The sequence below is a fragment of the Sciurus vulgaris genome (genome assembly GCF_902686455.1).
Source record: "Sciurus vulgaris genome assembly, chromosome: 8".
Taxonomy (NCBI): Eukaryota; Metazoa; Chordata; class Mammalia; order Rodentia; family Sciuridae; genus Sciurus; species Sciurus vulgaris.
The window spans coordinates 35,894,153-36,168,889 of record NC_136468.1 but is presented as its reverse complement, the minus strand read 5'-3'; the positions used below and the strand labels follow the sequence as shown (position 1 = coordinate 36,168,889).

General features: G+C 34.8%; 2 protein-coding genes across 6 annotated transcripts; one reads left to right on the top strand and one right to left on the bottom strand.

Moving 5' to 3' along the window:
• Positions 1–25,261: 25,261 nt before the first annotated feature.
• On the bottom strand, positions 25,262–80,637 carry ASZ1 (ankyrin repeat, SAM and basic leucine zipper domain containing 1). 3 transcript variants are annotated; one of them, XM_079150520.1, is made up of 13 exons: positions 80,520–80,637; positions 80,015–80,114; positions 76,186–76,308; positions 67,835–67,946; positions 46,074–46,185; positions 45,395–45,529; positions 43,595–43,719; positions 42,535–42,622; positions 41,361–41,417; positions 40,238–40,347; positions 30,247–30,352; positions 29,299–29,412; positions 25,262–25,665 (listed from the first exon to the last, which is right to left on the bottom strand). In XM_079150520.1, the coding sequence occupies exons 1-13, from the start codon at positions 80,634–80,636 to the stop codon at positions 25,513–25,515; spliced, it is 1,452 nt and encodes a 483-aa protein (XP_079006646.1). In that variant the 5' UTR covers position 80,637; the 3' UTR covers positions 25,262–25,512. The 3 variants fall into 3 exon arrangements, with proteins under 3 accessions (XP_079006646.1, XP_079006647.1, XP_079006648.1); XM_079150521.1 differs by having other exon boundaries at positions 42,547–42,622; XM_079150522.1 differs by lacking the exons at positions 42,535–42,622; positions 43,595–43,719.
• Positions 80,638–114,298: 33,661 nt separating this feature from the next.
• On the top strand, positions 114,299–273,960 carry CFTR (CF transmembrane conductance regulator). 3 transcript variants are annotated; one of them, XM_079150515.1, is made up of 27 exons: positions 114,299–118,089; positions 142,505–142,615; positions 146,340–146,448; positions 160,276–160,491; positions 163,639–163,728; positions 164,619–164,782; positions 165,487–165,612; positions 168,898–169,144; positions 172,029–172,121; positions 178,327–178,509; positions 181,931–182,122; positions 202,572–202,666; positions 206,365–206,451; positions 209,020–209,740; positions 211,803–211,931; positions 217,613–217,650; positions 218,443–218,693; positions 222,247–222,326; positions 228,572–228,722; positions 229,645–229,872; positions 232,637–232,737; positions 245,630–245,881; positions 253,603–253,758; positions 262,987–263,076; positions 270,096–270,268; positions 270,987–271,092; positions 272,266–273,960. In XM_079150515.1, exons 1-27 carry the CDS (start codon positions 117,947–117,949, stop codon positions 272,464–272,466), a joined length of 4,533 nt encoding a protein of 1,510 aa, XP_079006641.1. In that variant the 5' UTR covers positions 114,299–117,946; the 3' UTR covers positions 272,467–273,960. The 3 variants fall into 3 exon arrangements, with proteins under 3 accessions (XP_079006641.1, XP_079006643.1, XP_079006642.1); XM_079150517.1 differs by lacking the exon at positions 114,299–118,089 and adding an exon at positions 118,148–118,422; XM_079150516.1 differs by lacking the exon at positions 114,299–118,089 and adding an exon at positions 118,814–118,995.
• Positions 273,961–274,737: the final 777 nt, after the last annotated feature.

The window sequence follows — 274,737 nt, the reverse complement described above, 5'->3', positions numbered from 1 at the left end:
GGAGGGAGAGAAGAATTTGAGGCTGCTGAAATGGCTGAAATTGGCAGAGTAGCATTTTTGCAAGTAGGTATCTATGAAAAGTGAAGCCCCAAATACCTACATGGAGATTCAGCATGAGTCCTTGGGCAAGAAGTGGGTTTCATATCATGGAAAGACTTTGTAGGGCCTAACAGATTGCTTGCTGCATGTCATACAGTGTTAAGAGACACAAGTTCCAGCTTAGCAGGGTAGAGACCTCATTGAGCACTTTACTGATTTGGGTGAGATAACAGAAAAGTCATGCCTTAGTGTAAAAAGTGTGTCATAGGACAAAATTAAAAATCTTGTTTCTTCATATCACATGCCCTAATAAAGAATAAGGACAGTGGGATTTATAAGAGCAAAACACTTAAAGAAGACAATGTAGTGGGCCAGGCTTATAGCTCAGTAGTAAAGCACTTGCCTGGCATGAGTGAGGACCAGGGCTTGATTCCCAGCACCCAAAACAAACAAACCAAAAACAATATGGACCACATATAATTGACAATAAAAAATTAGCAGATATATGAAAAACTCAAAGAAGGTAACCAGTACTCAAGAGAAAACAGTCAATGGAAACTGGCTATGAGATGGCCCAGATGTAGGAAATGGCAGGAAAAAAGTTTAAAGTAGTTATTATGACATGTTCAAGTATTTAAAGGAAAAATGGTCAGAGTGAATAAATAGGGAAAATTTTCAGTAAAGAAATGGACGTCACAAGAAACAAGAAAATTCTAGAACCAAAAAGTACAATAATTTATAAAATCTGTACTTCTAACAGTATGGTGTTTAATTTGAAGGACAAAGAAAAATTTATTAATTAAATAATCTCAGAAATCTGTGGTACAATATCAATTTGAATGTATGTATGTATATATACAAATATATATGGAATTCCATATTGTATTCCAGAAAAAAAGGGGAAAGAAACTGGAGCAAATAATGGCCATTTCTAGAAATAATGCCCCAAGTTTCATTCAGCCTGACAGAAAACAAATTTGTAGATTTAAGAAGGTCAAAAAACCCCAAGAAACTATTGAAAGTCTATCACACCTACATACTTCATGATCAAACATTTTTAAAAAACAGAGATGAGAAAAATAAAGCAGGTGGAGGAAAAAGATGCATCAAATGCAAGGCAACAAGAATATGAATTATAACTGGATTTTCATCAGCACGATGGAAGTCGGAAGACAATGCCATGACATTTTTTAAGTGATGAAAGAAAAAAGTCCACAAAGAAATACATAATCAGTAAAAATGTCCCTTAAAAATGAGGTGGCATTAGTTTGTTGATTCTTCTTCCTCTTAACTAGGGAATTAGGACTGCACTTCATGAACAGGGGCAAAAATGAAAGAGCAGCTTGAACAAGATCGAAAACAAGCCTAGAAAAGATCAAGATAAACCATGGGGACTCTATTTGCAATCCAAATAAAAATGCTACTTGGAGGATCATAGCACCATTCAGGGGCTCCTCAAACTTTGATCAATTATATCCAGCATCCAACTGAACAAACCAACCAACCCAAAACAAGACTCGGGGATGTGGGGAGAAAAAACAGAAAAACAAAAAATGTACCTACAAGTAATTTACAATTCTGGTTTTGTGAAAGAAATCAAAATAACTAAAATTAAAATTCAAAAATTAACAAGAGGGGCTGGGGTTGTGGCTCAGTGGTAGAGCGCTTGCCTAGCATGTGTGAGGCACTGGGTTCAATTCTCAGCACCACTGAGAGGTCCATTGACAACAAAAAAATATTTTTAAAAAATTAACAAGAAGAACAGATAATTTTAACAAAGTGTTAGAATCCATACAGAAGACTAACATGAAAATCCAGAAGCAGGGAGAGGGAGGGAAGCAATGACTGAAATTACAAATTAGATAGACGGGTTGAGGAGCTACCCACCTATAATCAGCAGAGTAGTGTACTAGTATCCAGAAGAGATGTCAATGTTAAGTATCCAGAGAAAACTTAAAGGATTGAAAATACAGAAAATATGATTAATATGATAGAACAAAAAGGCCTGACATAATGGGAGATCTAGAAGAAGAGAAGAGAAAAAATAGAACTAAATAAATATTCTGGGGAAGGGATACTGCCAGTCTTGACTTCTATATGAACTGTAAAAATCCTCCCTAAATGAAGACAAACAAAAGGTTTCAAACAAAAAGGTGAGAAAAATCCATTATCAGCAGAGGATGAGTAAGTAGACTGAAGGAAAATGATCCCAGATGGAATTATGGAATTACAAGAAGGAATGAAGAACACTGGGAAAGGTAAATTTGTGGAAAAACACAAAATAATATTGATGACCAAAACAATGATTTTAATATCTTTTGAAGTTTAAAACATATAGAAGAAAAATAGATATCATGAGCTCAAAAAGCAGCAGGAGTTTCCAATTCCAGGTGAAATGGAGTGTCTCTCTTACTAAATATAACCATATGACTTGGATAGAACACATGAAGACACCCTTTCAGGACTCTGAAAAGCCAAAGGTAACAGGTGGATTGGGAAGACTAAAATTCCAAATATTATGGAATGGTAGTGAGTGTCCAAGTTTGTTTTGCCTCTGGGATCATATAGCCTGGACACTAGGTAGTCAAAACTTTCACGTGGAAACCTGGCACAGAGAGAGAGACCTGTAGAAGAGGTTATCTAGAGAAGTCTGTAGTTTTGATTTAAGGATTTGGAGAGGGTGAGATAGAGTGGGAGAAATCCTCAATTCTTTTACACTGCAACCCTCCGGGGCAGGCCTGTGTTGATGTTAACAGCAGTGACAATGGTAATACTGGGGGTCTACAGGTGCCTAACAATTTGAGAGATGGGAAAATCTCCAGGGGAACTGTGTTGTAGGAAGGTGGACCATATTCCATGGCCATGTATCCAGACATGGGTACAGCCACAGGAAGCATATGGCAGAGTGAGATAATGAAAGCCAAAGTTTCTGGCTGGAGCATTTGAGAACCAGAAGTGAAAGAGGAGTCCTTGAACCAGAAAAGTATCTAGGAAGTCATGGAGAATTAGAACCTTCAGGAAGCAATCCCGCAATGTTGTATGTGAATTGCTGTGCTTACTATCTAAGCTGTGTGTATGTGGATATGCCTGAAGATCATACCAAAGACTTTGAGAATGGAACTGTAGGGATGGACCACCACCCAGGTCCTAGAGAAGCCACTAGGTTTTATGCACATCAGAAAGTCATGATATTATTGCAAAGGCTTTTAAAAGTGAACTAGAACCAGAACATACAGAGGCTGGTGGGAATTTTCACCCTTAACCCAACTGGGTTGATGGTATGTTAAAACAAAAATTTCAGCATTCTCAACAGGTAAGATTTAAACATGACCTAGAGTCTCTTCGTATTCTTTTCCAAATGCCCAGGATATAATAAAAATTATTGGTATGCACACACACACACACAATAGGAATACGCAACTCAAATAAGATAACCAAGAGACACTATTGCCTAGATAACAGATGTTGAAATTTTCAGACTCTATAGCAGATATTAAAACTTTCCAGGAAGTAAGGATGAATACTCTTGAAAGAAACAATAGAAAGTCTCAACAAAGAAATATAAGATGGAAAGAGGAAACACACAAATTTAGAATTGAAAAATATACTAACTGAAGCACTTATTTCACTGGATAAGGTTAATGGAGATAACAGAGGAAATAATTAAATTTGAAGACAAGTAAATAGAAGCTACCTTAACAGAGAGTTAAAAGAAGAGAATGAAAAAGCAATGACCTCAGGGATCTCTGGAACAATACCACAAGATAAAACATGTGTCACCTGAATCTTAGGAGAAGAGGAGATTTAGTCCATTCAGTAAGAAAATAATTTCAGAAATAATGCTTAAAGCCTTCCTAAATTGAGCCAAAGGCATAAACTACAGATTCAAAAGTTTAGAAAAGCTGGCATGGTGGTACACATCTGTAATCCCAGGTACTGGGAAGGCTGAGGTAGTATGATTGCAAGTTTTAGGCCAGCTTGGGCAACTTGGCAAGACTCTCTCTCAAAGTAAAAACTAAAAAGAGCTGGGGATATAATTCAGTGATACAGTGCTACTGGGTTCAATCCATAGTAGTTGGGGAGAGGGAGCTCATAAACCTTAAACAGAATAAACTCAAAGAAATCAATGCCAAGACTCATAACAAAATTACCAAAAACTAAAGGCAAAGTCAATATCTTACAAACAGAAAAAGACAAATAATGCAATACTTATGAAGAACAAAGGAGAAAGATGATTTGAATGAGTTCAGATTTCTCAAAGTGGAAGAAAAATTTTTTAAAACACTGAAAAAAAAGAACCATGAGCCCCAAATTTTACATTCAGTAAAATAGCTTCATAAATGAAAATGAAATAAAGACATTCCCAAATAAAGGAAAACAAAGAGAAATCATCGTTAGCAATCCTATTCTAAAAGAATTGCTAAAGGGTATCTTCCGAAAGAAGGGAAAGGATACAAAAAGGAAACCTGAAGAATTTGGGTGAAGGAATGGTAAGAGAAATGATAGTTATAAATGATGGGTGATATAATAATATTATTTGAGTCTTCTCCAGTTTCTTAAGCTGTATTGGTGGTTGGAGGAAAAAATTGCAACATCCTTGGATAGTGTTTTCATTGCATGTTGAAATAATACATGAGAAATTACAATACAAAGAGGAAGGGAAAAGGGACTTGCATGGTAATAACTTTCTACATTCCATTTGACACAGTAAAATGTTGATTCTAAGTACGCTATAAAATGTATGCATAATATAATCCCTGCAATAATCACTTTAAAACTATGAAAAGACAGCGAAAACAATAGATAAATTAAACAACAAATATTCAAATCCAAAAGAAGGCAAGAAAGGTGAAATGGTTGAAAAACCAAGAGAACGAATAGCGATCAAATAATAAAATGGTAGATTTGAATCCCAAAATAATAATTTTGTAAAACATATATTGTTCAAACATAGTAATTTAAAAAGAGATGTTTGAATGATAAAAACACAAGACCCAGCTAGATATTGCCTATAAAAAAATTAAACTGCAATAATATAGGTAGGTAAAAAGGACAACAGAAAAAGATATGATACAAACACTAATTAAAAGATTGCTGAAAATGATATATTTATGCAGGATGATGAGGGCTATAATGACAAAAAAGTCAATTCACTAAGAAGACATAGTAAAAAATATGTACCAAACAACACATCTTCAAAATAAATGAATCAAAAATTGACAGAACTGAAAGAAAAAAAAATGCTCAATTATAATTGGACATGTTAAGACTCTTATCTCAGTAATTGAAAGACCAAGTGGACAGAGAAATTATCAAGTTGCCAAAGAATTCAACAATATAAAAATAAATTTAACCAAAATTTATAGACCACTCTACAATAGCAGAATGTACATTCTTTTTAAATGCACATGAAATATTCACTAAGCTAGATCATATGTTGGGTAATTAAGTAAACCTTAACAAATTAAAAGAAACAATAGCCAAGGTATTTTACTTGGTTATAAAGGAATTAAATGAGAAATTATTAAGAGAAGAAAAACAAGAAAAATCTTCAAACCCTTGGAAATTAAACACTTTGTGTGTGTGTGTGTGTGTGTGTGTGTGTGTGTGTGTGTGTGTGGTACTAGGGATTGAACCCAGGGCCTCATGCATGCTACCACTGAGCTATATCCCAATTCCTAACAATGCACTTTTAATAATCTATGAATAAAAGAATCCTCAAGGGATGTTAGAATATATTTGAACTGAAGAAAAAAGCATCATTGTGAATCCATAATAGAGATCCTCATAAGTCAAGAATCTATGCTATAATCTCCTAGGTAACCAATAAAATATAAAATATACAATTTTTCCAGTTATCTATTGCTATATACAAACCACCCCAAAACTTGGTGCTTTAAAGAATAACATATTATTAACTTTCATAGTTTTGTGGGTTGACTAGACAGCTTGGTGGTTCATGTATGGAATCCTTCATATCTTTGTAGTGGTTATAGTTAGGATTGGATTCATCTGAGAGTTGAATCTGAGGGCTTGTATGACTTTTAGTCTTATATCTGGCAGCTCTGTGATCCTCTATATCACCTGGACTTCTTATAGGCTTATTTGAACTCCTAGACAAAGGAAGTAAAAATTGCCAAGTTAGTTTAAAACTACATTTGAACCTCATCAAAGCAGTCACAGGACCTATCCAGATTTAAGAGGGTAAGAAATAGAGTGCATCTCAATAGGAGTAACAAGGTAACACTGAAGAAGAGCATGTGACAGTAGGAGATATTGTTGTCACCTCTGGAATATAGAATCTTCCAGGCTTCTCTTTGGACACAGCAATTCACATTCTTTCCACATGGAAAATAAACTTACCCTCCCTCTCTTCCAAGTCCAAAAGTCCTATTCCAACATAAAGCTCTCAGTCCAAGGACTTTGTCCTCAAATAAATTCGAAGTTGAGATAAAGTTCCTCAGATATTGATTCTAAAATGTGTATGAAAATCAATAGGCTTAGAACAAACATGGACGTTTTAAAGACATACCAAGTTGGAAAATTTACACTAGGCGATATCAGGCTTATTTACTATAAAGCTGTAATAATTTGGGCAGGATGGTATAGTGCAAGAATACTCAAATAACAAAAGAAACCTAATAGTGAATAAGAAAAAAAAAAAAAAAAAACATGTAGATAGGGCCAACTTGATTTTCAGCAAAACGCAAGGCAATTTAATAAGGAAGATAGGTTTTTTCTTTTTTTATATTTGGGCATAGAGAAACTTGATATCTGAGATCAGGTGCATTCAGGTTGGTGTTGGTGTGGCTGTAGACAGTTGCAGCTGAGAAACTAGATACCTGAATGAAAGACTTAATATTGGGCCCTACTTCCCATAATTAAAAAAAAATTTGACATGGATTATAAACCTAGATGTGAAAACTGAAAAAAATCAAGCTTCAAGAATAAAATATAGGACAATACCTTAGTGACTTTTATATAAGCAAAGATTTCTTAAATAAAACTTAAAACCATTGTGAAGGAAAAGAGAAATATATCAAACATAATTAAAATGAAGAAATTTTCTTCATCAAGATATCATTAAGAAAGTGCAATAGCAAGACATTGAAAACATTTGCAATACTATAATCAATAAAAGAATTTATACCGAATATTTAAAAAACTATCAGTGAAAAAAAAAAAGCTAGGCACACTAAATAAAATGTAGAAGAAACTTGAATATGCAATTCACAAAAGAGAATATTCAAATGATATACTGATAAGTACCTGAATAGGTGCTCAAGGTGAAGTGAAACAAAAGAATGATAAGGGTTAACATTTCCTTGTTTTCAATGCTAAGGGAAATGGAGAGCAACTGCTTCCCTTTAGTGTTTCTGTTTGTTATTGCATTAAAAATTTAAAGGTGATCACTAAAAAGAATTTAAAAGGATGTAAATTTATAGTTCAACAGGGAAAAGGAAGGGGGAGGATAAAAAGCCTCAAAAGTTCAGAGAAAAGAAGGTAGAAAAGGAGTTTGGGCTGATGGGGAATTCAAAGCCAGTTTCAGCAACTAATGAGGTGCTTAGCAACTCAGCAAGACCCTGTTTCTAAATAAAGTACAGAAAAGGGCTGGGGATGTGGCTCAGTGGCTAAGCACCCTTGGGAGTTCAATTCCTGGTACAAAAAAAAAAGGAAGGTAGAAAAGCTTAAAAAGAAAACTAACAGTATGGCAGAAATAGATGCAAATAGGCCAATAATTGCAATAAATGTAAATGAGCTAAACTTCCCATCTCTGTTTAAAGACGAGGCTGGTAGGTAGGTTTCCTTCTGAAACCACTTATATAACACTTCAGGAAATATTAGAACTTGATACAGAAAGAATAAAAGTATAATGGGGCAAATTAGATTTTAAGTAAAGTAGAATGGGGAAAATTAGATTTTTTTTTTTTTTAAGAGGATATAGGGATTTTCTTTTCTTTTTTTTTTTTTTTATTGTAAACAAATGGGATACATGTTGTTTCTCTGTTTGTACATGGCGTAAAGGCATACCATTTGTGTAATCATAAATTTACATAGAGCAATGTTGTTTGATTCATTCTGTTATTTTTTCCCTTCCCCCCACCCCTCCCACCCCTCTTTACCCTCTATACAGTAGTTCCTTCCTCCATACTTGCCCCCCTCCCTAACCCTAACTCTAACCCTTCCCTCCCCCCCATTATGTGTCATCCTCCACTTATCAGCGATATCATTCGTCCTTTGGCTTTTGAGATCGGCCTATCTCACTTAGCATGATATTCTCCAATTTCATCCATTTGCCTGCAAATGTCATAATTTTATCATTCTTTATGGCTGAGTAATATTCCATTGTATATATATACCACAGTTTCTTTATCCACTCATCAATTGAAGGGCATCTAGGTTGGTTCCACAGTCTGGCTATTGTGAATTGAGCAGCTATGAACATTGATGTGGCTGTATCTCTGTAGTATGCAGATTTTAAGTCCTTTGGGTATAGGCCAAGGAGTGGGATAGCTGGGTCAAATGGTGGTTCCATTCCAAGTTTTCTAAGGAATCTCCACACTGCTTTCCATAGTGGCTGCACTAATTTGCAGCCCCACCAGCAGTGTATGAGTGTACCTTTCTCCCCACATCCTCGCCAACACCTGTTGTTGCTCGTATTCTTGATAATCGCCATTCTAATTGGGGTGAGATGGAATCTTAGGGTGGTTTTGATTTGCATTTCTCTTATTACTAGAGATGTTGAACATTTTTCCATATGTTTGTTGATTGCTTGTAGATCTTCTTCTGTGAAGTGTCTATTCATTTCCTTAGCCCATTTGTTGACTGGACTATTTGAATTCTTGGAGTAGAGTTTTTTGAGTTCTTTATAGATTCTGGAGATTAGTGCTCTATCTGAAGTATGATTGGCAAAGATATTCTCCCACTCTGTAGGCTCTTTCTTCGCATTGCTGATAGTTTCCTTTGCTGAGAGAAAGCTTTTTAGTTTGAATCTATCCCAGTGGTTGATTCTAGCTTTTATTTCTTGTGCTATGGGAGTCCTGTTAAGGAAGTCTGGTCCTAGACCAACAAGGTGAAGATTTGGACCTACTTTTTCTTCTATAATCTGCAGGGTCTCTGGTCTGATTCCGAGGTCCTTAATCCATTTTGAGTTTAGTTTTGTGCATGGTGAGAGATATGGGTTTAGTTTCATTCTGTTGCATATGGATTTCCAATTCTCCCAGCACCATTTGTTGAAGAGGCTATCTTTTCTCCATTGCATATTTTTGGCACCTTTGTCTAGTATGAGAAAATTGTATTTATTTGGGTTTGTGTCCGTGTCCTCTATTCTGTACCATTGATCTACCTTTCTATTTTGGTACCAATACCATGCCGTTTTTGTTACTATCGCTTTGTAGTAGAGTTGAAGATCTGGTATTGCAATACCCCCTGTTTCACTCTTCCTGCTAAGGATTGCTTTAGCTATTCTGGGTTTCTTATTCTTCCAGATGAATTTCATAATTGCTTGCTCTATTTCTGTAAGGTACACAATTGGGATTTTAATTGGAATTGCATTGAATTTGTATAGCACTTTAGGTAGTATGGCCATTTTGACAATATTAATTCTTCCTATTCAAGAACATGGAAGATCTTTCCATCTTCTAAGGTGTTCTTTAATTTCTTTCTTTAGTGTTCTATAGTTCTCATTGTAGAGGTCTTTCACCTCTTTTGTAAGATTGATTCCCAAGTATTTTATTTTTTTCGAGGCTATTGTGAATGGGGTAGTTTTCCTAATTTCTCTTTCTGAAGATTCATCACTTATGTATAAAAATGCGTTGGATTTATGGGCATTGATCTTGTAACCTGCTACTTTACTGAAATCACTTATGACTTCTAAGAGTTTTCTGGTGGAATTTCCTGGTTCCTCTAAATATATAATCATGTCATCAGCGAACAGGGATAGTTTGAGTTCTTCTTTTCCAATTCGTATCCCTTTAATTTCTTTGGTTTGTCTAATTGCTCTGGTCAGAGTCTCAAGAATGATGTTGAATAGAAGTGGTGAAAGAGGGCATCCCTGCCTTGTTCCAGTTTTTAGGGGGAATGCTTTCAGTTTTTCACCATTTAGAATGATATTAGCCATGGGCTTAGCATAAATGGCCTTTACAATGTTAAGGAATGTTCCCACTATCCCTATTTTTTCTAGTGTTTGAGCATGAAGGGGTGCTGTATTTATCAAATGCTTTTTCTGCTTCTATTGAAATAATCATGTGATTCTTGACTTTAAGTCTATTAATATGGTGAATTATGTTTATTGATTTCCTGATGTTGAACCAACCTTGCATCCCTGGGATGAAACCCACTTGATCATGGTGCACTATCTTTTTAATATGTTTTTGTATGCGATTTGCTAAAATTTTGTTGAGAATTTTTGCGTCGATGTTCATTAAGGATATTGGTCTGAAATTTTCTTTCCTTGATGAGTCTCTGTCTGGTTTAGGTATCAGTGTGATATTGGCTTCATAGAATGAGTTTGGGAGGGTTCCCTCCTCTTCTATTTTATGGAATACTTTGAGAAGTATTAGAATGAGCTCTTCCTTAAAGGTTTTGTAGAACTCGGCTGAGAACCCATCTGGTCCCGGACTTTTCTTTGTTGGTAGGCTTTTGATGACTTCTTCTATTTCAGTACTTGAAATTGGTCTATTTAAATTGTTTATGTCCTCCTCATTCAGTTTAGGCAATTCATATGTCTCTAGAAACCTGTTGATGTCTTCGAAATTTTCTATTTTGTTGAAGTATAGATTTTCAAAATAGCTTCTAATTATGTTTTGTATTTCCATCCTGTCTGTTGTGATATTTCCTTGTTCATTCCGAATTTTAGTGATTTGGGTTTTCTCTCGTCTTCTCTTTGTTAGTGTGGCTAAAGGTTTATCAATTTTGTTTATTTTTTCGAAGAACCAACTATTTATTTTGTCAATTTTTTGTATTGTTTCTTTTGTTTCAATTTCATTGATTTCAGCTCTGAGTTTAACTATTTCCTGTCTTCTACTACTTTTGGTGCTGTTCTGTTCTTCTTTTTCTAGGGCTTTGAGCTGTAGTGTTAGGTTGTTTATTTGTTGAGTTTTACTTCTTTTATTAAATGCGCTCCATGAAATAAATTTCCCTCTAAGTACTGCTTTCATAGTGTCCCAGAGATTTTGATATGATGTTTCTTTGTTCTCATTTACCTCTAAGAATTTTTTAATTTCCTTCCTAATATCTTCTGTTATCCATTCATCATATAATAGCATATTGTTTAATCTCCAGATGTTGGAATAGTTTCTGTGTTTTACTCTTTCATTTATTTCTAACTTTAATCCATTATGATCTGATAGAATACATACTAGTGTCTCTATCTTCTTGTATTTGCTAACATTAGCTTTGTGGCATAATATTTGGTCTATTTTAGAGAAGGATCCATGTGCTGCTGAGAAGAAAGTGTATTCACTCTTGGTTGGATGGTATATTCTATAAATGTCCGTTAAGTCTAAATTATTGATTGTGTTGTTGAGATCTATGGTTTCTTTGTTCAATTTTTGTCTGGAAGATCTGTCCAGTGGTGAGAGCGGCGTGTTAAAATCACCTAGTATTATTGTGTTGTGGTCTATTTGGTTTCTGAAATTGAGAAGGATTTGTTTGACATACATAGATGAGCCACTGTTTGGGGCATAGATGTTTCTGATTGTTATATCTTGCTGATTTATGCTTCCCTTAAGCAGTATGAAATGACCTTCTTTATCCCTTCTGACTAACTTTGGCTTGAAGTCCACATTATCGGAAATGAGGATGGATACTCCAGCTTTTTTGCTGAGTCCATGTGCATGGTATGTTTTTCCCCATCCTTTCACCTTTAATCTATGGGTATCTTTTTCTATGAGGTGAGTCTCTTACAGGCAACATATTGTTGGATCTTTCTTTTTAATCCAGTCTGCCAGTCTATGTCTTTTGATTGATGAATTCAGGCCATTAACATTCAGGGTTATTATAGAGAAATGATTTGGTTTCCCGGTCATTTGGTTCATTTTTAAAATTTTGTTTATTTATTTGTTTGACACAACTTGTTTCCTCCTTTATTTGACAATTCCTTTAGGATAATTCCTCCCTTTGCTGATTTGCTTCTTTGTTTTTCATCTCTTCCTCATGGAATATTTTGTTGAGAATGTTCTGTAATGCTGGCTTTCTTTTTGTAAATTCTTTTAGCTTTTGTTTATCATGGAAGGATTTTATTTCATCGTCAAATTTGAAGGTAAGTTTTGCTGGGTATAAGATTCTTGGTTGGCATCCATTTTCTTTCAGGGCTTGAAAAATGTTGTTCCAGGACCTTCTAGCTTTTAGGGTCTGGATTGAAAAATCTGCTGATATGCGTATTGGTTTCCCCCTGAATGTAATTTGGTTCTTTTCTCTCACAGCCTTTAAAATTCTGTCTTTATTTTGTATGTTCGGTATTTTCATTATAATGTGCCTTGGTGTGGGTCTGTTGTAATTTTGTGTATTTGGAGTCCTGTAAGCCTCTTGAACTTGATTTTCCATTTCATTCTTCAGATTTGGGAAATTTTCTGATATTATTTCATTGAATAGGTTGTTCATTCCTTTGGCTTGTTTCTCTAGACCTTCCTCAATCCCAATAATTCTTAAATTTGGCCTTTTCATGATATCCCATAGTTCTTGTAGATTCTGTTCATGATTTCTTACCATCTTCTCTGTTTGTTCAACTTTGTTTTCAAGGTTCAATATTTTGTCTTCAATGTCTGAGGTTCTGTCTTCCAGGTGTTCTATCCTATTGGATATGCTTTCTATGGAGTTCTTAATTTGGTTTATTGTTTCCTTCATGTCAAGGATTTCTGTTTGGTTTTTTTTCAATATCTCTAACTCTTTATTGAAATGATCTTTTGCTTCCTGTATTTGCTCTTTTAACTGTCGATTGGTGCGATCAATCAATGCTTGCATTTGCTCTTTCATCTCATCATTCAATGCTTGCATTTGCTCTTTCATCTCCTCGTTTGCTTCTCTGATCATTTTAATTATGTACATTCTGAACTCCTTTTCTGTCATTTCTTCTGCCATGCTGTCATTGGGTTTTATTGATGTAACATCTAGATTTGTTTGCAGCATTTTCTTTCCTTGTTTTCTCATGTTGTTCAGATATCAGTGGACCGCTGAGATATTGCAGATTTCCTCTGTTGATTTACAATGACCCTGAAGATTTCTATATATATCCCCTCTTAGCCTTCAGTAGGCCGAAGTCTTGGAGGAGGTTGATAATGCGGTGCTCCACAAGGAAGCTGCCTCTCTAGGAGTGGTGGCCTTCAGGTGGGGTATATTTCCTGCTAGTGGGCAGAGGTGCCTCCACTTGTTGACCAATGGTCATCCAAAGGGGACCTAGGCTGTGGGCTGAGGCAAGGCCTGTTTGGGCCTGAGTCTCTGGTTTTACCGTCCTTGTGGGAAACCTCACCCAGCAGGGAAGACTCACCCGGTGGGGAGGTATCGCTCGTCAGTTTCCTCCTAGAGGTTCCCCTCAATTTACAGCTACTGCCTGGGCTGGGCTGCCTTCCTCTGCAAAGTTTCCAGGGGCCCGGCCCTACCTCCTGGGCCTGGGAGCCTCACCCTTCGCAGATGAATCTCCTTAGGCTGCCCCTCCTCAGAGAATTTGCCCATAGGCCTGGAACCTTCGCTCCGCCCTAAGCCTGTCTCTGTGCGGCTCTTCCACCCAGAAGCCTCCTAGATCCTGGGACCCTGTTCTGCACCTAATCGCCTGGCTGCGTGGCCCCTCCTCTGAGCAGCCACCTGTGGCCCCGAACAATCGCTCTGAGTCCCAGAGACCCGCCACAGGCCTCTTCCTCCAGACAGCCGCCCAGTATTCCGGTGCGGTCACTAGGGGTCCAAGAAACTCACTTCGTGCCTCCCCCACCCGTAGCCCGGGGCAATCAATCACTCCGAGTCGAAGTGACCCTCCCCGTTCCTCCTCCTTCTCCAGATAACCCCCCGGGTGTTCAGGAGCAGTCCCTCTGAGTGGCTCTGAATGCACGTGACCCGCTGCACGGGTCCTCTGGGCACCGCCCGGAGCTCAAGTGCGGCCACTCAAGACCAAGCGTCCCACCACGCTTCTCCTCCAGGCAGCCCCCCTGTGTTCAGGAGCTGTCACTTTAAGACCAAACAACTCACCACTCGCCTTCTCCTCTGAGCAGCCGCCTGGAGCGCTAATGCAGTCACTGCGAGTCCAAAGGACCCGCCGCACTCCTCCTCCTCCTTCTCCTACTCCTCCGGACAGGCCCCGGGGTTCAGAAGTGGTCAGAGTCCAAACAGCTTGCCACGCAGCCCCTGCTCTGGCAACCGCCTGTAGCTCTGGTGTAGTCACCCGAATCCAAGCGGCCGCGCTCCTCTTCCTCCTCCTAGTCCTCAGGGCAGGCCCCGGGGTTCAGAAGCGTCGTTCTGATTCCAAACAGCTCGCCGCGCAGCTTCTCCTCTGGCAACCGCCTGTAGCTCTGGTGCCGCCTCTCCGAATCCAAGTGGCCACGCTCCTCTCCTCCTCCTCAGGGCAGGCCCCGGTGTTCTGAGTCCACACAGCTCTCCTCGCCACTCTTCCCCTGGGCAGCCGCCGGAGCCCCAGTGGCTGCTCCGAGTCCCAGCGCTGTGCCGAGCGGCCTCCTCTACGGCGCTCCCAGCTCTCCGAGTTCACTGCTCCAGCGGGGGGAGGGGCGTCTCGCCGGCAGTTCTACTTCACAAAGTTTCCTGCGTTCCGGGACCCCCGTCCCATCCGGGATGCCCCCCCAGGGGGTGAGAGTCACCCGGCTGCTTTGAGTTGGTCCCAAGCGTCTCAATATCTCCTCTTTTGAATCCTGAGTCCTGGAGCAACATGAAATGCAGCCACCCTCTAGGCCGCCATCTTGAAAGCATCTACATCATACCTTTCTAAGAATAAAATCCACAATTTTTCTTTCATTCTATGTTGTTATTTCTATTTTACCTAAAAAAATCTTAAGGACTTTGTATACTAACTTACTTTCCATTTCATATTTCATGTTCAATCTTGGTACACAAATTAGCTTTATTAATTAAAAACATGACAGTTCATTGTAATATTGCTACTAACTTGACGATTACTATAATACTTTCAGTATTACTGCTGAAAATTTGAGCCGTCTTATTTTAATACCTTGCTTTGTGGGCAGGGGAACTTATACATATGCAACTCCAAAAATTGGTTTAATCAAATGGGTCTTGAACTCACCATGAGGAGTTGTCTTTACATCTGGCCTATATCTTCCCTAAAAGATTTCACATATAGGGAACTTTGCCAGTTTTTCCTTTGTTTACCCTGTTTTTGCAGGAGGATTGTGGGTTGAGATTGAGCCCTACTCCCATACGGAAAGATAAGTAAATCTATGGCCACACTTTATGGAAACTTTAAAAAACAAATCAAAATAAAACAAAAGAACCTCTCAACCACTCTCATGAAACAGTCTTACAAAGTATAGTATTTTTCTTTAAAGTTTTACATCCTTAACACTGATTCTACTGCTTTTCTTAATAGCAAAATTATTTAGGTTTTCTGATTTCATATAAAATATGGGTTTAGCACTTGAACACACTAAATGCTTAGTAATTGTTTAAATGAATTGAAATATCATTATAAGTAAGTTTACCAAAAATTTTTAAATAATGGCAATAGCCAGGCATGGTGACACATACATGAAATCCCAGTGACTTGGAAGGCTAAGGAAGGAGGATTGCAAACTCAAGACTAGCCTCAGCAATTAAGCAAGGCCCTAGCAACTTAGCAAGACCTTGTTTTGAAATAAAAAATAAAAAAGAACTGAAATGTGGTTCAGTGCACCTCTGGGTTCGACCCCTAGTACCAAAAAAACCAACAAAAAACCAACCAACAAACAAAAAAACAACAAAAAACCCCAAAGTAACAACAAAAAAAAAAAAAAACAAGTAAAAAAACTAAAACAAAACAAAACAAAAAAGGGCAATAACCAAATATTAAGAATAACTCTTGTAATACAAAATCTCTGAAGGTACAATCAACAGCAAAACCATTTAGGAGGGGTTCAATTTGTCTAAGCATTAAATTCCCTAATGGTGGTTTGGGGTTGTGGCCCAGTGGTAAAGCATGTGCCTCACACATATGAGGCACTGGTTTCGATTCACAGCACCACATAAAAATAAATAAAGAAAATAAAGGTGTTTTGTCCATCTACAACTAAAAATATTTTTAAACATTCCCTAATGGTTTTGTTTTAATTTCAGAACTCTAATTTGGATTCATTTCCAAGGATGGCATTATTCTGATTCATTTAATTTGAGAGATCTCCTCATGTATAGATGAGGAAACAAAGACCGAGAGAATGTATAAGAATGTATAAGCTAGTGACAATGGGGCTAATAGAACTGAGGATACTTTCTGCTCCATCTCACTGTCAGTTGAAGAGGTAAGGGGCAGAGCAGGGATTGAGAAGGAGGGGCAGCATTCAACCATAGACATGGACTATTGTCTATTGATTAAAGTGTGAATCCCATTACTATGTATAATTATAATGTACCAATATAAAGACTAAAGTGTTAGAAAGTTACCAGAAAGGAAGAAAATTTATGTAAATGATTATAAAAGATCAGCTGAGAATGAAAGATTTAAAATGCTATCTATTGAGGTAAGTCCTGAGAAGGTGCTATTCTTAAAAATGTCTTTACTCTCCTTCAAAAAATATCATACAGTATTGAAAATTGTTCATTTAAATATAGACAAGATAATCTGAATTTACAGGTAGATAAATATAATAGAGCATTTCTCAACAGTTTAGAATTAGTTTCTCTAGTAACTAATGAATGTGTCATATAAGTCCAGTATAACATTTTTATTGGCACTTGAAATAAATGTATTACTCACTAGTGAATGTGCCAAAAAGAAAATCCCCACCCTATTTCCACCCCCACAGAGCACAAATGATTATTTATTAAGCAGTGACAGAGTAACTTGGAGTGCAAAACAGAAGTCATCATGGTTATCTGGGTTCTTCAAGATTAGCTCTCATAGTGTTAAGATTAAAAAAAGCTTAAGCCCTATAAAAACTTTCATGAAAACAACAACAACCTGAGTTTTGATTTTGATACTTGAAATTGTGACTGGCTTCATTTTTGAGTTTTCCAACATTTAAGTATCTTGTTTCCTGCATTTAATAAATTCACTTAAAATTTAGATGTTAGTTGAAATACCTTCCATAGGAAAGCTTTCAGAACTGAGATATAGCTTTATTATCCATCATTTATCTAGGCCTAATATATCATGTCTAAACTTAGGTGGTCTTTTTCTTTTGCTTCCAAAAAACTAAAGTGCCCTTAGAATTTTCAACATACTATTATATGAACCTAAAGCTTATATAAGAAATACTTAGTTAAATATTTCCAGTTTTTTTTTTAATTTTTTTTTGGTACTGGGAATTGAACAAGGGGAATGTAACCATTTAGTCACAGCCCAGCCCTTTTTTATATTTTTATTTATAGACAGGGTCTTGCTGAATTGCTTAGGGCCTCACTAAGATGCTGAGGCTGGTTTTGAACTCACAAACCTCCTTCCTCAACCTCCTGAGCTGCTGGGATTACAGGCATGTGCCACATCACCCGGCATGTTTCTGGCTTTAAAAAAAGCATATGCCACAGTGTTCTGGATCCAGCACTATATTAAACATAAAGCAGATGCCCAGAAATATTGGTTAAGGGGTTTCACTGTCAAGATGGTGGTATGAGTTCCATGGATGCATTCCCCAGAGAAATAAGAAAAGCTAGAGGAAATCATAAAAATAACCATTTTAAAGTCTTTGGAAAGCATCCTAAGGGCACAGAAAAAATACATAATCATTTATTTAAGAAAACTTACTAAAATTCTGTAAGAACAATGAGACCATAATATTTGTGCCATTATCTACTCCATTCCTCTCCATACTCCCCACCTGGCCAAGTTGGCAGAAGTTCCACTCTGGTGGATATAACCAAGACAGCTCCCATACAAGGGTTGTTACAATGTCTCTACCATCAAAGTCTCTTCCCTTTGTCTCTAAGGTGAAGTGGCTAAATTCTGGTGAATATGCTTAGAAATGAGACTTGAACAACACTATATGCAAAGCACACCTAACACAGCCATAGAAGACTTCATCCAACAAAGGCAGAATATGCATACTTCTAGAGCACGCATGAGACATTCTATAAGATGGAGCATATGCCAGGCCATAAAATGAGCCTCAAAGGATTTTAAAAGACTACAATCATATAGGGCATTTTTGATCCCAAAAAAGTAAAATTCAAAATTAATAACAAAAAGAAATTTGGGGAATTAACAAATGTGGAAATTAAACAACATAATCCTAAAAAAGCAAATGGGTCAAAGAAAAAATCACTAGGGAATTTAGAAAATATCTTCAGTTGATGAAAATGAAAATACGATATAAAAAACTTGTGGGATGCCTCTAGAAAAGTACTTGAAGGGAGATTTATGGTTGCAAAAACTAGTCTTAAAAAGATCAATGACCTCAAATGAAGAATCTAAATTTTTACCTTGAGACATTTGAAAAGGAAGGGCAAACTACACCCAAAGCAAGCAGAAGAGCATGATTGCAGCAGAAATTAAGGAAGTAGTGAATAAAAAAACAAAAGAAAAAAATCAACAAAACAAAAACTTGGTTTTATGAAAAGATCAACAAATAGAGAAACTTAGTCAGATAGGCCCAGAGGGAAAAGAGAGAGAGAGGAATGGAGAAAAGAGGACAGGAGAGAAGAGAGAAAACTATTAAAATCAGAAATGAAAGGGAATGTTACTGTCAACCTATAGAAAAAGAATTGTAAGGGATACTATGTATATTAACAAACTAGGCAATTTAGTTGACATAGAAAAACTCCTAGAAAGACACAAATTACTGAAACTGACTTAAGAGGAACCCAGAAGTTGAAAAAAACATAAAACAAGTAAACACAATGATTAATAACCATAAACTTGCCACAAAGCAAAGCCCAAACCCAGATGGACTAACTGGCAAAGTCCTCCAAATATTTAAACAGGCATCAATATCCATCCTTCACAAACTGTCCCACAAAACAGAAAAGAACATTTCTCTATTTATTCTATGAGGTATTACCCAGGTATTAACACCAGATAAAGACATTGTGAAAACTAGACCAATATTCTCTATGAATATCAGTGGAAAAATCCTCAACAAAATAGTTATGCGTTGCTTAATGATAGGGATACTTTGAGAAATGCACTGTTGGGCAATTTTGTAGCTGTGCAAACAGCGTGTATTTATACAAACTAACACTGCTAAGGCATCACAAGGCAGTATAGTTTTATGGGGCCACAGTCATATATGCAGTCAGTTATTGACTGGGACACTGGTATGAGGTGCTTGACTATATTAGCAAATCATATCCAGAAATATTTAAAAAGGATTAAACACGTGACAAGTGAAGTTTACTCCAGGAATTCAAGATTGGTAACACACCATATCAAGGGAAAAAGGACAAACCTACATGGTGGGAAGAGATATAAAACAGCTCATGGCAAAATTCAACACTCATTCCTGATGAAAACACTCAACAGACTAGAAAGAGTGGGAACTTCCTCAACCTTATTAAGCACATATGAAAAACCCACAGCTAGCACCATACTTGATGGTGAAAGACTGAATGCTTTCCCTCTAAGATCAGGAAAAGATAAGAATGTCTGCTCTTGCTACTTCTATTTAATTTATACTGGAGGTTCTAGGCCAGGGCAATTGGATAAGAAAATATAATGAAAGACATGAAGTTTGGAAATGAAGAAGTAAAATTTTATGTTTATTTGTAGAGAACGTGAGCTTGCACATGGAAAATCCTAAGACATCTGCTAAAAAAACTATTTAAAAGAATACACTCTGCAGGGTCACAGGAATCTATTGCAGCATGTCCCGCGTGGGTGAGGAAAAAGGTTCCTGTCAGAGGGATGGGCTGGCTGTGAACTAATCGCTAAGAAATTTATTTATCATCAAGAAAAACAGGAGTCAGAATTATCTTTAGAATGGGGCTTCAAGGGTTGAGCCACTCATAAGGGTCTGGCTCTAACAATATGTTCTCTTTATTTATAGTGGTACAGATCAAAGGGGGACCGGTAGGAGCTTCTTCATTGAGACACAGGAACTAAGAAAGCCATTTTGTTCTAGCTGGTCACTGGCACGTCCAAGGCCTGCAAATTCCCTTGGTGAACCACACTGCACGGAAACCACATACTGCAGGCAATCTGGAACAATTTCTCATGACTGTCAGTTCCTGAGAGCCAGATTTCCATGTCCCATAGCTCAACCAGCCTAGTTTCATTTGCAGATCGTGGATGGCACCCTGCAGGAATCAACATATACATGAAAAAAGTGATTATATTTTGATAGTCATCAACCAACTGAAAATGAAATTAAAAAGTAGCACATAAAGACATGCTTCAGAATACACTTAAAAGAAGAGCAAAATGTATACTCTGAAAACTCTAGAACACTATTGAGAGAAATTAAAGAACATTTAAAGGATATAGGATCACATATCCTGTGATTTCATTGATGTGAAATGCAGAGAATAGGCAAATCTGTACAGAAAGAAAGTGGATTAGTGGTTCCCCAGGGCTGGGTGGCATGGTGTGGTAGAGGTGGGGGTGAGAGGTAAGTGGTGAGGTGCTTCTTTTTGTAGTAATAAAAATGTTCTAAAATTGTCTTTGGTTATAGTTAGAAAACAAACATATCAAGAGTCATAAATTTTGTCCTCTAATTGGGTGAATAATTTCAAGAAAGTTATTTAGAAAAAAATTAATTAACAATATAAGGTTATTCCAATCAGAATGGCAATTGTCAAGAATATAAGTAACAATATTGGCAAGGATATGGGAAAAGAAGGTTCATTCACGTATTGCTGGTGGGACTGCAAATTGGTGCAACAACCATAAAAAGCTGTATGGAGAGATTCCTTAGAAAACTTGGAATGGAACCACCTTTTATCCAGTTATCCCACCCCTCTGTTTATACCCAAAGAACTTAAAATCAGCATGTTATAGTGATGCAGCCACATCAATGTTTACAGCAGCTTAATTCACAATAGTCAAGCTATGAAACCAACCTAGGTGCCCTTCAACAGATGAATTGACAAAGAAAATGTGGTATGTAGACACACAATGGAATATTACTCATTCACAAAAAAGAATGAAATTATGGTGCTTGCTTGTAAATGGAGAATATGATGCTAAGTAAAGTAAACCAATCCCCAAAAACCAAAGACTGAATGTTCTCTCTGCTTTGTGGATGCTCACCCACAACAAGAGAGGGTGGAGAGGGGAAGAATAGAAGTTCATTGGATTAGACAAAACAGAATGAAGGGAAGGGAGTTGGAAGGGGGAGGGGGAAGATAGTAGAATTAATGGGACATAACTTATTCTTGCATATTGCCAGGGTAACTCCGGAACCACAAGAATAGGATCCTAAATAGAATAAGTTATGCTCCATGTATGTACAATGTCAAAATATACTCTACTGTCATGTATATCTAAAGAGAACCAAAAAAATACATGTATGTGATGAAACATAGATCCATAGCATTTAATATTTTTAAGTATTATAATTCATAAATTCTTATGATGTATCCTTTATTTGTATTTTACAACTTTGCATTTACTATATATCAAAAATGATGAACTTGCTCATTTCAATTCTCTTCTAATACTAGATTTAGTATCCTAAGCAAAATACCTAGGGATATTACTTTTTTTTTTTTTTTTTTGTGGTCCTGGGGATTGAACCCAGGACCTTGTAGCTTGCAAGGCAGGCACTCTACCAACTGAGTTATATCCCAAGCCCAGGATGCTATCCTTGTTAATAGTAGATCTTAAAATGTTTTACATTCCTCTTTAAAACACTTGGTATTTCTTTTCAATAATATCTATATTTTAGAGTGTGATCAAACTATTCTATATACACTTACCATAGTAAATTTCAAATTTATGTATATCCATATTGCACTAATTAAACATATAATAGGGGAAAGATAAGTAAAGGCCAAGGAGAGGAAGGGGGAGGGGAGGGGAAAGAGAACTACTGGGAACTGACCTGGATCAAATTATATTTTATACTTGTATGATTATATAAAAATGAACTCCAATATTATATCTATGATGAAATAATAAAAAAGAAAAATAACACCTGCATTTAAAACTAGTTTTCAAATTTAGGTTGTTGTGCAGATATTTTAAAGTTTTATTTTTTCATAACCTACTTTATTTTTTGCTTTTATTGGTGCATATTGTACCTAGTAGTTGGGGTCATTTTGACATAATCATACAAGCAGGAATTTCATTTACTCCATTTAAGTAACTAGTGCCCCCTCTTTTCCCTTCCCTTCTCCCTATTCCTCTTTTTCTACTCTACTGATCGCCATAACCCCTTTTGTTAACACCCCAGTTTTTAAAAAATCCCTTTGTCTTAGAATTTGATATTGTACATATAGCTAAATTTTTATGCATATACCTAAAACTCCCAGCAAAAAGTGATACAGAATATTTCCAGCATTCTTGCTTCCTATCCTTGTTAATATCTAACTTAAAGACATCTTTATTATGACTTCTACCTCCATAAATAAGATTGACCTATTTTGACCCTATATAAATGGAATAATCATATAATACAAAATTTTGTTTGGCTTTAAAAAAAAAATCTTTAAGATTCACCCATGTTTTTATATGTAGTCAGTTTGCTCTATTTTATCACTATGCAGTAATCCATTGTATAAATATTATTATTTATCCATTCTCTTAAGAATGTTCTGGTGATTAGAACTTTTGGGTTACTAATAAGCTTACTATGAACACTCTTATATGTGTTGTGGATGTGTGCAACTCATTTTTCTAGGGCATATATTTAGGAGTAGTACTGCTGGATCATCAGGAGAATATGTTTAAAACTTTTAGTAGACACCACCAGTTTTCCAAAGTGGCTTTCACTAATTTACAGTTTAACTATCAATGTATGAGTTTTATTCTATATCCCTATTACCTTATCTCCTTGGATTTTAATTTACATTTCTCTGTGGTTAATGCCGCCAACCTCCTGTTGGGCTGAATTTGGGCCATCAGCATGAGGTTGTTGACCTTTGCCTAACCTCCTTTGGCCACTCTTCAGTCTTTCCCAGTTCTTTTTGTCTCCATTCCTATGAATGTTGGTGCCCTCGAGCTCAATTCTGTCTACATTATTCTTTTGGTATATAATTCAGACATCATATTTTGAAGTTATAAATTCCCAATTTTTATCTTCTGCTCTCTCTCCTGAATTTCTAATATATTCTACTGTTTATTCAGATCTCTTCCTTCTCTGCCCTTCTAATTGCTCTGCCTTTGTCAGAGACTTCCTTATCTCAGTAAGTGGCAATTTTATCCTTCTGGTTGTTCACGCCAAAAAAAGTTATCTTTGGTTATTGGTTTTTGCTTGTAAGTAAATTCTACTGGTTCTTTAAAAACCTGTGAACACAACTGACTTCACCATTTCCATTGCTAACTCACTGTAGTAGCCTCCTAACTAGTCCCACAGCTTCCACACTTTGTATCCTTAAACTGTTTTAAAACAGCAGGAGAAAGCCTTTTAAAATATACATCAGATCCTGTTAATTCTCTATTCAAAATCTGCCAATAGTTTTTCAACTCACTTAACTTAAAACTAAGAGGTTCAAATAATCCAGTCTCCTCTTATTTCTGAGGTACACTCTGCTTTAGTCACTTACTTGATTGTAGTCATTCTGGGTTTCTTACAGTTTCTGGAGCATTTAAGTGTAGTGATATTTGTGCCTCAGTTTTTGTTCTTGAATGGATTATCCAGATGTCTGTATGGCTTACTCTGTAATCTTTTTTAAAAATATTTTGTTATTTGTCAATGGACCCTTATTTTATTTATTTATTTATATGTGGTGCTGAGAATTGAACCCAGTGCCTCACACATGCTAACAAGTGCTCTCCCACTGAGCTACAACCCCAGTCCTTGCTCTGTAATCTTTTGTTTTTCAAAAGACCTGAAGTTTGTGAGGTCTTTCCTCATTGCTATCTAAAATACTACCTTCATCCCGCACTTTCCTCTTTTACCTTGTATAATTTTTATAAAAGCACTTATGGTATCTTATAATTGTTTATTTCTATTAAAATGTAAGTTTATCAAGGGCAGGGATCATTGATTTCCTAATATCGAAAAAATGGATGGCACATGGGAAGTGCTTGGTAAATGTTTGAATGAATGAATGAGCATGGGATTTGAAATTAAACAGTATAAATTGAACTCCCAGCTTGTATTATTAGTGGTGTGAACTTCAACAATTTACTTCAACAGCATCTCTAAGACTCAATTTCTGTAAAATAGAATATATTTCTCATGACACTATCCTATGAAGTAAATAAAATGTTTATGAAGACTTATAATAGACTAGACTTTCAAATATTGATTTATTCATCTCTCCCCTTCCCAAGAAAATCCCAGATAGTTCTTTAGAGTACCATCAGTTTACTTTTGAGCAATACAATTGCCACATTTTCAAAACAAAGTCTTTCCCTTTGCTTGATGTTTACTTCTCAAGCAATTTTAGATAACTGCACCTGTTTAAGTGTGGCACTAAGTTAACCAAGATTTAAATACCATATTGCCTGCTAAACTGGGACTTTCCTTTTATTAACTTCACTTAAAAAAATCTGAAGATCAATATTTTGATTATGATAAAATAAATCTTGTTATTTCAGATATGAGAAAATATATGCCAAATCCCACTTTCATAATATCCCTCAGAATGTTATACCTAGTTTCTGTTGTATTTCAGAAATACTTTACATTAAATATTCTAATGTACTTTTTGTGCTTTTCACAACTATTCCAATTTTCTGCTTTTGTACTTTGCATTTGAAATATTTTTCTATATACTTAATACATGATTAAAAACTTTTACATATTGTCTTCAACTTTTACATTTTCTGAAATGCTTTCAAAAACCAATAATTTCCTAAAAATATAACTCAAAAATATCAGTAATAAATTCCTTATTATGCAGTAATAGAAGGGGTAAATAGGGACTAAAGTAAAGTTACTGACTTATGAACTCTACAAATTCTCTAAGGTTATGACAAATGAACACACTAAAATATAAAAATATTAGATGAAATTTTATTTTGAATGTGATTTAGTTGTATGTTCAAACTAAAGAATTATGTATAATTTATTGCTTGATCAAAATCAACAAAAATATAAACTATATTTACAACTCAAATTGACAAATTACTTTCTAAAGAAAAACTTTCTGCTTTATATTATCCTAATTTTCTTATGGAGTATAGGCAAAGAATGAAGTGATGTTGTATCACGGATGGTTATTAAAAGCAATGAGAATAGTTTGAATAAGAGGCACATACATAATTTAAAACAAATATTAGGGTTATTTTCTCTGAAAAGTTAGCTTGCAAATGAAAATGATCAGCCCAAATCCGCATATTGTAATAGCTGTCCTCTTCAAAATTCTACTCTTCCATGTAGATACTTCTTCCATTAATGGTATATGAGTTGGATCATTTTCCCGTTCATTTTGCAGCTAATATTTAGAATGGAAAAATGGAAAGAGTTAATATCAATAAACTGAAAATAAAACATCTTTTGATCTGAAAAATAGATGTATATTAATTCACTTGATTTAGAGGGTGGCAGCTCAAGATTTGAATGAAGATTTAAAGTGAACACATCTTGAAAGACAGTTCTTCACCATCATTCCATTACTGTAAATTATTAGTTTTACATTAAAAATAAATGCTTTCATAGTTATCATATTTTTAAATGGTGTTTTTAAGTCTTGAGATAAAGTTTCTTTGATGTTAACTTAAAGTTTGTATTTTACTTGTAAGGAATACCAATTGATATTTATTTCCTTTCATATTATATATCAATTAATGTCTTAAAAAAGAGTGAACCATTCTTGTAACAAACCTACAATAGATGAAACTGAACAAGAACTGGAAGAAAGGATGTTTATGCTAGAAATTTAATACTTAAATATAATTGCAGAAACACATGTCAACAAAAACTGAAGTGGTCCTTTTACAAATAATGTGCTAAAGAAACCTCATGCAGTGTGGGGGTGGGGAAATAGGGAGACAGGGAGGCAGGGAGGAAGGAGGGAAGGAAGAGAGAAAGGAAAGGAGAAATGGCTGTTGGGGGTGGGTCAGGAGGAAGAGAATAAGCAGAAACCAAAAGATTCTTGAGATAAAAAGAATCAGGCACATTTATAGAGTGATATTTACTAGAAACATCCTGTGCTGGAGTGGTGATATAAATACTTTCAACATCAGCAGGAATAACGACTTCTAAATTCTACAGTGTAAATATTTAATTTAAAAAGCCTGCAAAATTAATTTTAAATTTATAGCAGAAAAACAGACTTCAATGCCAATCTCATTAAGACTGTATTCTTGGTGTAACTTCCAAATGGCTTCATTCAGCAACAGATTCCTTTTTGACACTGATGCTCCATTTACTGAATCCTGAGACAGTCATTCCTTTTATTAACCAATTACTTAGAATGACCCTTTCTGACAGGAGCTGTCAGTGTGTTGGTTTGAAAGAGAGTGATGTGGTGTTAAAGTCTAGCCTTGACCTCTCCCACCCTCTCTCTTTGTTACCTTCATAGATTTATCTGTGATAACTCACATTTCTTTCTTTTTAAAAAATCTCCATCAGTTATTATTGGTAAACTTTGAAATATTGCAAACTTAACAAGCATAATAATATATTCCAAACCTGGAAGCCATAATAATTTCTAAGTTAAATCCCATTATGATAACTAATATAGAAAAATAAAATCTACTAGCTTGCTCAAAAATTAAGATTTTCCTGCCCAAGAAACTGTATTTGATATTACTATAGACTAATAAATGTGTTCTCAAGGCTAGTCCTTATATGGAAATCTATAAATTCTAGATAGAGAAGGTCACAGAAAAAGAAGGCCTTCTGTAGCTAAAGAAAAGATGGAAATTCTCTTGCTAGGTGCAGTGGTGCATGCTTGTAATTCCTGAAGCTTGGAGGCTGAGGCAGGAGGATAGAGAGTTCAAAGCCAGCCTCAGCAATGGCGAGGCACTAAGCAACTCAGTGAGACCCTGTCTCTATATAAAATACAAAATAGGGCTGGGATGTGGCTCAGTGGTTGAGTGTCCCTGAGTTCAATTCCTGGTACCAAATAAATAAATAAAAAGATAAATAAATAAATAAAACAAACAAGATGAAAATTCTCTTTATAGGTACACATTATCAAAATAAAATTGTACCTGATTGTATTATCTATGTTTTAAAGTCAGGAAGTCTCTAAAGCAGTGCTTCTTAACTTCATTCATTTCAGAAAACTCTGGTGCTCTCTTCCAATTTTATCTCAGGATTCCATATATGCACTCCCCACTTATCCATCCCATATTTGTAATTTGAACTGCAGAAACTGGATTAATAACCAACCTTGAAGAAAGTATGTCTTAGGAAATTTCCTATATTAAAAGCTGATGCTTTGGGCTGTTGTGACTTGGTGGCAGAGTGCTCACTTAGCAAATGTGAGACCCTGGGTTTGACCCTCAGCACCACATAAAAATAAATAAATAAAAGTATTGTGTCCATCTACAACACACACACACACACACACACATATATATATATATGTATATAAAAGTTGATGCTTTGCAGGAAGTTTCTGTACACAAATCCTTCCAAATTTTCTTTGGATCCCCATGAAAAATATCATGTTAAGTTAAAAAATTCTTCTAGATAAGTTAGAGGTAGTGAAAATGAATGGTGCTATAATATTTTGTTGTCAGCAAGTTCAGGCCCTTTCTAGCTTGTGCAGAAGAGGTGCCTGACATACAGCAGATGCTCCTACATTAGTTGAATGAATAAAGTCAGAACACAACTTCTAAGATGCCTCTTTCACTAACAAGGAGTTTACTCAGAGAATTATAAAATTTATTGCTCATTCTCCCATTTAAAATATCTTTTTCCCACTATTACTTTGTAGAATTTGCTTCACAACATTTTTATTCTCACTTAAAAAGACACCTTCTAATTAAGCATTATGTTATAGTCTGAATGACAAATTACCTGGGACATGTATAACATTTATTTTGAGGACAATATCTTTTTTGATAAAATATTAGTGAACACGTTGAATGAATTAAAGATTGAAGTTGTAAAATTTAATATATAAACTAATTTTCACATAATATACATCACAAAAGTTTTATAGAAATAAAATTCATTCATTAACTACACATGAAGAACTCAAAAGTGAGTTCCTTGGTTGCCTCTGAGTGTTTTCCTTTACTCTCTTCTCCTTTAACAAAGGTTCCTATTTCAGCAGTTTAGATCTTGGTATACCAATTTTCTTTAAATCACCTGTCCGTAAAACCAAATATATACTTCTATGTGAATATAAAAGCAGAACCAAAAAGCTCTACACTTTAAAAACACAAGTTAAATTATAAATTAATATAGAGTCTGGCCAATAGAAGGAATTTCACAGTCATATTAACAGACCTATATTTCATTTTGGCCATTTTACAACTATATAGTTACATGTAAGTAGTGTATAAATAAAAATTGCTATTTTTAACAATCTAATAATTTGACCTTCATTGATTTCTCAACTGACTGAACATTATTTTTTCTGTTTTTGGTGCAGAGGATTGATCTGAGCATGGGCTCTACCCCTAAGCTACCTCCTGGTCCCTGGTTGTGCACATTATAACAAATACACATACCATAATTTATCAAATTATTGTCCTAATATATGACACTTATGATACACACACTTTTTTAATAAACTACTGTTGAAGATAGAAATATTTTTATAGTCGTTGACACATCTTGCCAGAATGTTTTTGAGAGGTGTGCCACCAGTTTCACTGATAATATCAGTCTGGTGAATGCTAACTAGAAAGACTATCATTGGAATGACACCTTTTCCCTTGCTAATCAAAAAACATGAAAAGGACATTTTTCTTTAGTATGCATTTCTTTAATGACTAACAAAATTTGTTTTCTATGTATATTTCTTCCTTTGGAAACTGTCTTTTCCCACTTATCTAAGTATTCCATTTATTGCTCTTATCAGAACTGCTCCATTGTCTAGCACCTTTTGTTGTAAAACATTTCCCGTAATAATTATCCTCTCTTCTTTCTAATCTTAAATATATACCTTTTGAATTAGGTCTTTTAGTTTGTGGACTTCTTCACTCAAATCTTCAACATTACTAACAAGTTCTTCACAAACTGAAGTAAAATTCCGGGGAGAAGCCCATTCCAGTACTATCTGTTAATATTTTCAAAAGTTACATTTTAAATAATAGAAACAACATTTTCTAACTTTATATGCACAATGGTTACACAAAATTTCTAAACATTAAATTATATAATTGAGGAGGTTTGTTTTTCAGGAAAATCCTGACACCAAAATAAGTCAGTAATTTTATGTAAATAGTAACTGTATACAAATAAGTCAGTAATTTTGTATAAATAGTTAAATCAGCTTGCAAAATATTTCCTAAATATAGGTATATAACATGGATATTAATATAATAGTATTGCGGTGAACAAATCAACTCATGAAGGTTTTATAAAAGAAATGATTCCTGTATTAGTATTATATAAGATCACAGGAAAACAAATGCATATAAAAAATGTTTTACTAAGATAAATAGCTAAAACCTAATCATGTGAAAAAGTCTAAAAAGTAAGTTTGCTTTTGTAGGTCACTTACTTTCTTTCTAAAACTTCCTTCACTAAAACAACTTTATATCAATAATACTTTTTTAATAACACTCAACACTGTTTTATTTCAACTTTCACTTGGGTCACCTGTCACTTTATCTTTTAAACAATTAAATCCCCTTTAAGAACAATGGGAAGTTCAATACATGGATTGGTTTAAGTTTTGGTCTTACTCATTTTCCTTTGTTTGAGGGTGAGAACACAAAATTTTTCAATTAATTAGTATGCAAAAGAATAATATTAAATTAATTTACTTCATTGCATTGAACAACTGATATAATTTTATCAGATCAGTAATTTTATTGAATTATCATGAACTTATTTGTAGTGCTGTTCAGCATTCATACTTTATTTTCACTTAATTCTGGTACAATACCTTATGAGAATTTACAGGTAATTCAGTAATGATATTCTGTACAGCTGTTATTAAATGGCCACATTGTTTGTTTAATTTCAGAAGAAAGTTGAGGAACTCATCACCACTAAAGAAAGGAAACAAACAGAAATCACTCAAGAGCAATTTATTTCCTTCTACTGGGCTAGCTACAAAAACCTAATTATAAAATTAACAGATTCTTTAAAAATAGTTATAGAGTAGGTAATATGTATTAGGAACTGAATTAGGCCTTGAATTATACCAATTAAAAATGAGGAAAAAATAAATTTTCAATCTTAAGTATCTCATATTTCAAGATGAATGCAGACACCCAACTATAACATTTGTTATTTAAAGGGATATACAAAGAAGGAAGATAAAAGAACCAATATTTGAATATCTACTATATGAAAACCCTCTATTAGTTATTTTTACATATATTATTTCTTCCAATCCTTGCCAACAACCACTATTGTCAATACTAGTTTATAACTGAGATATCCATAACTGAGTTATTAAAGGATTTTAAACAAGAAAGTATAAAATCAGGTCTTTGTAGAAGAAAGTTTATTGGGAGAGTGGTATGAATTAAAGGAACACAAAAATGAAAATAGAGTAGCTGGGAGATTAATAGAAAGTTACATCTAAGAGATGATGAAGGGAAGCTTAAACTAAGGATCTGACAGTCTGATTGGAAGGAGGAGGTTGAGTGTAGTTTAAGAAAGTTTTAGGATAATAAACTGAAAAATCTCATGAAAGATTGCATGTAAAATAACAGGAATAATCTAGGATGGTTCTCAGTTATTTGCTTTCCATGAAAGTTGGTACCAAGCAGAGAACTGAATTTGAGGATGGGTGATGAGGAGAATAGGGGATAAAGAGAAAAGACTATGGCATAATAATTAAGATCACAGACTCTTGCATCAAGAGTCAACCTGAGTTTGGAATCAGCTTCCATAGTTACTAGCTTTAAGATCCTGAGCAAGCCTAATCTTGAGCCAAATGTTTCCATATCTCTAGAATGGTGACTACAGAACTTTCAGGAGGACTGCAAGGAGGCAATATGAAGCATTTTGTCTACCAGATAGCTGGCATTCAAGCAGACTTAATTATGCCAATGACTGTAAGGATGATGAGATAAGCAGGTGGCAACCACTAGTAAGCAGTAGATAATGTAGGTCTTACAAGGATATATATCCTGAGGTCTACCGACTCGTAAGGGTAGATACAATTCAGAGGTTCAGTAAGTTCCATGGGAACAAAAAATACATTTTATTTTCACTAACCATTACTTATTTGGGCTAAGAGAAGAAGCTATTGACTAGATTAGTTTCAGTAACAGAAACTAATTTACTGTGAAAAGTACCAAGAAACACAACCTGAGAGATAAGTTAGCCAAGGGTATGAACAGTTAATTCAGAAAAAAGAAACAAAAATTGAAAAGATAATAAATATGGGAATACAAAATACTACATTCTAGCAAAATGACAAGAATTAAGTAGATCATTAACAGCAAGAGTTGACAAGTTCATGAGCTGACCTTTTTGGAGAAGGCTTTAATAGTATCTATTAAAATAAAAATGTACACAAAATCTATGATGACAGGACCAAATGATACTTTTAAATCCAAGCAGAAACTCTTAGATGTAGAATTTTTTCATTTTAGACTATATAAAGTCTATTTTACACCATTTCTAGGAGGAAAGGTTATAAAAAGCAAGCAAGGTCAGCCTTAAATAAAATTAATAGAAAACTTTTCTGTAAGACACCTTACAAGAATGTATATAACATTTTCATTTAGGAAAAGTCTTATCTCTTAGCTTGAAAGAATTAGGTTGGAAAAATTGTTTTATAAAACATAAACTTTTATACATGTCACTTATAATGAAAAGGACCTTATGGTTACTTTCAATAAGCAAATTAAAAATAAAAAATTTATGCTATTTAGCAAAAAAAGTATTTATAAAAGCATTTTAAAAATACATGTAATTTTTTATTCCATTTCCTTTCTGATCTGTACTATAGAAAGGACAGAACGTAAAAGAATATAAGACATTATTTTTACCCAAGCAACAGCACTAATAACTTGTATTTTTGTTTCCATGTGATATTTATTTATACTTACAATTTAGATATTAGTGTTCTTTAAATATGAAAATTTCATCAATTAAAAAGAATACTCAACAAATAATTCATTAATGCCATATATATTAATTCAAGAAAATTATGATCCACTGAGACTAGAAATTCAAAATATCAAGTGATATCAGTTATGTAATTCTAGTAGATGATTTGCAGATACATATGTGGAATATTAATTTATCAGCTCTTATTCTAAAAACAGTATGGAACTCAATAAGGAACTCAGTTCAAATAAGCAAATAATATTAGCAAAATCAGTTTACATTTATTATGTAAAGGAAATATATACCTTTCTTTTGACATAATTTTCAGGGCCACTGAGTACAGACAGCCAAAATATACAAAACGAACTCTTCAGAGACCATTTTTATCATATATTACGTGAATGGTGTTTCCCCATCAGAATCACACACTATATAACTTACACAACTTTGCATGACAGCCTTAATAATTTTGCACCTATTTAAAGAATTCAAAATAAGCAAATGTGACATAGATATGGTTTATTTGATCAAATTAGCGTGAGTGTGTGTGTGTGTGTGTGTGTGTGTGTGTGTGTGTGTTTTAACTAAGCTAACTACAACCAGGCCCATCCCTGTCAGAGGATTACACTTTCTGCCCCTATAACATGAGGCCTGGCCACGTGACTTGCTTTGTCAAATAACATAAGACTGGAAGTAACTATAACTTTTGAACACAAGCTTAAGAAAATCACGTACTGGCCTACTGGTTCTGCTGTTTGATTAGTTTAGTTCTTTTTTCCCTTTGCTTGTATTACTTGTATTTTTGTTTCCACGTGATGTGATAGAGAGTATATCACAGATTGGGACTGTTTCTTTAGACTATACTCGGAATATCAATGTGGAGAGCTACCACAGCTGATCAATAATAACCAAGACATAAACTTCACTGTTAGAACTGACAGAGATTTAGAAGTTATTTGTTATAATATAACATAAGCAGACTAATATAATACTCCATTTTTAAAATCTGAAGTAAAGCATTAAGATAAAACTTAAAATCTGTAATAAAAGCATTATATTTAGGTTCTATGTACTCATAAAATATCTGAAAAAATTTTAAGCATCAATATTTTTATCACCCAAAGATAATTACTGGTATTAATAACTGATAATGACTAGAAAATATTCTATCATAATATTTTCTTATCATATACATTTTATTCCAGCATTTTTCTTATGAATGTACACAAATGACATTATACTTCACATGTTATTTTACATTGTACTTTTTACACTTACCATATTTTCCCATGACACCAAGGTTCAAAATCATCTTGATGGAAAAAATAATTACACTGATGTACTCTAATTCAACCATTTTTTGGATGTTAAGTATTTAGTTTTAATTTTAGAATGTTTATATATTTTTTTATTCTAATTAGTTAGACATGACAGTAGAATGCATTTTGACATATCATACACAAATGGAGTATAATTTCTCATTCTTCTGGTTATACTTGATGTAGAATGATACTGCTTGTACAATCATATGTGTAAATAGTGTCATAATGTTTGATTCATTCTATTAACTTCTCCACCACTGCACCCTCTCCCCTCCCTTCATTTCTTAGAATGTTTATAAACAATAGAGGTGAACAATATGTTACATGTAACATTTTGTATCTATGTAGATTTTTCTTTTTTGAGAAGGAGTTGTTTCTTGATAACCATAATTTTGAGAAACTTGACACATTCAAGTGGATGTCAGGTAGCTCAGAGCTCAAGAGAAAATAATTGACAAAAATTTCAGACATGAATGAAAATTCATTGCTTATGTTCAAAATATCTCAAAGTTGCTGTGGAATGGCTACTAAAATTTTTAAATTGCCCTTTTTATTCTAAAAATCTACTAAAACAGAAAAAAGTAAATGACTTAAGCATATACACTCTTAGAAATTATTTTAACAAATTTTACACATACAGGAAAAAGCATCTTAAAATAAATCAGTAGCTAAATTGTTGAAGTCACATTACCAAGAGATTATAATCAATCAATTCAACTTTTCCTGCTGTTAGTTTTCTTATGACTTAATGACTAATTTCTTCTTTAAAGAATGACTTTGAACAAATGGGAAGTACAACATTTTTCATAACAGCATGTAAACAAAGTCTTTGATTTAATAATAAGGTCAAATTCCTGGAATATATGTCTGCCAGTTTTACTTTTTAAAAAATTCAGCAGTTTTAATAAGTGACCCATTCAGGATTCTGCACATTCTTTAAGTCTACTAAATCCCACAAAGAAAATTCATACTGGCAACCCTGACAGCATACAAATAAATAAATAATATCAGAAAATTTAATTTGCAAGTCAGTTTGTAGAACTTGGCATATTCCTTCGCAGAAACAATAATGAAAAAAAGTAAAGAAAATGAACAAATATATTCAAGGTGTGATGATTTTAAAGTCTTCTCAAATGAAATTCTTCACAATGCATTTAAGGGAAGGGGAAATGTCTATAAAGTAAACTTCATAATAAAGTTTGTAAGAAATCATAAGAAATTTCATAAGAAAGTTTGTAATATAAATTACTCCCTGAAAGATTTCTCCAAATTCTAAAATGGTATGGAAACCCATTTGTTTATAATAATTATAGTGTTAGCTTTAGACAGGCTGCCCTAGTGATAATACTACTACATTTTTAAGTATTAGATTTTACAGAATACTGCAATTCACTGGCTATTAATTTATTCAATAAAATTTATCTGTACAGTTATGTCCCAGGCAAAGAAGAACAAGACTAACATATACATCAAGTTCTTCTGGTCATTCTGATGATATGGCCAGGTATGGAAATACTACTATAAATCATGGTTATTAATAGAAACCACATATCCACTGACATTTCTGGAACTTTTACCTTAAATATACAATCCTCACTTATAACATTATTTCTGGGGAGAAAATGAAAATGGAATATGTTGAAATAATAAATAGTACTTGCCAGTGGGGAAAAATGTTACTATTTTAAAGACTTTTCAAATGAAATTCTTTACAATGTATTTAAGAGAAGGGGAAATGTCTATAAGGTAAACTTCATAATAATTATATTTCTAATTTTAAAAAATTAGAAAATACTACTACCTGGTACTGAAGGTAAGATTAGAGGACTCTGAAGAAGCAGAAAAATGTGAAATTTCTTATAGGGACCTTGTTAGCCACTATATGTTGGTTTGTGGTGGGGCTGGGGGGTTCTGGAGGATTGAACCCAGGGCTTTCTATAGGCTAGACAAGAACTCTACAGTGGAGCTATATAGCTATATCCCCAGGTGTTTTTTTTTTTTTTTTTTTTTTAATTTTACTTTAAGTCAGGGTCTCACAAAGTTACCTAGGTTGGCACTCAACTTGGGATCCTCCTGTCTCTGCCTTCTAGTAGCTGGGATTACAGACATGTACAATTATGCCTAGTTACTTCTAGGCACTTTTAAGAGTTCTAGAGGTAAAAATTTTGTCCTCTGCACAGGCGTTATCCCTATATTTAGTCTCTGCAATAATGGTTATTATTTATATTTTTGGTATTGAAGATTGAATCTAGGGAAGCTCTACCACTGAGCTACATCCCCAGCCCTTTTTATTTTGAGACAGGGTCTCCCTAAGTTGCTTAGGGTCTCACTAAATTGAGAAGGTTGACCTCAAATTTGTGTTTCTCTTGCTTTAGCCTCTGGTAAAAGGGTAATATCACCAGGATAATAATGGTTACTTTTTGACCCAAATGAAACCAAAAGGGAGAAGGGGATGAGAATTTTCCAATTATTAAAATAACAAACAGGAAAAAAAGAGTTAGGAGAAGCATACTTATATAAGCAAAAAGAGACTGGGTAAGATGTAATTAATGTGACCATGTACAATGAGAAGCAGAAGATGAGGGAAAACATATTTGGTATGCAATCTCCAAACAGTGAAGAAAGATACCATAAAATAAGAAAATCTCATAGGTTAATTATCAGGTAATATTGCTAAGTAGGAGAAGCTCAAAATTACTTAGTAGAAGAAAAACAATTATTATGGGTTATTTAGGATTCCAAAATCAAGGTGTTTTAGTATAGGAAATGTCTACATACAAAAATTTTTACAAAAATTACTAAATATACAATCATACTCTAAAGCACAAGAAGCCTATGAGTTTTCTTTTTTTAAAATTTTTTTATTTGTTCTAATTAGTTATACATGGCAGTAGAATGCATTTATGCCTTTTGATAAATCACACATAAATGGAGTATAATTTCTCATTTTTCTGATTGTACATATTGTAGGGTCACATGTGGTGTATATGTTTAATCCTTCTATGGCAAAAACCTCCAGAGGTAAGTGTTATGTATAATGAAACTATTACCTTATTCATTCTGGACATCATGTTTTTATTAATTCGGTCTAAGAGTGCTAGCTTTTCATGGCTAGGCATGTGACACTGTGAAATAAAATTAACAATCCACTAAAACTTTGGTGATTCTTCAGGTATATTTAGTTATATCTAACCTATCCTGCAGTAATAGTTAATTTTGAACTCTTCATTTATCCCTACCAAGTATAATCTTACGAAGTTTGAGAGAATTTGCTTCAACCTGCCAATAGACTATAGAAGAATCCATGTAACAATGTCAACTGACATAGCAAAAGCATTTGATAAAATTCAACAACCATTCATGATAAACAATTTTAGAACAAACAGAACTGAATTTTCTGTCTCATAAAGAGTATTTACAAACATTCCTACATAGCTAAAATCACAGTTAATAGTAAAAAATGGAGTGATTTTCCCCTATGAATGAGAACAAGACAAAAAATGCCCACTATTCACCTCTCTTAGTCAACAAAATACTGGAAGTTCTGTCCACTATAATAAAGCAAGAAAAAGAAAAGGCATATAGATTTGGAAAGGAAGATATTACCCCATTGCTCGGCAGACTACACTATTTGTGTAGAAAATCTCAAAGAACCTAGAAAAAAACTCCTAGATCTGATAAGTAAGTTCAGCACTGCTAAAATATTCACAATCAGAGCAAGGAAATAAATTGCATGTGGAAATAAATAAAAAAGTCAATACCACTACCAATTGCTCTAAAGATAATGAAATGCTTAAATTCTGTACCTAATTTGTTAGATTTATACCTATGCAAAGAAAGTTACAAAATACTGATGAAAAGAAAACCTCAGACTTGTGGCAATATCTATGTTCAAGGATTTACTAGACTTCACATAGTTAAGATGTTAATTTTGTGTAGGATTAGAACAATTACTATAAAAATCTCAGAAAAGTTTTTTGTAGACATAGAATAGCTTAATCTAAAATGTAAATGAAAAGGAAAATGTTCTAGGATAGCCAAGATAATTTTGAGAAAGAATAAAGTGAGAGGAATCATATTCCCTGATGCTAAGACTTACTATATACTATATACTATATATATATACTGTATATAGTGTATATAGTATATTCTATATATAGCATATTCTATATATAGTATACAGAATACTACATATTCCATATACCATATAGAATAATCATGACAGTATGGTAAAAATTGTACATCACTAACTGGAAAATCCATATGAGTTAAATTTATAAGCACTTTGGATTTTTGGATTAGGGATGCTCAATAGGTATAGTCTATGCAAATATTCCTAAATCCAAAAAAATTCAAAAATCCAAAATACTTCTGATCCCAAGTATTTCAGATAAGGGTAGATACTCAATGTATACTTACAGAGGGACAGACACCTGAAGAACCTGGAATAGAGAACCCAGAAGAATCTACACAAATATGTCCAATTAAATTTTAACAAATAATGAAAACCGATTCTGCAGAAGGAAAACCTTTTTAACAAACAGTGCTGGAACAACTGGGCATCAATAGCCCCAAAATGAACTTCAGCCTGCACCATAAAATCACAAAAATGAATTAAAAATATACCATCAACTTAAATATAAAACTAAAACTTCCAGGAAAAAAAAAAAAGAATAGGAAAAAAACTTGGAATCTAATTTCTTAAACTTGACACCAGAAGTATGATTTATAAAAGGGAAATGTGATAAGCTAGCCCTCAAGGTTAAAAGTTTTGCTCTATGAAAGACCCCATTAAGATGAAAAGAAAAATTACAGACTAAAAAAAAAATTAGCACATATCCAACAAGACTTGAATCTAGACAAAAATCAATGTTTAAAAACAATACATGCAACATAAAAGGGGCAAAAGAAAGAGACATTTCACCAGAAAGGATACACAGATGGAAAATAAGACATGAAAAGATGTTCAACACAATTAGCCTTTAGGTAAATGCAAATAAAATCACAATGATTTATCACTACATACCTGTAGAAATGGCTAAAAATAATTAGTGCTTATACCAAATTCTGATGAGTATGCAGGAAGACTGAATTACTAATATATAGTTGGGGGAATACAAGACAATACTGACATTTTGGAAAAAAGTTGACTTGTTAAAAAAAACAAAACAACTAAATATGTAGCTCCCATACATCCTTTAAAATGCCCTCCTGGACATTTTACCCAGAGAAATGAAAACTTACTTTATAAAAGAATCTTATTCATAGCAGCTTAATTTGGAATTATCAGATTCTAAAATCTACTTAAATATCCTTCAATGGGTAAATGATTAAAATATGGTAAATACATACCATGGAATACTACTCGTCCACAAAAAGGAATAAACTATTATACTAATACATGCAAAAACATTGCCTGAACTTAACAATGATCACAAAAAGTCCATTTCAAGAAGACATTTATTGTATGATTCTATTTATATAAGATTTATGAAATGATATCATTGTAAAGATGAAGAACAAATTATTGCTTGCTAGGGGATAAAAATGGGGAAAGGGATGAGCATGGCTATAATAGGGTTGGATGAGGAAGCCCGTGGTATAGGAATATTAGAAGTATTGAGAGTGGCTACATGAAACTACACGTGATATAATTACATAGTTATTTATACACACACCAATGAATGTATGCATAACTGGTAAAATATGAACAAGCTCTGTGGATTGCACCAATGTCAATTTTTGGGTTTCAATATCAGACTACAGCTACATAAGATATTAACTCTGGGTCAAACTGTGTGAAGGATGCAAGGGACCTCCCTGTATATCTCTGAAGTATCATGTGAATCTACAATTATTTTAAAATAAAAAGCTAAAAAACGTTCACTTCTAATTTATTAATAAAATCTAATAGATTTTGGATTATTGATAATCAGTGCTTAACAACTTTATATTATTGGAAATGAAATTTATATCTTGATAATATAATTTCTTATATAATAAAGGCTGAACATATAACTACACTCATATGAGAAATGCTTCCTTATTAAAAAAAAATTACTACTCTGATTTTTTCAGTTTGACATCTAAAATAATTTAAAGAAGAGTAAGAGGGGAGCTAATAGGTCCTCTTGTAGAGTGCTCGAGAAGCATGCGCAGGGACCCGGGTTCTGATCCCCGGCACCTCAGAAAAGACCAAAAAAATAAAATAAAAAAAAAAAAAAAAAAACAAAGAAAGAAGAGTAAGAACTATTCTAGGTAAAGCATGGTATCTCTTATATAGTCTGATTTAACAAGAGGCAATTAAAAAAAAGCATAAATGTTTCAATGTGAGTTAAGAGAACTGCTTTGCTTCTAAGTAAAATAACTATAAAAATTGACTTTATAAAGGGTATCCTGCTTCTGAGCAAAGAATATTCCAAAATATGTTTCCTTGGGAAAATAATGTTATAAAATCAAATGACACAGACATTATCAAAATTAAACTAAAAACGAACAGTTGATTCTAAATAATATTAATGTAAATTGATAAGTAAATTTTACCTGATTTCCAACTTTGCCACTTCAGGTAACTCTCCAAAATTTATCTCTTCTACCTCCAGTTCTTTAATAGCAGCCAGAATTTTCTGCTGATCTTTATTGGTAATTCCATTCTAAGTAGAAATAATTTTAAGGTGTAGTTAAGATAATTATACTGGAATAATTTAATCTTCAAAATCATTAAAGAAGTTTTCTACTTAAATCTGCATCTTGAAAAACAGACCTATTAGAAAATATTATACTAAATATATGGTTTGCTTGTTAAATGTGACTGATGAGGATATTTACACTATTAAAAGATTTAGACATATAGTTTATTATAGTAAATTTTTTGTAATACATAATAGTTGTGATAGACTCTCAAATTCAATTACTAGATTTCAAACATATTAGTCAAAACAACAAAGTACAAGTTCATTTAGTTAACTAGTATGCTTATTTTGATTTTTAGTGATACTAGTAATTTCAAGTTTCTAATGAGTTCAGGTAATAAAGCTCATTGCTTTTTTAGATAGCCTATTTATCAAAGTATCTCTAATATTTCTCACCCTACTTTTGAATTGTTAATAATATTAGATGTCAAAATAATGTCCTTTTTATTTGTTCTTTTTAGATATACATGACAGTAGAGTATAATTTGAAATACATACATGGAGTATAATTTATCCTAGTTAGGATCCCATCTTGTGGCTGTACGTGATTTGGAGTTTCACTGGTTGTGTATTCATATATGAACAAAATAATATCTTGATAGTTTTGAGAAAACAACAATAAATAGTGGTACTGTTTGGAAGACACATACCTATACCCTCATACATTAAAAAAAAAAATCTTATTTCTAAGAAGGCTGTTTTACAAATCTATTTTATGTTTGGAAATGAATCACTAATTTTAATTGAGATATCATGATCACACCTAAAGGAACAAAACCATGATTTTAAATCTTTAAATGTTTTTAAAGTAACAATACTATAATCAGATATTCAAATTGGTTTTTCATAATCATATTTAATCAAGAATAAGATATCAATCATAGTCTGTAACCCTAGGATTTTTGAAATAGAAAATAAAAGAAGAACCAATTAAAAAAATCAGTATAGCTAGAGTTTTTGAAAATGGTACTAACCTTTGCAAATTCATCTTTTTTCATGGTCAAAAGGTGTCTTAAAGTTATATCCCGTTCCTGTAGAAAAGGGGAAAAAAAATAACCCTTTCACCATTCAATATAAATAGTACAAAGGGAAGTAGGTAAGTGTACATAAGATAGTTAACTGCTGCACTCTTAAACCATTTCCAACTGTCTAGAGGGGCCAGAGATGTAAACAGAGAACTACACTATATACACTCACCTAAAAAAGTATAAATATAACCAGTTTTCCAAATTCAAAGAAAATGATTACTTTCAAATTACTTTTCAATTTTGCTTACATGAAAACAGTTCCATAAAATTGGACAGAAATTATATTTATACTGAAGATTTCTCCAAATAGAAAAAAGTTTTGAAATTGTACAATAAAACCCAACTCTAGCTGGGTATGACAGCACATGCCTGTAATCCCAGTGGCTTGGGAGGCTAAGGTAGGAGGATGGCAAGTTCAAAGCCAGCCTCAGCAAAAGCGAGGTGCTAAGCAACTCAGTGAGACCCTGTATCTAAATAAAACACAAAATAGGGCTGGGGATGTGACTCAGTAGTCGAGTGCCCCTGAGTTCAATCCCTGGTGCACCGCCCCCCACAAAATAAATAATTCTAAAACACCTGAACAGAATGTACACACTTCTAAGGGCAATCTGTTTTAAGTACTACTTTATTGGTTCAGTATCCTCATAGTGATTCTCATCTAAATTCACAATGTCTATTAAAGCACCTAGGCAATGCTTGGCATATGATCTAATTTAACATTCAAGACAACCTTACATAAGCTATTACTGTCCTTAAGGGGGGAAAAAAAGTTTAAGAAACATATTTTGGTCAAAAACCAGAGCAAGACTCTGATGTCAGGTTTGTTTGATTTAAAATCATGCTTCTAGTATTCTATACAATATCAGCAACCCCAAAAACAAATGGCTTAAGTATTTACAGAGGCATTAGACCATTGACAAAAGTTGTTAAATTCAACTAGCAATACTTTATGTAAATATCTATAATAATAAAATTTGGAGATACTACAAGTTTAAGAAGGGATGTATTACAAATTATGCAGAAAAGGTATAGCATTCATTCATAGGCATCTTCATGAATTAAAATTTAATGCTATGTTAACCAACAAATAAACATATACAAAAAACTCATTGTTGGTTACCCGAAATCTCACCTTTAATAAGTCTGTCATATGTTCCAGTCCAAGACCATGTAAAAATATTTCCAGATCTCCAAATGCTGTGTATGAACTATACATATTTATAGCAATGTCAATTTTAGAACAGACTATGAATGTACAAATAAAAATATATACTTATATTTCAGAGAAAAAAAATTAGACTAGTAAGAATGAATTCATATAGAATATATTTGTAATTTTACACTCCAGATTTGATGCTGTATCAAGGATTGAGCAAGTGTAAATTCTTTTCCACCCTGCTGGGTTAGAGACTGAATCCAGGGCTTTGCATATGCTAAGCATGTGCTCCACCACTGAGCTATACCCTCAACTCAAAGCAGGATTTCCTAAGCAATGATATGAGAGAAAATGGGTTATGGTAAAATATAGCTCATCTTTCCTAAGAATGAAAACATTCATTAACATATATTCCTGGATTGAGGATATAGCTCAATTGGTAGAGTGCTTGCCTTGCAAGTACAAGGCCCTGGGTTCAATCCCCAGTACCAACAAATAAACAAACAAACAAACAGAAAAACAAAACAAAACAAAAAAACCCCATATATTCCTTGTAAAATTTCTGCATGTAAACATCTCTTTGTCATAAGAAAAAATTAAGTAACAACTTTAAATGGGGGTAGAGAATGGTTTATACACTGAATAATAGTGTTCAGAAAAAATATTTTTAGTTTTAGCTTAAAAATGAGTAATATGCTAAAAATACTCAGAATGCAAGGGATGATACAGTTTGAATATTAACAAAGATGCTGAATTCCTTAAAGATAAATTTTACTGATATTTTACTAAAATTTACATTCAAAGCCAAAGTTGTTATGATTAATATTAGTACACATAAATAAAATCCTCTAAAATTATGGAGAACAATGCACCTAAAATCTAGACATTTCTAAGCGATATTTAAAAAAATGCTTGTCTTAGTTTAAAATATATATCTTAAAAAAGTCATCACATTTACTGTAAGTGGTAAAAACATGCATTTTTAACTTATTTATAGGAATTCTGTTGAACTAAAATATGTTACCCAAACATGTGATCTTTTTCTTTATCAGAATCTGCTGTCAACAGTTTACAAATAGTCTCTTCTTTAGTTAGCTGTTGATGCTTTCCTTCCAATGGATTTAAAGTCAAAGAAAGAAAGCTGAAGATCTGAAAAGGTTCACAAATTAGTCAAATATAGTTAATATTTATATATACCATAACTGCACTTAAAAAGAAATAACATGATTATTTGTCAACTGGAAAATAAAATTTTAGCAAGGTGTAAGGGACTCAACTTTCATGACCTGTTACCCTGAGAAAAACTTTTATAAAATCAAGTAAATTCTTCCTTGACATAAAATAAAAGAGTATAACTAACTCAAAATAGTAAAATTAGAGAGAGTAGTATTTTTAGTAATATATAGTACAAAACTAAAACACCATTTTGACAAATGACTCAGGAAGATTAAGTAGTAAGGTAGTACTTGAAATTGCTAAGTAGGAAGGAAGCAATAAACTTGCCTAAATGTACACAAATCCCAACTATATATCTCAAAGCAATGTGGTAAAATTTCTTAGTTTTACAATTTAACTTCTTGCGAAGTCAATGCTATGTCATGTAATCAGTCAAAATGTAAGATCAAATCTCAGATGATTTATGATTAAATATAACCTTTGATGCTCATAAATTTATTATATCAAATCTAGTGTCATCTACCCAAAATTTAATAATGTAGTAAATTAATTTTTAGTTTTCAGATTTTCAAAAGTTAGAAAAATAATGCAAACATCTTTTTGAAAAAAAAAAATTGTTATTGGGGATTGACCCCAGGGGTGCTTAACCACTGAGCCACATTCCCAGTCCTCTGAGTTGCCAAGTACCTTGCTAATCTGCTGAGGCTGGCTTTGAACTCAAGATCCTCCTGCCTCACCCTCTGGAGCTGCTGGGATTACAGGCATGTGCTATCATGCCTGGCTTTCTTTTTGAAATTTTCCAAGACTTTAGTGATTAGTCTCTACTCTAGAATAATTTTGGAAATGTACATTTTATTTGGAAAATGATATGCATGTTTATTAGATTGCTCAAAAATTAGTGAAGTTATTTTACATGCAGTATAAAGAGCATGGTCTGACACTTGTATGATAGAACCTGCGAAATTTCACATACTTTAAAATTCAGAATCTTGGTGTTATGAACTCTTGAACTTAATAGTTTTACAATGGTACTGTACTTGATTCATGCTTAGAAAGTACAAACCTCTGGCTGAAGCTTTAATAGTCACACCAAAAGTCTGTATTCATATTTTAATATATAGCAAATATTTATCGAGTTTTAAGAACTAAATGACAGCAGATCATACACCCAAGTATGTTATCACTTTACCACATAGCTTGTCACACATATAGGAATAAATGTTACTTAAAGGATTTAACTTTTAAATTGTCTAACATCTACAAATTAAAATTATAAAACAATGTTTTAAGTATGTGTTCAAATCTTGACACTTTACTGTCTCAATACATAAGTTAATTTTTAAAAATCTAAACCAGTTTGTAATGTTAGTCTACTCTTATTTTATTACTAGCAACAGCATAAGACTATTATCCTTTATTATCCATTATTAGCAACAGAATAAGACTATTATCACATTAAAAATGTCTTTGATTTAGTAGATGAATACTGTAGCAAGTATAAGTTGGTTGAAGAACAATTATTTAGACATTTAATAATAGCTGAAAAAACTATTATTACACTTGTAAATTCCAACAAAACAACATAAAAGTTCTACATAAGATAATGTGACATACCACAGAAAAATTTGTTTAACATATAGATGGCTACCTCAAGATGTTTATTTCTTTTTGCAATCTCACTTGGTGTCTTTCCATCTTTTGTTTGTAGCATTTTATTGGCTCCAAGTTCAAGCAACTTCAAAACAACATTTTTATGACCTTGACGTGCTGCCCATGTTAAAGCCTATAAGAGGAGGAAAAGAGGATTGCTTAAAGAGAAAGAGTATACATGAGATAGGAAATGTTTTTAACAGTACTAATGGCACATTAAAAAAGAGAAAATGGTTAATTTACAGAATGATGCAATCTCTTCATTTAATAATAAAAGCATAATTCCCACACTGTAATGTAACATACTTCCCATGCTATAATTGCAAAGGAGACTGCAATGTTCACTGATTTTACAAAACCAAATATTTTACGGTTAAGTAATGTTATGGAACAAAATGATTTATCTGCTAATCCCCAAAATGTTTTCTACAAAACAAAGAATCCTTGTATAATTCAAAGTCCAGGTATTGTTGCACTACAAAAGTCAAATAATTCCTTTTATCTCATTCATTTGTTGCTGCTTTTCACCAGTGATTATATCCTAGCTCTTCTGTAATTATTACTTCTTAAAAACTCTTTTTGTAATAGAAACAACCAAACATCTATTTTTGTAGACTATGGATAATAATAACGAAAGAGCAAAAATTAAAAAGAAATATTGTAAAAGTGTTTCTTACAGCATAACCATTCTCATCCTGGGCATTAACTTCTGCTCCATGTGCAACAAGGAGAGCAACAACCTGAGGGTGACCATCCCGTGCAGCATACATAATAGGAGTCATAAGTCTCCTGAAGAGGAGGAAAAGAAAATTTGTGTTAAGGCTGCCATTCACAACTGCTCAATTTCATGAATTTAATTATATACAATACTATAAGTATTGTTTTGATAGCAAGGAAAAAGACATAAAAACATTTAATAAGTCAGGTTATTTAAAAATCTAATTTTCCAGCAAAAAAGTAAATATTAAAAAAGGTATGACACTTGAAGCACTGAATGCTAAAATAGCACCCTCTAGTGAAGAAATGTATAAAAATTACTAAACCACACTTCCTAATGTTTTATTAATTTATATATTCATCTAGGAAATTATCAGGTTACTGGCATTATGCTTATGCTGTGGATAGTGATGAATGACACAAACAAGGCTCCTGCTTCACTGTTTGGTAATTCTAAATGCTTATTACATTTTATTTGGCAGATTGCTGAAAAGTGTAAAGTTTAAAACTTTCCCTTATTTCTTAATGTATCATATTATGATTCTATTTTAGTTTAAGACTAAAAGAATTTTATTCTGACTTGAAGGCTTACTCTAAGGCTTTCTTGATCCAAGAAAGAGATCAATCTAATAATTTAGCCTGCCTAACATTTTTTTGAAAGTATTTTCTGAGAGAGAACAATAGTTTCTCTTTGGTGTATCATTTCCAAAATTAGAGATTCAGTCCCTCTACTCCTGGAAGTTAGTCAGTTTAGTCCTATTCCAAGGAACATTAGATTATTCTATCAGTTCTACTTGGGCTGAATTTAACACATAGTCTATTTTTAAAGGGGGTCTGATATTCTGGGACCGATCTTCCTCAATCATCCCCAATATCTGATTTAGAAACAAATAACATCAGAGAACAACAAATTAAGTAAGTTCAGACTTCTGCATTTTGATCTAAGAAAGTTTATGTTGGTTATTTATATTACTTAAAATACCTATAAACAAAAATTTTCTCTGTAAGGCTTACTAGTGTTATTTGAATCTGATAACTTCATACCAATGTCTATAGCACAAAACAATTCACACATTTTTCTGTTTCTTCTATTTCCTAGTATATTTTAAGTGCCTTATTTGAAATTATATGCTATATTAAAACATTCCCTCCTTTACCTTGAATATTTCCTACATAGTGGTTTTATTAAGATAGACAATTTTTATAAAGTAAAGATAGAATTTTCTGGATAACTTAAGCAAACAAAAAATACATGCAACAGAAAAATTATGAATCAAATATTATTCTAATTCTTTACTACATCTAAATAAGACCTCTTGGTATCTCTCCTCCACTCCATGTCCCCCTCACAAAGCCCAAATCTGTACCTCTCAAATCTTTCCTATTTCAGTAAATCATCATTAAATCTGTCACTCAGGCATAGGACTAGTTCATGACTCTTCTTCATCACTCCATATATAAGTCATCAAGAGGTCCTAAGGACTCTCCCTTCAAAACATATTCTGCATCTGAGCACCTCTCATCACCTTGTTAGCCACGGCAACAGTCCACACCATATCATCTTTCTCTGACCTGTATTATTGCAAGAGCCTCATAATTGTTTTCTATGCTTTTTATTCTTGTCCACTTCAGTTAATTTTCTTTGAAAATGACAAGTTGTTCCCTTTTCAGGGGAACAATGTTACACTGGTGTCTGACTACTGAGAAAAGCTGAATTTATCAATTGGAACAGCAATATCCTATGCCAGTCTAGCTTATCTCAAATTAATTGGCTTTTTAATACTGTTTACCTGAAGCCATCAATAATGTTGCATGGCAATTTTGAATGGAAAAAGAGCAATTCTTCTAGTATTTTCTACTTGTTATGTTCAATGAAGTAGCAATTTCATTAACTCCTCAGGAAAGTTTAAAAAATTTAACTGATTCACTCAAGTAACATGGTAACTATTTGTGTTGATACTCTTTCTTTTCAAACTACTGCAGTTTGGTTCTGCTTGCTCCTTGTAACATAAACAAATTTTTAGCTGATTGTATTTTCATTAATTTTGACTTATCACAAATTTTCCTTTATTTGGTTTACTTCACTTAATGATACTAGTAATGTTTGATACTGACATTCCTGTCTTTTGGCTTGCAATTACTTATGATGTTCACACTCTTTTTCTTCAACCATTCCTAATGAACAGGATTTAGCTATTTGTGTGTGTGTGTGTTTGTGTGTGTTTTAGGCCAATATCTCAGTCTGTCTTTTAGGTGATAACTCCACTACATTCACATTTAACAAAATGACTAGTACACTTGACAAAATTCTTTTCTGTTTTTGCTGTTTACCACTCAGTACATTTTCCTCTTGAAAATCTGGTGACTCTATGCTTAAAAAAAAATCTATTAAATATTATTATCTTTCTTTGCTCTTAGTATCCTATAACACATAGTACAATTTCACTCAAAATGTCAGTTGTGCCTCTGCTCAAGATGATGACTTTACATTCCCAAGTGTTTGCAAAAGTCTTTATTTTGCCCTTACTCTTGCATGACAGAATGACTAAATGCACAATTAGAGATCCCAAGTTTATTTCTCAGACTATTTATCTCCTTCCACATATAGCTTCTATATTGCGAACTATGTTAGATGGAAATTTCTGTATAGAAATTCCTTATAGGTAAAATGTCTCTTCAGTAAGCAACTTTTAGGAATTTTGCCTTATTCTTGATATTTTGAAGTTCACTATGATGTGTATTTATTCAGTTTGGGAATATTCTTGGTCATTATTGCTTCAAATATAGCATACCTTCCATTTTCTTCTTCTGGAACTCTTATTAGATAGATGTTAGAGCTTCTGGAAAGATTCTTATGTCTTTTACCTTTTCCTTTATATTTTCCATGCATTACCCTTTGTGTTGTATTCTAGGCTATTTCTTCACATCTACCTTCTAGTACTTGAATCCACTCTTCAGCTGAGTGCCTTCTGGAATTTTGCCCCTTATACTTAGTTTTAACAGTCAACAATAGTTTTCATAATTTACTGTACTTGTTTTGTAATTCCTATTTGTTATTTTGTGGAGGCAAATGCACTAGTCTAAGTCAATCTTTTATAGAGTTTATTGTCCCTGTTTCATTTCATGATGCTTACCTTCTCTAGATTTTAGTGATTTATGGCTATATACATAACTTTCAGCCTACTGTATAGGTCCTCTGAACACAGAAGACTCAAGTCCCTAGACTTCACTGTGCCTGTTAGTAATACAGTTTTTAGATATTGCCAGAGTTCCCATCTGTTTCTTTCATCAGTTATTCCTCTTCTATTTCAGAGGTAATTGGCTTTTTTATTGTTTCAAATAGAAATTTATTAAAATATTTTAATGCCTTGTTATCTAAAATTTACTTTGGGAGGACAAGGCTTCAGCATATTATTCAACATATTCAACATCTTAAAAAGCCAAATTTATTTTCCAAAATATTCTGCTCTTTTTTCCTCACGTTTTTCTTCTAGAATTTTTAAAACCATTCATCACGTTAAAATAATCCCTTTAGCACTCTGGATAAGATGTTTAATTTTATAAATTAACTTAGATTCTTAAAGATGTCTTCTTTAATGCTGAGTCAAGAAATAACATATCTGCTTATTCAATCTTCTTTTGTTTCACTCAATGTAGTTTTAATTTTCCTTTATTTAGATCATCATATTTGTTGTACACTTATATTTACGTATTTGTTTTTGATCTTTAGAATAGATCTATAATCTCATTTTATTCCCAAATTGGTCACTATTTATAATTTGAAAACCAAATGAACTTTGAAGATTAGTATAAAAATTCCCTCATTTTATAGTTATTTTTTTAACAGTTTGAGTTGATTATCTTGGGTTTACCAAATATATAACCAATATGATCATAAAAATAATAATTGTGTCCTCTCCTAATTAAAAAAAAAAAAAAAAAGGTCTCATGGCAGAATCTGAGGCAACAGAGTTTAATGTCATAAAACAGAGGTCTCAAAATTTTCCTACAAAAGGCAAAAGTAGATCTTTTATGGCTGGTGGAACACACTGGAACATGGATGCCACAACCACTCAATTTTGCTGTTTTAGCATGAATGTTGGCATAGACAAGACGAATGAGCACAGCTGTGTTCCAATAAAGCTTTAAAAGTCTGCCAACTTCTGGTTTAGACTATAAATTGTGAAATCAGGCAGCCTAGGTTCAAATCTAACTTTCAGCATTTCCTGGGTGAATAATATGAGGCACATCTCTTAAGTTTTTATCGCTTCAGTTTCTTCATATGTGCATAAAAAGTTTCTACACGTGTGACGATTATTTTTGATACTGCCATAATCTGTGATAATGAAATAATGATGTTTGGTAAGAAAATTACCCAGGAACAAAATAATCACTTTGTCATTATTAGTTATTTTTTATTAACTACATCTCATTTTCTTTTCTTGCATAACAAGAATGCTTTATCTTTCCTAAAACAATGGTAAAGCAAAGACTGCTTCTAGGTATAATTGTCTTGTTCCTGACATTAAGGCAAATGCTGCTAGTGTGTTTCCACTAAGCATATGACTAGTTTTGACTACATATATATGTTTATAAATTTAAAGAACTATTCATTTAATCAAATTTTACAAAAATAGAAATCTGAAATAGATTTTAACTTATGGAAAATGCCTTTTGGCATCTATAATAATGGTAATCTTCCTATTATTAAAAAATCACTTGACCTATTCATAAAACATTTTCCCTAATATTTAGCCAATTTTCCATAGTTGACATGAATTTTATATGATCATAGGATATTATTAATTTAATTTACTGCTAACATTAAATATGCTGATACTGCATTAAGGATTTAGAATTTTTGTATCTATGTTAATAACTGAGATTGATGTACATAGTTTTGGGGGCAAATACTTTTTAAAACTGAATTTCAGAATCAGTGTTGTTTGTTTTATGAAAAAAAGGAATTGAAAGTCTTCTAGTATTTTTATGTCTTAGGACTATTTAGACAGTTGTTAGTATAATCGTTCCTTGGAAATTTAAAAGAAGTAACTTGAGGCTTTTTCCATGGGGCAATCCAAGATGGTGGACTAGAGGGTGACTGCATCTCCAGTCACTCCAGAACCCAGGATTCAAGAAGGGGAGGCATTGAGAGACTCGGAGTAAAACAGAGCCACGGGGTGAATCTCCCCCACCCGGTGAAGCACTGCCTGGGTGGCAGGCCCAGATTCGGGTAGCTTATTAGAGTAGGGCAGGGCAGCTAGAGTCTTCCCCAGGCAGCTCTGTGCACTTCGGCGGTGGGCTCCTCCCACAGGGCCAGATTCTCCAGCATCTCGGAGCAGGCCCCCCAGTGAGAGCCCTTCTGCACAGAACCAATCTTCAAGTCCTGAGGCAGTGTGGTGAGTTCCTGCCTCCAGGTTGCTTCAGGGACCAGGACAGGGCAGCCAGGGACTTCCCCAAGCAGCCCGCAGCCCGGCCCCGTCCCGTCCCGCGGGAAGCGCCTTTCCAGGCTAGCTTCTCAGAGCAGGCCCCCCAGTGAGAGCCCTTCCACACAGAGCCAGCTCCAAGTCCTGGAACCAGTAGCAGGCAAGGGGCAGCTTTCCTTGGAAGCACTGCATTATCAAGTTACTCCAAGATTTCAGGCTACTGAAGGCAGTAAGGTGAGACACTGGAAATCTACAGGGACACTATAAGCCAATAGAAGAATTCTGCAATATCACAAAGTCCCACTGACATCTGACCAATATGAGAAAACAAGGGAAGAAAATGTCCCAAACAAACCTAGATACTATATCAATAAAACCCAATGACAGCACAGCAGAAGAAATGTCAGAAAGGGAGTTCAGAATGTACATAATTAAAACAATCAGGCAAGCAAACAAGGAAATGAAAGAGCAAATGCAGGCATTAAATGATCGCACCAATCAACAGTTAAAGGAGCAAATACGGGAAGCAAGAGATCATTTCAATAAAGAGTTAGAGATATTGAAGAAAAACCAAACAGAAATCCTTGAAATGAAGGAAACAATAAACCAAGTTAAAAACGCCATAGAAAGCATAACCAATAGGATAGAACACCTGGAAGACAGAACCTCAGATACTGAAGACAAAATATTTAATCTTGAAAACAAAGTTGACCAAACAGAAAAGATGGTAAGAAATCATGAACAGAATCTACAAGAATTATGGGATATCATGAAAAGGCCAAATTTTAAGAATTATTGGGATTGAGGAAGGCTTAGACAAACAAACCAAAGGAATGAACAATTTATTCAATGAAATAATATCAGAAAATTTCCCAAATCTGAAGAATGAAATGGAAAACCAAGTACAAGAGGCTTATAGGACTCCAAATATACAAAATTACAACAGACCCACACCAAGGCACATTATAATGAAAATACCTAACATACAAAATAAAGACAGAATTTAAAGGCCGTGAGAGAAAAGAATCAAATTACATTCAGGGGGAAACTAATAAGACTATCAGCAGATTTTTCAATCCAGACCCTAAAAGCTAGAAGGGCCTGGAACAATATTTACCAAGCCCTGAAAGAAAATGGATGCCAACCAAGAATCTTATACCCAGCAAAACTTATTTTCAGATTTGACGATGAAATAAGATCCTTCCATGATAAACAAAAGGTAAAGAAATTTACAAAAAGAAAGCCAGCATTACAGAACATTCTCAGCAAAATATTCCATGAGGAAGAGATGAAAAACAACGATGCAAATCAGCAACGGGAGGAACTAGCCTAAGGGAATAGCCAAATAAAGGGGAAACCAAATCATGTTAAAAAACAAAAATGAGTCAAATGACTGGGAATACAAATCATATCACAATAATAACCCTGAATGTTAATGGCCTGAACTCATCAATCAAAAGACACAGACTGGCAGATTGGATTAAAAAGAAAAATACAACAATATGCTGCCTGCAAGAGACTCATCTCATAGAAAGAGATACCCACACACTAAAGGTGAAAGGATGGGAAAAACATACCATGTACATGGACACAGCAAAAAAGCTGGAGTACCCATCCTCATTTCAGATAATGTGGACTTCAAGCCAAAACTAGTCAGAAGGGATAAAGAAGGACATTACATACTGCTTAAGGGAAGCATGAATCAGCAAGACATAACAATCATAAATATCTATGCCCCGAACATTGGCTCATCCATGTACGTCAAACAAATCCTTCTCAATTCCAGAAAGCAAATAGACCACAACACAATAATACTAGGCGATTTTAACACACCTCTCTCACCACTGGATAGATCGTCCAAACAAAAATTGAATAAAGAAACCATAGATCTCAACAACACAATCAACAATTTAGACTTAACCGACTTATATAGAATATGCCATCCAACAAAGAACGAATACACTATCTTCTCAGCAGCACATGGATCCTTCTCTAAAATAGACCATGTCTTATGCCACAAAGCTACTGTTAGCAAATATAAGAAGATAGAGATACTACCTTGTACTCTATCAGATCATAATGGATTGAAATTAGAAAGAAATGACAGAATAAAAAACAGAAACTTCTCCAATACTCGGAGATTAAATAATACACTATTATACGATGAATGGATAACAGAAGACATCAGGAGGGAAATAAAAAAATTTTTAGAAGTAAACGAGAACAAAGAAACATCATATCAAAATCTCTGGGACACTATGAAAGCAGTACTTAGAGGAAGATTTATTTCATGGGGTGCATTCAACAAAAGAAGTAGAAATCAACAAATAAATGACTTAACACTACATCTCAAAGCCCTAGAAAAAGAAGAGCAGACCAACACCAAAAGTAGTAGAAGACAGGAAATAGTTAACATCAGAGCTGAAATCAACAAAATTGAAACAAAAGAAACAATCGGAAAAAATTAACAAAATAAATAGTTGGTTCTTTGAAAAAATAAACAAAATTGATAGACCCTTAGCCACACTAACAAAGAGAAAGAGGGAGAAAATTCAAATTACTAAAATTCGGAATGAACAAGGAAATACCACAACAGACACGAGTGAAATACAAAACATAATTAGAAGCTATTTTGAAAATGTATACTCCAACAAAACAGAAAATCTCGAAGACATCAACAAGTTTCTAGAGACATATGAATTACCTAAACTGAACGAGGAGGACATACACAACTCAAATAAATCAATTTCAAGCAATGAAATAGAAGAGGTCATCAAAAGCCTACCAACAAAGAAAAGTCCAGGAACAGATGGGTTCTCAGCCGAGTTCTACAAAACCTTTAAAGAAGAGCTCATTCCAATACTTCTCAAAGTATTCCATGAAATAGAAGAGGAGGGAACCCTCCCAAACTCATTCTATGAAGCAATATCACCCTGATACCTAAACCAGACAGAGACACATCAAGGAAAGAAAATTTCAGGCCAATATCCTTAATGAACATTGACGCAAAAATTCTCAACAAAATTTTAGCAAATCGCATACAAAAATATATTAAAAAGATAGTGCACCACGATCAAGTGGGTTTTATCCCAGGGATGCAAGGTTGGTTCAACATCCGGAAATCAATAAATGTCATTCACCATATCAACAGACGAAAAGTTAAGAATCACATGATTATTTCAATAGATGCAGAAAAAGCATTTGATAAAATACAGCATCCCTTCATGCTCAAAACACTAGAGAAAATTGGGGTAGTGGGAACATTCCTTAACATTGCAAAGGCCATCTCCGCTAAGCCCATTGCCAATATCATTCAAATGGTTAAAAACTGAAAGCATTCCCCCTAAAAACTGGAACAAGGTAGGGATGCCCTCTTTCACCACTTCTATTCAATATCGTTCTTGAGACTCTAGCCAGAGCAATTAGACAAACCAAAGAAATTAAAGGGATACGAATTGGAAAAGAGGAACTCAAACTATCCCTGTTTGCTGATGACATTATTATACATTTAGAGGAACCTGGAAATTCCACCAGAAAACTCTTAGAACTCATAAGTGAATTCAGTAAAGTAGCAGGTTACAAGATCAATGCTCATAAATCCAATGCATTTTTATACGTAAGTGATGAATCTTCAGAAAGATAAATTAGGAAAACTACCCCATTCACAATAGCCTCGAAAAAAATAAAATACTTGGGAATCAATCTCACAAAAGAGGTGAAAGACCTCTACAATGAGAACTACAGAACACTAAAGAAAGAAATTAAAGAAAACCTTAGGAGATGGAAAGATCTCCCATGTTCTTAGATAGGCAGAATTAATATTGTCAAAATGGCCATACTACCAAAAGTGCTATACAGATTCAATGCAATTCCAATTAAAATCCCAATGATGTACCTTACAGAAACAGAGCAAGCAATCATGAAATTCATCTGGAGGAATAAGAAACCCAGAATAGCTAAAGCAATCCTCAGTAGAAAGAGTGAAGCAGCGGGTATCGCAATACCAGATCTTCAACTCTATTACAAAGCAATAATAACAAAAACGGCATGGTATTGGTACCAAAATAGGTAGATCAATGGTACAGAATAGAGGACACAGATACAAACCCAAATCAATACAATTTTCTCATACTAGACAAAGGGGCCAAAAATATGCAATGGAGAAAAGATAGCCTCTTCAACAAATGGTGCTGCGAAAACTGGAAATCCATATGCAACAGAATGAAACTAAATCCCTATCTCTCACCCTACACAAAACTCAACTCAAAATGGATCAAGGACCTCGGAATCAGACCAGAGACCCTGCATCTTATAGAAGAAAAAGTAGGTCCAAACCTTCACCTTGTTGGCTTAGGATCAGACTTCCTTAACAGGACTCCCATAGCACAAGAAATAAAAGCTAGAATCAACCACTGGGATAGATTCAAACTAAAAAGCTTTCTCTCAGCAAAGGAAACTATCAGTAATGTGAACAGAGAGCCTACAGAGTGGGAGAATATCTTTGCCACTCATACTTCAGATAGAGCGCTAATTTCCAGAATCTATAAAGAACTCAAAAAACTCTACACCAAGAATACAAACAATCCAATCAACAAATGGGCTAAGGAAATGAACAGACACTTCACAGAAGAAGATGTACAATCAATCAACAGATATATGAAAAAATGTTCAACATCTCTAGTAATAAGAGAAATGCAAATCAAACTACCCTAAGATTTCATCTCACCCCAATTAGAATGGCAATTATCAAGAACACAAGCAACAATATGTGTTGGCGAGGATGTGGGGAAAAAGGTACACTCATACATTGCTGGTGGGGTTGCAAATTAGTTCAGCCACTCTGGAAAGCAGTATGGAGTTTCCTCAGAAAGCTTGGAATGGAACCACCATTTGACCCAGCTATCCCACTCCTTGGCCTATACCCAAAGGACTTAAAATCAGCATACTACAGAGATACAGCCACATCAATATTCATAGCTGCTCAATTCACTATAGCCAGATTGTGGAACCAACCTAGATGCCCTTCAGTTGATGAATGGATAAAGAAACTGTGGCATATATATACAATGGAATATTACTCTGCCATGAAGAATGATAAAATCATGGCATTTGCAGGCAAATGGCTGAAATTGGAGGATATCATGCTAAGTGAGATAAGCCAATCTCAAAAAACTAAAGGATGAATGAACTCGCTGATAAGCGGATGAGGACATATAAGGGGGGGTAGGAGGGGTTAGCGTTAGGGTTAGGGTTAGGTTTAGGGTTAGGGATAAGGAGGTTGGTATGAATGGAGAAAGGAAGGACTGTATAGAGGGAAAAGAGGGGTGGGAAGTGTGGGGGGGAAGGGAAAAAATAACAGAATGAATCAAACAATATTGCCCTATGTAAATTTATGATTTTCAATTAAAAGAAAAAAGAAAAAAGATATTCCATGAGAATAGGAAAAAAAAAAGAAGTAACTTGATAAATTCTCATCTTTGATTCTGATAAATGTTTTTGGAAATTAGCTCTCTAAAAATGGATAAAAAGCACAACATAAAAACTCTTTTAAGCATAAATAAGAAACAAATTAGAAACAGACATTCCACACACATAAAAATAAAAAATTCTATAAGATGCAATATACAGAAAAAGCTTGTAAATCAGCAAAATACATTTGGACCACCAAGTAAAAAAAATGCAACCAATATGGGCAATTAATACAAAAATATAAATAAGTCAAAAATGTGGAAGACTAACCAATTATTATTGAAATGAATGCAAGCAAAAATGAGGAATCATTATTTGCAAGTCAGATTGGAAAACTGAGAACATAAAAAATACCTTGTGCTCTATGCATGGCCTCTCACACTCCTGGGGATAGTTACTCAAATTTTTCTGAAGAGAGTTTGGTAACACCTATCACATTTTTTAATATGCATAAACCTGTGTCTCAGTAATTCTATTTTAGGAATGTGCTGTGTGAAAAAATCCATGCGAGGTGCCAAAGATATTCTCTATAGTATTTTTATGTAACATTAAAAAACTGAAAATAATCCAAATGTGTATATGGAGTTGGTGTAAGCAGCAAGTAAAATTGCGTGAACCTGAGCAAGAGTGGTTTCATTGGCTCCACTGCACTTGGAGATCGAGTTTTAATTTATTTTTATTTAAAATTCTCATCATAAAAAGTCTTGTTAGAATTTTGAAAAATAACATTTTCAAACTATTTTTTCAAAATTTTAACAGGAATCTCTCATGAGAATTTTAAGTAAAAATTAAAGTTAAAAACTTGTACCTTGAAGTACAGTGGAGCAATGAAACCAATAGTGCTCAAATTCACTCAAATTTACTTCCTGTTTATAACTCTGAATACAGAATCTATGACTTCGGCAAGAACAACAGTCTTTTGGTTTCAATTCATTGTCAACCTGCTGTCAGAATAAACTTCATGAAACACTAGTAAGTTTGTTCTTCTTAAATTGTTCAACAGCTTTCAGGATCAAATTCTTATTTTTTGTAGCTTGGATTATGGGAGATAATTATTTAGCCAATGCCAAATTCTGACACATCTTTGGTTGTACCATTTAAAACTGTCTGAATGAAACTTGTCTTTCCCCTTTCTCTACTTCCTCTTCCTGTCCACTGAATAACCATTAATGCCATCTTTAATTGACTTAACTTCTATTCATTCTTCAAAACTAAGGTTTGGGAAAGCTTTTAGGTAACTTTCACTTGCCATCTAGTTTTAAGCTTTCCTACCTTCTGTGCCTAGAGACACCCTCTATTACATGGATGTCTTACTATGTGGAAAATGCCTATTGTATGGTAATCTTTTCTACTGTATGGTCAAGTTCTTGAAGCAGGGACTGGCTCCTCCATTTTTTTTTTTTTTTTGTCTCCTACAGCTTAACACATATTAAGTATTTTAACAAAAACCAGTTGATTTTGCTGGTGATATTAAGTATCCTCTACCAGAGTTCCTTAAAATTTTTAGTCAACAGTTTTCAAAAAGTGTTGTTTAAAAGGATAGTTTATGTACATTATGTAACCAGAATTAATTTTTTTTCCTGGATGATACAGTCTATTTTATGATACAGTCTTTTTGGTTATTCCAATAAAACCTCCACTAGAGGGCATTCAAAGAAAAGTAGAAACAAATCTCTCAACCTGGCAGGGGAACTAATATTACTTTACAATGGCGTAATTTCTCTGATCTAAGGGTAAAATGGTTGATTTGCCTTCATGCTATATTTCCATGTATGCCTCGGTATTATTTACTCTTTTTAATCTTCTTAAAACAATCATCTTATGGCTGAGAGATTAATGAAACAACTAAGATAAAGATTTTGACAATGATAAAATGCTTGGAATTAGAAATCAACTTCCAGCCATCAGTCATTTTATTAAACTAACATTGACAAAGGCTATAAAAGCTGTCAAAATACAAAATATGTCTGAAAGTTTTTATGGTTTGAATATAGTTTGGAAGTCCATCAAAGGTTTATGTGTAGAAAGTGTGGTCTCCAGAGTGGTGGTGGGAGATGGTGTGAAAACATTCAGCAGTGGGGCACAGTGAGGTCCTTGGGTCATTGGTGAATTCCCTTGAAAAGGTGTGAGCGTATTCATGTGTCTCTGGTTAGCTCTCATGAAAAGGTTGTTATAAAAGCCCAAGCCTGGCCTCACCCAGTCTCTGGCTCTGTTTCAGATATGACTCCTGCTGTCACACATGCTCCCACCACTGCCTCTGCCATAAACTTGGTAGCCCTCACCAGAAGTGAAATGATCCAGGTGCCATACCCTTGAGCCTCCACAGATGTCAGCTAAATAAGCCTCTTTTCTTTGTAAGTAGTCTACCTCAGGAATTTCATTAAAAATACAAAACTGACTAATACAAAGATATAAGAAAACAAGGATGCCAGAACTTGAGAAATTTGCAGAGCTTCACAAGATTGCCAAGGTCATGAAGCTAATAAGTAATAGGATCTGGAGCATGAACTTCTGATGCCAAGATAGTTCACAAATAATTTTTGATTTTTAAAAAAGAGTAACTAATTACATTTTTGACTTAACAATGGAAAATTATGACTTTTAATTTTTAAATATTAAAAATTTAATAATTGCATTATGCAATTTACCATTATGCATCATAATGCAATTTTACCATTAGGAAAACAATGTAAAAATGGCAAATGAAGGAAAAATATCTTTAGTCAAGCTTATTTTTTGTATTCTCATCAAAAAACTTCTAGTTATCATTATGCTGTTTAGAATCAATGCATTAAATCTAGATAATTTATAAATAATAAATTATGAACTCATATGCTACTTCCCTGCCTTCAACTGTTAGTTCTTTATGGAATTCATCTTAATAGAATCAAAAAATTCCTATGTCCCCAAAGCAATTCTTTCAATAACCTGGGATGACTTTAGTCATTATAAAAGGCATGGAAAGTTTTCTTGTGAAAGAAAGGTGAAAGGGAAAAAATAAATCACATTTTAAAATGAAAACAAATGAGTTTTATTTCAAATTTAGAATTTAGAATATAACTAAAGGTAAAATGGTCAAATGAACTAATTTTGGAAGGTAGTTGTATAATTATAACCTAATAAATATATGTATTATTATAATGAATGAGACTTATCAAAAGATAGTTTAAGCCAGGCATGGTGGCACATGTCTGTAATTCCAGCCACTCAGTAGATTAAGGCAGGAGGATAGCAAGTTCAAAGTCAGCTTCAGCAACTTAGTGAAGACCTCAAAAAAGGGGGTGTGTGCTGGGGATGTGGCTCAGTGGTTAAGTGCCCTTGCCAAAAAAAAAAAAAAAAATAAAAGAAGAAAAGAAAAAAAAAAGAAAAAAGTCTATTTGATGGATAACTGAGTTCAACTTACATATAATAGTTTCATGTCATGTGCCAGATACTATTAAGACAAAATAAGAATTTAAAAGGCTTTTTTTGGTCTTGTTTTCTGGGTATGTGTTTTTTATTGTTGTTCTAATTAGTTATGTCATGACAGTAGAATGGGTTTTGACATACTGTACACAAATGAAGCATAACTTCTCATTCCTGTGGGTGTACTTGGCACTGAGTAGTGTAATCATACATGTAGGTAGGGTAATAATGTCTGTCTCATGCTACCATCCTTCCCATCTCCACCATTCCACCTTTCCCTTCACTCCCCTCTGCCCAGTCCAAAGTTCCTCCATTCTTCCCTTACCCCTTACCTCCAATATGGATCAGCATCTATTTATCAGAGAAAGTATTTGGCCTTTACTTTTTGGGGATTGGCTTATTTCACTTAGCGTGATATTCTCTAGTTCCATTCATTTACCTGCAAATGCCATTTCATTCTTCAAGGCTGAGTAACATTCCATTATATATATATACATCACATTTTCTTTATCCATTCATCTGTTGAAGGACAAGGTAGGTTGGTTCCATAGTTTAGCTATTGTGGACTGAGCTGCTATAAACTTTGATGTAGCTGCATCACTGAGGTATGCTGATTTTAAAGTTCTTTGGGTATAAACTGAGGGGTGGGATAGCTGGGTCAAATAGTGGTTCCATTCCTAGTTTTCTGAAGAATCTCCATACTGCTTTCCATAGTTGCTGCACCAATCTACAGTCCCACCAGCAATGTATGAGTGTACCTTTTCCCCCACATCCTCACCAACATTTATTATTGCTTATATTCTTGAAAATTGCCATTCTGACTGGAGTGAGATGAAATTTTAGAGTAGTTTGATTTGCATTGCTCTAATTGTTAGAGATGATGACCATTTTTTTCATGCTTGTTGACTGATTGTATTTCTTCTTCTGTGAAGTATCTGTTCAGTCCTAGCCCATTTATTGACTGGGTTATGATTTTTTGGTGTTAAGTGTCTTGAATTCTTTATATAATATCCTGGAGATTAGTGCTCTGAGATATGGGTGGTAAAGATTTTCTCCTATTCTGTAGGTTCTATCTTCACATCAATGACTGTTTCCTTTGTTAAGACGTTTTTTAGTTTGAATCCATCACATTTATTGATTCTTAATTTTACTTCTTGCACTTGAGGAGTCTTGTTAAGGAAGTCAGGTCCTAAACTGACATGATGAAGATGTATTTTGAAAGAGTAGTTGTCAAGAGTTTTTTATCTATAGTTTTTCTTCCCTTTGTCCTGTTTATTTTTTGCTTTCAAAAGGACCAGGTTGATTTCTAGGTATGTGAATATCCATGTTAATGCTATGCTTTAAATATGCAAGGTAACACTAAGGTATTTCTCACTACATACATGTAAAATTGCTAACAGAAAGTCCTCCATACAAGGAAAATATAGGTAAATAAAAAGATGAGCATAGACAATTTATAAATATATACATAAAAGTAGTAATATAAGGAAAGATGTTTTAGTGAACTGAAAATCAGAAAATAAGAACTACAAAAATGCTCAGGATCCAGATGTATCCCACTGATATAGTGCTTGCCTAGTACACATGAGGCCTGTGTTTGATCCCCAGCAAATCCTACCCCCCTCCCCCCGCAAAAAGAAACAACCCAATATCACATTGATTTTTATCCATCAGACTGATAAAACCACGAAATTTATTTACTATGTTGACGAGGATGCGAGAAATGGATGCTCTCTCACATAGTTTACAATGTAAAGTGGAAAAAACTTTTTAGAGGACTATTTGGATCTAACTTGCAATATTTTAAATGTACAAAATTTTTCAACCTTTCAATTTCTACAAGTCTTTTACATAATTAAAATGCACCAAGAATATCATCATCGTCATTGTTAAGGCAAATATTTTAAGACTTATTCTGTGGCTGGGTACTGTTTTAAATACAAAACACCTTTATGAAGTGTGTGATATTTTTATCTCTATTATAAAAATTAAACTGAACAAATGAATAACTCATTTAAATTACACAGCTAGTAAATAATAAAGCTGGGATTCAAACCATGACAGTCTGACTCATGAGACATTACTCAAATTACCATATGACACAAGAATGTAAATACTACTAACTACTGACAAAGAAAGATCCCAAACACATTTCTTTTTTTTAAATATATATTTTTTGAGTTGTCCATGGACCTTTATTTAATTTATTTATTTGTATATGGTGCTGAGAATTGAACCCAGGGCCTCATACATGCCAGTCAAGTGCTCTACCACTGAGCCACAACCCCAGCCCCACAAACACATTTCTGATAGAAAAAGAAAAGTGTGTGTATATTTGTGTGTGTACGTATGTAATGTAAAAAAAAAAAAAAGAGAGAATGGAAACATTAGCCAAACTCATTAAAGCAGAGATCTCTGAGATAAAAAATTCAGGAAATTTGTTTAGTCAAGGAAGACTCATGCTTTACCACATGGACTTACATATCATTTTAATATATTATGACAAAATGTATTGATTATTTATATATTTAAAAAGGGCAGTATTAAATGACAAAATAAATGACAATTTCTGATAATGTTTTCTAAATAGACTATCTTAAAAAACTTATTGAAAGAATATTTCTGCCCATATTTTCAAGAAGAAAGATGTCACATATTTACCTACAGTTAGAAAACAAGTTAGTATTGAAAGCCATATGGTAAATCTACCAAGCTATTCTAGTGACATTTACAACCAAATTATATTCTAAGAAAGAAAGCAACATTTTTCCCAGGGTATCTTCTGCTTATTAAAATAGGCAATAACATAAACAGTTAACAACCACACAGTTATTATGTCAAAACCTTGGGCATTAGTTAATATGTGCTATCTTATCAATGGTAATAAAACATCCATTGAAATTAAAATGTCATATCATTTTACAAAACCCTTATCTTATGACTGAACAATCTGAACATAATAAAATCCTATGCTAGGAAATTTGCCTTTTAAATGTAAAGAAATCTTTCCTTTTTTAATACAAGAAAAGGTTTCAGTGAGCTAGAAAAAAAAAAAAACCCTCACAGATTCTAAAAACTAATGTTAATTACATGCAATTTTTAAAACCTTATTATTACTCTAACAAGAATCCCAACTCCTTTCATGATGTGTTTCAAACTATGCTGTGTGTTCAATAATCTAATATACACTTTATTGATTTTAACTTATAATACCATTTTTATTGTATTATCAATATAAAAAGAAAATAAGAAATGGTATGTCCACAACACATCATTAATGCCAAGTTCCAATTAACTTGATCAAGGCCACTTTGTTTTCAGGCTAAATATGTGCAAGCTAATTAAGGTAAAGCTTTTTTCTGGGCAGTATTTCACTATCCAGTTTGGGACTTTTAATATTCAACCATCTACTACAATTTATAAATATTCAATTTACAAATATTCAAATTTATAAATATTCAACAACCTACTACAATTTACGGAAAAGTAGAAACACACAAAATACTCAGATACAGGCTGTTTAACACAAATATGTGTTTTGCAACAATTAGAAAAGTCATGCTGGTTAACTGGCTTGTGTTAAAAACTCCTAATATAGGTAAGAAAAGGTGGGAAAACATAAGTAATTTCTATTGGCAGATGCTGTTTGGATTAATTATTATAAACAGCCTTATCAGACTTCTGCTACATATTAGAGCACAAATTTTTTGTTCTGTAAAAATAATATACCATCTACCCCTGAGTTATAAGAATTATTTAGACAATATTTAAAAGCAATTAACATGGGGCCTGGTATACAGAAAAAATTCAACTAAAGTTTAATTTAAAAACAAAAAACCTAATGCCCTCAAGGAAAAATTCTAAAGCCAAAATAAACAAACCAGTAAACTGCCATAATGGCTTGACACAGTAGACTATGCTAAGTATCGTCTGCAGAAAGATCTAAGAGAAACAAAAGATATGATTCATGTCCTTGTGAGTTAAATTTAGAAATGGATTTCAAGTTGCCAGCTCTTTACCCTTATTCCCAAAAGAGGGAAAATAAAAATAATAAAATATGATTAAAAGAACAAGTTAGATTTCTATGTACTAATTATGAAAGGCTCAGTTGGTAGAGTGCTTGCCTTGCAAGCACAAGACCCTGGGTTCAATCCCCAGCACTGCAAAAAAAAAAAAAAAAAAAAAAAAAAATATATATACACACACACACACACACACACACAATTCTCTTTGAAGGAATCTCCTAGGACTCATAATTAGTCCTTCTAGTCAGATTTTAAACCTAATGACTAGCACCTAGTCATGAATGAGAAGCATGATAAACATTACTAATAGAAACAAACTTATAGAAACTGGAAATGCTTCATCCAGATGATGTGTTTACCATATTAAAGAAAAGTTGGGGGGACTAATGGGGATATTGAACTCAGGGGTACTCGACCAACCACTGAGTCACACCCCCAGCCCTATTTTGTATTTTATTTAGGGACAGGATCTCACTGGATTGTTTAGTGCCTCACCATTGCTGAGGCTGGCTTTGAACTTGTGATCCTCCTGCCTCAGCCTCTTAAACTGCTAGTATTACAGGCGTATGCCAACAAGCCTGGCTAAAGAAATTTTAATCTAAAGCCTAAAAATATTTTCAGGGAAAAAATGAGCTATAAAATGATACCAAGATTTTAAAAAGAAGCAAACAGGTTCTAGAAATTAAAAAGTAATTCAAATTATTGATTCAATTTGTGAGTTTAACAACAGATTAGAAGGTTTGAGTTATAGAACTATAAAAATTATTCAAAACTAATCTAACTGAACAGTAAGTATTTCATGTATATAAATTATACACAATTTAAAATTTGCAAACTATTACAGAATTTTCTCAGTACCATTTCAGAAAGATTTTTAATTAATTAAGTATAAGAAATTCAACAGCTTCTTCTTAATTTTTATTTTTCTATTTATCAGTTTTTAGTACAAATGGAACCAAGTGATTTGATTCAAGTAACTCATTTTCAGTATAAGATCTACAAACCCCTAGAATTATCTCTTTGATCCTAACACAACTAAATCCTTTTATACCCACATCATTTCATCTACAAACTAAGACCCTGTCTTTTGAACTGTTTCTACAGAATGAAAAGTTTCCATGCTACTTTTACATATCAGAACTGGGACTTCAGTCCCTAGTTTAGAGGTTGAACACTAAGACTGCTATTATTTTCACTTTATGAGAAAAGACTATGGGTCTCATTTTAGTTTAAAATAAAAAAAAGTTAGTGTTCAATGTCCATTGCAACTAGTAAGTATGTGACCATGTAGCTTTCATGAAAACTATAAGCTTTATGGCTAACTCTTCACTTGTGCTATTTCTTGAAAGGTACTTTTTCTCAGCAAAAGAGTTGCTCAACAAAAGAGAATATGTCACCAGAATGAAACTAAATTCATGTGAAGCTCTGTTTTTCTCCCTGACATCTGAAGAGTGGTTCCCTAATGTATTCCTTTGACACATTTTACAGAAAACTAAATAACAATATCACTTTGTTTTATACAATTCCCCAAATTTCACTGTACTGTTGAGCCATGAGATTTTTTTCCTTTTACATTGACATATATTATCCCTACCCCACAGTATATTTGCTAATGCCATCCTTATACAACCTGCAGCTTAAAAAGCGCTATTTGCCATGACTTATTTTCTTTTCAGGACTAAGAAGAAAACAATTCAGTAACTGTATTGGTTCAAGCTTTGAACATTAAAGAAGACAAAGTAGCTGAAAGTTAATTATTCAAGTTATTTCTCATATCTGTTAATTAAATACAGATTACCTTCTTTCTTTAACCATTGGTATAAAATTATCTATTTTAGTTAGTATGTACCAGTCTAAACCAGAGCTCTTTCAAATTCATTAGATTTTCTAGGCTTTTCAGTTTTAAGATTGCCTTATAGTATGATTGCTTTATAGTTTTTAGCATGAGATAAAATCTTGTGTTATTTAAATTCAAATGAAATATATATCCTATGTATCTGAAAGATTCCATCTAGTTCTTGAGAGGCAAAATAGTCTAAAACCTATGATACTAGCTTGCTTAACTTCACATTCAGTATTTAGAAGATGGTGAGTGAGAGGTTTTTACGTATAGTATCTTGGAGAAGTAGTAAAAGAAATTTTACAAACTGAGATACATCAAACAAAAACCAATTTTCCATTGAAAGAGAGGCAAGTCTTATCTTATGCCACTTCTGAAGGTACAAATCAAAACCACAACACATCTGGAAGTGTACTTCAGTTAGTGTTCTGAAGTTCATATCCCAATTTCACAGTACAACTGAATCCAAAAGTTAGACCTAATTAGGGATATCACTAAATGACAGAAACAAAAATTCCTGTGAATTGATGTGCTAAAAGAATATATAGACAGAATCTTTTTCAGAATCTTTGCTTAAATATTGATTAGCTACTCTATAAGCCCTTGCCTTTTTCATCTTAAATCAGAGTTTTCTCAACTTTGTCATTTTGGGATTGGTATTCTTTGGAGGGGCTATCCCACACACTATAGAATATTTAGCAGACCCTTTGTCCTTATCCACTAAATGCTAGCAATGTCTTAAAGGTATGACAAATCAAAAATCCTTTTAGACATTACCAAATGGCTCCTGCTGCCAGCAGAACAGACCATCCTTGAAATCCATTACAGTTAGATCAAAATCTTTTACATCTGGGAATTATCTAAAGACATAGAGCATTCATTTTATTATTATTATAGGCATTTCAATAGACACAAGATAAATTTGTTGTTTATTTTCTATGTATCAAGACACTATTTTTTTAATTATTTTTTATTTTTACCAGACTGCATTTGATTCATTGTACACAAATGGGGTACATCTTTTCATTTCTATAGTTGTTGCATGATGTACACTGCATACCTTTGTGTAATCATACACGTACACAGGGTAATGATTCTCATTCCACCATTTTCATACCCTCAACCCCACTCCTCCCTCGAGACACTATTACAGTAAATTATTATCTAATTAATTGGAAAATAGAAACAATTTCCATATAATGCCAGAATATTTGTTTAAAACTTGTTACACAGAGAAAGTACTTAACAGGCTTTACTTCTATAGCTTGATCATCAAATTCTTTTGAGTGAATTCACAGAAAATGATTATCTGATATCATCTTTCCGTTTCATTCCAAATATTTATATATTCTCTAAAAATTAAAGGTTAAAAGATCAACTTCTCTTGGTACTCTTACATAACCGGAACTAGGAACTTATGACCTAATTTCATTCATCAACTATTTGGCCAAGTAAACAAACATTATAGAGTTTAAAAAATTCATACTATGAAGTGTTTAACACGATGATAATCAAAAGTATCTTCAACATTTTTGAATCAACAGTAAGGCTCTTACCTACAAGCTACATTTGGATCAGCATTTCTTGAAAGTAGCAGTTCTACACATTTCAAGATTTGTTCTTCAGAGCCACGAGCAGAACATGCAGTCATCAAAATAGTCTGCTTATCTACAATGAATAACAAAGCAAGAAAAAAATCCTCATACTTTAGGAAGTATATCTAATTGACTTCCTTACCTTTAAAACATTCTATGTTTATTGCACTCTAGAATTCTACAAACTCTTCCCAAATCTCATTCATAAGACTAATTCACCAAAATATGAGATCAGGAATGAATTCATCTCCACAGAATATGTACAATGCACTTCTTAAGTTATTTCCACTATTCCCTTTCCTCAAGAGACTAGAAGTGAAGTACATGACTCTGCCACACTGCCTGAATATGAACAGTTGTTGGTTGATTAAAATTTGCCTTCCTCAACTTACAATTGGAAAATGAGCTGTACTCTCTGGTTTCACTTCTTCTCACCCATTTGGCAGTTCTTTATATCTAGCTTATAACTTCCCTATCAAAAGTGATACAACTGCCACATTCATTGGTTTCCTTTTAGTCTTTATCTACTTGATTTCACCAAATTCACCCTGTTCCCTAAAACTATTCTTCCCTTGGCTCCTATGACATCAATGGGGAATAGGGTAGATTAAAAAACAAAACAAAATAAAACAAACAACCACTTCTCAATTAAGAGCTTAGGAATTCAAAAGAGGTCACTATAGCCAATAGCTATAGTAGTGGTTCACTGCTGGCAGAGCATAAGGATTCTAGTCCCAGCTCTGCCACTGAAAAACTGTGAGTCCAGTAATGTCTTAATATCTCATTAGATCTAATTTTTAAGTATGAAATTAATACCTACTCTCTTTACCTGACTTGTACTATCATAGACACAAAAAAGCATTTATGTACATTCTGAGAAAAATATGAAGTGTTTTGTAACTGTAAGTATTCCTCTGAATACAAGGAGGAAAAGCAGAAAAAAAGTTTTTGAGCAGAATATTTTCTATCCTTTTAAAAATCTCATTCTTGAGGCCGCCTGCATCGCGGAGGTAGCAGGTAGGCACCCAAACCGCCTGCCTTGCAGAGCTAGGCGGTGGTCAGTCAACCCTCCCAGCCACCATGCCAAAGACAGACGCCATTTCTGAGTGACCCCGCCTGACCCCTGCACCCAGGACGGTGCCATCACTAGTCAGTTGCAGTTGCGCAGTGAGCTGGCGGGTGAGTCAGGCCACCTGCATGGCAGAGCTAGGTGGCAGGCAGACAACCCGCCCAACCACCAGGCCCAAGACAGATGCCATCCCTGAGCGACCCCACCCAACCACCACGCCGAGGTCTGTCCCCCAACGCGGAGCAAGCTGGCAGAAGAGCCAGCCAGCCTGCATCGCGGAGCTGGCCAGAGGCTTCTTCATAGCCTGGTGCAGGTATTTTGAATTATTCCTGAGGGTGTGGCCATCATCATTGGAAGGGCAACTCTCTTCCTGAGACACCTACAGGAGGCTAGAGGACCTTTGACAAGACCCAGGAGTTGAGGAGGTACTGAAAGACTCGGGAGCAACTCGGAGCCACTGGGTGGATCTCTCCCATTGGTCAGGCTCCCCGAATGGGGCAGTAGTCCCGAAACGCAGGGAACTTCATGGAGTAGAGTGGCCCAGTGAGACTCCCCTGCTGGAGCCGAGAACGCAGTCAACCAGGAGCATTGCAGAGGAGGGCTGCACAGTGAGAGGTTTCAACGCAGAGTGAGGGTCTGAGGCCCAGGCAGTAGCTCTGGTCCGCAGGGAACACAGCAGAGGAGGGCCACTCAGAGAGGGAATCCCTTGCAGGGCCAGGCTCCCAGGCCCAGGTGGTGGGTCAGGAACCCTGGGAACATCGCAGAGGAGGGCTTACCAGTCCAGGTAGTAGTTCTGGACCGGAAGGGAACTTCTCGGAGGAGAGCTGCCCAGCAAAACTTCCCCACTGGGTGAGTCGTCCCCACTGGGTGAGGCTTTCCCACCAGGGCAGTAGAACCAGAGACACAGGCCCAGATCAGATGTGACCCAGTCTGCAGTCTAGTCTCCCTTTGGTTGACCATCAGTCAACAAGTGGAGGTGCCTCTGCCCACTGACAGGGAGTATACCCCACATGAAGGCCACCACCCCTAGAGGGCATCTTCCTTGTGGAGCACCACATTATCAAGTTCCTCCAAGACTTCAGGCTACTGAAGCCTAAGAGGTGAGTTATTGGAAATCTATAGGGACAATATTAGTCAAAAGAGGAAATCTGCAATACCCCAGAGTTTCACTACTAGAGGAGTAGTCACCTAAGTAATATGAGAAAACAAGGGAAGAAAATGTCCCAAACAAATCTAGATGGTATAGCAATAAAATCCAATGACAGCATGGCAGAAGAAATGTCAGAAAGGGAGTTCAGAATGTACATAATTAAAATGATCAGGGAAGCAAATGAGGAGATTAAAGAGCAAATGCAGGCATTGAATGATGAGGAAATGCAGGCATTGAATGATTGCAGCAATTGACAGTTAAAAGGGCAAATGCAGGAAGCAAAAGATCATTTCAATAAAGAGTTAGAGATATTAAAAAAAAAAAACCAAACAGAAATCCTTGAAATGAAGGAAACAATAAACCAAATTAAGAACTCCATAGAAGCATAAACATAGGATAGAACACCTGAAGACAGAACCTCAGATATTGAAAACAAATATTTAACCTTGAAACAAAGTTGACCAACACGAGAAGATGGGAAGAAATCATGAACAGAATCTACAAGAATTATGGGATATCATGAAAAAGGCCAAATTTAAGAATTATTGGGATTGAGGAAGGCTTAGACCAAACAAACCAAAGGAATGAACAATCTATTCAATGAAATAATATCAGAAATTTCCCCAAATCTGAAGAATGAAATGAAAACAAGTACAAGAGGCTTATAGGACTCCAAATATGCAAAAGTACAACAGACCCACACCAAGGCAGATTATAATGAAAATACCTAACATACAAAATAAAGACAGAATTTTAAAGGCTGTGGAGAGAAAAGAATCAATTACATTCAGGGGGAAACCAATAAGAATATCAGCAGATTTTTCAGTCCAGACCCTAAAGGCTGGATGGGCCTGGAACATCATTTTTCAAGCCCTGAAAGAAAACGGATGCCAACCAAGAATCTATACCACAGCAAAACTTACCTTCAGATTTGACAATGAAATAAAATCCTTCCATGATAAACAAAAGCTAAAAGAATTTACAAAAAGAAAGCCAGCATTACAGAACATTCTCAGCAAAATATTCCATGAGGAAGAGATGAAAAACAATGATGTTAATCAGCAAAGGGAGGAACTATCCTAAAAGAACAGCCAAATAAAGGAGAAACCAAGTTGTGTCAAAAAAAACAAAAAAAAAAAAAAAAGAGCCAAATGACCAGGAATACAAATCAATATCTCATAATAACCCTGAATGTTTAATGGCCTGAACTCGTCAATCAAAAGACATAGACTGGCAGATTGGATTAAAAAGAAAGATCCAACAATTTGCTGCCTGCAAGAGACTCATCTCACAGAAAGAGATACACACAGACTACAGGTGAAAGGATGGGAAAAAACATACCATGCACATGGACACAGCAAAAAGCCAGAGTATCCATCCTCATATCAGACAATGTGAACGTGAAGCCAAAGTTAGTCAGATGGAATAAAGAAGGACATTTCATACTGCTAAGAGAAGCATAAATCAGCAAGACATAACAATCATAAATATCTATGCCCCAAATACTGGCTCATCCATATATGTCAAACAAATCCTTCTCAATTCCAGAAATCAAATAGACAACAACACAATAATAATAGGTGATTTTAACAAACCTCTCTCCACCACTGGACAGATCCTCCAAACAAAAATTGACAAAAGAAACCATAGATCTCAAACACAATAAATTAGACATAATGGACATTTATAAATATACCATCCAAAAAAGAGTGAATACACCTTCTTCTCAGCACACATGGATCCTTCTCTAAAATAGACCATATTTTATGCCACAAAGCTAATGTTAGCAAGTACGAAGATAGAAATATTATCTTGTATTCTTTCAGATCATAATGGATTGAAATTAGAAATAAATGACAGAGTAAAAAACAGAAACTACTCCAACACCTGGAGACTAAATAATACGCTATTGCATGATGAATGAATAACACAAGACATCAGGAAGGAAATTAAAAAATTCTTTGAGGTAAATGAGAACAAAGAAACATCATATCAAAATCTCTGGGACACTATGAAAGCAGTACTTAGAGAAAAATTTATTTCATGGAGGCATTCAATAAAAGAAGAAAAAAATCAACAAATACATGACCTAACACTACATACAGCTCAAAGCCCTAGAAAAAGAAGAACAGAGCAACACCAAAAGTAGTAGAAGACAGAAAATAGTTAAAATCAGAGCTGAAATCAACAAAATTGAAACAAAAGAAACAATCGAAAAAATTGACAAAATAGTTGGTTCTTTGAAAAAATAAACAAAATTGATAAACCCTTACCCACACTAACAAAGAGGAGAAAAAACTCAAATTACTAAAATTCAGAATGAACAAGGAAATATCACAACAGAAACGATATTGAAAATACAAACATAAATACAAACAACAGAAAATACAAACATAATTAGAAGCCATTTGAAAATGTATACTCCAACAAAATAGAAAATCTCGAAGACATCAACAACGTTTCTAGAGACATATGATTACCTAAACTGAACCAGGAGGACATACAACAATTTAAATAGACCAATTTCAAGTAATGAAATAGAAGAAGCCATCAAAAGCCTACAAACAAAGAAAAGTCTGGGACCAGATGGGTGCTCAGCCGAGTTCTACAAAACCTGTAAAGAAGAGCTCATTCCAATACTTCTCAAAGTATTCCATAAAATAGAAGAGGAGGGACCCTCCCAAACTCATTCTATGAAGCCAATATCAACCTAAACCAGACAGAGAACATTGAGGAAAGAAAATTTCAGACCAATACACTTAATGAACATTGATGCAAAAATTCTCAACAAAATCTTAGCAAATTGCATACAAAAATATATTAAAAAGAAAAGTGCACCATGATCAAGTGGGTTTATCCCAGGGATGCAAGGTTGGTTCAACATTCGGAAATCAATAAATGTAATTCACCATATCAACAGACTTAAAGTCAAAAATCACATGATTATTGCCATAGATGCAGAAAAAGCATTTGATAAAATACAGCATCCCTTCATTCTCAAAACACTAGAAAAAATAGGGATAGTGGGAACATTTCTTAAAATTGTAAAGGCCATCTATGCTAAGCCCATGGCCAATATCTTCTTAATGGGGAAAAACGGAAAGCATTCCCCCAACAAGGCCAGGGATGCCCTCTTTCACCACTTCTATTCAACACCGTCCTCGAACTCTAGCCAGAGCAATTAGACAGACCAAGGAAATTAAAGGGATACGAATAGGAAAAGAAGAACTCAAACTATCCCTGTTGCTGATGACATGACTATATACTTAGAGGAACCAGGAAATTCCACCAGAAAACTTTTAGAACTCATAAGTGAATTCAGTAAAGTAGCAGGATATAAGATCAATGCTCATAAATCCAATGCATTTTTATACAAGTGATGAAACTTCAGAAAAAGAAGTTAGGAAAACTACACCTTTCACAATAGCTTCGATACAAATAAAATACTTGGGAATCAATCTAACAAGAGGTGAAAGACCTCTACAATGAGAACTATACAACACTAAAGAAAGAAATTAAAGAAACCTTAGAAGATGAAAGATCTCCCATGTTCTTGGATAGGTAGAACTAATATTGTCAAAATGGCCATACTACCAAAAGTGCTATACAGATTCAATGCAATTCCAATTAAAATCCCAATGATGTACCTTACAGAAATAGAGCAAGCAATCATGAAAATTCATCTGAAAGAATAAGAAACACAGAACAGCGAAAGCGATCCTTAGCAGAAAGAGTGAAGCAGGGGGTATCGCAATACCAGACCTTCAAACTATACTACAAGGCCATAGTAACCAAAACGGCATGGTATTGGCATCAAAATAGACAGGTGAATCAATGGTACAGAATAGAGGACACGGACACAAACCCAAATCAGTACAATTTTCTCATACTAGATAAAGGTGCCAAAAATATGCAATGGAGAAAAGATAGCCTCTTCAACAAATGGTGCTGGGAGAATTGGAAATCCATATGCAACAGAATGAAACTAAACCCATATCTCTCACCATGCACAAAACTAAACTCAAAATGGATTAAGGACCTCGGAATCAGACCAGAGACCCTGCAGATTATAGAAGAAAAAGTAGGTTCAAATCTTCAACATGTTGGCTTAGGATCAGACTTTCTTAACAGGACTCCCATAGCACAAGAAATAAAAGGAAGAATCAATAACTGGGATATAGTCAAACTGAATAGCTTTCTCTCAGCAAAGGAAACTGTCAGCAATGTGAAGAGAGAACCTACAGAGTGGGAGAAAATCTTTGCCAATCATACTTCAGATAGAGCACTAATCTCCAGAATCTATAAAGAACTCAAAAAACTCTAAACCAAGAATACAAATAACCCAATCAACAAATGGGCTAAGGAAATGAAAGACACTTCACAGAAGATGTACAAGCAATCAACAGATATATGAAAAAAATGTTCAACATCTTTAGTAATAAGAGAAATGCAAATCAAAACTACCCTATGATTCCATCTCACCCCAATTAGAATGGCAACTATCAAGAATACAAGCAACAACAGGTGTTGGCAAGGATGTGGGGAGAAAGGTACACTCATACATTGCTGGTGGGGCTGCAAATTAGTGCAGCCACTCTGGAAAGCAGTGTGGAGATTCCTAGAAAACTTGGAATGGAACCACCATTTGACCCAGCTATCCCACTCCTTGGCCTATACCCAAAGGACTTAAAATCACACACTACAGAAATATAGCCACAACAATGTTCATAGCTGCTCAATTCACAACAGCCAGATTGTGGAACCAACCCAGATGCCCTTCAATTGATGAATGGATAAAGAAACTGTGGTATGTATATACAATGGAATGTTACTCAGCCATAAAGAATGATAATTATGGCATTTGCCAGCAAATGGATGAAATTGGAGAATATCATGCTAAGTGAGATAAGCCAATTTCAAACAACTAAAGGACGAATGATCTTGCTGATAAGCGGATGATGACACATAATGGGGGGTGGGAGGGGGGCAAGAATGGAGGAAGTAGGAACTGTATAGAGGGATAATGGGGGAGGGTCGGAAGAAAAAAAAAATAACAGAATGAATCAAAAACTATTACCCTAGGTAAATGTATGATTATAAAAACCGTGTGCCTCTACCTCATGTACAGAGAAACAAGATGTATTTCATTTGTTTACAATACATATGAATTTAAAAAAATCTCATTCTTAAATATAGCTTTCATTGAGGGATATTTTTAAAGAACAAAATAAAAAACCTCATTAAACATGGAACTAAGAGGAACTTTTATGAAATATATAAGAAGTATCTTTTACAAGTATCTAATGTACATACGAAAAATGTGAAAGTTAATTCTAAAATAACACTTATAATTATGAAGTGAATTCAACTGACTATTAAAAACAAGTTAAGCCAGGTGTAGTGGCACATGTGTATAATCCTAGTGACTTGGAGGCTGAGGCAAGAGGATCTCAAGTTTGAGGTCATCCTTGGTAACTTTGTGAGAACTTGTCTCAAAATAAAAAAAAATATAAAGGACTGGGGATGTAGCTTAGTGGTAGAGCACTCTGGTTTTAATTGCCAGGACTGCAAAAAAAAAAAAAAAAAAAAAGTGATTTGCTAAATCAATATAACAAACTGGATTTGCATATATATTTTTGTTCTTTAAGAGCATTTAAAGCACTATCAAGTGGAAATTATTTACTAACAAAAGTAAATATATTTAATAAAATACTTCTGAAACAACTTTAATGATATAATTCAAAGTTGAATTTACAATTTCATAAACCGATTTTCAAGTATTTTTCCAAAAAATTATTAGACTTGACTTTTCCAATTTATTTTATCTTTAAAAATAGCCAAATCTTCTACTTCAGACATTAGGAGTACATACCTATATGCTGTAAAGAAAACATATCTGGAATCTGTCTTCTTGGAAAGAGTTTTTCAAAATGGACACGTTTCTAATTTTATTGTGCATATTATTTACACAATTTAACTAATAGAAAGGTTATTTTTTAAATGGCTTTAATTTTTACCCCCTTTCCTAATTGCTGCATGGGATTCAAAGAATCACAGTAGACATAACCAGTTAAGTTTTCTCAAACATCTTACCCTTATCAAAGCTTGCATTAGCACCTCTGTCCAAAAGGAGACGAACTATCTCTACATTGGCAACGCTAGCAGCATACATCAGAGGAGTCCATCCATATCGAAAGCTGGAATCTACACTAATGCCTGTCAAGACAAAAACAAGCTTTTAAAAGTCCCACCATCAAAAACAAAACAATAACAAAAAAAACCCTGACTGTAGTGTGTATAACATATATATAAATAGAGACATACAATATATAGTTTATAAGAAGTTTTCTTGGTAATAATGGCCTTAGAAAAATAGTAATATTGAGACTAATAAATTTGCTAACTTCAGTTTCACTATAGGCACTATGTTCTGAGACTTCATCTGACTTTATCAAATATAAATATAAAATAGTTTACAGTATAATAGATTTTTCTATGCCTTTTTTTCTCTCTAGGGGAGTTGGGGAAGGTTTCAGAGAGGAAATAAGTCTTTTAAATTAGAATATTTACACTTGGGCAATAGCCAAGATTAGGGAATACCACATATTTCCCTAAGACATACTAACTTCCTCTTCAACACAAAACTTACCCATGGGTGACCAGATAAAACATGAAGCTAAAAAGATAGATTAGGGTTAGATTATGAAAGTTCTGTTATGAAATACAAAATATACTTTGTGATCCAGAGATTAACATCCTTATATCTGTATTATAAAAACAACAAAGATTTATTGCTGTTGAGAATGGGACAGGATACAGGGAGACCAATTTATGAATATCAAACTAAAGCTAGGAGGTGGGGTGAGGGGGGGGAGAGAGAGAAAGAGAGAGAGAGAGCCACTCCAGCGAGCAGGATGGGGCAGGGGGTTGTATAACAAAAGGAGATTCAAAGGTAGGATCATCTTTGAAAACGGGTAAGAAAAAGAGTAAATCAAAAATTACTATCAGGTTCTACCTTAGAAAAATAAATAATAAGCAGTGAGCTAGAATTCTTTTCACAAATGAGAAATCAAGCCTTAGGAGTAGGATAAAGTTTCAGAGTGAGATAGGGATAGATAGTAACTAGGACAAGAATCAGTTGACCTTAAAATCCTTAAATACTTAATGGTAAAAATCCTTGAAATTATGTTTTCCCCTAATAATATTTATTGGTTTGGTTTTATACAAAAAGACTAAACTATTCTAGGACTGAGGAACAGCACAGAATATGTAATACAAGGATAAGGATAAAGTAAGGCAATCCATTACATTTAGGTAAAACCTTTTCTATAAGGAGATAAAGATTTAAGTAGCAATCTCTCTCTTCAACCTAAGTAGTATTTGCTAATCTCAAGAAGGAAAACATTTTTGTTTCAAAGAAGGAAAATTTGTATGTGAAATGCCACTGTATAATTTACAGGTTTTATAGTCTTTAGCTATAAAGTATTCCACTTGCAAAGATGAAGGTAATATCACCAAGAAAATACAAACGTGAGGCTGGGATCACTTTTTTTCTGTTGAAACATTAAGTCCCTGAAAGAATATATATCTCCAATTCTCAACTGTCTCACTTTAATTGGCATAAGGTAGATGAAAAACATTGAGAGAAAACAATACTTAACCATCTCAGTACACACATAAAATGCTATCCCAACTTGCCAACTTTTAACAAATCTTCCTCTTTAAACAGCTACAACTGAAAGCATTTGAATGAGTTCAGAAAAAAATAGTTTTCTCATTCTTTTCTTATTGACAGTACTGCTTGAACTGTGCTAGTAGTAATGTAGAAAAAGGGAAAAATGAAAGAAAAATAAATAAGGCATTGTGGTATAAAAATTCTTACCAATCATCACCTCTAATATTTAAATTAAGTTCTAGATATAGTGTTTAAAGAAGGTATTTCATAAGGATTAATATAATATATAGCTCAAAAATATTCAAAATAACACTACAATGTCTATGGATAGATATAAAGATATATATATTCATAGGAATGATACACATCAACTATAGGAAAGTGATCATGTCTGTGGGGGGGGGTGTTTCTATACCTTTCTTGAATATGTAGAATACTTCATGGAGAACTAAAACTGTTAGTATACAGCAAAATAACACTTGAGACAGTTTCAAACTTAAAAATGGTTGTTCCTTTTTTTTTCTTTTAAATACAGGGAATTGAACCCATAGGCGCTTAACCATTTAACCACTGGTCACATCCCTAGCCCTTTTTAATATTTTGTTTAGAGACAGGGTCTGCTTAGGGCCTTGTTAAGTTGCTGAGGCTGGCTTTGAACTCATGATCCTCCTGCTTCAAGCTCCTGAGCCCCTGGGATTACAGGATTGAGCCATCCCACATGGCACGATTTCATTTTTTAATTAAAGTTTTCGACTGGTGTAAAAATGTTTCAAAAACAAAAATGACTTTGAAGGCAAAATAATAGAAATAGTTTTAAAGAGTTAAATAAGGACATGTAGAATAAAATACCCAAAATAGCAGTAATGGGGGTGAGAGTGAGGATAAAAAGGTATCTTTCTACTTTATACCTATGTATTTATTATTGGTTTTTTAAAATGAGCTTTCAATTTTTTGTAATTAAAACCAAATTTCAAATGGTTAACTAAATACTTAGCAATAGGTTCTTTAAAGAGACTCAAAACCCATATTTGCTATCAATCATATCAAGTCCTAATCCTTCAAGAGCCTCCATCACTTTCATTGTACCTCGTCCCACTTTGACCAGGACAAATTTTCTTTCCTAAAACAAGTTTCTGCCTATTCCACCCCAACCAATAATAAAAACACTATATACATTCATATTAGTTATTCTGACCTCTTTCTCCTTATTTGATTTTCATTCAATTTCTTTCTTCAAGTAGAAACCCAAGTTCCACCACCTGTCCACCAATCCAACATCCTTTTCATTTGCTAATAATAATAAGCATTTATATATTGTTTATATATCCTTAATTTATACATTCTCTCATTTTAATTCAGGCTCTCCCCAACTACCCTGTTATATAAATGCATCCTCATTTTTAAAAGGGGAAAACTGAAGGTTAGGAAGGTTCGTACCTGGGTCAAGATTACAGAGCCATCCAGTGGCATGGTTAGTAATCAAAGACTGATCTGATTTGTTTCCAAAAGGTTTTACTTTCTACCAAACCATGGATCATCTCTAACATGGAAGAAAAACATTTTGCTATATACAATCTTATCTATTTTGTGTGTGAATGTTCTGTAGCTGTAACTAGATGGTAAATGTCTATTATATCTTTGCATAATTAGAACCATTACAGTCAACAATTGACATGTGTATGTGAAGGTAATTTAAAAAAAATATTTAATTCACAGAAAAGTATAATGGAACCCAGGACAGAATCATGATGTTTTACATAAACAAAAAGATACTCCAAAAGTTTAAGTGATTTTCCGAAGGAACTATACTGAATAGGCAATAAAGTAGGAACAAATATTCAGGGCATTTTTTTATAGTATCTAAGCTCAGGCCTCCTCTCACCAAAACAAAAAATACAGAAGGAGGAAAAACAAAAACTACAATGTATACAACTAGAAACAATTCTTGAGAAACGTAAACTACAGCCAAGTAAGTGCTGAAAAAGAAAAATCAGGGGTGGGGTAGGATTAGTCAGAATAGGCCCCTGGAATGATTTGGAAGAACGGATGGAAGTTAATTAGGGTGGCACTCAATATGAGGGCAAAGAAAATAAGGTAGGCAGAACTCAAAAGTGAACTAAGATATTCAGAATGAGTGATAATATTCATGTTCGTTACGTTTTCATTAGAAAAGCAACACAAGCCCTAAACAAGGAATGCTTGTGAACTTAGAAAACTGTTCTGTTGACATCACCCCTTAACTCTCACCAGAATCCAGGAGCTCCTCCACTAAGGAAATATCTCCAGTGGTCAACGCTTTCTTAAATGTTTCATTCTTTTCTTCTGTAGGCAAAGGCCTTTTTAATTTCTAAAAAAAAAAAAAAGGCAGAAAGTTAAAAGTCGTGTTATACGTATTTTCATTTCCCCTACATCAGGAACTAGTAACGTCGGAGGAGGTACACAGCTTATGTTAGGTTCTGGTCGACGTATAAAATTTGTGAAGAATCCCCGTCTAAGAAGGAGCGGGCAATGACAGGTCCAAACCCAAGCGAGGAGCTACATCGACAAGCCAAAGCAGTGCATCCGATGAAAACCACATGTGGGGAACAAAAGGAAAAACGTGCAGATTTGCTTCAGTTCAAACGCACGAATTTCCAAACACTGGTGAACAGGGAAACACCAGCAAGGAAGTAAGAAGTTTCCGGGCTGGGCCTCGCCCTCGAAAGCCAGGAGCCAACAACAGGTGCTGTCCACGCAGGGCCTCCTCTGCTACCTGGGATGCCCGGTCGAGGTACCCAATCTCCCAGCCGTCATCCTCGCTATCACTACTCTCGCCTCCGCCCGCCACCGCCAAGCCCCGGAGAGGGCCCGGTGCGGTGCCCGCCGCCATGCCCGCCAGTCGCTTTCCCAGCGCCTGCGCAGTGCGTGTGCGTAGGACTGCGCGGGAAGCTTGGCGCGGGAAGGGGCGACGCGCGAGCCTCGAACCTTGGCCCTCGGCGCAGGCGCATAGCTGCGTGCGTGCCCCTAATCGCTGGCTCCTACTAACCCCAGGGAGAACAGGCGTGGAGACCAGGGGTGGGAGCCCGGCGTGTCCACCTGGTCCGCCAGGCCGACAGGGTCCTGACCGGAACTCTCCCGCCGTTCTTTTAGAGTATTTGTTTGACGAAATTTTTGCTGGGCGAGGAATGCCCCAGTTGTGGCTGGAGCCAAGCAAGAACAGGCTTTCCCTGCCCTCCATTATCCCCCTCATCACCCCTGGCCAGTACTGCTGTTAACCGTGTATCCCCTGGGAAAGGACTGGAGTTGGTGGAGCACCACCCACACTCAAGATGCCAGCGGACTAAAGCAAGCCAACGAGGAGGCAGGAGGAAGTACCCTCAAAGAATTCTTTACACTTAACCTGATCTCAGATTTAGAGACTTTAGACCATCAGAACACTTGCCAGCTGTGAAATATGGCCCCAGAGGGAAAAAATCAGCCATGACCTGGAGGGTGTAGGGGAACAGTGGATCCAAAGAGCTGGAAATACTGCAAAGACTTAAACCTAAACTAGATAGGAAGTAAATAATCCAAACTCCAGGTGAAAGCAGCCCAAGGTCAAACACGCTTTTCCACGTCTAACTTCTAGATGGAATGTTGATAACAGTGATTATCTTTGCCACCACAGAAAAGTCGATTCATCATGGAATAGAGCACATTTATACACCAAGATTATTTAAAAGGAAAGCAGTCATGCACCATTCTTTAAAAAGTACTTATTTTCCCATTGAAGAGTCTTTTGTTACTAGATTTTGAAATTATTTACTTCAGAGACTCACAAATATAAGCATTTTAAAGGGGAACAGTGGATCCAAATAGTGGATCTATTTTGGGGTCACACTCGTCTTTCTAAATGCATTCATTTAGTGCATGTTATGGATCACTGAGTATAGCCAGGCACAACTAGGTTTGATGCGACAACATCGAAGACAAACCAAGCTGCCTCATGGTGCTCACATTTTAATGTGAGAGACAATAAGCAAATAAACGAGACTTTCAGATAGTAAGGGCCTTAAAGGAAATAAACTAGTGTTGCTCAGTTTCTGGAATCAAATCACTTAGGTTGTTTCCTGGTGAAATCATTAATTGTAGCTGTGAGCCCCTGAGCAATTTACTTACCTTCTGTCTCTGAACCAGTTAACTTTTCTGTAAAATGGAGATGCTGATAATGTTCACCAAAAAAAGTTGTTGTGAGGATTAAGTTAAGTAGTGGGCTTGGAATAGGGCCCATCTCTGTGAGGTAAATAAATCTTAACTATTATTATTATTTCAAGTTTAGATAGGGTACTTAAACCTGAACAGGGTCCCAAATGACAAACAGTAGCTAGTCATAAAACATGGGAGAGTAGAGCTTGCCTGGCAGTGGATGTCTAGGCAGGACTGTAAGGCAGAAAAAAGTTGAGACCATGGTGGATAATGAGGGCCCAAAGGGGCAAAATTTAAAGATATACTCACCAACAAATGCAATGTGGGCCCCCTAAAATTTTGCATCTCAAGCACCCTGCTCCTTTCCTTGCTTGGAGCTTCATGAAGGGAGGAGTGTGAGATAAAAGGGATTTGTGGGTTTTACTGTTAAGAGCTTTTTAAAAATGAAATGTTTTTAAGCTAATTAAAGATGTGTTCTGAAAAGTGTGTGTGTGTGTGTGTGAATTTAAAGACATTCTCTTTTGTAGAGAAGTCTTTGGTTTGAACAGCTGGATAAGTAGTGGTATCATCTATTATGATGAGGGAAGACTACAGAATAAACTTGAAGATATAATGAGCATCTCAAAGTTAATCCAAAGCCAAACAGCCAAGTATAATTGTCATGTGAGTGGTTAGAGGTAAGGAGCTCAGGAGAGCCTGTCTTGGAGATATGCATTTGGTAGTTACCCACGTACAAGTAGTTTTTTTAAAACCTTGGGATTTATCCAGCAAGAGCTTTTGTAAATATTGATTAGATTGTTCTAAAACTTATATAGAAAGATAAAGGAACTAAAATACTTAGAACGATTCTGAAAGAGAAGAATGAAGTTAAGAGGAATTGCTGCACTTGATTTCAAGATTTATGTGTATCCTCTAATTCAGCCTCTAATTGTGATACAGATTAATGGAACAGAATGGAGAACCTAGAAATGGCATCATGAAGGTACAGTATGACTAATTGGACAAAGATGCAAGATCAGTTTAATGGAGGAAGGGCATAGTCATTTCAAAAAGTGGTGCTGGAGCAATTGAATATCCATATGTTAAAAAGAACCTCAATCTAACCTTCATGCCTTTTACAGAATTAACTCAAATGGATCATAGATCTGCATGAATTATTTGCCAAAAGTAGAAAACAAATCAAATTTTCATCAACTGATGAATGGATAAACAACATTGTTATATCCATACCATCTGTAGTAGTTTCCTAGGGTCACTGATATAAATTATCACAAAATGATGTGGCTTATAACATTAGAATTTTTTTCTCTCACTGTTCTGGAAGGTCTGAAATCAAGGTGTCAATGGGGCCATGCTTCCTCTGAGGGCTCTGGGGAAGATCCTTCCTTGTCTTTTTCTAGCTTCTGGTGGTTGCTGGTGACCCTTGGCAGTTCTTGGCTTGTAGATGCATCACTTCAATCTCTGCTTCCCTCTTTACATGGCATTCTTTGTGTGTCTAAATTTTGCTCTTATAAGAACACCAGTAACATTGCGTTTAGGATTTACCCTTATCTCATATAACCACATCTTAACTTGATTACATCTGCAAAGTTCCTATTTCCAAATGTCTAGGTGGGCATGAGGTTTTGGATGACACTGTTCAGCTCAATACACCATATATATCACTTCGCATAATGTTTCCAAAACCCATGTCATAACATATATCCACTCTTCCATTTTATGCTGAAGTATGTGTGGTATTAATTTCAGAACATGATTTTATGAGGTAGCATATCCCATTACAAGCTTATTAAAACTGGGAAATAGAGCAATGGCTGAAAAATGGAGAGCAGGGGTTGCATTCAAAATTTATTGTGAATTACAATCAATAGGATTTGGCAATAGGATGTGAAGGCTAATGGGGAGAGAAGTTAAGGCAGATAATTAAAATTAAAAATAACAAAGAGAATAAAGAGGAGAAAACAGCGAGAATGTTTAAGGAACATTTATGTCCAGATAAGTCCAGTGTTCCTCAGAGGGTCCTGGACTGTTGATTAAAATTAAGAAGTAATCTTCCTAAGAGACAATGACATATTAAAGTGATGATTACCAAGAGAGAAAGAAGATGAGATTTAGGTCTGGGAATATATCCTAGGGATCTTCTATTCCTCCAGGAAGCCACCAAAGGAAAGGGAGCAATACAAGGGGCTTAAGAGATAGTAATCAAATTAGCAGAAGGGAGAGATCGGTGCCCCCAAAATTTTGCACCAAATTATAACCCAAACAATAACAATAATAATGATGATATTAACTTCATAGTGCTTCCTATATTTCAGTTAGTGGTCAAGGGATTTACCTGTATTAAGTTAGTTAACTTCACAGAATCCTATGGAATTAATGCTATATCAATTTAACAGAAACGGAAATAAAGGCACAGAGAGTTTAGTACTTCCATGTGTTCTGACATTTCTCTAAGCACTTTATATCTACCAATTTATGTAATTCTCACTATAGTGTTTTGAGATGCCATTATCTCTCCATTTTACTGATAAGGAAACTGATGTACAGAAAGGTTATATAAATTGTCCAAGAACACATGAGTAGGATAAACTGAATTTGTACCAGGCTCTTTGGCTCCAAAGTTGTGCTCAGGTTTAAATTGGAAAGTATAATGCTCAGAAAAGCACTCTCTCCTTTGGGGATACTTGTATTATTTGTTTGATTTCTGCACTGTGAAGGAAAGCACTCCTTTCCAAAGATTTCATCGTACTAGAAAACCAGACTCAGAATAAACTGTGATTCATTTACAGGTAAATCACAAGTTTTATTCCTGGCCAGATAAGACATGGGTAATTTGGTTTTGTCTGAAAACATTTGGGAATTTCCCCAGGGTGACTTCCTGGAATGGTCAGAAAACCACCTACCCACTACATTAAAGACTGCAGTGTTCTGCTTGGTTCACTGATGACAGGAGACTGGTAAAACAAAGAGGGCAAGAAACCAGCTACACACCAGGAGTAAATGTTACTCAAATTTAGGCTTTCCTAGTTCTTGGGTTTGTTTTTTATTAACTTTTAAGCTTTGACTCAGACTTTAGTGATGATTAGCCAATACAGTTCATTTTGCCATAACAAATGATGATGCTGTATTTCGTGGGAACTTGTCTTACTGTCAGTATTATCACACTTTCATAATTCTTGCTTATTTTCTATAGGAGTACTTGTGTTATTATTTTCAAAAGTAATAGTATTTGAAAATATGCTATTAGGATCTAAAATCTTAATCTGATCTGAGTTCCAGTTGGGTTAACTCTTATTTGGAGATAATTTTGCCAGCATAAAATGGCAAAAAAAAAATCTTTTTTTTTTCAATTATTAGAATTTATGTTCACAAGACAATTAAGGTGAAAGATAAGCAATATCTTTTTAGTACATAGTGTTAGTTGAGTCCGTGAATACTTACTGTGCTGCTTCTGTATTTTCTAGGCATCAGGGAAGAAGTTATAAGGAAGACAGGCAAGATCCTTGACCTCAGAATATTTATAGTCTAGTAAGAGAACCAAATGAATAAGTATACTAAGTATCAGGTAATAATTTCTATTAAGAAAAATTAGCCAGGTAAAGGGAATAAAGGGTAATGGAGACAAATGGAAATTTAAAATAGGAATTTCAGGGAAGGCCTCTCCGAGGTGTTATTTTAATGTGATGGGAAGTGACAAAGATCTGATTTACCATTATAAAAATAAAAAAATCACTTAATACAAGGAGAAAAAAACTGTATATATAGAAGCATACCAATCACATGAATTAGTGAATATAAAGAAAGATTTCAGGAGTTGGGTCTAGGGCAGTTCCAATAAGAAAATGTAAAAAAATACTTAGAATGTTGAAGTTAAGGTACTAAAACAGGAGTGAATTCTTATGTGTTTCTTTAAGGAATATTCTTGGATGAAAGCATAAACGAAATCCTTAAAGTAACACAAAATCACCTGGAAATTATGAAAATGGTTGGTTAAGAAGTATCAAGTAGATCTTCTTCTGTGAAGTGTCTGTTCATATCCTTAGCCCAATTGTCAATTGGATTATTTGCATTCTTGGTGTAGAGTTTTTTGAGTTCTTTATAGATTCTGGAGATTAGTGCTCTATCTGAAGTATGATTGGCAAAGATTTTCTCCCACTCTGTAGGCTATCTCTTCACATTGCTGACAGTTTCCTTTGCTGAGAGAAAGCTATTCAGTTTGAATCTATCCCAGTTATTGATTCTTCCTTTTATTTCTTGTGCTATGGGAGTCCTGTTGAGGAAGTCTGGTCCTAAGCCGACATGTTGAAGATCTGGACCTACTTTTTCTTCTATAAGATGCAGGGTCTCTGGTCTGATTCCAAGGTCCTTAATCCATTTTGAGTTTACTTTCCTGCATGGTGAGAGATAGGGGTTTAGTTTCATTCTGTTGCATATGGATTTCCAATTTTCCCAGCACCATTTGTTGAAGAGGCTATCTTTTCTCCATTGCATATTTTTGGCACCTTTGTCTAGTATGAGAAAATTGTATTTATTTGGGTTTGTGTCTGTGTCCTCTATTCTATACCATTGATCTACCTGTCTATTTTGGTACCAATAACATGCCATTTTTTGTTACTATTGCTTTGTAGTCTAGTTGAAGGTCTGGTATTGTGATACTCCCCAGCTTCATTTTTCCTGCAAAGGATTGCTTTAGCTATTCTGTGTTTCTTATTCTTCCAGATGAATTTCATGATTGCTTGCTCTACAAACATATGAAAAAATGTTCAACATCTCTAGTAATAAGAGAAATGCAAATCATAACCACCCTAAGATTCCATCTTGCCCCAATTAGAATGGCAATTATCAAGAATACAAGCAACAACAGGTGTTGGCGAGGATGTGGGGAGAAAGGTACACTCATACATTACTGGTGGAGCTGCAAATTAGTGCAGCCACTCTGGAAAGCAGTGTGGAGATTCCTAGAAAACTTGGAATGGAATCACCATTTGACCCAGCTATCCCACACCTTGGCCTATACCCAAAGGACTTAAAATCAGCATACTACAGAGATACAGCCACATCAATGTTCATAGCTGCTCAATTCACAATAGCCAGATTGTGGAACCAACCTAGATGCCCTTCAATTGATGAATGGATAAAGAAACTGTGGTATATATATACAATGGAATATTACTCAGCCATAAAGAATGATAAAATTATGGCATTTGCAGGCAAATGGATGAAATTGGAGAATATCATGCTAAGTGAGATAAGCCAATCTCAAAAAACCAAAGGACGAATGATCTCGCTGATAAGTGGATGAAGACACATAATGGAGGGGTGGGAGGGGTTAATGTTAGGGTTAGAGTTAGGGTTAGGGAGGGGGGCAATAATGGAGGAAGGAAGGATTGTATAGAGGGAAAAGAGGGGTGGGAGGGGTGGGGGGAAGGGAAAAAATAACAGAATGAATCAAACAACATTACCCTATGTAAATTTATGATTACACAAATGGTATGCCTTTACGCCATGTACAAACAGAGAAACAACATGTATCCCATTTGTTTACAATAAAAAATAAATTAATTAATTAAAAAGAAGTATCAAGTCATACAGTATGAAAATCGAATTAATAAAAATATCTGTGCTATGTTTGTTTCTTCAAATATTCTAGCAGGGAGCTCAGAGTTGAAAGTGGTTGTTGAAGAAGGATGCAGCAGGCTGTCAGTTATCTATGGAGGCTAGGTGTCAGGATATGTGCATGTTCTGTAGAGACAGCAGATAAGAATGTCTAATAAGTTAGAAGTAGGATGATAGGGAAAGAGGTCAGGATGATTTCAAATTATAGGCCTAAACAATTTGGAGATTGATGATGGTGTTTACTTCAATGGTGAAACTTGAATGGAAAAGCAGAGTTGAATATGTATGTGGGGAGTAAGTTGGGCATTGAAATTAAGAGTTGGGCCAGGTGGCACATGCCTGTTATCCCAGGGACTGGGGAGGCTGAGGTAGGAGGATCTAGGGTTCAAAGCCAGCCTCAGCAAAAGCGAGGGACTAAGCAACTCAGTGAGACCCTGTCTCTAAATAATACAAAATAGGGCTGGGGATGTGGCTCAGTGGTCAAGTGCCCATGAGTTCAATTCCCAGTACCCCCCACCCAAAAAAACGAGTACCAATTTAGACTTCATGATGTAGAGAGTGTTAATTAAACTAAAATGGATGTTAAATAGAAAGGTAAACATAGATTCACAATTTGAAAGAATTGTTTCCTGGAATGTTTCTTTGATTTTATATTTCTTTTTATTGAATTAACTAGGGAATTTACTTGTTTACTTCACTTGTAAAGGTAACCTTCTTAGACTGTAGAATTTTATTTCATATTATTTATTATTTTCTTTCTAGATTTTTAATGTATCTCCTGCTGCATTATAGATGGGTATTGTAGAAGACAGTTCTTAAGAGTATGTTAACTTTATTCAAATACAACATTATAATTGTAGACTCTGAGGAATATAAATGGCTTATAAATACCGAGGCATTCTTGTATTGAAAAACATTGCAAAAAATTGCAAGTTAGAAATTGGATTAAAATATAACTAATGAAATTTCATAACATTATCTCCAAAACTTTCTTGAATACAGGGCACTTGAAAATTAGTAATATATTGATGAACACCAAGGAGAGCTTAACAGAATAATTTGCTCTTGAATTAAAGTAGTTGCCAAAATATGGGCTTTTAGGCAAATTATTTGCTTCAGGAAATCAAATCAATCATGTATTTACAATGCATTCTAAATAATATTATAGCTGTTGAATTTATAAGACAAGATATTAAACAAATATACATCACAGATTAATGAATAAAATTAATAACTTACCATATGTCTCATTAACTGGAAAATACAGTTGGTCCTCTGTATCTGCAAATTCAACCAATTGAAGATAGAAATTTTAAATTTTAAAAACTGCTTCTGACACAAACAATAATAGATGTTGGCGTGGATGTGGGGAAAAAGGCTCACTTTTACATTGCTCGTGAAGTTGCAAACTGGTGCAGCTACTCTGGAAAGCAGTATAGAGAATCCTCAGAAAACTTGGAATGGACCTATCTTTTGACCCAGTTATATCACTCTTAGGTTTATACCCAAAGGGCCTACTACAGTAACACAGCCACATCAATGTTTATAGCTGCTCAATTCACAATAGCTAGATTGTGGAACCAATATAGATACCCTTCAACAGATGAATGGATAAAGAAACTCTGGTATATATACACAATGGAATACTATTCAGTCATAAAGAAGAATAATATTATGGCATTTGCAAATAAATGAATGGAATTGGAGAATATCATGCTAAGTGAAATAAGTCAAGCCCATAAAAACAAAGGTTGAATATTTTCCCTGATAATGACATATAATGGGGATGGGGGGTGGGGAATGAGAGAAGAATGGGAGAACTTTAGAATATGTAGAAGGAAATGAGAGGGAGAGGGTATGGAAAATGGTGGAATGAGACAGACATCATTACTCTATGTACGTGTATGATTACACTAATAGTATGACTCTACATTGTGTACAACCATAGAAACGAAATGATGTACCCCATTTGTGTACAATCAATCAAAATACAGTCTGTAAAAAATTAAAAGCTAAATAAAAAAATAATTTAAAAAAACTGCATCTGTAATGAACACGTGTAGTCTTTTCTCCTCGTCATTATTCTCCAAACAATATGGCATAGCACTTATTTATATAGCGTTGTTTTTGTACTATATATTATAAGTAATTTAGAGATGATTTAAAGTATATGGGAGGGTGCTCCTTGGTTTTATGTGAACACTATGCCATTTTTCACAAAGGACTTGAGCATTCACAAATTTTGGATTCAGGGAGTACTGGAACCAATTCTCCTTATAAACTGAGGGACAGTTATAATACTTATAGCTAAAATTTATTTAGCATTTACAATGACCTAGGACTATTCCAAGCATTTTATATATATTAACCTTGTATCAGTTAGAAGTACTTTTAGCTACAAGTGGCAATATGCAATATCATTCACTTAAATTTTTTTTTTTTTTACATGTTAAGAGAAGTCTGATAGCTCATATTCGTTCAGTTCACAATCATTTCTGGCAGCATCTCCTCCATTCTCTTCGCTTTGTCCTTGTAGTTGCAAGATGTCTCTCTCAACTCCAAGTAGTATGTCTGTGTTAAAGATAAGAAAAAGGAAGAAAAGATGGTCCCAGCTACATGTGTCCCCTTTTATCAGGGAAACCAAAACTTTCTTACAAACTTCAACAGATTTCTGTGTATGTCTCCTTTGCTAGCATTTTTGCCTAGCACCCAAGTTGAGAGAGGGGTTAAGAAGTCAGCCATCACACTTTTTGGAGCTTTTATGGCGCAATAGGTTGGGAATGGGTCTTGGAATAGAGAGCTGACATGGGTCCGTGAACTCCTTATGAAAAGCCTATCAGATTGGTACTTTTGTTACCATTTTACAAAGGATAAACCATGAAAGAGAAATTTAAAAATTGTATCACATTCACAAAACTAGATAACATAGAGTTGGAAATCAACACAGATTGTCTGTCTCCAGAGTCCAATTTGTTCTTAGCTGATCTACTACAGTGTGGAAAAAAAAAAAAAAAAAAATCCATAGATATAACGTTGCACCTTCTTGTGTGAGTGATTTTCCAGATTTTTTCTTAATATTCTCCTGAATTTTTATTATAATAGTCTATGTATTACCTAAGGATAAAATCAAATAAATGTGTGTATTGCTCTTATGCTTTTTTAAAACAACAAAACACTTAACTAACTCAAATTTGTAAAATTACTCTTTCCATGAATTCTAAGAATTTTCATACCTCGTCTCTGAGATTTTCTCATAAATCCTGTGAGAAATATAGAGGTAGATGTGATTTGCATATGATAATTGGGAATACTAGGTCAAGGTTGTATCTGAGAGATCTGGGACTTAAACTCAGATTTACATAGAGACAGGCCATGCTTACTTCATTAGATATCTGTCAGGGATAGAAGTCTCCTTGAGAATCATTTTTCTAAATTCATTCTTAGTACATAAAAATATAAAAATTGGGCATGTGAATGTGATACCATGTAGTTTTTGATACATGTATACATTGTATAATGTTTAAAATCAGGTTAAATGTGTCTTTCTCCTCACAGGCCTATCATTTCTTTATGGTGAAAATGAAAATTCTTGTAACCTTTTGAAATGTACAGTTTATTATTGTTACCTATAGTCACCCTACTAGGCAATATAGCATACCAGAACTTCTTACTGCTGTCTAACTATAATACCCATGGATCAAGTTCTTCTCATTTATATCACCTCCCCAATCTCTGGTAAACACTATTTTACTTTCAACTTCTATGAGATCAATTTTTTCAGGTTCTGTGTATGAATGAGATCATGCAGTGCTTGCCTTTCTGTACCCACCTTATTTCATGTAATATAATAAACAGTAAATAATACGTTATGTTGCAAATGACATTTTTTATGGTCAAATAGTATTCCATTGGGAATATGTACTACATTTTCTTTTATATGTTCACCAGTTGATGATGAACACTTAGATTGTTTCCATCTCTTGAATACTGTAAATAGTACTAGCAATGAAAGATGAGACTATAGAGGTTCTTTGGCATAATGATTTCATTTCCTTTGTGTATGTACCCAGGAGTGGGATTGCTGGATCTTATGGTAGTTCTGTTTTAAATTTTTTGAGGAACCTCTATACTATTCTCCATAATTTCTATACTACTTTACATCTCCAATAGTGTGCAAGGGTTCTCTTTATATATTTTATGATAAATTTTAAGAAAAATTGAAAGCAGTATTATATTATAAAATTTCCATACATTTTTAACAGAAGTTTTAAAACTTTAAAACTAAGCATTTAAATGTTTCTGACAATTCCTTAACAATAGTCTCTGAGAGCACATTTTATGAAGACTAGTTTCATTGGTTACTTAAAATTTTGTAAGAAAATGGGGGAGAGGTGGTGAGGTAAGACACAGTATTTTCATAGCTTTATTTTATAAAATAGAACTCTGAGTAATTGTAAATTCTATGTTAGAAATAGGCTGTAGACTTTGTTATTATTGCTTGAAAGAAATTAAAACTACTGAATATTCAAGTATTTTGAATATGCAAATGAATCTTTTGTTTCTTGTAATAAAATTAATTTTATATTACTTTTCACATTGTCATAGGCAACACTGATTTTTTTGTTCCTACAATGTTTTGTAAATATACAAAGTTGAGATAATTTTTTCTTTCTAAAAGTATTTTCTTGTGTGTCTACCATCATGTTAACATATTTCTATAGCTCTCATTATTCAACATTGTAAGGAGATGGAAGATATCAATTTCACTCTAGAAAATGGATTTATACTGTTATTACTGCCATGGAATGCTCATAAGACAATTTTTTTTGGCGGGGGTGGTGGTTACTGGGGATTGAATCCGGGGGCACTTAACCACTGAACTACATTCCCAGGCCTGTTTTGTATTTTATAGAGACAGGGTCTCACTGAGTTTCTTGGGGCTTGGTAAGTTGCTGAGGCTGGCTTTGAACTTTCGATCAATTTGTGTTTTTATTTCTTGATACATCTTAAGACCCTAGAATAGGGGCTGGGGAGATAGCTCAGTCGGTAGAGTGCTTGCCTTGTAAGCACAAGGCCCTGGGCTTGATCCCCAGCACCTCCCCCCCCGCCCCCCGCCCCCGCCAAAAAAAAAAAAAAAAAAAAAAGAAGACCCCTAGAATAGTGCTTTAGGCAAGTTGACTGAAGTTGATGCCAATCACAAATGTCTCTTCTGAGCTTGTACCTATTCTTTTAAGCTAGTCAAACATATGTAGCATCCATATGAATGAAAAAGCAGTAGTTTCTAAGAATCTAGGACTATTCTCTTTTAGCTAACTCTCACTATCACTCCTCCTTACTATTATAGGACTTGACTCTTGTGCATCAGCTGCCTTCCCCACACCCTGGCTCAATCACCACATATCTCATAGCCTCACAAATAAGTTTGGTCAGGTACCTCATGGATTCTACCATTTTTCTTTCTCCCCATTCTAGTTCCTTATGTTATGTGATGGGACTTCTGCCAATAGTTCTCCATCTTCTGGACCAGGTTACTGCTCCCATAGGTTTATGGCACTTATCTAACCACTTGGGTTTTGTCATCCCTATGTTTCTAGAGATTTAGCAATAGCAAGATATCTAAAAATGGCAAGAATGTCTTCATTGTGTAATGTTTTGCTGGCCAGGGTCCCCAAAATATTTTCTTACTTGTAAAACTTTGCCAAGCATTATGTATTATTGAAAGAAACCATGCTATTCTTTTCATCGTTCCTGTCTTCTAGTCCATTTAGGATTATTTAAAGCAGTTACCGATTGAACACCTAACAGCATCAGCTCAAGTGTTGCCATATGCATTATTACCTCTTATACACTTAAAACAGCTTTGAGGAATGAGGGTAATTCTCAGTTTTATAGATAAGTCATCCAAGAGCAAACAGCTTCAATATTTGCCAAGTGTCACATGACTAATAGCTATAGGGTGGGATTCAAAGCCAGAAAAATTGGACCCTGTAATAGATGTTGATGTGCAACTAGCTCCATTTTATTCTGCTGGCAATTCCATCCTCTAGCTGATATGACTGTGGGCTTAATAACTCAGAGAATTGCTCTCTCCTGAGACTATGATTCTTCCTGTTCCTCCCAATGGTCTTAACCAATGACTGAATGATAGGGGCTTACAAAGGGCTGACCACTTGACTCAGGTGGGGATAATTCTATGGTGCAATTTGTGCTCAAGGGCTTTCCTTTGGGATCAAAATAAAACTAATGTCTAACTGAGCAGTATACTTGCCTCTGCTGACCTGTCCTACTTCCTCCACTTATCTTCTTTTGGGAGAGCCCCCAATAAATCCCTTGGACAAGAAAATCATCTCAGGTTTTCCTAGGGAACTTGACTTAATGTAGACTCCTGATTCCATTCATTACCACTGTAAATACATTGCCTCCTATTTTATTGAACAAAGGTTTACTCCATTCACTCTTTACTTAGGATAAGTTTCCTTGATTGTTCATATAAATAAATAGTATGAATAGGTGAATGCTAATGATGAATGCATCTTATGATCAGCTTCATTTGATCTACATTCTTTTCATTGAGAGTATTTTAAAATTGAACATGGATAAATTTTTGTAATTAGTAATGGAATCTGCTGGGCCAGGGATGTTCAGTGAAAATTTTAAGAATATATTCCTCTGAAAAGAATTGGGTTTAATATTTTACATTTTTGATAATAAAATTGTATCACTAGAAACAAAATTGGAATACTTTTTGGTAACAGAAAACTAGGTTCCATGGAATACTATACATTTTCTCTATTACAGAGTATTAAGGGTCTTGCCTCTAAGATATAGTTTTTTGTTAAGTAAATTGCATGTACATTCAGGATTTTAAAAGTATACATAAATAAAGATGTAATATAGAATGTCTGGCTAGGAATTAAAAACACCAAAGATTAAGAAACAAAATGATCTGCATAGGTGGTGTTCACAAAGGATTTAATTTTTCCAAGAACAGGTTAATACACTACCATTGACTGAAAATGGTACATCTTATCATTACAAATAACTTCTGTGTAATCGATCCACACAAAGCATTCTGGTGGAGGTCCTTGTTGATTACAGATTGTACATTTTTACTTCAAAATCAGGGAAGCAGGCAGAATTTGTAATGAATGGAGTAATTGTTGGATATTTAAGCAAACAAAATCTACTGGGGAATGAACAGTATGATTTACGTAATGGGAAATCATGCCAACCAATCAACAGGAGGTCAAGAAATGATAAATAGCTATCTGAAAAAAGAGGAACAAGTAGATGTAACTTATTAACATTAGAAAAAATACCTTTGATAAAGTCTCCCTTTCCTGTGCTGTGCCCCAACAATCCCACCCACAACCCCAAACACATGTGTTTGTGTGTGCATGCATGCTCTCTCACACACACACACACACACACACACACACACACACACACACAAGCACACAAAGCTATACCTTAAAAAGATAAACTACAGGATTGGGAAAAAAAAGCTTTATTATATTTAGGAATTGACTTAGAAACAACACAGAGTTGGGACGGTTACTTATTAAAAAGAAGGTTGCACTTGACTCCCACAGTAAAAAGTACTGATATGAATCAGAATTTTTATAGACCAGGTACTTATATTACATCTCTTGAGTTTCAAATCATACTATACAAATGATTTTTGGATATGAAAAAAATTAATGAAAAGGTTTTTAAAGTCTTAAATGCTGGGAGAGAGAACTGAGAGTTGAATTTTGGTATGGCTAAGCATAAGATAAATTATATGGCTAGAAAGAATCCAAAAATGATGGCTTACATTTAAATTATTTTTAATTTTTTGTTATAAAAATACATAACACAAAATTTACCATTTTAATTATTTTAGGGACATTAAATACATTTCAGTGGCATTGAGTACCTTCACAATGTTATGCAACCATTTCCATCATGAGTTTCCAAAATATTTTCAGTTTTCCAAATAGAAACTCTGTATCCATTTACAATATCACTCTACTTCTCTGCCTGCCAGCTCCTGGTAACCTCCATTCTTGCCTATTCTAATTATCTCCTAAAAGTGGAATTGTAAAATTGTTGTCATTTTGTATTTGACATTTTATTTAACAACATTTTCAAGATTAATTCTTGTCATAGCATGTATCAGAACTTCATTTCTAATAATATTTTATTACATGTACCTGTAAAAGAAAGAAAGTGTATACCATCAGACATGCACTATGTTGAGTATTTTATGGGCAGTATCTCATGCAATCCTTACAGAAACTAATATAGGAAATACTATTATCTTCAATTTATAGATTAGAACACTGAGGCCTAGAAAGTTTAAGTAGCATGCTTGAGTAAGTGGTATAATTAGGATTTGAACTAAGTCTATCTTTAGTGTCTACTTGTTTAGGCAGCACAGTATACTTTCATATTAGTGGCTATGTCCTCTCTTGAAATACTAATATAGTGTTGATACCTGAACTTGAGGCAATACATAAAGCTGAGATAGAAGGTGTAGAGAATGGCTTCTTAGAATAAACAAGAATTGAAGGATTTTGCTGCTGTCATGTTATTAATAAATAATTCTTTCTTTTGGATAAATGAAGGAAGAAAGGGACAAAGATTGGATTTAAATCCTGAAAGTTATGTTTAGGACAAACATAACCATATTTGAAAAATCTTGGCATATAAAACATAGAGATCTTCCCATACAAATTTTCAATCAGAAAACTATGGAAAAAGGAATTGTTATATTGTTTTAAAAGTAGAGAGTGTATGGAGTTAAAATAGAAATAGTTGTAAGAGTTTATTCATGTATTTTATTAAGAGAAAAATAATCGTATTATGGGAGTTCAACCCTAAATGTTTAGTTTCCCAAGCTAAAAGGCAACTATACTGTTCTAAATCACGTGCTATAGCCACACCCTTAAATTCAGACAAACTGGTAAAGGTTACCTATTACAGTTTCCACCACAAAAGTCCATCAATCTGTACTTTCACATTTCCAGTAACAGGAACAACACATAATATCTGTTGTCACTGGGTAATACAGACATTCAGTCTTATGTTGAGACTAGTTCTTTATAACTTGCTTTTCAGACTAGGTCTTATGTCTTTCACAAGACTTTGCAGAATAAGTTCAATAATTTCAACCCTATGATAGCCTTTCAGATATTTGAAGACAATACCATGTTGTTACCAATCTGCTTTTTCTCTGCTCCAGATGACTAGCAACCAGGATTTGAGAAGCCAAGAAGCTAGAGAAGTTAAGCCCAAATTATTCCCTTAAGATACTTGCAGATTTCCAACAGGCTATAAGCACTTTATAGAGGAAAAGATTAATCATGTGGACTTCATTAAAATTAAGAATTTCTTTACATAAGCAATACCATTAATGAAGTGAAAATCCAACCCACAGAGGGGAAGAAGATAGTTGCAGTATATTTTATCTGATAAAGGACATATCTAGAATATGTGAAAAATTCCTAAAAATCAATGAATAAGAAAACACATATCATAACAGGAAATGAGAAGATTAACTGAACAAGTACTTTGTAAATAAAAACATGTGGTTGGTCAATAAACATAAAAATGTACTTAAAATCACTAATCATCAGAAAATACAATTTCAAAATATGAGATACTATTACCTATCACAATGACTAACAGTAAAACAAAGCAAAAGAAAAGCCTTGATAATTCTAAGTATCTTCTTGGATGTGGAACAACTAGAACTCCTATGTGTTCTTGGTAAAATGTATATTATGAATTGATGCTAACACTTTTGAAAACTGTCAATATTAACTAAAACTGAACATATGAAAATCTCATGTACAAGTTTTTTTTTTACTTCTAGATAATACCTAAAAAATACAAAAACTGAACAACCCAAATATTGACAGAGTAGAATGGATACATGTATCCATTATATACATACAATGGACTACTATGTAGAAATGAAATGACTACTTTAACATACAACATGGATGAATCTCACAAAAAATAAATTAAGCAAAAGAAACCAGACATTAAAGAGCTCATACTGTGATTCCACTTACATGAAATCTAAAAACCAGCAAAACAAATCTATTGCCTTAGAAGTCAAAAAGTGACCAAAGGAAGGCTTCTGATTTGCTGGTGTACTCTATTTCTTAATCTAGTGATAGTTACTTGGGTGTATTCAACCTGCAAAAATTCATATATATGAATTGAACACTTTTCTGTATATATAGTATGTTTCAAAAAGTGAACTTTAGTTGGGTGTAAAAGTTTACTTTTTGAAACATACTATACATACAAAGAAAAGTAGTATATAGTATGTAAAACATTTCACTCTTATAATCCCAGTGGTTTGGGAGGCTGAGGCAGGAAATTTCAAGTTCAAGGGAGCATCAGAAGCTTAGCAAGTCCTAAGCAACTTGGGGAGATCCCGTCTCAAAATAAAAAATAAAAAGTGCTGAGGATGTGGCTCAGTGGGTAAGAACCCTTGGGTTCAATTCCTGGTACCAAAAATTATAAAAAGAAAAAGTGAACTTTAAAATGAAAAACCCCATAATCAGGTCTAAAATTTCAGTTACTTAAAGATGTTACATTACCATGTTGTGCAATTAATGAGTCTTTATATTCATAATAAACACAATATAAAATTTTTGAAACTTATGCTGCACTGAACAATTTGAATTTTGTAGTGAGAGAGTCTGAAAATTTCAAGAGATTGTCATTTTTTCATCCTCTTCCCCTAGGAAAGGAATTTTAGCTCAGCCTTTTTGAGAATGAGAACTGAGCAATAAATGAGCCAATTCTAATTTGTATTATTTTGGGGTTTTGTAATATATGCAAAGTGCTCCATGTAGATTTGGCACATATGGAGCACTCAATCAAGACAGTTATTGTTAAATTATTTTTGTACTTGCATTACACTAGAGATTCATTTTGAGTTTGCTGATGACTTAAAACATGAAAGTCTCTATCAAAAATGTTACCACTGTGAATCTCATGCTTGTACAAAATTTGAAACTCTGTTAGTAATTCCTGCTTTATTTTATTGTGGTAGAATTTGATCCATATCTAACAGGGTTTTTATGGATTGTGATTGATTTTCATTTTAAGCATTGGTGAAAATGTTGTTTAGGGAGGATTAAAGCTAGAGCCCTATAGATCATCCTTATTAACTTCTATCTTGGCTCACAATGATCCAGTAATCAAACCCTTCTGGATGGTCATTCAATCAATTATGAATAAAATAATGGAACTCACACTTGGTCCATGTTTATTTTGTCACTAAGGATGTGAAAATAAAAGTGACACAAAATATCTCCCATTATGACATTTTTAGATGTTGTATCCTTAATTTAACTTGATCATTTGAATAACTAAATATTTCCAAATCCCCAAAATCCAATACTAACTCACAACCGGTCTGCTTCGTGAATGAATGCTTTTTCTACTATGAATGGTGTTATGATGTGATGGCAAGTTAATGTGGTCTAATGAAAAAATTTTATTACACTAGATATATCTTGTTCAGAAAGTGCTTTCACAACATGCTAAACATCTAAAGCTTCTTTATTTTTCACTTTTCTTTTTTTTGCCAGCAGAGGGCAGATAAAGAAGAGCGACCAAATAAAAGGCTTCTTTCGATTTAAACACTTTCCTGAAATATTTACAAAGTAGTTATTTTGTTTTATCTTTAATGATTTTGAAAATAATTAATCTAAGTATTAATTTTAATTTCTTACATATATATTTGTTTTAATTTCTGAATCTCCCAAAAAATTAGCACTTAGAATTTTTTCCTTTTTTCTTTGCCATTCTGGGGATGGAACCCAGGGCTTTGTGCATACTAGGTTACCACTTTACCACTGAATTATATTGCCAGATCTTGAATTTTTAATTAAGTTTATAAATAGGTGATTACATTTAAAAAAATCAGACTATTCTTTATATTTTGAAGTGATATGTCCATTAATTAGACACCTTCCTTTTATATTTTGTAGCTCAATTATAAATAAATTTATGTGAATATTTTCTATATACTTTTTTTTTTTTTTGGTACAGGGGACTAAACCCAGAGACTCTTGACCACTGATTCACATCCTTATTCTTTATATTTATTTTTTATTTTGAAACTTGGTCTCAGTAAGTTGCTGAGGGCCTCATTACATTGCTGACTCTGGCTTTGAACTTGTGATCCTTCTGCCTCAGACTCTTGAGCTGCTGGGATTACAGGCATACACCACCATGCCCAGCCCATATACATTTTAACATAGCCATTTGGTCATCTATTTTAACATGCAAAATTATTAAGCATGGTTTGAAGTTTTATTAATCAACTAATGTGCCTTTTAAACAACTAAAGGAAATTCAAATTATATGCAATAGATTTTTTTTCTTTTTTGCAATGATTTATCCCACAGAAATGTTTAAATACAGTTTTAGTGGGATATTAAGATGTTTTCCCTTAAAACCTTAAGTTTGTTTAATCCATAATAAAACATCCTTTTCAGAACTCTACATGATAACTTTCTATGATCAACTCTGAAAATCAACAGCTCAGGACAGTTTGCATATAACCCATGTAAACTCAAAAGTAAAGTGGCAACTTGGATCTTGACTTTGCTTCTTGAATATTGCCATTGTTGTGGAAATAGAAGGAAGAAATTGAATAGTTTCCATAATTTTAAGGATGGTAGGGAGATATATCCTTAAAATACCAAATACTAGCAATTCCTTCTTTCCTCTGAGAACCTCATCTTTAAGAGTCCTTGTTTTTTTTGTTTTTGTTTGTTTGTTTGTTTGTTTTTTGTTTTTCTAATTTTAGGCCAAGCAAGGATACTTACAGTAATAAGAACACTGTCAGGACATAGTGTTTCACAAGTATTAGTTATTATTATAAAGTCATATACATATTTTTAGTTTAGTCCACTTTGTGGGATTACTGGGGATTGAACCCAGGTTGCTTTACCACAGAGCTATATCCCCAGCCACTTTTAAATCCTATTTTGAGGTCTCAGTAAGTGACCTAGGCTGGCCTCAGACTTGCCATCTTCCTGCCTCAGGCTCCCAAGTCACTGAGATAACAGGCAGGGGCCACCATACCCAGTTAGTTTAGTCTATTTATTGCATTAGTCTGGAGGATCATATAAAGTTGAAAAAATGGATTCTTCAACAAAAGGAAAACAAAAACCATCTCATCCTTGGAAATGCTAATTCTCTTTTTATTGTTTTTTTTTTTAATGATACGTAGCTTTAGGATTCATTTTGATAGAATTAAAAAAGCATGGAATATAATTTGCTCTAATTCAGTCCCTAGTATTTCCCATTTCCTTCCCTCTACTTTACTGATCTTTCTGCTATTTACTTTTAGACTTTTTTTTTTTTGTTAGTGTCTTGTGAATATAGATGCTGTTGCGATTCACTGTAGTATGCTCATATATGTACACAGGTACGGTAGGTTAGATTCATACCTCTGTTCTTCCCTTATCCTGATCCTTCTCCCTTCCCCTCAGTCCCTTTCAACTGGTCAACAAATCTTCCTTCTATTTTGATGGAATCAACCCTCTCCCTTTTCCTTTTCTCTCTTTTTTTCCTCCTTATTTTGGACTAGCTTACACACATCAGAGAAAATGGCTTTCTGAGTCTGACTTCACTTAGCCTGAGAGTCTCCAGTTCCATCCATTTACAAGTAAATGTCATAATTTCATTCTTCTTTATGTCTAAGTAATACTCCATTGTGTATACGTAACACATTTTCTTTATCCATTCTATTGAAGGGCACCTAGATTGGTTCCATAACTTGGCTGTTGTGAATTGTGCTGCTATAAACATTGATGTGACTGTATCACTGTAGTATGTTGATTTTAGATCTTTTGGATACATTCTAAGGAGTGGAATTTCTGGATCATATGGTGTGAGAAATCTCCATACTGCATTCTAGAGTGGTTGCACTAATTTGCAGTCTCACCAACAATGTACGAGTGTACCTTTTCCCCAACCTTCTGGCTAACACTTACTATCTGTATTCTTGGTAATTACCATTCTGACTGGAGTGAGGTGAAATCTCAGTGTAGTATTGATATGCATTTCCCTGATTACTAGAGATGTTGAAGGGTTTTTCATATATTTGTTGGCCAATCGTATTTCTTCTTTTGAGAAGCATCTGTTTAGTTCTTTTGCTCATTAATTAATTAAGCTATTTGGTTTTTGTGTCAAGCTTTTTTTGTATTCTTTATATAATCTGTATATTAATGTCCTATCTGAGGAGTAAGTAGCAAAGGTCTTTTTTCATTCTATTGGCACTCTCTTCATGTTCTTACCTGTTTCCTTTGCTGTGAAGGAGCTTTTTAATTTGATGCCATTCAACTTATTATTGATTTTTGGTTTTATTTTTTGCACTTTAAGAGTCTTTTTAAGGAAGTTGGTTTCTGTGCCCACATTATTAGAGTGTTGACCCTACATTTTCTTCTAGCAGTCGAAGGGGTTCAGGTCTAATCCCTAGGTCTTTTATCCACTTTGACTTTGTGTAGGGTGAGAGGTGAAGGTCAAGTTTCATTCTTCCACATATAGATTTCCAGTTTTCCCAGCACCATTTGTTAAAAAGGCTATCTTTTGTCCAATGAGTGTTTTTGATACCATTGTCCGGTGTCAGATAATTGTATTTATGTGGGTTTATCTCTGTGTTTTCAATTCTGTTGGTCTTCATGTCTGTTTTGGTGCCAGCACAATGCAGCTTCTGTTGCTATAGCTCTGTAGCGTATTTTGAGGTCCGGTATTGTGATGCGTGAAGCATCACTCTTTTTGCTCAGGATTGCTTTTGACTATTCTAGGTCTCTTATTTATTTATTTATTTTAGTTCTTTCTTTTATGCTATAGGTTCCATTTTTTAATTTGTTACTTCTAATTAGTTGTACATGACAGTAGAGAGTAGAATGCATTATACATTTTGATAGATCATGCATAAATGGAGTGTAACCTCTCATTTTTCTGATTGTGCATATTGTAGGATCGCATCAGTCATGCTGTCATATATGTACATGAGGTGATAATGTCTGTTTCACTCTATTATCACTCCTACCCCCATACCCCCTCCCCTTTCTTCACTCCCCTGTACCTAATATAAAGTACCTCTATTCTTCCTTATCCCCCACTTATTGTGAATTAGCATCTGCATATCAGAGAAAACATTTGGCCTTTGGTATTTTGGGTTTGACTTATTTCCCTTAGCATGATATTCTCTAACTCCATTTACCAACAAATGCCATAATTTCTTTCTTTTTAAAGCTGAGTCATATTCCATCATATATATATGATGAAATATATATATATATATACACACACACGTGTGTGTGTGTGTGTGTGTGTGTGTGTGTGTGTGTATACATTTTCTTTATCCATTCATCTTTTGAAGGGCATCTAGGTTGGTTCCATATTTTAGCTAGGGTGAAATGAGCTGCTATAAACATTGATGTGACTGTTTAAAGTCCTTTGGGTATAAACTGAGGAGTGGGAAAACTGGTCTTTCATTTTTCCAAATGAATTTTAGAATTGCTTTTTCTAGTTCTGTGAAAAATGTAATTGGGGAATTACATTTAATCTGTATGATGCTTTTGATAGTATGGCCATTTTAATTTTTCTGCCTAAGAACACAGAAGGTCTTTCTGTCTTCTAAGGTCTTCAACTTCTTTCCTCAGTGTTCTATAGTTTTCATTGTAAAGGTCCTTGACATCTTTCATTAGATTAATTCCTAAGTATTTTATTACTTTTTTGAATCATTGTTAATGAGATAGTTTTCCTATTTTCTTTTTTAGCAGGTTTGTTATTGGAGTATAGAAAAGTGATTAATTTATGTGTGTTGTATGTGTGTTGATCTTATATCCTGCTACTTCACTAGAAATCTTCTGGTAGTTTCTTTTTTTCTTTTGAGGGAGAGGCTAATTGGAACTCTTCTTAATTTAATCAATGAAAAGAATCTCTAGGCTTGGGTGACTCAACACATTATTGAGCAAACTGAAGGAATAATGTCACTTAATTTGCTTGGACTAACTGCTTCCTGCTGATGAATAGGTATCAAATTTTCTGACTAACAAATTATGTGATAGGATAAGATCTAGTTATTGGAAGGGAATAAAACAGGATGGGAAAGAAGTTTTACTTTTAATGAGAATCCCTTTGGTCTCAATAAGGAGCACTTCAAAATACTAAACTAAAAAGAATTTCCTCTGAACACCTGCTGAAGATATGCTTACAGCTTAGGACAAGGTGGGAGGGGATCTTCAGGATAGAACTAAAAGGAAATTTTTCTGGTTAGGCAATGAGTAATAAGGCTTCAAGCCTGGGAATGCTGTCACAACGTCTTTACTGATTTTCCTGTTCCACTAGGCTACTGCACCTTTATATTCCAACTTTCTAAAAGGCAATGCAGTGTTCCTTCCTCACTCAAAATCCACACAGACAGTCTCATATTTATGATTCAACTTACAATTTTTTTGACATTACAATGGTGTGAAAGCAACATATTCAGTGCAAATTGTATTTAAATTTTTGATTTTTTTTCAGGCTAGTGATAAGAAGTTTTTGATACTTTCTTGGTACTGGTACCAGCAGTGAGTTGCAGCACCTTCACCAGGTCATGAATGTGAACAACCAGGGCTTCTAAGTGCTTGTTAAGCTCTAAAGTTCAGTTGGATAGGTATAGTAAATGCATTTTTTGTTGTTTTGAAATATTTTTCAGCTTATGATGGGTTTATCTGTATATAATCTCATCATAAGTCCAGGATTATCTGTGTCGACTTCCTTTTACAAGCAATAGAAGGAATGACTCCTTACCCTGTCATTTGGGACTCTGCACAACATGATCCCACTCTGATTTTCCACATTTACTTCCTCCTCTACTTTTCACTCACCAATAGCAGTGCTGTTCTTAAAGTATGCCTCACTCTGATCGTATCTTTCTCATTCATCTCTGCCCGTCGATGACCCCTATCTTTCAAGATCTAACATTGTCTCTTAAAGACATTCTTAACTGGAAATTGTCTTTGGTGCTACTGAGTCACGTGGCTCTTTATATTTCTAGAATAACTCCCACCTTATTCTCTCTGCTAATATAGGTATTTATGTATTTGTTTCTCTTATGCTGACTGAAAGCTCCTTGAGAATAGGGACATTGTCTTGTCAACAGGTATCTGAAAATACACTTGTATTTCTATACAAAATCCTGTTAATTATGTTGTTGTGAAACATACAACATAGCCCCAATCATGTCAAAGATTTCAACATAAATTTAAAAGTTACTTATTTTAAAATACCATAAGCTTTTTAATATGTCTGTGCAATGTCACAAAACAAACCCAGTATGTGTCTTTATTAATAGATAATCACATGAAATTCCATACTCAAGCCCAACAAAATTTCAAATTACCCTCCACTTATAAAATTTAACCTTCACTCTTTCTGCCAACCACAATCCTTTGAGCTCTGATCTGAACACCGCTCAATGACTGACTGGAGCTCTGGTTTGAACTTTTTTAATGAGAGCTGCCCCATCAGCTGGGCTCCTATTGATTGTGGGATTGGAAAGAAGAGGGTACTACTCCTCAACCCCTTCCTTCTTTACCCTTTGCCCTGTAGCATGAACCTCTTGGGACTCAAGGGAACCAACCACAAAAAAATTTTGCCAAAAAAAAATCTGTGTAATGTTAAGAGGACAGTTCAAATTATTTCTAAGGTGCTATACAGTTTAGGATTTCTTGTTAATAATTTAAAGGAAATTAACCAGGCACAGTGGCATATGTTTGTAATCCCAGAGACTCAGAAAGCCAAGGCAAGAGGATTGCAAGTTCAAGGCCAGCCTCAGCAACTTAGCAAGGCCCTACCTAAGCAATTTAGTGGGAACCTGTCTCAAAATTTAAAACAAAAGGGGGTGGGTGGGAACTGGGATGTGGCTCAGTGATTGAGTGACCCTGGGTTCAATTCCCATTAGCCCCCCACCCACCCAAAATGTGTTGCAAAGAGAAACGGTTTATTTTCAAAACGTGTTTTGCATAAAAGGTTTTCAATAGAGGTATAAAAATTCATTCATTTTGGACAACCTCAACTACTTCCAAAATGCCCTGCACCCTTATGGAGTGAATATAACACCTAGTTGTTAATTCATAGCAATACCGCTTGAATGTTTAAAACTGTAAGTCAGTAATGGTAAATACAAGAAGAAAGAGTAGAGTGAGTGGACAAATGACTCACATAGACAGAATACAGTTATTTAGGTAAAATATTTTTATAGAGAAAATAAATGATAGAACATTAAAGTGGAATCTCTTTTAAACAGATATGTTTCTAGAATTCAAATTTTTTTTATAGAATACAATGAAAATAGAGTGAGGGCCTAAGTCCACTGTTATTTCATAAGACATACAACTTTTTTAATGAATAGTTAATATTACCTGATAATTTGGCATAGTTTATGAATTCCATCTTCCAAATGACTGCAGATTTTTAAAATAATTGCAGAACCAGTTTGATGTTCCTGGGATGTTTTTAGCATGAAATATTTCCCACTGGGAATAGAAAGGTTTCTTAAGGTCACAGAGTAACCCAATTTGAAACCAGTTTTACGCAGTTCCTGCTCTAAGCCCTAGATCCTATGTCACCTTTGCAAGAGAAATAATTAACTAAGATATCTAAATGTGAAGAGTATTAATTTTGAAACTAAAAATGAAACAAAAGGATCTTGCCTGACTTGAGATATTATTATTGACTATTAAAGAATATTAAAGATTTAAATACTAACTTCTTATTGCATAGAAAATGTGCCAAATATCAACAAAATGATTTCTCTTGTGTTTCACATAAAATTTTTATTTTAGAATAGTTTCAGACTTACAGAAAAATTTTGAAGATACTACAGAGAGGTCTTGTACACCCCACATTCAGTTTTCCCTATTACATTGTTATGATTAATGGATCCAGATTGATGTCTTAGCATTAACTAAAGTCCATACTTAATTCAAAGATCTTACCCAGGACACCACATTATACTTAGTCGTCCTATATCTTTAGACTTCTTTTGGCTGGGATGGTTTCTCAGACTTTCCTTATTTTTGCCGACCTGGAAAGTTTTGAGAAATACTACTCAGATATTTTGTAGAATACTCTTCAATGGGGGGTTTGTCTGATGTTTTCCTTATGATTAGATGAGGGTTGTAGAGTTGTAGAGGAAGACTAAAGAGGTCAAGAGCCATTTTTTTTTAAATTAAATTTTTTACAGACTGCATTTTGATTCATTGTACACAAAAGGGGTACAACTTTTCATTTCTATGGTTGTACACAATGTAGATTCACACCATTCATGTAATCATACATAAACATAGGGTAATACTGTTTGTCTCATTCTACTATCTTTCCTTTCCCCACCTCCCGCCCCATTTTCCTCTACACCATCCAAAGTTCCTTCATTCTTCTCTCCCCCCACCCCGCCAACCCCCCTCATTATGTATCGTCATCCACTTATTAGAGAAAACATTTGGCTTTGGTTTTTTGGGCTTGGCCTATTTCACTTAGCATGATATTTTCCAACTTCATCCATTTACCAGCAAACACCATAATTTTATTCTTCTTTATGGCTGAGTAATATTCTATCGTGTATATATAACACAGTTTCTTTATCCATTCATCAGCTGAAGGGCATCTCAGTTATTTCCACAATCTAGCTATTGTGAATTGAGCTGCTATGAACATTGATGTGGCTGCATCACTGTAGTATGCTGATTTTAAGACTTTTGAGTATAAACCAACCAGTGTGATAGCTGGGTCAAATGGTGGGTTCATTCCAAGCTTTCTGAGGAATCTCCATACTGCTTTCCAGAGTGGCTGCACCAATTTGCAACTCCACTAGCAATGAGTCATTTTTATCACATCCTATGGAAGGAGCATACTATCAACATGACCTATTACTGTTCATGTTGCTCTTGGTGACCTGGAAGAGGTAATGTGTTGGATTCCTCCACCGTAAAGTTTTTCTTCCAAAATCCCCTGTACTATACTCTTTAGATGAAAGTCACCATAAGTAACCCACACTTAAGGAATGGGAAAGAGAGTTTTACATTCTTGACAGTGAAGTAAGTACCTAATTAATTATTTAGAATTCTCCTGTACCAGAAATTAGATTTTTCTCCCCCATTAGCTTATTTAATCATTATTTATGTCAATATTATCTCTTGAATATTTATTTTATGCTATGAGTTATAATTAAAAGCTACATTATTACGTTATTTATTTTATTGCTCAAGTTGTTCTAATTTTGGTTATTGGAAGGTCACTTTTTCATGGTTCTTGGGTTTCTTTGAAATATCCTATTAATTTTGTCTTTGTTTTGTATTTTCTCACTTTCTTTCTTTCTGGCAACACCAGATGTTCTAGGCTCAATTTGAATATTTCTGTTTCAGTCCTAAGAGGAGCTGTGGTCCCTTTGATTGGAGAACAGTATTTGAAACCAAGGTCTGGGCATTGTGGTCTGCTAGTTGTCATTGACACATCATTATATGTCATTAGTTTTAGGCCCTTCAGCTGATAGAATAAGATATATGTGTTTTTACTAAACTGTACATGCATATGATCTATAAATTTTCTACATGAAGTCATCTGTTTCTTTTTTAAAAAATTATTTGCTCTTTTTAGTTATACATGACAGTAGAATGTATTTTGACACATCATATAAGCATGGAGTACATGATGTGGAGTTACATGGGTCACGTATTCATATATGAACATAGAAAATTTATGTCCAATTCATTCATCTTTCCCATTCCCATCCCCCCTCTTCCCTCTACTCCCACTTGTCCAATCCGGTGAACGCCACCCCCTCCCCATTTCCAGTCAGCTTTTGCATATCAGACAGAACATTCAGCCTTTTTTTCCTTGGGATTAGAAGCCATCTGATTCTTTATCAAGTTAAATATGAATTCATGTAGTGTCTCCAATTCTAATCTATTACCACATAGATCATTCTAGTCTCTTCCCCTCACTTATCTACAGCTTCCTATTCCAACAGTGAGAAACCTGGTTTCCACCATCAACCATATACTTAATTTTTCATTTCTAGTATTGTGTATAGCAGCTTCAGAATGTTCCCCCTGTGGGATACAACATTCTCAATTGGAGTAGTGCTTATGTATGTTCGCTGACTTTTAGTTTCACAGATTATTCATTTCAAAGTTGCTTAGTCCAGAACCTTTCTCTTCCCCTCCTTTCAGCGTTACCATAGTAACATAGATTCTTCTGTTGCATTCTGAATGCTGTCTTGGAGTTCCTCTGATCTCCCAAATGATTTTTTAAAAAAATTCACGTACATTAAAGTTTGTTTTTTGTGCTGTGAAGTTCTATACGTTTTAGCAAATGCATAGTGCCACATATCCAGTAGGATAATATCATATAGAATAGTTTGGTCTAAAAACATCATATCCCTTATGCTTTACCTGTTTAACCCTTCTTCTCCCCATCCTGATCTGGCAACCATTGATATTGATCATTGATCTCTATGAAGTTAGGCCTTTTCCAGAACACAAATAATTGGAGTCATACAGTATGTAGACTTTTCACGCTGGATTCTTTTATTAGCAATATATATATTTAAGATTCATCCTGTCTTTTCATGGCTTGACAGCTCATTCTTTTTTATTGCTAAGTTAGTATTTGGTCACATAGATGTGGCAGTTTATTCATCCACTGATTGAAGTATATCTTGTTTACACCCCGTTTTTGGCAATTAGGAATAAAGCTACTCTAAACATTTGCATTTAGATTTTTGTGTGGACATAAAGTTTTCAAATCAGTTGGGTAAATACCTAGGAGCATGGTTGTTAGATTGCAATAGTATGACTATATTTAGCTTTGTAAGAAACTGCCAAACTGTATTTCACAGTGGCTATACCATTTTGCGTTCTCATCAGCAGCCCTTGCCAGCAACTGGTATTAAGGAATGTTTTTCCTGGGGGTGGGATGGGAGCTCAACCTTTCTAAAAGAAGAGTAAGGGGATCTCATTGTTGTTGTAATTTGCAATTCCCTAATGACAAGTGACTAGAGTATCTTTTCATATGCTTATTTGCCATCTGTATATCTCCTTTGAGGTGGTGTGTGTTCAGATGTTTTGTTTGCTTTTTGATGGGCTCTTTTCTTATTGTTGAATTTTATTTTCCCTGGTTTTTGAAGGAAGTAAATAAACAAAAAATAAAAGTAGTTGAGAAAATAAGCCTTTAAAAATCTGAAATAATTCTACCAGGCCTATTTAATTATTTAAAAAAAAATCATAAAAGCCAGTTCAGCATTCAGTGAATCATTAATGTGAGCATGTGAAATTTGAAACACGCAATTGCACAATTTGTTGAGTACTTACCTATATGAGTCAACGTGCTCAATATTTTGCTTTTATATCAACTCAATTCTCATTACAAACCTATGTAACAGAAGCTCTTGTTTTCCTGTTTTACAACTGAGGAAACCTCAGTTCACACTCAGCTGAAGAGTTCTAAAACCCTGTGCCATGTTGACTGATAGACAATATATATGGGTATATAGATAGATAAATAGATTTTTTTTTTTTTTTTTTTTTGAGACAGGGTATCATTATGTTACTCAGGCTAACCAGGAGACAATATATTTTCAAACTGGTTACAATTTCCAAATCAGTTCAGGTTTGTATGAGAACACATTTAGTTGATTAAGTAGAGTTCTATATTTTTTCTCAGATGTTTAAATCTAAATTTTATTTTGCATGTTTTTTTAATGTCTTCACTTTCCTGAAAACAAACAAGATAGCATGTAATAAACAAATAAACTGTTTTTCCCACCACATTTTAGACCAGATGAATAATTTCCAAGAGTTGTTTGCTTTGTTATTTGATAGGTAAGAACAAAATAAATTCCTAAAGACAATTAGAATCATGACCAAACTGGGTCTTGAAAAACAGAGCAGTGCAATCACAGCTGGTGGCTGGCTGGGTGGCTGGCCATGAGCCTGCAGCATGGGACTGGATGTTCCACCATGACTTGGCATTCCTCCAGGGAGCTGTCAGTCGCTGGGTTCCCACAGTGCCAAGCACGAGGCAGGTGCAGAAAGGTTCAAGGTTTTTGTTCCCCATTAGTGTTGAGGGCATGCAGGTCGTCTGACATGAGGGGCAGGCAGAGTGGAGTTCCTGCTTTGCTCTGGGGGAGGGTTGCGCATTGACAGAGGCTGGTGAACCTGCTACTGCTCCTCTTAACCTGTCTCAGTTTGGCTTTGAGGAGGATGGAGTTCGCAGGTTCCTCTTGGAAAATCAGGATTCAGGCACATCCATTTCTGAGGCTTCTAGGTTCTTTTTGGGTGGGGACAAAACAAGTTCTAAAAATTATGATTCATTTTCCATTTTTCCATTTAAAATTAATGTCCTTAATACGTAGAAAAAATGCAGAACGGGGGCACTTATACAAAGTATGGAAGAGTCACAGGATTGTTAAAACCATTGATTTCTAAATTAGTGGTGGAGGGATGTGTTTATGGGCTACATTCGAAGGTACCTGATGAAAGTGTTTTTGTTTTTTGTTTTTTCTTCCTCCCAGCAGAGCATCTTTGACTACATTTAATGGTGCCTGAGAACATTTCGTATTCAATTCTAAAACCAGCAATGGGGGAAGAATGCAGGTTTGGAATGGGGGGCAGGAGAGGAAGCTAAAGGAGATCTAGGGAGTTAATGTAATTTTTCAGGACCAGTAGAATCCAGAATCATCATAGAGACATTGATGCTGATCATTTTCTTTGGGCTCAGGCAAAGAATGCTTTGCTTTGTCAGAGTAATAGTCAAATTTAGATCTAAAGACTGTTAGAAGTTGTAGCATAAGTCTGTCTTGTTTACTGTGTTCCCTGCCTGGCACAGAGGTAGAGTATAAAAAGCTTTCTGAAAACATTTGCAGAATGGGATCAGAAAGTCACTCTATTTCACAGTACGCATTTCTTGTCTTTGTTTTGAAAAAAAGAAAACATTGTTTTTAAAGTTTAGAAATTTATGCCATAAGATGATGGCATCATAAAATGATGACATCATAAGATGTCCAAGAAGACTTTTTTTCCTTCTTCAGTGCTTATTCACACATTTGTGTACGATGTGCATGTCTCCTTTCGTCTACGTCGTGGGGTACAAATATGGTCATATCGCTTTTTAACTGCAGAATACTGAAGTTAGCAAGAAGTCTAGAAATATTTTCTTAAGGACATCCTTCACCCCTCCAATTTTCCAAGAACCCTGGGTTTTCCTGGTCCAAAGGGTTAATGTGTTTCCAAATAAGTGGAGAATATGGAGGATCTGGCCAGTTTACTGCCACAAGCTCCACCCTGTTTTCTCCTGCTGGAGCTTCTGTCACTACAGCATTGTGTCACTGATGAAAATAGGCACTCCAACAGAGTTGAACGCATCTAGGATCACTGCTGCCATTATCGCCCCTTTGGAACAGATCCCTGAATAGGTCACGGCAGTTTCTCTCATTCTCAGTTTTAGTCTCAGTCGGTACTACCTTATAAGTGGACTTCCAACTGAAGCCCACCCAGCACCCCAAGATCTGTCGGCAAACGCAAGTTCCCAGTTTCAGCTGCAAAGTCTAGCAACCCATCTCCCACCATGGAGTAGATCTTGGCATGAAATCTTTCCTCTCATGGTGGGATGTGTTCTCCTTGGTCGGCCTTAGTCTCTCTATTTGAACCCTTCAATTGGGATCATCTCAGTCCATCAAATTAGATTTGAACTATGTTGAACCTCCATAGAAATAGAAGAGGTAGTTTTATCAAGTCACAGCAAAGACCTTATTCTTCTTTCACTCTTCCTGGGTACCTCCCTGCTTTCTATTCCTCTGATGACAAGGGTCTGCTCAATGAAGTCAGAAGAAATGAAGAAAAAGAAGAAAAGAAAAACCTCCTTTGCAGTAACTTCCTGTTTTCACCTATACAGAGAAGCAAGAAGAATTTAGACAAATTCTAAAAAGGAGCTTCTCTTTTTCTTTTTAATGTTAAACAAATGAAACCATTCCATGTGGTCCAGTTATAGGAAAAGCATAGCGATTAAGTGCTGAGCTCTGGAGCCACACCACTTGGCTTGTTCACATTCATGTTCTTTCTTGAATTTGAATGTGGCATTCAACCTTTTGTACCTCAATTTCTTCATTTGTAAAATGGGATGTTGTTGTTATTTGGGATCTTGGGGTGCTGGGTGGGCTTTGGAAACTACAACAGCCCTTTGAAAGTCCTGAGGTGTATAATGCAATTTATACAGAAAAAAGGAAACTATGTACAATTTTTTTCTTGCAAAGATATTATCATACCAAATCTTCTTTAATTAAAAATTATATTTATTTTTAGTTAAAATGTCATAACTATTAAATTGGCTTAAATAAAAAACAGGATACCAATTTTATCAATTTGATTTTACTTCCTTAGCATGATAGGTTTTATTCCAGAAAGTATTTAAGCAATTTTCACATTTTCAAACATGATTTTTACACACATAAATAAGAATTTTGAGGTGTTTTGCTATCATTTTGTCAGTGTTGCTTTTTGGTAGCCTTGGAAGTGAGCAGATCCCAGTCACTCTGTCAGACCCAGGGATGTAGAGTCACTGAACCAGGAACAGTTGTCCTTTTGACCATCTGGATTAATCACCATAGTTGCACCAATCACATTGAACTTGAGATCAATAAATATGCCTTAAAATGAGGTCTCATAGGCTCTGTCTATTCAGGGTAAATTAAAGCAGTTAAAAAAGAGACCCTAAACCTGTGAATCCTCAGATTCTAGCTTCGCAGGCCCCAAATCCTGCCTTGGGTAACTAACTTCATAATCTATTCTTATTTTTGTTTGTTTGTTTGTAAAAGGTCAGTGTAAGAAATGACTATAAAATGAATTTTGTGTTACCTGTTTTTATTATGATTACAACTGCAGCCAGAGGAAATTTGGCACCCTGTTTATATTATCTGTTTAGAGAGAAAAGTTATAAATAAGCAAATGACCTATTCTATTATTTAATGTGCCTTATTAAATGCAATTTTTTAGCATATAAATTAATATAGAACTCATCTGAAGAAAAACATCACCACTTCTCTTGGAGTTCAAATTTCTAAAACCATTATTTTAATTCCACAGTTAGCCTTTGGCTTTCAGCATGATGTCACCAATGAAAATTTAATTTGAAGTTACAGATTTTCTTATTTTTAAAAAAGCTTCAGTAGGAAAATAATAAAGAGAACCAATATAAATAATGAAACATTTCATCAACAACAGCTTTAGGAAATCTCAGAATATTTGTTAGCTTCTACATTTATAGCAAAGTTGCATTCAGGATATTGTTCATAAATTGTTCCAGTGCATTAGCGCCACTAATAAAGCCTGCATGTTTTGCAGCTTGGTGATCTTTAAGATTTCCTTTATGAGGAACTACCTTTAAGTCACAGAGGACCCATCAGGGTGCCAAATTCCATCTGGACACAGTTGTTACAAATATACCACTGTTGATAAGCTGAAAATTAGAGGAATCTAGAAAGAGTTTTCAAATCTCATTTCAGTGCAAAGGGAGTAAGGACATTTCCACCATGCAAAATATAATTTTGCCTCTAAATCAAAATTATCTTAGTTGCTTGACTTTACCCCCTTTGCTTCTAGTTCAATACAAGAAAATAACTTCATGGTGAATAAGAGAGTCCAATGTTCCTGAGAATTCTAACAGCCTTACATTCCATTTTGCAATGCTACTATTTTCTGATTTACAACTAATGATGTATAATGATAATTTATAATGGTTGAATTTTTATTAGGTCATAAATCCTTTATGTTTGTTAAATATATAACATTTAACCAATTTCATCCTGTAGTCCTCAACTAGGAGCAATTTTTCATCCCATTACTCAGGATATTTGTCAATCTCTGGAGTCAGTGTAGGTTGTCACAACTTGAGGGTAGGGGTTGTTCTAGTAGCACCCAGTGGGTGGAAGTTAGAGATGCTGCTAAATATCTGACAAGGTATAGGACAGCCTCCACAATCAAAGAATTATTCAATCCTAAATATCAATAGTGCTTGACATAAAAATCTTTCCATTCAATCTTATTTGATGTGTATCATTAGCCTCATTTTGAAAAAAGAGAAACAGAGATACAGAAAAGATACATAAATTATCCCTAAGACTACAGAGCAAAATAAGTGGTAATTCTAGGATTGAGAACCTAGCTCTTTCTTGCTTTAAAATCCAAGCTCTCTGTATTCTCTGTAATCCTCTCCAGAGAACTCTGATGACCATGAATAGATTCTGAGTTTTAAAGGGTGGAGCTACCCTCTCCTGCTGTGTATCTGCCCTAGCACCATGCTCTCACTTGCTGAGAGACTAATAGCAAGGACTCATCTCTAGAGCATCTTCAGATCTTCCCTTTAGGATGACATTTCAACCATTAGTTCAATAACCCCGAGAGAGCATGGTTACTAAATAAGGCGTAACTTAAAAGGAAAACAAAACACTATTTCTGTCTCCAAGAAGGTTGTGGGGAAGAGCTGTATATGTATATGAATAGAGTATTAAGCATATGTTTATAAACAGAATTGTCAGACCAAACATAATATTGGAAGCATTTAAAGTAATGAGAAACTGGCCTATTCATGGGCCAGGGCACCTCTTTCTGGTCCTGAAAACTCTTTGTAAGACTGTAAGATGTATTTGTATCCTTGGTTATTCTTGTGGCACACTGTAGAATAGCGGTGGCTGCTCCTACCCTTCCAGCTTAGATAAATTTATAAGCGTAGCTGCCTATGCAGGTGAGGCTGATGAGGCCTTGCCTTCTCTCTTTTGATGAGCTTTTCTTCCCTGTAAGGTGACATTTTCATCCTCCTTCTACTTTTCTACTTTTTAGTGCACTCTTGATTGCTACCCACTTAACACTATTACAGCTTGCTCAGGAGAGAATCTGAGGAATGCTCTCAAATTAAGTTGAACATGATGAATAAATAAAATATAGTGAAAGTTCACTCTCATGATCTCTAGTGGGGAAAATTTAGACATCATCTAGTAAGGTGAGCAACATGGGAAAGAAAGGTTGTCTCTGGTCTTTCATACATTGAGATCATTTGTAGGAAGCACCTGCATATAAAATAACTACTAAATAGATGTCTACTTTCTTTATCCCTCTTCCTGCGTCTTCCTCTTCCTCTTCTTTCTTTGATTTCCTCTTCTTCTTCCTTTCTCCTCTTCCCTCCCTCATTCTCCTCATTCTTCTTCCCCGGTCCTTTTCCTCCTCCTTCCTTGCTTACTTCTTTCTAATATACCTTTAAAATGATGTCGAACATGTGACCACTCACTCTTATATATTTAAAGTCAGTTCTGCCTAAAACATTAGGAAATTCTGTAGAAATATATGTAGTCATTAAATGCTTGAGCTCAGGCAACAGACTAATTTCAAACCCCAGTTTCTTCTGATATTATTTTCTGTGCAACTTGCTTGGGAAAATTAATAAACTTCTTATACCTCCATCTCTTTATCTGCAATATATAGAAAATACAAATACCTGTTCCACACAGGTTTTGTAAGGATTAAAAAGAGGAAAATTATGCTGTGTATTTGTCATTGTGCCCAGCATATATGGCAAATTCCCAATAAATGGAAGCTATTATAATATTATTATAAAATGATATGAGCTGGCACTTGAGTAACTTGGAAAGAAGAGTTTTTGTGTTTCTTATTACCACCATCCACCCTCACCTGGCCTATTGATTTCCTCTGAGATCCACGTTTAGGATTTCAGTCATGACCTTCAGCCCTATTTGAACACTTTTTTGGTACCTGTATTTGCATTACCAAGTTAGGTATGTTCCTAGACGCAAATCCTGAGTATCATATCTCAATTAGTTCATTTGGACATGTCTTCTAATAAAGTTAAAGTTCTGAATAGTGAAGTGTTTTTATGCCAAAACAAATTTGATTTGTGATGTTTTATGATAAAAATCTAGGGTCTTGCTATGCATGCATGTATGTACATGCTTAAAATGAAATCTTAAATGTCATTCATCAAAAATATTAACTCTAGTGGCTAATTGACTTGAGATTCGTGCTTTCCTGCCCCATTGCTGAACAGGCTAGAACCTTTGATTTCAGGAAACTAATATGAGCAGAAAGAATGGGCTAGATGTAAGGGACAGTATATAAATACACAAAGGATTATTTGAGGAGAAGTAAATTACACATTGATAGGAGAGATGGTTTGGAGTCAGACCTGAGTTTGAATCTTAACTCTACTATTGTAGGCATTTACTTAACTTCTCTTATATGTTTCTTCAATTGAAAACTGGGGATAATAACCCATATTTATATGGTTGTCCTAAGGTTTATATGAATGATGCCTGGCAAATAGTAAGAACTTGTCACTATTTTATTTATTCTTGAGATTACTTGACAAATATGTGGGGTCTCCTTGAGTCATAGCTCTGGGTCAGCTTCTATGATCTTTGGAACTTAATTCTTAATCTCTTTATTGTCGTATGCTTGTTGATAACAAAGAGGAACTGATTAGCAATTGATTTCAAAATGTGTGTATTACATTTGATGGGTCACACAAGCAGTTATAAAGCAAACAGTGGGGGTGGAGAGTGGATGGAGTGAGTTCAATCACATACCTGGGAAAAGTCAATAGTGGAGATAGAGCCTCAATTTTTGTCATACTGGAGAAGGAAAAATGTGGGCACAGGATTCGAAGCAAGGGATTATGAGTTAGAAACACTGAAGTTTTTTCCTGGTCTCTAACTTTATGCAATTTGTTTTATATCTTTGCTCTTTTTCTATTACATTTAAGATGATAAAATTCAAATGTTTCTAAAACTCACTTTAAGATAAGGAAAAAATGATGACAATGAAAAATAAAACATATAAAAACCCGCTGAACACATTTATTGAAATTAATGTTCTCCTCTTTGTTTCGTTATGAAATACATGTTTTATTTGTACTATATTTGGGTGAGGATAAGTCAACAATAAGATAGTTCTCGAGTCAAACACCCTTGCCTTTAGATGCTGAGGCAATAATCAGGCCAAAATTTTTACTTCTGTTTGAAAATTTCAATTCAAACTCAATATACATTTGCTTTTACACAATAGGGCTTGGGAATTAAAGGCCTGTCTCTTAAAAAAAAAAAAAAAAAAAAAAAAAAAGGCAGCCAAGCACACAGTCCTCACACTGAAAACTTGGAAAGAAGGCACCCATATGACTGTCTGCCAGGAAAGCCTAAATAGCCTAAATGCCCTCAGAGAGTTCAAGACAACTTATTTATTTTCCCTGAGTCAGGTCAAAGTGAACATGCTACCTTTGCTTCAAAGACTGGATTCCTTTCAGCGTTTTAGTTAAGATGTTTTGATGACCAAGAGTAGGAAATCTATAGGAGGGCGGGTTAGTTTACACACTGTCCACTTGTCATTGTCTCTAAGACACACAAAGCCAGCTAAAAAACACAGCCCGGCTGAAGTACTTACGACAGACCACGAACAAATCCTGAGCAGGTAATGGGCAAAGAAATATCTCCTCTTACCTCTTGCAGGATTTTTTTTTTAATATGCAAATACGACTTATAAGGTGTTCACCTACGCCTGAAATTAACAAAGCTTGTTTTTTTCCCTCTGACACGCAAAGGAAGCGCAGAAGTGAACACATCAGACATTGCCACAGAACTTTCCAGCTCTCTAAGGCTGCATTTTGATACGAGAGGGGCATATTTTCATTCCCTCTTCAAAATGCACCTTGCAAATGTAACACGAACCAGGCTAGGATCTCAGGAAAGAGGAGGAAGACTCCGGGAAGCTGGCGGCTGCGAGTCCCGGGTCCTGCAGAACCTGGTGCGTAGGAGAGTCCCGCAGGCTCCCTCGGGGGTCTGGTTCTGCTCCAGCCGGTAGTCCTGTCCTCTTGTGTCTGAACTGTACCTGGAGAGCACTACGACTGTACCCCACCTGTGGGTGGGCTGGGACTGGACGGTAGGGACACAAATCTGGAAAGACCGCGCCAGGGAGGGAGACTGGGAGTCAGAATCGGGAAAGGGAGGCACGGGGCAGAAGGGAGGGAAGGAGGCCAGAAGGAAGGAGCGATCGGGGTGCGGAGGGGGTGGAGAAAGCCGCGGGAGAAATTTGGGGCTGGACTAGGCTGCGCTCGGCTTTTAACCTGGGCAGTGGAGGCGGGGGAAGAAACCAAAGGAAAGGGGAGGTGTGTGGGATAGGGGTGGGTGAGCGGGAGTTGAAAGCAAGTGACATCAGCAAGTCAGAGAAAAAGGGGTGAGCGGCAGGCACCGAGAGAAGTAGGGCGTTTGGCATTAGGAGCTCGAGCCCAGCCTGCCCTGGCAGGGTCCCCAGTGCCCCAGAGACCATGCAGAAGTCGCCTCTGGAAAAGGCCAGCGTCATCTCCAAACTTTTTTTCAGGTGAGAGGGTGTCCAGCGGATCTTTGGAAGGACACGTGCCCATGAATGAAAGAGGGAGTGAATATGGGCAGAGTTTTTGGGGAAAAAGAAATAGTTTTTAAAGAGATGCACTATCATTCATTGTTTTGGTGAAAGAAAACATGGATTTTGTGGAATAAAATAGCATTAAGAAAGAAAAGAACAAACTGAAGCCAATTGTTTGAATAGAAAGCAAAATTTATTTGCCACTGTAAGACTCCCAAGACCCAAATATGCTAAGGTGCAATTGATTTGATTTGTTATTATTATTTTTTTTGAGAAACTTATAAAGTTGTTAGTAAAAATTCTTAAGTTTGGTTCTTTGTTTTCCCCCTTCACGCTTTGGAAACTTGTCTTCTTGGCACTCATACTACAGGTAGTAGGTGGTCAGAAAACATTTGTTAGCTGAATTTTGGGAAGGGAAAAAAATTGGATAGAGATAGTGGGAATTATGTGCCTAAAATTTTTATTGTTATGATACTAAGTCTAACAAGTACTTGCCACAATTCATTGTTCTTCTTTTTAAGAATGAGAACAAATCTGTCGAAGTATTTATCTTAAGCATGAATACTGTGAGCCATGGACTTTTAAAGGAGATCAGAACAGTCATTGAAATGTGTAACACTGGATATAGATGTTGAAGTTATATCCAACTGGCATTTAAAAAATTGTACTCTTGTCCTACTTTGCATGTAATGTGCAATAAGAGCTTGCAAACTTCATCTAATGGGGTTTTTAAAAATAGAGTTTAAGTTCGGAGTCTTAGGCAAAGTGTAATTAAATGTAGCATTTCATATTTGAAGTGTTCTTTGGAAACTGCATCTATCTTTTTCTTCTTATACTTGTGTGAATGAATAGGTACAGTTCTTATGGGACATGTACTTGACTCATAATTCTCCAATGAATCAGCCTACTAAAGTATCAGAAAAGTCAAACATATTATAAATATCTCTATCTATGTGTGTGTGTTGTGTGTGGTGGGGAGAGATTCAGCTTTCACACCCCTATAATGTTCGATTCTCTGCATGTACAATAAGCCTGAAACTCAGGTGCTAAGGAGAGATCATTGGCCACTGAAGGAGGCTCCTCCCTGTGTATGGGAAAGAAGGACATTACTCTTTGGAATTACTTATTCTTCACCCCTCACCAATACACACACATCTGGGGATTGAGCCCATTGGTTCTTTACTTCTAAGTTACATTCCCAAACCTTTCTTATCTTTTATTCTGAGACAGAATCTGACTAAGTTGCCCCTACCGGCCTTGAATTTAAGATCCTCCTGCCTCAGCCATCTGAGTAGCTGGGATTGCAGGCTTGTGCCACCATCCCAAGCTTGCAGTTACCTTTTTTTATTGACATTTCCAGAGCCTTTTGTTTCTTGGTTTGTAAAACTGGCTTATCTGTTAATCAATTTTCCTGCTACTTACAAAATCAGTATGTTAATTGGCATAATTTATAGCCTTTTTTTAGAACACTTTGAGGAACCGAAATGCCAGTCAAAAGCCAGCTTTTAGGGGAAGGAATACCCCATGGCTATTTCTTTTCTTTTGGTACCAAGGATTGAACCCAGGGGGCTTAACCATTGAGCTACATCCCCAGCCCTTTTTATATATTATGGAGAGACAGGGTCTTGCTAAATTGCTTAGGGCCCTGCAAAATTGCTGAGGGTGGCTTTGAACTCTTAATCCTCCTGCCTCAGCCTCCCAAGTCATTGGGATTATGGGCATGCACCAATGCACCCTGCTTCCCATGGCTACTTCTAATTATTAAAGGACTTCAAAATTAGTCATCTACAAAGTATTTTAAAATTTTTATTTTTTCAGATTACCTAATATATTTTAGTATAGTTCGGAAAATGCTCTTAAATTGATTTGGAAAGAAAATGTATTATAATGACTACTAAATTTGTTAAGAGCATACTCATTTCTCTAAACTATTTCATAATAAGTTGCTCTAAGAATAGGTGTGTTTTTAAAAGTTAAGTTCCTACTATTTATAGGAATTGACAATCACCTAAAGTACCAATGATTATAAACTTCCTTATGGACTACAAGGTAAAAACTTATTTTCTGCATTGGTCTAGGCAGTATTGCTTAGTGGTCAAGGGTGGAAGGCTTTGGATTCATATTGTTTTGATTCAGATTCCAGATCTACTGCTTTGTAACTTTGTGACTTGAGACAAGTCCCTTAATGTCTCTGTGTTTATATGACTTGACCTTTAAAACTTGAAGATTAATAGGATCTATGACAGGGATTAATCTGTTGAGAAAATACATGTCCAGTTTTTAGCCCAGTAAATGTTAGCTGCTATTAGTAATACTATTATTGTTATTATTTATCACATTTTGACATTCTTTTTACATTTTTTTCTTTTACATTTTGACATTCTTTATAGTACAATGTACTTTGTTTGTATACGATGGTCAATTCATCTCTGTTGAACATAATTTTGTGACTAACAGTCTGTATGTGCAATGAATGAGCCTGTTTGGAAATTACATTTTGGAAAAATCTCATCTAACATGGTCTTACTAGATATTTAGGAAAAAAGTCATATGCTTATACCATATCTTCTTCAGTGCCTTAGAATTTAACATTCTGAATATGGTCCCTTTGATTTCAGAGTCATAAAAGGATAAAACTACTATGGTCTGGGGTATAGATTATATTAAGTATTTAATTATCTAGATTTTGTCATTGAAAAACCAAAAGTGTTTGAGAAAAATCTAAGTACTTTCTTAATTTTGCAAGGATTTTACATCAAATACAAATTTTGAAAGATATCGCAACTGTCATAATGCATAATAAAAAAGAGATTTCATCACATAAACTCAAGTAGTTTATGAATATTATGGAAAATAAATTCATTAAGGTGAAGCTTTTATGAAAACAATATTTATGACGTAAGAGGTTTCTAAACTGGAGGTGATACACTTGCATAGAATCAGATTCATGTCCAAGTGGGATCAATTTATAAATGTTTACCAACAGAGTTTATGTCTTCTGATTTTAAGCATTTTTTCAAGTTTACATTTCCTTATAACTTTTAATATACTTATTCAGCTTGTTCTCTCTTTCCCCATTCCCTGAATTTCCCATTTTTGTTTAGTTGTCATACTATGTATCAAACCATATTTTGGATGATATAATTGGAATTTTGGTTATGGTGTCCTTACTAGAAGTCTAGATCTGTACTTGAACTGTGGGAGTCCCACAGAAGCCAAGTATCCAATGCAATGGGTCTCTTAAAAGACTGGGTACCAGGGCCTTCCATAAATTCTACAGATAAATCTCAAATCAAACCAAAGAGTGAAAAAATGTTAGTATCTAAGGTAGAAATTCACAAAGAATTGCATATTATAAGATTCAGGATAATAGTAAAATAATTTAAGACACTTTTGTTAGCTATTAAACAGAAAGCAATGTGAAATTTAAAAACAAATACAATAGAATTTACATATCATAATGGGTGTGGTGGCTCAAAATAGCTATCAGTGAAAATGATGCTCCTAAGCATTCTGCCTTTGATTAAATATTTTTTGCATCTTTTATTATGAAATTACCTTTAAAAATAACATGCAAATTTCTTTTCATAAGTATATATTAATTTCATTTCTTTATGATTATTATCTTATGGATTGTGTAAGATTAAAGATCATATTACCCAGACTAGTCACTTAGTTTAGTTTTTGCAAGACTTTTGACTATATCTCAAAATTAAAATTTTAATCATGATTCATTTTGTTAAGTCAAGTACTACCTAAGTTTAGATATAGTCCTTCAAAAATGTATTTAAAACTTTAAAGACAATTCTTAAAGAAGGGAAATACAAGTGCTTTGAACAATGGAAGCATAATTTTATAAATGTATAAAAATTCATAGAGTATAATTTTGAAGCAGACCAGGCTTTTTTGGTTAAATAAATTAAAGCACATTGTAAAAACATCTGTCATAGTTATCTTATATTGGCATTTTATTTCCATTTATGATATATGAATAAAGCTCTAATTATGACTGGGTCATAAATCTTTTTGCAAATTTTTGGAGGGTGTTCATAACAATATTGCCAAGGAAAATCAGTTGGCTCCTCAAGCAAGTATCTAGTCTGGTTCTGATCAATAGTCAAGCATTATCTCAGATTTGCCTCTCTGACAAGGGTTAGGCTATTCAAATTAAAAAAAAAAATCATAAAACAAAGGCCAATATGAGACAGACAATTGGTATTGTGATGAAAAACACCAACTGGACCTAAATATCATGCATCTACTGAGTCTGTGGGCAGATGCCATTCCAGTGCAGACAGCTCCAAGTTTCCACACCCTCTCTTGAATTTATCTCCAGTAAGAATTGGAGGAGGCAATCTCTGGGATAGGGACCCCTCTGTCTTGAACAATGTTGCCCAAACACTGACAAATGTTGACTCTACACTAGTCCCTCAGTATTTCTTTCTATCCATCTTCCCTTTGGTGACATATTGTTATTATACAGCTCAGAATTTTCAACTTGGAATACATGTCAATATTGCTTGGCTTAGCTCTCAGAATTCTAAAAGCACCTCTTCCACACAGTCTAATTATATACAAGTATATGTAAGAAGCATCTATATGTAAATATGTAGTTATATAATCATTTCTTTCAGTTAATTTTACAAGTTTTAACAATTACCCCTTGGTTTGAAACGTATTCCAGTGAATATTTTATATACTTAAAACACATAGCATACAATCTAGTTTATTTTTGTTTTGTTTCATACCAGAATTGAACCCAGGGAGACATGACACTGAGCCACATTCTTAGCCTTTTTTTTAGTTTTTATTTTGAGACAGGGTCTCATTCAATTGCTTAAGGGCCTCCCTATGTTGCTAAGGCTGGCTTTGATCTTGTGATCCTCCTGCCTCAGCCTCCTGAGCCCTGGGATTACTGGTGTGTGCCACATTACCTGACTAGTTTTTAATATATAATTCCTTGCTAAAGAGAGGAGTGGAATCTATTTTTCTTAACTGCTTCATCAATATTTTATGTTCGATGTGTGGCAATCAAAATATCCATCAGAGCCTGTTGATACATAAGGGAAAACATGGTTTTACAGGGTTTTTTTGGTTGTTGTTCTTTATGTTTTACTGGAGGAAGTAGGATTTAGTGTGATAATATTCAATATATAAATGTTGAAACTTGTTTTAGAAGGTCCTTGAATGAACACTGCTATAAAATATATTATTATTGTTAGTGTCCTTTAGCAAGAACCTGTAATTTCAGTACGATAGAGCTATAATGTAAGTATAGGATTGCTAAACCATCAGGGAAGGGTGTTAACCATTTAGCATGGAGTTATATGTTGTTTGTCAAGACTTTAAAAACATCTCTGACTCAGCAGCAATTTTGGCCATTTTGATCCAGTGATTCCTGACGCATCTTGTGTAGGGCATTTCCCTGGATCAAAATTCCTACAATGTAATGAGGTCAAAAGGGGAAAACAGACTATAATAGAGGTTTGGTTGTTTGGGGACACTGACAGATGGGTTACTTTATAAATATGTCAAGTGCATTATCACAGAGAAAGCATTATTATTTCAGTTGTTTCTCTTTAGTTTCTCAGAATGAGTGTACCATATAGTCGTTTCAGTGAGAAATCAGCATTACCAAGTAGCTTTACTATCGAGCTTTGTGTCAGTGAAAAGCTTGGGTACCTTTAACAAGAAGCCTGCAAAAATTCAATTTAATTTTCTACTGCTTCTCGTAGAGAATTATATCCTTACAGAACTCGGAAAGATCTGATTTTCACAACTGTATCCAAGTTGTAAGACTCTTCAAGTTTGCTATTTTCCTTGCAGCATCTTCATTACTGTCTTTTGACATCAATAACTATTTCAAATTGTAAAGTCCTGCATACTAGGGTCTTCTCCAAGTTGTTTAGTGTAGCATTCAAACCATTTTGGGACTCTCATATGGAATGGTTTAATAAATATCTTTTTTTTTTTTTTGTGGTGAGAATGATTCCATGACCAACCCTAGAGACCTATGTATATTACAGACTGATGACATTCAACAGTGCAATGGTGGCATCATTTTGGTAAAAGAAGAGGAAGCAGAACTAAGAGCAAATTTTTAATATTACTGCTATTATTCCTTCATTTTCTTTGTGACCCTTATAGCTCCGTCTTTGAGGGACAATCTATTTGCTAATTCCTTGCTCCTAATGTAAGGAAATAATCTGAAGATTTTTGCTGTCTAGGACTGTTAGGACTTTCAGCCCTGAAGCCATACCCAATTATAGTCAGAGAATTTCCCCAAGGAACTGAGTCAGAGCAATACTTTCTTTGTACACATGATTCTGGGAAACCTGGAGGACGCTCTCATTCATTTATTTACCACCTTCTATATTCCCCACAAGGCATTAAGAAGGGAGAGGTGGATAGGAGAGAAAATGATTATGTCTTCATGTGACAAATTCTCTGAGAACCAGGATCTCAAGGGCTTATAGAAACCCTCAGCAAGGGTACCTAATCCATACTAAGGCTTGCCAAAGGTTTGTTGGAGGAAATGTCTCTTGCATCACACCTGAAGGAGATTATTCAGTAGGAGTTATCCAGACGAGGGTAGGGATGAGTTAGTGAAAATTTAAATGCAGAACCAACTGATCCCATGTAGGAATGGCAGGCAGAGTGAGTAAGGCAACTTAAAAGAATTCAGAGAAGGTGTCTGAATTCTTCCTAAAATGAGTGACAGATTTGTGGGTGATGGGTCTTCAAACTCTAGCATAAGAGGCTTGTTTGAGCTTTATCATGGTAAGGGAAAAGCCACAAATTTTAGGAAGGGGAGCGACAGGACCATTTCAGCAAAATAAATGATTACCTGGAAGAGAGGCAGTGGGGATGGAAGGATGATGGATCTGAAGGACATGTTGGAGGCAAAATCAATAGTTTTGTTAATTGATTAGAGGTGAAAGGAGAAGGAGAGAGAAGAACCAGGAGAACATCTGGATTTGCTGATCTGGACCACAAGGTAAATGGTATGTATTGAGTGAAGAAGTTCAATTGGAGAAGGCTTGGTGTGGGAGTGGAGACCTTGGCAAACACTCTACATCGCTTTAAAATGAGAAAGGAAATTATAGGTATGGCTCAAGTCCAGCTAATATGGTTATTTGAAAATAGTCTTGGATCTCTGAATACATTTTGTTTAAAAAATATAAATTGACCAAATACTTATTACCAAAGGAACTTGTACTTTTCAGTTCAAAGGTAGATTTGACATCTGATGCCTGATAGGTTTATGTCTTCTATCCATAAAAGTTAATGTATATATATGCACTGTGAACAAAAGTACACAAAGTAAATCAGTCCCCCATGGATTAATTAGATTATGGAGCCAACTTAAACCAACAAAAGTAGTACAGTCAGGTAGTACTTACATAAATTATTTAATTCAGTTCACAGAAGTCTTTTAAAACTACAATGGGATTTAAAATATATTCACTATATCGAATTATTAAGCTGTTGAAATTGAAACTCAGAGGTAGTAATCCCTGTAATGCTAGAACTAAATTTTCATGCAATGAAATTTTATTAGCCAGAAAGATAATCACTATAAAATGAACTCATTAAAGTGAAAGTAATTACTTTAGAATACAAATATGATTTTTAGTTATTCATTCATTCGCTTATGCATACATGCATGTGTGTGTGTGCATTTATTCAGAGTACATATTAAGCTCTTGATACCTGCCAGGGATATAGTGGTTTGAAGTCTTAAAAAACAGATAAAAATTTCTTAAGCATTCTTTTTATTCTGCTTCTGCTGGAGTTTTCAATCAAATATATATATATATTTTTTTAACAATTCAGTTTTTTCTCTTTGGAATACAAAACCTGTCATACTCAAATATAGATTTTTACCTCTGCCCACTTTTTGAAGGGGACCTAAAATTTTTGATTTACAAAATTGTTTACTGTGTAAAGTACATTTCATTCAATAAGCTATTCCAAACTCACCAATATTATTTTTTGACAATAAAAATTGTTTGATGTGTTGTGAAAAATTTAAATAAATTCTTATGAAATGTAAACACAGGTCATTTCATTAAGAAATATATATTGGATTTAATCTTGGACACAGTCTTTGGATTCACTGAAGTGTTAACCTAGAAACTTTGCAGACTATTTAAACTTATGCAAGGCTTTGGTGTTTCCATTGTTTCTTCTGCCATGAAGGGAAGTATTGAAAGATGTTTGCGTTTTCCTGGTTCACACTGCATCACTAATGTAGAGTGGGGTCAGATTCTGGGCTAGTAGACATGTATAAATTATTAGAGAAAAACAATGAACTACCAAGTCTTCATTGATGAAAATCTGCCCCAAATTTAGTTATTTTGTGGAAAGAGATATCTAGCTGAAAACGGGATAAAGACGTAAATGCTTAGGTTCTTAAAATCAGGAGCTCTCACTTATAATTAACAGTATTTTCTATAGCTTTGGCTCAGTGCTCCTCAAATTATGGTCTTCTGATCACCTGCTCAAAAGTGTACTAAATATCTATATAGTTTATATAAATATGAAATATAATACATATATAATATGGTATAAATTTTATATTAAATATGCAGAATCCTGAGTTCTACTCTATTCCTACTAAATCAGAATCTATTTGAAATTTTTCAACTTTCCAGGTAATTCTTTTTGCCTACAAAAATATGGGAACCAGTAGGTCATAAGGTATCTTAAGAAAATGTATTTAGATAATCCAGTTAATGCTTCTCAACCTTGATAGCATAAGTCTCTGGAGGTCTGGGTCCTAGTCCCAGAGATTTTTACTTACTATATTTAAAGTAGAGTCCAGGAATTTACATCTTTAAGAATGACAACCTTTCCCTCCCCGTTGACCACTTCTGATACTGGTGGTACATGGACCCTAGTTAAAAACCTGGACAAAGTCCCCTCCCCCCCGAAAAAAAAATCCTGGGATATGATTGGCATATGATGATTATTAAAATTGTCAGATGTTTTTAAAAGCTCATATACTCAGGCCTCAGTCCCTCATGTTTTTGTTTTGGGAAGTCTAGAACAGGACTTGGTACAGAGTTCACAAAAGGTTCCAGAAGGTTCTGATCCATGGTTTCATTTTAAAACAAAACAAAACAAAAAAGGCAAAAATGAAATAATTGTCAGTTATTAATGTGTTTTTAGAATCTTCATTTCTTAGATCATTAATAAAAGATTAGAAAACAGACTTGAGAACAAAATCTGGGGAGAGGTAAAATCTGTATCCAGGATTCTACCAAAAACAAAATGAAAGAAAAAGAAAAAGAAAAAGAAAAAAAAAAAAAAAAACAACCCATAAAACGTGGGGTAAGAAGTTGTTTCCATCTTCTTCCAGTTCCATTAACCTTCTTTCTCTCCCAGCATTCCTCTTTACCAATCTTAGATTCCAAGGAAGAAAGTTGTGAAGTTAGCCACTCTTCAGTAAATTAACAATGGAAATAGTTCAGCTTTCCAAGGGATTGAATATTTTCTCTTAAGTGGTTCCCAAATCCTGCAGCTCTGCCTCCCACTATCTCCTAATACTTCTTACACACTTCCACACACCAGGGATTATTTGAATTATTTGAGAAATTCTAGGTACATTCTACATGTAGGAAGTATGTGGTTCAGAGAGGCTAAAGAGTTAATAGAAGCTCACCGAGTTATTGGGAAGTCAGAATGTGAACTTAGATGGATCTAAATCCACATCTCTGTTCTGAACCTGTATATCATATTGCCCACAAACCTGAAATGGTATTGATGAATTATATAATTTCAAGTGGTTTGATTTTAAAAACTTCTTGTCTCTGAAATTTATTCTTATAAAATGTATTATTTTTTAAATGCGTAAATAATATTATTTAAATAAGACATAAGGCTTAGTTCTTGGAAGGGCCGGAGTCATGCCCTTCACCTTAATCGCTGTTATTGCCTTGCATAGGATCACCCATCTTTCTCTGGTGTCACACTATGACCACTGATCCCAAGTCTTCATCATTTATGTAATCTGCTTTTCTACTTATTTTATTTCTTAGAGCTCAAGGAAGGGGCTGGACCACTTGGCAGAAGTTTCTTCACCTTGAGTTTTGACAAATATTGGATTTTCCTAGTACAAATTTTTTTGTGTGAAAAATAATACTATTATTAGTGAATCCCAGTTCTCAAATGAAATCTTGCTTGGAACATATAAGTAGAAATATAAATAGAAGTAACCACAAAAGACAATAACTATTTCACACATTCAGACATATAGTTAACTTCTCCCTTAAAATATAGGCTAAAATAAAATTATTCTAAAATGATTTTATGGGCCATTTTCTTGGTCCTACTAATTTATGTTTTTTACAGTTGTAATGTTTCTGAGATTGAGGTGTCTTTTACAACTGGTATAAAAAATTCAAAAACAAAACAAACGTCAGCCAACAGGCCTAGGAATAAGTTGTAATATGGGAAGTTAGTAATACATAAAAGGTATGTGTGTGTGTGTATGTGTATATATATATATATATATATATATATATATATATGTTCCTATGACTGTAGTTGAATTTTTTTTTTTGCATTGGTTAAACCTCAAAAAGTTGAATTTTAACTTAAATTTAGTTTGTTGCTTGATATTTTTTGAGAAGAGTTACTCTGTGATGTAGTTTTGAGAGAAAGAAGTAATATTTAGTCTGAAGTATGTCTGGCATACCAGGCAAGGTAATTATAGTAGAAGTTGCTCAAACTCAGCACTTCCCTGTGCCTTGAAATTATGCTGCCTGTGCCACAGGTGAAGGTGCTGTGAATGCAGCTTGTCACTATCCCCCTATTCATAGATGTGAAAGGCCAAGAATGATTCAGAAGAATATTTTTTTTTACCTGAATGTAAGGCTTAGACTAAGATTTTAATTATGACACCAAAAAAGAAAGTGATCGATAATTGTGTGCCTAAGTATGTACTACTGTTGTTTCTAGAAACTGCGTGTGCTATTTCTTTTTGAAAGAGTGAGCATTAAACTGATGGTGAGTCTTTTGATCAATGTCGCTTTAGAGTGTATAACATGATATGATGTTATAAAACCATCATGGTGTTATCTGTAGCTTATTATCTATTGTCTGGGTGTTGTATAACGCTGTTAAGCAGTGATGAGACCTGTGTGAGCAGGTGTGCTGGAATATGGGCTGTTAACTGAACTTGGCCCACATGTGGTACAGAGACATGCTTACTTATGCAATGCAGAGATAAACAATGTAGTAGGTTTTAATGCATACAAAGAGCTGTCTGGGAAACTTTTCTGTATAAAGGACACTCAGATTCACCAGGAAGCTTAGGATAATGTTTGGATGACTCCAGTGAGTTAAAATTGTCATATCATGCATCTGAGTATGTATGATATTTTTATTTGTATTTTAAAATAATAAACAAATTTAAAACACTGGTATTTCAAATAAAATGGGTGAAGTGAATTCCCTGAAGTGTCTTTGAGGAATGGTTGGTTTTGGGGCTTATAGTTTGAAAACCATTGAACTAGTTGTTCTCTATATTGATTGTTCCTGTAAGTCCCATATTTCAACCATCTTTACTTTTTAAAATCATATCACATTCTACTTCAGGTCTCTCCTCACTATCAATTCTTAGTGATATATAGTGGAGGTAGCATGTACTTTGGAATTAGATAGATTTTTGGCTGGAATCCTCACTCTGTGACTTATTAACAAGTGATCTAAGGCAATTTTATGTTATCTTTCTGATACTCAGTTATTCTCATTAAAGCGATAAGTTATTCTCAACATGGTTTAATATTATTATGATGTTTGACATTCATTGATTGCTTGCTTTGTACATTAGTCAAGGTTCTCCAGAGAAACAGAACTAATAGTAAATGCATACTTCAATGTATATGATCTATTATAAGGAATTAGCTCACATGATTATGAATGCTGGCAAGTCCAAATTTACAGGGTTAGCTGTCAGACTAGAGAACTGGGAAAGCCAATGTTTTGGTTTGGGTTCAGAGACAGTCTGTTGGAGAATTCTTTCTTGCTTGGGGAGACCAATCTTTTTGTCTGTTTTAGGCTTTCAACAAATTGGGTGAAGCCCACCTACATTGGGGAAGGTAATTTGCTTTACCCAGAATTCATTGATTTAGATGTTAATCTCATCCAAAAATAACCTCTCAGTTGACACAAAATTGACCGTCACCCTCTGTAAGTCTTTCCATGCCTAAGTGACAACAAATAAGACAGTAACTCTTCAGTAAATGGCAAACACTAGCATCAGCCACAGCAGTATTTTTGTAATCACCACTTTCTCAACTCTCTGTCTAGGCGCTAAGAAAGTACTTCTTTTCTCTCGTTTTAATTCTCTTCTCCTATTAACTATACCTGTACTTTCTGTGAATTATGGAGATCATATTGGCCCCTGCCAATTGCACGTTAGCTTTTGCTTTGCCATTGATTTTCATCTCCAGCTTTTTTTTGGAGGGAGGGGGCAGCATTAAAATTCTTTTTTTCTTTTTTTACAGGCTGTATTTTGACTCATTGTACACAAATGGGGTACATCTTTTTGTTTCTATGGTTGTGCACAATGTGGATTCATACCATTCATGTAATCATACATGTACATAGGGTAATGAGGTCTGTCTCATTTCACCATTTTTCATACATTATCTTAAATATTCAGATTATCCCCTGTGTGCATTGTCCTTACATGGAATTTCTCTGTTGCTTAGGATCAATGTATTGTACTTGCTAGGGATACACCATAACAAAGTTCCATAAACTGGGTGACCTAAACAAGAGAAATGTGTTGTGTTGCAGTTCAGCAGACTGGAGGTCTGAGACCAACGTGGTGGCAGATGTGGTTACTTCTGAGGGCTGTGAGGGAGAGTCTGTTCCAGATCTTTCCCTTAGCATTAGGGGACTCTGGTAATCCTTAGCACTCTTTGACTTGTGGAGGCATCACCCTGACCTCTGCCTTCATCTTCACAGGGTGTTTTCCCTGTGTGCCCATATCTATGTGCTAATTTCCCCTTTTTATAAAAATAGCTGTCGTGGTGACTAGAGCCAACTCTGATGGCCTCATTTTAACTTGATTACTCTGTAAAGATCCTGTCTCCAAATAAGGTCACATTCTGAGGTACATGGGTTAGAACACGAACGTTTTGTGGGGAAACAGTTCCATGTTTAACAATCAGTAACTGTCTTCAGGAACAGAATGGGATAAGGAAGTAATTTGAAACTGTAGAGTACCATGCATATACCAGGTTACAGTAATTTGTGAAACTTCTAAAACTATGTGTATATCATCTATAATGGTATGTAAATAAAATGAAGATAATCCAGAGAATGTCAAGTGACATAATATAGAAACTATCAAGGAGGGTCATTTGCTCTTGAGAAGAGTGAAGTGAAATTTTGGTCCATGTCTACTAATAATAGGATGAGGGTCAAATATTAGGAATCATGTTTTAATAATGAAGAGTATTACATATGAAAACATTTTATTGAGAATTAAAGAATCTTGATGGGAAATGTTAGGATTATGAACTTTAAGTTAATAACTCATGAAAAGGGAGGACATGTTATCAAAGAATGGTCCCTGACCCAAGTAGAGACATCTCACATTTGCATCACATTTACTTCAGTCTTAAAAATGTTGTAACTTTTTTTTTTTCTTTTAATACCTTTGATCAGGAGTAATAGCTAAGAAACCCCTATTTGCAATCAGTATTTTCAGATGGGTCAAACAAATATCATGTTTGTGGGATTAATTAAAAAATTAATTCATTCAGTTTCTAATCTGTACAAAGCACTGAAGAAGACAATGGAGGTAAGAAGATAAATATCACACCTGTGATAGTCTTGCCAACTGTGGTGGTACATATCTGTAATTACACCAGTTCAGGAAGCTGAGGCAGGAGGATCATAAGTTTGAAACCAACCTGGGCAACTGAGTGATACTCTGTCTCAAAAGTAAAAAAAAATAAAAAGGGCTGGGGATGTAGCTCAGTGGTAAAGCGCCCCTGTGTTCCCTCCTAATACTGAAAAATAAAAAGATTTTCATCTTATGAGGGAAGTAAATTAGTATACAGTGTATTTTGTACATGAATCCAAACTTAAAAGAACTGAATGACAGTTAAGCACCAAGCTCTATGGTAGGTATAAGGGATATACTGAAGGGGGGGGGGTTGGAGAGAGAGAGAAAAAGAGAGAGAGAGAGAGAGAGAGAGAGAGAGAGAGAGAGAGAGAGAGAGAGAGAGAGAGAGAGAGAGAGAGAGCGCATCTATGAGGTGTTACTCCTTGTGGGCTTATAGTCTATTGCAGTGGGGGCGGGGGATGGAGGATTGGTAGATAAGACAATCTGTGGAAGAGCCCCAGGTGCAGGAATTATTGGACAGAATGGTGCACATGGGAGGGAAGTTAAACCTAGACTGAAGAGAGGCTCACCTACACCTAATTAATTTCTATGGAACTATTTCAATGCATTGAAATGCACTGGGGTTTCTTGGAAATAGAGGTCAGGTTTTATTTCAAGGAAGCTATCCATTTTTCTTCAGTATGACCTGACTGAACCAAAGAATGCCATGCCTGGTGATGGCAATGGAAGAATCCTTTTAAAAATTAAGAACCACCTTATTATCAATGGTTTTATCCAGTGGGAGCTCCTGCGGAGTTCAAAAGGAAGAGAATCTGTCTCAGCATTTCCTTTAAAGTTCATTTTCCTAAAGTACAAATGGAAGTAAGAGATCATGACATTTTGAGGTCAAAAACCCCTCCTGAATGGCTATAAAAATGATTTTCACTAACCCACCATAATTTGTGTTATGATTTGTGTTTTTAATTACCTGATTGTCAAAGTGATCATTCTGAATTCTTAGATTGCTTATTAAGAACTATTAACAAATCAGTCATTCTTATTGTGTTTTGCTCTTGAAATATAAAGCAATTTAGTTTTTATTTAAGTAGATCTTTACTTACCTATATATTGCTTGTATTAAGAGAAGACATAAAGAATAAATGAAGAGGATTTAAAGTAAGGCTCTTGCAATAGTCTCATTCCCATGATAAACCATGAACCAATTTTTGTATCCATTCCCTTCCTATCTTGATTTTTTCTGGAATTCACTGCAGGGATGGGTAAGGATTAGACTGGGTAAGGATTAGACTACTGCTGCTCTCCTCCCCCACAACTCCGGGGAGCTTTATCATTGGTGCCTTTCCCAGTGATGTCAAGACTTTAAGATAATGAATGTATAGTCTTGCATCAAACTCAGAAACAGGGATCTGAAACTTAAATTTGGAATCAAGAAATGTGTCCATATGTATCCTTCTTTCCTTTCCCTGAAAGGGGAAGAAATTAAAGAAGATGCTAAATTTATCCTTTAATTTGCAATACTTGGCAATTTTTCAAGAGAATGATATAATCACAGCAGAATGTGGAAAGGATTGTAAAATGCAATCACTAACCTAATTCCATGTTTAGCTGGAAGATTGGGAAATCAGCCATAGCTGAGAAGCCTGAATCCAAAGCTGTGGTGCTCCCTGAATCCTTCTGAAAAATAATCCTGGGTTACAGTTATACAAGAGTATCACAGAGCAGAGAACATAAGCAAACTGGGGGAAGAGAAGAGTAAGACAAATGAAAAAAATTCCAGAATTGACTGATGGGTCATTTGGCTTGATGATTCCAAGTAGAATCCTAGAGAGACCATATTTATTACAACCAAATTTATAAAACCATCAACTTTGTCTTCTGATGCATTCTCTGTATCAGTGCTATCTTTGGAGTATTAGTTCTTGGTCATCTTCATCTTAAATAATTTCTGAAGTTGCTTTCAGTCTCCATTAGACCATTTTAATCATCAAGCAAAATAGGTAAATAAATGAATATCTTCAAACAAGTTATCTTATTTTTAATTTGTTTTTAAGTTTGGAAAAAGCAGCTTTGAGGTACAGCATGGCAAGCATCATGAAGTACTTAATTAATAGTGATTTTTTTAAAAAACACAGAGCAAGAGATCATTAAATCACTTGGATTTGGAAGGTCATGAGAAAGTCTAGCATGTGTTTTGCCTGTCGGGCTCATGCCAAACACATATACCTGTCTTCACTTCACTTTCGAGAGCTTTTCAGAGCATTTCTCCCCCAAAGATATATGATCTCCACAGTGTGAAAAACACTTTTGCAGAGAAAAATGAAGTAGCTTCAATCCAGAGTTAGTTCCAGAATGGCAATTATAGCTTGAAAAAGATGTGGGTCTTTCTCTGCCAAAGGACAGAGAAGTTCCAGTAGTGTCTGTTTTGGGTCCTAGTGATGGTGTCTGAACAAGTTAGATGGACAAAGAGCCTCAATAAAGGATTTAGAGTTCTAGAAAAAGGGAGGGAATGCCAAGTAAATGGAGTAATTATAAAGCAAATGCCAGCAAAGTTTAAATCTCTGCACCATGTGGGAGCTATCCTTCTATCATTTATGTGAAGTATGTTTTGTTCCTACCTCAGGAGAAGACAGATGTAACTTGTGCTCCTTTTTTCCTTTTCAGCTTCCACTGGGGATGCTTGAAACTGTTCTCTAGAATGTGACTAACAGTAACAGTGGTGACGTTCTGCCAGTCACACAAGTTTCCCTCTGTAAGCTTTTAAAAATGCCTGCCAGTTACCCAGTGGCATTTCTACCGTAAAATCTTAAGGCCAATCTATTTCCCTTCCTTATTTTCTTGGTTTCAAATATGTTTCTTATTGCCAATGGAAATACAAATTAGAAATTAGAGAGCAATGGTATCACTTGTCTTTCTTGGTTAGTAAAGAGCTCCTGAAACTCAGACAGGATGCAGCAATTTCATAGGGCATTTAATCATTCTGTCTTGCCAGTCGTTCCAGCTACAGTCAGTTTTGTGGCTTTTGTTAGTGGCTTCATGCCCAAATAAACTAAAAATCAAACTCAAATCATGGAAAAACACTCTTTTCTAGAAGAGAACACAAATCATAAGGTTGTATCTTCTGTTATCTTTCATGACAGGTGGTTTTTCTGTAGCATTGCTCTTTGCTTCATTAATTCCTTGAGTCTCTTAAATCCAAGTCATGGATGAATTAGGTGTGGCTGTTCAAAGTGGCCTTCAATGCCAATGGTATGTATTCCTGTTTTCTTGAGAATACTATCACCATTACTACCCTCACCCCTCAATTCATGATAGTTACAGAAGTTAAGTTCTTTGCTTCTGGGGGTCAGGAAATAAACAACTTATACAACTCATGTTGCATGTCACCAATTCTTAAATTTTCTCATGATCTTTGTACTTAGTGTTAAATCTTTTCCAGTAGCCACATAAGCATTACCATATTTTAAAGGACTTAGAGTGTCAAAGTCACTATAAAGAGAATTTTTTTACCAGTTCTAGAAGTATCAAATGAAACATTTAGAAAAATTCCAAAATCAACACTGACAATTGATTTCTTTGTGATGTTATTCTTAATTATAGCTTTATCGGGATGCAATTCACATGCCAATTTACTGACTTAAAGTATAGGATTCAAAGAATTTTCAGTAAGTTCACAGAATTGTGTTAACCACCAAGATAGCCAACTTTAGAACACTTTAATCACCCAAGAAAGAAACTGCATATCCATTAGCAATTATTACTGGAGCCCCACTCTCTTACCCTAGGCTGGAAACTTCATATGAATTGAATAAAGTATTCTTTTGTGACTTGCTTCTTTTACTTAGGGTAATGTTTTCCAGGGTTATCCTTGTTATAATTTTTATCAGTGCATCATTTCTTTTTTTGCAGTAATGTGGATTGAACTCCGGGCCTTAAGCATTCTGGGCTAGTGCTCTACCACTGAGCAACACCATCTAGCTCATTTTAAATTTTATCTTTGAGACAGGGTCTTGTCACTCTAAATTTCCCAGACTGGCCTTGAACTTGGAGCTTTACCAGTCTTAGTCTCCCAAATAGCTGGGATTATAGGTGTGTGTCACTACACTTAGCTCATCATTCATTTTATTGCCAAATAATATTTTATTTGTTGAAATATCCATTTTATTTATCCATTAGTTGATAGATATTTAGACTTTCCTATTTTTGCCTAATAATAATAATACTGCTATGAATATTGGGGTTATGAGTTTTTATATGAACATACAAATCATATTTGGATACACACATTTCATTTCTTTTCTTATATACCTAGGAGTGGAGTTGATAATTCTTATGCAAACTTTCTGTTTCTTATTTTGAAGAATTTTAAAATTGTTTGCCAGGATCTGCATCATTTTACTTTCTCACTAGCAGTGCATGTAGGTTAGAATTTTCTTCACATATTTGCCAGACTTATTATTTTTTATTATAGCCATTCTACTAGGTATGAAGTGGAATCTCATTGTGGTTTTGATATGTATTTCCCTAATGCCTAATGATATTGAGCGTCATTTCATGTACTTATTGGCCTATTTGTTGTACATCTTCTTCTTTGGAGAAATGTCTATTCATGTCCTTTGCTCATTTTAAATTTGGGTCATCTTTTTATTACTGACTTTTGAGGTCTTTTATATACAAGTCCCTTATCAGATATTTATTTGAAATTTTTTTTTCTCCTCTGGATTATCTTTCCACTTTTTTGATTTTTTTTTTTTGAAGTACATAAGTTTTACATTTTGATAACATTCAATTTATGTGTTTGTTTTTGTTATTGCTTGTGCTTTCATTGTTATATTCAAGTATATACTGCTTTTTGAGATTAGTTCTAATATGGCAAATTGAATACAAGGGTAGACGTTGGTGTTGTGGTGTTATTTATTTACATATTTTACTGTCTTTTTCTTTAATTCTACCTCTGTCTTTGAAAAATTATTTAAACATCCTTAGCTTCAATTTCTGATCTACTGTGAATACCAAAATTCAATACCAAGATTTATCTCTGGAGTTGTTGTTGTGGGCTTTAGAAGAAATAATGCATATGAAATAGAATTTTTCATGGTTCATAATACTCTATTAATGTGTTATAATCTCAATAACAAACTCTATTACTCTGAGAATTAAAGCAAAGTCAAGTAGTATATATAAAAAAGCACATGATAACGTACAGTTGTAATGTTTTATAGACAACATTGAATTTGACTCACATGAAAGCCAGGTAGTAGTCATGGTTTACCTCTAGTAGGATCTGCAACTGAGAGGTAAATATATTGGATGATGAGAAAATTTCTAGTGTATTTGAATTTGTCTACACAAAGTAGTTTAGAGCAATTTCTACTTTGTTCCTTAAGTACTAATTATTTTATGGAAAAAGGAAAAAGATTTAGTGTTTTGGTGTATTAATACATCAGATTTGGTGTATTAATACACTACTTTGTCATACAAGTGGTGATTTGAATGTGCTGTTTTATTTCATTTTCTTTTATTTGGTTAGTGAAAAAAAAAGTACTGGTAAATACCATGGAAACATGATTGTTTTTTTTTTTTTTTATAAACAAAATCATTGTGACTGAAAAAATCTGATATATGACCTTCAGAAGTTTTAGCAGATGAAAATGTCAGATGCCTCTGTTGGATTAATAAATCAAATGTCAAATGGAAGATGATTATAAGCTTTAATTATGTAGCTTTTGGAGGACAGGTTTTGTGAAACTCAAACCTTTAATAGTGGCTATAATGAACACTTTTTTTCATTATAAGGAATAACAAGGAACTCCATAAGAAAAATTGAGTTTTGTCATAAGAAATGAAATAAATTAAATGTAATATTTTGTGTGTTAAAAAATAAAATGATAACTTTTTTTTTCTTCAATGAATCTGAAATCTCTTATAGTTAAGTCTATAAGAAAGCATGTCTGGGATGCTAGGGTTTGTTTTTTTTTTTCAAAGTTGGCTTCAAACTTGGAAATTCTAAAATTCTGTATACTTTTACTTTATGGGTCTTTGCTACCTCATAACTAATAATTAGCTAGTTTCCATTAGAGATAACAAGAACTTGGAAAACTGTCACAATTTAAAAGTAGTCCAACATATAAGTCCATTGTCCATATACAGTGTTGGTTATGAAAGAAAGAGAAGGCAAGATTAGTTGTGGGTGAGAGGTAAAGATGCATTGGAAGGCAGAGGAAAGGCAAGCAGCAGTTGTTTTTGGTTGTTTCAGGTGTACTTGCTCTGCTTCATAAAACACGAGGATGTCCATTGATTTCTAATAGAAGAAATATTGAGGTGAAATTCCTGACTGGGCACTCTTCAATTCTGTCTAAGTCCATTAAATTTACTCAGAATTGTTTAAAAGGGAAGGTGACTGAACTTTTGCATTAATTAATATTTTATGAAATGTTTAAGTACAGATGTCTGAGGATTTTGTTTTGTATTTGCAAGACTGGCCTTAGGTAGGCATGGAGAACTCCTTTATGGGCAGAAATTTCATTCAGTTTATTGCTTTAATCTCAGGGCATAAACTCTTTCTCTAAGGTGACTTAATGGTGTCTGCAAAGTAAACTAGGGTTAACAGATTTTAGTTTTCATACATGTCTTAAGCTAAGTATCTATTTTAGGACACAAATATAGGTTTACTGTGGTGAAGCCACCAGGAAATACTAAGTAATATTAATAATTATACATGGCAAACTTGAATCTTTAAACTGCTGAATTTGTCTGGTTTGATGATGCTGGGTTATGGAACTCTTGATGACCAAAAGCAAATATCATGTTGTAATTCAACTTATTAAAATGACAGATTAAATGTATTATTTAACTTATTAAATGTACAGATAACAAAAGAAGACTTTTATAAAAGCAGCCCACAAATTGTGTTACTTTGAAATGAGTTAGCAATTCATTTATGGGAATGATCACCAGGTCTTAGAGATGAATCAAAAGTATTATGTTTATATTTTTTAGGAGGTTGTAGAGACACATTTTTAATTTCTTAAAAAATACTTTTTGTTATGGTATTGATGTATAGTAAAATTCTGCTCACTTAAAGTTAGTGTTATATCTTAATAATTTCAAACGTGTTAAAAACACAAAGCTTACTAATAGGTGGAACACATTATCTTTCTCACTAAATCTTCTACATGTCCTTTTCATTCTGTCCTCTGTGCTATTACCTTTGTTTGAAGTATTTCACTATCTGACAGTCAGTGGTTTGCTGCAGTTGTTTTTTCTAGCTGAGCCAATTATTACATATTTAGGAAAGTTATAAGCTTATTGTTCAACATAACCACTATTAAACATTAAATTCTTTAAACTTACCCTTAAGTTATATTTAAACAAAGGTAATAAAAACTCAAAAGTTATCACTTTCTGATTATTTTATTACCTATGCTATGAAGGTTATTTAGTTCAATGTATCTGAGTGGTGAAATTACTATAATATGAAACTGCATATCTCCTTCCATTTCTGTTCCGTGACTTCATATTTGGTAGCTTGAAATTGGTCATGGTGAGAGAGTATTTATACCACAGAAAATGACCAATGCCATAGATCAGTTTTTGCTCTTTCTTTCTGAAGAAGGAATTGTTAAATATTTTCCTTCACACCACTGCTTGCAGCCAGCTAGCTTTTGTTCTCTCTGCTTTCAGTGTCTCTTCCCAAATGTCAGTCTAACACAAGTAACCATGCTTAATTTTCTTAAATAGCAAAGGGTGAACATAGTAAAGGAAAGAATGAAGTCAGAAAAATGTAGAAAAATCTAGGCTTTGCCATTTAGTTTAGCATCTCTGAGCATGATTTTTCTCCCTTTTTGCTCTACCCACATGACCAGCTTTTCAAATTAAAATCACAGTGTGCTCATGGTTATGAAAGAGGTTTGAAAAGTGCTGTGCACACACAAATTTTTACTAGTAGCAAGCTCTTGTTTCACCTTTTTACTTCTTGGTTTAAGTTTAAAAAGGATCATAACCTAAATCTAATCCTAAATTGCTGTCTCTGTTTTCCTCAGCCTAACCGTCACTTACATTTCAGCTGTCCCGTGTATTGGTCACTGGGATGCTGAGTACCAGGTGGAGATGTCATCTTTATCCCAGATGATGCCAATTGCAGACAGGGTGTGAGCCTGGCACTTCTTGTTCTATGGCTTTCAGATGGGCCTCATCTATTTTCATTATTTTTCTCCAGGAAAAATGATCAATGGATCAGACCCAGCAATGAAGACTCAATCTAATCATTACCTTTTGTTAAAGAAAACTCTTGTTTAAATGCAGATTTGTAAGTTAATGAAAAAAAAAAGTGACATATTAAGCCATTAACATGTCAATGATATCCTCATTAATATCTTAGCAAGAAATGATTGATGGACTTACTTAACTTTCGAGCTGGTCTCTAATTAATTTAAATCTTAATGAAAGACAAATTATAGAAACATAGGAACATAGGGTGGGCCCTACCAAAGAAGCTGGAGACAAGAAGTGTGAAGAAGAATCCACACCCTTAACGTGGGAATGATGAGGTCAGACATGAAAACCATGGGCAAAGTTTTGCTCTGGAACAATATCAAAATGTTTGCATTTGGCATTACACTCCCTTTTAAAAATTTTTGAATGGCATTGCTAGAATATTTGTTCCTATTATATCTTTTATATATTATATCTTTCTGCTTGGGGCTTAAATGCTCCTTTTTGAGTTCTGGTGATTTAACATACATCACCAAAGTCTTAATGACACCAGATTTTACAATTCTCTGTAGCTAAGATGCTGAGGGAGAAAGTATAATTTGGAGAATCAATTTGAATTCAAGTTCAATTTCTCTCTTCAATAGATAAGTGAAATTTCACCTGAAGAAGTTCTCATTCTCTTAAATTTCATTTAGAAATGTCTCTTTGTACATGATTTATGTCAAATTCTTCCCCTTTCTCCTACTCCTCTTTCTTTTTTAGATTTTCTTATCTCTGTGAAGATTATTTGCCTTTCTATAATTGTTAGAAACAATGTATTTGAAAATACTGGGGTATTCTGCTTAATTATTTTCCATACCACTATCACTAATTTTCATCACAAATTATTATTCATTAGATGCCTAGAGGACAGACATGTGTAACTGTAGTGGGGTGAGGATATAAAAATAAGAAAGCTGTGATCCCTTACATGATTCAGACATGATAGTTAAGTCCACAAATTCATATAAACTACTTGCCCTCTAGCTTTAGTCTATTCCATTTATATATAGTTCATTGCTGAGTAGCTTGTATTATAGTGACAGTTATGGAAGAATGATGATTAAGCATCAGTCTTCTGTTTAGCAGTCAGGTTTTATTTTCCTTTGGGAAGTATTGTACCATCATTCCTGATCCCTCTGACAAAGAGACAGGCACATTATTTCAGAGGTGTTGATGTTTATATAAGTGTATGAGGTAGGATATGAATTCTGTTATTTATATAAATTGACTTATTGTCATATTTATGCATGCCTACTGTACTATTCACATGCCAGAAGATTTAAATTAGTATCAGATTCCACATCTATATTGGAGACCAAATCAAGGGAATATTTATATGCACTCTGCCTCTCTCTGTTTTAGCTGGACCACACCAATTTTGAGGAAAGGGTATAGACAGCGTCTGGAATTATCAGACATATACCAAATTCCTTCTGCTGATTCTGCTGACAATTTATCTGAAAAGTTGGAAAGGTAAGTACATGCAGATTATTTATTGTTGAAGAGATACATTCATATTATTATTTAGAGAACATAAAACTAGAATTTAAAGGGCTTAATTCTTAAAATGGCACATTTAAAATCAGAACATCTTATATTCTTAGTGCAGGCCACATAGCCTATCTTGAAGAGTGCCTGCCTCGCATGCTCACGGCCCGGGTTTGAGTCCCCAGCACTGTGGGTTTGCAGAACATCTTATATTCTTACTAAAATCTTGACCACAAATTAAGCAATGAAATCATGAAAGAAAACTAGCCATTTTCTTGAGAAATGACTTATTTTTCCCGAAAAACAAATTATTTCATTGTGAAAATGTATCTCTCTTTAAAGAGCATGAAGTGGATTTTATGGAGACTAAAGGAAATCACGTATTTTTGAAGCAAATCATGTGTTATGAAGCAAATCATGTATTTTTGCTTCCAAAATCTTATTATGTGAATACCAATATGGTTCCTGGGAAATCTTGCAGCAGTGGTTATTGGATATCAAGACATAAAAAGAACTCATATTTTTGAGTACCTATTCCCCAAAAGCATTATTATCTCCATCCTATAGAAGAGCAAACTGAAGCTTGAAGAGATAATGTAACCTGCCAATGAATGAATGATGTGGCCATGATTCCAACCTACATCTATACTGCCCACCTGTAGAAAAACTGTTCCTCACAGTGAAGATCTTCTCAGAGTCCCCCTTTGGTATTGGTTAGACCCCTCTGGATTGCCAGTGATGGAAACCCAATTAACTAGTTTAAATCAATAGAAAGAGGAAATTTATTGGCTCATGAAGTCAAACCATGTGAGTATCTCGTTAGATACCTGACTTTAGGGAATCTGTGGAACCAGGATCTCAAATATTACCTGGTGGCATTTGCTTTACACCGATTTATTCTCTGAGAATAACTTTCTCCATGTTTTGGATCCTTACTTAGAACTCATTGCTCACCCCTTTAAAGACCGAAGAGAAAAGAGCCCTTTGCCCTTGGCCGTACCAGAAAAATACAGACTCTATGCTGACATGCTCACCCCCTGGACTCATCTCTGTCTGTTAATGAATTAGCCTGGGTCTTGTTCCACCATTCAGTGCTTTGTTCACATTATTTTAATAAGATTTGTTTTCCATTTTTTGATATTTTCAAGGCAAAGTAAGATATCAAATCTTATTTTTCTTGATTTTATTAAAAAATAAAGCTAGTAGGAGTATCAGATTCACATTTCCAAAACCCAGGGCCAATTTCTATTGTTGAGCACTGTTGTGCGCAAGTACCACGAAGGCACAGATTTTTTGTTTGATCTGTTTTGTTTATCATGTATCCTCAAGTGCCTAGAATAGAGCCTGGCATATAGTAGCTACTCAGTGAGTATTTGTTGGGTAAATGAATGATTGAATGTGAAATGACTATCTTCATATAAAAACCTGTAACATTGTTGGAGAGATGAAATATATAAAGAACATACTGTAAGTATATCAGCAAGTTTAAAATAATATAGATAATGTAGTAAATCAATGAATGACTCCTAAATGAATACTGAAGGAAAGATTAATCAGAGTAGGGTTAGGTTCATTGAAAGTGTGTGATCTAAATACATTTTTTGAAAAGGATATACACCTAAATCTACAGAATTATCTGGCCTAACATTTCTTTTCTTCTCAGTTTCATTGTGTCTCCCACTTTTTTCATTGTCTCCTACTTTTTTCATTGTGTCTCAGTTTCAATCTTTGAATTAAACAATTTTGTTTCAATTCAATAACTCTGTGCCAGTGTAGGTTCATAAATTCTACCTTTACTATTTTTGCTTTGCTCTTTGAATCACTTCTTCACCTTGTTATTCTTATAAAATTTGGCATGTGGGCTTTTGAAACTTGGGAACTTTGGAAAGAACAACATACCATTAATAGTACTTTGTACCTCTGTGCCTTAGGACGTGACCCTGGCCTCACATGTTGTATCTGCCTTGTGACCAAGCCCCCCAGGTGGTTGCCATGTGGTTGTGGTTGAGGTCCAATGGCCCATCTGTCTGAATTTCATGACCATGAGAATGGAACCTCTAAATCACTTCAGTGTGCAAACTACATATTCATTCCATGATTGTAATTCACATATGGACTTTATGACTATAGAACTTCTGCCTTCCTGATTCTACTATGGTGCTGCTGGAGTACACCACCTAGTCTTGATGTTATCTCCTTCTCTCAATCTATAAATTGTTCAAGTCGTACCCACTAAAAAATTCCTCAACCTGACCTTCCTCTCAGTCTCCACTCCACTTCTTTTTCTGTTTCCTTTCATAGCTAACATTTCTCTGCTCTTCTGTTCTCTACACTTCTTTACCATTTATTTACATCTCAGCTTCCTGGACTTTTGTTTCCACTTTTATCATATTTCTAAAACTACATTGACCTGAGTCACCAGAAACCCTTTACTCATCAAATATAATTATGTTTTTCTATATTAATTCACCGTTGTCCACTTCTTCATCTTGAAGATATTTGTTTGCTTTACATTCCGACCCTCTTTCCTGGCTTTCCCATTGGACTCATTCCTGCTTTGATAGACAGAGGATGATTCTGCTCCATATTTGGTGTCTTATCCTGTTTTGAGTTACCAAATACTATGGATGAGAGGCAAGAGCCATGTGTGTGAACAAAAAGTGGGGATGAGTGTGGGAAGGCAGATGGGAAAATGTGACTAGGTTTTATAGATGAATGGTAGTTTAGTAAGCTTCTGGGTGAAGACAGAATCTATGCATAAAGATTTCCAAGCTTGTCTTCACATCTAGCTGTTTTCTCCCTTTTGAGTGATATACAACCATGTCTATTTAAGGTAACTTGACAGTAATGGGAATAATCATTGGTAAAATGCAATGCCTTTATCTAATTCTTTAATTCTTGCCTGTGGTTCTTGAAATTTTCCACTACTGCAGTTTAGCAATTAGGATGAAGGTAATGGATAATTTATTCCCTTGCAAAGGAAAACAGTACTTTTATTAAAAGATCAGTGTCAATGGCTTAAAATAAATCAACTGACATTCCTATAGTATTTAAAAGAAAATGAAAAGTTTATTAATTTCAGATTATTTAATTCCTACTGCAAAATTTGTAGTTTTCTTTCCTTATTTTTTTCAAAGAATTTTACTCCAATAAATGACTTCAGTACTTAAAAATGAAGTTTGATGATTTTGATTTCATGCCTCTGCTTTTAAAAACAAAGTTTAAGTTTTTCTCATGTTAATCACAGAAGGATTCACCTGACATTCTAACTTGCTTGACATTTAAATGTTGTAACATCTGTCACCGTTCTAAAGAGATAAGGATCAAGAGGTGAGGGAGAAAAACTTAAAGAGTATTTATGTGTTTAACTTTTTTTACCTTTTTCCAAGTACAGCAATATATATTCATAAATGTTGTACTTTCTTTGTCCATCCATTCCTTTGCTGTTAAAAAACCCTGCTCTTTTCTGTAACACATACAATGTGGTCTTTTCAAATCCCTGCAGAATGATATATGATGGAACATCAAATTCTGCCAAATACGTAGTTGAGAAGTTGGTATTGGAGAGTCTCCACAGAACTTTGTCTCTAATTACTTGGGTTAATCACCTTGGATACACTTGTGTGAAACAAGGTCCGTTAAGGGAAACAGGACAACTTAAATATTTGCACATGCAACTTATTGGTCCCATTTTTTTGTTCTTTTGCAGAGAATGGGATAGAGAAGTGGCTTCAAAGAAAAATCCCAAACTCATTAATGCCCTTCGGCGATGTTTTTTCTGGAGATTTATGTTCTATGGAATCTTATTATATTTAGGGGTAAGAAACTCTCATAAATATATGATGAATAAAATAATTATATTTTTGTGATTATAGAAGAATTAAGGCAATCTGGTGGGCAAGGGTAAAGATATAAAAACTTCAAACACTAAGAAACCACCTAAAAATGAGAAGCAAAAATCCTTTGGAACTAAGATGTCCCTGAACACAGGTGGCACTTTACAATTTAACACGGGCCCGGAAAAATGAATTATTTGTTTAAAAATATTTCTTTTATGATTTCAAATCACATTATTTTACCAGTACATGAGATTACAATTGCCTTTACTTTTCTGTGTTTAATAGGGGAATGTCAGGAGACATTCATTGTCGGGAGAAAATGTCAGGAGAATTAGGTCAAATTCAATAATTTATGCATAGGAATATTTGTAATATTTTGAAATCATATTTATATACTGAATTATTCAAGAAAGCATAGCAAAAACTTAACATTTGGCAATGAGGTACACTTGCAATGTATTTTCTCAGTATTCTGTGTCTTCTTCAATGTAAAAGAGTGGCATGCTTAAAAACCCAGGCTTTGTGGTATTTAAGGGCCTTGGATAGTCTCCAGTGACTCTTGGATGTGACTCTGTCTATTATTTTCTATATTATCTAAGCATCACTTTGAATCCTTAGTTGTAAACTGCAAAAGGGGGTGGCAAGTGGTAAATGTGTCCAGTCTTCAAGAAATGCCTGGGCACAACATTGCTTTGAGATGAAACAGAGCATATGAATTTTTTCATATGTCTTTCTGCTTCCTGGAGGTGGTAGTGTCATAGGCTGTCCCAAAGAAATGCCAAGTGAGTTACACTGCTTTAAGAATTTCAGTTCATACGGTCCCAGGGAAAATTCATTTAAAAATTCATCTTGACAAAGATGATTGCAATTAGGTCTAGAGTGGTTTCCTAATGCTCTTGATAATCTCCAGAAGATATTCTTCTGGCTTTTGTTGATCTTTCTGTCTATCTATCTACAGATTCATATATAAAAATAGATTCATATATGTGGATCTGTTATTTCAAAAACCCCAAGAATTTCTCCTAGGAGATGCGTGTGTGTGTGTGTGTGTGTGTGGGTGTGTGTATGAATGGAACACACATATTCTTACAGAAACCTGAAAAAGTTATGGGAAAAGTAATTTGTTAATAAATATGGCTCAGCTAACTCAAGAATTAATTATCTTTCAGCACATCTTTGAGACATTTTTCTTAATAAAAGCAACCAGAGCTTTGGGAAACAATTTTTGTTCAGTTGAGATCTAGAGTGCTAAGGGCAAAACCCAAGGGACAGGAATGGAGTAGGTGTAAAGACAGGATAAGTTATGAATGTTGCAAGATTAAAAAAAGAGATCTTAATGCCATGCGTGCTGTATTAATTATCCATGGATGGGGTGAGATGGAAGGCGTTTCTGAGCTAACCTGAGTCCTAGGCTACACCTGCGGAACCAAAAGAACGTTTGAAGGGCAAAATGTATTTCAATTCCTACTGATAGCCAACAGATTACTGGCAAGAAAAGGATTCTGGTAGGAAAAAGCAGCTGGGCAGTGTGTGTGGTGAGAAGACACAAAGAGGAAATTTTACATCGGGAATGGCACAAGGGTGTCCAGGCTATGGGTTTTACTCTTGTGGCAGAGAAAAGGTTTTGCTGAGGCCAGACAATTTTAAGTAGTAAAAATACTGAAAATTAAGTCTTGAAGAATTCAGATAACCACAGTGGCTGTTTAGAAGAGTGCAATTTTTCTAGCTTTTGATCTCTTTTAAAAAAACGAGTGTAATTACTACTTTTAGCATTTTAATAGACATAATAATTGCACATATTTATAGGGTAAAGGGTGATATTTTGATACATTTGTGTGATAAGTAATGATCAAAACAGAGTACTTACCTCAAACATTTATTTCTTTTTGGTGAGAACATTTAAAATTCTTTCTTCTACCTACTTTGAAATATACTATAAATTATTATTAACTATAGTCACTCCATGAGAACTCATTCCTTCTAATTGTAAGTTTGTACCTATTAACCAACCTTTCCCCATTCTCCTCTCCACCCCCCTTTTAGCCTCAGTTAACTTTGCTTTTTTTGTTCCTTACAGGAAAAAAAGAAGGGGTAAAAGTTCAGCCATAATAAAAAAACCCTCTATCCTTTTAAGAACTGACACCAATGCCTGACTGTTGTTTTCCTACTGGGCAGTCCTCCTTTTCATTAAATAAGCAGGGATAAATGAGTATGGATTCTTGATGTGGCTCTAACACTACTCTTGGAAATAGATGGACCTAACTTTCATAATGCCTATACATTCTTAGTCCCTCTATATCATGATAGTTGTGGTAAAATACATATTTGGTTGTTCTCAGGAGTGATCGAAAAAAAAAAGTACTCTAAAAATTTGCTCTTAATTATGAAAGGTTAAGAAAAAGGAAATGCCATCATGAAAGAGCTTTTCTCTCTGCAATACTGATGTAATTTTAAATCATATTAGCTACAGCTCGTCACCATTAACTACGCACTTGTTTTTTTCTTCATCTGACTCAGCAGCCAGATACAACATTGTCTTTAACAAAGACTCCCAGCATAGAAGAGAAGCTGGCTGTGTGAGAGTCATTTAAGGATAGTCTGAGGGAAGCTAAGAGTTCTGAAAGCATATTACTAAGAGAATATCACAACACGTTCATTATAGGAAATTCACAAACATTCACTCAAAAAGTATTCGTGATTTCCTAGGAGCCGTTGGCGTGGTTCCACCATCACACTGAAGTACGTACCAGTGCAACATCAGCGCAACTTAGGTCAGACTACCTTCATTAAGTCCCAGGAAGTTTAAGGGCATAGAGAAGTCCCGGTCCTCATTATCAGAGTCCTCAAGACCTACAGGCTGTATCGCAAAGAAAGATCTTTGTATGTTTGGACAAAACATGGGATAGGCACTTTAATACAAGCCTACTAGTAAAGAAGGAAGGGTGTTTGGGGGCATTCTGCACATGGACAGGCCCTGCCTTAGGCATTTTGACTTATGTATGTCTTTTCCATGTGATTAGATCCCTAAGGACTGCTGCCTTCAGCAAATCTTCTAGAGTTCTGCCATGTGGGATTCCTTTCTCTTCTTTCTCTGCCAACACCACATGCCCCCATATCTGGCTGTTTCTCTGACCCTGGTGGTGACTTGCACTCTGCATACCCTCCATTTCCCTTATATCCTCAGTAGTTTTACTCCCTACCAAGACTGGTATCCCCATCCTTGAGAGATTGTGCTGCCCGCTGCATTCCACATCTTCCCCCAGATCCTATGACAAGAACACTTGGAAGTTCAAAATGTCTCAATTGTTTCTTTGAAATGTAAAGGGTTTTTACTTACCTTTAGAGTAACAAGTAGTTCCTCCTCAGATAATGTGGCTTAACTGGTTTGGAATGGGACCTGGGTCAGTATATTCTAGTGTTCCCCAGGTGATTCTAATTATACAGCTAGGTCTAAGGACCACTGGTAGATAAGCACCAGTATGTACCTCAAATGACCAAACTTTCACTAGATCTAAAATGAGGGGATTGGAAGTGTTACACACAGAATTTTTTTGTTTGTTTTATTAATGATAATTCTGGAAAATTTTTAAATGCAGCTGAATTAACTTTTTTAATGATGAAAGGACAAAATTTCTCAAGCTTTTATATGCGGGCTGTTCACCCAGGGATCTAGTTGAGACCCTGCTCACCAGGTTTGGGTTGGGACTTGAGATCTGTTTCTAAGAGCTTTCAGGTAGAGATGTTTGCCCTCAGGCCACACTTTGAGTAGCTAGGCCTCAGAGGGTCCCAGCAGAATATAAGGCCACGTTAGAAGGAAGAGGGGCTGTGCAAAGAATAGACTAGTTGTAAGGAAAGATCCCTGAATGAAAGTGACAGGCATCCTACTGAGACTAAAATGCACCGAGGGTTTTATCTGACAGTTCCAGCCTTACCTGTTAACTTGGCTCCTTCCCTCCAGCACCCCCTCTCAAGACTCTCAAGACTGGAGAAAGGCAGATGTCAGGGACACGAGAGGGCAAAGCTATAGCGAAGAGAGGCCCTGTGTTTCTCTTCCAAGACTGTGACAGGGAAGGTGTTCCATCTTTTTTTTTGCAGAAACATTGCTATACAGGTTGGTTAGGCTTTTACAGATACTACTGGGAAAAAGAGGTGCTCTAAGAGCATTTGGGGGCAAACCTAGGCTAACCTAGAGATCCCATACCATGTTCAGTAGAAGATTGTATCTAAGGCAAAAGGCATCTCCTGTTCTTACATCTGAAATTTCAGAACAAACTATATTTGTGAATTAGGAATTGCCTGTGATTATATTCTTAGATCTGGGACCAGAAAGGAGGATGGGATATGATTTCTCTCACCCAAAGGGAAGAGTAGCCTGTAGCATCTGAATTTACAGATATGTTCTTTGGTTCTGGTGAAACAACATATAATCACATATGATACTTGCAAGTGTGTATTTTTTCCCAAAGGTGCAACATTATTTTTCTAACTCTCCTGAGATATGTTTATGCTGTAGTGCCACAAACCCATTGTATGATCTTGGAAAAATCCAAGAACTTGTTCTTTAACTATATAGTTATAGGGGTGACAGTACAGTGTAACATCTCTAGAATCTTTTCCATCCTTTAGATTACATGTCTGTGATATGGGGTCTAGAGAAATGGAATACACATTATTAAGCCAATATTAATTTAAAACTTGATTTGTTAGATTAATGTTGAACTGATGATATATGAATTGGTAAGCAAGTGAAAGATTGTCAGGTTGTGTTGTAACATTTTCATATTGATTTTGGGTTATGGATATGCACGTGGGCACTTTGGAGCCAAAGTCCCTAGTTCAAATCCAAGTTTTGCTTAGTCAATAGCTGTGTGACTGTGGGCAAATTATTTAAACTCATTGTCTCTGTTTATATAAAGTGGAGATAAATAATAGCACATGTCATAGATTTGTCACGAGAATTAAATGAGTTAAGCACAAAGAACAGATCCTATTATATAGCAAATGTTTGATATACATGTCACCATTACTATATTTTTAAACATTCTCTACCTAAGTGCACAAATTCTCATTATTTGTATTTACTTATTTTTATATATATGCTTTAAGCAAGTCTTGAAGCAACAATTTGATTTTTATAGGGCACATGAAAATAGTTTACCAGTGTTTGGAAGCGATAGCTACAGTCTAAGCATTACTTCAGAAATTAAATTAAATTGAATTCAGAAATTTAATTAAAATTAACATTTTAACACGTTTCATTATTGTATTTTCTGGATTAAACCTATTCATTGCTGCTATCTCTGAAAACCCAGGAGCATTTTCTTACAGAACACAAAGACTATTGCTCAGATTTCTTTCTTTCTTTCTTTTTTTAATTTATTTATTTTGATTCATTGTAAACAAATGGGGTAAAACTTGTTTCTCTGGTTGTACATGAAGTAGAGTCATACCATTTGTGTAATCATACATGTACGTAGGGTAAATCATGTTTGTCTCAATCTGTTATTTCTGCTTCCCCTCACCCCTCATTGCTCAGATTTCTAGTAAAGATATTGCCAGTAATCATTAATGAAATTAATAAACACTAAAAGGAAAATACCAAAAAAAAAAAAAAAAAAACAAACTCAAAACTTTTGAATTGCGTATTGAATCTTAAAACATGACTCAAGGGTATGTTTTTGAAACTTTGTTCTTGGTGTGAGATATATATGTATACACACACACACAAATATATATATATTATATTAATTTATATATATATTATATATATTTATAATTATATATGTATTTCAAATATATATATATTTGTATATATCTGAAAACTCTACAGTCCTACAATTTTGGAAAAATGAAGGAAATACTTTAAAAAATAAAAGTCTCGTACAAATCTTCAGTGGATTAAGCATGAGTAGGTTTTTATTTACTATGCTGAATATGGGAAATTTTTCCTTCATTCAAAAATTGCCACATGATTCTAGTGCATCAAGATAAATCAAAATTTGAGTCTCATATTTACCCTGCCAGTATCAGAATCTTAAGACTTGATTTTAATAAATAAATCAGTATATCTTCATAAGTTCTTGGGTTTATATGTTTACTTTCTTCCAATTTATCTTTTATTAATCATCATAATATTTCATTATATGAAATTTTCTACTCAAATTTTTATCACATTTTAGGTATTTTTGTTGATTATGGAAATAATCAGATAAGCACTGATTACTAATGATTATGATGTTTATCCTTCCATTTTTTTCCCTCCATGGGAATATATACTTAATAAAAAGGAAGGTGATCATTTCTTTACATAATGTGTTATGAATCTGCTTCTGCTCTTAATGCATTATAAATGCCTTTCCATGTAAGTAGATGTTTTTCCACCTGATTAATTAATGAATCATATGACTGTAGCATAATTTATTTAATTAGTTCCTCATTTTTGGATATTTAGATTATTTACATTTTTTACTACTGTAAATAGTCTTCAATACACATCCCTTTAAATAAAAGCTAAATCTTACCAGATTTTCTAGACCCTACCCTAAGTGTCAAATACAAATAAATTGACTTCTAGAAAAGTCATACTAATTTACTTATCTAGTACTGTCGTATGAAAATTCAGTTCTCACTAACAATAGATGTTACTATTTTTTAAATGTTTTTAAATTCCTAAGTGAAAGAGTATATTATTTTTATTTGCATTACATTTGGTTGCTAGTGAGTTTGAACTGTTTTTATATTGTATATTATCTGCATTTCTGTTTTTACTTCTGAGTTGTCTTTTCAAGTTCTTTGTCTATTTCTATTTTGGTGTATTTTATTTTCTTATCAGTATATGAGGGGGGGATGAAAAATCATGGAATGAAATACACAACATTACCCTATGTACATGTATGATTACATGAATGGTATGAATCTACATCATAGAAATGAATTGACGTATCCCATTTGTGTACAATGAATGAAAATGCAATCTGTAAAAAATAAAAAATAATAATTAAAAAAAATAGTTCTTTCCAAAAAAAAAAAAAAAATTGCTACCAAATCTGTGCTTCTTTCTCTTTGTTTTCTTGTTTGGCACCATACTTTAATGAAGGTCAAATATTATACAAGCACATATCTTTTTTCATTATTTTATCTTTACACTTAAATATCTAACTATTTGAAAGTTATTTTGATGTATATGAAATAGAAAACTAATATTTGAAAAGGACTATTGAGTTTTTCTTTCATTTATTGTATAATCTACTTTTTATCCACCTACTTAATACTCTATTATATATCAAAATATTACATGCATTTGGACGTGTTCCTGGATTTTCCAGATAAATCATTCTTTATCTTTGCTATTTCATGTATTATTATAACTTTATGATTTAATATCCAGTAACACACGTTATTCTTATTCCTCAAATTTTATTATAAATTTCTTTTTGTGTGAAAACTATCTATGAAATTGGCATTACAGTGTATCTTTTGTCTTAGTGTTACTATGAATGGGATAATTATTGCATTAATTATTATGTTTGGTATATAGGAATCTATTTCTTGATATAGTTAATTTTTTAAACTTTTAGATTCACTTAAAGTATTTAGACAATAATGACCTACACTAATAATGATATATTTTACTTCTCCTTTCCAATATTCATATTCCAGTCATTTTTCTTACTGAGTCACATTAGCTAGGAGTTCCCAAAAAATGTTAAGTGGTCATAATAGCCAATATTCTTGTTGTGTTTTCCTGGATATATTGCTGCTAGTGTTTTATTAATTATGACCCTGAATGTTGTTTTGAGGGAGAAATTCTTTCTCCAGTTAATGAAGTATATATATATATATTTTCAAGTTTATTAAGGACATTTATCAGACACAGATACTGACGTTTATTAGGATTTCTTTTTCATTCTTACTTAGATAATCATAGTTTCTTCTCTAGTCTGTTGGTATCCTATTAATTTCTGTCCTGGTTAAGCTGTCCTGGTTTTTTTTTGAGACAAAGACATATCAAGTATATTTAAAACAAGGGGAGCTAATGATGATGATATTACTAAATGACCGCACATAAAAGAGAACAAGGTAATTTTAAAGGTTCTTCAATTAATCATTTTACTTATATTAGCAACAAATATGCTTTGGACTTAAAATGGTAATCTTTTTAAAATTTTATTTATTTTTTACAGACTGCATTTTGATTCATTGTACACAAATGGGGTACATTTTTTCGTTTCTATGGTTGTGTAGGATGTAGATTCATACCATTCATGTAATCATACGTGTACATAGGGTAATAATGTCTGTCTCATTCAAAATGGTAATCTTTAACTTATTTTGGGATTAATTCATTTAATGTAACTACCTGCAAAATGATTCTACATATGGATGTGGGCAATCACACTTAGCCAAGGAATCCTTGACTTCTGCCAGGGGACTCCACAGACTCGGATCACATATTCGGAGATGTTATTGATGGAGGCGGTCTTCAAGATCTGCTTGCTCCACCTCTCAGTTTATCAGTGAGAAAAGTTATACAGGGAAGTTATACAGGGAAGGGAAGTGACTAAGGCGACAAAGAGAGGGTAGTTAATGTACTAGGATAAGAGCTTGAATTTCATGATCATGATCATGATTCCTGAATTTTTATTTTACTGTCAAGTTGGTTTAAACATTGGTAACTGACTTCTTTTATTATTTAAGTGAACCATTCAGTGAATTCCATCTTGTATTTTGTATAATAAAAAGTAATAAAATATTTTATTAAATATTCAAATAATTTTACATTTATCCTCATTGCATGCAAGCCTTAGTTTGTTCATATGGTTTCATGAGGGGGCAAGTCAGGAAACCTTTTGTGTCTCTGAAAATAGTCTGAATGACAGACTACTTTCAGCTTGAATATACCAAGAATAGAGGACTGTTTCTCCAGGGGTGATTTTATAAAGGACTGTACTTCATAGATTAAGCTACATATCAGTTACCACTGTTTTCTTTTCCAAATAAAAAACTCAGGTGATATCTGTAAATGGTTCTATTGTAAATATTAGAGAACATGCTGCATAAAACAGATTAGGGAAAACTAAAGGGCGGGGGATGTTTGAAGTGCTGATTTTGTCCTTGAATTGTAACAAATCTGTGGTAAGGATTGTGTTGATTTGCTATTAGCAGATGGTCCTATTATTGGAATATTTCTACAAAAATAAACTGCATCTTATTCTATGAGCATGTGCCCTCCTACAGTAATACTACCAGCATCCTTGTGAAATGCCACTGTCATTCAAAGGAGAAGTATGTCCTCTTTTGGTTGAGACAAGATGACAATAATGACAGTATATAAAATTGGCATTCCATTCAGCTTAATAAAAATTTAATTTTTTTGTTATAAGTTGCGACCAAAAAACAATTAGGCAAATGAGTGTATTGTGATAGAGATGGCAAGTTATAGAAAAGTATAATGGAGATTCAATAGCAGGGAGTTTTGTTTAAATCTCTCAGTAGGATAAAAAAATCTGTGCAAACCTGTACATTTCTATTTTGAAAAATTCTGTGCTGTAGCTCAGTGACTAAAATATTTCTTTTTTCTTCTCAGTCTGCTCTTTTTAAGCATTGCATAGATAGGGATTACTCCTTAGAAGTATTTGAGTACTTTTTATGAATGTGGTATTTATAAGTGGTTCTATATTCTTTGATACAGTCTCTACTGGGAATCTCTTTCTTTTTGAAATTGGTGTCAAAAAAGAGATATGCTTTTGGTATACATGACATAAGCAACTGATGTCAAGGGCCAGCAGTCATGGTTCATACTCTTCCAATTATTGTCTTAGGGTGAAGAAGAAATGGTGCTTTATCTTGTATTCATGGAAAACACCAGTGTTCCCTGCTCCCTGCTTCATGGCCAAACGGAATACTTCTGACATGAGTAGCACATACAATTCAAGTTTTCTTTAGTGAATTTGTCAAACTATCAACACATTTTATTTGGTTAGGATGCTAGCAATTTTCTTCTCAGTATCTACCTGTTCGATATAATTCAAGCTCATATTTAAAATATGGCTTTGTGAGAGGAAAGAATTAATATTCCACCATTATGATGATTTTGGACACATTTTTAAAAAGTTTGAATACTTTTTACATTCAGAGCCTTTGTTTATACAGTTATGAAACAGTATGAGCTACAGAATGAGAAGCTACACGAAGCTATGCATAGGTTATCATTGTCTGTGGGGGTAAAGTTGATGTAGAAAACATGGTCATCCGTTGAGAATGCGAGAGCTGGTGGTACTGGGCACTTGTGATGTAGAAAAGACTGTGTAGAGAATGAAAAAAGAAGCAAATTAGAGGTTATTGGGTATTGCTTAGAGTAATGTTGAGAAATAGCAGGGTGGGGCTTGGAAATATCACTTGAAATGAAACCAATTAGTAGAACATCTTCTTCTTGTAGGATTTAACCCCAGATTCTCCTTTCACTAGGTCATTGTTAGAAAAAATGGGGGATTGTGTGTTTTTCCCCTTATGAAGGAAATTTATTAAGATGGGTAAGAATTACACCTCCTTTATTCATATCTATTCCTATATTTTCAGGAGAAAGGGTAATGAATTAGATGGACAATTTGTTTTTTGTATTTGATGGAGGACCTTGAGGAGTTGATGAGTTTTGGGGAACTGGCCTGAGGTGGTGCATTCTTGGCAGACTTCTTGCCTGAAGTCCATGCTATCCCAGGCAGGGAAAGGAATGGCATCCCACATGGCTGGCTTTAAATTTCACCTGTCCTGGCATGCTCCTCCCTCCTGTCACCAGCTCTGCCTTGTGGTGGTTGCCCTGAGTAGCTGTGTTCATTCTGAAAATAAAGTCATCACTCAAAACACTTTTGAAAATTCTATTTTCTTGTTACTTCAAGTTGCTTTGTCTCTTTGGCCTCAGTTTCTACATCTGCAAAGTAAAAATAAAAATGCCTACTTTTACTCCAAAAGTTGTATGAAGTTCAACGGGAAATGTTTTAGGAACTGTTCAGTGTCATGTAGGTGTTACTAATTAACAAATTATTTCAGAATGTACACTTTTACTTTGTGGTCACGATCCACCTTTTAGTTAAAAATACCTTATACATAAACTTGTCTTCAAATTACTTTTTCTAGAGATTAATGCTTTATCTGAGGTGCATGTAGTAAAGATTTTCTCCCAATCTGTAGGCTCTCTCTTCACATTATTGATTGCTTCTTTTGCTGAGAAGAAGTTTTAAATTTTGAATCCATCCCATTTATTGATTCTTGACTTAACTTCTTGCACTTTACGGGTCTTGTTAAGGAAGTCAGATCTAGGCCGATATGATGAAGATTTGGGCCAACTTTTTCTTCTAGTAGTTGCAAGGTCTCTATAATAGTGCCTATGTCTTTGATCCACTGTGAGTTAATTTTTGTGCAGGGTGAGAGATAAAGGTTTAATTTCATTTTGTTACATGTGGCTTCTCATTTTTCCCAGCACCATTTGTTGAATAGTCTATCTTTTCTCCAGTGAATGTTTTTGGCACCTTTGTCTAATATGAGATACCTGTATTTATGTGGGTTTGCCTCTTTGTCTTCTCTTCTGTACCATTGGTCTATGTGTCTGTTTGGGTGCCAGTACCATGCTGTTTTTATTACTATAACTCTATAGTATAGTTTGAGGTCTGGTTTTATGATGCCTCCTGCTTCACTTTTCTTGCTGAGGATTGCTTTGGCTATTCTGGGTCTCTTATTTTTCCAAATGAATTTCATGATCGTTTTTCTATTTCTATGAAGAATGTCATTGGGATTTTAATATGTTATATTAAATTTGTATAATGCTTTTGGTAGTATAGTCATTTTGACAATATTAATTCTGCCTGTCTAGGAGCATGAGAGGTCTTTCCATCTTCTAAGGTCTTCTTCAATTTCTTTCTTTAGTGTTCTGTAGTTTTCATTGTAGAGGTCTTTCACCTCTTTTGTTAGATAGATTCCCCAATTTTTTTTTTGAGGCAATTGTGAATGGGGTAGTTTTCTTTATTTCGCTTTTAGTGGATTCATTACTGATGTATAGGAATGCGTTTGATTTATGGTTATTGATTTTATATCCTGCTACTTTACTGAATTCACTTATTAGTTATAAAAGTTTTTTGGTGGAATGTTTTGGATCTTCTAGATATAGAATTATGTCATTGGCAAATAGTGATAGTTTGAGTTCTTCTTTACTTATTTGTATACCTTTAATTCTTTCTTCTTATTGCTCTGGCTAGAGTTTCAAGGACAATGTTGAATAAAAGTGGTGAAAGAGGGCCTCTTTGTCTTGTTCCAGTTTTTAGAGGGAGTGCTTTCAATGTTTCTCCATTTAGAATTATGTTATTACATGCATCTCAGATAAAACATTAATCTCTAGGATAAAAAGAACTCAAAAAACACCAAAAAACCAAAAAAGTCCAATCAATAAATGGGCTAAGGAACTGAACAGACACTTCACAGAAGAAAATATACAATCGATCAACAAATATATGAAAAAATGTCCAACATCTCTAGCAATTAGACAAATGCAAATCAAAACTACTCTAATATTTTATCTTATTCCAAACAGAATGGCAATTTTTATCAAAAACTAAAGCAACAATAAATGTTGATGACAATGTGGGGAAAAAGGTACACTCATACATTGCTGGTGGGAATGCAAAATAGTGCAACCGTATGGAAAGCAGTATGGAGCTTCCTCAGAAAATTTGGATTGGTACCACCATTCGACCCAGTTATTCCACTCCTTGGATAATACCCAAAGGGTTTAAAATAAACATACTACAATGACATAATCACATCAATGTTTATAGCAGCTCAATTCACCATAGCTAAAATATGGAACCAAACTAGATGCCCTTCAACAGGTGAATTGATAAAAAAAAAAAAAAAGTAATATATATATACACACACACACAATGCAGTATTACTCAGGTTTAAAGAAGAATGAAATTATGGCTGGTAAATGGATGGAGTTAGAGAATATCATGCTATGTGAAATAAGCCAAACCCCAAACACTAAAGGCCAAAAGTTTTCTCTGTTATGCAGATGCTCACTCACAATAAGGAGGGTGGGATAGGGAAGAATAGAGTTCCTTTACATTAGGTAGAGGGGAGTGAAGGGTGGGGAAGGGTATGGGGGAAGGAAGGATAGTAGAGTGAAACAGACATTATTACCTCATGTACATATGACTGCATGACTGATATGATCCTACAATATGTATAATCAGAAAAATTAGAAATTACACTCCATTTATGTATGACCTATCAAAATGTATAAATGCATTCTACTGTCATGTACAACTAATTAGAACAAATAAAAATTAATTTAATTTTAAAGTAAATTTTATTAAATTAATTTTATTAATTTTTATAATCCAAAATTCAAATATTTGTGTGTGTGTGTGTGTGTGGTACTGGGGGGTTGAATCCAGGGCCTCATGCATACTAGGCAAGTGTTCTACTACTGAGTTACATCCCCAGCTCTTTTGATTTTGGATTTTGAGGCAGGGTCTTGCTAGATAGCCCAGGCTGTGCTTTAACTTGTAATCCTCCTGCCTCAGCCTGAGTAGATGGGATTATAGGTGTGTGCCACCATGCCCAGCTTGAAAATAAAATCGAATTTCAAAGCATCCAGATACAAAAGACAGTGTTGTCAGTTTCATAGACAATTGACCCTCTCTGTAACCCCATTTTAGGTCCTCCTCTAAAGATGAAACCTCTTGTGTTGAAAATGTGAACGCATTTTATGAAAGGAAAAAGAACATCAATTTCTTTGTTTCTCTCCTTCTTCAGGAAGTCACCAAAGCAGTACAGCCTCTCTTACTAGGAAGAATCATAGCTTCTTATGATCCCGATAACAAGGCGGAACGCTCCATCGCCATTTACCTTGGCATAGGTTTATGCTTGCTCTTTATCGTGAGAACACTGCTCCTGCACCCAGCCATTTTTGGCCTTCATCACATTGGAATGCAGATGAGAATAGCTATGTTTAGCCTGATTTATAAGAAGGTAATACTTTCTTGCATGGTCCCCAGAGAACACACATTCCTCTAGGCACGTGTCTTAAGTGCCACAACTTAAGTAGTGAGCTGATACAAGTAAGGAATAAATGTTGAAATTAATTTCATATGCCTGTGAAATAAATGACAGGAATAAGTAATGTTTTTAATTTTCTTTGATAATTCAGTGACCTCAACTGATATCTATTAAGCACCTTTGTAACCTGCCTGTATTGTAGGTTTCATTTTTAGTCGTGTTGTTTATCTTTTTTTGAATTTTTTTTCCCCCAGTACTGGAATTGAACCCAACGCCTTGCACATGTTAGGCAAGTGCTCTGCCACTGAGCTATATCCCTACCTATCAATATTCTTGAAATCCATGTTTCCTTGCTAAAATGGCACATAGTCTGCATAAAAGCCAATGACAAAATATCATTTGACGGTATAATGCTATGTGCCTGTTTTTGTGTTTATTAACAAGAGTATAATGTGTTATCATTATTGATAAAACCCAATCAATGAGTTTCTACCTTAACTAGTGGTCACCAGTAGTGACCACTAGTAGTGGTTTCAAAGCTTTTGAAACAGCATGTGCATTGAAATCATAAGAGCTTATCTGCTTTTCTGTGTGTATCGTCCAGACAAGAGTCCAAGTTGCTAAGGCATGATTTAGGTGAATTCAAATAGCACTTAGCTATCTCCCAAACACAATTGAAGGTCATTTCAATGGCATGTGCCTTCATAAATCTGATGCAATCCGCTTGGTTCTACCAAGTCATTAAAGCAAGCTATGTTGATTGAATCATTTGGATATTGCTTTCTTCTTCTTTTTTCTTCCCCTAATATAAAAACTTTACAAAGTTGGCTTATAAGGAATATGGATCTGGAATTCCCTGCCAACGAACAACCCTTAACACTTCCATGATACACATACAAGGTCAATGTGCTGTAAAACCTTGATAACCATACTTTATTGTTCAAAACGGCCTTTTATGGAGAACAGAGGAAAAAAACAGAGTCAATGGTTTAATCGAGTCAACTTAGCTGCAATCACATCAGTTCACAAGTCCCAGAAAAACATGGAAGACAAAACAACAATAAAAGTTTTATTTTGACCTAGAAATTTTGCATAACTCAAAAAATTATTAGGTGTTATTTGAAATGTAGTACCGATGTAACTTGCTATCAAAGAAATTTAAATTTAGTTTAATAATATTTATAAAAAGTACTTATTATCATAATGATAATAGCTAATGATGTGCACAGTAAGCTTCTGAGTGATTGAGGGATGTGATCTCATTTGGTACATCCCATATCTCTAAATGGTAGGTACTTTTATCCCTATTCCTATGGATAAGGAAACAAAGACCTAAAAGCATTGAATGTAATTTAAAAACTGCTTCCAAATTTCAAGATGGCTAAATTACATTGTCTGAAGTGGAAGTGTTTCCAACCATTAGGGGAAATGAAATAAGTACGGAAATGTGGTCATGAGAAAAAGGTAAGCTAGGTCAAATAAAGAGCAAAGCTAGATTACAAACACATCTTCATGAAACATTTAATGAAAGACAGTAATATATGTGCTTCAGACTCAAAATGCATGAAAGAAAAGAAGCTATTTTATTTATTTTTTTCTCAATGTTGAATACCTGTGTCCTTAACCAGTTTACTTTATGTTGCTAGTTATTTATTGACCTTCATTGGCATCACCAAAGAATGTGATTTCATCTCCCTGTGGCTCTGATTTGGTCCCAAAAGTAAGCCTTGTCTTGGTTACCTATAGCCAAGCTGTTCATCCTCACAGCAGGGACATTAGGACCCTTTCTACAATACTTCAAATTTTGTACTAGAGCCTTTTGTTTGTTCCAACTTATGTAACCATAACACATTATACTTGAAATAATGAATGTAAATGCAAACAAAATTCCATTTTGCCTCTGAATTTAAAGAAAGGAGAAATAACTAGATTGACCAGTGTTCATTAAATGCTTACTGTGCACAAAGCCCAGTGGTTTGCCTTGTGATGAACTCCAGTTCACCTGAGACTAAGTCTGCTACCAGGCCATGTGTAATTCTGCTCAGTGGATCCTTGCCCGCAGGATTGCTATGATAACGTTTTAAAATTAACTTCCTGTTTAAGACAGTATACATTATTTCAGATGCATCTTGAGAAAATGTTTCCAGATTGTCTAACCAGAAGTGTGAACCTACTCTTAATTATCCTATTAGTTTTTACTTTCCTTATATAACTCATCATATCATTCTTAGTTATTTATGTAGTAGGTTGCTTTGAGGCAAGAATTATGTTTTAATAAATTTTAATTCCCAAGGCATCAAGTATAGTGATTTGCATCTACTAAATGCTCAATAAATATGTGATGAATTCAATTGAAAGAAATGTTACATAGGTGCTTTCCAGTCAGCCATTTAAAGGAAATCAATTCTTATTAAATTTTGCAGGCAAAGTATTACTCTGATTTTTTTTCTTTTTACCGTGCTCTTTCATGATTAGAATCAATTTATCTATTCAATAATTTTAATTATTTAGCTTGTACTTAATAAGTGAAAAATAATTTATCTACTTAAGCATTTTTTACATACCACTTCATTTTTCTTTATAAAATATAAAGATTTTTGTATTTTAATAGAACTTTCACAACATATTTAATAATTCAGTTATTCATTATTAATTTTATTGACCTTAATAGTAGTTTTATCCAAGAGTTAGTACAAGACTTCATAAAAGATTTAAGGCCAAGCTTTTAATTTCAAGTTTCACTGCCTTAGATTTCATTTTTCAAAATAAAAGAAAATGAAAACAAAACTCAAAAACCCATATTATGTAGATCAATATTTAAGTACAATATGATAGATGGATATTTACATACAATATCATTCCTACTGTGAAAGAAAAAAAAATTGTTACTACTGTCTATACACTAGAAGATAAACAGATGTATGTCTATGTCAGTATAATATTTGTTAACAGAAATATTTATAAATCTGAGATCCAAAGCTAGATAATAAATAAATAAATTTCGGTATCTTTACTTAAAACTGCATGCACATAGCCTAATTCCTCAGCTTTATTATGTTACTTATAAATGTATTTGTCTTTTATTTGTTGATATTACCTAACTTTCCATTTTTCTTTTAGACTTTAAAGCTGTCAAGCCGTGTTCTGGATAAAATAAGCATTGGGCAGCTTGTTAGTCTCCTTTCCAACAACCTGAACAAATTTGATGAAGTATGTACCTGGTGATTCAATCTTTTATGTGATATGATAGAAATCAAACAACCCCAAAGATGGAGTTTTCCTAAGTGAGATAACAGTAATAAGTAGTTAAGTCTTCTCATCCCTACTTTGGCTATTTCTGGAAACTGAGAAAGCTAAATTGTGTAGCAGAGTGCCATTGTGAGGTCTGGTGGCACTGTCCAACTCAAAGTCACCTCGGGTTGCTCTTAATAAGATTTTTCAAAACTTAATCCTTATCAGACCTTGCTTCCTTTTAATACTTTAAATTCATTATTTACTTTGGCTAAATATGACACTCCAAGCAATTCTTGTTCTGCTCTGTCTTATGTGACAAATAAATTCAAGGTCCTTGAGGACAGATAATGTGTTTTATTTACCTTTGCATTTCCAGTACTTACCATAGCACTGGACCCACACCAAATGCTAAATAATTTACTGCTGAATTGAGAAATAATTTTTTCTGAGTTTCTGTCAGGTAATAGAGTTGTGCATTTGTGTGTGGATTGAGCTACTGAGGAGTCCTTTATTCCCTCATGTTCTGTGATGGTTCTTGCTTTATTCAAAAAGGGATGTTATTTAAATAAATTGTGGACATGATACTTAAGATATCCAATCTCAATTCCACTGAATAAACATATACTTAAAAATGCAGTGACTTGAATTTTGTTCTTGGGAAAAACCAGTCTCTGTGTAGAATGTTTGAGCTCATCGCTATGTGGTCATGAAATGGACACCTAAATTTTAATGTACTAACGACTGTGAAGTGTTTGATTACATAAGTTCTGAGTGCTCATTTTGTTTCATATGTGATTATTTATTTGTTTGATTTTGGGGGTGGAGGATAACATGTCAGTTGTTATTCTTGTTTTTTTATTTTCCAGGGACTTGCACTGGCACATTTTGTGTGGATTGCTCCTTTACAAGTGACTCTCCTGATGGGGCTGCTTTGGGACTTGTTACAGGCCTCTGCCTTCTGTGGCCTTGCTTTCCTGATAGTCCTAGCCCTTGTCCAAGCTGGGTTAGGGAGAATGATGATGAAGTACAGGTAGCAATCTATTGTCATAGCTTGAGAGGGTTTAAATCTGGTTTTCAAAAGGCCCATTCTAGTAAAACCAAGACTTCTCTATTCACTGAATTATAGGGTGTAGCTAAGAAGGAATTATTTTAGTGGTGTAAATAACACTTCCTATACCACTAGAACATTTCTTTCCTTGCCAGTCCATAGAATTTCTTTATAAATATGTTATGATTTAGTGCATTTTTATAATTCATAAGGTTTAGGTAAATGCTGATGTGACATTTGTATAAATTGGAGGGAATACATAAATTTTGTGTAGTTTATTGACTTTTCCTATTCTGGTTCATAGATCACACTAAGGCCTTAATTGCTTTTTATTACAGAAAAAAATCAGGGATAACAGTCACTGCTTATGTTAAAGGAATTCTAGAGTTTGTCAGCTATAATATGGAAGAAACTATATAAATTTTGGAGTCATGTAGGTCTTTGCTTGAAATCTCAGACTGTTCACTTGTTTCATCTGACTTTTAAAATGAAGATAAACACCTCTCATAAACTTTCATAAGGCTGAGGGATAGTGTATGGGATGCATTTAATACAGTGACTAACACCTAGGAGGCATTTACTAAATGGTAACTATTATTTTTGTGGCTTTTCTTAAAAGTTTGAACAGTTTTAGTGGTAGTTTGACTTTTTTTTCTTTTGAACTTTATTGATTGATTGACTTACAGAGATCAGAGAGCTGGAAAGATCAACGAAAGACTTGTGATCACCTCAGAAATGATTGAAAATATCCAATCAGTGAAGGCTTACTGCTGGGAAGAAGCAATAGAAAAAATGATTGAAAACCTAAGACAGTAAGTTGTTGTGATAATCACAATATTGCTAATAACTTTATCCTTAGTATTTTTAAAATGAGTCTATCCAAGTGGACTTCCACCTCATATTTGGTTTCTGATAAACAATTGTATTGAGGTATATCAATTTTTATACATTAGTTGCATAAAGTAATTTCCACATGCTGTAGTTTTACACAGTTGATTCAGCATTTTATTTTGCACTACAAGGATATTTATACCTTATGAAAGAATCTCCTATATACAATTCCATATTGAGCAGATGATTCTTTATTATGACATTTTACTTACTTTATATGTTACAACTCACAAAAAAGTGAAAAAAATCTCTATTTGAGAAAATTATATTTATTCTTCCTTAATTTAGGGTAATATCCATAAGTTTTGTTCCTATAAACTTTCCACTTGAGGCAAAGTCAGTTCGATTAATGATAACCACTTCCTGAGGTAGAATCAGTACTTGACATACATGTCTAGTCTTCTTTGACTTTACATAACTTTTCACAGATTAGTAAAGAGTATATCTAGAAAACAAACAAACAGTCAAAAAGTACAGCCCAGACTGAGATAGTTACTGAAATAATTTTGAGCAAAATATGAACTAAACACCATTTTCCTTTAGCTGAGTTCTATGTTCTACAAACTGTTATCAAAAAAAGGTCCTAGGAGACTTAGTGGTGGTTGCTAACACCACTGGAGACAAGTAGTTTCAAGATGTATTCACATGACAGTTTCACAGGAAAAAATATGCTAAAAAGAAGAGTACCCTTTTGGAGGGCATGAATATGGATTATTAAGATTTCAGGCTGCTGAGTCCAGTAAACAATGATAACTGAGCTGCAGGTGTGTGATTGGAACAACAAATGAAAAGCTGAAATGTAAAGTTCTTTGCCATGTAAATAGAAAGAGTAAAAGTGTATTTATTTCCCAAACATTATTGGTCACCTGATTTTGTTTTGCCTTTCAAGACAAATCCAGGAAAAGAATTGCATTTTCTTTCCAGAAATATCCTTAAAGATCTTGGGGGAATTTTTCAGTTGATAGACGTTATTCTTCTCATTAACAAGTGGGTGCTGTGTCATACTATGCCCATCAACACAACCATGGCCGGGGTGATAGGAGATTATCAGAGGGCCTGATTTTCTTAGCCCTAATGATAAATTCATAGCCAAGTTATTTTGGGGCTTACTTTTCTTGACATTGTTATTTTTTTTTCTTCCTTCCTCAAAAATGAAATCCATCCCTCCTCCTACTCCATTTTCCTGTTTGACCATTCTGATAGCAAATGTCTGGTTGTAACTTGTATAATCCAGCATGAAATTGTTAACTGAAAAGGCTGGAAAGTACTGACGTAAATATGGGAAAGCAAGAATTGCTTCTACTCAAGAGAGCAAATACAATGTTCTGAAAGAGATTGACAGGATGCACTTCAGAGAAGTGATTACCCTAGCCTGAGTCACAGGAGAACTAGGCAAAAGGCTATGCAGAGCTCCTTGAAAGTCTACTCTTATATTGCCCTTTGGTAATAAAGTCACTTTCAATTTTTTATAAGAACCTGATAAAATATTTTTATGACTCATAAAGTGTTAGTGATTTTATTATGGTGAATACTGCTTTCTGGATGAGTCGTATAAGTGTTCTTGGATCCATTATTCTTTTCCTGTTTGACTTCTTCTTCCTATTTTCCTCAATTGTTTCTAATATATTTTGACAATTTTCACAACTTTGTTAACATTGTAAGCAGTATTTTCTGTCATTTTATAAATACCAACCTAGTCCATATGAATATTTTTCCTATTAAGGGAAAGGACATATACTTTAGATTCTAGTACTATACCCTCTGCTGTGCTGTCTTTAATTTTGACAACTCCACAGGAAGGTATGTTTCTCTTTAAATGAGGAGTCTAAAAAACTAGAAGGAGGAGTGACTTGTTTAAGGGTGGCAAAGATATAATTGGCAGAGCCAGGATTCAGACCCAAATCATAGTCCATCTTCAAAGTCAAATTATTGAAGTAGTAAGTATTGCACTTCGTCTAACTGAACACCATCTATGTGAGACACGTTGAAGTCCACTTTCTTCATTGGTATGCTCAGGATTACATTTCCTTTAAGACAAAAAATAAAAAATAAAATTCCCTAAAATGATTCTCTCTGAATCCTATCAACTTAATGAGAATTGCCTCTCTGAATTATACAAGTCTGTGGAACTTGCACCAAATGCTGGTTCCCCTCTATGCTTTGCCACAGCACAGTTATTGCTCCCTCCCACCAGAGCTCTCTATTTATAGTGCTTTTTGACTCCACACGGACTGGATGGGGAGAATCGCAAGTGACTGCAAATTTTATGGCTTCTGGAAGAGTGGAACTGAGGTTGAGGGCTATGTTGTCCTCTGTCCTTCATAGCTTCTTCACTCCTTGCTTTATGCCTGTTGGAACATTAAAGCCTCATATATATATTAAAGTAGCTTACACTTGCAGTTCAGATTAGAGAACTGATAATAATGCAATATGAATGCAAATAATTATTCCACTGAAAGAGAGAGATAAGAGAGGATACAGTGTCTATTCCCATAATTTTTCAAGAAGCCTCTGCAACAGAATCACTTAGCTTCTTTTTCTAAAACACAGATGTGAAAACTTAGTGCAGATCACTTAATCATTGATGAATCATTGATGAATCATCTATGAATGTGGACCTAAGGATGACATTTTAACAGTTTTTGGGGTGATTTTTACCTGTTACTACTGTTTGAGAACCTTTCCTTTGTCATATAAATAAATAAATTAATAAACAAACATAACATACATATATATGCATATGTATATTTTCATTGTTTTTCACAGTCAAGCTACAATTTCTAAAATGTTAAGAGTTCCATTAGGTCATCACAAAATTGTATTTTTCTTTCATAAATCTTGCAACATTTTCCTCAATTATTTAAAATAAGCGCCAACAGAAAATTGTCAGTATCACAAATCTCACAAGTTAATAATGAAGTGAATAAAGATACGATAATAACATGACAATAATTAAATTACTAGTATAATTTAAAACTAATATTTATAGGTGTTTACTGGTACATTCATTACTATCCCTTTTTCAGATAAGGTCACTGAGGCCCAGAGAGATTTAATAACTTGCCCAAGTACACACAGCTCATAGAGTAGAGCTAGGATCAGAACACAGCAGGAAGAATCTAGACCCCATGTTCAGATTTTACATTCCACATGGCCTGATATTTGAAATATAAAATAACATTCTAAATCTCATTATTATTGTATAGGACAGAACTGAAACTGACCCGGAAGGCAGCCTATGTGAGATACTTCAACAGCTCAGCCTTCTTCTTCTCAGGATTCTTTGTGGTGTCTTTATCTGTGCTTCCCTATGCACTTATCAATGGAATCATCCTTCGAAAAATATTCACAACCATCTCATTCTGCATTGTTCTGCGCATGGCAGTCACACGGCAATTCCCGTGGGCGGTGCAAACATGGTACGACTCTCTTGGAGCAATAAACAAAATACAGGTAATTTATCATAACTGTGTCTCATATAGTGTGACTTTGAAACCTTTCAGGATTTTTCTAGCAAGTAAACTTTCTAGAGATAAATGTTTGGTCTGGGACCTATGTAATGCATGGTATTTCTTCTCTTGACATACATGTAACGAGCCCTTGTAGTGAAAGTTTAGTGAAATAAGATGAAAACCCGTGATATTCTCATAAGTCAAAGAAATTTAATCATTTTTGTAATCTGTAAAATTTCATCCAAGTGATCAATGAATATATCTGTTCTTTTTTTTTTTTTTTTTTTTTTTTCACATAAGGGAGTTTACTAAGCAAACAGAGTGTCTCCCTGCAGGGTAAGAGAGAAAATGAGGGGAAAAGAGAAAGGGTGTGCACTAGAGAGAGTGGAAAACAAGGAGGAGAAAGAAAGTGAGTCAGGGGAAGAGAAAGGCAAGAGAGAAAAGATGGCAGTGAAGCTATCTTTAAGAATCTCACTGGGCTAACGGGACCAATAATGGAGAAGGATACTTGCAAGCTGACTGATGAACCAATAGCTATCTAGGATGTTCACAGACTGACAGTAGTTGGGAGGCGGGGAAATGGCTGCATCGGAAAGGGAGGGGGAGCAGCTTTGTACATTACATGCCCACGTTTCTGTTTTTACAAGAAAATCTTTTGCTCTCCAGTTCTTTCCCGCCTTATCTCTCCTTCCTGCCTAAGTGACTGGGGATGGTTTTGCAGGTGAGATGTAAAAAGTCCATTCTCCCAGGGGCAGTCTTCCAGACTTCCAGAGGCAGATGGTTTTCGTGGACTTCATTTCCTCGATTTGACTGATCCCCTATTTCTACACTAACTGCCTGTCCCCAATTCTGGCTTCATTCACCCCTCTAATTTTAGGAACTCCTTTACTGCTGTAGGGAAAGGGGGTCGATGACCACTCTGGCTTCTTTGAGATGGAAGGGGGCAGTGTGGGTCAAGCAGTTTGGAGTTCCCTTTTTAGAAATCGGGTTAATCAAGGGGTCCATGGTTGAAGTCTGGTTGGGGAAGAGCAGGTTGTAAAGGCATCTGGGGGTGGGTGCTTCATTACAGTCAAGTTTAATTTGGAGAATAGCAGCTTGATAAATTTTCTGCTTTTAGGCTTGTATACCAATCTGAAGTCCAGTGTTGCATGCAAAAAGCTGAGTGTCTGGGCGAATGGAAGGTGGGGCTGTGTCCGGGGGCCACTGGGGCATCAGATGGGTTTCCACTTGCTTAAGAGGCAGTGGAAGGACCCATCCAAGTCATGGCACCAATGTAAGGAATCCCACAAAAACCACGCTGGACACGGGAAATCACATATGGGAGTTTATTAAGCAAACAGAGTGTCTCCCTGCAGGGTAAGAGAGAAAATGAGAGGAAAAGAGAAAGGGTGTGCACTAGAGAGAGTGGAAAACAAGGAGGAGAAAGTGAGTTGGGGGAGAGAAAGGCAAGAGCTGTATCTGTTCTTAATAAGCTTTGTAACATTGTGCAAAAAGATTGAAAAATAAATTTCCTTCACTAAGAAGTTATAAAATTTCTAGCTAATACCAGAAATGTTCACCTTAAACTTTTCCCTGCATTTCCAAGAGCAGTGTAATGGATGAGAATGGTATTTCATTCCATGTTAATTACCTTAAAATCCCTGCAATGTTGATGTAATTGGCAGCTGTGAAAAGTAAAATCTTTAGGTGATGAGACTAAATTTATAGAGAGCTAATTGAATGAACTTATGTTAATAAGCAGATAAAAATCCTTTTTACTTTTAAAATATATTTATTTAACCCGTAAAATAAATCCTTATAACAGAAATAGAAGGGCAGGTTGAAGGGTGAACTCCACTTTCAGGTAGTGCTACCATTATTTAATGCAGATCAGAGGTTGCAAATGGTGGCCCGTTGGACCTAATTTTGGCTCTTAGACCTGTTTAGTTGAACTTCACATTTTAAAATTTCAACTAGCTATCAACAATTAGAAATTGGGAGATGTCTCTTTGTCTGTCTCTCATGTATACATGCGCTCACAACCCCCACGACAGTCACGTTCAGCCTCTCATTGAAGACTTGGAAAATCTGTGATCTAGGTCCTCATTCCTCACAAGCTGTGGCCCCTCAGAGAGCACCTACCTATTCATCACAATCTCTATCAGTTCTTTCCTAATTTTGTCACCTGTCTGATCCCTGAGAGTGAGTTTGAGATCTGTGATAAACAAATCTGGAAAACAAAACTGGGAGAAAATGAGAGATATCAAAAGAGAGAAAAAGAGGAAAACAGAGAGGAAAGGAAAGAAACTAGGTAAAGAACAGATACTTTCATGACTCAAGTGGTGAAGACTTTAGGATCCAGGAAGTTAAGTCCTCCTCATGCTTGACCTCCTTATTGGTTTTGAATTTTCAATAGAACCCTTCTTTTAACTCTTTAAGGTTTAAACTCTTTAAGGTTTGCTATCTTAAAACCAGTTACGTCAGGTCTTTATACCTTTACTTAACCCAGAGAATTGATGCTAACACTCCCTCTCATGAGGAATGTTGTAAAGACATAGATATTTGTTTTTTCTCTGTCCTGTTGTTGAACAAAGGCACAAAGGTGGGTAATTCAGAGTTGCTTTATAAATTTATAACTAAAGTAAACATGTAATAGTATGAGGAAGAATCAACTGTATGTTAAAATAAAAGTATAAAGACTGTTGCATGAAGTGTCGCATATTTAAAGAGAGTTTCAAATATGATGAATTCTGGTGCTTTCAGTTTAGCACACCATTATAAAATTGCTTTTATTAAGAAATACTTTTTAATTTAATTGTTAAAAATCAATGTATAAGATGCAGCACTATTAGAGAGTAACATAGATGTAATAACTATACTATGTGTTTGCTCTCTTTCGTAAACAGGATTTCTTACAAAAGCAAGAGTATAAGACACTGGAATATAACTTAACAACTACAGAAGTAGTGATGGAGAATGTAACTGCCTTCTGGGAGGAAGTAAGAATTCTTAAAAATCATTTTCTATAGAAAAAAACTCTAAACACAGGTTTTTCTTTGACAGTCTACTCTTCATCCTGATAGAAAGTAAGGTCCCAATGATGATGTAATTGATAGAACTGGAAGGAGGGACCACTCCACTTGTTTTATAAAGTAAAAAGCAGAACCCAGGAATATTAGATGCAGTAGAAAAACCTCTTTATTTCTTTTTAAGCCATGTGATGTGTTTCACCTAAGACCAGGAACTTATACAAAAATTAAAGGCTTTGAGGCTGGGTTTGAATTATGGCTCTCATTTACTTCCATGTAGTCTAAATCAAATTACTTTAACTTTGAGGAGCCTCTGGTTCTCTGTTTATAAAATGAAGAATGTTAATACCTACCTTGAAAATTTGTTTTGAAGGGCAAACTGAGATGCTTTATGTCAAGTATTTGTTAAACAGGCATGTATTGGTTCCTCAATGAACATTGACTTCCCTAATTTCAAGTTGTAGACCAATGTGTTTATATATACCAGTTGACAAAAAGAAGCAGGAAAGATATATTAATTTGTTTTTTACTATTTTGACTTATTTCATTCACTGTGAAAATTCATATTTCTCAGAAAAATATAATTGTAGCATTTAAGAAGCATATTTGATTACTGAGAACATCTATTGAGTTCTTATTTCTTTATCACTTATGTCAGTTGAATAAAGATAGGGATTATAAAACTGATGTCCTATTTCTAAGTCTCTCACAATATTGTAAATTTATCATTGGGGTACATTTTACTTCACTTTTAAAAGAGATGTGGATAAGAGAATAATTTTTTTTTATCTGCCTAGCAAAATTGTTTTGTGGAAAAGAATGTTGCTTAGATTTATTTTAGTTCTTTGCATTTAGAAATTTCAAATGCCCTTCTAAAGATGAAGGGAAAATATGAAGTTTGATATTTTCCCTACTTCTTTCTGATTATTGTTTTCCTACTCTGGTCTACAAATCCTCCTTTCCTTTCTTTCTCCATCTAATAAAAGAAGTAGCATGCTTGAGCCCTCACTCAGTGCCAGATGTCAGGATAAACATATGTTTTGCCTTCTTTAATTTATTTTAGTTAGTTAGCATTCCATTACTGTGAAGAAATACCCAAGATAATCAACTTAGAAAGAAGCAAGGTTTATTCTGGCTCCCAATTTCAGAAGTTGCAGTCCATGGTTGGTTGACCCATTGCTTTTGGGCCTGTGGTGAGGCAATACTTCATGGTGGGAACAGATGGCAGAGGAGACTTGTTCACCTCTTGGCAGCTGGGAAACAGAAAGGGAGGTAGAGACCAAGGTCCCAATGTTCCCTTCAAGGGTATACTCCCAATATCCTAATTTCCTCCAACTAAGTCCTACCTCTTAAAGGTTCAACATCCTCTCAGTAGGATCATAGTCTGGGGACCAAGCCTTTAACACTTAGGCCGTGGAGGAGGATGGAGGAGGGACATAAGGTCCAAACTAAAGCACCTCATAACATTCCCGTGACCTAAATTATATAAATATTTCTGTTTCACTGATAAGAAAATGGAGAGTGAAAGTTAAAGGTCTTGCCTCAGCTTACACAACTGACAAGGACTGAAAGTAGATTTTGGACCCAAATGCCAGACTAGAACTCTTTCACTGAGTCATTGGCTATGTCTTTCCCTCCAGTTTTGTCACCTGTCAAGCCCCTGACACTCCTTGATGGCATTTCTTAGGATGCTGGTGCTTGTTAAGTCTCTGCCATCAAGTCAGAGATTTCAACATCCACATGGATGATCCTTTCAATACTGTCCTTAGAAATTACATGACTTCCTCAAAAACTTTCTCTCTTCAATATATACTGAACTTTGTTAGCACTCACATTTATGCAGCTTTAGAAATGTCACATTCTGAGGTCTGATTCTCAGCCCAGAATTCCCAGCCCTTTGGCTCTGTCAGTCTCTTAAGCCTACCTCTATGGCCTTTCAGTTTCATCAGATTATATTTATTCTAGTTCTCTCTTTGGACACCTCTTGGCTTATCCTCTGCTTATTCTAAGACCAATCGTGTTTGTGCTTCTCCCACCTACAATCTCAATCCCTTTTGGTTTTGCTGATTTTTTTTTTTTTTCTTAATGCAAAACACTCACTTTATCAGCTTTGGAGAAGGAAGTGTAATCTGGGGAAATCATACATTCTAATCAAGTTTTATACATTTATTGTTTCAACCCCAATTATGCCTGGGGTTTTAGTTAATTTCCTTTATAATTTCCCTAAAAGATATTCCAGAATTTTATTACTTTTCTGAAACCTCCAACCTCTCTCAGGATGCACCCACTCCCAGTAGATGGCCTTCCCTTCTAAAATACATAGAGAAAATAGAGACCATTGTCACGTATAGGTGCTTTTCCAACTTCTCTCTTGAATCTCGTAATTATCTTTTCCTTCTTATTTTTTGTCTAAGAGAAAGATGTGTGCTTCCTTCTGCCCTTGTCTGAACTATTATATCTTCCTTTAGCTTCTCAGAAGACCTACAATTAATCTCTTTAAAAGTTTCAACATCTTTTCTCATCTGACTCCTCACATTTAAATATTTTCAGTTAAAACACTTTTTTCCTTGAACTTTGCCCACCCAACCTCATTTCCCAACATTATCACTTTTCTTCCCTTTGCTGTCAAACCTGTTCTCACTGCCTCACTGTGGACTTCTCCCACTGCAATCTAGATTGTGCCCTCACTGATCGGTTACAACTGTCCTTTTCTTCTGGAATTTATGATTAATTTAGCTTTAGTGAGCCATTCTATCCACATTATTTTAGCCTAAGAAATGCCCTGCCTGTCACGTCAGTGGTGATGGGCCACTGGTGCCCCCACCCCAACAAACATCTTCAGGCATTTCGTGGCCTCTGTAGGTGACCTCACCGAGGTTTTACTGAGATCAATGCTCACATTCAAATCTCTTGCTTCCGGTTCTTTCCTGAACTTCATACATGTGTTTCCAAATTTCCTGAATGTTCCTCATGCACTTTACATTCACCACTCCCCAAGTTTCAGAAACACTGTTCCAGTGTATTCTTCATCTCCCCTGAAGGCATCACCTGAGAGGTAAGTCCTGATGAGTTATAGATGACTCCTTCCTCACTCAAAACTTGTGAATAGGAAAAATTTCTTTTCATGTATAAGGAAGTCAAGGTTTAGAGAGTTTGAATAGTTAGAACAAGGTTGCTCAATTAGCTAGCACACAGCTCAAATGTCAGCCTCGGCTTCTCTGACTCCAAAACCCTTCTTCACTCATCATGCTGATACTTAAAAAAAAATGAGAGAAAGAGAGAAGTGACTGTTGCTTTACTGTATACAAAATGCTTTCAAACACGTCCCCTCATTTAGGGCTTTCAACAACTCAGGAAACAGAAACTGTCATGGCTTGTCAGACTTTACTCATCTAGTTGAGAAGATGAGAAAAAGGCTGGAATAAAGACAGAGTACTCTAACCATTCCCTCCCAACCTCAGAGGCCCCCCCTAAACATAGAAAATGCTCAGTCATTCTAGAAACCAAATAAATGTAAGATCAATAGTGAGATTCTATTCATGCAAAAATACACACACACACACACACACACACACACACACACACACACGACAAAACCAAAGCAAACTGCAAGTGTTGGTAAGGGTGCCTGAAAACTAACACTCTCATGTGTTGCTGAGGAAAATGTGGAACTATTTTTCGAAAGACTTGGAATTTTACATTCATTTAGCCCTGGAAATTTCACTTGTGGGAATTTATGCTAAACAATAAAAATAATATATGTCTCAAGATATACCAAAACACATGCATACATTTTTATTGATTGAATTAAAAGAGAAACCATCAAATAGAGAAGTTTTTATAGTTTATATTCTGTGATACTTTCTTGGAATTAGAAATGATGTTAAAAAGACAATGCTATGTGAAAATATTTATGATTTATGATGTCATAAAATAGGTCACAAGCCTTACATATAATTTTTATGAATGTTCTGAAAATAATGTATAGGCTTTTACATGTAAGTAAATACCATATTTATGTTTGTAACAGAGTAGAGGGTTATCGACTGAAATGTTAAATGACAGGTGATTTCTATTTTCTGCTTTCCTGTTTTCTAAATTTCCTGAAATAAGTGTCTTCTGTGATCAAAATAAGAGTCATTAGTAACAGCAATCTTCCATTGATCCAAGGCCTTATTAGATAAAGTCCTGCTTCTAAGCATAGCTACCTAAAGCTCATTAACACCTTTTTGAGTAACCCAGTCACTCACTATTAATAGGCATATTTTGGTTTTTTTAAGCCTAAATCTTTGTGTGTGCAGATCTGTCTTCCGGGAACACCTCTAACCTTTTCTTGGTCTTGCATAATTCCACTTCCATCTTTCATAGCTAGTACATATGTCATTTACTTGGTCAAGGTTGAGTTGCTTGTGCTCTCAGATGTACTCCCATGGGACTTGATGTGCTTTTTAATTAGCACCACACATACCGCAATATTAGTATCTATTTATGTATCATTCTCCTGTGTAGGATTTTTGAAGTGGACTGTAATGCAGAGGTGGCATTCAATAAGTATCTATTAGATAAATGAATGAGTAAGAGAATAACAAACATCTTGTCTCCTTTTCAAAGACTTCACTGCCCACACCATAAAAGCTCTGCTTTTAATTGTGTGCTGAGAGGGATATTAGCCACTTATATCAAAACAAGAAGTGTAGTAGTCTTTGAGCTTCATTGCTTATGTGCACCCTAAAAGAATGTTGAAAACTGTATACTTCTGATGAGTTTTTAAGTTGACTTGCAAGTGTTTCAACATACATACATGGTGGCAAAGCGTGTTATTTCCTGTTTATTGTATATTTTCTAAATATGTTAAATAGATTTTTGTCAAAACTTTAATGTTGCACTTTCAGGGTGTTCAATTTGTGGAAAATAAATAAATTTATGAAATTATCAAGCCAGTTCGCAAATATGACTTGCTTTTTATCCAAAACAATGTCACTTGAAACTACAGATAGTTAATAATCTGCATTAAATGCTATTAAAATTGAATAATTAATCAATTAGTTAAGATGCCTTATGCCCTATTCATTTCTGCAATTTGATTCTGAGATGAGACACACTGATTGCCTTAAGTTTGAAATCTGGGTGAAATAAAATGCTGCCTCCTTTGATATTTCTAGTTTTACTTTTATGTGACCCTCTTTCAGGAGAAAACCCGTCCCTTTTGGTTCTCTTGTTTTTTTAAGTCCCAGAGGATTTTATGCTCTAAGGAGTTCAACATAGCAAGACTAGTACACACTTACTTAAGGAGAAAACTGTTGCTTCTGAATAAGGAGAGGACAATTGTGAGATGGAAGTGGCTTAGAAGAAATGACAGCAGGCAAATTTTAATTTTATGAAGGAGTGCCTTTGATGTTGACGATCTGAACATAGATCACCTTGAAACCAGGTGCTCTAGCTTTCTCCCGATCAATCTGTACGTCTGTTTATGTTGGTTTGAAGACCACTACTCCAAAGTTTCCATGGGGGCAATAGAGAGGCAAGGCGTTTTCAAAAGGAAATTCCTTGTTCCCAGCTCCCTTGTTTAAATGAATTCATTTGAGTCACATGTCAATCTCATCACATTTATAGTCAACATAATTAAGAAATCCTTTGAGCTTCTTACAGGAGGAAGCTACTAGTGTGATAGAAGTCAGATTTGAGTTGTAACTCTATCCTGTATCTTACTGGTTATGTGACTTGGGCCATTTAACCTTTCTGATTCAGTGCCTACAGCTTTGAAAGAGGAAGATTATAAAATCTACTCCATTTATTACGGTGAGGATTGAATAGTAACCTGTATGTACCCAGCCTAAAGGAGAAGGGATGTGTGTCTATGTATACTCAGTCTTTATTTAATTTAAATTGGCATTTTAAATTTGATAATAGGCAAAGTTCTGAGAAAGGACAATTTTATTTCAGTTAAATACTGTGCTTATAATTTTCAGATGTTTGGAATCATATACTCTTGAAATCAAGTGCTCTGCAATTATGTACTATAAAGTAATAATGTATACTTTAAAATGGATTTTGTGCCATGTGATTTTCAAACTATTCATACATAAACCGATTATCTATTGAAAGTACCTAAAAAAAAAAAAAAAAAAAACCAAAAAAAAAAAACCTTTCTTTTATCTTTGGTTTTTTAAAACAGGGATTTGGGGAATTATTTGAGAAAGCAAAACTAAATAATAACAATAGAAAAATTTCCAATGGTGACAACAGCCTCTTCTTCAGTAACTTCTCCCTTCTTGGTGCCCCCGTGTTGAAAGACATCAATTTCAAGATAGAAAAAGGACAATTGTTGGCAGTTGCTGGATCTACTGGAGCAGGCAAGGTAGTCTCTTTTATTCCTCAATATTAACAACTTAATTTGGCATACATGTCTTCTTTTTACTTTTTTCTCATTTGTCTCTAGTGTAAGAAGATATTTTGTAGAAATTCTTAAAAGGAATCAGAATACTTGGGTATAGTGTCTCTTATAATATAAATTGTTTCACTGATAATTTCTTCTAGCTTTTAATTTCCTCTTATGTTTCCCAGTGACTTTTTTCTACGTTTTTTTAAAATTTTGCATAGGGTTCAATGCACACAGCAGGTTTTGATAATTTTATTGAACAAATGAACCATCTATTTTTATCAGTTTTTAGGAACTGGTGCAAGAAAATCATGACTTAAATTTGACTTCAGTAACCACATAATTTTTAGAAAGTCCCCATTTTGTTGATGTTAGAATTTTTGAGAATTCAGTCTGAGACTTGGGGGCAAAATCCACAGAAGACTTCTTGTCAATGTGTGTAGTGTCCACAGTGCTAGTAATACATTTGCTTATTTCTCTACAGTTGTTTCCCTACATGTGACACAGGCCTTTTAAATCATGTAGCTATAGTTGTGCATTTTATTCTTTTAAAACACACTTCAGAGTGTTATTTTTTTCCTTCTATTTCTCATATAATATTACTCACAATTTTCACTGTTAAATTGATGCCATAGGAGAAGCAGATACTAGGTTAGAGATGATCTAAACAAGGATGTTTGCTTGTGAGAGGATGGAATGTGTGTTTCATAGTATTTTAAAAATTAATTGTTTATGTTTTGAAGATCAATTCCATGAAAGGGGTACAAAAATAGCTTTGGAATAGTAAATTGCAAGACTTAGCAGCAAATAAATTTCAGGCAGTTCCTTTAAAAATTGATGAGCAGATAATTACTGGCTGGAGCTGCAGCTGCATCTTACCAGGAGCAGTTATGAAGGCAGCTGAGGAAGCTAATGGTGTCCTAGAAGTAATTGCACACTTCTCAGAAATAGTTTGCCAACCCCACCTAGGAGGTTGCCTTTTTGTACTTTTAGGACTGTGATACCTTATCATTTGGACAAAAGATTTAGATAAAAATTAAGATTGAATAACTGAAAATATTAACATTTTTGAGTTAAATTGTATCCTACTTAATTTGGTTATTTGTACCAAAAGTCTTAAAAATAACCTAATCATTCTTCCACTTGTATGTATATCCTGGTATATTTGTAGAGATTTTACATGAAGTTCTTCTGACCAGAGCACTTTGTATGTATGTGAACATTCTTGATGTTTCAAATATGAAAAGTTCCCCAGGGTGTATAATTGAGAAAAGCAAGGAATGAAACTACATATGTATTATGCTACTTTTTATATGAAAAGAAAGATGGGGAAACAATAAAAAATATATATTGATTATATACACATAACACCATCTCTGGAAAGACACTAAAAACAGCAAACCAGATTGACTTCACAGCATTGCTTTCAATAACCAAATAGTGGGAAGAAAAGCAGGTATCAATTTGAGATCGGGATTCATTTTACATTTCTGAATTTTCCAAAGTTTCAGCAAATTAAGATAATATTTTATTGATTAAATAATATATTCATGTTGAATTTTATCACTTCTCTATTATAATTATCCAGACTGAAAAGGAACCATGACTTCTTCATTTTTCTAGTCTAAGGATCATCATAGTGCTTACCACACAATGGGTGCATTTCACAATTTTAATTGAACATCTTTAGGAAAATGCTTTTTTGTTGTTATTCCAATCCACATGAGGTGTCCTGTACTTGGAGACTTCGCTGGTGTAGCAGTCTGTACCACCACTGCGTTTGGCTGTACTTTCTAGGGTCTGGGGATTTTAGTCCTTCTGTTTTCTCAACCATAGCTGAAGCAATCATTTGGCCTTGTTGACAACCCCTGACACCCTGTTGTTTATATCATGTATCCTTGCTCAACTCTGGTACTGAGTTTTAGCTTGACCTTGTAACTGGACATCATATGTGTAGAGGAAGCTATTAGCTCTTATCTTTGTACTTTTTAAACAAAAAATAAATCTGCAAAGGGTTTATCAGCCTTTTGGAATTTTAGGAGACATGAAATTGAATGAAAATATAATTGAATATACATACATACACAGTCATCCATATCCGTGGATTCTGTACCCTTGGATTCAACCAACTACAAAGACATTAAAAGAAAAATTTGTGTCTGTACTGAACATATACAAACATTTTCTTGTCATTCCCTAAATAGTAAGTATAACAACTACTTCCATGGAATTTACATTAAACTGGAAATGATTTTAAGGTATATGGGAGAATGTGTGTAAATTACATGCAAATTCTACACTTTTATAAAAGGGACCTAAGTGTCTGTGGACTTTATTATTTTCAGGGATTTAGTGAACTAATCTCCAAAGGATACCAATGGATGACAATATTATGATTTTTAAAGAAAATCTATATATTTGTTCTACCAGTTATATTTATAAGAATAACTTTATAACTGGGCATGGTGGCTTATACCTGTATTCTCAGCAACTGGCAAGCTGAGGCAGGAGGACTTTGATTTCAAAGCCAGCCTCTTAGCAAGACCCTTAGCAACTTAGTGAGACCCTATCTCAAAATATAAATTATGAAAAGGAGCTGGAGATGTTGCTCGGTGGTTAGGCACCCCTGGATTCAATACCTGTTCCAAAAAAAAGAGAGAGAGAGAGAGAGAGAGAGAGAGAGAGAGAGAGAGAGAGAGAGAGAGAGAGAGAGAGAGAGAGAGAGAGAGAGAAAAGAGAGAGAATTACTTTAATTAAACTTTTATTCTATGTCCTTACCTCATTCAGACTCAGATGAGGTCTGATAAAAATCAGTGTTTTTTTTCCCTCTACTACATTCTTTACTTTGACTTGATTATAGTGAATGGTATTATCTTAACATTTATTTTTGTATTGATAAATATGCTTGTGACTTCAATTGTTAACTTTAAGTGATAGCTTTTGACTGGCAACTTTTCTTGATAAGGTAATTGGAAAATTTCCTCTATACCCCATTTTTCCTTTGCCCTATTTATATTTCCTATTTCCTTTATTTTTCTTATTTGGTTTTTACTTATAACTGATCTTATTGTTATGGCATATAAGATACTTGACTTCTGTTATTCAATTCTAATTTTCCCATTAGTTTTAATTTTAGTTCACATCTTTGCTCACTGATCGTTCTTTGATAGTCCTCCTGCACTGACACTGTGTGTTGTCATTGTTTCTTTTATTCCTTTGTATCTTTTGTTCATAGCAGATTACCTGAAATAGGAAGTATTTAGAACATTTTGAATCAAATGTGTTAGGATCTTTAAAAAAAATCAGAACAGATACTTCTGCTTAGGATGATCCATGCAAGCGAGTGAATGCTGAGAATTATTTGATCAAGTAACTTAATAACAATGATTTTTATTTCCAGACTTCACTCCTTATGATGATTTTGGGAGAACTGGAGCCTTCAGAGGGTACAATTAAGCACAGTGGAAGAATTTCCTTCTGCTCTCAGTTTTCCTGGATCATGCCTGGCACCATCAAAGAAAACATCGTCTTCGGTGTTTCCTATGATGAATATAGATACAGGAGTGTCATCAAAGCATGCCAACTAGAAGAGGTAAGCACTTACATGAAAAATGGCCAATTGTGCATTTTAAACCTTCAAACTACCCAAATTCTTTCTTTCTTTATCTATTCAGTCATTTTATATACGTTAAAGTTTTTGTCTAGGAGTAAGCCACTGTGGGAGAAACAGTCAATAAAACACATGAGCTCTTCCTGAAGAAGCTTGTAAATACATAAAATAGATGGAGGTTACTTTCTAGATGATGGACTAATTTGGTCACAGTAAAAACTAAGTGGTAAGAATTGTATTCACACATCAGTGAGGCAAATATCTTCAGTGTACATTTGTATGGCATGTGTTTTTACTCCAAATTTACGTAAGAGGATTTTAACAACTTTAATAATACCATTGTCTAATGGAATGAACACCAATTTGCTAGTAAAGAATCAGAGATAAAATTATCTTTTTTTTTTTTTTTTTGGTACCAGGGATTAAACCCAGAGGCGCTTAACCACTGAGCCACATCCCAAGACCTTTTTTATATTTTATTTAGAGACAGGGTCTCATTGAGTTCCTTAGGGCCTCTCTAAGTTGCTGAGGCTGGCTTTGAACTTGTGATCCTCCTGTCTCAGACTTCCAAGCCATTGGGATTACAGGTGTGCACCACCTCACCCCATTAAAATTATCTTAAATTTTTTTCTTATCTTTGACCTTGAGCATTTAACCGTGTAATCTCTTATGACTGCAATTCTCTGAAACAAAGTACAGATGATGCTATTGTTTCATGTCCTAGGAATTGAGGAGTGGGCTAATCATTTGGAAATCACATAAAGTATTCCAAGTGAAGCCAGGATATAATCTTGAAATTGTATGATGGTGGGTTCAATAATTATTAATGTTAACATTAGGTTAGAGAATATATTATTATGAGGTTTATTGGCATATTATTTGAAGAATACATGTACAAACATTGCACAATGAATTCCACTACAATGTATAAATATAATGCACCAGTGAAAATTTTTAATGAAATAATCAGTACCTTTGGTAGATGACATTTGATACTAATGGATTCCTTTATATCACCTTTTATGAAAATTGCAGGGAGGCTAAAATGAAGCTTAAAAAATGGTATAGAAAAAATGGAAAAGGGTGCACTGTGGATAAGATAGAGCTGTGAACTGGTGCAAAGGGCTGTCCATGGGTGCGCTGACTCATTCAACAGTATTTTTCATTCAGTAAAATCCTCATTCTCTTATTTTCTGTCTACTCTGAGAGCTTAATTAAAAGAAAAGCTATCCTATAAAAGTATTAAATTTGTCTTGATGAAGATGTCCATCATTCCTCAAAAGTCTTTCTTTCAGGAATAGTTTTTCACAGCCTAGAGGTTAGAATATTCTGGACTTCTTAACAAAAATCTGTTTTTAAAGAACACAGATATTTGTCTGGGAGGCAGCAGGGATGTTGGAGTGGTGGTCCTTTGTTTATTTATGAGTAGAGAAGACTTCTGGTAGACTTTACTTTTTGCTTTGAATATCAGTTTTACCACAGAAATGATTTTATAAATCATGGTTTCAGCCGAGCAAGTAAACAAAGTATATTTAACCCAAATATAGCTTAAGCATATTACCAGTAATTAATTCAGAGCTATGGGTCTCTCATCCATGGAGTGAGCATTTTCTAACTTTGAATACTGTGGTAGGCCCTGGATACCAAGTTGAATACAACAGTCTATTTTTTGAAATGTTTATAGTACAGTGCCCTGTATTAATAAGGAAGGAACGTGTGGTATGTGAATTATACCTCAGTAAAGCGGTTGAAAATAATGAAAAGGAGAAGAAACAACAGAACATATTATTCCTTTTTTTTTTTTCTAAGTGCATGGTCAACCTTAATTTTTTTTTTCTTTTTAGCATATTCACAAGTATACAACTACTGCACTTCTCTAAAAGAAACCCTTTATCCATTACTAATTAATTCACATTTCTTGTGCCTAACTTTCCCTCCTTCCATCCTGGGCAACCATTAATCTAATCTCTGTCTCTATCAATTTGTCTGTTCTTACTATTTCATATATTAATGGAACTGTACAATAGATCTATATAAACTTTTTTTTTTTTGCGGTGCTGGGGATCGAATCCAGGGCCTTGTGCTTGCAAGGCAAGAACTCTACCAACTGAGCTATCTCCCCAGCTCCTTTTTTCTTTTTCTTTTTTCTTTTTTATATAAACTTTTGAAGTAGAGGAAGGCAGTGAGTTGCATTTAGCAAACACTTATTAAAACTTGCTATACTTTATACAGTGTAGCAGGAGCTGGAGATGAATATGAATATGAATAGAACATGATCCATTTACTTCAGGGGTTCATGAACTCATGGGAGAGAGAGAAACATACAATAAAGAATCTGTTTAATGCCCTAACAGAAGATGAAAGAGGAATTTTTGTAGGAATAAAATGAAGAAACACGGACTCCATAGACTCCATTTGCATCTGCCTGTAGTAAGGAATAACCAACCTCCAGATGGAGACACAAAGCTAATTTCCTCTGACAGACTGATTCTCCATGGAATTGCAAGGGTGAAAGAATGAAATTTGTGGTCACAAAAGGATTTTTGATTAATCCATTTGGCCCCATTGTCCAAGATATATAATGTATGTAAAAGCTTAAATTGAGCAATTATTTCAAAATTGGCAGTTGAATTGAAAACTTGGGACTTAAGGTTTGCAGAATTGAAAACTTGGGATATAATGGGTTAAAAATATTAGCGCTACCAATAAAATAGAGAGAAAGATGGTTGGATGTAAAGAAATGGGAGATTGATGAATAAATATTCTTGAATTATTGAGAAGATTAAATGAAATATACATATCTGGTGTCTAACACAGCATTTGGCTATAGTTCATTTAGTAATTATTAAGTTGCCATTTCCCTTTGAGTTAGAGAATACTGTTACACAGCATGAGGGAGGGGCGTTGGACAGTGAGTGACTGTTATGGAGATAAGATGGAGGCTAGATCCTTACGGAAAAGGAGAACCAAGAAGTCTAATGATGAAAAGTCATCAATAAGAAATTTCAATATTTTTTTGGTACATTATAATTATACAGAATAGCAGGATTCATTGTGACATACCCATTCATGTACATGACATAATTTGGTGGACTTCATTCCCCAGTACTTCTCCTTTTCCTTTCCTCCTCCCTCTTCCTGGTTCCCTTTCTTTACTGTACTAGTCTCCCCTTTTAATTTCATGAGTTCTCCCAACCTCATTTTTCCCTTTTTTTCTCTAGCTTCCAAGTATGAGAGAAAACATGACCCTTGACTTACTGAGTCTGGGTTATTTTGCTTAACATAATGCTATCAAATTCCATCAATATTCCTGCAAATGACATAACTTCATTTTTCTTTATGGTTGAATAAAACTCCATAGTATTTATATACCACATTTTCTTCATCCATTCACCTGGTGGTGGGCACATAGACTGTTTCTATAACTTGGCTATTGTGAATTGCATTGCTATAAACATGGGTATGCATGTCTCATTATAGTGTATTTGACTTTAATTATTTTGGATATGTATTGAGGAGTAATATAGCTGAGTCATATGGTGGTTTCATTCCTAGTCTTTTGAGGAACACTTTCACTGATTTTCATAGTAGTGGTACTAATTTACAATCTGCCAACAATGTATGAGTGTTCCTTTTCTCCCACATCCTTACCAGCATTTATTATCATTCATATTCTTGACGATTGCCATTTTAACTGGAGCAAAATGAAATCTTATGTAGTTTTGATTGCATTTCCATGATTGCTAAATATGTTGAATATTTTTTTCATAATCAATGTGAATTTTGATGTTGACAAAACTGGCTATAAGAGAAAATTACAAAGATGTTCATTTATAAATATGGTAGCTGGTTTGCATGATGCAATAAACAAAAGTTGGGATGTTCTCTGGAAGAAACCAGATGGCATAAGATCCTGAAAGTTTGGATTGTGTGTATATTTGTTCCATGCTCAAGAAATAATGATGGGGTTGGAAAGTGATCCCACAAATATTACTTGTGTGGTTACCTCATATCAGACTCTGTTCACTGTGGTGGAAGCAAGGTGGCACAAAATGAAAGCATTATCATCCCTTCTGTCCAGCGACTTATAGACTTATTTGGGGAAAAATGTACATTAAGGTCCTATTTCAAAATGATTTGGCAAGCATGAAGCTAGATGTACTCTTACAGCACTGCAGAAGTCCAGTAGCTTTTAGCCTGTCTGGGCAGTTCAGGGGAGCTGTCTCTAAAACTGGACACTTTGGAGGGTGAGTCAAAGATAGTAAGCATATTCTGGACCAAGGAAACTGTACGAATGGAAACAGAACATGAAATCACTTAGTTTCAGAGAACTACAAGCATATTAATAAAACTAGAGTGTCTTGCAAGAACAATGAGTGGGTGGGAATGGAGGTGGAGGGCCGTGCCCTGGACACCAGTCTCAGGAATTTGGGCTTTGAGAGCTTTAAGTAGGAGAACAATGTAGTCACTTTGAAGTTTAGGTATATCACTTTGACTGTGACAATGAGGAATAGAATTAAGGTGGAATTACTTGTGGAGTAGTAAAAAAGAATAGATCTTAAAATCTGACAAGACTAGGTTACTAAAGAAAGTTATTTAACCTTGCTAGGTACTGAGTTTTATCTTCTGCAACATGAAGCAAACATTACCTGTTTTGTAGAATTGTGTGGATTTTTCTGGCACATAGAAAGTTCTTAATGAATAAAATAACTATGATTATTATTGACAGTATTATTGGCCACTCTGTCTAGAAGGAACTTACTTCAGTGATCCAGATAATGCTCATGACGAATAAAAAGAGACAAAAGTTAAGCAGAGGAATTGTGAGCTGATAAGGAATATCATATTTATGTACTATTTGCATCAATAGGAAAGATATCAGGAAAATGGCCCTTCAGGAAAGAGTGAGTTATGTCCTTAAGAAATTAGAAGTACAGAGGAATTAATTGGTTTAAGATGAAGGATTCCCTGCACAAAAGGAATCAGGGGTCGGGGTGGGGGGACAGGTAGATGGGCTGTGGGTTCAGGAAGGAAGGACACGGAGGTGAACTACACAGAACTGAGATGTATCTGGTCCAGAAAGAGGAATCACAGGTTTAGCTAAGAAGGAACCAGTAGAGATACCACTGGGTGGTATTTAATAAATAATGATTATAGTTATGACCTACATTTTATAAATGTATGATTTTTTCTTTTTCCTCTTTGCCTAAAGGGTCAGAAATATCAGTTTTTTTTTTTAATTTCAAAGAATCCCTAGGCCTTTGTTCCTTTCTGTCAAGCTGATTTTTGCAACTGTATTATGCCTTCTTAGTCCCTCTATGATAGCCAAAACCACCCAGGAATTTCTTAAATCACTTGTTCTTCAAACTGGCAAATGTAATGTGTACAATGAGTAAATTAGTGTATGACATTTTCTTCTCTGTGCTGAATGTTTCATATGTGTTGTTCTTATCTATCCAACTAAAAGGTAAATTCTTTTAGAACAGCAACTCCAAAGACATTATTATGGTCTACTCTATGTAGCACATTGATAGAATAGTACATTTTTATTGGATGACAGTTTTGGAAATGTTTTGAAGAAGGCACGTTGCTCGCAAGAATTTTGCTTAGAAAATGTTCTTCTGTGAGTCTCACAGCCTTAGAGCTTGATTGGATTATTGCATGACAGCACATGATTGATGGAAGTTACAAATAAACATAACTGAAAGTTTTATCTGCCTTCACAGTCAAAAATCAGAAGTTTTCCTTATTTTCAGTAACTTGAGTGTTTATATTTTTTGTATTTTTGTTCTTATTATAATAATGTTCTCCACTTTGCTAAAGTTTATTTAGAACCTCCATAAAATATATTCCCTGTATGCCAAATGAAGATTTTATATTTTAAGTACAGAGTAATTTTGATCATAGCAAAAAGAGATACTTAGAGAATCCTTGGTGATAAGCTTAACAATCCCTAAATACAGTCTCTATGTGGTTCCTGTCTCCAACTACAAACATTCATGATTTCATGTTTTCATTTTGACTGAAAAAGCTGGTCTGTTTCTTAATGTGTTACACCTAGACTCAGAATTGGAGAGGAGACCTGAGTATTCTCTTTCTCATTTTTGTGTTTTTGTTCAGTTCTAATATCTTCAGAGCTCTTGTGTATGTAATGATGCTCAGTGTCATAGGAGTAGGCAGGTATGTGTAAATTTGTCTGGATAGGGAAAAGCATGCATAACATATTTCACATAGTTTTCTGATTTCAGTTTGTTGTTGGAAATCATTCACTCAGTAAGATAGCTTAAAGACTTTATCACAGGGAAGGGCATAGAGATAGTTCTATGATGATAGAGTAATTTGTAACATGCAGCCACAGATGGGCAAGTCATGTTCAGATTCTTTTCCTTTCCCTCCTCTTTTGGAAACATCTCCATGCTGTGCTTTTAAATCCTACTTTAAATTTCAATTGCACTAGTGTGGATTCATAGGCAAATTTATAATTATTTTAAAAATATTAATGTGTATCCCTATGGCTATTAACTTATTCTCCCATATTTTCCCCCATGTACAAAAACTACCTTTAGATTCTGTCTAAACATTTACAGCTACTCTAGCCAGCACTAGAGACTTTGCTAGCTTAAAAAGAGGAATCAACTTAATTGAGTCCTGGTTAACTTACTTATCCCTTATGAAATTATAATCATATTTCACTATTGAAAGAGAGAGACAACACTATTCTCTCGCCCTATTTATTTCCAGAACAGCCCTTCTCCTTCAAGTCACCTTTACCCAGTCTACCACATAGCTCCATAGCTGAGAGGAAGAGAGGCAGGCCAGTGTTTGGGTAGTAAGTAATTGGACTGTCTTTATTCAGTGACTCACTCTCTTATAAGAGTACCTGGACCTGGGGAAGTAATTGACTTTTATGATAGTGTGTGGCGGGGTAGGGAGTGTGAGAAGGAGGTCAGGGGCTTGGGTTATGTAATTCGTTTTCACAAAGTTGTTGCGATACTTTCAAAACCACAAAATGATCTTCATTATCTGTCATGACAACCATTACATATGCATTGTAATAAAAATATTTACTGTGTGTTGAAAAATGTAAACTCTGCATGTGTTTTTTATTTCACTGTTCCTTGATAGTTTTCATATTTAAGTTATAAGAAAAAAATTGAGAGGGAAGTTGGCAAGATTTACTAAAAGGAAAAAAAAAAAAAAAACTTGGGAGGGAATTTGGCAAGAAACATGAAAAACCTTGGGAGGGAAGTAGGCAAAGAAAGGAGTTAATGACTGTGTTGGAAAATAAATTCCATCATGCAGATACCACATGACTAATTGAATTTGAATTTGACCTCTGGATCTTCAGGTCTGGCAAAACTAACCTGTAGGAACTTGAGGTTTAACCTTTAAATGGTCAGTCCACCACTGTAGGAGAATTCACAGATTTTCAGTTGGAAAAACTGAAAAGATAAAGGTGCCATAGGAATTAGCATTTACATTTAGTATTAGCCAAGACATAATGGACATCTCAAATAGATATTTGAAACACATCGAACTATGTCACCTAAACCGGAATAAACCACATTGACTATATCTTGAACTAACTTTAATTTTCCACTGATAGGTTAATAAAGTTTGAAGCACTAATACTTATTTAGTATTATATGGAGCTAGAACATTTATTTTGTAAAACTGTTGAACCAGAACCAAATGAGAATGCCATAGAGTTTCATTAACTGAATTGCTACCTTGCTTCGTTTGAGTCCTGGAAGTTAAATATAAATATAAGCATTTATGAATGAAGTATACATGTCAGTATTGTGCTAAGAACTTTATATGAATTGATTCATGGAACCTTCACTTTTCACTTTCTAGTGTCAACTTTGCCTAGAGTTTGCAGTCCAAGTGGAAATGTGCTGATTCCAAAAGTGTGAGCTATATTTTAGGGGTTAAGATGACAATTCTAGAACTAATTATTAGGTTAACAAATGAGAATTCTTACGTCTCTAAAACCAAAATAGCCCTGAGACTGCCCCTCCTACTGAGATGTGGGCAAGTCAACAGAACGGTAGTATACAAATGTAATTATAGCTGTCTGGGACCTAACTATCCTATGATAATGAAATTAGGACACTTAAGCCAGACCTAAATATTTAAAACATGAAATAAAAAATCATTAAGTTTCACAAAGAACAAAGCTATATTATAAAAAGTGTATATAAAATATACATATAGCTCAGTTGGTAGAGTGCTTGTGACTCATGCCCAAAGCCCTGGGTTCAATCCCCAGCACCACAATAAATAAATAAATACATAAATAAATAAATAAATAAATAGATAAATAAATAAATAAATAAAAATAGTGTATATATACATATGCCTGATGTTTTAACCAGTTGAGGAACTGGGATTTCTAAACTCAAGAGTTTTCCATATTTTAGATATATATAAATTCATAAAACCAAGAGAAAATCTTACTCTTGTTTTTAGTAGAGCCTTAGTGTAAAGGTGTCCTCAGAAATCTTTAGCTGAACCTTAACACCATCAGCTGGTTCTTGGCTTCTCACTATGTTTCTGACCCTATTGCCATAGAGAAATGTTCATAAAGACCTTCCCAAGAAGGAAATCTTGGTGTTTCTAACAATTGAGAACATGACTCTTTTCAACCAAACAGCCCTTGAATGGAAGATTGTATTGTCATTATTGCCTTTCAGAACCACATCCGTAATAACGACTTTTCATTTACAGGATTTAGTAAATCTTTGGTTCAAGTTTGATGAATTAAAAATTTGTTTCAACAAATATTTATTTAGTTCCTACTGTAAACAGCATTGTGTTAAGCACTTTATCTGCCTGGAAATATAACAAGGACCCCTGTCTGTAATGAGGTTTTGGCTCACACATATTTAGGGGGAAAAATATCAAAGATGCTGCCACGTTTTTAAATATTAAATTTTAATTTAATTATTTTTAGAATCTTCCCCGCTTTTTGAGGTGTAATTAACACATAAAATTATATGTATTTGCTATGAACAATGTGATGTTTTGATATATATATGCATTGTGAATTGAGTACCAAAGGCAAGCTATTTAATATACCCACCAATCACAGGTTGTCATTTGGGCATGTATATATGTATAGTGAGAATATTCAAGATCTGTCATTTTTAAGTATTCAACATATTATTATCAATAATAATCACAGGGCTGTAAATAGATCTCCAGAATTTATTCATCCCATTTAACTGAAACATTGTACCCTTTGACCAAAACCTTCCATTCTCCTTCCCTCCCTGTCAGGTTTCTATTGTGGGCAGTTGGGTAGAGAGTGGTACCATTTACTGAGGTATGTTGATAGAATGAAAACCATGTGCTCCTTTTTGGAATGCTGAGATGGTTAGTGAACTTTCAAGGGAACCTATTTGGGTCTAGAGCTTTGGTGCTGGCACTGGACATGAGGGAGCTCTCACCCTGTGGATTGTAAATGGTATCATAACAGTGGATGATGTCCCTAAAGCAAGTATAGTGTGAGAAGACTGGACTGAGGACAGAATACCAACATTTGGGAGGCAGCAGAGTTAAAGCAGCCTGTGGAGTACACTGAGGATAAGACTGAGAGGGGAAGAATATAGGAGGATGTGTGACTATGGTAGGAAAGGGAAGAGAGTATTTTAAGGAATAGGGTTGCTTAATAGTGGCATCTTCTTTGGAAAGGTCAAGTAAGAATCATAAGAACTCAGTAGATTCATTTTTTTGATTTTCAAAAATTTGTACAAAACAATAGAAAAGAGATGAATAACCTAACTAAAAAAATGGGCAGTGCACATGAGCAGAAATTTTATTAAAAATATGTAAAAAGTGTTCAATCAGATTCATAATTAAAACACCAATAAGCATGTCCGAATGACAAATAGGAGGGAGGCTGAGAAGAAGAGGGAACAGTTGAAGTTTCAGTGCAGAAAGAAAAGGAATGACTCATATGTAGCATGAGGAGGCCCAAGCCATAGAGCATGTTTGGAGGGTTTGATTCAGGCAGGTGCAGACAGCCACTTCTGATGAGGTATAATGGATAAAGAAAAGATCTTGTGGATGCAAAAATGAGGTAGGGAGTAGTGGGAAGGTGAGTGAGTTCATATTCAGTCACTGATTCAAAAATGTTTACTGAGCTAATTCTGTGTGTCAAGAGTTGTTTTAGAAATTGAGGACACTGTAAACAAGATAGTACCTCCTCTTATGCAGCTTGCATTCCACTTAGAGGAGACAGTTTATAATAGGTAAATAATACTTTCTTTCCAGTGATGGTACAGTTAAAGCAATAAAAAGAGAGTGATGTATGGAGTGAAGGGGCGAATACTTCACTGGACAGCTTCATTCTACTCCTATATCTGAACTGCCATTTCTCTTCATTTATGTTTTAAATGTAGTATGCATCACATAATCATAATCACCTCCCTAATGAAGATGCTGACGTTTGTCCTCACACTTCCTAGAAAACAAAAACAAACAAAAGAGAGGCAGAAAGGCAGAAGATCTTCCTCTTTTTTTCTTCCATTTCACTTTCACAAATTACAAAACTGGTAAAATCCAATTATCATACAGTATTCCAGCAACAGAAGAGTCTGGGAAATTTAACATTCTAACCCTGGGTTCACAGGAAAGTACCTTGGCAGGAGAGTGAGTGAGTCTTTACACAATACAGCGTCCTCTGCCATTGCTTTTCTTTACTGGGTGATGTGCCATAACCTAAACAATATTTTAGGAAGATTAATAAAGTATCAGTATGTAAACTAGAGAATAATTAAGTGTTATTCTTGACACACAGAAGTAGCTCAATAATTCTTCAGAATAATTAACATATTGTTATGATTTATCCTTTGACATCATTAACTTAAAGTTAGAATTTCATGCTAGTTTCATGATTACACCCGTATTAAACCATTAATTATATGAATTTGCTATTTGTAAAGGAGATTATGATAACAAAGATTGGTGAACTAATAGTATTGAGAATTCCATGACAAAGTTTTGAAAAATATTTGTGCATATTTATTTTTATGAAAGTAATACTTTGAAGTTACCATAATACTAAATAAGTATATCTGGGAAAATCACCTATTCTAACACACTGGAGATTTAAATAAATCAGGAATTTTCTTTTAAGATCTGCTCCCAATTATCATTTCTCTTCCTCTCCCCTTGGGGCAAAATCTCTTCTTCGAGCTTCATAGACTTAAATTTAAAATATGGAATCTGAGAGCAGGTGGTTAGTCAGTGCAGGGCTGATGTCTGTTCAGGACAAGCTGAGCAGCTCCTAGTCCAAAGTCAGCTCTTGATAGAACATGGAACTTCAGGGGTAATGGATGGGTAAGTAAGAAGCCCATCTGCTACTCTCCCCAGGGAACTGAACTGTAAAGCAAGAGGTTTAGTGACTAGGGAGCTGGAAAACATTTTGGGAAATTCAGAGCAGGACCAAGTTCAAGATAACATAGTCATGTACCAGTGAAGTACTGAGAAGAGCTCTTTTCCAGGGATTGGCTTTGTCCCAGCATTTTGGGTAGGCAGACCTAAAGGAGATAGTTCAGGGATTAGCAGCTCCTAAATACCAATTCTTGAACTAGACGAATCAAAAATCATCCCCCAATTTTTAAGAAAACTAGATTTTAAGGGTAATTAGAATTGTGAAATTATGGTGTTCAGGAATATAGTTAAATGAGTCTTAGTCAGGACCAGAACAAAGGTAATAAGATTGTTTCAATTACCTTTTTCATGTTTCATATAACTGGTGAAATCCAGTTCTCACTTAATACTCTAGCTGCTGAGTGTTCTAGAGCTTAGGGTTCTTATCCTTGAAGGCATGTATCCTAAACATCACTGTGCTCTATAACTGTTCTTTCAAAAATGTTCAAGTGAATACAAATACAGACCTATACACCAAATAGGTATAGAGATATTAATGAAGTTGCATATATATTCACATTTACACACAAAAGAAACACATACATAAACAAGAGTTTAATATTGGTAACAAGAGTACTATAACATCCATTTTTGTAGTTTTGTTGGTTCCAGCAAAATTTGTATTCAAATTTGATTTTTTTTTGCTATGAATTTGGTTAGTAACCATAAGTGAAAGAAAATCTTTTTTAGTTTTCAAGTGATTGAAAATTCTCATCCTCATTCTGTCTAGCAGGGTTTAATCTTCAACCAATATTTCTGTTTACAGCTATTTGTAATCAAGTTTAGGTCAACAAGTTATTTTACCTTATAAATAAAACCTCATTTTTATTTGTTCTTTTGTGGTACTAGGGATAACCCAGGGATGCTCTATCAGGTGCCCCTTCCCTTTATTTTGAGAAAGGGTCTCATCAAGTTGTTGAGGCTGTCCTTGAACTTGCAATCCTCCTGCCACGGTCTCCTGAGTATGTGGGATTACAGTTGTACCACCACTCCATCCAGTTTAGAACCTCAATTTGAATTTATGAATTCATTAGTTAGAATTTCATGCTAATTAGTTTCATAATGATTACAGCAATGTTAAACCATTAAGACTATGAATTTGCCATTTGAAAGGGAGATTATGATAACAAAGATTATGATAACAAATTTTGGCTGTGGAAGTTTATCTCTTTTTAAGTATTATATATATTACTTTATAAGTACTATATATATACTACAGATAATATATAATATATTATACAGAATATGTAGTGCTCTCAGATACTCACTTACATGCACAACAGCTATGTGCAAAAACTATGTTTTATTCATTTTTTTCTCTCTTTCTAGTCCATTTTGGCACCCCGACTCTATCCTTCCCTTCTCTTCTATCTACCTATTTCCTTTACTCCTCCCACACATCTCTCTTCCCTTGCCCAGTTCCTTGTACATGAAGCATGATACATGTGTTTAGTAATTATTAAATAGTAATAACAATGTCATTAACCATCCAATGACTCAGTGTTAAAGATATGCATTAATTAATGGCATTACCCTCAAGTTCATGTCCACAAACCCCTAGCTTCTCACCCTCCTCCCTTGACACAAGCATCTGTATTGTCAAGGTTGTTCTAAAAGTGATAAACTAGTCATAAAATAAGGTTTATGGTATTTTCCTATCTTCAAAGTTACAGGAAGCTCAAATGTACTCAGTAAATATTGCAAAACCACACAGGCCTATTAAACATAACACTCTACCCTTTCTTTAAATTTCTCTTTTTCTCTCTCCCTCATTTCTCTCTCTAACAATACCATATATCATTGCTGTGTTGTATGTTCTATTCAGAGTTAATGAGCATTACATTAGCAGTTCCTCCTGAACAACTTCACATTTGTTAGGTCCAGTTGGATAATGTTAAGATGATAAAATTAAGTTATTTTTTTTTAAAAAGTAAAATTGAAAACATGCGAAAAGGGCATACATCACATTGGGTATGTTATACACTCCTTAATTATAAAGTAAGTTAATCTTTATTGCATACTTATTATAGTATTACTTTGACCCTCTCCAGTACTCTTTATCTAAGTATTTTCAAGTGTTTTACAATGTCAAACAAACACAGTGTTGCATGTGCAGGGTCCTTTGAAGTTGGTATTTGCCTTTCTGACCAACATGTTGTAAAGGAAGTCAACCCAGACAGCAAGTGTCTAGATGAACAGTTCATACACTGGTGGGCAACATCATCATAGGGAAAAATGCAGATTCATGGGCCCTGTTCATATTCTTCTGAGTGAAATAAGGTACAGCATTAAAAAAAAAAAAACCACACACACACAAATAACTCCCCAAGTGATTCTGATAACACACCTAAGAACCATACTTTAAGAACTAACAATCTAAATATTTGGTTTTATCCATAGATAAAATGCTGAGAAAATGAAAATTGAAATTATTGTGAAAAATAGAAGAGTTTTTCAGGGTCTTTTTCAAAATAAAAATTAATTGATAATGGTAATTTAAGACTTTTGATTTTTGACTATGTTTATTTTTCATTTAAAACATCCTAGTAGTTTGATTTTTACATAAGAGTTTAAATCATACTTAGTGTCTTAATTCCAATGGATGATTTTCCCCAACAATTTTTGTGGATAGCTCATAAGGAACTCAAGGGAATTTTCAGTGCAAGCAAAGAGAATATAATTTTTCTGTGTGTGTAGGTCTACTCTGAGTGGCACATGCTCTTACATGGCCTTTTAAAAATCTTGTACTAGCACCAAGTGGCATTAACTCTTTTTTTAAAATTATAACTTTCATGGAAGGGAAAATCTACTGTGAAGCCTGAAAACCAACACCCTTAAGATAAATATATTACCAGATTTTAGTGCCCTTAGTAATCAGCAAAGATAAATGTTTAACAGTGCATACAAAACAGAGTGCTTTATGTTAAATCAAATAGAGAAAGCCAAACACTAATAAAGAAATCTGCAAATGAACAATAAACTAGGTAATCAGAACATGTACTCATATTAATAGCAGGATATTGGTATTACTAATGTGTTTGGTTTGAGAATAATAGAGTTAATCACAGTTCTCCATGAACCTCCACTCTATGGTTTCAATTCAGTCTCAGCAACTTTATATTAATTATGATCTCTGAGACAGGTATCTAAATGTAATCATTTCCCTTAAAAACTGTTTTCAGTCCAGAAAAAGGGACCCAAAACTTGTCTCAGAACATTGAAATCTTTTTCAGATTCAGTAATCTTTTATTTCCATACTTTTAAAAGGTCATCATTCTTACTTTTAAAAGGTAATGCTACTGATGTGCATTCTAGACAGAAAAATTTCACAGCATTCCTATTTTCTTAATTACATTGTTAGGGGTCTGCACAAATTCTTAGTAGTCCTCCATCCTTGTCACTGTCTTTCTGGCACAAAACTCCAAGCTTTGTCAATCACCATTATGAATGAACTATGTACTTTTCCAATTCATTTGAATTATTTTACAATCATATATACATATGGTTATCCATTGACAATATTTAGTAGTTTTGTTTGTGTAGCTTTAAAATTTATGTATGTGGTATAATTTATGCACATCATTCTTTCCCTTGTTTTCTTGACTTCTACTGTCTTTTTGAGAACTAACTGCTGCTGATATGTAGAAATCTATTTCATTCCTTTTTGCACCTCTGTGTTGTTCTCAGTGCACTGCATTTCATTAATTCATTCTGCTACTGATGGGCATTTGGGTTGTTCAATACTGAAATGAAAATCTTTGAAAACTTCTCCTCTGCACACATAGAAGATAATTCTGGCATAAGATCCTAGCAGCTCAATTATAGGTCACAGGAGAATACACAAATTTTAATTTCACTTCGTACAGTCAAATTAAACTTTAAAGTAGTTATACCTATTTATAGCACTACCAACCTTTTATAAGAGTTCCTATTTCCTTGTGTCTTTTAAAGTTCTTCTTATTGATTTTAATTGTTACAATGTTGATTTCTCTTGCTTTATCACTATCATTTTGATTCACAGTTCTGTGATTACATGAAAGATTAAACATATTTTCATGTTTGTTAACTATTCTGATTTCATTTTATTTGCCATTTGTGTGTGTGTGTGTGTGTGTGTGTGTGTGTGTATAAAGTTATTGTAGTGGCCATGAAGTGTGTCATACCACTACAGGGGACATAATTGAAAGAAGACTCCAGTTGTGTATTGAAATTCTTCACTGAGTTTGTCAGGAGACTACTCCTTCCACATGAATGAATGAGTGTGGTGGGGTATACAAAGCACATCTGTAATTGGGAGATGTGAGACTTTATTGGCTGATTTTTGGCTCACAGATTTCCAGATCTTTCTTAGATTAAATAAGGGTCTAATGACCTTCCATCCAATTTTCCATTCCTTTCTCCTTAACTTGGGGATTAGATTTGCATGAGATCTCACAGTCTTCCCTGCCTACCTCCATGTTTCCTCTTACATAATTGTTTCTTCTAATACTACCTTGCACATTTAGTACCATTTTGGTATCTATGTTCATCAGGGATATTGGTCTCTAGTTTTCTTTCAATGATGTCTCCTTATCTAGTTTTGGTATCAGAGTAATATTGGCTTCATATAATAAATTTAGAAGTCTTTACCCCCTTTTAATGAATTTGAGGAGGATTGGTATTAGTTCTTCTTTAAAGTTCTGGTAGAATTCAGCTGAGAATTTATCTGGTCCTGGAATTTTCTTTGTTGAAAAGAATTTTATAACTGCTTCATTCTTGTTGCTTATTACTGGTTTTCTGTGTTCTCTTGGTTCAATCTGGGTAGATCATATGTGTTTAGAAATTAATTAGTAAATAGCTTCTAGGTTTTCTAATTTATTGGAATACATGTTTTCAAAATATTCCTTTGGATTTCAGAAATGTCTGTGGTGATACTCTCCTTTCTATCTGTAAGCTCAAGACCACATACATAGTTATTTCAACATCATTACATCTGGCAAGTTCATGCAAACCTGGGACTTGTACCCAGGGTTTCTGTTTCTAAGTCCAGAGCTTTTTCCATACATCAGCCCTCATACAATCCTTATAATAACATACTAATTCATGTCACGTAATTAGATGTTAAAATTTGCTTTTCCTCTAATGGGAGCCTGGGCCATATTATCACATTGTGTGGCATTCTACCCAAGGACAAATGGAAATGAATGTCATATTCAGATCATTGACAAAGATTTCATTGAAAAACTGCAAAGTATATTATGTACCATTTTTTTTATATTAAGTTCAATTTTTCCCCACTGTTAAAGGAAGATACTGCTGTATTGTCCCCATTTTACAAATGGAGAAGTGAGGCCCAGAAAACTTGCCCCAAGCTATTTGTCAGTTGATACTGGAGACAAGGCTGGAAAAGAAGTCATTCTGCTCTCTGTTTGCCACATATGTTTTCTATTTTGTTTAAAGTTTTATTTGATAATTTAAAACATTTTGTTTAAATTGTCACATTTTTGTTTCATTGCTCTGTATTTAGTGAATTTTTTGACTTCTTTAAAATACAGATATTATATAATCTCCTAAGGGAGAAGTTTGGCTTATAACAACCTTTTTTTTTTTTTTAAAGAAAAGAAATTTAAAAGAAATTTTCTTAAGAAAATTAAGTAATGAAATTATATTTGTAGTCTTTGGGTATTTAATTTCAGCAGGGATATTTATTAAAGTGTAGATTATAGTTTCTTATCTTTATTTTCATTTCTTCCTCTTTTCTTATATCTTTTTTTCTGCCAATATCTTCTTGCTTTTTTAAAAATAGATATCTACTTCTACTTTTGACAATTTTTTATTTCCCAATTTTCTTTCTCTTCATCGTATACCTTTTCTTCATTTTTCTTTTCTTTTTGTTTGCAGATTGCTAGGGGCTGGCTTCTTCTGTTTGTATTGCTGTTGTGATGTGTGATCTATTACAGAAGCATTCCCTGGGAAATCAGGATCTTCAAAACATGGTGGGATTCACTCCCCATCTCCTCACCCAGGTTCTTATAGATACAATAAAGAGATAGATACACTCTCTTTATTTGTAACTTAATGATTGAGTAAGGTCCCTTCCACCATCTCTTTTCTTTCCATCATCTTTTATTCTATAAATCTTTATTAAATGCTTACATCAGTCTGGGAATCTGCATCTCTGCATACATAATCCATCTCTAAATTTCACTATGTCCTAGTCATACTCTCAGAATAACTAATGATACTTTTAGTTTAATTTTTTAAAATTTTGAACTGATTTAACTTGTACTATGTTGAACTCAAATTTGAAAATAAAGAAAACTAATAATTTCAGCAACTTCTTAACAAAAACCTCATAACAAAAATAGCAAAGTTTTTAAAAATGTATTTGAAAATTTGCCTCTTTTACAAAAGGTTGCTATTAATCTATTCATGTAAGAATGATTTCTTCCTTCTTGCTTCCCTCTTTTTCTCTCTCTATTCTTTCTCTCACTTTCTCTTTAAAAGATTTGTTTTTTAGTGAAATGAAATTTGGGGAAGGAAAACATGGGGCAGGGGAGAAGAAATAAATATGTAAGCTGTCTTGCTACTTTCAATACAACTGAAAGAAAAAATGCTTAGTCTTAAAGAATCAGGTGTTTATGGAAGTGTTCTCTAGTAAAGCTGAAGATTTCAATCTCAAGAGTGAAATTTGGCTGCAGTTCTTGTTATTTGAATGGAACCTTAGGTGTGTGACCCAATTTATGAGCTGATCAAAAGAGTAACCACTAGTCCATTTAGAAAGAAATGGAGCACTTGGTTTCATATATCTAATCCTCTCTGAAGGTACTCTTCAAATGTAGGGCCATTTGGGACTTGATGTCCTCCCTGTGTTCTATTTATTTCCCCAGCACCTGAGTATCAGAATCCATCAAGTCCTGCTGCATCTTCTAGAACTTGTCAGAATTTTTGATCCCAAGGTTTTGGTCACCGATGTTAGAAATGTTGATAGCAAAAGTTCCCGGGGCGCAGTGACAAGCATGGTTCAAACCTGCAGGAACTGCCAACTAATTCTTAACATAAGTGATCGTTAAATAACATATCTGCTTTGTGTGTGGAGTTTTGTGTGTTCTAGTTAATTTTATACGGCAGACAAAAAAAAAAAGAAACAAAAAATAAATGAATAATAGATGTAACCATGTCAGTGCTTTAAATACAAATAGAATTATTGGATTTTTTTCTGGATTGCAAAAGAGAAAGAAAGAGGATGATGGAAAATAACTTTAAGGAGAGAGAGAAGGAGGCGTGAACAAAGAAAAAGGTTTGAAAGAAAAAAGGATAGAGCTTCTTTTGGACTAAATAGAGATTAAAGCTTATCTAACTCTTTTCATTCAAAACTCATCTCTTTTCAGAAAACTTCTAGCATTTTTCTGCTGTGAAGATACTTCTGTTATCTGTGCAATTCATTTGCTAATTAATTATGCACTGTGTTAGAATTCATCTTAAAATGCTTAATTAAATCTTTAGGCTTGTTATTGGGCTTTCCCAGGATGATGGCTGACCTTCTCAATTAGATTTATAATGTCTGGAGTTAAGGACTATTACTAATAAATTTGAATCTTCTGATACAATACCTACAATGGTAGCTGCCACAGGGAAGTTCATTAGCTGGAAGAAAGAATGACAGGAACAGCAGGGATGTGATAGCAGAGGCAGAATGAGGGAGAGAGGACAGGAATGAGCTGCTGAGGATGGTGAGGAAGAAAGCTCAGTTGGGAGTGAGTGAAACAAGTGTAGACAGAAATTGTCTTTATACTCATGGCAGCCCATTGAAGATGCTTAGACACTACTGAAGTGGGTGTGGATGGTATTTTAGTTTCTCTTAGTAAGAGACTGATTGATTTTTGAAGATTTTCTTTTAAGATTAAGTTTAGACTGGAGGGAAATGCACTTATTTAGTATGCTAATAGCATTTGAGTTTGTGTAATGGGCCCTGTACACGTATGTATATGTTGGGGGCTGTGCCATGTTGGCGGTGCCGGGATGGCGCCTGATCACATCGGCAGCGAGGAGGTTAATTGACATAAGCACACTCAGGTGATTTTATCGTCCACGCACACAATGTATGTGCATGTGTTCTCGAGCACTAATTGCCTGCTCCGAGCGTCTCGCCTAATCTTTGCGTAAGAGGCGTGGCCCTGCTCTCCGCCTCCTGGAGGTGATATAAGCGTAGGCAGAGCGAGACATATGAACAGCAGCCATTAGCAGAAAAGCAGTAGAAGAAGACACATGCAGGGAAAAGCAGCTAGGAAACGTGCGACGGCAGCTAGTAGGGAAAAGCGGCACAGCAGCGAGTAGGGGCAGCGGCGGAAGGCAGATCGCGGAATGGAGAACTGAGACGCATCACTGGGCACCTTGGGTGGACGTACCCTTAGTTCACAGGATGCAGGACTTTAAAGCGTGGCAGGCCTCTTCCTCTAAGCTCTAAGCAAAGCCTGTCTTTCTCTCAAAGTTTCTCTCTTAAGCAAAGTCTCTTTCTCTCTGATAAGCGGGCTTTCTCTCTCTCTCCTCTCAAAGCAAGTAAACCTCATTTCCTCTATCCTCTATGAACAAGCAAGAAAGCAGTGCACTAAAGAGAAAGATAGAAGTGCCTCAGTTTCCACTCCACCACCCATAAGACCCGTGCAAGTTGTTGCTGCAGGCGATGACAAATATCCATGGATTTTGTACCGCAAAGAGCCAGCGACATGTATACACCCAGGAATAAACATATATTTTACTTTTTAATATTTTTCAATTCTTAATGATCATGAACGACATTTTAAAAATCAAAGAAAAATTATCTTAAAAATTTAGGAATGTTATTTTAAGCAACAAAATGACTTGCATTTGAAATAATTGAGATGCTGTGTTCAGAATTTAACTTTGGTTAAAGCAATGTCTGATATCTGGTTTCATTTGAAGGGAAATGCTATTTTCAATTTCAGGCTCAACATACCAAACTTCCTTTCTAATTTTCTGTTTTTGATAATAGGACATCTCCAAGTTTGCAGAGAAAGACAACATAGTCCTAGGAGAGGGTGGAATCACACTGAGTGGAGGTCAACGTGCACGGATTTCTTTAGCAAGGTGAATATCTGTTGGTCTAGAAACTATTTGCTGTAAATATTGGATGTAAAAAATTACAGACACTTTTCTATTGCTTTATCTTCTGTTTTAAGAGTCATCTTTAAGCTCTATAGAAAATAATACAGTTATTCTCATTTGTTGAAGATAATGGCTTTATCAAAATGAATTTCCTTATTTTAGTGTGTGTATACTTGTTTGCTTTATGGCATATTTTACTATAAATAGAAAACTCTAGACTTCTACATATAACAAGGAAAGAGAAGATATAAATTTCTGTTGAGTCTATCACACACTCTGTCACTGCCTTTACCTTCCATAATTCACACACCTAGTTTAGGCTTCTGTTTATGCTTCTTGGTTTAAATAAATCTAAGTTTCAAAAAGTTTCAACCTAATTTATAATTTTCACAACAAAAATAATAAGACAAATGATGTCACTTGGCTTAAAGTCTGTACTCTTTAAAATTAAATAAATAGGACAAACACATCTGACATGGTGGGTGTAGAAGTTCTCTTGGTAGAGATATTCTTGAAGCAAGCATTTAGAAGCTGTCAGAGAAGTACATATAGTTCATTTGTGTCAAGAAGAAAACATTGTGGTTAAATTATAATTTTCAGTTTAAAAATTTATTGGTAATGTGGAATGTCAATTGTTTCTCCAATTTTATTTGAACAGAGTTCTCACTGTGTTGCAAAAGTTACTAAAGAGAAATAAATTTCATTGGTTCGTTAATGTGTTGGCTATCTTCCCTCACTCTCTCCTACTTACAAAAGCAGACAAGAAACTAACCCTGAGCATTTGCAATTGCCTGGTAGCAGTCTAGGGGTGTGTGTGTGTGTGTACACACGTGTGTGATCTTGATCCCCACACAACCCTACAAAGAAGGAATTTTTCTTTTTGCTTTTTGGAAGAAATCATGAGATAATTGAGTCTATTAGACATTAACTTGCCAACAGCCACACAAGGAAATGGTGTAGTCACAACCCAAACCGGGTCCTCCTGATTCTATGTTAAATTCAACTTTGATCTTGGGTTTACATTGTGAAATAGTAGATATGGACAATTCACAAACAAGATTGTGGATTCTGAATAACGGGAAGTTGGTTAATTTATGTGTGAACCAACAACTTATCTTAAGCATTCCATTCAAGAGTTAGATAAGGAATATGGTTTAGGAATGTGGCTTCTAGGAATTCAGCATAGAGTTTGTATTTACCAGCTGTATGGTCTTATTGTAAGGCATACACAGTTTGAGATACTCTGAGAATAATTGTCTTTTGTAATTCTGATCAATATGTATAATGTATAATGTGTTGTCCAGTTTTTTATAATAAATATATTATTTCTAATCTCTTGAGGAACTGTGGTTATAGATATGAAGGATAGTGTCTTAATTCATTCTATGTTGCTAATAACCCAATACCACAGATTGGGAAAGTCATAAAGAAAAGTGGTTTATTTGGTTCAAAGTTCTGGTTAAGGGGCCACATCTATTTGGTAATGGCCTGATGCTGACAGAATCTTGAGGCACACAGAGCATCACATGGCAAGAAACAGAGAGCCTGTGTATGAATGTATGCTTTGGTCTCTTTTTTCTCACTAAGTCTCTATTCAGAGGTGGTTAGAATTAGTTACAGTTCAACCTTGAAAACTGCATCTAATTCTAATCACCTCTGAAATTCTCCACTTCCAAACATCATACTTAAATGTCTACTCTACCTCACAATGGGATGAAGCTCCAATATAAGTTTCAGAGGGAACAAACCATACTCAAACCATCTAGCATAAAGAGAGAAGGACTAAGTGTGTACAATGTACCTTAAAGTTACATTTTAATGGGGTCCTTTAGTTATTTCACATTGTCTTCAAACTTATTGTGTCAATTAACTTTTTATTGTTGTGAGCAAAATGCCTAACAAGAACAACTTTGAGGAGGAAAAGTTTGTTTTGGCTCATAATTTCAGAGGGTCACTCTGTGGTCAGACAACTCCATTGCTCTGGGCCATGTGAGGCAGCATGTCATGGCAGAAGGGTGTGGTGGAAGAGCACTGCTCACCTCACGATGACCAGGAAGCGGAGAGAGGGAGACCAGAAAGGGGCCTCAGGGAAGATTCACACTTCCAGGCACATCCCCAGTGACCCACCTCCTCGAACCATGTCCCACCAGCCTCCAATTGCCACCCAATTGGTGCATTCAAACTAGAATAGACTGATTCAGTTACAGCTCTCATAATCTTGTCATTTCATTTCAGAATATTTCTACATTAACACAGGAGCTCTTGGGGGACACCTTGTATCCAAATCATAACATAGAGTTCACATTATAAAGTTTCTTATAGATTTTACTTTGAATTTTTACTACTTCTGAATTCTTCCATTATTTCTCTAATTATTTGCTGACTGAATTCCATTTTCTTTTTAAATAAAAGGTTCCAGAATTGTCTATTTAAGCTTAGAATCTCAGATAGTTGAGTTATAGATACAGTTATTAACAATCACACCTGAAAAATTTAAATGTTATGATGAAATCATGTCATTTCTATTAACATAGAAACTACATCTTATTACTGTTTTAAATCAACTTGATGGAGATTTTACTTGCTTACAAAATTTTAATTTTAACTTAAAAGTAAAATAACATGGGCATAAATGTATATTATGAAGTTTTATTTCTTTCCTTACTTGGACCTTTTATGAAAGTGGTTCAGAGACTGAGACTATAAGGTGCAAAAAAGCAATATCAATTTTCCATTCATGACAGACCTGGTATCAACTTGGTGATAGCAGCAAATACTTTGAGAAACATTTTTTTTTTTTTAATTTCACATCACTACTGCAATTTCTTTGCTGTCTCTGACATTTTACAGTTTGAAATAATTTACTTTCTTGTTTGTTTCCCCACCAAACTGCAAGATTTATAAGGCAGTGAATATAATTTTGAAATTGTAATGCCTGCATATAGCATAAGCCCTGGCTCTAAATAGATAATATTGTTAAAAAGTTTTCTTTTTTTAAGATAATATTTTAAATCGTACCATACAGTGCTATTTAGTTTGTAACTTTGTTTTTTGTTCTTTTTAGGTATATGTGACAGTAGAGTGTATTTTGACATATTATACATACATAGAGTATAACTTACTCTAATTAGGATCCCATTCTTTTGGTTGTACATGATGTGGAGTATCACTGGTTGTGTATTTGTATATGAACATTGGAAAGTTACATCTAGTTCATTCTATTGTCTTTCCCTTTCTCATCCTCCTCCCTTCCCTTCATTCCCCTTTGTCCAATCTAATGAACTTCTAGTCTCTGCCCTTCCTCATTGTATGTTAGCATCCACATATCAAAGTGAACATTTGCCTTTGGTTTTTTGGGATTGGCTTATTTCACTTAGCATGATTATACCACTTGAAGTTGGTAAAATAGTTTCATCAGTTTTTGAAGTAGTATAAAAAGCCACAAAATCATCCATGACTTATTATTCCTCATTTAAAACAATTTACACTATTAAAGACACATATATAAAAGAAGTTTCTAGCAATGCTACTTCTGCCTTATGTTGTGAATAGTATTATTTCAGTGAATGGATGTGATGACCATACTGTAACACATGCAGTAGACTGTTTAAAAAAAATCATCTATACTAATGACATGGAAAATGTTGAGGAAATTAATTTAATTTCCATTTTCTTTTTAGAGCAGTATACAAAGATGCTGATTTGTACCTGTTAGACTCTCCTTTTGGATATCTAGATGTTTTAACTGAGAAGGAAATATTTGAAAGGTAAGTTCTTTGAGTAACTTGTAATGCTCATGCTAAAAGACAAGGAAAAATGACTATACCATCATAGATTGCATATTACCTCTTGAGAAATACATCCACCATTGTAGCAACTCAGGATGGCAGAATGTAACATGGCACCTACTCATGGCCTAGGTTGAAGATTACTTCCCTTAAAACCTTTTCTAATTACCACATGCTAAACCAATTTCTTCCTTTGCTATACTGTTATAACAGTTGCTATCTGTGTAGATTTTACAATATTTTTGCCAGTGATGAATATTCTATTGTTTCAATTGGTTATTATACTTAAGATTTTTACTCACACTTTTGTATCTTAGTATTTTTTTTTTTTTTCTGTTTCCTCAGTAAACAGTAAACTCCTCAAGGAACTAAACACACAGACTAGTTTAATGGTGGATGTTTAGTTTACACATCTACCTCAGTACTTCCTTGGATTCTCCTCCTCAGTCATGCAGATTAGAACTTACATTTCCTTATAGCCCATTTCTGAGCTCAATGTATGTGAAGTTCCTAAGAACAACTGTTAGTTATATGGCTTGATTTCAAAGTTTCAAAATGATTTCATGTACAGTGAAGTAGTTTATTAGGAGAATAGTTATTCTAGTCTCTTAGAAACAAAGATTTTAAGCAATAAACGTTTGTGTGTGTGTGTTTGTGTGTGTGCGTGTGTGTAAAGTCTGCTTAGTTTTAGAAGCATCTTTCCTAGAATTTAGTTAAATTTATTCATTTATTGCCTTTGTTCAAATTTATATTTTAGCACATTCTTAACCTTCAAAACATTCTGGAAACCTGATTACTTTCCTTTAAATTATGCTATTTTAATCCTGTGCTTTACTATATTAAAATATAAAGCCAAGGAAAGCTATCTGACCAGGTACTAGGTTTTCTGAGAAGGAATGTGGCATTTTTCTATTTAACACTGTCAGTTTACACTACTCTCAGTGAAGTGATATATACTAGAATAGTCTATCCATTCACAAATCCCAAGGTGGTCTCATCCCAGCCTCTCTAAATGATTGCAAAGTACTATCAATATACTCTCCATTCAAATTATTCCCAGTTCCCATTTTCACTTCCAAACCAATCTGTATAGATGAGTGCACACTATTATAAATACTTTGAGTAGTTTTTTAAGCTTCTTACATTTATTCTTAACCAAAAAGGAAGGCGATCAACTTTCTACTTTTCCTAAAGCTTACTTTATGCTGTGCACCCTTTACAATAAGGCCAGGTGTTCAGATCTCATATTAAAATCTCAGTTATCTTCTAAATCTCCATAATAGCCCTTAATGACATTTATGTACAATGCTCTGATTTCTATAGTCTTAAAAATGTCAGATAACCTACATCATTTTAAGTATAAAGCAACTCAATTTAGGACAATAAATTTTTGAAGTCATTTAAAAAAATTATAAGAGCACAAATCCACTTAATTAATCAATTAATTAATTTTACTTTTCATGAGTTCAGATCCTTGAAGGGTACAGTATCACAAGGATTCAGTATCCAATGGCCTTACCCAGAAGTCTAGTTGCTTTGGAATTTAACGTGAATGGTGCCCCTGTTTCCATGGGCATGAGTTACCTTTCCCCAGGTTAATCTGGTTTTGTTCAGTTTGTTGCCAGGAGTCACTATGCTGTTTTTTGCTTTATACACAATATAATTCAGTTTCATTTCAGGCATAAACACACCTTTGATTTTAAGAAGAGCAGGGTGTTCTTGTTTGTTCTGGAGACCCCATTAGAGCCAGCAAAATGCTCCTGCACCTTCTAGGCATGCCTGCTTTTAGAATTCCTGTTCCCAGCAGACCTCTTCAGGATCCAACATGGCAGGAAGAGCAAATTTAGTTAAATTCCCAAAATACTATTTTGATAATCCTGTGACTGTGATAAGTACTATATTGTGTTCAAATGTAAGAGTAAAATGATGTCTCTTTCTAAATGATACATAAAGTTTTAGTGTCTAAAGGTAATTGAGATTCCCCTAGAAAGTTGCAGTCAGGATTAACTTCTAGATTAGGGGAAATTTTTATTATAAGAGGGTCAAATTTATTATTATCTAATTCTCAGGTTTTTTTGAAGCTACCAGATTAATCTTAATATGGTCAATTTAAAATGTAAGAGGAACTTAACAAATAGAATATTTAAAAAACACTAAAGCTCTGACATTTTAGAAGATAAGTGGAAATAAAGATGGTGAGAGATAACTGAATGCTATCTAAAAAATTCCTCATTTCCTAGAGAAATAAACAGAGACTCGAAGGGTAAATGATTTACTCAAATTCAGGAATCTACTGAATATCAGCAATTAATTTCATTCTAGATCTATTAACATTCAACTTTACAATAAAGCATGCAATTTCTTGCTGTAATAATTCAAGAGGCACCAAATTAATTACTGTTTACTTTTAGAATCATTTTACATATAATAATAAAATGGTAAAGAGAGATTTTATACAATGAAACATTAATAAAATGCTAAAATTAAATTAATGTTATAATAAAGTATTTATGAAATTGATATTTATATCTTTTTATATTCTTTAAGCTGTGTGTGTAAATTGATGGCTAACAAAACTAGGATTTTGGTCACTTCTAAAATGGAACATTTAAAGAAGGCTGACAAAATATTAATTTTACATGAAGGTAGCAGCTATTTTTATGGGACATTTTCTGAACTACAAAACCTACGGCCTGACTTTAGTTCAAAGCTCATGGGATATGATACTTTCGACCAGTTTAGTGCAGAAAGAAGAAATTCAATCCTAACAGAGACATTACGCCGTTTCTCATTAGAAGGAGATCCTTCTGTCTCCTGGAATGAAACGAAAAAACAATCTTTTAAACAGACTGGAGAATTTGGGGAAAAAAGGAAGAACTCTATTCTCAATCCAATCAACTCTATAAGAAAATTTTCAATTGTACAAAAGACTCCATTACAAGTGAATGGCATGGAAGATGATTCTGATGAGTCCTTAGAGAGAAGGTTGTCCTTAGTTCCAGATTCTGAGCAGGGAGAGGCCATCCTACCTCGCTGCAATGTGATCAACACTGGCCCCACGTTTCAGGGCCGAAGGCGACAGTCTGTTCTGAACCTGATGACACACTCAGTTAACCAAGGGCCAAGCATTCACCGGAGGACGACATCTACAAGAAAAATGTCACTGGCCCCTCAGACAAACTTAACTGAAATGGATATCTATTCAAGACGTTTGTCTCAAGAGAGTGGCTTGGAAATCAGTGAAGAAATTAATGAAGAAGATTTAAAGGTATGCATAAATTACTAGTGCCCTTTCCAGTGTATTCAGGTACAATATAATATGTGGTACGTAACAAAATTTACTCAAATTATCAGGTTAGAATGGAGTTTTATCATAAGACTTAGGAAGTCCAAAATCCATAAAGTATGTGAGCAACTTCAAAATGTAAAACAATCAGTATTTCTATTTGCAGTCCCATAAAATGTGCTGTAAGCCAAAGCAAGGATTTTGCATTAGGTTCTTTACTAGGAATTGTTTTTCATTATTATACATTAAAAAGAATCTGCTTTAGTACCACTTGAAACCTCTGTGGGATGAATTAGAGTATAAATAAATATATAAACAAATAGCTTCAATTATGTAGAGACCAAGAATTATGTCTGTATGAACAAAACCTATGAAAAGAGTATAAAATCTAGTCTTTCAACCAGAACAGGCTCATGTTCTGGCTTAGATGTTAGTCATGACTGATTTTAGTTAGTGTGGGCTTTTTTTTAAAAATCTTTTTAAAATTTTATTATTATTAATAATATTATTATTTTACCAGGGATTGAATCCAGGTGCACTCAACCACTGAGTTGCATTCCCAACTATTTTTATTTTTTATTTTGAGACAGGATCTTGCTAAATTGCTTAGGGCCTCACTAAGTTGCTGAGATTGACTTTGAACTTGCAATCCTCCTGCGTCAGACTCCCAGGCTGCAGGGATTAGAGGCATGCACCACCTTGCCCAACTGACTTTTTGATCTTTTAAAGAATATATGTGAAGCTCACCATATAGTAGTGCCAATATTCAGAACGAAAGTCTGTTATATTGCTAAGAATAAAATGCTTTTATTCTTAAAACAGCAAGCAATATAAAAGAGAAGGATTTTTCATACTGTTTACTAGAAAACTTATGTACATTGGATGAAGTTAACTACTAGTAGAGTTGCAATGAATTAACGTGTTTAATACCATAGGTCATTTAGGAGCAGAATGTACTTGGCAAGTCACAAATCATTTAATGTCACTAGGCCAGAGTTTCCTTCATTATGAAACAAAGGAATAGGTGATCCCTAAAATATATACTTTTATTATTTCTATAATTTTAAAAGTGTTTTCTAAAGGATAGTTCATCCACATGGTTTAATATCCAAGTGAATTCCTCAAATCTGAGTCTATAAGTTTAATTTGAAAGAATGATTTATTTGACTAATAATAGTTACCATTTGTTGATTGTTTCTAGTTCCAGGCAGCATAGACTCAATCCCCACTACTATTTAAGAAAGTACGTATTATTGTCCTCATGTATAGGTAAGGAAGCTGAAGTTTGGACAACTTCAGCATCTTGCCCCAATTCAGATAACTCCTAGGATGTTAGTAGTGGAGCTTGGATTCTAATCCAAGCCTATCTGACTCCAAAAATCTGTGCTGCTAGCCAATGTGCTCTATTCCAATTTCATAGGACCTCTCTTTGAGATTCTAGTGCTTCTTCTACAAATTATGCTGACTTCATGAGAAACAAACCTGTGATTTCCCTTAGGACTATCTGGAATCTCTCTTTTTCAATTTTCTAAAAATTTTATCTGTCAATAGTTAAAAGAAATTCTAGGGAAATATACCCAGGACTAGAATTACATAATTTAAATCACACCTGTAAAGAGGTATTACCCTTTGCTACTGAAGAATGTACAAACACAAGTTGATTTTCAGTCTAGTGTATCTAGCAAAATTCCAAACTACTTATCCATGAACACTTAAAGAAACAAATCTGGGAAACTTCATATTGATGATTTCATTCATTTTTTAAAAGGTGTGACACTGTTAAGCATTTAAATACTAAAATCATCCTACAATAATACAATTATATGACCAATACTTTTAGAATTTTTAAAAAGTACAGTGTGTCACACTTTTCAAAAAGCTGTGTTGTTCCATGGACATCATATTGGTATGGAATCATATCACATGTGGCATTAATTCACTGAGCTCCAAGTAATGTTCCTTTTTTTCCACACATTCAAAATAAAACTGCACCGATGGTATGAAATGATGTTGTTTCATTATAATAATCATGGCTCTTTTTCAGGAATGCTTTTTTGATGATGTAGAGAGCATACCTGCTGTGACCACATGGAACACATATCTTCGATACATCACTATCCACAAGAGCTTGATTTTTGTGCTAATATGGTGCTTAGTTGTTTTTGTGGCTGAGGTAAGGCTATTCTGTGATTTAAAGTTAAATTAAGAAAAGGTTGAAAAGGTACATACATTCATGTGCACACACATATAAATGCATGTGTGTGTACATATGTATACATATATTTTTGTATGTAATTATGATATATTATGGTATAGTTCTTAGATTTTGAAAATCCATAGTTGTAATCACCATTGGTATTTCATTATTTCATACATAGCAAATAAAATGTGCTTAAATATAAATACTGTAATTGAAGACTTTTAAAAAAATAAATTTTATTGTGTATATTTAAGATATATAACATGATATTATGGGATTCATGTAGATTGTAACAAGATTACTATAGCGTAGCAAATTAACATATCTATCCTCTCAAATAGTTACCCATCGTTTGCATGTGTGTATGTGTGGCAAGAATAACTAAGATCTCATTTAGCATGGACCTCAAATATAGTACAATTTTATCAATAAGCCTCATATGGTGCATTATATGTTTAGATATGAAAGTTTTTAATAGAGTGATCCAAAGGCTCAGAGTAGAAGTCCTATATAAATTGGTATTAAGCACTAAAATAGTTCTTCACTGAATTCTAAATTTATTTTGATAATATATTGCATTATTAATTGTCTTCATAAAGTAAGATGAACACATACTATGATTCAGGAATAATTTTAAACAACCCTTTCGGAGACTAGAGTCACATACTTCCTTACAGAAATTGTGTTGTCCTCAACACCCTCATTGTAGTTTCTTTGCCAGGCTTTTGCTGTCCTTCATATCACCAAGTTAAAAGACAGATGGAGGCACAAATAGCATGATGGGCCACATGATGGGCCACAGCACGAGCACTTCCTGAACCTGGAGGAGGATGAGGCTTTCATTTTTTTTTAAAGATCAGGACACCCATGGAAACACCTGAGGGTCCTAGCAGGAGACATCAGTGGGGAAGTGGCAATGAGGTTGAGTGGATAGAATTTTCCCTTCAGTTGTCTAAATGGACAACTTGGCACCAAGGACTTGCCATGAGGAAATTTGGGGTTAGTTTACCAAATCCCATTTGTCAAAATAAAAAGGAGATTTAGGTTTTTTGTTTTTTTGGTTTTTTTTTTTTTGGTAGAATTTGCCCATTTAAAAATGTGACTAGTTGATTAGATAAGAACAAAGGAACACCATGTAGACACAAAAACAGATCTGTGGATTGGATTCTTCCTGTCAATGATTAACCCCAACATTTATTCCCGAGAATGTGGATGTGTCCCAGTGTAAATCTAACCAGATCCCCCATTCTACCTTCAAGGAAGAAATAACCCTGGGGGAGAACCATATAGAAATGCTGAAGAACTGAAACACAAACTTACAATTGTTATTTTTTCCTATTGTTTGGTGGCTTCCATCCTCAGTTAAGAAGGCTCCATAAAGAATCATCTCCTCTCATGATCTTGTAAAATAGTGCTAAATATCTAAAGGTATACACCAAAAAATTGTATAAACTGCTTCAACAGAAAACCACTGATATCCATTTGACCTCTGAGTTTTGGTAATATAACTTCTTTTGCCCTGCCATTTTAAATTAAATAACCAAATGGAGGCTTAAATTAAGATGTATTGTAGTGCCAACCTTGGAATCAGACTGCCTGTGTGTGAGTCCTAACTCTGCCTTATTAACACTATTGAAACTGAGCAAGTTAGTTAACCTGAGACTCCATTTCCTCATCTATATAATGGAGATTGAAATAGTACCAGGTAAATAGGCCATTTTGTGGGTAGAGAGGCATTGTGATTATTAAATACTTAATGTAGGGCTTGGAACATATTGAGCAATGCTAATTGCTACTATCATTAATATACTTATTGTTATATCATTATTATAAATCTCCAGATAGTTTGAGGTGAACAAGTTCATAACAGTGATATAATGAGAGTTTCAATAATTCCTTTTACTCTTTAACAAAAATAAAAGGTTGGGTAATTTGACATCCACATATAAGTAATAAATATTATATTGAAATATACCTGAAATGCACCTCATTAATCTCTACCAGTCATGTCAAATGATTAACATTAATGTGAATGGAACCCAGCCTATGCCCCATTTAATCTCAACCAGTCATTTATATAGTTATTAATGATCTGAGTCCTCTGTATTGTATATATATATGCCACAGTTTCTTTATCCATTCATCAACTGAGGGGCATCTAGTTTTTTTCCACAATCTGGATATTGTGACTTGATCAGCTATGAACATTGATGTAGCCGCATCACTGTAGTATGCTGATTTTAAGTCCTTTGGGTATAGGCCAAGGAGTGGGATAGCTGGGTCAAATGGTGGTATCTTAGGGTTAGGCAAGAAAAAAAGGGTCTGATTGTGGTGGTAATTTCTGTTAATTTTTAAGACTGTGTCTCATGTAGCTCCATGGAGTTAAAGGTAGTTAGGTTACAATATTATTTGCTCACTTAAGAAGACAATGTTAAGCATGGTGGTGCATGCCTGTTATCCCAACTACTTAGGAAGCTGAGGCAGGAGGATCACATATTCAAAGCAGCCTCAGCAATTTATTGAGACCCTCAGCAACTTAGCGAGACTCTATCTCAAAGTAAAAATTAAAAAGGACAGGGGATGTAGTTCAATAGTAAAGCACTTCTGGGTTCAGTCCCCAGTATCAGAAAAAAAAAAAAAAAAAAGAACGATGATCTTTTGTCATTGGACAAGAAACTAAATTATTAAAGAAGATATAAATGTATATAACTACCCATTATTAATTAAGCTTTCACAACTATTGCAAAAATTGTCTTCTTAATGGGAAAAATGATTGATAATGTCCTTTTCTGGGCAAGAAGTAAAATGATAAAAGTTGTGGCTTTTTGGCCAATATCCTGTAGGGACTGCCAGCTCAAAATTTTGAATAATGAAAACATTATACTAATTTTTAAATTATGTGCAAATTATACATCTAAACAAGTCATTCAACATTGTTCACAACTTTGTTGCCTTCTTTGAATCAAAATTTACATAGTTTTTCTTTTAGCTTAGTTTCTTTCTTAATTCCAGAGTGTCTATTTCTCATTGCCATTGAAACATCTCATCCATACTCCACACTGTGGTACAGATGCTAATTCATCATGATAGTTTAGTTCTTTTAAACATTCTTTAGGGCCTCATATTTATGATTGGAGAACTTAAAAGAAATGTAAAGATATATTTTTTTTCTCCAGGAAGTATCTATCTTTAATTTTAATAAAGTTAATCTTTCAATTTAGATATGTGTTTTTACAGAATAGGTTCAATATGCTTCCTTTTTGCAATATGATATACTTAACCTGCCCCCATTTTTGAATTTAAATTTTTTTGTTAAGACTGCTAAACAATGTATTTGGTTTATTCAGTTTGCTAATTCTTATATGAGTGTGCCATTTTGAAGAAGGAATCATTCTATTTTTATAACATTTTATCCTCTATAGAATGATATCTTCTGTTAAGTTCTTGGATATTAACATCAAACCAACAGTCGCTAACATTTCTACTGCCTTGGTCTTCTAGTGGACCTGCATGGCTGTACGTCACTAACTTACAAATAGACTAGGAGGTGCTTTCCTTTGCGTTGCAATTACCAGAGGGTGTTGTTGACAGGAGCTTCTGAAGGTCCTTTCAAAGCTTCCATTGGGTGGTTTTTAGCAAAGTGTCAGAGAACTGCTGTATGGTAATTTTTTTTTTTTTTTTTTTTTTTTTTTTTTTTTTTTTTACTTCCTTTCTCTCTGGTAATGAGGAATTCCTGAGTGGCTCCACATTGTTAATAATATGGGGATGCAGAGCACTCCCAAGATACACTTTCTCTGCTAACTGATGGCAATCCTCCTAGGCACTTTACTGACCATGAATCTATATTTTAAGGCATGATTAAATATTGAAAAATATGCATTAAATATTTTTCAGTAAAATATTGAAAAATATGCATTAAGGTACACTGCATTCTATTTGATATGGAATGATGTTTAAAATCCTGAGAAAATGGAAAATCTTTTTGCTAATCATCTGGGACTATCACTCTATCAGAAATTGTGTCAACTTTATAACCTCTAAGCATTTTGGAAATGAAGTGATAGAATGGACTGAAATATTTCTATGTGCCTCAAATAATTTTACAAAATCACTAATGTTTTAGCTGTAGTCAAAAAAGTAGTTTGGGTTTGTAATTCCATATGGATAGAGTCAGGAGATAGCTTTATATTACAATGACAGGGCCAGTTCTTTAGAAAACTGCTTTGCGTATTGTTCCATTGGTAAATATTATATTTTTACTGAGATTTACTCACATTCAGAGAAGTTGGCAATGCTAGCATTATTGACACTCCTTAATTGGAACGAAGGTAGAATATAATAACAGAGTGACTCAAGACATATACGCTTATCTTAGATCTTGAGTAATTTGATTAGTTGTAAGAAACAGGAACACATTTGTATGAGAACAAAGACTTTTGGAAAGGCTAGACTATTGCTGGGTTTGTCATTTTGAATTTTTATGAATCTCAAAGAAAGCAAGGTAGTTTTTCTCTTTATTGAGAGAGTGCGTGGAGGCTTCGTGTACAATGAACAAAAGTAGGAAAGTGAGAATAACCCCATTAGTCTGTTCATCACTGTGTGCCTCTGATATGTGAATTTAACTAAAATGTATACACCTTTTTAAGTGTAGTACTTCAAAATGTAATTTGCTAATCGATGCTAAATGTTCCCCATGAATTTTTTCTAATACAGTGTGCTTAAATACTTAAGGTAAATTCAAGTATGAAATGAGAATTATATGTATACCAAGTGTATTTGTTTCTTCCCTCTTTGCTTTTATTCTATGCACATTTCCAAAATCATCTTACTAATGATTGCTTGCTTTTTCTATTTCATTCTCTGATAAAGTTATGATTTAGCTAATTGTATAACTTCAGACACTTCAGTCATTTCTAACATGACAATTGTGATAGTATCAGAATGAGATTGAATTTCTCTATAGGGTTTATGATAAAGGAATGTCAAATTGAAATAGAAAAGAGAACAGATAATTTAAATATAAAAGACCATAAAAATCAAAGTTGTTTAAAATTTATTTTCTTTTTTTGTTGTTTTGGGCATGGTATAGGACATTTCTACCTCAGCCAAATGTCTTCACCTTGAAAAAATCCTAAGTTCTAAGAAATTCTCATACTGATAATGTGTGTTAACCTGAATGTATCCTATCTTCATTCATGAACTATGCATTTTTATACTATTGAAACGTTTGATTTTTATAAATATTACTCTCACCTTTTTCAGTAATTAGTCTCATAATTATTACACACCAAAGAGATTAATTTTCTACCAGTAGGCTGAGATTAGTCTCTTTATAAAAAACAAAATGTATTATTTAAAACATTTAGCTATAATCTTAGTTCTTCTGTGAGGTTCAATGAGTAGTCCCTGTTGAATAAAGGAAAGAGTTGGCAGAGTATTTTACCTCACTGGAAACTGAGTTCCATAAACTTAATGCGTTCTTGCCACAAATAATGATGCTCAGAATTCTTATTGCAGCTGCTGGACCCAGGAAAGCAAAGAAAATGAAAATATTTGTATGTATGATGCTGGTCAGGTTGAATATAGAAGCAGACATGGAAAGAATAAGTAAAGATTTTAGAAAAAAAAATCAACCGTGTGTTGTTCCATTCCAGGTGGCTGCTTCCTTGGTTGTGTTGTGGATACTTAAAAAGTGAGTATTTTATGTCTTATTGTGAATTGAGTTTTGTTTCCATTGATTATTTGGATCTTATGAAATATTGCAATATCCACTGTGTTTCATTTCCTCTCTGTGTAACTGAAAATACAAGTTTCAGTCATCCTTTCGTTTCTGAGGGGAATGGGTTCTAGGACCCCCACAGGTGCCCAAATCTGCAGATGCTTTATTCTCTTATGTAAAATGGTGCCGTATTTGCATCTAACCAAGGCCTACCTTCCTCTTTTTTTTTTTTTAAATCATCTCTAGATTACTTGTGATACCTAGTACAGTTTGTTACATAAATAACCGTTAGAAAGAGTTGTTTGGGGAATAATGACCAAAAAAAAAAAAAAAAAAAAAAAAATATGTTCAGTACAGATGCAATTAAAAAAAATGTTTTCAATCCACTGTTGGTTGAATCCATGGACTTGTGATCTGCAGGTCCATAAAGCCAACTGCATTTTAAGTTGTGAGTTTGTGTAGTTCCTACAGCATTTGTCCATTTCTAAAGGAATTAACTATGTTCAACTTCTGTGACATTCAATAAAATATCTGAAACATTATATACTTAGTATTTTTCTCTAAATATTTTGATCTAATAGAGATCAATTATGTCCATTTCAATGGTAAAAAAGCTTAATCTACTCTTTTGCAATAGACAATTTTTTAGATTAATGGCTAATTCAATATATTATGTTTCTTTAGACACGAATTTAGTTTTTGCATGTATTGGAAATTCAGTAGACAAGTTTGGTTGCCAAATAACGTTTTTCCTTTTTTTTACAGCAACCCTCCTCATGGTGAAGGGAATAGTACTAAAAATGCAAATAACAGCTACGCTGTGATTATCACCAGCACCAGCTTCTATTATGTTTTTTACATTTATGTGGGAGTTGCTGACACTTTGCTTGTTCTGGGATTCTTCAGAGGTTTGCCACTGGTGCATACACTAATCACTGTGTCGAAAATCCTACACCACAAAATGTTACATTCTGTTCTTCAAGCACCCATGTCAACCCTCAACACGTTGAAAGCAGGTACTTGACTAGGTCTGCAAAATCCAACTGCTGATCCATCGTCAGCAGGGCCTGTGATGCAGGTGGCTTCCTAGGAGAGGCACTGGCTTTCGCAGAGTGTCATCTGCACTTTGTTGAGCCTCCTCATGACTGGCATGTGCATTTCTCAGATAAAACAGGCTCCTGATATTTCTACATCAGATAACTAGAACAGCTTAGTTTATGAGAATGTGATGCTGATGGGGCAGTAGCAGCAGCAGCAGTCTTTTCTTTTCAGATATTTGCTCTAGCTGCCTTCTGGGCATCCTGTCATTAACATATAATATATAATGCTGTTTAAAGAATGAGGAAATTTAAAGGGATAGAGGAAAATGTATAATTCTCCTACTAATAAAGTCATTTCATAGGGCAGAATAACCTAGTTTCATGTAACTGGTCAGGAATAATCATATAAGTTTGTTCCATTTTATTTTTCCAGGAAGGAAATAAAAAATGCATTTTGAAACTATTTTTCACACCACTGTAAAGTTAGAAAGTAAGAGTAGTGGAATAAAGGGGCTAAAATTTTTTCAAAACTTAGGGTCATGAAGTACTTTGAAATTATTTAGTTCCATTGATTCACCTTTAGACAAATTCACCCTTAAAGACTTAATGATTAATAAGTTGTATTCTTATAGCCATCTGTAAAGCTCACTATATGTGGCACTAAGCCACAGAGGGAATGGTACATAGATGAACAAGCCATGGTCCTTAGAGGAGGACATAGGCAAGAGGAGGAGACTGACACAGAAATACTTGACCATGAAATGAGGAATGCATTGCAATACTGTCAAAGTGATTTGTATCAAGATAAGACTTACCACTTTTTTGTGGGTAACAAAATTTCATAGGAAGATCTTAATATTTGTTCTGAAGCCTGTGTGTCAGTAAAGGCTTTCCTCCTTTGGATATACTCCCTGTCATCCTCTGTTTTAGCATTGAGAATTTTAGACCTAATGGGATGCTCAATTCACTTGGTCCAATGAGTTCATTTTTTATGGAAATTTGAGATCCAGAGAAAGTAGAGGATTTGCTTGAGTTTCTGCCAGAGTCAAAAATGTGCCATAAAATACAATAGAAAGATCAGGAGCATTGATTGAGGCCTGGTTTGGCCCCATAAATGTGATCACGAATAAGTTACTCTTTTAAGCTTTGGCTTCCTTGCCTGTAAGGTGGGTAAAAGAATAATTATCTCAGAGGGTTTTGTGAGGGTGAAACAGGACAAGTTACTTGCCTGTCAACATAGCCAACATGAAATAAATGTTAGTTTCCCATCACGGTTCCCTTCTGTAGAGCATCGTTCCCATGGGGCCTGCTTCCCATTCTACCTCTTCGCTTTTCTTAGTTCTTCCTTCCCTTACACACCACTTAAGGCTGGTTTGCGCCTTCTCGATTTCATACTTAAATGATCACCACTCATTTTCATTTTCTCATTTGTCTTACTTTTCCAACTTGCTCCTACTTTGTGAGATGATTCCTGAACATTCTTGTGTTGTTTGTATTTCTTCTTATTTACACTCTTGAGAATTGCAATGGCAAGTTGACCTTACACTATCCCTTTTCCTGCCTGTTCTCTGTCGCCTCCTGTATTTGTGTGCAAGGATTGTGCTTTCTTTTAAAATCCATCTGTATTGCTGACTCACGAGCCATTAGCTCCCATTCTGTCACCTAGTTATTCTCTGCTATGCTTGGCAACAGCTGGTGTAATGGGACTTGTAATTTCTCCCAGATGTGCCCTTCTGCAATTGTACATTGACTTGATTTTCTGATTCCTTGCCTGATTTTCCTGTGTCACTTTTGAATGACCTTAAGCCTACACAGACACATAATAGATGCTCAGCAAAGTACAGGGAATGGATGAAAGTGTGAATGTGTATTTTAACAGAATATCACTATCTGAAGTACAGTAAGCACCAGGATATTTTTTTCACTAAAGCAATCTTTCATTTTTTAGACAGTGATTATAAATCCCATGGATGATTTTTTCAACTTTTTGTATGTTTATGGAAGGACATACAAATATGTTTAATGAAATGTGCTAAAGAACAAATTAATCAACAGCTATTTGTTGAGGAATTCCTACATTTAAACCTTTTTGGCTTGGGGCCCTGGTGATACAAAATGAATGTGGTATGATCCTATTGACCTCTAGCAGTGACAACCCAGGAAAAGAGATAAGACAGATGTACACAAGCGACTGTGATATACAACATGTATGTAGTCCTGCGACAGGGAGGTGCAGCTGAGGGTGAAGAGTCTAACTCCATGTGGAGCACACACCGAGGCTTTCTTGTAGGAGGGGAGTTCGAGTTGGGTCAAGGAAGAGATACCAACTTCGACAAGCAGGGATGAGGGCAAAGGGTTTCCAGGCAGAAGGAACCAAGTGGGGAAAAGAAGAGAGGTAGCAAAGTGTAGAGTGTGTTTATCAAAAAAAGACCAGCTTGACTGAAATAGGATATTTGAGTAGAGGAAGCTAGTACTTGCTAGGTCACTTAAGGCCAAATTATGGAAAGCATTAAATATTAAACTAAGAATTTTGGACTTTATCCTACACTTAATAGAGGGTGAATGATAAAGTTCATTATTACTTTGTTTGTACAGTATTTTGTTACATTTTATCTAATTGTTTGTTTAACTCCTCTCTAGACAATGAATTCCTCAAGGGCAAAGAGCGTGGCTTATTCACCTCTATTATCTCAGTTTCTGGCTTTGTGCCTGACACATAGTAGACACTCCATATGTAACTTTTTTGATTAAAAAAACAACAGGTCAGATTTAATCATGGCAGGAATGTAGAAGAAAGGCTGAAACTTTAGGTTGCCAGTGAAGAGGGTAGAAAGAGAACATGGCAAAGCAGATCCGCAGAGTGAGAGGGAGGAGAGGGAGAAGTGTCATGGATTCTGTAGAGATATGTCGGGAAGGTAGACCGGAGAAGTCAGAGGAGAGGGAGAGCTCTATGTTATGGAATACAGACATAAAGGAAATGGTGATAGCATATCCAGCGAATTATCTTTAAACTCAAGGTTGCACAAGTAAGGAGGTAGTTTGAATGATTATTAAAGACTTTTTTTTTTTTTAACCTGAATCCTACAGGAAACTGGGTTTTGTAACAGTTGAGACACAGGACAGGCATGGTGGCACACACCTGTAATCCCAGCAGCTCAGGAGGCTGAGGCAGGAGGATTGCAAACTCAAATGTAGCCTCAGCAATTTAGTGAGGCCTTAAGCAACGTAGCAAAACCCTGTCTCAAACAAAAAAATAAAAAAGGGCTGGTAATGTGGTTTAAGATTAAATCCTTGTACTCCCCCCAACTCCGCAAAAAAGTTGAAAAGTAGGATACAATATCTTGAACACATAGTTACTTAGAACCTTGGACAAAAATAAATTTTGTGAGTCCTTATTTTACTAATTACGTGCCAATTCTCATATGAATTCTGAATCTTTCTGCTAAGATCTAAGTTTAGTATTAAATATATTGATATGCCCTTTAAAATTATTTGATTCTTTAGAAATTTATCTTTTTTCATATTATAGGTGGGATTCTAAATAGATTCTCCAAAGATATGGCAATTTTGGATGATCTTCTGCCTCTCACCATATTTGACTTCATTCAGGTTTGTAAAAATTAACTATTATTAAGTATCTTTGCATGTGTCATATTGCTTTTTCAATAATTACAAAAAGAAGTAAATGAGTTTTAGCTCAGTTTTCATTTGAGAGTTGAAGTCCTGTTTATTGTATAAATTATTTGAATGTCAAAATTCTTCAAAATAGGTATAACTTTAGTAAATGCAGTAAAAAATTAGACCTATTGACCTGCCCCAAACCCAACACCACTCACCTTTAGCTATAATAACTGTCTACCTGTAAGTGTGTGAGTGATTTGAAAGGCACAAAAATCTATCCCCTCCCCCTGTCGCTGACCACAAAACATGACATTATTATTACATTGGCATCACTATTCGATGGAAGCCTACCTATCTCCCAAAGGTCCACACTGAAATGACGTTGGATTAGCAGCCTCCACATGAACACTTTGGCAGAAATTAGCTAATCAGTTCCCTCAAGCGAAGAGGCAGAAGTAAGGTAAGTTTCTGAACAGATGAGAGGAAAAAGAAAAAGTCATACTATGCATAGGCTGTCCTGGAGTGACAGACATGAATGGGTCTCCAGGGTAGCTGGGTTGAGGATGACTCTCTGGGGTGAGTGTCTGACAGTAGTGAGAGTTGAAGAGGAAAAGGGACATGATGACGGAAGTGACCTTGGGGAAACGTTAGGACTCCAAAATGGCAGAACTAAGGAACATTAGGAGTTGATACCCTTGGCTCTTGCACCAGGCTTGAACACAGCTTTCTGAGCTTCCTGTCTGGTTTAGTTGAAGCTCGGGGACCAAATGCCATGTGCCTCAATGGCATTTGCTTAGGAAAGCAGTTGGAACAGAGTGCTGCTCATATGGGGATGAGTTGTTCTCTGCTCTTCTTGACCCCTCCCGCTGCCCCCAGTGAAATATTGCTGTATTAAAAGAACTTAAAACAAAACAAAAAACAAAACAAAACAATAAAAGGACTACCACACATGTGTGTATACATAACCAACATCGACAGATGCAGAGAAGTCAGCCTGTCGGTATGCCTCACCTACACTGATTGACAATCAAATACTTTTACTGTTCCAAGTGACCTTTTGCATTTTGGATTTCCTTCAGTTGCTGTGTTTAGAGATATAACTCAGTAGCACCTGCTGGAATTTTTTTAATCCATGTTTTGAGTTCAGGCATTCATAGGAATGTTCCTGTGTCTTTCTTTAAAATGCTGAAACTTCGTTCCTCATTCTAGGAGTGTAAATCATGGGTGCCAAATATGATCCTATTAAATGAGTTACAGACTGGAACGTGAATGTCTTGACCTGCTTACAGATGTGTTCATGAACGGTGCATGGTGCCCCTTTGAGAGTTATTTTTCTACTTTTGTGGTCTACCGGACATCTTCTGAGTCAGTTTGAGGCTCACCACAAAAATCCTATGGGAGAGCTAATTTTTAAGTATTTATTTTATAAATTAACACTTTTTGACATATGTGATGGATCTCAACTCCTTTCTTTTATACCAGTTTGAATAATTTCTGCTCAAATCCTAATGCTATTGAGTTTCATGTGCTATTCCTTCACAAGTGATCAGGCCGAACTCTTTTTACCCCAGCATTTTTTTATTGGACATTGTAGTAGTACATAATAATGGGATTTGTTGTTACATACTCATATCTACAGATAATACAACAATATGATTTGGCCAGGGTCACTCCCTAGAACTTCCTCCCCTGCTCCCTTGATCCTTTTCCTCTACTGATCTCCCTTTGATTTTCATGAGATCCCCCACTTCCTTTCTTTTCCTTTTTCCACATATGAGAGGAAATATGATCCTTGACCTTCTGAGTTTGACTTATTTCCCTTAACATAATGCTTTCTAGTTTGGCAAAGCTCTTTTATTATAATTTACCAACTTTATTTATAATGGAAGACATCCTCACATTATGGAAGCAGTTGACACTGAATCTTGAAGGGTCTCAGTTTTGTCACCTGTACATTAAAACTGATGCAAGTCCCTTTCAGTTCTAAAGCTTTATGGCTCAGACTGGCTAGCTGGAATTGGACCATCCATGACAAATTTGTTCTTTTTTTTTTTTTTTAACAAATGGGGTACAACTCGTTTTTCTGTTTGTACGTGGAGTAAAGGCATACCATTTGTGTAATCATACATTTACATAGGGTAATGGTGTTTGATTCATTCTGTTATTTTTACCTTCCTCGCCACCCCTCCCACCCCTCTTTTCCCTCTATATAGTCCCTCCTTCCTCCATTCTTGCCCCCCTCCCACCCCCCATTATGTATCATCATCTGCTTATCAGCGAGATCATTTGTCCTTTGGTTTTTTGAGACTGGCTTATCTCACTTAACATGATATTCTCCAATTTCATCCATTTGCCTGCAAATGCCATAATTTTATTATTCTTTATGGCTGAGTAATATTCCATTATATATATATATATATATATATATATATATATATATATATATATATATATATCACAGTTTCTTTATCCATTCATCAATTTAGGGGCATCTAGGTTGTTTCCACAATCTGGATATTGTGACTTGATCAGCTATGAACATTGATGTGGCCGCATCACTGTAGTATGCTGATTTTAAGTCCTTTGGGTATAGGCCAAGGAGTGGGATAGCTGGGTCAAATGGTGGTTCCATTCCAAGTTTTCTAAGGAATCTCCACACTGCTTTCCAGAGTGGCTGCACTAAACAAATTTGTTCTTGAAAGCAAACAGAAAAACTATGCCTAGCATCCCACTTATCTCTATATCTGAGAAATCATTTCTTTGTGAAATAGAAGCATGAGTATTTAAAAATACTCATTTAAATATAATTTAAAATTCTATTCTCAGCCTTAAAACTTTAAGTACTCTTGATTTCTTCTCTCTTATCCAGTATATGGCTTTGTACTGAGACCTGCTACTTTGATCTCTGCAACTTGTTTTTCATATCTTTGCCCATCCCTCTGTTCATCCTATTAATCCCCATTAATCTGTTGCTTAGACATTTTCAAGAACTCCTCATAATTTATGAATTAGATGCCAAATCAGGTGTTTATTATGTGGTTTTAAATAGCTTTTAATTAATTAATTCATTTTTTTTTTTTTTTTTTTTTTTGCTGATTTCAAAGTGACCTTTATTATCCTCTCTTCCTACATTGTAGAAAGCTCTCTGTGGCTTTCAGTGTCAGGAATTTTAATTTTTTAAATTTTTGGTGCTGGGAATTGAACCTGGGGCACTTTACCACTGAGTGAGTTTCATCCCAGTTCTTTTATTTTGAAACAAGTCTCACTAAGTTGCTGAGTCTGGCCTTGAACTTGTGATCCTCCTGCCTCAGCCCAAGCAGCTGGGATTATAGATGTGTGCCACTGAGTCTGGCTCAGGGATGGTTTTGAGCTGTATCAGTGGGTGGAAATGTGCTGCCACTTCTTAGGAGCCTGAAAAGATTTTAGGTTTTCACATTCTTTTTTCTTATTTTGTTCATTTGTTCGCTGGGAACATTTAGGATTTTGGTAAAGATGAATTGGATTTAGAAATGTGTGCTCACATTTCATCTTATCCTGAAGTTCCTCCATTTGTTTATTTGTGTTTTTATTTAAATGGTGGGTGCCCTCTCACTAATATGCATGGCCTAGAATGACTTCCGTCTAATTGATTATGAATTAAAAACTAGGATGGAATTTAATATTTTTATATAATTAGAGTATCAAATATATTAAACCAGTCAGTGCCTTTAATTTTGCATATGGTGCTAAATTATTAGGCTCTGACTTCAGTTTTTAAGGATGACCTCTTATGTAGAAAAGGAAGTTAATTTTTTCAAGACTGAGACTTATTTTTCATTTATTCTTTTGTTTGGACTACCCTGGGTAATTACAGTTGCTAGAAATCTGATAACCGTGTTAATGTTACTCATTTCCAAATGCAACCACCTTCTCAATTCTTCTCTAGCACAGTGTGATAGCTACCCAATACCACCTGTGTTAGTCAACTTCCTGTTAGTGTAACAAATACCTGAGACAAATCAACTTATGAAAGGGAAAGTTTATTTGGGCTTCCAGTTTGTAGAGGTTGCAGTCCATGATTGGTTGACTCAGTTGCTTTTAGGCCTGTGAGACAGCACAATGTGGTGGAACAAAATCTTTTACCTTGTGGTCAGAAGATAAAAAGACTAGAAGGGGCTGGGGTTCCACTAAAGGCTACACTCCTGGTGACACAAAAACCTCTACTAGGTCCCAGCTTTAAAGGTTCTGACACCTCCCAAAAGCCCCAAGCTGGGGACAAAGCCTTTAACACTTGGGTCTTTGGAGACATTTCGGATTCAAACTACAGCACCACCTATTTTATATTAAGATAGTTACAATTGCATTCCTAAAATCTCTGTCATCTTAGCAGTCATTAAAAATAATGCTTTCAATAGAAAATAAGTTCAAGACTAGTATGTTTCTTATACCTACCCACTTTTCTTGCCCAATGTTTAATGGAAACATCACCAAATTGGCATTGCGTGGTAAAAAATAGCATAAGTCAAAATTAACACATTGTAATTTACGACTGTCAACAGCAAGTAAGAGACCCTGATCCTAATGGAGTAGCTGAGGGTTCCTGATATTATCAATGCAACAGCAATTGATTTTAGGCATGCCAATATTTAATGTGGTGACCCATTTAAATTGTCAGATTCCTCCATTAACCATACTTGGAACTTAGTTTTTCTTTTTCTCCAAGAGCTCCTATTTCTTAGAAATAGTTGGCCCAAGTTTAAAAAAACCATGGTTTGCCATTGATGAAGTGTCTTGCCACTTAGTAACTGGGGCATTTGGAGCTTTCTCATTGTTATCATGACATCTGTAGGCCAAGAAGATAATATGGAAGATTCTTTTTACTTTATTAAGTCATAATGTACCTAGTTCAGTAACAATAAAGATCCATTCAAGAACTTGTTGAATGAGTAGGTAGCTGGCATTTCTGCATTTGATGACTGGAGATTGAGGGTCCTTGAAAGATGATCATCTGAAGTTTCAAATGGAAATAGCAACCCATTCAAAGATTTATGCTACACCCCATCCTTGCCCCATTTACCAGAATATTATATGTTCCTATGAATCAGTTGGAAAATACACGTTACCACGGAAATTGGGAGAACTGGCTCACTGATTAGTATGTGAATGTAATAAAGGGTTTGTTTTTAATACTTATTGTAGACAGATTCTTCATTCAAACGGGTTATTGTGGAGTAAGATTATTTATCTTTAAAAAATACATAGATTTGGTGTCCTGTAGAATTATAGAATTTAAGGCTTTAACTTTATCCTAAAGAACACCAATCTGGCATTCCTGTTTCTGAGATTACTAACAGTGTTCAAGTTTTGGATAATATCAAAAGATGTCTGTAATGGATGGGCTCAAGTGAAGTGCAGTATTCATTTTGACAATACGTGATATAGAAAAACCTTATTTCACATTAAATCAGCCATTTCTCAAAATCTGTGTTTGGGCTGTTAGAGTATCTCCAATTATTTCAAAGAATGGGAAGAAGAGAGTTAGCGAGGGGAATAAACTTTAAATTAGAATGCCTTCAATATTCAATGGGAGGAAACTAGGTTCAGAGAAGTTAGATGATTTGCCTGAATGACTAACCTATATTTAAGCCAGGTATTTCTGACTCAAAAATTCCAAGACAAGTTCTCAATTTTCCAAATATTATCTCAACAAGCCAGGCAAGGTAGTGCATGCCCATAATCGTAGTGACTTGGGAGACTGAGGATTTAAACCTTCAAAAAGGTTACTACAAGTATCCTAAACATTTTAAAGATCTTTTATAGACCCTAGAATAAAACAGGGTACTTTGAGATAGCTGTCTTCTCTACAGTAGGAACACATCTGCCTCTTATTAAGAAGAGTAGGAGGAGTTCAGATAGAATATAAGTCACTGATCTGTGTGTGGTGCCACATGCCTGTAATTCCAGTGACTTGGAAGTCTGAGTTGGGAGGATCAGGAGCTTGAGGCCAACCTTGGAGACTTAAAGAGACCCTTCCTCAAAATAAAAAGGGATGAGGATGTAACTCAAAGGTAAAGCACCCCTGGGTTCAATCCCCAGGACCAATATATGTGTACATATAAACAAAGAGAAGAAAATAGAAAAAAAAAAAAGAAGAAGAATTAAAAAAAAAAAAAAAAAAAAAAAATGTTCAACATACCTTGTCCACTTTATGACATGGAAATGTTTGCTCACAAGTGTCTTCTTTGATCCTACAGTTGTTATTAATTGTGATCGGAGCTGTGACTGTGGTCTCTGTTTTACAACCCTACATCTTCCTAGCAACAGTGCCAGTGATAGCGGCTTTTATTATGTTGAGGGCGTACTTCCTCCACACCTCACAGCAACTCAAACAACTGGAGTCTGAAGGTATGACATCGAGGATGCAGGGTTCACCTGGGAGAAAACCACAGGAACATTTGGGAATTCTCCATTGTTAATCCACTTTTAAAAATCCTGCTCTTAAACTCTTACATTATATAACAATGATTTTTTTAAAAAATATATACGTATGTAAAAGGAAACTACATTGCACATGGATTATTTTTGTCAACTCATGACTATTTTGATTTTGAAACTAGTATAGAGTCTGGCTAGGGTTGATGTCTACACAGTCATTCATAATTATATCATTTATATTTAAAGAATTTCAAAAAGATTACTATCAGTATCCTAAATTTTTTAAAAATTTTCATAGAACCTGGAGAAAATTCGTTGCTACTACTGAAAATTTCTCTTGGTTCCCAAATAACACCAGACAGAATTCTTACATTGTCTTATTGTCCTCAGACCATTCTTTTATGTCCTATGGCTGCCTTTTTTTGTCCCCAAACTCTCCTTGAGTTCTTTTAGAAGCACATTTGTATGCAGCAAGCCTGCCTGTGGGTGCATTTTCAGGAGATAAACTTCCAATGTGTTTATGAGCTAAATTATGTCACATAAACTTAAATGAGACTTGAAAGGATTGTCTTCAAAGAAAAAAAAAATTTCTCAGGATTGAATAATTTCGTATTAGCCAGAAAAACAATGCCCAGAGGTAGCCAAGAAATGTGAGTAAATAATGGTAATGATTTTATAGTACGTTGCCATCCACCATAGTCAACTAAAAAGGAAGAGTAATTCATCAAAAAATGAGCAAATGCTACTATTCAAAGTGTGGTACCAAAGTGAAAGACCTCTCTGACCTGTGACATTTATGGCATGCTGCTCAATTCTTTTTCAGCCATGTGGTAGCATGGAACTGCACTCTGTTTATATGATTTGCATTGTTTTCTATGGGAATATTTCACAGGCAGAAGTCCAATCTTCACTCATCTCGTCACAAGCCTAAAAGGACTATGGACACTTCGTGCCTTTGGACGGCAGCCTTACTTTGAAACTCTGTTCCACAAAGCTCTGAATTTGCATACTGCCAGCTGGTTCTTATATCTTTCAACACTGCGCTGGTTTCAAATGAGAATAGAAATTGTTTTTGTCATCTTCTTTATTGCTGTTACCTTCATTTCCATTTTAACAACAGGTATTATGAACTCATTAACTACTTAACTACCTATTTTATTGGTTATTTAGTTATATATGACAGTAGAATCCACTTAAACATAATTGTCAAAGCATAGACTGTATCTTGTTCTAATTCAGATCCCAATACCTCTCCTTCCCCTTTCCTCTCCTGACACCCTACTCCCTTCCCTCTTGATCTTTCTGCCATTTAAGTAAAAATGTTGTCAATGAAAAAAAAGGCTACATTCTTATAAGGTAAAGAGTGTAGAATGTCTTTAAATAGTTTTTTTGTTTATTAATCAGAAATTTGTTAGTTTACTCTTGAACAAATGATTTCTTTGAATTTATATTATTTTATCATTAACCAAATAATTTCTTTGAGTTTGAGCTATATATTGTATTATCTCTACTTTCATAGTTTAGAAAAACTGAGATAGTGTTAGGGTCAGTTAGCAGCAAATCTGATTGAGAGAAAAAATTTACTCTTTTCATGTTGCTATTGGTAAAGGGTCCTGGCTTCAAAATCAATAGATTTCTTTTTTAAACAGCTCTCGGAATAGGGGGAAGGAAGTGCGCTCCCTCTCTCTCCCTCGCTCTCTCCCTTCCTGATCAGTTTTGTTCTTTTAACCACTGGTTGGTGACATTCTTTGTCTAATATTAATTTTGCATGAAGGAAACTGCCAAAGAAGGGAAATAACTTATATAAAAGTGCCATAGTTTTGAAATGCTAAGATTCTGAATTCCAGGATCTTTGGAAGAAAAACACTAAGGTTTTCTTAAGTAAAATACAAATCTATATAGATAAAGGAGTTTCTTTAAGAAGTTTCATTTCCGAGCTATGTATCATATACAAGTATTACATATGTATTTAACAATAGACAAAGGTTCAGAGAAAATGCAACTCAATGGCAAATCCTCAGGAGTGTTTGGTTGTAAAAACAGAATCCTGCTCAATCCCAAATGAGGTTTTGGGACAATTACAGAAGAGCCTTGTGGATCCACAGGGCAAGCAGCACCATTGTGCCCTTGAGGGGCCAGACCAAGTGCCAGAGTCGGGCACAGTTATCCTATCCATTTTTTGAGTCCAGCTGCTGGCCTCTGTCCATTCGATTTCATGGCTGTCATTCATTTCTCTCTGAGACTGGTTTTCTTGGTGTGCCAGGGTTAGGGCACATGTACTTTATGTGGCTTTTTCCTTCTTGAATTAACAGCGGCATTCCCCTGTTTAATTAAAAAGTCCCAGAGGGAGATAAAACCTATCTTTTTGAGTCAGGGTCCACCTGCAGTCCACACTGCATTGAAGCTAGTTGGGTCTCCACATTTGTTTTTCTCTTGGCTGGAGCAGTAGGAAAGAAGATAAATGGGCAGGCAAAAAAACGAATCTCCTATAGCACAGTCATTTTTGGCAAGATTTTTTTTTAAAAGTAAAGTTTCTTTTAGAATCAGAATATTTAAATCTTTTATTTAATAACTTAAATGATCAAACAGAATCAAAGCTAACTAAATTATGTAAATCAGGATTTGTTAACAATTAAGTCAACCCAATATACCGTGTGCTATATTATTGAAGTTTGATTGAGTCCTGGTTTACCAGGGAAGTAGTGAAAGCATTTACAAGCAGCATAATATAGAACCTCCCAAACCAATCAGATGCCCAACCAGAGTGGACACTGGCCACCCAGCTATTATCAGTCTGGGTTCTACTGGTCTTCAGGTGTATTAACTTATCTAAATCTCTCATTTTCCTGATGTGTAAGAAGACACAGTAATAATACCTGACCTGTAGATTTGTGGTGAGTATTAAATATGATAATTTGTTCAAAACACCACCACAGTGCCTAGTCCACTAACTATTATTTTACTTGCTGTTATTAAAATTTTATCTTATTCTTAGCCCTCGATGTATCTTAATTATTTAAAATGAGTTACTTATTACAACAAAGCAGAATTGTACTGTCTATGGAATACCTTCTGTTAGAGGAGTCATGAAAACAAAATTTTTAATTAATAATAGGATGAATTATTTCTCCCAATTTTTGAACTTTATAACAATGTTATCATTCATTTAAGAACTGAAATCAATTAGGGCTCGATAACCTAAATTTAAAATAATTTAAGACCATCCCTCTTAAAAATTTTAGTCATAATATTGAATACTTATAAATTTTCATTAGTTGTACCTTCCAGCCCTGCAAAACCATTTACTCTAATTAAACACGTAAGCATTGTTCTTTCTAGTCAACTAGTCTCTTATTTCTTCTTTTATTTAAAAAAAAAATTATAATGGGCAGTCTTCTTCTTTCCAAATGACAAAAGTATAAAGCACATCTAAACATTCTGCAGATACTACTGAAGTGTATTCTTCCTCGGCTTTAGAGTTTTTTTGTACAGGAACCCAAATGAACACAAGACTTCCTTTTCTACTGTCCATTCTAATATTTGTCACTAATGTTATGTACAAACCAACAGTAGAAGAGAGAAAACATGCTATGTACCCAAGACCAACAACTCCTTCACTACCTGAAGCTTTTTTTTTTTATATATAAAAATGGCAATTCTTTCCTTATATTCAATCATCTTTGATTTAAAACATTCATTGAAAGTACTATATGGGGGTATTTTTGCTACTGGCATATGTGGTGATGGATTGAGAGGAAAGAAAGATGATTAAAATCAACATAAAACTGAAATGTGAATTTAATGTGATTTGTGCCATAGAAGAAGTATGCACAAAGAGACAAATGACATAAGTCTTTTATAAATATGTTTTTTTCCACATATAGGTGAAGGAGAAGGATCCGTTGGTATTATTCTAACTTTAGCCATGAATATCATGAACACATTGCAGTGGGCTGTGAACTCCAGCATCGATGTGGATAGCTTGGTGAGTTATTATTTTTTTGACTTTATGAAAAATTCAGACAAAACAAAAAGTATAGGTAAGAACATCATGAAAAACTATATATCCAAGACAGAGATTATGAGATAAGTTAGTACAGGTAAGTTAAAGACTGTTGAGTATCTCTCATTGAGCCTATATCTCATCTTTCCTCCACATACAGTCACTATGAAGATCAGTGCTGCCATGAACACTCTTGCACATGTTTCCTGGTTCAGAATTTTTCTAGGACAGATACCTGGAGCGGAATTTCTAGGTGACAGAATGCACCCACACTCAACATTATGATGCCAAATTGCTCTCAAATCTGTCCCGCCAATGTATAATCTCTTCGAGAGAGTGCAGGAATTCTCAGAACCCCATGTCTTCGGCAACACTTCTGTTCTGTCAGAATTTTAAATTTTGGCCATCAATCGGATGTGATTATAAAGAAGACAGAATAGCTTACATTGTGTTAAAATTCATTAGGGCTCTTCTTCTGTTAATTGCTTGTTTATGTCGATTGCTTGGTTTTCAACCAGACGGGTTTGGGTTTCTTCCTTAATTGGTTGGTAGGAGTTTATGAATCCTGGATCAGTTGTCAGTTTGATGTGTTTTAAACACAGTCCTTCAGTCAGTGGCGTGGCCGAATATGTTTTTTGATGAAAAGAAGCTTTTAAGTGTATTGAAGATAAACTTATTAATCTTTTCCTTTGTGGTTTGTGCTTTTAGTGTCTTATTTAAGAAGTTCTTCCCCTATCTCCAGTTTTCAAATTCAGTAGTATAACATTTTTTCATGATGTTCTGATTTTTATTTAAAAAAATTTCCAGTCTTAGTAAGCTTTCTTATTCCTTAAGTGTTTATCATGTCTTCTTGCTTTTTGCTTGATCAATGTTGCCACAGATTTATATTCATTGTTAGTGTGCCACAGACCATATTTTGCTTTGTTGTTTCTCTTGGCTCTTGTTCCCTAGAATACAGAGCCTGTAGTGATGCTTATGCACTAGCAATGCATCAGGAACACAAATCCCTTGGGTAGCTGGAATGAGTAGAGATGAAAGGAAGCTAGGGAGATTGTTTCCATTTTTATTTAGTAAATCAAATGCACAATTTTTAGTTAGACTAAAAATGGGTATTCCTGGGTACTTTTTGGAATACTGTATTGAAAATAATTCATCCGTTATTACATTTCTGGAGGGGTCTAAAAACCCAAGTAAAAATGACTCTACAATGATATTATTTCACTTTTTGCATAATTTCCTTTCCCTTTTCTAGTAGACAATTCAAATGTTCTCAGACCACACACAGTTGATTAATAAAGTTTATATAATCAAATTCCTATCAGAATAAAAATCATTATGTAAATAACTCTAGGGGGAAAACCTTTTAATATCCTTTTTTGCCCATCATGTGTCTTCATATTTTATTGAAGTATTTTAATAATTCATTAAAATATAATATAACCTTAGCATAGAGTCTGTTTCTTTTCCTTTAACTTTTTTTTTTAACTTGACTAGATCTTTTTAGCATCTCCATTCTTCTTTTTCCCCATATTTTTATTGGTGCATTATAGTTGTATGTAATTATGGGATTTATTATTACATATTCTTACATGCACACAATATAAAAATATAATGTGGCCAATATCACTCTCCAGTGCTTCCCCTCTCCCTCTCCAGCGCCCATCCTTTGGTTCCTTCCTTTATCGATCTCCCTTTGATTTTCAGGAGGTCTGCCCTCACCTTCTTTTCCTTTTTCCCCTCTAGGTTTTGCATATGAGAGAAAACACAGGACCCTTGACCTGAGTTTGACATATTTCGCTGAACCTAATGGTCTGTAGTTCTGTCCATTTTCCTAGTGTCTCCATTCTTCTCCTCACTTAGTTCGATTTCATTACACTTTAGGAGTTGGGTCTCATAAAGATATGTAAAAAAGGTTTCTGTTGAAAGGTAGCAAGAGAATATTAAATATATCATGCTTGTATTCATTCAGTTCTTTGTTCTGCTCCTACAACTTTACCTTTTACAATTCTTCTGCACTTTAACTTTTCTTTATCTATAATCTTCTCTTTACCTTGTATATATGTGTATAGGATAATTCCCTTCTCTTGCCTTACTGATTTTCTTGCTTTGTGTAAGAGTTCTACACGATGATGTCAAACCTTTGTTCTGTGCATTTTTATTCTTCAGGTTCAAGCTCATGGGAGTTGCTTTAAGGTATTAGTTTTACACATGAGCATCCTGGGATTTGCAACCTGTGTTTTGATAGTGTGTCTTTCATCTCATGGCATAAAAGGGCCTTTGCAAGATCCTATTATGTTATGATATAGTCTTTGAACAGTATCAATATTTGCATTTGATTTCATTTTTAGAAAGTCGTGTTCTTTTGTATATCAAAGTGAATATTCGAGTTTTCATGTGCCTGTCCAATAGCACAAGTCTTTCCTGGACATCTGTGGGCATTTACCTAGTTATTAATTCCCATCATACTGCTGTCACCCACACAGTTACTAAAGTTATAGAGTCACCTTTTTATTTTTATCTTGCATATGCTGTGAGGAGGAGGGGAGATAGATTGAGCTATACCCTCAGATTTCATGTTTGTATGATGCTGACAACAAAGGGCCGGGAACTTCCAACGTGAAAACTCCATGTGTGGTCATTTTAATTTACTAAGCTGTTCAATGAATTTATAGTTGAATTTAAGTTGGAGTAAATGGGATTTTTTTTTAATGGACACTTTTAGTTTTTAAGTTCAAGGCTGTCAGGAAAAAAATTCTTAGAGTTAAAAAAGAATATTTCACTTCAACATGGTTGTAGTGTAAAAAACTGACAGGACCTGAAATTATAAAAATGGCAGAATGACTTTTCTACTTCCTGCCTGCTACTTACACCCAGGTGCCTAGCTTTCTTTAGCTTTCAACTAGTAAAGGTAATATCCAGATGATAACACTTAACTTGAGTGACTTTGTATTTATGATCACACATCTCAAATACCAGCTCTCAAAACTACACAACACTTTTATTATACTTTACTAATTCTTTATTGTATTTTACTAATAAATTCTTTATTGTAGTTCCAAAGGTAGCTCTTTCCCACCTTCTTGTCTCCTCTCAGGTGCTCCAGTAATTCTACCCCCTGTGCTTTCATCCGTGACCTTGCTGCGTACCTTGTAGACATAAATAGGTGCCTCACCTCTCTCCACCCGGGGCACCAGCCTACTCCACTTCTACTCAATGCCCAGACTTCTCTGCTGTATCTCTGTTCCAGTACACAGGCCAGTATTATGCAACACCCTCTTCCCACTGTGCGGCCTTTCTCACTAGCATTAAAAATACCCACCCTTAACCTTCAGCTTCCATATCATTTCTTTGTCCTACTTTCAGCAAAACTTCTTGAGAGAGTGCCTCTCTCCATTTCCTCCTCCATTCTTCCCTCAGCCTACTTTATTACATTCCCATCACCCACCTGATTCATGACCAGCATCTTGCCAATGCCAGAGTCCCTTCCTCCTGCAATTATTGAGCAGTATTTGCCATGAACAAAACTGGATGTCATTTCTACCTCGTTTCCCTCATTTCCTCGTAGTCCTTTTGGGGGCCATACCTCTCTTGCAGATTTTTAACTAGAAGCTATATTGCAGCCCTCTTCTATTTATATTTTCTCTGTCTGTTATTATCTAACATCATGTTTCATAAACCATCTCTTGATGAATATAAATTCATATCTTTAGTGTAGGCCTCTTCTACTCTCTAAACATGTACCCAGCTACCATCTTGGCACCTACATCTGTTCATTAATCACACTGATAAGAATGTCTTCCAGTAAACTGGACATTTTAGGGCATGAGTTCCCATACAGGACCCCCTCAAAACATACCTAGGGTCTTAAGGGACCATTAAAACAAGACGGAACTTCCACTCTACCTCTTAATTTGTCTGGAAGGTTAAATAAATAAATAAACAAAATCCAAAAAATGTCCCAAAGGCAATATTTTAAACTCCGCCATGTCAAGTCGTCTGGTGACTAATAAATTGCTCACTCTCAGAGTAACCTCATTTGAACAAGGCAGTTGACAATTCATGTCTTTTCAATACTGTTTACCACAGAGTGAACAGTTAAAATGTTCTCAGGAGGTGAATACAGTCTTGCTTCCTTAGTTTTCCCAGAGAAGCAGCAGATAGGCATCCCTGTTTCCACAAGCTGCCTGTTGAATTGAACTGCCTGTCTCTAAAAAGACAAGAGGAAGGAAGCCACCAGAGTGAGCCGGAGGACAGTGAACCTGCAGGGCTCATAGATCCCCATTAATGAGGCTCCAGAAGGTTCTTGCATGATTGACGCAATGCGAGAGGAGTTTTCTGTCAATAGAAACTCTCTCTGTTTCTCCTTTGTCCTTTCACTGCCTGTGTTTGTTTTGGGTTCCAGTAAAGATCAAGTGACTGATTGTACAATGACCAGCGTGAAAACTGGTGGGAGGAGAAAAGGGGAATCTGGCTTTTCTTCACAGCTTCTGATGCCTAATGTCCTTGTAATAAAAGCAGTTTCTGTTGTAAGAATCTGAGGAGAGGACTCATTTCTCCTTTCTTTTTTTCCTTCCTTTTAATGGACTCTTGATCATGCCTTTGATTTCTGTTCTCACAAGTCTTTGTTTTCCTCTCACGGCCTCTATCTCAAGACTTCTTTTCATCCATTCTCCTTCCATCAAGAATCCTTCATTCCACTCTGGCTTTGCCACCAGAATGTCGTGTGGCATTGGGCAAGTAATACCCTACCACCCACGGGCTCTTTTTCTCATTTACAAATGAAAGCAATTTGGTTAGGAATTTTCTAAGGTTCCTTCCAATTGTAACATTCTCTCTCTTCTGAACCCTTTTCCTTTTTTATTTTTACAGACTGCATTTTGATTCTTTGTACACAAATGGGGTACAACTTTTCGTTTCTATGGTTGTGCATGGTGTAGAGTCACACCATTCGTGTAATCATACATATACATAGGGTAATGATGTCTGTCTCATTCCACCATCTTTCATACCCCCGCCCCTCTACCCTCTCATTTCCCTCTACATAATCCAAAGTTTTTCCATTCTTCTCTTACCCTCAGAACCCCCACCCCCATTATGTATCATCATCCATTTATCAGGGAAAACATTCAGCCTTCGTTTTTTGGGGTTTGGCTTATTTCACTTAGTATGATAATCTCCAATTCCATCCATTTACCAGCAAATGCCATAATTTTATTCTTCTTTATGGCTGAATAATATTCCATTGTGTATATATATCACAGTTTCTTTATCCGTTCATCTGTTGAAGGGTATCTAGGTTGCTTCCATAATCTAGCTATTCTGAATTGGGCTGCTATAAACACTGATGTGGCTGCGTTACTGTAGTATGCTAATTTTAAGTCCTTTGGGTATAAACTGAGGAGTGGGATAACTGGGTCAAAAGGTGGGTCCATTCCAAGTCTTCTGAGGAATCTTCAAACTGCTTTCCAGAGTGGCTGCACCAATTTGCAACTCCACCAACAATGTGCAAGTGTGCCTTTTCCCCCACATCCACACCAACACCTATTATTGCTTCTGTTCTTGATAATAGCCATTCTAATTGGAGTAAGATGAAATCATAGAGTTGTTTTAATATGCATTTCTCTAATTACCAGAGATGTTGAACACTTTTTCATATATTTGTTAAGCGCCTGTATGTCTTCTTCTGTAAAGTGTCTGTCCAGTTCCTTTGCCCATGTATTTATTGGGTTCTGAAGCTTGTTCTTATGAAAGACTTCAACTCTTGGTTAGCATGAAGGCATTATTCCAGAGTTTTGAAGAAGTCGCATGCCTGCCTATATTCCCAAATGCTAAGGTCAATTGATTTTTTCACCTCTACTTTCGTCAAAGCTTATCTAAGGACTCTGACATAGTGTGTTCCTAGAACCAAAAAAGAGAAAGAAAATTTGATAATGTTCTAAATGAATGTTAGACAACCCTAAGTGATTGCTTTGTAAAAAAAGTTTGGAGAGTTCAGAACACTTAGTGTACTTGGTGCCTGTCACTTTAACTTCCTGTGTTTAGATTTTCTTTCTTGAACAATGAAAGAATAGATCGAATCACAGGTTCTTAACCTGATAGCACATGAAAAAAACTTTATAAAAACAGAGATTATTCAGGTTTCACTAACACCAGTGAAATCTTTCCTTTTGGTTGTGGGCAGGGTGGTTGATCCTGTTGACTATATTTTTAAAAACACCCGTAAGTGATTCTTTGTGTATCCATGCTTCTGAATCACTTGATTAGATGCTTTCTAAGAGTTTTCTTAGCTCTGATTTTCTGTGAGCCATGGCAGGTGGATCAGCAAACTTCTTCAGTAAAGGATAAGATAGGAAATGCTTTCAACTTTGCAGGCTAAATGGTCTTAGGTAACTTTTATCAGCCTTTGTAGGACAAAGCAACCATAGATAGTAAGGAAACTTTGATGTGCACAAATGGGGCCTGTGGGCCATAGTTCTGCTGACCTCTGATCTGTCACATAATTAATTTTTGAATTGATGGACTACCAACAAACCATTTTTGTCCAAAGTCAATCAGTCATACATATCCATATGACACATAAAGGATGATGTTAATGACAATACATTGGGGAAGCCCCAATATTTCAAAATTAAAGGCACTCAAAGAAAAATCTTATTAAAATAGTAAAACTCTGATAAGATGTTTTGGTTTTTTTTTTAATTTTTTAAACATCATTTTCAGAGATGATTTTTGTGTCTTTTTTTTTTTTCTTTTAATGTGGTGCTGAGGATCGAACTCAGTGCCTCACACAACCCCAGCCCAGTCTGTTATTTTGGACTCCTCTTTTTGAGATTTCTTTTGAAATATTTTTGTTAGAAACTGTGTAGACCTCAACTGCTTTCACCAAGCAATTGCTGATGGCTTATCATGTGCTTTTAAAAATAATAACACATGATAGAGTGCAAACAAGTTGCAGTGTGAGCAGAAGATTCCATGAGTGATGTCAGACATGTCACAAAGAAGGGTAAATTTGAGAGTCTTCCTTTACTTATTGACACACTTTGTACCACATTTGTGGGCAATGGCATATTTGAAAGCTCTGTGGTGGCTTGGGGCGTGCATTTTGTCTCTAGTTGCAGCAGATTTTCTCCCTTATGTGAAGATCATGATATTCACTGCTTCCAACAGTCAAAAAACTGACACTGTCTTGCGATGTAATTTACCACAGGTTAGAGTATCTAACCTATTTCTCTAGAAAGCAAGCTATAATAATTTACTAAAGGGTTCAAATTTGTAATGTACTACAAGAAACTCATTCACATTGTTAATGTACATTAAATTGATACTTGGCTGACTTTTTATGTGTTGTAGGAACATAGTTAATAGAAGCAGAAAGATAGCCTAGAATTTCAAGAATATATTTTGGGCAGAAAGTCTGTTGGCTTGATAACTGTCATCTCTTAAATCTATATGCATGACCTAAAGGTGCTGCCACTGGCTCTATACAGTCTTGGGACTCAGATCTGTATTTGTGAATACTTAAAAGTACATTAAACATTTAAAGTACTTAGTTTGGGCCTACCTGGGAGGAAGGCGATTAAAAGTACTTTAATCTTTCCTTTTATGCACTTCATAGTTTGAGGATATCTCCTGTGAAATGTGTGATGTTTTTCACATTGTGACAGTGTCCCAGATGATCACTTCACATCTCTTGCTCACAATCCTCCTGTAACTAGTTATGAAATCTCTTTACAGTGTTGCCAGCTAGATCTTAAGCATAGGAAGTGACGTTATCATTGTTATGGCTTTTGGGATATCATGGCATGTTTGTGTGTTGATGCATTATTTTGATATCCTGGAGTCTAAACAATCAAGAGAGTGTAAGAAAATAGAGCAGATATTTATGTGAGGGAGAGGAGCCTAGATTTCTAAAACGGCTGAGAAGCCAACTCTTGCATTTTTATCAACAAAGAGTGAGCAGGAAAATCAGGAATCATTTGCTTCTTGACTTAAATGCATCCCTCATAAAGTAAGGCTGAGATGATGAGGCTGTGGCGCTGTTTTTTTAAGACCATCATCTTCTCAAAACACTTTGTTCTGCTGATGCTTATATTAATAACTCTAGACATTCTTATAAAGATAATGAGATTCAGTTTAAGAATTAATTCCTTCTCAAGAGGTTCAGGGGAATTTTTGGATCCTAATAAAATTAAATAACGAACTCAAGAATTTAAAATGTGGTCCTTAAGCAAATCATCTCACCTCATTTTGGCAATATTCCAATTTTATAGAATTGTATAGTATCTGCACTAGTTATGTCAACTTTTCCTCTCCACAAATGAAGTTAGTGTTTCAATATCTGAATCTTGATTTAGCTTTATCATTTACTTCTTAAATTCTAAGAAAAAAGCTTCTGTCTAACCTGGTGGGAGCTGCAATGAGACTTTTCCGGTTAAGGAGGCCCCCATGTTCCTCCCCTGGCAAATCTTTTCTGTGCACAGGAAGCAGCCACCTGAGGTTAAGGAGCTAGTCTATGGTCACTAATAATTGTCCACTCTGAGTTTCTATCCAGTACTATTTAGGTGGCTGGACAATGATGCGGATTTTTATGTTTCATGTGAAAAGGTATAGGAGACATTTCTTAAAAAGGGCTAAGTGAGGTCAAGGAGCTCAACAAAAGCAAATAGAGGCGACTAAAAATAGTTGGGAATGTTGTAACCTCTGTCTAATCTAAATGGCAATGTACAGCTTCAAGCCGAGAAGCCGAGAGGTGAAATCACAGCCTGGACTACGCACTGACGTCCTTGCAGCTTGCATTCTCACTGCACAGCAGCAGCTTCTGCAGGGAGTGGAACAATGAACTCTGTCGTTATTAACAGATCGATGAACTGAGTGCATGGTGCTAAGCAGCAGACGGAGAGGAATGCTGTGAATATTTCATTGTTGCATACAACAAGCAATGATTTGAAGAAAATTACTGTAACAGGCAGAATTGTTTATCACCAAACCCAGGAGATGTAAACTACAGTCCTCTTACTTTTAGGAACCCCCTTTGAAGGCCCTAAACTTAGGTTATATGCATAATTTGAATTCTCCCCCAATTTACCTAAACTCTAGACTCCACAAAGCCAGAATCCCTTTCTGATTGCGGCCATGAATCTTTGACTATGAAATCTCATGGGCAAGAAATAGGACTTCAACTTTGCTGTACTTGAACTCATTTACTATTTGAACACATATTTCACTGAGTGGAAGAAACAATCTCAGTTAATTCAGAGCTTTTGCCAAGCTCTGAGTAGAGTTTACAGAATGCAGAGGTACCAGGAAGGAGGGGGAGCATTTGGCCCTACATTGTCACTTACCTTGGACCTGCTGTCTCTTGGTTCACTGATGTTTCTATCTGACCTAGAGGTGTGTGGTCCAATAGGTTGAGTTTTTGTCCTTGCCTCCACCCTGAGCTCCCTTTTTCTAAGCTTTCTCTTAGTGCCTTCCCAGCCTTGGAGAGGTCAAAAGCTTTAATTTGTCTTCCACTCAGCATGATTCTAGAAATGCAGGGGAATCTAAAGCTGCATCAAATCATCTCTGCCTTGAAATGTCAATTCAACCATGTTCACTCTGCTGCCCCCATGTCACACACTAGAAGCATCTCTGCAGCATGCCTCTTTCCCGGGTTTCACCTCAGAATTGAAACACAGGCTTCCTATGTTCTAAAGTACCCCAAATCAATTTAAGATAGAACCAGGTTTAGGATAGAACCAAGAGTCACAAGACCAGACTCCTTCATAGAGGAACTGGTGTGTAAGCCCTCTAAGTTCCCCTTACTCATGGGTTTAGTTTGTAGGGTGAAGAGAGTAGCAGCTTCTCAGGCATCACAAATTTGTTTAGACTAATATTTTTCACTTAGCCACTGTGCCACTATGCTTTGCTTCTCTCAGGCTGTGACTTTATTTTTTATTTTCCTTAAGAGGCAGTATCTCATTGTTGTCCAGGCTGGCCCCAAACACCTGGGTCAAGCCATCCTCCCACCTCAGCCTCCTAAGGAGCTGTGACTACAGGCTTGTGTCCAGTTTGGGCTTTGGTTTTTGAAGCTGAAAAGTCAATATTCCTATGACCCCAATATGTCAAACTAATCTGCCTTGAGTTTCAAAAGCCAGTTTTTGAAACTTGAAAGAATCGATATTCTCTGTTTGGGCTCTGAGTAGGTTTCTTCCAAAGGCAATGGAGGTAAAACAGCCAAGCTGAGAGCCTGTGAGGTATGAGGAATTGGTGAGTAATTCATAATGTTATCTGGCCACATCATCTACTCAATTGTGGCATTTCAGTGGCTACAGAAGTGAGCACGATGCAGGTGTCTGCCTAGTCACTTTTTCTTCCTGTCAGAAAATGTTCTAACTCATTGGATTGAATGAATGCCTTCTCGTATGCTGTGGATGATTGCCCATGGTTAAGAAATAACCCTTCTCGGTCACGCATGTTTGACCGTGCTGGGAGTGACTATAATAGTCTGTCTTTGGGTCATTCAAGTTGGAAATTTTCATTTTCTAAATTTGATAAGTACTTTCCATTTTTCATATTTGACATCAGAAGTTTTGGTGTGCCCGGAAGTGAGCCTCAGTAATGGTGCATATAATTTACAGTGCTCAAACACAAGTCCATAGACAAAAAAAAAAAAAAAAAAAAAAAAAAAAAAATTGTATGTAATATTCCAGTGTGGCTAAAATGTGGTTGGGAGAGTCTTTATTTTCTAATAATTCTATGTATAATTTTGAGTAGTTTAGACAGCAATATTTAAATGCTTTATTGGTTATTTGGGAATATTAAAAGGTACATCATATCTTTCTTGATATACTAAAGTATTTAATGAAGATTAGTTTACAATTCTTCACACAATTGACAAACAAAAATAACAGTTCCTATTTTATAAAGTTAAGCCACCTCTATATATTTCTCTAAGTTATCGCAAGAGAAAGATGCTATTCTTATGCAGGATAAATACAGTAAGTGTTTGAAATGCATTTCTCTGCTAGTTTCTTTGCAATGATAATTACAGCTGTAATTTATCTTTCAGACTTTATATAGACTAGCAACTCTATGAAAGTTACTGAAAGTGAAAAGCAAAAGTACAATTTAATTCAAAAGTAATCAACAATAACTGAATAAGAATTTGACATCCCCTTAAAGTCATTTGTAATTCAGAATTTAAAATATTAAGTGTGGGAGAAATTGTAATTATACCCCCTTTGCTTCCTCTAGAGTTCTTTATGATGGGTATGGGCTTTGGACCCTTTTTATTTCCTTAACAGTGCCATTGACTTAAAAACAATTCTCTTCTTAAATCTTGAGTGATAATTGAAGGTGGTTCAAAGATATTTTCAAGATAAAGGGAACTGAAATAAAAAATTACTAGAAAGAAGAAAGAACTTTACAAACATAGCAGGCTTGATCAGTAGCATATGAAAACAGGCATTAAAGTTAGAATTGCAAAGATGAACTTTCAATGTTCAATGAAGGATTGATGTCTGAACTACTGTGCTTTTAGCCCATACTAAAGATGAAGACAGTTTCCAGTTTCACCTTTTGATGATAAAAAATAACAGCAATAGAGGCAAATGCCCCAATGCATTTATACCTACCATTTTTATTAAAAAAAGAATTATTTCTAAAGTCTAAGCCATAGCTATAAATAAGATGATAATATATTAATATTGTAAAGAAGAAAGTTAGTTAATATTATAAAGGTGAATAAAGTCAGCATCAACAGTTACTATCAAGACTCAGATAAAGAAGTAAAATTCTGTCCTCTAAGCTGTTAACATCTCAGAAGGGCTGAACAACAGGATCAAGGATATCTTTTTGGAAATGCTTCTCACCTTGATTTAATTATTTCAGATAGTATGCATGTTTTGAATTACCATAAGGTACCTCATAAAGATGTACAAGTTACAAAAATGATGATAAACAAGTGAAAAATGACATTTAAAAAATAAAGATTGAGAGAATATTGTTTTCAAACTCTTATTAATTTTTATTTACTCATTCATGTATTAATTCATTCATTGTTCAAATATCTATTGTATACCTATTATTAATAGGCTGTTTTAAAAATCATATTCTAAATTCTAATAAATCATAATGATCAGAGAAATATGGTTTTGTTAAAGAATTTAATTAAATATCTTTTTAAGATAATAGAGCTCCTTTAGTTTTCTATACATAATGTTATACAAATTTATAAAGCAGATGCATATTTTATTTTAAATATAACCCTTATGTACAGTTGCATTCTGAACAGGATTGGAAATTGATATTTAAATAATTGGGATTAAATATGTAAATATTTAACTACAGATTTATGCCAATGCCTTAAATCTGTTTTAAGATCATTGTGAGGTTATTTAAAACTGACTAAGTACTAAGAGTTCACTTATGACCCAGCTGACATAGAGGATTGTAGACAGTTATTAAAACAGTTTGAGAGAAAAGTGAGAATCTTCAGCAGTGATTTTGAGGTGTGGTACATTTTATTATAATATACCATCTGTACAGCATTGTGCAGTACTCCTCCTAGTCAGAGGGAAAAAAATCCCTCTGACAACATCTATTCTCTTGAGAATAGTTGGCTATTTATATGTGACTTGCGTAACTAAGAATTAAGTGATCACAAAGATAAACAGGTCTATCCAGAGCCCGTTTGTACAAATCTTAGTTAATTCTCTTTGGTTAAGCTTTTAATTATATCCAATTATTTCCTGTTGATTTGTTGAAAAACCTGACAAATAACTGAGTGATGAGGAGCCAGCATCACTCTCACAAGATATTTTCTAGCAGACATCAAACTAATTCTGGTTCTGTCTATAGTTCTTAAATAAACAAAAATAAAATCTCTTTGTTTCAGATGCGATCTGTGAGCCGAGTCTTTAAGTTCATTGACATGCCGACTGAAGAGGGTAAATCCACCAAGTCCATCAAACCATCCAAGAACGGCCAGCTCTCAAAAGTTATGATTATTGAGAATCAACATGTGAAGAAAGATGACATCTGGCCCTCAGGGGGCCAAATGACCGTCAAAGACCTCACAGCAAAATATGTAGATGGTGGGAATGCCATACTGGAGAACATTTCCTTCTCAATAAGTCCTGGCCAGAGGGTGAGATATAAACATTGCTTGTTTGCTAGATGTGAGTCCCACTCCCTACACGAATTCCAGCAGCCTAAAGTGCAATGTGTTAGCAAAATCCATTTGTAACATGATTATTATATACAAGGACCAATATTTAAACATACATGTTTCAGGTTGTTATTATAGGGAGTCATTTTTTTATGTGAAATTTAATTTGCAGAGCTCTGAATATATATAATAGACTGAGTTTAAATGTGACTGTACTTGCAGAATATCTAATTAATATCTAATTGTTAGTTTACCAACCATAGAAGCCATTGAGTAAACCAAAATTATAACATGCTTTAAATTTTCCATCTTATAAATATATTACAATAAGAGAAATATCATATTATTGCTGACTCCATTATTAGTCTTCAATTTTACTTGGTTGGTGTTCTGTCAAACAAATGATACTTTTTTTTCCTTTTTTTTTTTTTTTTTAGTTTTCATCAAAATATACTTAATTTTTTCCCCAATTATTACTAAGCAGAAATTAAGGGAAGAATTATTTACTAAGCAATAATTTTGTTGCTTACTAAGTAATAACTTTATTATTTACTACACAGAAATAAGTAATTGCGTTATTTTGAAGTGTTTCAAAATACTTATACTTTATTATAAGTAATAAACAATACTTATAAATCTCAGTATTGTGCTAGACACAGAAGGAACTCATTATATACAAATTTTTTGAACAAATTCTTGGAAAAGAAAGGGGTCGTTTCCTGTGTAATTCAAGCTCTATAAACAGTTTTATATTGTCTCAAATCCCCTATTCTGGACCACTCTATAAATCTAAACAAAAGTATTATATATTTTTGATTGTCTTTTTTTAAAGATAGCTCTTAAGAAAGTTGAATTTGAAAACTTCATCTTATTGTGTTTGACTTCAGATAGTGATTTCAAAAGGTAGATTTACAGTTGATAAAGATGTTAGGTCATCATTATGAATAATGACACAGACTATTAGCACATACTTTTCAGAATATTTGATAAACATTTAAAGCATTGGACCAAGTTCTAGTAAAAGTAAATATAGGATGAAGAAAAAGTCATTGTGTAATGCTAACTTAAGATGTAACACCAGAAATTTTGACTCATTTCTTCATCTTACTATAAATAAATTCACGTCACTAAAATAACTATTATTTTTCTGTTCATCAAGAATGGGATTTGTTTTAATTTTTTCTGTTCTTGAGGAAAAACAGTTTTAACTAGGCATAAATGGAAAGATTTTAGATGATTGAATTTATCTCTAGTGTTAGCATGGGGTTATTTATGGAATTGTTTATCGATATTAAATTTGCATTGGATCCCTGATGAAATCTCTGAAATTTTTTAACATTTTTTCTTCTTTACTGAATGTGAAGAGATATTAGTTATGGTTTGGAATTATGTAAAATTAATTATTTGCTTTGGTTCCTCTCTTGCCTTGAAACAACATAATTAATTATTCCATTTTGCTTTGCATATCAATGAATACTAAAGGCATCCAGAGTGTCTTGCTGGGACCACCAGGATGGATACCAAAAATGCAATAGTTGTTAAATACAATAGCACTACAGGTTGATGTAACCCAGGGATGAAAACCTTGGTAAATTATTTGCTTTAGCATGGTGTAACTATCATCCCTTTATTAATTTATGTGGGTCTCAAGTTCAAGTGGTTTCTTCTGGACAATATGTAGTTGGGTCTTATTTTTTGATTCACTCTGACAATCTCAACTAACTGGCATATTTAGACCCTTGCATTGCAAGTGGTAATTGATGTAGTTGGATAAATATCCACCATATTTGTTTTGTTTTCTATTTGTTGTCCTTGTTCTTTATTTCTTTTTTATCTTTAGCCCTTTTCCTTTACATTGTAGTTTCAATTAAGCATTTTATGATTCTATTCTTTCTCCTTTCTTAGAACAGTAATTCTATTTTTTTTAGTTGAAGTCTTTTTTAGTGGTTTACCTAGAGTTTGCAATATATACTCACAAATAACCAAAGTTCATTTTCAAATAATACTATATCATTTCATGGGTAGTGCAAGTACCTTATAATAACAAAATTTTCCCAGCTTCTTCCCTAAATATAGTGTTCTTGTTATATTTTATTTTACTTATATATGCATATAAAAAGATATGCATATATAATGTATATGATCAAATACATTGTTGTTACAATTATTCTGAGTAAACTGATTTTCATTAGATGTACCAGGAATAAGAAAAATCAAAATTCTCATTTTGCTTTCACTTATATATTTAGATATTCTTTTTTTCTTTAGGTAGATAAAAGTTTCTGACCTTTATGTAGATCTGAGTTTCATTTTTCTATTCTCTGAAGATCTTCTTTTGACATTTCTTGCAAGACAGGTCTACTGAGGAACACATTCCCTCAATTTTTGTCTGACAAAAATTATCTTTATCACTTCTGAAGGATACTTTCACAGGGTAAATTCTTGTTTCTAGAATTCTAGTTTGACCTGTTCTTTCTCTCAACATTTTAAATGTTTCACTTCACTCATTTCTTGATTGCATAGATTCTGGGAAGTGAGGTATAATTTTTATCTTTGTTTCTTAAAAAATAAAACTTGTTTCCTCTAGCTTCTTTTAAGAGCTTTAATTTCTTTTTGCTTTTTTATATTTTGATTATGGTATACCTCGTTATAGGTCTTTTTGGATTTTGTTTATTTATTGGTTTGTTTTTGACATTATTCTGCTTGGTTTCTTTGAGCTGTAGTATGGCATCTGACACAAATTTGGGGAAAATTCTCAGTCATTATGGTTTCAAATAATGGTTTCCCCTCCCTTCCTCCCTTTCTTCCCAGCCCCACCCCTTTCTTTCTTCTCCTTCTGCTATTCCAATTATACAGATATTACACTATTTTGTAGTTGTCTTACAGTTCTGGGGTATTCTGTTCTTTTTGTTTGTGTGTGTTTGTCTCTTTGTTGCAGTGTTGGGGGTTGAAGGCAGGGTCTCTAGCATTGTAGACAAGTGCACTACTATTGGACTACATTCTCAGCCTTCTGTTCTGGGAGATTTTTATTCTCAGCCATGTCCATCATGACTGAACTCATCAAAGGAATTCTTCCTTTTTGTTCCAGAATTTTTCTTTCAATCTCTAAAATTTATCGCAGTCGGTCTTAGGAGTTCCACTTTTTTGTTTATATTATTCATCTGTTTTTGCAGGTTATCTATTTTTTCCATTAAAAATCTCATCTTATTAGTCAGAGTTGTTTTAAGTTCCCAGTCTGTTAATTCCAGTGTCCCTGTCGTATCTGACTTTGGTTCTGATGCTTGCTCTGTGTCTTCAAATTACTGTTTTTTATTAGTTTATTTAGCTTTTCAATATGTCTTGTAATTTTTTGTCAAAAAGTGAACATGATGTACTAGATAAAAGGAATGATGGTAAATAGGCCTTTAGTAATGTAGTGGTGAGGTGTTGGGGGAGGGTAGCCTCTTAGAGTCCTACAACTAAGTCTCAGGCTTCTATTGAACCTGTGTCCTTGAGCTGTGGACTTCACTTAGCTTTTCCCACCGCACTTAGGTGGGACGGGATGGCAAGAGTGGGTTAGAGTTAAGTATTCCCTTACTTTAGGTCAGTTAGGCTCTGAAAAAAAAAAATTCTAACAGGATTGACTTAGTAAGATAGTTTTTCTTAAGTAGAGGCCTTATTAAGAACAGAATTCCCTAGTCTATCTCAAAATGGTTACCTTTGTTCTCCCCTTGCTTGAAACATAAGGAAATATTTCTTTGATCCCCACTGTGGGAACATGGTAGAATTTCTGGAGATAAAATTCATGCAAGTTTAGAGCTTCCTGATGACTGGGCCCCCTTAGAATTGCTTTGCCTTCAGCCTCACCCACACTGTCTCCCGTAAGTTGTCAGAGTTTAGGCTTTCTTACCCTGGGGTGCTGGTTCCTCAGGTTTCTGCTTGGTGACTTCTGTCTGATCAGTTGTGATTCTCTTTATCTGCTTGTTAATCTCTCCAGTTTTTAGAGGATAGTGGTTCTCACTGTGACCTTACATCTCTGGCAGATTCAAGAAAAGTTGTTGATTTTCCACTTTGCTCAGCTCTTCTCTTGTTTGGATGGAGTGACCACTTCCAAGCTCTGCACATGTCAGACTGGAATCTGGAGGTCCTTTATTATTATTTTTTATCCTTTTATCAAGCACATTGTCTAGTTTAATAAATCTTGAATGAATGAATGAATGAATGAATGACTTATTCCTACTTTAAAGTCATCTGAGAATAGGAATTGATTCTTAAAATGGCTTTATATCTTAAAGATGTCATTTCTATTGCCTTGCCCTTAAGAGTTTGTGACAGCATCTTACAAACTGTAACAGAGTATATTTCTTAAATATGCAATTTTGGGTATCCCAAAATACTTCAAACTCAGTTGTGAGCTAATTACTCTTCTTTGGAAAAGAAGCAATTGAAAATTCAAAGTTTAAATGGACATCTCCTTTAATTTTTAATGAATTTCAATGTTTGTGGGTATATGTGGGTAATAGATGAAAAACTCAATATTTTGCGCAGTGAATTATTCAATCTTCACATTAAAATACTCTGTCCATAGGAAATGGTTTAGGAAAAAGGTGTCCTAGCCCTTTATTTGCTCTTAATCAAAGTCTTTAGTTCACAGAAATTATGCTTTAAAAGTTTTTATTTTCAATGCATGAGGAACATAACACCTTCTTTATAGCTGTTACTTTAAAAATATTTTTTCTTTCCAACCTCAAATAGCTTTTTCTTAAATTTTTTTTGATTATTTTTGCCTTAATTTTAATAACCAGATTATCTTCCCCCAAATAGAGTACCTCTTCCTTTCTTCTTTTCCTTTTTATCCTGAAAATGTAGGCTAAAGTTTTAATTTGGAGTCAGTTCCCTCATGATAAACCTAGGCTTAATTCTTCAGATGGCATATTATAGATATCATTGTACTGGAAAGTCTAGTAATTAAAGAAATATTTAATAGTTCTTTAAGTTCTATTTTTTGGGTGATTACTGATGCTTTCTCTATTTGTACTCCCTTCAAAATACTTCAGTATCCAAAGTGATTCAGAAGAAGAGCAAGGGTCCAGATAAGATTAGCATCAGTATCTAAATGCCTGTTTGATTTCCTAAACACATATCCCATTTCTGTCTTGGAAAAAATTGATGTGTAATAGATATTCAATAATTTGAATAACATATAAGTTTTATTAATAGAAATGAATATAGGAACATATAAAATCTTCAATTATATATGGTGCAGTGCTTGCCTAGATGCCAGAGGCCCCTGAATCTAAATTTCACTTGACTTGATGTCTTGATTTCTGGAGACCACAAGGAAATTTAAAATAATTACAATACACTTCCATCTGTTGTAGTGTTAAAATTGCAAGTAAGACCCTGTAAAGGAATATACTGAGACTGTTCTATGCGTGGAACAATGCAATCACAACTGGCACCAAACTGAACAGTGTTTAACTCTCCACATAGTAGTTTGATATATCTTCATCCAATTCTTAGGAGGCACATTGAAATTACTAGAAAACACTGACTTGGAATTAGGATATGCCTTAGAAGCTTATTTGTGGGAAGTACTCTTACAAATCCTGGAAAAGAATTGTTATGTGCCAATTATATAAACAAGAAAACTTAGGTACAAACCAATGAGATTCCTTGCTGTTGAAAAACTTGTCAGACATAATACATTGCAGTTCAGTGATAGGAGGAAACCTGAGCAATAGTTAAAAGCTTTAAAGCTAAAAAATATTTATAAATTGACTTAATCTAGTTGTAAAACAGAATTTACTTTTGAAGGAAAGGCAACATGGTCATTTATTTTATGCATCAGGACCCTGACTGATAACAGGGATTTAGACCTCAGGGTACTTTTTACCCCATATTCTTGGTATGAACTTAGAGCAAATTACTGTCACCTATTGAACCTCCCTTTGTTCTCTTACCTTCTGTCTCACATGCAGTGTGCATATTCATATTACCTATACAAAGCTCTACTACTGTGTTTGAAAAATCATGACAAAGGTGGGCTTGTTCAGAAATATGCATATGAAATTCTACAAGGTTTGGAATTAAGGTTCCATCTGGCTATTGATGAAAATTAAGTAAATCCATTTATTTGTAAGATCAACTAGATATGTATGTTTATTCATCTACTCATGTCCTTCCATCTGACTGTCCCTCAGTCAATTCAAATAGGTATTTCGTTGAAAACTTTATGTAAGCCAACCACAACGTCAGATGCCAAGAATGGAAAACAAGATAGACACACTACCCTTGTTGAACTTTATAGTTTTGGTATGAACATAAGCAACAACTGAGAAAAAATAATTACCAGTTGTACTTAATACTGTGACGAAACACAACAGGGAGTTGTGAATAACATTGATTTGATTTGGTTTTCTCAGTTGTCTCAGAGAAAAACAGTTGTGAAAGTTCTGGTTTAGAGCTCTTATTGATGGATAGGAAGACCATCATTACTGTTATTATTGCTTACCAGCTTATCCCAAAGGTCTAGTTTCGTATCAAGTTTCTATAAATATTCCATAAGTTATTGTTATCATGGGTGGTTATAAACTCTAAAACATTTATGGTGGTCCCACATACTAGTTCTGGTTTACCAACTAGTTACTGGCCTATGATGAAATAAGTATAGACATTCAGAGTAAGCTTTTAGAAGTTCATTTTTATTATATGTTTTTAAAGTGCTAATTTGCAGTGAATTGGGAATTAAAAAAAAATCCTTCATTACAGATCATATGAAAAATACTATTCTAGAAGATCATTTGCTAAGTTCTATTGTAAAGAGGCCAAATGATTAAAAAAACAAAAAGGAAAAGAGAAGGAAGTGAATTAAATTCCCTCACTAATCACTAAATGTCATACAGTTTATTCTCTAGTCAGCTAGTGACTGAAGGAACATTCCATCCCAACCCAACCCACTTCTTCAAGAGCTGGGATTTGAGCTGACATTTGAATACACAGTTGGGGTATTCCATGGGTCTCCTGCCACACTTGTCTCCCTCCAAGATGTATGACATCCTTAATTCCATGCTACGCTCTTCCAGACTAGATAACAAGAATAACTTTTTTATTTTTTACTTTTCCTTAATGTCCTTTTTGCTCCCTGAATTTGATTTGATGACTTTTCAAGTGCTTATCCAATCCTGGATTCACCCAGCCTTCTTTGGGAATATATAGCTCCCTGAACATATTCTTGTTTATTGTCAGGCCTGAACTTGACACTCACTTACTTTATTAGAGATAGTATCTGAATATTAGACCTATTTCGTGTTAATTAATTTTAAAGTTTATATCCATGTTTGGAACTAGATCAGGTGTATGTCTCTGCTTCTGACTCAAGCTCATCCTTAGAAATGATGTGCATTAAGACACTGACTTTTCTTTTCCTTAATGTTGAATGTTCATTTTCAATCTTTTTGTTGTTAGTAAAGGTCAGTGACCATCAGGTGTCAAATTCCTTGTGATAGCACTATTTCTGCATTCTATTCTAGAGTTATTTTTCCCTCCATCAATTGATCAGAATTGGGAGTGTTCAAAAGGGTTAAGTGAGTAAGTGAAAATCTTCCCCTGATGGCAGGAGAAACAATTCCACTGGTTTTTATTGAAGTACAATCCTGAATTGCATTTACGGTGTGGTTTCTGTATGTCATGAGAGTAATTCCATCACTTTTACCCCATAGGTGGGTCTCCTGGGAAGAACTGGATCAGGGAAAAGCACATTGTTATCAGCTTTTTTGAGACTGCTGAACACTGAAGGAGAAATCCAAATTGATGGTGTATCTTGGGACTCAATATCTTTGCAACAGTGGAGGAAAGCCTTTGGAGTGATACCGCAGGTGAGCACAAAGATGTAGCCAGAAAGAAAGCAACTAAGGACACTTTTGTCACTATTTGATGCTCGCACTCAAGAAATTCAAATTTGTCTGCCAAATACATTTGTTATTTATTACCGTCTCTTTTTTCCTACAATGCCAGAAAAAAAAAATCATAGGAAAAAAAATATCTCTAGAAGTTTGGAATTCTTTATAACATGTAGTTATTAAAATGTCCATAGTTTTTGATAGCATTTGTCAGAAGATGTACTCTACAGCAAAAGCCCGGGGCTTTTGCTTTTATCAGCTTTTTATTTTTTCCCCCCTGCTTCAGTGGTCTGAGTTCCAAGTTGGCAGTCACAGCAGGTTGAGAATTGCTTTGTCAGACATGAAAGATGCTCCTGAAAACAGCAAACACTTGGAAGGTGGTAGAATTGAAAGCAGAAAATGTGTTGGTTGCTTTTTGTTCTTTGGATAGGAAGAACCATGTCAGATTAATCTGTAACTTTTTCCCCCCTCTTAAAATGTCACTCTTTGATTTGGGTCAAAAGAACTTCTGGCCTCATTGGCTTAGTACTATTTTATCTGTGTTATTGTACAAGTGCAATTCTTATATATGAGAGAAATAGCAACATTTTCAGTTTGAAATGATCTAAACGAAAAACCAAGAAATATCTTTACTGGGCCCCAAACTGAAAGGCATTTGGTATATTTGCTTTCATCTCTTTGGGTATTCATTGTTTTAATAACTTTTGTCCCTTAGTACTAGTGGGCTCTGATTCATTCCTCTAGTATTCTAACATCTCTCAATTTTTAATACAAAATTAAAATTCCGGGAGTGTCTCCAGGTCTATTGACTCAAATCTAAACCGAGAAAAAAGCTTGTATGTCTTGATAGATTACTTTTGGGGGACATTTGCTCCCTTAAACTAATGAGGCACTAAATATCAAAACTGCTAAACTGATGCTTTTAATTCATTTGTTTGGACTTTGCCATGTTGCCAAAAGCTTAATCCTGGCTGGAGTTTTGAAAACAGTCTTGTTTTCTCAAAAAGAAAAAGCAGATTTTTGGATGGTCTAAAGATAAAGAAAAACTGGAAATACAAGTATCCCAAGGTGATAGCATTAGGCATAATAAAAATGCTGAAGAACATGGAATAGAATCTGGTTGTTAGAGAAGTGTTGTTATACAGTTAACTAGGTCTTCTGGTTCCATTTTTAACTAACAATAATAAAACTTTTGGGTTTCTTGTTTTTGTTCACACAAAGCTGTCCATTAGAGTCAGCCAAGCTCCAAAAGTCAATTTCAGTCTCACTGGGGATTTATATGCCATGCAGTAGACACTTTTGTATTCTTAAATGTTCTACTTAGGAAACTAAATATGCAAGACCTGGAGGAACCTAATGGGCCAGAGTTATGAAAATTGTATATCTTGCCTTTCTGATAAAGGAAATCTTTCAAGCTTTCCTTTGTTTCATTTTTCCTCTTCCATGGCTTTAAGCTTTATTATACACTAAGGAAAAAATGCTTTTAGAGATTCCTTCTGAGATACTTGATGATAATGACATAGATACTTTTCACATATGTATTTATGACCCTGATTTCTGGAACTAACTCAGTATCACAAGCATATCTGTCGACAGAATGTACAACTTCTTTCATGCTGACAGTTTTTGACTATTATGTGCTAAGGAAAGGGGTCAAATTCATATGCTAACTAAGAGATGTTTTTATTTTCATAATTTTTTTGAAAAGTTCAAATTAAGGAATTTTTCCTTCCCTAGAGTTTAATCTTTAGAAAGAAAAGAAGGAATTTAATATCCAAGGAGAGATCATTTTGTTTGCTTTTTCATCATCCTATCTCCCAAACCCTGCAAAGGCATCATTCTGAAGATCTCTGTGACCTATCAGAGATTGCTAGGTTAATTTGACACTGGTCTACAGAGACATGAAATAGGAACTTTGAACAAGAAACTTCCCCTCTGTCTCATAGTGATCCTGAAACTTTTCCTGTGGAACAACAGGATACCAATAGTTTTGTCAAGCCTTTGTAGTTTTTTTTGTTTGTTTGTTTGTTTGTTTGTTTTGTTTTTGTTTTTAATTCTTCTATTCTACAACTAGAAAGCAATCTCAGAGAACACTCCAGCCTGGAAAACAGGCTATTGTATATATTTGGAGGTGAAGCCTCTTTAATTTGTTCTATTATGACTGTGAGCATAATGTGAGGTCATGAAGAGAAGGCAACAAGGTTTACAGTCAAGGCTTAGGCAGTTCAAAACACCAAGGATTAAAATTGTTCATTAGCCGTGGACTTATTAAACACCTAGTTAATTAAAAAAGGCAATTAATTTTCAAATTTATATTTAAAGCTTTAGGTTTAAGTTTGAAAGACTGCAAGCTATTCTAAGTGAATGTCTTGACCTATCCTTGCCATAAACTGTATGATCCAAAAATAATCCATTCCTACACATGACTCCTATCACAGAATTGGGATATCCTTTGTTCTAGGGGATGCCAGGAGGGCTAAAATATGTCTACAGATATGAAGGATGAAAATGGGGATGTGGTCACTCTTATTCTATTTAATAATCATTAACAATTGATCCTTTAATTGTTAAACCCCTTCTATATAAAATTAAAAGTACTGTAGATTTTATAGCTATCTAAAATGTATAGGTTATGTTTGTCATTCATCTGTCACAGTAAGGCCCAAATCTGACCTGTAAGTTTTAATGAGAAGTGCAAAGTTACATTCATTGTCATATTTCAGATCAAAGGAAGAAATATTATGACCAAAATGATAAATCAAATACAGATCATTAGGTATAGTCTTGGCGAAGGTATGGGCTCATCAGGGGTGCTGTGGATAATTCTGCCAGAAAGCCCAGTTCCCATGCCTCCTGTTACTCTTGCACCACGTCAGTGTATCCTTCTTTTCTCCACCCGTACTGTTAGGCTTTCCTCATCTTGTTCCTTGCATCTCTCCATTATACGTGGCACATAAACCAAACTTCTTAAACTAACATTCAGACTGTGTGAATTTGGGATTTTTGACTCCAACTCAAAATACTCCACTCACATTCTAGTCCCAGATGGAATCTAGGGCCTTCCTTATAAATCTCTCCTCAAACTTCTGAAGTGTCTAATGCTACAATCATCTGTGTATTGTTTAATACATACTTATTATTATAAATACATTGCAGACATGCTAGTTAAAGAGGCAACATTTAAACAAAACTATCAAAAAAGGAAGCAGGCTAACAAAAAGAATACAATGGAAATACTAAATGAGACATTTTTTTCTTACTACTTTTTCTTTTCCAAGGCTCTTAAAACAATAGCTTGCCCAATAGGAATTCCACATCCATTGTTTTGTGCTGCATCACTAAATTCTTGATCTCTTTCACGAGGGGTTATGGTTCTATTGGTATTGAGTTTTAATTCATATAATCTTAGGTAAGTAATTTCTCTGTGCCTTAGATTCCTTTCTGTAAAATGAGTATAATGCTAGTAACAGCATCATTGAGGTTTTTTAGGTATTGAATAAGTTGATACTTTTAAAGTTCTCAGCCTCCTCCCTGGCTATTGTGAGTACAATACACAGTGTTCCAGTACTCCTTGTTATTATGCTTTTTATAGTTCCTTGAGGACAAAGTATCATGTCTCCTTTTTCTTTGTATCACATTAGGGGTATATTCTGTGGGGATGAATGAAGTGTGGATAGTTTCACAAAGAAAGTAATAATGAAAATGAGTCCTATAGGTTTGTAGGTTTTAGGAAGGTTGAGTGCTTGGAATTTCAGGCAGGGAGATTATGAACAAGCACAAATATGGGAATTAGAAAAAGTCAGGGGTGGGCAGAGAATCAGAGGTTATATGTGAGGGGTAGTAGGAGAAAAAAGAAAGACTTGGTAAGTCCTGACATGGTCCACAAGGCGTGGACTCACTCTTCTGGAGTGAAAGGGTGGTAGAACATTAACGGGTGGTGGACAGACTTTGGGGGAAGGAATGAGAAGCATGGAGACTCCAAAACTGTCCAACTCTGATGTGATGAGCATCTGAACTAAACGTGAGGACAGTGGGGTGAGGTGCCAAATTCAAGGGAGAAGAGGAAAATAACTGTTGAAGATAAAAGGGCAGCACAATCGCTATTTTGGAGCCTCAAAGTTTGAAATTTTTGATACTGTTTTCAATCAGGAAAACATTTTGAATACTATCTCTGAAAAAGTATATACTAACAAGTTATGGGATTAAAAAAGCTGTCAAACACTAAAAACTTTACAAGAAATAATTTAAACATTTACATGTGAGCATTTACATATAAATATATGGCATGCACTTTTCTATTATAAAATTAATCTGTACTTGTTATAAACCTTTAATAGTTCTGACTGAGAAATATATTATTCATCTTATTCTAGGTGTTCTTGAAAGCAAAATTCTGCTTGTTTTTGCATATTTTTCAACATTCTCTAATGCAACTGTGGATCTTGATTAATTACATTAGATAGATTTTTTTTTATGGTACTGATTCAGAATATCAGAAAATGTTGCAAACATTGTCAAAACATGACCACTGTGATACTTGCAAGCATTTGGGCCAGTCTAAACAGAACTACACATGATCTGTCTGTCTCCTCTTCTCTTCTCTTCTCTTCTCTTCTCTTCTCTTCTCTTCTCTTCTCTTCTCTTCTCTTCTCTTCTCTCTACTCTTCTCTTCTCTTCTCTTCTCTTCTCTCTTTCCATATATGTATTTCCCCTTTGGACCAAAATTAATAGCACTATATGTTTCAGGATAGAGAGCCATTCCTCCTACTTATTTAATTTGTATTACATTCAGTCATCACAGAAGCAAAATTGCTTTTTTGTTTTCATTTGACATCCAGTGCTAGAGCTTAATGCCTGTTCTGAGAACTCCATGTAGGCTCAGCTGTTTCCTGAGTGGAGGGGTTAAGGAGAGAGCTCAAGGGAAGAGATTAGCCATGTGGTGAACAATGGAGATCTCTTTATTCTTCCCTGATTCTCAAGAATTGCTCTTTATATCATACATGACATTAAATAAATATCAAATATTTGCACACCCTAACTTTCTTATTAGTGAATAGTTTCTTAAAAGAGAGATAGAGAATCATTGTGATTGATAGTTTCAGGTACTTTTTTAAAAAAAAAAAAAAAAACCTGTGCAGTTGGCCAAACCATGTAACGTCTCAGGCCCTGGCTGTTTCATTTGTAAACCAGTGGAAAAGGACTCAGGTGACCTCCAAAGACCTTTCAGCAGCAGAGAAGAATTTGTGGAAAGTTCACTCCATTTAGAAAACAGAACTAAGACACCCACTGGCACCCCTGGAAGTTTGAGAGTGCCAGATCCTATTTGTAATAGAGGAATGGAATGTCTGATTGATTGTATGAAATTGAATTCTAACTGAACCAGTTTGTTCAGTTGGATTTTCTTTAAAATTAAAGGAATACTCAGTTCATTGCCTTATGCTAGACAATAAACTATAAACAAAAAACCTATAGAATTTCTGAATGGTAACAAATCTACCACACTTAAAACTTTTGGATGTTTGTTCCAACAAACAGCTGTCTTTCTTCATAATTGCAAATATCTATCCATTTTAAATAAAATTAATTCATATGTATTATGAATTAATACTTATGTAATATATGTGTTATGTATAACATTTGCTAAATAGTTCATATAAATTATTAGGCTATTATGAATAAAAGTTAGATAAACCATTTATTAAATAATTATAAAGAACCAGCAAAGTTTTAATGAGTTGTCAGTATTATTCTTTAAAAGACTATAATACTTGTAAGCATTTAGGTCACATTTTAATAAACCCTCTCCACAACCTTCTGAGGAAAAGCAAAACAGCTGGTAGAAGTTACTTTTCAAAATGGAAGAAAAATAACATTTATGTTGAAGTTGAACTCTGACTTTGATGTTTTTATATTTTTACTTCTTATCTTCACATTCACCCACTCATTCATTCCAGCAACATTTATTGCACTATATATTATGATAGGGAAGCGATTAGTCATGTGGTGAACAATGGTGATCTCTATTCTTTCCTGAGTCTCAAGAATTAATACAGGATGTAGAGGGTACACAATGAAGTTATAATCTAATAGGAGCAATGGATATTAAAAACAAGTTGCCCACAGTTGCATTTATAATCTTAATATTTTGAAAGGGTTTATTCAGTTTTGAAGCAAGAAAGGCGTCCTAAGGAAATTAAATTAAATTTGAAATACAAAGAATGTAGTTGTCCCTGGGTCAAATGTAGAAGATGAAATTCCTAAGCAAGGAAAATGAAATATATGAAGAAGCTAAGGAATTGAAAGAATGCCAAAGAGTCTGGAGTGAAAAAAGGAAAGGGAGTAGAGAAGGGTATAGATGAACCAGAGGAAGAAGAGGCTAAATCATATAAGGTCTTGTAGGCCATCTTTAGGACAGTACATTATGCCCTGAGTACAATGAAAAGTCATTTTTTAAAGGATTAATGAAATGATCCAGCTTATACTTTTAGTGTCTTGCTTTGGTTGCCAAGTGAGAAAGAATTGAATGGAAAGTAAGAGCATAGTAGAAGAAATCATTTAGGAAGCTCTCTCAGTGGTTGGGAGAGAGATACTGATGGCCTAAACCATTCAGTAGCAGTAGAAGTTGAGAAATCCATTGATTTGACAAATAATTTTGGAAAAAAAATCATAGGACTGATGATTAATTTCATTTGGGAAGATCAGGAGAGAGAAAAGTCATGGTTGAGTCTCAAGTTCCTGGATTGAGGAAATGAAGGTGTTGAATACGGAGATGGGAAGCACAGAGGTGGAGTCGATTTCAGAAGAAAGGTGGTACTTCCCATTTTAGAAAACAAAAAAATGAGAAAGGCAGGATCCCTGTTTGCATCCAAACCTTGCATTGCTGTGGCACTTCTGCAAGCACAAGGCTTTCAATAACTGTCTGCTTTGAAGCTATAACACCTTTGGCCTCTGTCCACAGTCTTCCAAGATAATGGCATTATTCTATCTGGCCAAAGTAAATATTTCTGTTGTGTGCTTCCTTTGAATGTAAAAGCCTCCTCCAAAGTTATGAAAATGCTGTAGCCCATTTGAAGCTCTTCAACTCAGGCCCTGCATAGGAAGAAGAAGCTAACCCCAGAGCAACTAAGTCTCTGGCTACAGGGATGAATAACTGTGTTTAAATAAAACTATGCTCCCAAGCCCTGATGAGCTCTTCATGCACTCCTGTCTATCTTTTAATCTTTGCTGGCTTCAAATTGAGTTGGGGATGGGGGACTGGCCCAGAAAGAACCTGAGACATTTTGCTGTGGTGTCAAGGAGCACAGATTTGGAGACAAACACACGTGCCTGGTTTTGAATTCCAGTTCCTATTATCTAGTTGCTCAGTGACCCCAATCAAGTCACTGAACTTAATTTCCAAGCTGCTATTTCTTTATATGCAGTAATAGGATTTATCTCATTAGGTTGGTATGAAGATAGAATGAGATAACACATGTAATGAACCTGCCCATGGCATGGCACATGGTAAGCCTCTCTGTGGTGGAGATCACTTTTCTGAAGCATTTGATATGTTGTCTGATACTTGGTTGGCCCACACCTTCTCAATGAGTCAAGGACATTTTGAAATCAAGAACTGCAATATAAAAAGAAATATATTAAAAATAGTAAATGGCAGAATTTTATTGGCAAGCTTTTGAACTTTAGTTAATAAATAGACCCAACTGGTTAAATAATGAATTGATTCAAATTCTCAGGACCACTTCTTGTTTAGTTCTCATTAGTTTGTCAGAATTTTCCAATAATGTCCTTTGTCTGTTCTCTTTAGCTCATTTGGACATTACTGTCATGTACTTAGAAGCATAGAGTTGGATGCACAGATAGATCCACCATATATCTATGATCCTGTGAATCATACATTCATCTCATGTCTGCCTCTGTAGAGCTATGTCAGTGTCCCTCAGGAAGGTGATTTTAATACAGGTCAAGAAATATCTATAGTAAGACTTCTGGTTGCCCTCTCTAGAGAATTCCTGAGACATTTGGCAATAACATTGTTCTTTAATCCATAAATTATGCCCCTGAAGATTAGGTCTCCGATATGATCCTCCTTGAACTTGATAACTTTGGGGAGAATATACTCTTTCTACCTGAGAGGTACAGGCACTGTAATCTGGAACCAGCTTGCCTTGTGTGGTTCCTTACAGATTACATGGATACTGAGCAGTCTGTCTTAGACTAAAGCAATTTGTGAAACTGAGACTCTGAGAAATTTAGTTCTTAATTCCCTTTAGTAAGTGTCATCAACCAAAGGCAAAAGAAAAAGAAAAGAAAAAAATTATTCAAGACATTAACATAAAATTATTTTCTCAGCTGAATTATATATACAAAGGGCTAAATATTATTGTTTATGTTGTTACATGAGCATTTATTACATGAGCATTTCCTAGTGAAACAGTGATTTTCTTTTAAGACATTATTTAAGCAAACTCAAATAGACAGTGATGTGGCAAGTTGAATGTCACAAGGAGAAAGCTGTGTAGCACTCCTTGCAGGCAATTAGACTCATTTCTCATCTCACCTCCATCAATCTCATCTGCCTTCCTTCTGTGACACACATGCAGTTTATCAGATATTTGATTTCCACTCTTTCATCACTGATTTCTAATTGTGGCCCTCTCCTGTCTGGTGGTGAAAATAGAGATGTGTCCTGATTTGTAGACCACATGTGCAAGTGTGTTTGAATAAATGCCTGTAAGTTAAACCATTTTCAAAATCCCTTAGGAAGCTAGGGTTATCAAAGAAATCCAAGGAAAATACATTAACAGACTAGGAATGTACTCTGACAAGTTAATTATAGCTCATAAACTTAATGTTTTTGAACTTCAAAATTTCATGTTGTATTTGCTTATAATAAGGAATATTGCTGGAAATAAAAAAATTTTTAAGTTTCCACAACTTAAAATCATCTCAATTTCCTTATTATAAGGACATTGGAACATTAGAGAAATGTTCACAAGATGCTTCAAATATTGCCTTAATTTTCCTTTAAAAATTGGTACAGAGCAAGCATAATAAAATATTAAAATTTAAGAAAACCAAATGATAAGTACATGGATGTTTGGTACATTGCTGTAAGATTTTTTTTTTCTGTGATGCATTTCACATTAAAATAAGGAAAAGGTGATATTTAGGTTATTCATGCTTTCTTCCTCTTTATTGTTATAGAAAGTATTTATCTTTTCTGGAACATTTAGAAAAAACTTGGATCCCTATGAACTATGGAGTGATCAAGAAATATGGAAAGTTGCAGATGAGGTAAGGATGCTAATTCAAATAATTTTGGGGAAAGTGGTAGTTCATATACATACAAAAATGGTTGTCACAGCTGAGATAATTTTATGTAGTTACCTTTGTGTGTTTGTGTGGTGCACACATACATACAACTTTAACAGGAGTACCCTGATCTTCCTGGAGCACTCTATACTTTAGATTAACCCCTTTCAGAGGACTCAGGCCCTGTCTCAGTACATTTAAGCTAATAAAATGCCATAGACTGTATAGTTTATATACAACAGAAATTAATTTCTCACATTTCTGGAGGCCAGAAAATCCAAGATCAAGGTACCAGCAGTTTCAGTGCTGCTAAGAAATTGCTTCCTGATTCATAGATGGTGGCTTCTTTCTGTGTAGTAGAATAGGTGAACGATCTCTCTGGGAGCTCTTTTACAATAGCTCTAATCCGTTCTCAAGAGCACTGTCCTAATGACCTAAGCATCTCTCAAAGGTCTCACCTCCTACTGTCATGACGGTGGAGGTTAGGGTTTTGACATATAATATTTTCAAAGTACAAAAACATTTAGATCTAGAGTTAACCTCCTTGTTTCCCCAAATGCATGTTACTGTCTTATACAAAATGCATTTATCTCATCTCAATAACCCCAAATGTCTTAACTCATTCTAGCATCAACTTAAAAATCTAAAACTAGAAGTCTCATCTAAATATCATCTAAAAGAGAGACGGTGAGACTTAAGATATGATTCGTCCTTAAGTTAGTTGTTTTCTGCCTGTAAACCTTGAAATCGCATCTTTTTGTGTGCTTCCAGAATAAAATAATGGAACAGATATATGATAGACATTCCCATTCCAAAAGGGAGAGTTAGGAAAGAAGGGAATAACAGGTCCCAAGCAAAATAATCTTCTTTGGTTAATGTTGTGTCCTGTAGGCCTACAAGGTAGGTGTCACACATTTCAGACACACTAGTGTGGAGACTCTACCCCCATGGCATTGAATGCCTCACTCCTGTTGTGACTCTGTGCCTAAATCCTGCACTTGTGACTCCCTCAGGCTAGAATCTAGCTGCCATATGATTCTAGCCTGAGGGAATCACAGGTGCCACTTTATAGGAAGGATGACCTTTCCTCCATTATCTAATACCCTGTGTCTCATTTCTGTTTGAGAAATCATCCAAATGGCCTCTACCATTCAGATATCTACTCATATTTTATTCATGGACACCTAATTATTCTTTAGTTTTCTCTACATATTTCCCCTTTCCCTCACCAGTATAACCTCCAGTGGTCCATCTGCAACCATGTGAACTTTCTCTCGCATGCACCTCAAACCTCTTCCAGCCTCTACCCACTTCCAAAGCTGCCTCCACATTTTTAATATTTCTTGAAGCATTACTCCTCTCCCAGGACCAATTTTATGTCTTAGTCTGTTGGAGCCTCTAAACAAAATAACATACTGATATTTATTTTTCAGAGTTTTGAAATCTGAGATAACAACAGATTTATTTTTCATAGTTTTGAAGTCTGAGAAGTCCCAAATTAAGGCCCAGGCAGATTCAATATCTGTGAGGTCCCGCTCCCTCATAGATGGCTAGGTTTTCGCTATGTCCTTACATGGGAGAAGGAGTAAGCTAGCTCTCTAGGGCCTCTTTTATAAGAGCACAAATCCAAATCATGGATTGAGGGTAGTGTCTTCATGACCTAGTCACCTCCCAAAGGCCTCATCTTTTAATACCATCAGTTTGGGGGTTAGGATTTTAACATATATATTTTGAAGGGACACAAACATTCAGTCTATAGCGGGCCCCATAGGTAACATTACTTTTACCTTTTTCCATAATAATTTGCTTCGGAGACATGATCTAGGAAACACCCAAGCACTTACCTTGCACTGGAATTCCCCCCCCATCACCTCTCCACACCTTCTCATGTACCCCCTATAGTCTGAAACCCTCACAGTACAAGGAGGAGGCTTTAGTTTGACCTGATATACTTCCCTGGGAAGTTTAGGTTTATCACAGAAGGTGATGCGCATTCTAGAGTTCTTGAGAATGACTGAAATCTTCTCTGAAAATCAGCAGGAATCTTCTGCTTTCAGAGGACATAGTAATGAGCACTTCCAGGCAAAATGCCTCGACTTAGATGAGGCTTCTGCCATCCCTTTATGTCATGAGGATGCCATATAGGAAATACATCAATTAAAAAGGAATCAGAATTCCTAAATAGCACTTTGTAGTCAACAGATGACTGATTATGATTGGAAGATTTATACAGATGAGTTGGTGGGTGGGGAGAACTAGTTAAATTCCTGATTTCTTTAACAGAATACCCTATCTATAAACTGATAATTTCTTGAAAGAAATATAGGCATTATGTTAAAGAGAAATAGAATATAAACTGCTCTCTTTTGTTAAACTTGAGGTTTAATTCCCAAGATCTAAATGGTGGTGAATAGAATCATGAGATCCAAGATTGTTGAGACTCAAAGGTCTTCTTAGAGAACAACTTCATTATACTATTTCCTGTACTTTTGGTCCTTGTCACCCGATTTCTGTTTATCCTAAATGTTCTTCCCTTTTCTGCCTCCCTTCAAAGTAGACCTTGCCAGGAGCTTTGAAATGCCTGTGAGTGCTAAACACTTACCCGTTGAGTGCCCAACCTTAACATGCCCCTAATAAAATGCACTTAGATTAACCATTTTCATTATCGAAGTTTCCTTATTACCCAACAAATGCAGGGATTTTAAAGAAAACATTAACTAAATTGCAAGTGACACATTTTAAGATCTTTGATGTGACTTCAGAGATTGAACTATAGGAACACAGTGTGGTGGGAGAGAACTTGGGAAGTAAGACATTAGACTATAAAATCTGCAAGTAATGCCAAGAAACAATAAAGTTTACAGGGAAGCAGAATCATAAACTAATCTAAAATTTTAGAAGACATGGTTAAAACTTTAAGTACCCCTATAATACAAATATTTACATTTCTAGATTTTTATGTGATTGGTTCATATTTGGATGTATCTTTTTGCTGATATTCTTTTTAAAAATAATTTACTGTTCATAAGCAAAAATGATGAGACTATCCTAACCTTAATACCATATGCTTTGAGTAGTAGTGATACATTTTTGTTCAAGAAGCCCAAAGGCAGCAAACAAGCAGTAACCCAGAGAATCAGAAAAAGGGATTTGGGTTTAAAGGTTATAAGGCCCAAGTTCTAGTCCTATATGGTTGATCACATGATATACAAACAGGAACATTTTTGGGTGTGTTAAACCAGAAACTGAACAAGACCCTGGAACCTGGTTTGTTCTCCACAGTGCAACTCCATCCACTTTGCAACCCTGGTGAACTTTCTAAACTCCATATCTGATTACTTTTTTCTTTCCTTCATATGTGTGGCTCCTTATTGTCTGCAGGACAAAGTCTATACTGTTTAAAGTGGCTTACGGGGACCTTCTTGTTATGGTCTTTGCCTCTCTCATTTCCAGTGAGCCCTGCTTCCCATGATTCACCTATCCTGAATTTCTCTGGATTCTTTAAAGCACTGAGTGCTCTATTCTCCAGGGACTTTTTTTACATGCTGGGAACCCACCTACACCTGGGAAACCCACCCAGCCTTTCCTGGCCTCTTTCTACTCCTCATTCAGGACTCTCCTTACACATCCCTTCTAGGAATTTCCCTGATGCTCCAGGTCCGAGAGAGGAGCCTTTCCTAAGTGTATCCTATACCTCCACACCTCTCGTAGCACTCCTCATACCAGATAGAGATTTACCTTGCATCCTGTCTGTGCCCCGCACCCTACAATGGTGCCATAAGTTCCCCGAGGTCAGATGTTGCGTCCTGTTCACTGTGGTGTTGCTGGTACCAAGTGTAGTGTTGGACAAATGGATAGTGTTCGATGAATATTGATTAATTGAATGAATGAATGTATAAAGAATTCTTCCATTTCACATGTAATATGTCATGAAAACACCTTTGTGATTGATATGCAGCTAGTATTGTCATCCATATTTTAGTGATGAGTATACTGAGCCTTGAGAAATTTCAGGGCCTTGCTGGTAGATGCAGGACCAGAGCCTGCAGCCTTGACTTCTGGGTCCCAGGTTGCTTCTCATGTCAGCGTCAGCATTATTTGTAATGTAAATACGGTGGCTGTTAGCTTTAGAAAGAAGACCTTTTTTTTTTTCCTTGTAATTTTTTGCTTTTTAGATTACTTATAAAAGTTTTCATCTTTACACACTGATAGTCTGGTAAGTCATTTTAGAAGAAAGCTAGCAAAAATAGTGGCCTTTTCAGTGAAAAATTTGTCCAAGGAGGCCTGCAGAGTTAGGAACAAAAGAAGTATCAAAAGGAGTTGAGAGTGTTTATTTTTATAATTGTCCACTAATGGACCCTTCAGTTAAATTTCAGTTCATGTTTCTGATTTTTTTTAATGTTCCTGACACAAGACCAAATTCTTGCTCCATAATAACATTCCAGAGTACACCAATAGCAAAAGCAAACATTTTGAATAAAATGCCTGGTCCTTTGTAGACTGTTAAACATTTTTTGATATTTCACAAAATACTGCTTAATTAATAGGAGTTTGGGAAGTACATGTGATTTATTAGTTCAGCAGCACAAACTTGGAAAATTCTTTTGTTCTAAGGTTCCTTATATCCACAAACTCTTGATGTGTTTATTTATTTATTTATTTGTTTATATTAAAAACTATGTTGAGTGGAATGAAAATAATTAAAAAATCTAGATTCCAATAATTTTGAATCCACCTTAGTTTTGGCAGAATTAAGATAGAATTTATGTTTATTTTTAACCATTTGAAAAATTATTTGTGGTGATAGTATTAAAAAGATGATATAGGGGTAGAGGTTTGTGTATACATGCATTATAAATATGTGAATGTGTGTGTGAGAGTGATTCTGCTGTTAAATATCACTACATTAATAATCTATATAATAATTTCCATTTCAATCTTATTATTCTTTCCCCATATTGTTCTTTGCCCATAATTGTTGAACAGTCATTTCACACTTATTATTTTTCTCCTCATCTGAACCATGTGTTCCTTCAAAGTAGGGCCTCGTTTTGTTGGTCTTTGAATTACCAGATCTGTCATAGTACCTCAAATTTAATAAACTCTTATTAAGAGTCTATTGAAGGAATACAAGATGAAGTAGTCATTTATATTCAGATGATCAGTAAGCAAATTCAAGTCATTATTATCAGCACATATAGTTGACAACAATACTTTGTATCTTTTCAAAACAATCACCAGTTCACTTTGTTTCTTGTTTTCTCTCCGAAGTTAGTGTCACTAACTTATGTTGACCTTTCCCTGGTAACTATGATTCTAGAAGACTTTTCCTATAGTTCATAGTGAACAAAATAGTGAAATAGGAATGTTTCAGAATACCTAGATTGGCCAGTCTTCCCTGTCATTCATTTTTAAAATTCTGCTCTCTAAATGTTGACAGTGATATATAGTTAAGTATTATTTACTTGTAGTAAAGAACACACTTTGATCAGCTTTTACCAGAGGAAAGTGCAAAGCATAGCATATTAAAATAACTTTTCTTGTGTGACTGTAGGAAAGTAGTGTATGTCTATGTGAATCTAGAGAGACTACTCCATGTTTATTTTATTCATCTTAGATACTTGCATCCCAAAGTAGTTTTATGTTACAGTCTGCAAAATACATCAGAATAATCCTCTTTGTCTAATTAACATGTTTACACAATTGCCTACCATCTCAGAAACCCCTTTCAAACTTTGATGAATTCTCACAAATTGAGATTGTCTTAATGAGAAACTACTCAGGGAAAGAAGTATCACCAGCAGAATATATCATGAGCACACAAGTTGCTGAATAAACAGCCATGTGGGTCATTTCTGATTTCATCTCTGGAAACATGGAATTCTTTCTTAAGACCCTTATATCTTTTTGCCTGTCTTATAGTAGGCATCAATATATCTTGCCTCCTTATACCAAATTCCAGATTCCTCAAGGGTAGGAGACAATCCTCAGGGTATCGTAGGTTCTTATCTTCAGCAGTACTTGGCAATGAAGAAACATTTGATGTATATTTATTCAAAAAAGTATTGGTTTATTACTAGGTGAGTTAAAGGCTCTAGTGAGTTAGAATATAAGGGTTGTGTTAGGGCCAATGACTTTTCTTATATTAAAGGGAAAAAAATCCCGCTTGGAAGAACAAATGAGGTGTAAAAACCCATCCAATCAATAATTTTTGTCTTAATTTGATAGGATGGGTTTCTGTACCTCATTTGTTCTTCCAAATTTTTTTTTTTTTTTTGCTTTCCAATTTAAAAGGAAATAAGTCATTGGCACTAAACAACTCTTATATTCTACCCCACTAGAGACTTTAAATCTCCTGGTAAAAAACCAATATTTTAAATCCAAATTTTTTTCTTGAAGTTTTTATGAATTAAAGAGATGAGTAGTAATTTTCCATAAGTAATTTAAAAAATCTCCCCAGTTGATTCTTTCATGGTATCTTTTATTCTCCTTTATTGCAGAATGGAAATGGAAGGTGGCACCCGCATCATGTCATACATTCTACCCTATATGGTGTCTTTTTTTCTCTACGTAGGAATAGCTATGTAGGGATGTTATGATAGAGTCAATAACTGCTTTCTGTATACACCATCTTTCCCGCATGTGTTCAATTGTGTTGTAATTAGAATATACAATTTTATATGCCCTGAGCCTTGGAGGAGCCATCTGCCATTTATTATTTCCTCAGTGCATGTTGCAGTACCTGGATCTTAAGTAGGTACTCACTGAATGAATGAGGTACCAGGCTCAAACAAGTCCTCCTCTGATTCTTCATTGCTGCCAAGATTATAAGTAGACTCAAACGCAAACTCAAATAGTGTGAGTCGGGGTGGGGTTGATATGAAATTGAAGCTTTCGAACTCTCATGTGTATTTTTAGATTTTCAACCTCTTGGGAGATTTTAGCCCTGTGGTGCCTCAAGTACCCTGTCTAAACAGTGTTTTCTTTCTTTCTTTCCTCAGGTTGGACTCAGATCTGTGATAGAGCAGTTTCCGGGGAAGCTCGACTTTGTCCTTGTAGATGGGGGTTATGTGCTAAGCCATGGCCACAAGCAGTTGATGTGCTTGGCCAGATCTGTTCTCAGTAAGGCCAAGATCTTACTGCTTGATGAACCCAGTGCTCATTTGGATCCCATGTGAGTTTTAGAAACCCTGATCCTTAATAACACAGTAGGAATAGAATCATTGAGACCTACTTCAGATGGATACAAATTCCTGTTAGGTTATTATGTCTGCAAGTGGGGAACTCCCCCCAAAATTAAATAATTGCCCAATGGAAAAGTCACTATTTGGTGTCAGCACAAATGCTTATTTCCTTGATATGAACCCTGGGTTCTCTTCTGAATGTGATTTGGAATTTCATACAAACACTTCCATTTTGTCAACACAGATTAAATATTTAGTGACATAGGCCTACTCTGATCCATGTGATTTTTTCCTTTATTCCATTTATACCATAAATATTTTAATGCACAAAATAAAGAACTGCTGGTGATTCTAATAGTGAAAAATCATTAATTTATGAAATTTTATACAAAATATTTGTCCTATTTACTTATGGATACTTTAAACATCTACCCCATAGTAAACTAAAACTAAAAGGAGAATCTCAAGTTCAAAGCCAGCCTCAACAATTTAGTGAGGCCCTAAGCAACTTAGTGAACTCCTGTCCCAAAGAAAAAAATAATAAAAAGGGCTGGGATGTGGTGCAGTGGTACCAAAAAAAAAAAAAAAAAAAAAAAAAAAAAGTGATTTAAAGAAGTAAATTGATTGAATAATAGGCATGCTATCAAAGATAAAGTCACCTTTTTCATATTCTGTGAAGCTATATGTGGTATTTTCTTTCTTTTCTAGAACATACCAAATAATTCGAAGAACTCTCAAACAAGCATTTGCTGATTGCACAGTAATCCTCTGTGAACACAGAATAGAAGCAATGTTGGAATGTCAGCGATTTTTGGTGAGTCTTTACACATTTACTTAAGATCTCATTTCTCTTGTAATTCTTGATAACAATCTTGCATGTGATACTGCACATTGCAACAGTGTACAAGTTCTTACTTAAAACATGTGTCAAAATCTCCATCAAAATAGCTGCACAAGTTTTTCACTTTGAATTGAGATATGAATTGAGGTTGAATTCAGTAATCCTAAAATAGTGGCATGTGACCAAGTTACATTAATAAATCTGATACTATGCTTTTTGAGGCCTTGAGACCAAGTCATAAAAAACACTCTACCATTAAAAAATAAAGTTTTTCTGATTCTTTCAATAACAATATCCGTTGGATAGGATGGGGACAGGCCTCGTTGTCTTATAATCTGATTTATGATTTTAATGTGGTAGTTCAGAGGCTTATTTCTCTAATCATTATTTAAAGCTCAGGTTAGTGCCTCTCTCAACCCCCTTCTCAATGTGCTTTCAAAACTGTCACAGATGCCGTCAAGTGTTGTTTACAAATTCCCTCTGGTTTAGTCACAAGGAAGTTCTGAGGATAATATATCATGTCATTCCTGTTAAGGTTTTTGAGCCCTCAGGAGGTAAATGTTTTCCTTACTGACGGATTTTTATTATCATTATTATTACAAAGCTCGAGAATGACAATGTAAGGAGCAGACACCCTCTTTCCCTGCCATAGACAAGTTCAGGCTGGGTTAGGCCCTCTCTTCTCTGGCCTTGAGTTTACTTTACCTTAACATGCAACAGCAGCATATTCAACTCAGGCAAATCCTGACCAATTTGGAATTGTTAGGCTTCAGGTCCACTGTTGAAGAAGTTCAGTATTTTATAGTGCTGTGGATGTAAAGAATCTATGATAAATCTTTCTTATTTTCAAAGCACTCTCCATTCCTCTAAAGTTTTTTGAAGAAGTGCATCACTCAGTTCTATACTAATTTTAAAAAAATTCCAACTTCTACATAGAAAATTACAGTTAATTTCACAGATGGTAGGAGCTCCTTAAAGCAAGAAAATGTAATAATTAAATGACATACCTGATTGTTCAAGATGCCAGGCTCTGGACACTGTGTTTTCTTTCAGCTTTTATTTTCCTTTGAGCCTTTGCCAGTTTCTGTCCCTGCTCTGGTGTGACCGGACTTCTGTTTGAGATCTCACTAATGGCCACTTCTCTAGGTCATAGAAGAGAACAAAGTACGGCAGTATGATTCCATCCAGAAGCTCCTGAGCGAGAAGAGCCTCTTCCGACAAGCGATCAGCTCCTCTGACAGGGTGAAGCTCTTCCCCCACCGCAACTCCAGCAAGCACAAGTCTCGGTCCCAGATTGCTTCTCTGAAGGAGGAGACGGAAGAAGAGGTCCAAGAAACAAGGCTCTAGAGAGCAATGAAAAATGATGATGGCATTGGACATCCACTCATGGAACTGGAGCAGAAATCAGCTGCTTTGGCCTCAGAAAGCAAGGATGATAATTATTATTATATTTTTTAATAAAACATTTTGGCAAGAAGACTTAAGGACATTCATATAGGTCTGGATAAATGGCTCCCTACAGTGGTCAAATTGTGTGAAAGGTACTCCAAATTCTTAAAGATATACCACTTGGATTTTGCAAGACAGGATTTCCTGAAAATACTTGGCCTTTTGGTAATAGTTGGAATGGCAGCTAAATGTCAACCAACCTAGTTGTTCACCTTATCATTTAGTGAAACTGGTTAATTTGTATTAACACAGAACTGAAATCATACTTCTTAGAGATATGATTAAGTAATGATAACTGGACATTTTAGTGAATTATATAATTTATATCCCTTTTTCTCTCCTCTCTCCAAGATATTTAGACACACAATTATATTGTCTGCTAAGCATTCTAGCTGTCTCATTTCCAAACTGCAGGAGTCCCAAGATAGCCCATTAAATTATGTTCCATTCAACATCCAATGATTGGTTGAGAAAGAAACTTCCAGATCCTGGAAATCAGGGTTAGTACCATCTAGATCTACCAAATATTTAAATATTTCTGAGAATCAGAATAGATAAGGACTGTTGCAGTCCCAGGTCAGGGATGAGATGGCTCCCTTGATGTGGAAATTGACATTCCTTTCCTGCCCCCAGAGAATACTGAGCTCTTAAGACCTCTGACCTGGAGGATGGCTAGAAATTGGTGCAGGAAATTGGTGCAAACCGGTGCAGGAAAACCCTGCTTACCATGGAAGCTCCAGGTACAGAGCTCATAGGCAGAGAGGCCATGGGCTCTATGGGTGGATGCACATGAAATCCAAACCTCTAGATGTAGTGTGTTTCAAGGCTAGCTGTGTGTGTTTCATACTGCCTGCAGAGTGGGAGAGAAAATGGGAGACATCCCGAAGAAGAATCAATCATGAAATAGTTTTATATGCTTCTATTTTATAATTTTGTGATGGAAATGAAATTTTCTGTAGGAAATATTTATTTTAATAATGTTTCAAACTCATATATAGCAATGCTGTATTTTAAGAATGATTATATTATGAATTATATTTGTATAAAAGAATTTTTATATTTGAAATGTTAACTTTTTATGGCACCAGGTATTTTTATGATATATTAACACTGAGATGGGGGGACCTAGGGTGATGTGGACCAGGGGCCCATGAATCACTTTTGTGGTGTAGAGAGAAACACATGGGCTGATGCAGCTGTTGCACACATCTCTGTGATTCTCCACCCACACATAGGTACCTTCTGATATAGTCCTGATGCAGATGGTACCAGAAGTCTGATTGTTTTTACCAAGGGCACACCAACTTCCCAACTTCAAACTAACCCTCAAGGAGATTGGAATATTTATTACTGTAAGAAAATATCTATTGTCAATAAAATGCTTATATTTGTGTGAAACTTATCTGCTTTCAGATGTGTTTATTAATCACATCTCTTCAAACTCTTACTCCAGTCTCTTCATGGAACATAATACTTGAGTCTTTCTTTTAGATAGAGTTACCTATATATATTTTATATATTTTATTTTTATATATTTTTATTAATATATATTTTAGATAAGCTTACAGAATCTCATACAGATTAGCATGCAAATTATGAAGTTGTCTTTTTAAATTGTGGTATTTACCATTTTAATCATTTTAAAGTACAGTTCAGCAACATTTTGTGAAATCATATTGTTGTGCATTTATCACCATCATACATCCACAGAATATTTTTTGACTTGAAAAACTGAAAATCCTGACAATAAAAAATCCATTAGACAATAGCTCAACCTTCCACCTAACCCTGGAAACCATGATTCTGCTATCTACATCTGTGATTTTGACTACTCTAGAGGTGTGAACATACATTAGGTCTATTGCATTTGTCTTATTTCAATTAGCATAATGTCTTCAAGGATCATCCATATTATTTCAAATGTCAGAACTTTTTCTTCCTTTTCAAAGCTGAATAATATTCATTATATACACCATATTTGTATAATATATGTATCATATTTTGCTTATCAATTCTGCATAGATGGAAACAGGATACTTCTACCTTTTGGACATGGTGAATAATACTTCTGTGAACATGGTGTATGAGTATCTATCTCTTCACGTCCCTACTTTAATGACTATGACATGATTGAGGCTACTTTTGTTTTACAATGGAAGCTTCTAGAAA

Bases quoted from the DNA above. Each gene is read 5' to 3' on its own strand.
- ASZ1 (XM_079150520.1), bottom strand. From the start codon at position 80,636: ATGGCGGCGGGCACCGCACCGGGCCCTCTCCGGGGCTTGGCGGTGGCG. The intron at 45,530-46,073 runs GTAAGAAACACT...CTCCTCTTATAG, and splicing joins AGGATGAGAATGGTTATGCT to GCTTTAACATGGGCAGCACG. The intron at 29,413-30,246 runs GTATTGTACCAG...AAATATTAACAG, and splicing joins TACCTGTAAATTCTCATAAG to ATAGTACTGGAATGGGCTTC.
- CFTR (XM_079150515.1), top strand. From the start codon at position 117,947: ATGACCAAGAGTAGGAAATCTATAGGAGGGCGGGTTAGTTTACACACT. The intron at 178,510-181,930 runs GTAGTCTCTTTT...TTTTATTTCCAG, and splicing joins GATCTACTGGAGCAGGCAAG to ACTTCACTCCTTATGATGAT. The intron at 182,123-202,571 runs GTAAGCACTTAC...TTTTGATAATAG, and splicing joins AAGCATGCCAACTAGAAGAG to GACATCTCCAAGTTTGCAGA.